This window comes from Vulpes vulpes, chromosome 15 (genome assembly GCF_048418805.1).
Source record: "Vulpes vulpes isolate BD-2025 chromosome 15, VulVul3, whole genome shotgun sequence".
Taxonomy (NCBI): Eukaryota; Metazoa; Chordata; class Mammalia; order Carnivora; family Canidae; genus Vulpes; species Vulpes vulpes.
In genome coordinates, this window is record NC_132794.1 from 77,390,602 (window position 1) to 77,663,863 (window position 273,262).

At 40.2% G+C, this 273,262-nt stretch overlaps 2 protein-coding genes and 2 pseudogenes across 16 annotated transcripts; all 4 read right to left on the minus strand.

Moving 5' to 3' along the window:
• Positions 1-56,733: 56,733 nt before the first annotated feature.
• Positions 56,734-58,742, minus strand: LOC112918778 (zinc finger and BTB domain-containing protein 14 pseudogene; annotated as a pseudogene).
• A 6,145-nt stretch (positions 58,743-64,887) lies between these two features.
• Positions 64,888-67,481, minus strand: LOC112919493 (metal transporter CNNM3 pseudogene; annotated as a pseudogene).
• A 15,479-nt stretch (positions 67,482-82,960) lies between these two features.
• On the minus strand, positions 82,961-221,980 carry PTPN20 (protein tyrosine phosphatase non-receptor type 20). 15 transcript variants are annotated; one of them, XM_072739238.1, is made up of 12 exons: positions 221,927-221,980; positions 190,513-190,665; positions 162,976-163,009; positions 156,149-156,249; positions 148,215-148,312; positions 145,508-145,611; positions 115,868-116,016; positions 113,284-113,374; positions 98,511-98,845; positions 93,999-94,214; positions 87,352-87,414; positions 82,961-85,977 (listed from the first exon to the last, which is right to left on the minus strand). In XM_072739238.1, the coding sequence occupies exons 2-12, from the start codon at positions 190,555-190,557 to the stop codon at positions 85,912-85,914; spliced, it is 1,302 nt and encodes a 433-aa protein (XP_072595339.1). In that variant the 5' UTR covers positions 190,558-190,665; positions 221,927-221,980; the 3' UTR covers positions 82,961-85,911. The 15 variants fall into 15 exon arrangements, with proteins under 15 accessions (XP_072595339.1, XP_072595340.1, XP_072595341.1 ...); XM_072739239.1 differs by lacking the exons at positions 162,976-163,009; positions 221,927-221,980 and adding an exon at positions 220,325-220,714; XM_072739240.1 differs by lacking the exons at positions 156,149-156,249; positions 162,976-163,009; positions 221,927-221,980 and adding an exon at positions 220,325-220,714.
• A 15,602-nt stretch (positions 221,981-237,582) lies between these two features.
• LOC112917435 (putative protein FRMPD2-like) lies at positions 237,583-258,317 on the minus strand. The gene is given in 7 exon segments (XM_025995510.2): positions 237,583-237,631; positions 245,512-245,855; positions 251,632-251,730; positions 254,136-254,283; positions 254,285-254,351; positions 256,234-256,378; positions 258,210-258,317. Coding segments are annotated over 7 exon segments (960 nt in total).
• Positions 258,318-273,262: the final 14,945 nt, after the last annotated feature.

Consider the following 273,262-nt stretch of genomic DNA (forward strand, 5'->3'; position numbering starts at 1 on the left):
TCGAAAATACTGAAATCCAATCGAAAATAATCGATTCAAATGGAAAATACTCAAATGGCATTGAAAATACTCGAATCGAATAGAATGGAAATGAATACCCTCGTATCGAATCGAGAATACTCGAATCGAATCAAAAATACTCGAATGGCATTGAAAATCCTCGAATTGAATTGAAAATACTCGAATCCATTCCAAAATATTCGAATCGAATCGAAAAGACTCGAATGGAATAGAAAATAATCGAATCGTATCGAATGAAAATACTCGAAATGAATCGAAAATACTCGAATCAAATTGAAAATACTCGAATTGAATCGAAAATACTCGAATCGAATAGAAAATATTCGAATTCAATAGAATCGAATTGAAAATACGTGAATCGAATCGAAAATACTCGAATCGAATCAAAAAAATTCATTTGAATCAAAAATACTCAAATCCAATAGAAAATACTCAAATCAAATCAAAAATACTCGAATCGAATAGAAAATACTCTATTTCAATAGAATAGCATTGAAAATACTAGAATCGAATAAAAAAAACTCGAATAGAATCGAAAAAAATTGATTCTAATGGAAAATACTCAAATCCAAGCGAAAATACTCGAATCGAATCGAAATTACTCGAATGGGATTGAAAATACTCGAATCGAATCGAAAATACTCGAATTGATTTGAATTGAATTGAATATACTTGAATCAAATCGAAAATACTCGAATCGATTTGAAAATAGTCGAATCAAATCAAATAGATAATACTTAAATCTAATCAAAAATACTCGAAACGAAATGAAAATAATCGAACTGTCGAAAATAATTGAATCAATTCAAATCAAATTGAAATTAGTTGAATCGAATCGAATTGAAAATACTCGAATAGAATTGAATCGAAAATACTCAAATCGAATCGAATCGAATTGAAAATAATCGAAACTATTCGAAAATACACGATATGATCGAAAATACTCAAATAGAACCGAATCAAATCCAAAATACTCGAATTGAATAGAAAATAACCGTATCAAATAGAATAGAATTGAGAACACACGAATTGAATCGAAAATACACGAATCGAATAAAAAAAACTGATTCAAATTGAAAATACTCAAATCCAATAGAAAATACTAGAATCGAAAATACTTGAATCAAATCGAAAATACTCGAATGGAATCGAAAATCCTCAAATTGAATCGAAAATACTCGAACCCATTCCAAAATACTCAAATCGAATCGAAAATACTCGAATCTAATCGAATTGAATTGAAAATCCTCGAATCGAATCGAAAATACTTGAATCGAATCGAAAATGGTCGAATCAAATTGAATCGAATCGAAAATACAGGAATCGACTAGAAAATACTCGAATCGAATGGAATCGTATTGAGAAACTCGAATCGAATCAAAAAAACTCGAATCTAATCAAGAATAATCTAATCAAATCGACAATACTCTAATTGAATTGAAAATACTCGACTCAAATGGAATCGATTGCAAAAATTGAAAATACTTGAATAGAACCGAAAATAGTCAAATGAATCAAAAAAATACTCGAATCCAAAGGAAAATACTCGAATGGAATTGAAAATAATCTAATCGAATGGAATCCATCAAAATTTATCAAATCTTAACGAAAATACATTCATCGAATCGAAAGTACTCCATTCGAATTGAAAATATTTGAATGTAATTGAAAAGAATCGATTCGAATAGAAAAAACTCGAATGGAATCGAAAATCCTCAAATCGAATGAAAATCCTCAAATCCAATCGAAAATATTCGAATTGAATCGAAAAACTCAAATGGCATCGAAGATCTCGAATAGAATCGAAAATACTCGAATCCATGCCAAAATACTCGAATCGAATCGAAAATACTCGAATCAAATCGAAAATACTCAAAACGAATTGAAAATCATCGAATCGAATTGAAAATAATCGAATCAAATCAAATCAAATTGAAAATAGTCGAATCGAATCCAATTGAAAATATTCGAATCAAATTGAATCGAAAATACTCAAATCAAATCGAATCGAATTGAAAATGATCGGAACTATTTAAAAATACTCAATACGATTGAAAATACTCAAATAGAATCAAATCAATTTGAAAATACTCGAATCGAATAGAAAATACACGAATTGAATCGATCGAATTGAGAACACTCGAATTGAATCGAAAATACAGGAATCGAATCGAAAAAACTCGATCGAATCGAAAAAACTCAAATCCAATAGAAAATACTCGAATAGAATCGACAATACTCTAATGGAGTCGAAAATCTTCAAATCGAATCGAAAATACTCGAAACCGTTCCAAAACACTCGAATCAAATCGAAAATACTCGAATCGAATCGAATTGAATTGAAAATACTAGAATCGAATCAAAAATACTTGAATCGAAAATGGTTGAATCGAAACGAATCGAATCTAAAATATTCAAACTGGTGGGTAATACTCAAATAAAATTGAATCGAATCGAAAATACTCGAATCGACTAGAAAATACACGAATCGAATTGAATCAAATTGAGAACACTCGAAACGAATTGAAAATACTCGAATCGAATAGAAAATACTCGAATCAATCGAAAATACTCAAATAGAATCTAATTGAATTGAAAATACTCGAATAGAATTGAAAATACTCGAATTGAAATGAAAACACTCGAATTGAATTGAAAAAACTCTCATCTAATCGAGAATAATCGAATCAAATCGACAATACTCTAATTGAATCGAAAATACTCGAATTGAAACGAATCGAATCGAAAATACTCAAATTGTTCGAAAATACTCAAATAGAATCGAATTGAATCCAAAATACTCGAATCAAATAGAAAATACTCGAATCTAATCGAAAAAACTCAATTCGAATCGAATATACTGAAATCCAATAGAAAATACTCAAATTGAATCAAAAATACGCGAATGGAATAGAAAATCCTCAAATCGAATAGAAAATACTCGAATTGAATCGAAAATACTCGAGTGGAATCAAAAATCCTAAAATCAAATCAAAAATACGCGAATATATTCCAAAATGCTCAAATCGAATGGAAAATACTCGATTCGAATAAAAAATACTTGAATCGAATTGAATTGAAAATACAGAATCGAATCGAAAATACTCGATTCGAATCTAATTGAATTGAAAATACTCGAATCGAATCGAAAAATAATCGAATTGAATCAAATCAAATTTAAATAGTCGAATCGAATCAATTTGAAAATACTCGAATCCAATTGAATCGAAAATACTCAAATCTAATCCACTCGAATTGAGAATAATCGAATCGAATGGAATCGAATCAAAATTAATTGAATCTTATCGAAAATACTTTCATTGAATCGAAAGTACTCCATTCGAATAGAAAATATTTGAATGGAATCGAAAACAATCGATTCGAATAGAAAATACTCGAATGGAATAGAAAATAATCGAAGCGAATCGAATTGAAAATACATGAATCAAATTGAAAATACACGAATCGAATCGAAAAAACTTGAATAGAAATGAAAATACTCAAATCGAATCGAAAATACTCAATTTGAAATGAAAATCCTCAAATCGAACGGAAAATACTCGAATCCTTTCGAAAATACTCGAATCGAAACGAAAATACCTGTATCAACTAGAAAATACTCGAGTCGAATCGAATCGAATTGAAAATACTCGAATAGAGTATTTCGAATAGAAAATATTCGAATATTTCGAATAGAAAATACTTGAATCGAATAGAAAATAATCGAATCGAAAAAACTCGATTCGAATGGAAAAAACTCAAATCCAATGGAAAATACTCAAATCGAGTCAAAAATACTTGAATCGAATCGAAAATACTTGAATCGAAAATAATCAAATCGAATCGAAAATACTCGAATGGAATCGAAAATCCTCAAATCGAATCGAAAATACTCACATAAATTCCAAAATACTCGAATCGAATCTAAAATACTGGAATCGAATCAAAAATACTCGAATCGAATCAAATCAAATTGAAAATACAAGAATCGAATCGAAAATTCTCGAATTGAATAGAAAATATTCGAATCGAATCGAAAATACTTGAATCGAATCGAAAATACTCGAATCGAATCAAAAAAACTCGATTTGAATTGAATATACACAAATCCAATAGAAAATACTCGAATCGAATCAAAAATCCTTGAATGGAATCAGAAATCCTCAAATCGAATTGAAAATACTCGAATCCAGTCCAAAATACTCGAATCAAATAAAAAATAATCGAATCGAGTCCAAAATACTCGAATCGAATCGAAAATACTCGAATCGAATCGAAAAACTTCAAATCGAATCGAAAATACTCGAATATATTCCAAAATACTCAAATCGAATCAAAAATACTGGAATCGAATCGAAAATACCCGAATTCAATAGAATCTAATTGAAAATACTTGAATCGAATAAAAAATACTCGAAACGAATCAAAAAAACTTGATTCGAATTGAAAATACTCAAATCCAATCGAAAATACTAGAAAAATGCTCGAGTGGAATCAAAAATACTTGAATATATTCCAAAATATTCTAATCGAATCGAAAATACTCGAATCCAATCGAATCGAGTCGAAACAAATCGAACATACTCAAATCTAATCGAAAATAGTCGAATAAAATCGAAAATACTCGAATCGAATCGAAACAAATTGAAAATACTCGAATCGAAAAAAAATACTCGAATCGAAGCGAAAGTACTTGAATCGAATCGAAAATAATCGAGTCGAATTGAAAATAATTGAATAAATCGAAAATACTTGAATCAAATTGAACCAAATCGAAAATACTTGAATCTAATCGAAAATACTCGAATCGAAATGAAAATACTCGAATCGAAATGAAAATACTCGAATCGAATCAAAGTACTCGAATCGAATCGAAAATAATCGAATCAAATCGAATATAATTGAAAATAATCAAATCGAATTGAAAATAATCAAATCGAATCGAATCAAAAATACTCGAATCAAATCGAAAATATTCGAATCGAATCGAAAATGCTTGAATCGAGGAAAATACCCGATTCAAATTGAAGATATTCAAATCGAATCGAAAATAAACGAATCGTATCAAAAATAATCGAATCAATTCAAATTGAATAGAAAATACTCGAATCGAATCGAAAATACTCAAATCGAATCGAAAAAACCCTAATTGAATCGAAAACACTCGAATCAAATCGAAAATACTCGAATCGAATCGAAAAAATTCGAATCGAGTCTGAAATAATCAAATCGAATCGAAATTACTCGAATCAAAAATACATGAATCGAAACGAAAATACTCGAATCGAATCAAAAAAATTCGAATCGAGTTGGAAATAATCGAATCAAGTCGGAAATACTCGAGTTGAAAATACTCGAATCAAATCGAAAAAATTCGAATCGAGTCTGAAATAATCGAATCGAATTGAAAATACTCGAATTCAAAATACTCGAATCGAAACGAAAATACAGGAATCAAATCAAAACTACTCGAATCGAAACGAAAATAATTGAATCGAATCGAACCAAATCGAAAATACTCAAATCTATTTGAAAATACTCAAATCGAACCGAATGTAATCGAATCAATTCGAAAATAATCGAGTCAAATTGAAAATAATCAAATAGAATCGAATCGAAAATACTCGAATCAAATCGAATATAATCAAAACGTATCGATAAAGCTCGAATCGAAAAGAAAACACTCAGATCCAATTGAAAATACTCGAATCGAATCGAAAATAAACGAATAGTATCGAAAATAATCGAATCAACTCGAATTGAATAGAAAATACTCGAGTCGAATCGAAAATACCCAAATTGAATCGAAAATATTCGAATCGAGTCAGAAATAATCGAATCGAATTGAAAATAGAAGAATCGTATTGAAAATAATTGAATCAACTCAAATCGAATAGAAAATACTCAAATCGAAAATACTCGAATCGAAATGAAAATACTCGAATCTAATTGAAAGTAATTGAATCGAATCGAAGATAATCGTATCGAATCGAAAATAATCTAGTCGAATCGAAAATAATTTATTCTAATTGAAAATACTCAAATCGAATTGAAAATAATCGAATCGAATCAAAAATATTCGAATCGAATTGAAATTTTCGAGTCGAGTCGAAAATACTCGAATCGAATTGAAAATACTCGAATCGAAAATACTCGAATCGAAATGAAAATATTTGAATCGAATCGAAAGTACTTGAATGGAATCGAAAATAATCGAGTCAAATCGAAAATAATCGAATCGAAACGAATCAAATTGAACATACTCGAATCTAATCGATAATAGTCAAATAAAATTGAAATCCTCAAATCGAATCGAACCAAATCGAAAACAATCGAATTGAATCGAAAACACTCGAAACGAATCAAAAATATCTCGAATCGATTCGAATCGAATCGAAAATACTTGAATAGAATCCAAAATAGTCTAATCGAATCTAAAATACTCCAATCGAATCGAACATACTCGATCCGAAAAAAATACTCGAATTGAAACGAAAATAATCGAATCGAATTGACTATAATCGAATCGATTCGAAAATAATCGAGTCGAATTGAAAATAATCGAATCGAATCGAATCAAAAATACTCGAATCAATCGAGAATAATCTAATCGAATCGAAAATGCACGAATAGAAACGAAAATGCTCGAATCGAATAGAAATTAAATGAGTCGTATCGAAAATAATCGAATCAACTTGAAACGAATCGAAAAAACTCGAATCAAATCGAGAATAATCGAATCGAAAATACTCGAATCAAATCGAGAATAATCTAATCGAATGAAAATGCTTGAATCGAAAGGAAAATGTTCGAATCGAGTCAAACATAATCGAATTGAATCGAAAATACTCAAATCAAAAATACTCGCATCGAAACGAAAACACTGGAATCAAATCGAAAGTACTCGAATGGAATCGAAAATAATCGAATAGAATCGAACCAAATCTAAAATACTCTAATCTAATCGAAAATACTCGAATCGAAGCGATAATATTCGAAACAAATCATAAATAATCGAGTCGAATTAAAAATAATCGAAACCAATAGAAAATACTCAAATTAAATTGAGAATAATCGAAAAGAATCGAAAATGCTACAGTCAAAACGAACCAAATGGAAAATACTCGAATCTGATCGAAAATACTCAAATCAAATCGAAAATATTCGAAATGAATGAAAAATAATCAATTCGAATTGAAAATATTCAAATCGAATCGAAAATACTCGAATCGAATCGAAAGTACCCAATTCGAATCGAAAGTACTCGAATCGAATCGAAAATAATCGAGTCGAATTGAAAATAATTGAATAGAATCGAATCAAATCCAACATACTCCAATCTAATTGAATATAGTCGAATAAAATCGAAAATAGTTGAATCGAATCGAACCAAATAAAAAATACTCGAAACGAATTGAGAATACTCGAATCGAATCGAAAATATCTCGAATCAATTCAAATCAAATCGAAAAAACATGAATAGAATCAAAAATACTCCAATTGAATCGAAAATACTCCAATCGAATCAAACATACTCGAACCGAAATGAAAATACTCGAATCGAATCGAAAATAAACAAATTGTATCGAAAATAATCATATCAACTCGAATCGAATAGAAAATACGCGAATCGAATCGAAAATACTATAATCGAATCGAAAATACTCGAATCGAATAGAAAAAACTCGAATCGAATCGAAAATACATGAATCGAATCGAAAAAATTCGAATCGAGTCGGAAATAATCGAATCGAATCGAAAATATTCGAATTGGAATGAAAATAATCGAATTGAATCGAAAGTGTTGAATCGAATAGAAAATAATCGAGTCGATTCAAAAATACTCGAGTTGAATAGAAAATAATCAAATCGAATCGAAAATACACGAATCGAATCGAAAATAAAGAAATCGTATCGAAAATACTCGAATCGAAAATCCTCGAATCTAAACGAAAATATTCGAATCAAAACAAAAGTACTCGAATCGAATCGAAAATAAATCAAATCAAAAATAATCAAGTCGAATTGAAAATAATCGAATCGAATCAATACAAATCGAACATACTCTAATCTTATTGAAATAGGTCGATTAAAATAGAAAATAATCAAATCGAATTGAAACAAATCGAAAATACTCGAATCGAATTGAAAATATATCTAAAATACTCGAATCTAATAGAAAATACTCGAATCGAAGCGAAATATTCGAAAAAAAAAAATAATCGAGTTGAATTGAAAATAATCCAATCGACTTGAAAATAGTCGAATCAAATCGAGAATAATCAAATCGAATAGAATCAAAAATGCTCGAGTCAAAACGAAAATACTCGAATCGAATACAAAGTACTTGAATCGAATAAAAAATAATCGAGTCGAATGGAAAATAATCGAATAAATCGAAAATACTCCAATCAAATCGAACCAAATCAAAAATACTCTAATGTAATCGAAAATAATCAAATCGAAAACGAAAATACTCGAATCGAAATGAAAATACTCGAATTGAATCAAAAGTACTCGAATCAAATTGAAAATAATCGAATCGAACTGAATATAATCGAAAATAATCGAGTCAAATTGAAAATAATCAAATCGAATCGAATCGAAAATACTGGAATCAAATCGAAAATAATCGAATCGAATCAAAAATGCTCGAATCGAAAGTAAAATACTCGATTCAAATCGAAGATACTCGAATTGAATCGAAAATAAACGAATCGTATCGCAATTAATCGAATCAACTCAAATTGAATAGAAAATACTCGAATCGAACCAAAAGTACTCAAATCAAATCGAAAAAACCCTAATCGAATCGAAAACACTCGAATCGATTCGAAAATACTCGAATCGAATCGAAAAAATTCGAATCGAGTCTGAAATAATCGAATCGAATTGAAAATACTCGAATCGAAAATACACGAATCGAAACGAAAATACTCGAATCGAATCGAAAATACTCGAATCATATTGAAAATATCTTGAATCAAATCGAATTGAATTTAAATACTCGAATCGAATTGAAAATATTCGAATCGAAAATAATCGAAGAATCAAAAATAATCGAGTCGAATTGAAAATAATCGAATTGAATCGAATCAAACATACTAGAATCTAATCGAAAATAATCGAATCCAATTGAAAATACTCGAATCCAATCGAAAATATATTGAATCAATTCAAAAGTACTTGAATCAAATCGAAAATAATCGAATCGAATCGAAAATTATTGAGTCGAATCGAAAATAATCAACTCTAATAGAAAATACTCGAATCGAAATGAAAATACTCGAATCGAATCGAAAGTACTGGAATTGAATCGAAAATAATCGAATCGAGTCCAAATAATCGAGTCGAATTGAAAATAATCAAATCGAATCGAATCAAATCGATCATACTCGAATCTAATCGAAAATCGTAGAATAAAATAAAAAATTCTCGAATCGAATCGAAAATAAACAAATCGTATTGAAAATAATTGAATCAACTCAAATCGAATAGAAAATACTCGAATCGAATAGAAAATACTCGAATTGAATCGAAAAAATTCGAATCGAGTTGGAAATACTCGAATCAAAAATACCCGAATCGAATTGAAAATATTCGAATCGAGTCAAAAATAATCGAATCGAATCCAAAATACTCAAATCGAATTGAATATAATCGAATCAATTCGAAAATAAACGAATCGTATCGAAAATAATCTAATCAGTTCAAATCGAATGGAAAATACATCGAAACGAAAATATTCGAGTCAAGTCGAAAATAATCGAATCGAATCGAAAATACTCGAATCGAATAAAAAAAACTCGAATAGATTCGAAAATACTCGAATCGAACCGAAAAAACTCGAAACGAATAAAAAATACTTGAATCGAATAAAAAAATTTCAAATCGAGTCGGAAATATTCGAATCCAATAGAAAATACTCGAATTGAAAATACTCAAATCGAAACGAAAATACTCGAATCAAATCGAAAGTATGTGAATCGAATCGAAAATAATCGAGTCGAATCGAAAATATTTGAATTAAATTGAAAATACACGATCAAATCGAACCAAATCGAAAATACTCGAATGGAAACGAAAATACTCCAATCGAATAGAAAAAACTCGAATAGATTCCGCAATAATTGAATCGAATCGAAAATAAACGAGTCGTATTGAAAATAATCGAATCAAATAGAATCAAATAGAAAATAATCGAATCGAAAATACTCAAATCGAATCAAAAATACTCGAATCGAATCAAAACAACTCGAATCGAGTCCAAATAATCGAGTCGAATTGACAATAATCGAATCGAATCGAATCAAATTGAACATACTCGAATCTAATCGAAAATAGTAGAATAAAATTGAAAATACTCGAATCGAATCGAAAATAAACGAATCGTATCGAAAATAATGGAATCCACTCAAATCGAATTGAAAATACTCAAATTGAATCGAAACAACTCGAATCGAATCGAAAATACTCGAATCGAATCCAAAAAATTCGAATCGACTCAGAAATAATAGAATCAAATCGAAAATACTCAAATCGAAAATACTCGAATAGAAGAGAAAATACTCGAATCAAATCGAAAGTACTTGAATGGAATAGAAAATAATCGAATCGAATAGAAAATAATCGAGTCGATTCCAAAATAATCGAATTGAAACGAATCAAAACATACTCGAATCGAATCCAAAAAATCGAATAAAATGGAAAATACTCGAATCAAATCGAACCAAATCGAAAGTAATCGAATCTAATGGAAAAAACAAAAATCGAATCGAAAATATTCAAAACGAATCAAATATAATCGAGTCGAATTGAAAATAATCTAATCGAATTGAAAATTCTCGAATCGAATCGAAAATACTCGAATTGAGTGTAAAATAATCGAATCAAATTGAAAATACTCGAATCGAATGTGGAATTGAAAATAATCAAATCGAATCGAAAATAATCGAATCAAATCGAGAATAATTGAATTGAATAGACAATGCTCAAATCGAAACGAAAATACACGAATCGAATCGAAAATACTCAAATGGAATCGAAAATACTCTAATCGAATCCAAAAAACTTGAATCGAATCGAAAATACTCGAATCGAATCGAAAAAATTCAAATCGAGTCTGAAATAATCGAATCGACTCAAAAATATACGAATTGCATCAAATATAATTGAATCAAATCGAATTACATAAAAAATAATATAATCAAGTCTAAAATACTCAAATCGAATCGAAAATACTCTACTCGAATCGAAAGAACTCAAATCGAATTGAAAATACTCGAATCGAAAAATTCGAATTGAGTCGGGAATAATTGAATCGAAAATACTCCAATCGAAACGCAATACTCGAATCGAATCGAAAGTACTTAATCGAATCAAAAATAATCGAATCGAATCGAAAATAAACGAGTCGAATCAAAAATAATTGAATCGAATCGAATATAATGGGATCATATCGAAAATAAACGAATCGATGCAATCGAATCGAAAATACTCGAATCAAATAAAAAACAATCGAATCGAATCGAAAATACTCCAATCATATAAAAAATATCTCGAATCAAATCGAATTGAATTTAAATACTCGAATCGAATTGAAAATACTCGAATCAAATCAATAATAATCGAATCGAATCAAAAATAATTGAGTCGAATTGAAAATAATCGAATCGAATCGAATCAAATCGAACATACTCGAATCTAATCGAAAATAGTCAAATAAAATCGAAAATACTCGAATTGAACCAAATCGAAAATACTCGAATTGAAACAAAATTACTCGAATCGAATCGAAAGTACTTGAATGAAATCGAAAATAATCAAATCGAATTGAAAATTATCAAATCTAATAGAAAATACTCGAATCAAAATGAAAATACTCGAATCAAAACGAAAGTACTGGAATCGAATTGAAAATAATCGAATCGAGTCCAAATAGTCGAGTCGAATTGAAAATACACGAATCGAATAGAACCAAATTGAAAATACTCGAAGCCAATCGAAAATACTCAAAAAAATCGAAAATATCTGAAACAATTCAAATCGAATTGAAAATACTTGAATAGAATCGAAAATAATCGAATCGAAAATACTCAAATCCAATCGAATATGCTTGAATCGAATCGAAAATACACGAATCGAATTGAAAATAATCGAAGTGAAACGAATCAAAAATAATCGAATCAAATCGAGAATAATCGAATCGGATAGAAAATGCTTGAATCGAAACGAAAATACTTGAATCAAATCGAAAATACCCAAATCGAATAGAAAATACTCGAATTGAATAAAAAAAACTCGAATCGAATCGACAATACTCGAAGCGAATCGAAAAAATTCGAATTGAATCTGAAATAATCGAATTGAATCGAAAATACTCGAATCGAATCGAAAATATTCGAGTTGAGTCGAAAATAATCGAATCGAATCAAAAATACTCAAATCAAATCGAAGATAATCGAATCGAATAGAAAATACTCGAATCAAAACGAAAATATTCGAATCGAGACTAAATAATCAAATCGAATCGAAAATACTCGAATCGAAAAAACTCGAATCGAAACGAAAATATTCAAATCAAATCGAAACTACTCAAATCGAATAGAAAATAATCGAATCGAGTCGAAAATAATGGAGTCGAATTGAAAATAATCGAATCGAATTGAATCAAATCGAACACACTCCAATCTAATCGAAAATACTAGAATAAAATCAAAAATACTCAAATCGAATCGAACCAAATCGAAAACACTCGATTCCAATCGAAAATACTCAAAACCAATCGAAAATATCTCGAATCAATTCAATCGAATCGAAAATACTTGAATAGAATCGAAAATACTCTAATCGAATTGAAAATACTCAAATCCAATCAAACATGCTCGAAACGAATCGAAAATACACAAATCGAATCGAAAATAATCGAATTGAATATAAAAGAATCGATTCTAAAATAATCGAGTCGCATTGAAAATAATCAAATCGAAACGAATAGAAAATAATCGAGTCAAATAGAGAATACTCGAATCGAATTGAAAATACTCGAATCGAATTGAAAATACTCGAATTGAATCGAAAAAACTCGAATCGAATCGAAAATACTCGATTCGAATCGAAAAATTTCGAATTGATTCTGAAATAATTGAATCGAATCGAAAATAAACGAATCGTATTGAAAATAATCGAATCAAATCAAATTGAATAGAAAATACTCTAATCGAATTGAAAATACTCAAATCGAATCGAAAATACTCCAATCGAATCGAACATACTTGAACCGAATCGAAAATACTCGAATCGAAACGAAAATGATCAAATCACAACAATGTAATCGAAAATAATCGAGTTGAATTGAAAATAATCGAATCTAATCTAATCGAAAATGCTCGAATCATATCGAAAATTATCGAATCGAATCGAAAATGCTCGAATCGAAACAATACTCGAATCGAATCGAAAATCTCGAATCGAATAGAAAATAAATGAAATGTATCGAAAATAATCGAATCAACTCAAATCGAATAGAAAATACTCAAATCGAATCGAAAATACCCGAATCATATCGAAAAACTCAAATTGAATCGAAAATACTCGAATCAAAAATACTCAAATTGAAACGAAAATACTCGAATCGAATCAAAAGTACTTCAATCGAATCGAAAATATTGGAATCGAATCGAAAATAATCGAGTCGAATCGAAAATAATCACATCGAAACGAATCAAATCGAACAAACTCGAATCGAATTGAAAATAATCGAATCAAATCAAAAATACTCAAATCAAATCGAAGATAATCAAATCGATTCGAAAATAAACGAATCATATCGAAAATCATCTAATCAGCTCGAATTGAATGGAAAATACTTGAATCGAATAGAAAATATTTGAATCAAGTTGAAAATAATCGAATCAAATCGAAAATACTTAAATTGAAAATACTCGAATCGAAACGAAAATACTCAAATCGAATCTAAAGTACTCGAATCGAATCGAAAATAATCAAATCGAGTCGAAAATAATCGAGTCGAATTGAAACTAATGGAAACGAATTGAATCTAATCGAACATACTCAAATCTAATCGATAATAGTAGAATACAATCGAAAATATTCGAATCGAATTGAACCAAAACGAAAATACTCGAATCAAATCGAAAATACTATAATCCAATAGAAAATATCTCAAATCTATTCGAATCGAATTGAAAATACTTGAATAGAATTGAAAGTACTCTAATTGAATTGAAAATAATCGAATCGAATCGAAAATACTAGAATCGAATAAAAAAAACCCGAATCGAATCGAAAATAAACGAATTGTATAAAAAAAATCGAATCAACTCGAATCGAATAGAAACTACTCGAATCGAATCGAAAATATTCGAATTGAGACTAAAAATCGAATTGATTCAAAAATACTCGAATCGAAAATACTCGAATCGAAACGAAAATATTCAAATCGAATCGAAAGTACTCAAATCAAATCGAAAATAATCGAATCGAGTCGAAAATAATCGAGTCGAATTGAAAATAATCGAATCGACTCGAATCAAATTGAACACACTCGAATCTAATCGAAAATACTAGAATAAAATCGAAAACACTCGAATTGAATAGAATCAAATCGACAATACTCGAATCCAATCAAAAATACTCAAAACCAATCGAAAATATCTCGAATCAATTCAAATCGAATTGAAAATACTTGAATCGAATCGAAAATACTTTAATCGAATCAAAAATACTCGAATCCAATCGAACATGCTTGAAACGAATTGAAAATACACGAATCGAATAAAAAATAATCGAATTGAATCTAATATAATCAAATCGATTCTAAAATAATCGAGTCGAAGTGAAAATAATCAAATTGAAACGAATTGAAAATAATCGAATCAAATCGAGAATACTCGAATCGAATCAAAAATACTCAAAATGAATAAAAAATACTCGAATCCAATCGAACATGCTTGAAACGAATTGAAAATACACGAATCGAATCGAAAATAATCGAATTGAATCGAATATAATCGAATCGATTCTAAAATAATCGAGTCGAAGTGAAAATAATCAAATCGAAACGAATTGAAAATAATCGAATCAAATCGAGAATACTCGAATCGAATCAAAAATACTCAAAATGAATCAAAAATACTCGAATCGAATAGAAAATACTCGAATCGAATCGAAAAAATTCGAATCGATTCTGAAATAATCGAATCGAATCGAAAATAAACGACTCCTATTGAAAATAATCGAATCAAATCGAATCGAACAGAAAATACTCGAATCGAATCGAAAATACTCAAATCGAATAGAAAATACTCCAATCAATTCGAACATACTAAAACCGAATAAAAAATACTCGAATTGAAATGAAAATAATTGAATCGAAACAAATGTAATCGAAAATAATCGAGACGAATTGAAAATCATCCAATCAAATCGAATCGAAAATACTCGAATCAAATCAAAAATAATCAAATCTAATTGAAAATGCTCGAATTGAATCGAAAATACTCAAATCGAATTGAGCCAAATCAAAAATACTCGAATCCAATTGAAAATACTCAAAACCAAACAAAAATATCTCGAATCAATTCAAATCGAATTGAAAATACTTGAATAGAATCAAAAATACTCTAATCGAATTGAAAATACTCGAATCCAATTGAACATGCTTGAATCGATTCAAAAATACACGAATCGAATCGAAAATAATTGAATATAATCGAATTGATTCTAAAATAATCGAGTCAAATTGAAAATAATCAAATCAAAACAAATCAAAAATAATCTAATCAAATGCAGAATAATCGAATCGAATAGAAAATGCTTGAATCAAAACGAAAATACTCGAATCGAATCGAAAATACTCAAATCGAGTCGAAAATACACGAATCGAATCGAAAAAACTCGAATCTAATCAAAATTACTAGAATCGAATCGAAAATGTCTCGAATCAATTCGAATCAAATTGAAAATACTTGAATAGAATCAAAAATACTCTAATCGAATCGAAAATAATTGAATCGAATCGAACATACTCGAATTGAATTGAAAATACTTAAATCAAATCGAAAATATTGAATTGCATTGAGTATAATCGAATCGATTCTAAAATAATAAAGTCGAATTGAAAATAATCAAATTGAATCGAATCAAACAAAACTGAATCAAATCGAATCAAATAGAAAATACTCTAATCGAAAAGAAAATACTCAAATCAAATCGAAAATACTCGATTCGAATCGAAACAACTCGAATCGAATCGAAACAATCGAATCGAATCGAAAAAATTCGAATCGACTCAGAAATAATCGAATCGAATTGAAAATACTCGAATCAAAAATACTCGAATCAAAACGAAAATACCTGAATCGAATCGAAACTACTCGAATCAAATCGAAAATAATTGATTCGAATTGAAAATAATTGAGTCGGGATCCCTGGGTGGCGCAGCGGTTTGGCGCCTGCCTTTGGCCTGGGGCGCGATCCTGGAGACCCGGGATCGAATCCCACGTCGGGCTCCCGGTGCATGGAGCCTGCTTCTCCCTCTGCCTGTGTCTCTGCCTCTCTCTCTCTCTCTCTCTCTCTGTGACTATCATAAATAAATAAAAAATTTAAAAAAAAAAAAAAGAAAAGAAAATAATTGAGTCGAATTGAAAATACTCGAATCAAAATGAAAATACCTGAATCGATCGAAAGTACTCAAATCAAATCGAAAATAATTGATTCGAATCGAAAATAATCGAGTCGAATTGAAAATAATCGAATCTAAATGAAAATAATCGAGTCGAATTGAAAATAATCGAATCGAATTGAAAATAATCGAGTCGAATTGAAAATAATCGAATCCAATCGAACCAAATCGAAAATACTCGAATCCAAACGAAAATACTCAAAACCAATCGAAAATATCTCGAACCAATTCAAATCGAATTGAAAATACTTGAATAGAATCGAAAATACTCTAATCGAATTGAAAATACTTGAATCCAATCAAACATGCTCGAATCAAATCGAAAATACACGAATCGACTTGAAAATAATCGAATTGAAACAAATCAAAAACAAATCCAATCGAGAATAATCGAATCGAATAGAAAATGCTCGAATCGAAACGAAAATACTCGAATTGAATCGAAAATACCCATATCGAATCGAAAATAATCGAATCGAGTCGAAAATATTCGAGTCGAAATGAAACTAATCGAAACGAATCGAATCTAATCGAACATACTCGAATCTAATCGAAAAGAGTAGAATACAATCGAAAATACTCGAATCGAATCGAACCAAAACAAAATACTTGAATTGAATCGAAAATAATCGAATCCAATCGAAAATACCTCGAATCAATTCGAATCGAACTGAAAATACTTGAATAGAATCGAAAATACTCTAATCGAATGGAAAATACTCGAATCGAATCGAACATACTCGAATCAAATCGAAAATACTCGAATCTAATTGAAAACAATCAAATCAAATCGAATATAATCGAATCGATTCTAAAATAATCGAGTCGAATTGAAAATAATCAAATCGAATCGAATCGAAAATAATCGAATCAAACGAGAATAGTCGAAACGAATAGAAAATGCTCGATTCAAAAATACTCGAATCGAAACGAAAACACTCGATTCGAATCGAAAGTACTTGAATCTAATCAAAAATAATCGAAACGAATCAAAAATAATCGAGTCAAATCGAAAATATTCGATTCGAGACGAAAATAATCGAATAGAATCGAAAATACTCGAATCGAAAATTCTCGAATAGAAAATATTCGAATCGAGTCGAAAATAATCGAATCGAATTGAAAATACTCAAATCCAATTGAAGATAATCGAATAGAATCGAAAATAAACGAATCGTATGGAAAATAATCGAATCAACTCAAATCAAATAGAAAATAATCTAATCGAATCGAAAAAAACTGAATCGAATCGAAAATACTCGAATCGAAACGAAAATACTCAAATCGAATCGAAAGTACTCGAATCGAATCGAAAATAATTGAATCGAGTCGAAAATAATTGAGTCGAATTGAAACTAATGGAAACTAATCGAATCTAATCAAACATACTCAAATCTAATTGAAAATAGTAGAATACTATCGAAAATACTCGAATCGAATAGAACCAAAATGAAAATACTCGAATCAAATCGAAAATACTATAATCCAATCGAAAATATCTCAAATCAATTCAAATCGAATTGAAAATGCTTGAATAGAATCGAAAGTTCTCTAATCAAATCGAAAATACTCGAATCGAATCGAACATACTCAAATCTAATTGAAAATAGTAGAATACAATCGAAAATATTCGAATCGAATCGAACCAAAATGAAAATACTCGAATCGAATCGAAAATACTCAAATCTAATCGAAAATAGCTCGAATCAATTCGAATCAAACTGAAAATACTTGAATAGAATCGAAAATACTCTAATCAAATCGAAAATACTCGAATCGAATCGAACATACTCGAATCAAATCGAAAATACTCGAATCTAATTGAAAACAATCAAATCAAATCGAATATAATCGAATCGATTCTAAAATAATCGAGTCGAATTGAAAATAATCAAATCGAATCGAATCGAAAATAATCGAATCAAACGAGAATAGTCGAAACGAATAGAAAATGCTCGATTCAAAAATACTCGAATCGAAACGAAAACACTCGATTCGAATCGAAAGTACTTGAATCTAATCAAAAATAATCGAAACGAATCAAAAATAATCGAGTCAAATCGAAAATATTCGATTCGAGACGAAAATAATCGAATAGAATCGAAAATACTCGAATCGAAAATTCTCGAATAGAAAATATTCGAATCGAGTCGAAAATAATCGAATCGAATTGAAAATACTCAAATCCAATTGAAGATAATCGAATAGAATCGAAAATAAACGAATCGTATGGAAAATAATCGAATCAACTCAAATCAAATAGAAAATAATCTAATCGAATCGAAAAAAACTGAATCGAATCGAAAATACTCGAATCGAAACGAAAATACTCAAATTGAATCGAAAGTACTCGAATCGAATCGAAAATAATCGAGTCGAATTGAAACTAATGGAAACTAATCGAATCTAATCAAACATACTCAAATCTAATTGAAAATAGTAGAATACTATCGAAAATACTCGAATCGAATAGAACCAAAATGAAAATACTCGAATCAAATCGAAAATACTATAATCCAATCTAAAATATCTCAAATCAATTCAAATCGAATTGAAAATGCTTGAATAGAATCGAAAGTTCTCTAATCAAATCGAAAATACTCGAATCGAATCGAACATACTCAAATCTAATTGAAAATAGTAGAATACAATCGAAAATATTCGAATCGAATCGAACCAAAATGAAAATACTCTAATCGAATCGAAAATACTCCTATAGAATGAAACATACTCGAACTGAATCGAAAATACTCGAATTGAAATGAAAAAAATCGAATCTAAATGAATGTAATCGAAAATAATCGAGTCAAATTGAAAATAATCGAATCGAATCGAATCGAAAATACACGAATCAAATCGAAAATATTCCAATTGAATCAAACATACTCGAACCGAATCAAAAATACTCGAATCGAATCGAAAATACTCGATTCGAATTGAAAATACTCGATTCGAATCAAAACAACTCGATTCGAATCGAAAATATCGAATCGAAAAAATTCAAATCGACTCAGAAATAATCGAATCGAATCGAAAATACTCAAATCGAAAATACTCGAATTGAAACGAAAATACTCAAATCGAATCGAAAGTACTTGAATCGAATCGAAAAAAATCGAATCGAATCGAAAATAATCTAATCGAAATGAATCAATTCGAACATACTCGAATTGAATCGAAAATAATTGTAAAATATCAAAAATACTCGAATCAAATCGAACCAAATCCAAAATACTCGAATCTAATCGAAAATACTCGAATCGAATTGAAAATATTCAAAACGAATCAAAAATCATTGAGTCGAATGGAAAATAATCGCTTAGAATCAAAAATTCTTGAATCGAATCGAAAATACTTGAATCAAAACAAAAATAATCGATTCGATTGGAATATAATCGAATCGATTCTAAAATAATCAAGTCGAATAGGAAATACTCTAATCGAATCGAAAATACTCAAATCGAATCGAAAATACTCGATTCGAATTGAAACAACTCGAATCGAATCGAAAAAATCGAATCGAATCGAAAAAATTCGAATCGACTCAGAAATAATCGAATCGAATAAAAAATACTCGAATCGAGAATACTGGAAACAAAAATACTCGCATTGAATCGAAAGTACTTGAATCGAATCAAAAAAATTGAATCGAATCGAAAATAATCTAATCGAAACGAAGCAAATTGAACGTACTTGAATCGAATCGAAAATAATTGTATAATATCGAAAATACTCGAATCAAATCAAGCCAAATCAAAAATACTCGAATCTAATAGAAAATACTGGAATCGAATTGAAAATATTCGAGAAAAATAAAAAATCATTGAGTCGAATGGAAAATAATCGCTTAGAATCGTAAAATCTCGAATCGAAAATACTCGAATTGAAACGAAAATACCTGAATCAAATCGAAAGTACTCGAATCGAATTGAAAATAATCGATTCGAATCGAAAATAATCGAGTCGAATTGAAAATAATCGAATCTAATCGAAAATAATTGAGTCGAATTAAAAATAATTGAATCAAATCAAATCAAATTGAACATACTCGAATCTAATCTAAAATAGTCGAATAAAATCGAAAAAACTCAAATCCAATCGAACCAAATCGAAAATACTTGAATCCAATCGAAAATATCTCGAATCAATTCGAATTGAATCAAAAATACTTGAATAGAATCAAAAATACTCTAATCGAATTGAAGATAGTCCAATCGTATGGAACACACTCGAACCAAATCAAAAATACTCGAATAAAACGAAAGTAATGTAATCGAATCGAATATAATCGAAAATAATCGAGTCGAATTGAAAATAATCGAATTGAATCGAATCAAAAATACTCGAATCAAATCGAAAATAATCGAATTGAATCGAAAATGCTCGAATCGAAACGAAAATAATCAAATCGAATCGAAAATCTCAAATCGAATAGAAAATAAATGAATTGTATCAAAAATAATCAAATCAACTCAAATCGAATAGAAAATACTCGAATCGAATCGAAAATACTCGAATGGAATCGAAAAAACCGATTCGAATAGAAAAAACTAATCGTTTCGAAAATAAACGAATCGTATCGAAAATAATCGAATCAACTCGAATGGAATAGAAAATACTCGAATCGAATTGAAAATAATCGAATCAACTCAAATCGAATCGAAAATGCTCGATTGAATCGAAAAAACTCGAATCGAATTGAAAATACTAGAATCGAATCGAAAAAATTTGAATCGATTCTGAAATAATCGAATCTAATCAAAAATAAACGAATCGTATTGAAAATAATCGATTCAAATCGAATCAAATAGAAAATACTCTAATCGAATCGAAAATACTCCTATAGAATGAAACATACTCGAACTGAATCGAAAATACTCGAATTGAAATGAAAAAAATCGAATCTAAATGAATGTAATCGAAAATAATCGAGTCAAATTGAAAATAATCGAATCGAATCGAATCGAAAATACACGAATCAAATCGAAAATAATCGAATCGAATCAAAAATGCCAGAATCGAAACAAAAATACTCACATCGAATCGAAAATACTCTAATCGAATCGAACATAAACGAATCATATCGAAAATAATCGAATCAACTCGAATTGAATCAAAAATACAGGAATCGAAACGAAAAACTCGAATCTAATCGAAAATAATATAATAAATAATCTAATCGAATCGAAAATAATCAATTCCAATCAAAATAATCGAGTCGAATAGAAAATAATCAAATCGAATAGAAAATACTCGAATCGAATCGAAAATATTTGAATCGAGTCGAAAAAAATCAAATCGAATCGAAAATAATCTAATCGGCTTGAATCGAATGGAAAATACTCGAATCGAATAGAAAATATTCAAATCGAAAAAATTCGAATCGAGTCGGAAATACTCGAATCAAAAAACTCAAATCGAATTGAAAATATTGGAATCAAGTCTAAAATAATTGAATCTAATTGAAAATACTCAAATCGAATAGAAGATAATCGAATCGATTAGAAAATAAATGAATCGTATGGAAAATCATCTAATCAGCTCGAATCGTATGGAAAATACTTGAATCGAATCGAAAATATTCTAATCGAGTCGAAAATAATCGAATCGAATCAAAAATACTCGAATTGAAAATACTTGAATCGAAATGAAAATACTCGAATCAAATAGAAAGTACTTGAATCGAATCAAAAATAATCGAATTGAGTTGAAAATAATCGAGTCGATTTGAAAAAAATCGAGTCGAATCAAATAAAATCGAACATAATCGAATCTAATTGAAAATAGTAGAATAAAATGGAAAATACTCGAATCGAATCGAAAATCAATAAATCGTATCGAAAATAATCGAATCAACACAAATCGAATAGAAAATACTCAAATCGAATCAAAAATACTCGAATCAAGTCGAAAATATTCAAATCTAGTTGAAAATAAATCGAATCAAAAATATTCGAATCGAAAATACTCAAATTGAAACAAAACTACTCGATTTGAATCGAAAGTACTTGAATGGAATCGAAAATAATCGAAACGAATCGAAAATAAGCGAGTCGATTTGAAAATATTCGAATCAAGTCGAAAATAATCGAATCGAATCGAAAATACTCGAATCGAATCTAAAATATTCGAATCGAGTCAAAAATAATCGAATCGAATGGAAAATACTCAAATAGAATCGAAGATAATCGATCTGATTTGAAAATAAACGAATCGTATCGAAAATAATCTAATCAGCTCGAATCGAATGAAAAATACATGAATCGAATCAAAAATATTCGAATCGAGTCGAAAATAATCGACTCGAATAGAAAATACTTGAATCGAAAATACTCGAATCGAATCGAAAATACTCGAATCGAATCAAAAAAATTTGAATCGATTCGTAAATAATCGAAACGAATAGAAAATAAACGAATTGTATAGAAAATAATCGAATCATATTGAATCGAATATAAAATTCTCTAATCGAATCGAAAACACTCAAATCGAATCGAAAACACTCTACTCGAATCGAAAATACTCAAATCAAATCGAAAATACTCGAATAGAATCGAAAATCTTGGAATCGAATAGAAAAAACTCAAATGGAATCGAAAATACTCGAATGGAATCGAAAAAATTCGAATTGAGTCTGAAATAATCGAATAGAATTGAAAATAAATGAATCGTATCGAAAATAATCGAATCAAATCAAATCGAATAGAAAATACTCTAATCGAATCGAAAATACTCAAATCGAATCGAAAGCACTCTAGTCGAATTGAAAATAATCAAATCGAATCGAAAGCACTCGAATCGAATTGAAAAAAAGTGAATCGAGTCGGAAATAATCGAATCGAATCGAAAATACTTGAATCGAATCGAAAATATTTGAATCGAGTTGAAAATAATCAGATCGAATCAAAAATACTCAAATCAAATCGAAGATAATTGAATCGATTCGCAAATAAAGGAATTGTATCGAAAATAATCGAATCAACCTGTATCGAATGGAAAATACCCGAATCAAATCGAAAATATTCGAATCGAAAATACTCGAATCGAAAATACTCGAATCGAAACGAAAATACTCGAATCGAATCAAAAATAATCAAATCGATTCTAAAATAATCGAGTCGAATTGAAAATAATCAAATCGAATCAAATCGAAAATAATCGAATCAAATTGTGAATAATTGAATAGAAAATGCTCGAATCGAAACGAAAATACTCGAATCGAATCGAAAAATTTCGAATCGACTCGGAAATAATCGAAACGAATAGAAAATACTCGTATCGAAAATACTCGAATCGAATCGAAAATACTCGAATTGAATAGAAAAATTTCGAATCGACTCAGAAATAATCGAAACGAATAGAAAATACTCGAATCAAAATGAAAATACTCGATTCGAATCGAAAGTACTTGAATCGAATCGAAAATAATCGAAACGAATCGAAAATAATGGAGTCGAATCGAAAATATTCGAATCAAGTCGAAAACAATTGAATTGAATCGAAAATACTCGAATTGAATCGAAAATATTCGAATCGAGTCAAAAATAATCGAATTGAATCGAAATACTCAAATCGAATCAAAGATAATCTGATTCGAAAATAAATGAATCGTATCGAAAATAATCTAATCAGCTCTAATCGAATGGAAAATACTCAAATCGAATCGAAAATGTTCGAATTGAGTCAAAAATAACCGAATCGAATCGAAAATACTCGAATCGAAACTACTCGAATCGAATAGAAAATATTCGAATCAAGTCGAAAATAATCGAATCGAATCGAAAATACTCAAATCGAATCGAAATAATTGAATTGATTTGAAAAAGCGAATTGTATCGAAAATAATCGAATCAATCAGAATTAAAACTCGAATCAAATCGAAAACACTCGAATCGAATCGAAAATACTCAAATCGAATCTAAAAACCTAAATCGAATCGAAAATACTCGAATCGAATCGAAAAATTTCGAATCATTCGAAAATAATCAAATCGAATCGAAAATACTTGAATCGAAAATACTCGAATAGAATCTAAAATATACGAATCGAGTCGAAAATAATCGAATGAATCGAAAATACTAAAATCGAATAGAAGATAATCCATTCGATTCAAAAATAAACGAATCATATCGAAAATATTCTAATCAGCTCGAATCGAATGGAAAATACTTGAATCGAATCGAAAATATTGGAATCGAGTCGAAAATAATCAAATGGAATTGAAAATACTCAAATGGAAAATACTCGAATCGAATCGAAAATATTTGAATCGAATCGGAAATAATCAAATCAAATCGAAAATACTCGAATCGAAGATAATCGAATCGATTCGAAAATAAGCGAATCGTATCGAAAATAATCGAATCAACTCGAATCGAATGGAAAATACTCGAATTGTATCGAAAATATTTGAATCAAGTTGAAAATAATCGAACCAAATCGAAAATACTCGAATCGAAACGAAAATACTCGAATCAAATCGAAAGTACTTGAATCGAATCGAAAATACTTGAATAGATTCGAAAATAACTGAGTAGAATTGAAAATAATCAAATCAAATCGAAAATAGTAGAATAAAATCGAAAATATTCTAATCAAATCGAACCAAATCAAAAATACTTGAATCGAATCGAAAATACTCGAATCCAATCGGAAATATCTAGAATCAATTAGAATCAAATTGAAAATACTTGAATAGAATCGAAAATACTCTAATCGAATCAAAAATACTCGAATCGAATCGAATATGATCAAATCGATTCTAAAATAATCGATTCAAATTGAAAATAATCAAATTGAATCGAAAATAATCGAATCAAATCGAGAATAATCGAATCGAATAGAAATTTTCGAATCAAAACGAAAATGCTCGAATAGAGTCGATAATGCTCAAATCAAATCGAAAATACTCGAATCGAATCGAAAAAACTCGAATCAAATCGAAAATAGACAAATCGAATCGAAAAAATTCGAATCGACTCTGAAATAATCGAATCGAATCGAAAATAAACGAATCGTATCGAAAATAATCGAATCATATCAAATCGAATATAAAGTACTCTAATCGAATCAAAAATACTCAAATCGATTTGAAAACACTCTAATAGAATCGAAAATACTCAAATCAAATAGAAAATACTCGAATCGAATCGAAAAAACTCGAATCGAATCGAAAAACATCGAATGGAATTGAAAAAATTCGAATCGAGTCTGAAATAATCGAATTGAATCGAAAATAAATGAATCGTATCGAAAATAATCAAATCGAATCGAATCGAATAGAAAATACTCTAATCAAATCGAAAATACTCAAATCGAATCGAAAACACTAATTGAATCGAAAATAATCAAATCGAATTGAAAAAAACGAATTGAGTCGGAAATAATCGAACCGAATCGAAAATACTAGAATAATATCGAAAATATTCGAATCGCGTCTAAAATAATCGAATCGAATCATAAATACTCAAATCGAATTGAAGATCATCGAAACGATTCGCAAATAAACGAATCATATCGAAAATAATAGAATCAACCTGAATCAAATGGAAAATACTCGAATCGAATCGAAAATATTCGAATCGAGTCGAAAATAATCAAATCGAGTCGAAAATACTAGAATCGAAAATACTCGAATTGAAATGAAAATACTCGAATCGAATTGAAAATAAAAAGTCGAATTGAAAATACTCGAATCGAATCGAAAATAATCGAATCGAATTGAAAATAATCGAATCGAATTGAATAAAATCGAACATACTGGAATCTAATCGAAAATAGTAGAATAATATCAAAAACACTGGAATCGAATCAAACCAATTCGATACTACTCAAATCGAAGAGAAAATAATCGAATCCAATCGAAAATATCTCGAATCAATTCAAATCGAATCAAAAATACTTGAGTAGAATCGAAAATATTCTAATCGAATTGAAAATACTCCAATCGAATCAAACATACTCAAACCGAATCGAAAATACTCGAATAAAACAAAAATAATCGAATTGAATCGAATATAATGGAAAATAATTGAGTCGAATTGAAAATAGTCGAATCGAATCAAAAATACTCGAATGAAATCGAAAATAATCAAATCAAATGGAAAATGCTTGAATCGAAACAAAAATACTTGATTCGAAACGAAAGTACTCGAATCGAATCGACAATAATCGAAACGAATCGAAAATAATCGAGTTGAATTGAAAATAATCGAATTGAATCGAAAATAATTGCATCATATCGAAAATAAAAGAATCGATGCGAATCGAATCAAAAATACTCGAATCGAATCGAAAATACTCGAATCGAATCGAAAATACTCGAATCATATTGAAAATATCTCAAATCAAATCAAATTGAATTTAAATACTCGAATCGAATTGAAAATACTCGAAACGAATCGAAAATAATCGAATCGAATCAAAAATAATCGAGTCGAATTGAAAATAATCAAATCAAATCAAATCAAATCGAACAACTTGAATCTAATCGAAAATAGTCGAATAAAATCGAAAATACTTGAATCGAATCAAACCAAATCGAAAATACTCAAATAGAAACGAAATTACTTGAATCAAATCGAAAGTACTTGAATCAAATAAAAAATAATCGAATCGAATCGAAAATTATCGAGTCGAATCGAAAATAATCAAATCGAATAGAAAATACTCGAATTGAAACGAAAATACTCGAATTGAATCGAAAGAACTCGAATTGAATCGAAAATAATCGAATCGAGTCCAAATAATCGAGTCGAATTGAAAATAATCGAATCAAATTCAATCAAATCGAACATACTCAAATCTAATCGAAAATAGTAGAATAAAATCGAAAATACTCGAATCGAATTGAAAATAAAAGAATCGTATCAAAAATAATCGAATCAACTCAAATCGAATACAAAATACTCGAATTGAATAGAAAATACTCGAATCAAATCGAAAAAACTCGAATCGAGTTGGAAATACTCAAATCGAATCGAAAATATTCGAATCAAGTCGAAAATAATCGAATCGAATCGAAAATACTCAAAACGAATTGAAGATAATCGAATCGATTCAAAAATGAATGTATCGAATCGAAAATAATCTAATCAGTTCGAATCGAATGGAAAATACTCGAATCGAAATGAAAATATTCGATTCGAGTCGAAAATAATCGATTCGAATAAAAAATACTCGAATCGAATCGAAAAAACACGAATCGAATCGAAAATACTCGAATCGAACCAAAAAATCTCAAATCGAATAGAAAATACTCTAATTGAATTGAAAAATTTCGAATCGAGTCGGAAATAATAGAATAGAATCAAAAATACTCGAATCGAAAATACTAGAATCGAAACGAAAATACTCGATTTGAATCGAAAGTATGTGAATCAAATCGAAAATGATCGAATCGAATCGAAAATATTCGAATAAGTCTAAAATACTCAATCAAAATGAACCAAATCGAAAATACTCGAATCGAAATGAAAATGCTTGAATCGAATTGAGAAAACTCGAATCGATTCTGAAATAATCTAATCGAATCGAAAATAAACGAATCGTATTGAAAATAATTGAATCAAATAGAATCGATTAGAAAACATTCTAATCGAATCAAAAATACTCAAATCGAATCGAGAATACTCTAATTGAATCGAAACAACTCGAATCGAATCGAAAATAATCGAATCGAATCGAATATAATTGAATCGATTCTCAAATAATCGAGTCGAATAGAAAATAATCAAATCAAATAGAATAAAAAATAATTGAATCAAATCGGGAATAATCGAATCGAATAGAAATATTCAAATCGAAACAAAAATACTCAAATAGAGTCGATAATGCTCAAATCGAATCGAAAATACTCGAATCGAATCGAAAAAACTCGAATAGAATCAAAAATACACGAATCGAATCGAAAAAATTTGAATCGACTCTGAAATAATCGAATTGAATAAAAAATAAACGAATCGTATCGAAAATAATCGAATCATATCGAATCGAATATAAAATACTCTAATAGAATCGAAAATACTCAAATTGAATCGAAAACACTCTAATCGAATCGAAAATACTCAAATCAAATCGAAAAAACTCGAATTGAATCGAAAATACTTGAATCGAATCAAAAATACTCGAATCGAATCGAAAAACATCGAATGGAATCGAAAAAATTCGAATCGAGTGAAATAATCGAATCGAATCGAAAATAAATGAATCGTAATGAAAATAATCGAATCAAATCGAATCGAATAGAAAATATTCTAATCGAATCGAAAATACTCAAATCGAATCGAAAACACTGTAATCGAATCAAAAATAATCAAATCAAATCAAAAATACTCAAATCGAATGGAAAAAGCGAATCGAGTCGGAAATAATCAAATCGAATCGAAAATACTTGAATCGAATCTAAAATATTCGAATCGAGTCGAAAATATTCGAATTGAATCGAAAATAATCAAATTGAATAGAAAATACTCGAATCGAATAGAAAACATTCGAATCGAGTCAAAAATAATCGAATCGAATAAAAAATACTCAAATCGAATTGAAGATAATCGCAACGATTCGCAAATAAATGAATCGTATCAAAAATAATCGAATCAACCTGAATCGAATGGAAAATACTCTAATTGAATCGAAAATATTCGAATCGAGTTGAAAATAATCGAATCGAATCAAAAATACTCGAATCAGAAATACTCGAATCGAAACGAAAATACTCGAATCGAATCGAAAATAATCAAGTCGAATCGAAAATACTCGAATCAAATCGAAAATAATCGAGTTGAATTGAAAATAATCGAATCTAATCGAAAATAATCGAGTCGAATTGAAAATAATCGAATCGAATCAAATAAAATCGAACATACTGTAATCTAAACGAAAATAGTGGACTAATATCGAAAATACTGGAATCGAATCGAACCAAATCGATAATACTCAAATTGAATCGAAAATACTCGAATCCAATCAAAAATATCTCAAATCAATTCAAATCGAATCGAAAATACTTGAATAGAATTGAAAATATTCTAATCGAATTGAAAATACTCCAATCGAATCGAACATACTCAAACCGAATTGAAAATACTCGAATAAAACAAAAATAATCGAATCGAATCGAATATAATGGAAAATAATCGAGTCGGATTGAAAATAGTCGAATCGAATCGAATCAAAAATACTCGAATCAAATCGAAAATAATCGAATAGAATCGAAAATGCTCGAATCGAAACGAAAATACTCGAATCGAAACGAAAATACTCGAATCGAAACGAAAATACTCGAATCGAATCGAAAATAATCGAATCAACTCAAATCGAATAGAAAATACTCGAATCGAATCGAAAATACTCGAATCGAATAGAAAAACCCTTAATGGAGTCGGAAATAATCGAATCAAATCAAAAATAGTAAAAAAAAAATACTCAAATCGAATCGAAAATAATTGAATCGAATTGAATATAATCGAATTGATTCTCCTTACACATAACCCTAACACCTAACCCTAACCTTAACCCTAACCACTAACCCAAACCCTAACCGCTAACCCTATCCCAAACCCCTAACCCTAACCCTAAAACTACCCTAACCCCTAACCCTAACACTAAATCTTAACCCTAACACTAACCCTAACCCTTAACCCTAACACATAACACTAACCTTAACCCTGACCCTAACCCTAACCCCTAGCTCTAACCCTAACCCTAACACCTAACCCTAGCCCTAAACCAAACCCTACCCCTGACACTTAACCCTAACCCTAACCCCTAGCCCTAACCCTAACCTTAACACCTAACCCAAAACCTAACCCTAACCCTAACCAGCTAAGCCTAAGCCTAAGCCTAACCCTATTCCTAACCCTAACCCTAAACACCCTAACCCTAACAACCCTAACAGTAACCCTAACAACCCTAAACCTAACCCTAACCCTAACCCTAACCCCTAACCCCTAAATCTAACCCTAACACTAACCATAACCCCTAACCCTAACCCTAACCCTCCATCTACCCCTAACCATAACCCTAACACTCACCCCTAACACTTACACTAACACTAAACCCTAAACCCTACCCTAACCAATAAACCTAACCACCTAACACTAATCCTACCCCTAACTCCTAACCCTAACCCTAACCCAAACCTAACCCTAACCATAAACCTAAACCCTAACCATAACCATAACCATAACTCTTAACTCTCACCCTAAACTTCACCCTAACACTACCCCAAACTCCTAACCCTAACAACTAACCCTACCCTAACCCCTACCCCTAACCCAAAAATCTAACCCTAAACCTAACAAATAACCCTAACAACCCTAACCCTAATCCTAACCCTAACAACCATACACCTAACCCTAACAACCCTAAGCCTAACCTTAACAACCCTACCCTAAACCTAACCCTAACCCTCTAACCCTAACCCTAACAACCCTAACCCTAACCCTAACCCTAAAAACCCTACCCCTAACCCTAACAATCCTAACGCTAAGCCTAACAACCCTAACCCTAACACCCTAACCCTAACAACCCTAACCCTAACACCTTAACCATAACAACCCTAACCCTAGCCTTAACAACACTACCCTAACCCTATCAACCCAAAACCTAACAACCCTAACCCTAATCCTGACCCTAACCCAAACCATAGCCCCTAACCGTAACATGTAACCCCAACCCTAACCCAAACCCTACCCCTACCCCTAACCCAACCCTAACCCCTAACCCTAACCCTAACACCTAGCCCTAACCCTACACAACTTAGGGTTGTGATGATGGATAAAGAGGATGGGAGATAGATGATTGTCATAGAGAGAGGAATGGTACTCAGCTATCAAAGAGAAGGAAATCTTGCCATTGCAATGATGCGGATAGAACTAGAGGGATCATGTTAAGTGAAATAAGTCAGTCAGGTAAGAAAATTACCGTATGGTTTCATTCATAGGTGAAATTAAAGAAGCAAAGCAGATGGGCAAAGCAGATGGGCAGATCTGTGAAGGGAAGGAAAAACAAAGAAGATGAAAACAGATGCAGGAAATACAGACTCTTAATCATAGGAAAAAAAACTGAGGGTCGCTGGAGAGGAGGGAAGGGGGGAGGGGATAACAGGGGACCTGCATGAAGGAGGGCACGTGATGTCAGGAGCACTGCTGTTATCTCCAACTGGTGAATCCCTGAATTCTTCCTCTGAGAGTATAATACACTACACGTTAATTAATTGGGTTTAAATTAAATTAAGTTAAAAAAATCAGTTGTATCAGAGCAAATTTCCTTCTGGACTCTCTGTTCTGCTCCTTCAGCTTATGCTGGGACCAACCCCCTTGGGTCTGGTTTGTTTAAGTAGGCGCCACGCCTCGTCCATGGCCCAGCCCAGGGCTAAAACTCACGACCCCGAGATCAGGACCGGAGGTGAGGTCAGGAGTCAGATGCTTAACCGACAGAGCCAGCCGGGGGCCCGAGAACCACACTGCTTTCTCCTGTGTCTCTGTGACATCATTTGAAATAGGAAAGTGCTGCGTCCCGCTCTGTCCTGCTTCTCCAATACTGATTTGCTGCCCGGGGTCATTTGTGGGGGTGGACGGATGTTAGGTTTTTCCCCCCTATTTCTAAGATCTGCCACCATGATTTTGATAGGAATGACATTGAAACTGAGGGTGGCTTCAGGAATTGCGGACATTTTCACAAGATGAGGCTCCCACCCCACGAGCCCAGGACGGCCTCCCAGAGCCTGGTATGGCTCAGTGCACAAGTCTTGTGCTCCTTTGGTTCAGTCTCATTAGTTATTCTCTGTGATGCTCCTGAGAAGGGAGTCACGTCCTTCATTTCCTTCCTGAGTGCTCATTGTCGGGACACAGCAAGGCTACTGAGCTCTGTAGGGTCAGTTTGTGTCCCGTGACTTTACTGAACTCACTCCTTAGTTCTAACAGGTTTTGGTGGAGGCTCTCGGGTTTCCTGTTTCTAGTACCGCATCTTCAGCAAATAGGGACAGTGTGACGTCCCCTTTCCAGGTGTGGAACCTTTGCTGTTTCCTGTCTGTTGACTACATTAGGACTTCCAGCGCTGAGAAGGGACCTCCTTGGCTTGTTCCTGCTCAGGGGAGATGATTTCAGGTTTTCACCCTTGAGGATGACGTCAGATGTGGGCCTTCCTAGAGGCCTTTATTCTGTTGGTAGACATTTCCTCAAAACCCACTATGCTTTTGATGTTGTATTTTGTCAAATGCTTTTTCTGCAACTCTTGAGAGGATAGTATGCTTTTTGTCCTTTCTCTTGTTTTTCTTTTTTTTAAAAGATTTTATTTATATATCCTTGAGAGACAGAGAGAGAGAGGCAGAGAGAGAGAGAGAGAGAGGCAGGGACACAGGCAGAGGGAGAAGGCGGCTCCATGTAGGGAACCCAACGTTGGACTCGATCCTGGGACTCCAGGATCACTCCCTGGCCCAAAGGCAGGCACTAAACTGCTGAACCACCTGGGCTGCCCCATGTCCTTTCTCTGGTTAATGTGATGGATCCTGCTGACCGATGGACACAGGGGCCGTGGGTAGGACATGGGCAACATAGATGAAAAATAGTAACAGCTATAAGCATCTGGTTCTCAAATAAATAAGCCACAGAAATTTAGAAAGTACAGCCTAGGGAATAGAGTCAGTACTGTTGTGACAACTTTGTACGGGGACAGACGGTGACACCACTTCTCATGGGGGGAGCTGAGTAAGGCACAGAATTGTCAAGTCACTAGTTGTAGCCCTGAAACTACTGTCACATTGTTTGTCGACTGTACTTCAATAAATATCAAGGAAAAGGGGTTTCTGGAAGGACTCCCGATGGGTCTGTGAAAGGCATTTACATGGTCGTTACACACATGAAGGCACCTCTGCAGAGGGGATAAAGATGCTCACATGTCTTCATGTTAATTTTTAGAAGATTTACTTGAGAGAGGATGCAGTGGGGAGGGGCAGAGGGAGAGGGAGAACCTGGAGTGGACTCCTCACCAACCAGAGCCCAAGCCCCACGCGAGGCTCCATGCCACAACCTCGAGATCCTGACCTGAACCAAACTAAAGAGTCGACCTGGAACCGACTGAACCACCCAAGAGTCCCTCAAATGTTCTTAAGTGCAACCCCATGCTGTGAACTCTGGGGGTCGGGGGGACATCTGTGACCCTCAGTCTGCCTAGAAGGGCGGAAGGCCTGCAGGGCCCGAGGATGGGAACTGAGGATGTGGGTGGGTGCCTGCATCCCCTTCCCACCTGGCATGGGGACAGGACCCTCCCCCAGGACCCTCAGCCTTCAGGGTGAAGGGCTACGTGCTGATTGGACCCTGCCTGCTCACAGTCATGATGCGGGACCCCACTGTGGGCGGAACTGTGCCACCCCCGGGTTCCACTGCTTCCTGGTGCTCACTGTGCATCCGCAGACCTTCAGAAGCACTCGTGCTCCGGATCTGGCTCACAGCGACCCGACTCTCCCGCTCTCCCCAGTAGCTCAGCACTCCCACTCTCCTCAGTACCCCAACTCTCCCACTTTCCCCAGTACCGCGGTGCATAAAGAGGAGACGCTCACACAGGGACAGGTCACAGGTGAGTGGCCGCTGATGCCTGCTCCCCACGGGCCACTCTGGGGCCTGTGGGTCTGGATGGGGGCGCTGGCCTCCCGGGCTGGGGTCCAAAACACCCCGAACCAGTGCGATGACCGTGAGCAGCTCCTGCAGCCCTTCCACAGCCCCACAGGGTGAGGGCGGCCCCCTAAGGCCCTGTCCAGGGAAGGAGGCTGCAGTTGGATTTTGGCAGCTCCCCCAGGAACCGTGCTCCCCTGTAAGCCCTGTGCTGTGCAGGAAGACCCAATACATGACCTTTCTAGCCCATCCTAGACACATGGACCCTGACAGGGGTGATACCCCCCCGCCCCACCCTGTGTTCAGGAAAGGACGGTCAGGACCTGATGGGTCCCCCTGGCCAGTGAGCAGGCTTGCTCCTCACGCACTGGAATGTGGAGTCCCTCGTGTTCCCACCAGACCCCCCTCAGTCTATTCACGCATCATTGCCCTCAGGGTGGGGACTTTGGTCACACTTTTGCTGGCATCAGGTTTTAATTTTGATGAAGTCCAGCCCATTGCTTTCTCCCCTTGGTCATTTGCTTGTGGAATCTAAGAGAAACCTTCGGTCTCCCCCGGGCTGGGAGACATCACCCCGAGCATCAGATCGGCAGTTCCCCAGAGCCTCCTGGGTCCCTTGCTCATGTGATCCTCATACCGGTGTGGGAGCGCTCTGTGATCCCAGCATGATGGCGTGTCCTGGGACAGTGACTGGGAAGGTGGGTGAGCGACAGACAGGCAGTGAGGGCCTGTGTGTGATGTTCCAGCCCAGCCTGTGCCCCTCAGGGCTATGGGGTTGTCTCCGGCTCCAGTCAGACGGAGGGGGACCTGCCCATGGGGAGCACCCTGACCCATGTGTCCTCGGAAGGTTCTCATGTACCATCATTCTTGAATGTGTTTGGATTGCAGCACCATGCAGGAGGACTCGGAGACCCTGCTGGCCTTGCAAAGGGCCAATATCGTGGCCCAGTACCATTAGGTGAGGCCCAGAAAGGACCATAGACACTACACACCCACGAGAGTGGGGGGACCATACTTGCAAGAGCAGGGGAGGCCCAGGAGAGGATCAGAGCCAAGGATGAGCCAGATCAGCCCAGACAAGGACCATAGTCACCAGGAACAAGTGAGACCCTGGGGATGGTCCCGGTGTCAGTAGCAACTAAGGGTCCATCCTGGATCCTAGTCATTTGTAGCTGAAGAGCCCAGTCACCAGGTACAGTGAGGCCCAGGTGGGGACCACAGGCACCAGGTCCAGATGAAGTCCATAGCTACCATGTCCAGGTGAGGCCCAGGTGGGGACCAGAGTCACCAGGTCCAGGTGAGGTCAAGGTGGAGACCAAAGTCACCAGGTCCAGGTGAAGCCAAGGTGGGGACTATAGTTGCCAAGTCCACATGAGGCCCAGATGGGGACCAGAGTCACTAGGCCCAGGTGAAGCCCAGGTGGAAACCACAGTCACCAGGTCCAAGTGAGGCCCAGGTGGGAACGGCCTTGATAGAAATGCGAACTCTAGCTGTTCTCCTTTAAATCTCAGGCTGAATTCATAGATTTTCAGGATGATTTGAAAGTTAGCTAGGTAATTTGGTGGGGACAGGTGACTTGGGGACCCTACTCTTCCGCCATCTTGCCCCTCTGACAGGAATATTTTTAGCAGTGAACAGTAAAGTCCGTTTATTAAAAGTTGTTATTAATTTGTGCAAACAAACTTCTGTCGGCTTAAAGCACTGTGAATCACACATATCCACACTGGCTAGAAACTTTTGTTAATCTGAGTTTCTAGATCATTTTCATTATGTGAGTGATTTCTTTCCAAAACTAATTCCCAAAGGAAGTAGGGCAATGTGACAAGAGAAACAGCCAAGCAACATGAGAAAAAAGAAACCAACAAAAAAATGCTAAACATTTTTATTGGGATCAGAGAAATCCTGATCATGTAAGGTTTCTTCACCCTGCCCTGAGAAAAACCAATTCCCTGACTCAGATGCTTCAGGAGAGAACTGGGTTTCTGATCCAGTAAATCGTGACTGCCTCTGGCACTTGGTTACCACAGCTGTGGATGTGGCCTCAGACCAGCTTGGTGGTTTCCAGGCTGCACTTGGAGGAGTTGGAAGGGCTCTGAACATGCACCTTAGGGGCAGCCTGGGATCCATACCCTACAGCTTTTAATTGATAGGTACACCAACTCACATAAAACTTTGCTAGAAGGAAGTCGAATTGTGTGTTTTAAGAAGACTTGAAAAAGGGCAGCCTGGGTGGCTCAGCCATTTAGCACTGCCTTCTGCCCAGGGCATGATCCTGGAGACCCAGGATGGAGTCCCACTTCGGGCTCCCCGCATGGAGCCTGCTTCTCCCTCTGTCAGTGTCTCTGCCTCTCTCTCTCTTTCTCTCTCTCTCTCTCATAAATAAATAAATAAATAAATAAATAAATAAATAAATAAAATAAAAAGTATATTGCAGCTATATTGGTAGCTATATTAATAAAGTGTGTTGTTTTTACATTTTATGGTGACTGGACCTAGCAACTCTTTACATCAACAGCCATCACTTCTAGTCCTCACAACAGTGTTGCGGGACAGGCGGTGTTATTTCCTTTTTACAGATGAAATTGATGACATCGAGCACATGCGGTTCCTTCCCTTTCATTTTTTCTGTTCAGAATATACAAGCTATAAGTGAGTAAATTGCAAGAAACCCACTTCCGTGATCAACACCTCCACTTTCCTCACACGATTTTAATATTTTTCTCAATTCTGAACTCCTTATCTATCTTACTACTCCTTTTCAAATAACTTAGGATACATTTTCCCAGGACTTGTTCAGAGAACCATTCCCTGGATTAATGTCTCTCCCTAAGTATGAATCAGTGACCTGAGACAGACCCGGCATACACAGATTCTCCTATTTATTCAACACCCATTCATTCCAAAAAGACGTCTATTCAGCCTTCTATATGGCAGGCACAGAGACAGGCTCTGTCCCCACCGGGTTTCGATCTATGTCCCCGGAGTACTACCTGCAGTCTTTTGAACTTCCTATCAGGAGCCTTAATGCTGATTTCTGAAAGCAAAACAAGCAAGTCCACAGTTCTCCTTCATACTTCCCCAGCAGACCCTTGGGTTCTCTCCACAGAGTTGAACTGTTGTCATACTTACTGAGTCATTGATTGTGTAGGTCAGTCACAGAGAAGCATTGCCATCCAAAACAAAAAGGAGGAAAAAGGAGTTTGGAAGTAATTGGGTCTCACAAATCATGGGGAGGGAATATTGAAACTGTGAAAATATTTCTTAGTGCACCTTTTCTCAGAGCCACATCTCTCCTGTTCTTGACTGAGGGATAGGAGAGTCTAGGTAAGGAGGAATAGGTAGGGGGCTACAGATTCAGGCTCACAAAGATCCTAGAGATGCTGAGATGTAAGGAAACCAGAAATAAAGAAACAAACAAGACCACCCTGCCCTAGGTATGGGTGGAGAGGGTCTTTTTTATGACAGTCCTCTGTGCCCAACAAAGAATAACCAGACTCTAAAAAGAAGTAAACCATTAAAGATGTTATCACTAGTCCTTACTCAATCCAAGACATCCCAAGAATGAGAAGGCCACAAGCTCCCTGATCAGTTCTAAATGAAAAACTGTCAGTGGAGGCCCATGTGGGCAACCCAGCCTGGGCCCCTCCCACTCCTGAGAGCTTTCTCCGTATCCTTGCTTAATAAACTCCCATCGCTTTACTCACTCTTCTTTGTCCACCAGATTCATTCTTCGACTCCATGAGACAAGAACCTGACTTTCTCACTTCATTCCGCCTGCTGCACTTCTTTTACCCAAGCTCCCTGGGAAATTACTTCATTGGCCTAATCCCATCTCACTCTCCTCCTGCCTCATATCCTTTGGATTCTTCACCACCAAAGGCCAACGAACCAAGAGATGCAGGGAGGGAGAGAAGACCCAGGTGATAGGGGGAACTAAGGCCAAAGAAATATAGATTAAAATTACATCTGCTTTTTTTAAAAAAAAATTTTGTTTATTTACTCATGAGAGACACAGAGAAAGAGAGAGAAAGAGAGAGAGGCAGAGACAGAGACAAAGGGAAAAGCAGGCTCCCTGCAGGAAGCCCAATGTGGGACCCCATCCTAGGACCCCAGGATCATGCCCTGAGCCAAAGGCAGATGCTCAACCACTGAGCCACCCAGGCATCCCTACAATTACATTTCCTAACAAACTTGCAGTCCATAAACAAATACTTGAAACCGACAGAGTGGGACATTCTTCAAAGAATTCACAGCTGCCTGAATGTTAATGCTTTGCTAGAGGCCAAAAGCAACATTTGTTTGCTGATAGCCAGACCTCCAGGATCCTGTAAATCTTGTATGTGTGAAAATCCTTTTGGAAACTTCTTTTATCTCTAGAGTCCCCACCCCACACAGCAACTTTAAAGTTTATAACCAAGGATCCTCATAATCCTGGTGAAGCTCTTCATGCCCAGGGGTCCTGTCCCCATACTTTAATAAAAACACCTTTTTGCATGGAAAATGTCTCAAGGATTCTCTCTGACCACTGGCTCCTGGCCCACAGTACATCACAGGTACACCTCTGAGTTAATTGCATCAGCACATCAGGAAAGTACAGAAGATTTTTGCCTATCTTCTTGTATGACAAATTCTGGAGGGGGACATTCCCATCTGTTCGATCTGGATTTTTCTATTCCTGGGATATAGCTAGCTAGCTAGGTAGATGATGGAGTGATAGATCTACTGATAGATCAATCCCAGGAACATAAATAGATGTTTATATAAACAAACATATAAACATAAATCTATGTTTCCACTTAATATATTTATTATTAAATGTATTACTGATAATATAATAATTATTATCTATAAACAGAACTATATATTTATATTTAAATATGCATAATAAATATTTCTATATCTAATCTCTATAAGTCCATATATAGATCTCCCTATAGAGATAGAGACAAAATGGTTAGAAATAGATGTGTGCAGAAAGAGAGAGAAATAGATATAGACCTATAAATATGGAGAGGATCTGCTTTAAAATTCTATCCAACAACCTCTCCTCACAGGCACAGGCAAACGCACACACACATACTCAAGAGCCTTCTGGTATGTGGCCATGACAGGAAATAACACTCCTTGAGATGCCATCTCTTCTCCAACTTAAAGGTACCAGCCGTTTCTCCAAAGAAGACCTACACAGAGCGAGCAAGCACATGAAAAAATGCTCCACGTCACTTTTCATCAGGGAGATAGAAATCAAACCCACAATGAGATACCACCTCACACCAGTGAGAATGGGGAAGATTAACAAGACGGGAAACAACAAATGTTGGAGAGGATGTGGAGAAAGGGGAACCCTCTTGCATTCTGGGTGGGATGTGAACTGGAGCAGCCACTCTGGAAAACAGTGTGGAGGTTCCTCAAAAAGCTGGAAATGGAGCTATACTACAACCCATCAATTGCACTACTGGGTATTTACCCCAAAGACACAGATGTAGTGAAATGACCGGACACTTGCACCCCAATGTTCACAGCAGCAATGTTAATAGCCAAACTGTGGAAGGAACCTTGATGTCCTTCAACAGATGAATGGATAAAGAAGATGTGGTCTATATATACAATGGATTATTATTTAGCCATCTGCAAGGATGAATACCTACCATTTTCATGGACATGGAACTGGAGGGTATTATGCTGAATAAAATAAGCCACTTGGAGAAAGAATTATCATACGTTTTCACTCTTATGTCGAATGTAAGAAACAGTGAAGAGGATCATAAGGGAGGGGAGGGAAACTGAGTGGAGAAAATTTAGAGAGGAAGTGTTGTGCCCAAGATTGCGAATCCGAGAAACCACCAAGGAGCCGACACTGGTGCAAACACACGAGGGTTTATTTACAAGCTCGAGCTTGGGTCCAAGTGCACCTGACACAGCGGAGCAGGGACTTGGACCCTGAGACTAAGAGGCGTAGCAGCTTTATAGGGGCCAGTGGCCCATGGGACACGCAGAAAGTTGCACAGTCATGTCGGTCCACACGCAGGTGGCCGATTGAATTACATCTTACCCTATAGTATCCATTTGAGCTGGCCTATTACTGTGGTCAGAATCGGCGCGCAGTTTTGGCGGGCACAAGGCAGGGTTACATTGTTATGAGCCGATTTCCGATTAGGGTGTGCCCAGTGGCTTGACTAGGGTGGGGCCGTGCCTTAAGCAATAAGCAGGTTATGTGGGGGTCATACAGGAGGATTCCACAAAATGGAATCAGTCCTGCTCTCCTTGTCCAAGGGTAGGGGATTTTTGTTAAATTTCCTGGGTCCCACAGAAGATAAACTATGAGAGACTCCTAACTAGGGGAAACAAACAAAGGATTGCGGAAGGGGAGGTGGGTGGGAGCTTAGTGTAACTGGGGGATGGGCATTAAGGAGGGCATGTGATGTGATGAGCACTGCGTATTATACTACATGTTGACAAATTGAACTTAAATAAAAAATTTTTTTAAATTTAAATTTAAATTAAAAAATGGTACTGGACAGCTCAGCCGTCCTCAGCAATTCATTTATGAAATGGCCTTCAGTAGATCATAAAAAAGTTATGAATGTGAATGAAAAATGACCTGAAACTCTTCCCCAGTTCAAATAAATAAGTATTCTGAAAAGGAAATCAAAGTTCCAGAATGGAAAAATGTAAAAAAAGAGGGAGAGGAAGAAAGAGAAATGAATTCACTTTTTGTGATATTTATTAGTGATGGTCCAATAATGACAAATCCATGATTGTCATTAAAAACAAAGAGTTAATGAACGGTATAGAAAGTGATCCCCTCAACTAACAGATAAGGAAACTGAGAAGACAAGAGAAGTAATGCACACTGCTCAGGGTCACACGGGTGGCAAGGGACAAAGCCAAGACTCGATTCTGGTCCAGAGTTCTTTAAACGACCACAAAATGTTAACGTCACAGCTTCAGGCTCACCTAGAATTAGTGTCATTTTAGCTCAATAAAACATTCAACCAAAGTAGTCTTTCTTCTGCCAGCTAGTTACATTTCATGAAGCATCCTAAAAGACCTCGAATTAGGTCTCCAAGTGCGGCATCAGAATACTGCTTGATGAATTAATTAAAGAAAGGTATTCCCCAGTAACATCTCAGCCGTGAGACCTTGCCTTGAAGACCCATGTCAGCTAGCCTCTCATTTCAGCAAATTAGAAATTAGCTGCATTCCGCTTGAGCACGTTCCTGGGAAATCCATGTCTTGACCTTGGATGTACCATGTCTCATGGGCCCACGAAATCCACATGCTTTCACACACCATCTGCCAGCATTGAAACAAAGGATGTTTGCACCTATGCCTACGCGCTGTCAGGACTCGGGAGGCTCCTGCAGGAAGCTCAACTACCAGAAGTAAGTATGTGGTGAAGTCAGCTTTCCACTAGCTTCATTCTTACTAGAGTTGGAACCCAGCTCGATTCTGGCTGAAGCGGTGCCATGGATGGGCTGTAGTGTTCTCGCAGAAAAAAGCCATCCAGGCCTGCAGCCTGCTACTTGTGTCTCATGCACCTTCTGACAGGCATCCAAATGCAGATGGTCGAAACACTATCCACAGGAAGTGTAGCAGTGAGAGGGGCAGCACCTCGGCTCAACTCTCACAAGTGAGGGCGCCTTGAAGACACATCTCAGCTAGCCTCTCATTTCGGCGAATTGGAACCAAGTTGCATTATGAAAGAGCGTGTTCCTGGGAAATCCCGGTCTTGAACTCGGATACACCAAGGCTTCTGGCCTTGCAACATCCACATGCTTTCACACACCATCTGCTGGCATCTAATCTAAGGATGATCGAGGCAAAGCCTACAGGGGTCACGATGCGGGAGGGTCCTGCAGGAAGCTCCACTCACAGAGGTTAAGTATGTGGTGAAGTCAGCTTTCCACTAGCTTCATTCTTCTTTGGGTGAGAACCAGGCTCGATTCTGACTGAGGCGTTTCCATGAATTGCGCTGTACTCTAAGAGGAGAAACAAGCCATACAGGCCTGCAGGCTGCTCTTTGCCGCTCATGCTACTTCACACAGGCATCTAATGCGGATGGTGGAAACACAATTGCCATGCAGTGTGAGGGACAGCAGCTCGGCTCAACTGTCAGAAGTTAAGTACGCCTTGAAGAACCGCTCAGCTAGCCTCTCGTTTTGGCAAATTAGAAATTAGCTCCATTCCGGTTGAGCATGTTCCCTGGAAATCACTGTCTTGACCTCAGATACACCATGGCTCGTGGGCTCGGGACATCCACATGCTTTCACACACCTTCTGCCAGCATCGAAACTAAGGATGTTGGCAACTACGCCTACAGACTGTTAGGATGCGGGAGGGTCCTGCAGGAAGCTCATCTCACAGAAGTAGATACGGCGTCAAGGCAGCTTTCCACTAGCCTCATTCTTCTTAGTGTTAGAAGCCAGCTTGATTCTGGGTGAGGCGGTTCCACGATATGCGCTGTACCGTACTCGGAGCAACAAGCCATCTAGGCCTTCAGCCTGCTATTTGCCTCTCATGGTCCTTGTGAAAGGCATGTAAATGCAGGTGGTCGAAACGCTATCCACAGGCAGTATAGCAGTGTGAGGGACAGCACCTCGGCTCAACTCTCACAAGTGAGTAGGCCTTGAAGCCAAAATCAGCTAGCCTCTCATTTCTGTGAACTACAGCTCAGCTCCACTCTGATTGAGGATGTTCCTGGGAAATTATAGACTTGAAATGGATACACCAGCGTTCTGGGCCCGAAAAATCCAAATGCTATTATACACCTTCTGCCAGCATCTAAACTATGGATGTTCACAGCTATGCCTATGGCCAATTAGAACCTAATTGAATTCTGAAAGAGATTGTTCCTGGGAAATCCCGGTCTTGAACTTGGATACACCAAGGCTTCTGGCTTTGCAACATCCACATGCTTTCACACACCGTCTGCTAGCATCTAAACTAAGGATGTTCGCAACTGTGCCTTTGGCCTCTCAGGATGTAGGAGGGTCCTGCAGGAACCTCCCCTCACAGAAGTAAGTATGTGGTGAAGGCAGTTTTCCACTAGCTTCATTTTTCTTCGAGGTAGAACCTAGCAGCTTTTCTGGGTGAGGCGGTTGTATGAGATACGCTGTACTGTCCTCGGAGACCCAATCCTTCCAGGCCCACTGGTTGCCGCTTGTCTCTTACACTGCTTCTGACATTCATTTAAAATGAGCATGTTAGAAACTAAATCCCCAGGCAGGGTAGAACTGAGAGGGACAGGTATTGTGCTTAACTCTCAGTCATAAGGATGCGTTTGAGTAAGTTTTGGACTAGCCTCTGGTTGATGGGACTTTGTATTTAGCTCCATTTTAAATGAGTCAATTTCTATGAAATCACTGCCTCTCATGCTAACTTGGAGATACAAGACTTCTTTCTCTGCTACTTTCACTTGCCTCTCACACAGGTTTTGTCAGGCATGGATTATAAGGATTTTAGAAGCAGAGTCTATAGGGAGTCTGGTCGAGGGAGAGTCCGGCCATAAGCTGAACTCATGCAGGAAATATGCTTATAAGCCAGGCTTCCACTAGTCTCTCATTTCTGGGACTTAGAAACTAGCTCCATTCGAAGGGACAATGTTCTTTGGAAATGGCTGAATGGCACATGAAGACACCAGATCTCTTGGCTTGAAACATTCACTTGCCTCTCACACAACTTCTGACAGACATGTCCTATACGGGATTTGGAAGATAATTACACATGCAGTGTTGTACCTTGAGGGATAGGCCCATTGCTCAACACTCAGATGTAATTATGCCTCAAAGCCAGATTTCAGCTAGATTCCTTATTATGGGAGTTAGAACCTAGCAGCTTTCTAGGTGTCTTCCATGGAAAGCACTCCAGAGTAACAGAGGGTAAAACCTTCCATGCTCGGAGCTTGCCACTCGCTTCTCCTGCAGCTTCTGACGATCATCTAAAATGAGGATGTTAAAAATGGATTGCACTGGCAGGGTGGAGCTGTGAAGGACAGTACTGGTGTCCAACTGTCAGAAGGAAATATGTCTTGAAGCCAGCTTTTACCAGCCTCTCATCAATGGGATTCAGAATCTAGCTCCATTCCTAGGGAGGAGGGTCCTAGGAAATCGCTGTACTGAGCATGGAGACACAAGTCTTCTGGACCTGTAACTTTCACGTTCGTCTCACATGGCTACTGTCATGCTTTAAACATAAATATGTGAGACGGTAACTGTACAGGCAACCAGGATGCCGGAGGTCCAGGCCATAAGCTCAACCCTCAGAAGGTAGTACGCCTTGAAGCCAGCTTACACGTAGCTTGATCCTCTGGGAGGTAGTGGCTGACTTCATTCTGCCCTAGGATTTGCCTTGGCAAAAGCTGTATCGACATTGGAGACTCAAGGCTTCCAGAAATGCAGCGTGCTATTTGCCTCTCATGCTCCTTCTGACAGGCATGTAAATGAGGATGGTGGAATAGCAATCTGCAGGGAGTGTGGCAGTGTTAGGGACAGTACCTCACCTCAAGTCTCAGAAGTAACTAGGCCTTGAAAACAGACTCCAGCTAGCCTCTCATTTCAGCAAATTAGAACCTAGCTCCATTCCGATTGAGGACGTTCATGGGAAATACACGTCTTGAAGTTGGATACACCAGCCTCCTGGGCCTACAAATCCACATGCTATCACACCCCTTCTGCCAGCATCTAAATTAAGGATGTTTACAGCTATGCCCATGGGCCATCAGGATGCGGGAGGGTCCTGCAGGAAGCTCAACTCACACAGTAAGTATGGCGTGAAGACAGCTTTCCACTAGCTTCATTCTTATTGCAGTTAGAACCTCGCACCTTTCTGGGTGAAGCTGTTCCATGAAATGCGCTGTACTGTACTCAGAGACACAAGTCTTCCAGGTTTGCAGCTTGCTATTGGCCTCTCATGCTCCTTCTGACAGGCATCTAAATGGGGATGGTGGAAACGCAATCCACGGGGAGTGTGGCAGTGTGAGGGACAGCATCTTGGCTCAACTCTCAGAAGAAAGTAGGCCTTGTAGTCGGAATTCAGCTAGCTTCTCATTTCTGCAAATTAGAACCTTGCTCCATCCACATGCTTTCACACACCGTCTGCTGATATCTAATCTAAGGATGTTCGAGGCAAAGCCTATGAGGCGTCACGATGCGGGAGGGTCCTGCAGGAAGCTCAACTCACAGAAGTAAGTATGTCTTGAAGCCAGCTTTCATCTAGCTCATCCTTATTGGATATAGAACTTAGCACCTTTCTGGGTGAAGTGGTTCCATGAAATGTGCTGTACCATACTTGGAGACACAAGCCTTTCAGCCTATAGCTTGCCAGTTGCCTATCACGCAGGTCCTGAGAATATTCTAAAGTGAGCATGTTAGATACTAAATCCCCAGGCAGAATAGAACTGCGAGGGACAGGACATGTGCTCAACTCTCAGAAGTAAGGATGCGTTGAAATCAGTTTTTGACTAGCCTCTCATTGATTGGACTTCGTATTTAGCTCCATTGTAAGTGAGTGAATTTCTAGGCAATTGTTGCCTTGAACTTGGAGACACAAGACTTCTATCCCTGCTACCTTCACTTGCCTCTCACATAAGTTCTGCCAGGCATGGACTCTAAGGATTTTAGAAGCAAGGTCTACAGGGAGTCTGCATGCGGGAGGGAGTGGCCATGCCTTGATCATGCACAAGGAAGTATGCCTTGAAGCCAGCTTTCTGCTAGCTTCTGATTTCTGGGACATAGATTCTAGCTCCATTTGAGGGGATGATGTTCCTTGGAAATGGCTGTATGGCACATGGAGACATCAGATCTCTTGGCTTGAAACATTCACTTGAATCTTTGGGGTAAATCCCCAACAGTGCAATTGCTGGGTCGTAGGGCAGGTCTATTTTTAACTCTTTGAGGAACCTCCACACAGTTTTCCAGAGTGGCTGCACCAGTTCACATTCCCACCAACAGTGTAAGAGGGTTCCCTTTTCTCCGCAGCCTCTCCAACATTTGTGTTTCCTGCCTTGTTAATTTTCCCCATTCTCACTGGTGTGAGGTGGTATCTCATTGTGGTTTTGATTTGTTTTTCCCTGATGGCAAGTGATGCAGAGCATTTTCTCATGTGCATGTTGGCCGTGTCCATGTCTTCCTCTGTGAGATTTCTCTTCATGTCTTTTGCCCATTTCATGATTGGATTGTTTGTTTCTTTGGTGTTGAGTTTAAGAAGTTCTTTATAGATTTTGGAAACTAGCCATTTATCTGATATGTCATTTTCAAATATCTTCTCCCATTCTGTCGGTTGTCTTTTAGTTTTGTTGACGGTATCCTTTGCTGTGCAAAAGCTTTTTATCTTGATGAAGTCCCAATAGTTCATTTTTGCTTTTGTTTCTTTTGCCTTTGTGGATGTATCTTGCAAGAAGTTACTGTGGCCGAGCTTTCTGACATTGAAATGTAATCCAAATTCTGTATCTCTGTGGCAGAGAGTACTGTTTCTGATTCTTTCCTTTGTGGTGAGTTCTTCTTTCTAGTCATTTTGCTCAGTGCAGAGTGGCTAAAATCGAGTTGTACTTGAAAAAGGAAGAAAAAAAGGAAAAAATGAGGGGTATACTCTGGTTTGTAAATCCCTCAACTTGCTCTGGAGCCTTCCAGTGCTGCTCAGTCAAGAACTTGCTCTTCTCCATTTGGTCTTCTGGAGGAGGTGCCTGCTGTACTGATTCTTAGGTATGTGCACCTGGGGGAGCTGCTCTGCCCCCTGCCAGGTGCATGGCTCAGTGGGAGTTGTTTATCCTGTGTGGCCCCTGTTCCCTGGTGGCCCCTGCTCCATCCCAGGCACATGGTGACACAAGGAGGAACAACCACACTGGCCGCGGCCAGCTCTCCAGCCCTGGAGTCAACTCCCACAGTAACTACTACAGTCTCCCAGTCCACACTGGCCTGGATGATCCGGGGGCAGGGTTGCTGATCTGCACAGTTTGGGGGTGTCCAGCAGGAGGGGTATCCTTGGTCTCCTATGTCCCCCTCACCTCTGCCTGTCCCAGGGGGGAGTGCAGGATCCTAGGCTGTGTTCCCCCGGTGCCCTGGGATCCAGGGCCGGTGCTGCTGGAATTGTGCTCCCAGAGTGCGGCTCCCAAAGCAGCAGGATGCAGCCCCCTCCATCCGGAGCCACCACCTGAGCTGCTTCCGAGCCCCTGCCAGGCGCGCTCTAGCCCTTTACCGAGCTGGGCCCCACGCTGTGTGGCATGCTCTCCCCCAGTGTGCCCCTCCTCTGTTAGTGACCCTGGGAGACTGGAGGCTCCACTGCCCCTCCTGCAGTTCTGCCTGAGTTCCTTGCAAAGTGCCTTTCTGTCCGGGAAGAATCTGGTTGCAATTTTTAAGGTTCCTGCTTCTCCTGGGCTGGGCTTTCCTGTCCTGGAGGCTGTTGCCCCTTCCCCACTGAATTCTTTTTTTTTTTTTTCACCTTCCTACCATGTTAGAAGTGCAAACTCTTCTCTCTGTAGGGTTCCAGCTGTTCTCTCTTTAAATCTCAGGTGGAATTCATATGTTTTCAGGATGCTTTTGAAAGTTATCTAGGTAAGTTTGTGGGGACAGGCGTCTTGGGGACCCTACTCCTCCACCATGTTGCCCCACTCCCCAGTGGAGGTTCAGTTGGTCTTTCTTCCTACCCCCCCCCTCCAAAAAAAGCCAGTTTACCATCTATTTGTAAATTTCTGCATTGATGTGTAGTTCTTTGACTTTTCCTGTGATACAGCAATGGGTTCCTCATTAATTGATGAGTTAAAATCTTTGGCTTGTTTATATTTAATACTACGAGGGTAGTAATTACACTTTCTATTATTTTTTTTAATTTTATTTATTTATGATAGTGAGAGAGAGAGAGAGAGAGAGAGAGAGGCAGAGACACAGGCAGAGGGAGAAGCAGGCTCCATGCACGGGGAGCCCGAAGTGGGATTTGATCCCGGGTCTCCAGGATCGCGCCCTGGGCCAAAGGCAGGCGCCAAACCGCTGCGCCACCCAGGGATCCCTACACTTTCTTTTAAAATTATCTTGTAACAGTTTGTTTCTGGATTCAATTTGCTGCTGTTTGAAGATGCATGCAGAGATACTCATAAGTGAAATTAATCTGTCATATTCTCACAGTTCCCTTTTGGGATTTTGGAATGGATGCTATGCCAATCTAATTCTTTTTCTCTTGTTGTCGCTTTGGCAGCACATATACTAATTCCTTTTCTCTCATATAATTTTTTTTTTTTTGCGATGCAACTGAGATAAACCCTTTTATTTATTTATGCTTCTCCATTTTGTTTAAAACAACAACAACAACCACCTTAATATAACTGACAGCCCTTCCTCCTCACCTTTTCTTGGTCTAGGGGGTGGTTAGTGGGGAAATGGCCCCCAGGGGTGGGGCGGATCATAGGAGCCCCACAGGGAGGTAATGGAGCCCAAATCCCCTGCCCAGGGGATGGAGCATCTGTAGTGTATGAACTAGAGAGTTAACAGGGCTCTTGAACCTCTTTTTGTACCAACGTATATGCTCTTGGCCATCAAAGGTCAGGAAGCACATGGGGGAGGGTTTCCTACCGCTTCTCTACCTCCCAGCCCAGCCACAATTTCATGCACTAGGGGCTGGGGAGCAAGAAGAGCCTCGGTGTCCATGGAAAGATGAATGGATAAAGAAGATGTGGTCTATGTATACAATGGAGTATTACTCAGCCATTAGAAACGACAAATACCCACCATTTGCTTCAACGTGGATGGAACTGGAGGGTATTATGCTGAGTGCAGTAAGTCAATCGGAGAAGGACAAACATTATATGTTCTCATTCATTTGGGGAATATAAACAACAGTGAAAGGGAATAAGGGGAAAGGAGAAAAATGAGAGGAAATCTCAGAAAGGGAGACAGAACATGAGAGACTCCCAACTCTGGGAAACGAACTAGGGGTGGTGGAAGGGGAGGTGGGCAGGGGGAGGGGTGATGGGTGACGGGCACTAGGGGGGGCACTTGACAGGATGAGCACTGGGTGTTATTCTGTATGTTGGCAAATTGAACACCAATAAAAAATAAATCTATATTAAAAAAAAAGAAGAGTGGAGAAAGAGCGGGGCAGGGTGTCTCACACGAAGGAGTACTGATATTTATGGCAACGGGGTGGCTCCTTCTTCTCCATCACCCCCTAGTGGTAACTACTGCAGCTGCACCATTGGGGTGGCTCACTGGGCCCCACCAAATCCAGTCTCTCCCTGGGCCTCTGGGTCGGGTGCGACCGCCTCTTGCAATTCAACCACGGGAACCAGAATAAGACTGAAATAATTTCCATTTCATTACTTCAGAGAAGTTGCCACTGAAGCCACCTTGCTTGAAGTTTTTATTTTGAAATGTTTTTGATTATGAATTTGTTTCCTTGAAATTTTGCACGTATTACAAGTTTTCTATTTTTTAAATAAATTAATTTTTTTGGTGTTCAATTTGTCAACATAAAGAATAACACCCAGTGCTCATCCCGTCAAGTGCCCCCCTCAGTGCCTGTCACCCAGTCACCCCCACCCCCAGCCCACCTCCCCTTCTACCACCCCTAGTTCATTTCTCAGAGTTAGGAGTCTTTCATGTTCTGTCTCCCTTTCTGATATTTCCCACTCATTTTGTCTCCTTTCCTCTTTATTCCCTTTCACTATTTTTTATATTCCTCAAATGTGGCTTTTTAATTCCTTGAGGAATCTCCATGCTGTACTTTATGACCACTGCCTGGTCTACATTCCAGGAACAGTGTACAAGGGCTCCAATGCCTCTATCTCCTTGCAAACACTTATTTTTTTTTTGTTGTTGTTTCTTTTCTTTTGTTTCTTTTATAACAGCCACCCTAACAGTGGATAGTCTTTCCTCCTTTATCGAATATTAGTTGACCATAAAGTTGAGGGTCCACGTCTGGATTCTCTATTCTGTTCCACTGATCTGTGTGTCAGGCTTTGTGCCAGTACCACACTGTCTTGATGACCACAGCTTTGTAGTACAACCTGAAATCTGGCATTGTGATGCCCCCGGCTCTGGTTTTCTTTTTTAAAATTCCCCTGGCTATTCGGGGTCTTTTCTGATTCTATACAAATCTTAAAATAATTTGTTCTAACTCTCTGAAGAAAGTCCATGGTATTTTTATAGGGATTGCATTAAAAGTGTAAATTGCCCTGGGTAGCATTGGCATTTTCACAATATTAATTCTGCCAATCCATGAGCATGGAATATTTTTCCATGTCTTTGTGTCCTCCTCAATTCCTTTCAGAAGAGTTCTGCACTTTTTAGGGTATAGATCCTTTACCTCTTTGGTTAGGTTTATTCCTAGGTATCTTATGCTTTTGGGTGCAATTGTAAATGGGATTGACTCCTTAATTTCTCTTTCTTCAGTCTCATTGTTAGTCTATAGAAATACCACTGACTTCTGGGCATTGATTTTGTATCCTGCCACGCTGCCAAATTGCTGTATGAGTTCTAACAATCTTGGGGTGGAGTCTTTTGGGTTTTTAATGTACAGTATCTATGTCATCTGCAAAGAGGGAGAGTTTTAATTCTTTTTTGCCAATTTGAATGCCTTCTATTTCTTCTTGTTGTCTGATTGCTGAGTCGAGGACTTCTACTACTATGTTGAATAGCAGTGGTGAGAGTGGACATCCCTGTCTCGTTCCATATCTTAGGGGAAAGGCTCCCAGTGCTTCTCCATTGAGAATTATATTTGCTGTGGGCTTTTCGTAGATGGCTTTTAAAATGTTGAGGAATGTTCCCTCTATCCCTACACTCTGAAGAGTTTTCATCAGGAATGGATGCTGTATTTTGTCAAATGCTTTCTCTGCATCTATTGAAAGGATCATATGGTTCTTGGTTTTTCTCTTGCTGATATGATGAATCACATTGATTGTTTTACGAGTGTTGAACCAGCCTTGCATCCTGGGGATAAATCCTACTTGCTCATGGTGAATAATTTTCTTAATGTACTCTTGGATCCTATTGGCTAGTATCTTGTTGAGAATTTTTGCATCCATGTTCATCAGGGATATTGGTCTGTAATTCTCCTTTTTTGGTGGGATCTTTGTCTGGTTTTGGAATTAAAGTGATGCTGGCCTCATAGAATGAATTTGGAAGTACTCCATCTCTTTCTATCTTTCCAAACAGCTTTAGTTGAATAGGTATGGTTTCTTCTTTAAACGTTTGGTAGAATTCCCCTGGGAAGATAACTTGCCATCAGGGAAATACAAATCAAAACCACAATGAGATACCACCTCACACCATTGAGAATGGGAAAAATTAACAAGGCATGAAACAACAAATGTTGGAGAGGATGCGGAGAAAAGGGAACCCCCTTACACTGTTGGTGGGAATGTGAACTGGTGCAGCCACTCTGGAAAACTGTGTGGAGGTTCCTCAAAGAGTTAAAAATAGACCTGCCCTACGACCCAGCAATTCCACTGTTGGGGATTTACCCCAAAGATTCAGATGCAATGAAACACCAGGACACCTGCACCCCGATGTTTCTAGCAGCAATGTCAACAATAGCCAAACTGTGGAAGGAACCTCGGTGTCCATCGAAATGGATGTCCATGAATGGATAAAGAAGATGTGGTTTATGTATACAATGGAATATTCCTCATCCATTAGAAACGACAAATACCCACCATTTGCTTCAACATGGATGGAACTGGAGGGTATTATGCTGAGTGAAGTAAGTCAATCGGAGAAGGACAAACAGTGTATGTTCTCATTCATTTGGGGAATATAAATAATAGTGAAAGGGAATATAAAGGAAGGGAGAAGAAATGTGTGGGAAATATCAGAAAGGGAGACAGAACATAAAGACTCCTAACTCTGGGAAATGAACTAGGGGTGGTGGAAGGGGAGGAGGGCGGGGGGTGGGGGTGAATGGGTGACGGGCACTGAGGGGGACACTTGACGGGATGAGCACTGGGTGTTATTCTGTATGTTGGTAAATTGAAGACCAATAAAAATTAATTTATTAAAAAAAAAAAGAATTCCCCTGGGAAGCCATCTGGCCCTGGACTTTTGTGTCTGGGAGGTCTTTGATGACTCCTTCAATTTCCTCCCTGGTTATTGGCCTGTTCAGGTTTTCTATTTCTTCCAGTTCCAGTTTTGGTAGTTTGTGGTTTTCCCAAAATGTGCCCATTTCTTCTAGATTGCTTAATTTATTGGTGTAGAGCTGTTCATAATATGTTTATAAAATCGTTTGTATTTCCTTGGTGTTGGTAGTGATCTCTCCTTTCTCATTCATGATTTTATTAGTTTGAGTCTTCTTTCTCTTTTTTTAAATAAGGCTGGCTAGTGGTTTATCTAAAGATTTATTTATCTATTTATGTTAGACATAGAGAGAGAGAGAGAGAGAAGCAGAGACACAGGCAGAGGGAGAAGCAGGCTCCATGCCAGGAGCCCGCCGCAGGACTCGATCCCAGGACCCCAGGATCACGCCCTGGGCCAAAGGCAGGCGCAAAACCACTGAGCCACCCAGGGATCCCCTGGTTTATCTATCTTATTAATTCTTTCAAAGAACCAACTCCTGGTTTTGTCTATCTGTTCCACAGTTCTTATGATCTCGATTTCATTGAGTTCTGCTCAAATCTTTATTAACTCTTTTCTTCTGCTGGGTGTAGTATCTGTTTGCTGTTTTTTCTCTAGCTCCTTTATGTGTAAGGTTAGCTTTGTATTTGAGTTCTTTCCAGTTTTTGAATGGATGCTTGTATTGCGATGTATTTCCCCCTCAGGACTGCTTTTGCTGCATCCCAAAGATTTTTTTTGAATTAATTTTTATTGGTGTTCAATTTACCAACATACAGAAAAACACCCAGTGCTCATCCCGTCAAGTGTCCACCTCAGTGCCCGTCACCCATTCCCCTCCAACACCCGCCCTCCTCCCCTTCCACCACCCCTAGTTCGTTTCCCAGAGTTAGGAGTCTTGATGTTCTGTCTCCCTTCCTGATATTTCCCAACATTTCTTCTCCCTTCCTTTATATTCCCTTTCACTATTATTTATATTCCCCAAATGAATGAGAACATACACTGCTTGTCCTTCTCCGATTGACTTATTTCACTCAGCATAATACCCTCCAGTTCCATCCACGTTGAAGCAAATGGTGGGTATTTGTCGTTTCTAATTGCTGAGTAATATTCCATTGTATACATAAACCACATCTTCTTTATCCATTCATCTCTCGATGGACACCGAGGCTCCTTCCACAGTTTGGCTATTGTGGCCATTGCTGATAGAAACATCGGGGTGCAGGTGTCCCGACGTTTCATTGCATCTGAATCTTTGGGGTAAATCCCCAACAGTGCAATTGCTGGGTCGTAGGGCAGGTCTATTTTTAACTCTTTGAGGAACCTCCACACAGTTTTCCAGAGTGGCTGCACCAGTTCACATTCCCACCAACAGTGTAAGAGGGTTCCCTTTTCTCCGCATCCTCTCCAACATTTGTTGTTTCCTGCCTTGTTAATTTTCCCCATTCTCACTGGGGTGAGGTGGTATCTCATTGTGGTTTTGATTTGTATTTCCCTGATGGCAAGTGATGCAGAGCATTTTCTCATGTGCATGTTGGCCATGTCCATGTCTTCCTCTGTGAGATTTCTCTTCATGTCTTTTGCCCAATTCATGATTGGATTGTTTGTTTCTTTGGTGTTGAGTTTAATAAGTTCTTTATAGATTTTGGAAACTAGCCCTTTATCTGATATGTCGTTTGCAAATATCTTCTCCCATTCTGTAGGTTGTCTTTTAGTTTTGTTGACTGTATCCTTTGCTGTGCAAAAGCTTCTTATCTTGATGAAGTCCCAATAGTTCATTTTTGCTTTTGTTTCTTTTGCCTTCATGGATGTATCTTGCAAGAAGTTACTGTGGCCGAGTTCAAAAAGGGTGGTGCCTGTGTTCTCCTCTAGGATTTTGATGGACTCTTGTCTCACATTTAGATCTCTCATCCATTTTGAGTTTATCTTTGTGTATGGTGAAAGAGAGTGGTCCAGTTTCATTCTTCTGCATGCGGATGTCCAATTTTCCCAGCACCATTTATTGAAGAGACTGTCTTTCTTCCAATGGATAGTCTTTCCTCCTTTATCGAATATTAGATGACCATACATTTCAGGGTCCAGTTCTGGGTTCTCTATTCTGTTCCATTGATCTATGTGTCTGTTTTTGTGCCAGTACCACACTGTCTTGATGACCACAGCTTTGTAGTACAACCTGAAATCTGGCATTGTGATGCCCCAGATATGGTTTTCTTTTTTAAAATTCCCCTGGCTATTCGGGGTCTTCTCTGATTCCACACAAATCTTAAAATAATTTGTTCTAACTCTCTGAAGAAAGTCCATGGTATTTTGATAGGGATTGCATTAAACGTGTAAATTGCCCTGGGTAACATTGACATTTTCACAATATTAATTCTACCAATCCATGAGCATGGAATATTTTTCCATCTCTTTGTGTCTTCCTCAATTTCTTTCAGAAGTGTTCTATAGTTGTTAGGGTATAGATCCTTTACCTCTTTGGTTAGGTTTATTCCTAGGTATCTTATGCTTTTGGGTGCAATTGTAAATGGGATTGACTCCTTAATTTCTCTTTCTTCAGTCTCATTGTTAGTGTATAGAAATGCCATTGATTTCTGGGCATTGATTTTGTATCCTGCCACGCTACCAAATTGCTGTATGAGTTCTAGCAATCTTGGGGTGGAGGCTTTTGGGTTTTCTATGTAGAGTATCATGTCATCGGCGAAGAGGGAGAGTTTGACTTCTTCTTTGCCAATTTGAATGCCTTTAATGTCTTTTTGTTGTCTGATTGCTGAGGCGAGGACTTCCAGAACTATGTTGAACAGCAGTGGTGAGAGTGGACATCCCTGTCTTGTTCCTGATCTTAGGGGAAAGGCTCCAAGTGCTTCCCCATTGAGAATGATATTTGCTGTGGGCTTTTCGTAAATGGCTTTTAAGATGTCGAGGAAAGTTCCCTCTATCCCAACACTCTGAAGTGTTTTGATCAGGAATGGATGCTGTATTTTGTCAAATGCTTTCTCTGCATCTAATGAGAGGATCATATGGTTCTTGGTTTTTCTCTTGCTGATATGATGAATCACATTGATGGTTTTACGAGTGTTGAACCAGCCTTGTGTCCCGGGGATAAATCCTACTTGGTCATGGTGAATAATTTTCTTAATGTGTTGTTGGATCCTATTGGCTAGTATCTTGTTGAGAATTTTTGCATCCATGTTCATCAGGGATATTGGTCTGTAATTCTCCTTTTTGGTGGGGTCTTTGTCTGGTTTCGGAATTAAGGTGATGCTGGCCTCATAGAATGAATTTGGAAGTACTCCATCTCTTTCTATCTTTCCAAACAGCTTTAGTTGAATAGGTATGATTTCTTCTTTAAATGTTTGATAGAATTCCCCTGGGAAGCCATCTGGCCCTGGACTCTTGTGTCTCGGGAGGTTTTTGATGACTGCTTCAATTTCCTCCCTGGTTATTGGCCTGTTCAGGTTTTCTATTTCTTCCTGCTCCAGTTTTGGTAGTTTGTGGCTTTCCAGGAATGCATCCATTTCTTCTAGATTTCCTAATTTATTGGCATACAGCTGTTCATAATATGTTTTTAGAATCGTTTGTATTTCCTTGGTGTTGGTAGTGATCTCTCCTTTCTCATTCATGATTTTATTAATTTGAGTCTTCTCTCTCTTCTTTTTAATAAGGTTGGCTAATGGTTTATCTATCTTATTAATTCTTTCAAAGAACTAGCTCCTGGTTCTGTTGATCTGTTCCACAGTTCTTTTGGTCTCGATATCATTTAGTTCTGCTCGAATTTTAATTAACTGTCTTCTTCTGCTGGGGGTGGGGTCTATTTGTTGCTTTTTCTCTAGTTCCTTTATGTGTAAGGTGAGCTTTTGAATTTGAGTTCTTTCCAGTTTTTGAATGTATGCTTGTATTGTGATGTATTTCCCCCTCAGGACTGCTTTTGCTGCGTCCCAAAGATTTTGAACGGTTGTATCTTCATTTTCATTAGTTTCCATGAATCTTCTCAATTCTTCCTTAATTTCCTGGTTGACCTTTTCATCTTTTAGCAGGATGGTCCTTAACCTCCATGTGTTTGTGGTCCTTCCAAACTTCTTGTTGTGATTAAGTTCTAATTTCAAGGCATTATGGTCTGAGAATATACAGGGGACTATCCCGATCTTTTGGTATCGGTTCAGACCCGATTTGTGACCCAGTATGTGGTCTATTCTGGAGAAAGTTCCATGTGCACTTGAGAAGAATGTGTATTCAGTTGAGTTTGGATGTAAAGTTCTGTAGATATCTGTGAAATACAAAATTAACAAACCAAATATAAATCTAATACCATTCTGCAATTCTGGAACTTGTTTTCATATCCGTGGGGGTGTTCTTGGTCAACCACCCATCAGTATTTTCTGCATCTACAAGAATTACTTTTATTAAGTTATTAAAAATGCTGTTTTGACCATAAGTCCCATGTAAGCGTGATGATTAGGAAATCAATTTACTCAATTATCACTCTGTGCAGTACACATGCCGGTGCGGCAAGCGTACAGAGGAATTAAAAATGGAATAGAAGTCTCTCACTTCTGAACTGGACACAGGAGTTCTCAAATTAAAATCGTAAAAAAGAGAGGGTGGGGGAGGGCTTACTGGCAACATTACTACTAGACACCAGACGGGACAGTGAGACTGTTTGGTCAGAACCAAGGAACACTATTTCCTTGCAAAGTTTTAAAAATACCTAACCAAGCACTGCCTTAAGTCCAGTGAGTACAATGCTCCGTAAGTTTCCACAAAAGTACAGTGACTGGCGTTCATGTATTATGAACAATGCAGTCTCCGGCGCTCAGGCAAAATGGTCCTGTCCCATCACCTCTAGCTACAGGCGATTGTTTCCAACTGCTGCTCCGCTTCGGCGGCCATCGCTGCTGCCTGCAACTGTTCTGTCTCACTCTGGATGGCACTGGGGGTAACCTGCTTCCGTTCACTGTGCATATTGTTCTCGTGCCTTTTCAGATCCAATGCCTTGGCGAACGCCTTGGTGCAAGAGCCACAGACAAAAGGCTTTTCCCCTCTGTGTCTTCGTTCATGATCTTTGAGGTGGGACTTGTGTTTGAAGGCTTTGTCACACATGTGGCACGCGAATGGTCTCTCGTTACTGTGAACTCTCTCGTGCTTCTTTAAGTCTGGGGCACGGATGAAGTATTTTCCACACACCTCACAACTATAGGGCTTATACCCCGTGTGGATTTTTAGGTGTTCTTTCAGGTGGGCCTGTGTAGTAAAACCTTTTGTGCACATTTCACAAACAAACGGCCTATCGGCCGTGTGGAGTTTCTCGTGCTTCCTCAACCTGCCCTCGTCAGAGAAGGTCTTCCCGCACGCCTGGCAGGCAATCTGCTCCCGATGGTGGCCATAAAGTAAATATTCGAACTTCATGTCACTGGCAGCCGTCATCCAGCCCGGTGTCTGTTCGTCCTTCACTTCACTCATTCCATCGTTAAATGTTAAGGCTTGAGGAGTCTGGGACCCCAAATCTTTCGATTCTGGGGTCTCCATGGATTCTACTTCCTGGCCGTAGCAATTTACTTTTCGAACTTCCTCACTCCCCAGCTCTTTCAAGATTGCCTCCTGAACCCTGAGCGTCGTTGTGGGCGACTTGCCGTCCTCCTGACTTGGGGGGGTGCCTTCTGCTGTGTCATCAGAGGGACTGTCATCCTGGTCTCCAATTTCTTCCACATCGTCATCCTGAGCGTCAGCAGCATCTCCAATGGGGCGATTTATTTTGAGACAATACTTACTTTTCGACTGGCCGTTATTTTCATCAGGACTAGATACGTCACGCTTCTGAGAACAGAGTTTATCCAAAAATCGGATACCAAGAATCTGACCTGATGACATCATTAAGTTAACATCTTCTTTTTTCACCGAAATCTTTGCTGTATACATGTAGTTCAGGACCTCTTCGAATATATCAGAACGAAGAAAATCTATTTCTATTACTGAAGAGCTATCAACCTCAAGCTTCTTGAAAAGCTTCTTAAAGTAGGTGCTGCAGGCAGCAGGAACACACCGGTGTGCTCTGAATTTCACATCTTCAACCACAATAGCAATATCACAGAATTCTCCTTCCAGGCGTTGTTCATTTAGCGTTTTCAGAAACAGAGTTTTATGATCATCGTCATTATATTTAATGGTTTCAGACATACTGATGAAAAACTCCATGAACAACTCAGGCTATTATCTTAATGCTTTAAACACCAAATTCTTCAGATCAGAATAACTCTGATCAGGGGCACGCCAGTCCTTTCTTGTCCTGCCACTTGCACATGTACCCATTTTCAGGTTGGGAACAGAGAGGAGGGTGACTGGCAGCATCAGGTCCAGCTCTGGGTAGGTGGGGGCGAGGCGGAGCCCCAGCTGCTCGTCCGCGGCGGGGCTCCCCAAGCGCCGCCGTTACCGGGCGGGCGGCAGCGGCCCCCGCCAAGGCAGACTTAGATAAGCGGCGGCCGCCGCCTCCCCTGCCCCGGAGCGGCCGCGACAATGGCGGCGGCACGACTTCCCGGCGGCAGGCTCGCACGGCCGGCATGGGCGGGAAGCGGAGGGCCCAGCGCCAGACCCCGGCGGGCTCGGGAGCCCCTGCGGCCTCGCTCTCCTCTCTCCGGGCCCGGGAGGCGGGGGGCTGACGGGCCGTCTGCAGCCCTCCCCGAACAGAAGCTCCAGCCTCGGAGCCCGGAGGAGGAAGGGCCGCTTGTTCTTTCCTAATCGGAGTCCGGTGCAGAGTGGGGCCCGCCGCTCCGAACCCGAGCGGGAGGGCCGGCGGCGGCGGCGGCGAGCGGGGGCGGGAGCGGGAGCGGGAGGGGGAGGGGGAGCGGGAGCGGGAGCGGGAGCGGGAGGGGGAGCGGGAGGGGGAGGGGGAGCGGGAGCGGGAGCGGGAGCGGGAGGGGGAGCGGGAGCGGGAGCGGGAGCGGGAGGGGGAGGGGGAGGGGGAGCGGGAGCGGGAGCCGGAGCGGGAGCGGGAGCGGGAGCGGGAGCCGGAGCGGGAGCGGGAGCGGGAGCGGGAGCGGGCGTGCGGCCGGGCTCCGCAGCCCCGCGCCGCGCCCCGCGAGCCGGGAGCTCCGCATCCCAAAGATTTTGAACGGTTGTATCTTCATTCTCATTAGCTTCCATGAATCTTTTTAATATTCCTTAATTTCCTGGTTGACCCTTTCATCTTTTAGCAGGATGGTCCTTAACCTCCACGTGTTTGAGGTCCTTCCAAACTTCTTGTTGTGATTTAGTTCTAATTCCAAGGTATTATGGTCTGAGAATACGCAGGGGACGATCCCAATCTTTTGGTATCGGTTCAGACCTGATTTGTGACCCAGTGTGTGGTCTATTCTGGAGAAAGTTCCATGTGCATGTGAGAAGAATGTGTATTCAGTTGAGTTTGGACGTAAAGTTCTGTAGATATCTGTGAAATCCATCTGGTCCAGTGTATCATTTAGAGCTCTCGTTTCCTTGGAGACGTTGTGCTTAGAAGACCTATCGAGGGTAGAAAGTGCTAGATTGAAGTCACCAAGTATAAGTGTATTATCATCTAAGTATGTCTTAATTTTGGTTATTAATTGATTGATATATTTGGCAGCTCCCACATTCGGGGCATATGTATTGAGGATTGTTAAGTCCTCTTGTTGGACAGATCCTTTAAGTATGATATAGTGTCCCTCTTCATCTCTCACTACAGTCTTCGGGGTAAATTTTAGTTTATCTGCTATAAGGATGGCTACCCCTGCTTTCTTTTGAGGACCATTTGAATGGTAAATGGTTCTCCAACCTTTTATTTTCAAGCTGTCAGTGTCCTTATGTCTAAAATGAGTCTCTTGGAGACAGCAAATAGATGGGTCCTGCCTTTTTTATCCAGTCTGAAACCCTGTGCCTTTTGATGGGGTCATTAAGCCCGTTCACATTCAGAGTTACTATTGAAAGATATGTGTTTAGTGTCATCATGATACCTATTCAGTCCCTGTTTTTGTGGATTGTTCCACTGGACTTCTTATTAAAAGGGAATTTTAAGAGTCCCCCTTAAAATTTCTTGCAGAGCTGGCTTGGAGGTCACATATTCTTTCAGTTCCTGCCTGACCTGGAAGCTCTTTGTCTCTACTTCTATTCTGAATGAGAGCCTTGCTGGATAAAGTATTCTTGGCTGCATGTTTTTCTCATTTAGGACCCTGAATATATCCTGCCAGCCCTTTCTGGCCTGCCAGGTCTCTGTGGAGAGATCTGCTGTTAATCTGATATTTTGCCCCATATAAGTTAGGGATCTCTTGTCTCTTGCTGCTTTAAGGATCTTCTCTTTATGTTTGGGATTTGCAAGCTTCACTATTAAATGTCGAGGTGTTGAACGGTTTTTATTGATTTTAGGGGGAGAATCTCTCTATTTCCTGGATCTGAATGCCTGTTTCCCTTCCCAGATTAGGAAAGTTTTCAGCTATGATTTGCTCAAATACATATTCTTGCCCTCTGTCCCTTTCAGCACCCTCGGGAACCCCAATTAAATGTAGGTTTTTCTTCCTCAGGCTGTCACTTATTTCCCTTAATCTATCCTCATGATCTTTTAATTGCCTGTCTCTTTTTCCCTCAGTTTCCCTCGTTGCCATCAACTTGTCTTCTATGTCACTCATTCTTCCACCTCGTTAACTGTCATCGTTAGGACCTCTAGTTTGGATTGCATCTCATTTAATTGATTTTTAATTTCTGCCTGATTAGATCTAAGTTCTGCAGTCATGAAGTCTCTTGAGTCCTTTTTGCTTTTCTCTAGAGCCACCAGTAGCTTTATAATTGTTGTGCCCAAGATTGCAAATCTGAGAAACCACCACGGAGCTGACACTGATGCAAACACACGAGGGTTTATTTAGAAGCTCGAGCTTGGGTCCAAGTATACCCGACACAGCGGAGCAGTGACTTGGACCCCGAGCCTAAGAGGTGTAGCAGCTTTATAGGGACCAGTGGCCAATGGGATATGCAGAAAGTTGCACAGTCATATTGGTCCACAGGCAGATGGCCGATTGAATTACATTTTACCCTAAAGTATCCATTTGAACTGGCCTATCTCTGAGCCGATTTCTGATTAGGGTGTGTCCTGGGCTTGACTAGGGTGGGGCAGTGCCCTAAGCAATAAGCAGGTCAGCACAAAGCAGGTGCAGCACAAAATGGAGTCAGTCCTGCTCTGCTTGTCCAGGGGTAGGGGATTTTTGTTAAATTTCCTGGGTCCCACATTCCCCCCTTTTTCAGAGGATCCTATGAGGGACCCAATCATGAGTCCAGGTTGCTCTCAGAGTGAGCCAGGGGGAATTATTAAACCAGGATTCTCACCAACCTTGTTGCTGTTCTCGCTCTTATTTACATTTAAGGCAGCAAATAACCCCCCCCCCCCCACCCTTTGTTGTAAGAAGACTAAGTCTAATCCCCTTCTGTTTTAGAGGACAACCTCGGACTAGGGAGTCTTGGAGGTGGGAAATAAGTGAGATCCGTGCAGTCTTAGCTTTAGGGGATTGTCCTTGTCCAGTTGGCTTTTCAATTCTGGAACAAAGTCCTTGAGAATGGTGTGTGGGTCAGCTGGCCGGACGTTGGTGTAGTGGACCCAGGGAGTAATCCCATCAACCTTGAGAGCAGTGGGAGTGGTCAGGATCATGATGTAGGGTCCCTTCCAGCGAGGTTGAAGTGTCTGGTGTTGGTATCTCCACACGTATACCCAGTCACCTGGCTGATATCGATGGGGGTCCGGGGGTAGCCCAGTCTCATAGAGGGCCCTCAGCTTAGGCCACACCTGCTCATGGGTTATGGAGAGTCTGTTCTTAAACCTTAGGGTTTCTTCAATGTTGGTAACTAAAAATCCCCTGGTCCAAATTTACCATGTCTCTGAAGGCCTTAACTGAAGAAATGAAATGCACACTCGAGGAAAAAATTGGGCCTTTGTTGTGACTAAATAGTTTCAGCTCAACAATATCAATGGAGTTAGTTTTTCAAACAGAAGAAAACAAAGGACTCTGGAGCACCAAAGCCACGGAGACCATGCGAGCTTTCCCAATACCTTGGTTTTATCGGCCTCAGCGAACCTGGGGATAAGAAGACATGCCCTGAACGTAGGTACACTTGTCTTCTCACATTATCCCTGGTGGGATGGCTGGTCAGCAGGACCCAGGGGAATCCGCAGAGGCACTAGAATGGATCACAGATCAGGCTGGGGCCAGGAAAAAGCCTGAGTACAAGGAGGGCAGGGAGCGGGCTCATGAGAGAGATTTCAACAATATCAATGGAATTAGGATTCCACACACAGGAAAGCCAAAGGGTCTGAAGTGCCAAATCTAAGAACAGCATGCAAGCTTTCCTAGACGTCTGTTTTCATCTGCCAAAGTGAACTCGGGGATGGGGCAAATTGCCCTGACTGTACCAAAAAGTTTATTTTCACATCAACCTCGGGAGAACAAGTGACTCCATGGGACTCCCCTGGAAGCACAGCCATGTCCACAGGTCCGGTCAGGAGCAAGGAATCCACCCTCGGGATGCTGTGACCAAAGAAGAACACCCTCTTTGGCCACACAAACGCGCGAGCCTTTGGAGTGGCCAAGAATGTGCAGGAAGGACAAAGCCCCACAGCTCTGAGTTCCCACAGCTTTCTCCGGAAGGGGGACAGGGTGCTGGTGGTGGTAGTGGTGAGTGCCTCATCATCATCAGAGAAGGCGTCGATAACAGATCCTCTCTGCAGTGCCTGCCTGGCAGCAGGCGTCCGAACACAACCATCTTGGGACACCAGGCTGGCCTTCCCAGAGAGCCTCTCCTCTTGCAGAGGTTTGAAGACCACTCACGCACTGTGTCTGCAATGAGTTTACTGCTGGGCTGGCCCTGAGGGCCGGCAGAGGCCCTGAAGCTCCTGGCAAGCGGCCCAAGGCAAAGGGAAATGTTGTCTCGTCCCCTTGCCTCCTGAGCTTGGCGAAACCCCTGGGAGGCCGGCAATGGCTGGCACAGGCTCTCTGCCCCATCTTGCTGAGCCTCAGCCCGTTGACATCGCCTTGTTGAGTGAAGGGCCAATGGCTGCAGCACCACTTGTGGCCAGATCCTCTGGCAAGAAGTGAAGACACTCCACTTCACAGGAGGGGAGCGTGCAAGTCCCCAACTTCTGCTTTTGGCCGTGGCAATCTCAGGCCAGATGCCAACGTGGAGGAGCTGCCACTTTCAACATCCACTCATATGCAGGCTTCCGGGCATACGACTGACCCATGAGACCTTCACTCATGAGGCCTCTACCTGCACGCAACCCCCAAGGCCATCACATCCTTTCTGAGAGGGGACCACAAAGCAGTGCACTGTTGTGGCCTCAGGGTGACCTCAGACAAGACGCCGCCCCACCTGGGAGGACATGGACCAGGCAGCATCTCTGCGTGCCGGGAAACCTCCACTCTATCCCACCCAGGAGCATGGGTTCCGGGTCCCGGCTCTCCAGGTCCCACTCAGACGTCTGACACTTCTTTGTCCTGTGGCCTACACAAAGTCCTTTCAGACCCTCAGTTGCCAGCACTGCGGCATGGGGACTAGTTGTATACCTGGCCCCTGAAGAGAAACGTGCCATGGGCAATCCACAGGGCCTTCGGCCATCCTGTAGTTGGAGGCACCACAGTAGGCGATGTGAGTCTTTCCATCATTCTAGGAGACCTCGGGGAGCGTGGCGTACCTCTGCCGAGCCCTGCCCAGCCCTGCCACCAACTGGCGGTGTGGCCTGAAGAAAATCAGGTGTTTGCGATCCTCGGTTCCCTTCTTGCAAGATGGTCACATGCTCATACCTTGCCCAGGCTCTGAAGCTAATCAGAAGCATGGAAGGATGGCTGGAGGCAACGTGGTTCTGCAAGAAGCCCTCCCAGGAGGCCTTGAGAGCCAAAGTTGGAGAAAACTACTCTCTGCATTGCTTCCTTTTGGGAATCTCAACATTCAAACCGCATGAGATTCGGCTTTCCACTTTTTGAAGAAGGGCATCAGAGATGCCTTGATCAGGCCAACACAAAAGGAGCAGGCTGCTAAAGAGGCCAGGACGCCAAATCCAGAAGAGGCATGTCATGTACATGAACGGAATGGGGATACCAGATACACGAAAGAAGGGTCGTTTCCATCAGCAAAGCCAGCAAGTACAACTGCTCTTCCTGAAGCCTGTGGGTTCTGCTGCCACAGGGAACATGGGGACGGGGCAAAGGGACTGCCAAGTGTGCACGTGCTCACATATGCCAGGTGGACACACCACATGAGGCAGGACCCACGGGACTGCCCCAAGAGCCCTGCACTCTACAGATCAGTCTGCCGGGGGCAATCGGCCTGCAGAAAGGGGGCTAGGCCATAGCTCTCATAGCTTCACGTCAGATAGTTCAACAATATGGATGGAAATAGGATTCCAAGTATGGAAAACAAGGGATTATGGCATAGCAAAGCCAAGGAGAAAGGCATGGTTTCCAAACAATTTGCTTTCATCGGACACTGTTGCCTCTCAGACATTAGTATGGAATAGCAAAACAGATAAACCCCTAACCAGACAAAATACACTTACATGTGTTTATGTTCACTTGCTTAGAGCTGTACCATTGGTAAGCATCACCCCACAAAATAAAAATGTTTGAAATCCAACTGTTCAAACATTTCTATAGTGTTTGCTGGACAATGGTCTGGAATTTGATAAAAGCAGCTGACAACAAAGAAGCATTTTAGCCATCTTAGTAAAATAATCATAGTTCTTAACTCTTCTGGGTCACAGCCCCCTTTGAAAACTTGCTGGCGATGGATCTTTATTCCCCAAAAATGCACACTCTCACTATTTCTGCATACAATTTCAAGGAGTTTAGGGGGATCTCCAACTTCAATCCAAGGTTCCCAGGTTCAAAATCCAAGAACTGGGCAATTGCTAATTTTTCTTACAACAACAACAACAACAACAAAAAAAAAACCCCGTTTACAAACAATAATCATTCCTTATGTACATACCGACGCTTTATACTTCACAAAGTGCTTTCAACCCCACAAACATTGATAGGCAGAGGAGGAAACTGAGGCGCTGACAAATTACAGAGTGATTTGCCTAAGGTCACTCGGCCAGCTGGTGGCTAGGCCCCGAAGCAGACCCAGCTCTTCCTACTCCGGGGCTTGTCTCCTCACCCCGGAGCTGCCGCCAGAGCTCCCGCCCCTCCCTAAGGGGGCATAAAGAGAAAAAGGCAAAGTAGAAAGCCTACCACCAACCATCCCCCAGCCCTCTTGCCACCCCCAAATGGGTCTGGGCTCGAGTGGCCAGGAGTGCATTGAGGTACTGCAGCCACGTGACCTTGATGAGCTGCAGGTTGGAGAGGGCCCTCACGGTGTAGTCAGGACAGTATGCAGACAAGCGAGCGCCATCGGCTGGCTCTGGCTGCGGGTCGTGGTGGACGGACTGGAGCGAGGACACTGGGGACTGGTGAACCGAGAAGGGCGCTGTCAGGGCAGACACTCCGTAGTAGGAAGGCTCCATTCTCGAACTTAGGCCCTCTTTCCCGATCTCTACCTCAATCCTGCCCTGCAGGATGAGAATGAAATAATCCACTGGCTGGCTGCCCTGGTACAGGTAATGGTGTGCAGCCACACGTTGCTCTCGTCAAACCTCACTTCCTGGTTGACGCTGGGATGCTTCAGCAGGTGCAGCAGGACCTTCTCGGAGATTCGCAGGGGGCTGAATACATCCACCTCTCCAGACGGGAAGCGCTGGGTGGCCAAGAGCAGCTGAGGCGAGATTTTCACTTTATATTCATCTTGAACAAGAATTCCTCTTTTCGCCAGAGAGGGGCACTCAGAGGAGCAGGCTTCTTCCTGACGGTGGCATGTAGGTAGTCCTCAGACTCATCCAGGATCTCAGACTTGATGTTCTCCTCAATGACATCCTCCAGGGTGACGAGGCCCAGCACCTCGTAAAAGGGGTCACCTTCACCCTCCTGGTTCACCTTTTGCACGATGGCCAGGTGAGACTTCCCTCATTTGAACTCCTCCAGGACGGCGTCCAGCTTGGTGTCGTTGAAGACAAAGTGGAGCGGATGGTTGTAAAAGCGGGTGATGGTGCTGAGCAGCGTGCAGTCTTCGGGATCCACGAAGGCCAAGTCCTTGAGGTACAGCATGTCCACAATGTTGGAGCGCTCCTCCTCGTACAGCAGAATGCGCGTGTGGCCGCTCTGCATGATGCTGGCCCGGACGCCGAAGTCCAGCATGAAGCAGTCCTCCAGCGGCGTGAGCACATCCTCCAGGGTCCGACAGCGCAGCACGCCCTGCTGAGGTCGCTGTAGGGTCGCCGCCGCCACGGGCCCCAGTATGCGCTCGCGCAGCCGCCCAGGCCGCGCCGCCAGCTCCAGCAGCTGGCCCACGGGCAGCGCCACCGGCAGGCTCAGCAGCACCGCCAGGCGGCTGAGCAGCAGCGCTCCCGGCGGCCGGCACCACCTCGCCCACGAGGAACACGAGCCCGCGCGGCCCAGCACGGCGGGCGTGGCGCGCTGGTCGGCCGCGCGGTACAGCAGCAACAGAGCGCCCAGGGCCCGCGCAGGCTCCAGGCGCTGCGCCCCGCACCCTCGGCGTCCGTGCCGCTCTGGCGCAGCGCCTGCACCTCGGGGGGCCGGGCCAGTGTGCTCAGCTGCAGGCCCCTCGCCGGCGCTGCCAGCGCCAGCAGCCCCGCCGCCCCCAGGCCCAGCGCCCAGGGCGAGGCGCCTCCTCCGGGGCCGCGCCGCCCGGCTCCACGCGCCCGGCCAGCAGCGCCGAATGCGGGCGCACAGCCTCGGCGGGCAGGCGCAGCATCGCGTGCCACTTGCCCGCGGGGGCCGCCGCCGCCGCCGCCAGCCGCCTGGGAGCCACCCGCCCCCTCGGGGGCCGCCCGGGAGCCACCCGCCCCCTCGGGGGCCACCCAGGACCAGGAGCTGTTGGCCAAGCCCAAGCCGAAGAGGCGCAGGTGGAAGGCGGCCTCGGGGCGGCCCGCGCCTCTCCTCCGCACGCCCACCCCGCGTCCGCGTCTCCGTCTTCCTCCAGACAGACGCCCAGCACTCGCGGGCCCGACGCGGCTTCCCCGGCGGCGATGCCCAGGCACAGCGCGGCGAGCAACCAGCCTAGACGAGCCGTCGCCATCGCCTGCTGCCCCCTCTCCTTATGCAGACAGTTATGACAGTTAAAGACACAGTAATACAGACAAGCGCACAAAACAGGTAACAAGAACACAAGAACACAGGCAAACGTTCCAGGGCGGCTGCGGAGACGAAACAGAAGGTAACCCGAAGAGCTGGCAGCCGGCCCTCCTGACACAGGACCCCGTCCTCCTTACAGATGAGGACCCTGCCCTCGAGGCAGGGGCAAGGGACGTCTCCTCAAGACCCCCAGTCGACAGCCCGCCAGCGCCCCCTTAAGCCAATGCCGACCCAATACAGATTGGAATTCCTACAGGTAAAGTACAGTTTAGAGCTCTCAGAATATGCACGCAAAAGGTGGAAAAGTTGAGAGCATTCACCACGCATGAAACCCTCCGGATGGGGTCCTGGAGGTCTCTCGGATCCCGGACGAACCCCCAAATGTTGTGCCCAAGATTGCGAATCCGAGAAACCACCGAGGAACCGACACCGATGCAAACACACGAGGGTTTATTTACAAGCTCGAGCCTGGGTCCAAGTCCCTGCTCCGCTGTGTCGGATATACTTGGACCCAGGCTCGAGCTTGTTAATAAACCCTCGTGTGTTTGCATCGGTGTCGGTTCCTCGGTGGTTTCTCGGATTCGCAATCCTGGGCACAACAATAATAGTGCTTCTGAATTGGCTTTCTGACATTGAATTGTAATCCAAATTTTGTAACTCTGTGGGAGAGCGGGCTGTTTCTATTCTTTCTTTTGAGGTGAGGTTTTCCTTCTAGTAATTTTGCTCAGTGCAGAGTGGCCAAAAACAAGTTGTATTGGGAAAAGGAGGAAAAGAGAGAAGAAAAAGAAGGAAAGAAAAAGAAAAACAGAAAAAAGAAAAAAGAGAAGAAAAAAAAAAGAAAAAAAAAGGGAGGGAAGCAAACAGAAATCAAAAACTGAAAAAACAAGGGAGAGTATCCTCTGATTCTGTATACTGTAAGACCCTTGACTTCCCCTGGAACTTTCCAGTGCTGCATGGTCAATAATTTGTTTTTCCCCTGTCCGTCTAGCTGGTCCTCTGGGAGAGGGGCCTACTGGGCGGATTTTCAGGTGTTAGCACTTGGGGGAGCTGCTCAGCGCCCTGCCTGGTGCAGGGCTCAGTAAAAGATGTTTAAGCTGTTTATCCTGTGAGGCCACTGTGAGGCTCAGTAGGGGTTGTTTATCCTGTGACGCCCCAGGAGGAACAACCACAGTGGCGGAGGCCAGCTCTGGAGCCTTGGATTCAGCTCCCGCAGTAACTACGGAGCTCTCAGTCTCCAGGGGCCTGGAGGCTCCGGGGCGGGGCTGCTGATCTGCTCAGCTCGGGACAGGAGCGTCCTTGCTATCCTGTGCCCTCTTGGCTGCTGCCTGTCCCAGGGGGAGCACTGGATCTTGGGCTGTGTCCCAGGCGTTCTGTGGTCCTGGGCCTGCGCTGTTGGATTCGCGCTCTGGCCTGCGCAGGCCCTCTCCGAGCTGAGCCTCTGGCTGAGCCCCTCTGAGCTGCTCCTGGGTCCATCCGGCGCGCGCTGCAGCCCTTTAGGAGCTCGGCGCACTCTCCCCGGGGGCAGGTGTCTGTTAGTGTCCCTGGGAGCCTGAGGGCATCCCCGTCCTCCTGGGATCCTGCCCGAGCTCCCTGCGAGGCCTTTCTGTCCGGGAAGATTGGTGCAGCTCCTGCTTCTCCAGACCTGGGCCTTCCTGTCCTGGGGACACTCGCCCCGGCCTTAGCCCAGCTCCTCGCAGGGTCCCTCCCCCTTGGATGCCTTTTGTTTCCTTATTTATTTTTCCCCATCTTCCTACCTTGAAAGAAGCGTGAACTCTTCTCACAGTAGCATTCCAGCTATTTTCTCTTTAAATCTCAGGCTGAATTCGTAGATTTTCAGCATGATTTGAAGGTTGTCTAGGTAATTTGGTGGGGACAGGGGACTTGGGGACCCTACTCTTCCGCCATCTTGCCCTGCCCCCCAAGTTTTCCATTTTGATTGTGTTAATTTTAGTACTATTCCAGGAATATGTCCATTTCAAATTTATTGGCATAGACTTATAGTATTCTTTCATTTTGTCTTTTTAGTATTTTACTCTGGAAAACTGTGTGGAGGTTCCTCAGAGTTAAAAATAGATCTGCCCTACAACACAGCAATTGCAGTGTTGGGGATTTACCCCAAAGATGCAGATGCAATGAAACGCCGGGACACCTGCACCCCGATGTTTCTAGCAGCAATGTCCACAATAGCCAAACTGTGGAAGGAGCCTCGGTTTCCATCGAAAGATGAATGAATAAAGAAGATGTGAAAGATGAATGAATAAAGAAGATGTGGAGATGTGGGGCAAGATGGCGAAGAGTAGGGTCCCCAAGTCACCTGTCCCCACCAAATTAACTAGATAACCTTCAAATCATCCTGAAAATCTACGAATTCGGCCTGAGATTTAAAGAGAGAACAGCTGGAATGCTACAGTGAGAAGAGTTTGCGCTTCTATCAAGGTAGGAAGACGGGGAAAAAGAAATAAAGAAACAAAAGGCCACCAAGGGGGAGGGGCCCCGCGAGGAGCCAGCCAGAGGCCAGGGCGAGTGTCCCCAGGACAGGACAGCCCCGCCTGGAGAAGCAGGAGCTGCACCAACCTTCCCGGACAGAAAGGTGCTTGCAGGGAGTTGGAGCGGGACCCCAGGAGGGGTGGGGATGCCCTCAGGCTCCCTGGGACACTAACAGACACCTGCACCGGGGATCCGTGGGTGGCGCAGCAGTTTGGCGCCTGCCTTTGGCCCAGGGCGGGATCCTGGAGACCCGGGATCGAGTCCCACGTTGGGCTCCCGGTGCATGGAGCCTCCTTCTCTCTCTGCCTGTGTCTCTGCCTCTCTCTCTCTCTCTCTCTGTGTGTGTGTGACTATCATAAATAAATAAATAATTAAAAAATAATAATAAAAAATAAACAGACACCTGCGCCGCGGGGAGAGTGCGCTGACCTCCCTAAAGAGCTGCAGCGGGCACACGGCTGGCCCCGGGAGCAGTTCAGCTTGACCCAGGAGCAGCTCGGAGGGGCTCGGGCGGCGGCTCTGCGGAGGGGGCTACACGGCGGGGAGCGCGAATCCAACAGCGCAGGCCCCAGAGCACAGGGCACCGGGATACAGCCCAGGATCCGCCTCCCCCCAGGACAGGCAGAGGCCGGGAGGGCCCAGGACAGCAAGGACGCTCATGCCCCGAGCTGAGCAGATCAGCGGTCCCGCCCCGGAGCCTCCAGGCCCTGCAGACGGAGAGCCCCGGAGTTAACTGCAGGGGCTGACTCCAGGGTTGCAGAGCTGGCCCCGCCACTGGGGTTGTTCCTCCTGGGGCCTCATGGGGTAAACAACCCCCACTGAGCCCTGCACCAGGCAGGGGCAGAGCAGCTTCCCTAAGTGCTAACACCTGAAATTCAGCACAACAAGCCCCTCCCCCAGAAGACCAGCTAGATGGACAAGTTCCAGGGGAAGTCAAGGGACTTAAAGTATACAGAATCAGAAGATACTCCCCCGTGGTTTTTTTTTTTTTTTTTTTTTGCTTTTTCATTTCTGTTTGCTTCCCCCACCCTTTTCTTTTTGCTTTCTTTCTTTTTCTTCTCTCTTTTTCTTGTTCCTTTTTTCTTTTTCTCTTTTCTTACCTTCTTTCTCTCCTCTCTTTTTCTCCTTTTCCAAATACAACTTGTTTTTGGCCAATCTGCACTGAGCAAAATGACTAGAAGGAAAACCTCACCTCAAAAGAAAGAATCAGAAACAGTCATCTCTCCCAAAGAGTTACAAAATTTGGATTACAATTCAATGTCAGAAAGCCAATTCAGAAGCACTATTATAAAGCTACTGGTGGCTCTAGAAAAAGGGATAAAGGACTCAAGAGAATTCATGACTGTACAATTTAGATCTAATCAGGCAGAAATTAAAAATCAGTTGAATGAGATGCAATCCAAACTAGAAGTCCTAATGACGAGGGTTAACAAGGTGGAAGAACGAGTGAGTGACATAGAAGACAAGTTGATGGCAAAGTTGGCAAGTTGATGGCAAGTTTTTTTTTTTTTTTTACTGTTTCAATACTTTATTAACAACTGGAAACAAACCCAATAAACTGGAGGTGATGACATCCCAGAAGCCCAAGAGGCAAGGGAAATAGTTTTGCATTTTGTTTTTTTTTTGTGTGTGTATTTTTTCATTAAATGCGTTTTAGCAAAAGTAGATTAAAAAAGAAAGGGTCAAAGCCCCAGATGTCAGCAGGGAGGAGGAGCAGACTCAGGGAGGCAGCCACCCCCTCACCCCCACTTTCTAGGGAAGAGCTCAAAGGAGCTGCTGTTGCACCTTCACACACAGGCCTGAAGGCTTAGCCAGCACCCAGGTTCCTGGCCTGAAAGCCTCCCTGCAGGCATGCTTCGGTCGCCTAAGTACCCCCTTTGCTGCACAACTTGAATTCTGGGTCAAGCCATAATAGTACCATTACCTTGTTTTTTGTGTATTTTTTATTAAATGCATATTAGCAAAAGTAGACCAGAAGATTTCCCAGAAGGGAAACTGAGGAAAAAAGACACAAACAATTAAAAGGCCATGAGAATATATTAAGGGAAATAGATGACAGCCTGAGGAAGAAAAACCTACGTTTAATTGGGGTTCCCGAGGGTGCCAAAAAGGACAGAGGTCCAGAATATGTATTTGAACAAATCATAACTGGAAACTTTCCTAATCTGGGAAGTGAAACAGGCATTTGTATCCAGGAAATAGAGAGATCCCCCTCTAAAATCAATAAAAACCGTTCAACACTTTGACATTTAATAGTGAAGCTTGCAAATCCCAAAGATAAAGAGAAGATCTCTAAAGCAGCAAGAGACAAAAAATTCCTGACTTTTATGGTGAGGAGTATTAGGGTAAGACCTCTCCACAGAGACCTGGCAGGCCAGAAAGGGCTGGCAGGATATATTCAGGGTCCTAAATGAGAAAAACATGCAACCAAGAATACTTTATCCAGCAAAGCTCTCATTCAAAATGGAAGGAGAGATAAAGAGCTTCCAAGACAGGCAGGAACTGAAAGAATATGTGACCTCCAAGCCAGCTCTGCAAGAAATTTTAAGGGGGACTCTTAAAATTCTCCCTTAAGAAGAAGTCAGTGGAAGAATCCACAAAAACAAGGACTGAATAGATATCATGATGACACTAAACTCATATCTGTCAATAGTAACTCTGAACGTGAATGGGCTTAATGACCCCATCAAAAGGCACAGGGTTTCAGACTGGATAAAAAGGCAGGACCCATCTATTTGCTGTCTACAAGAGACTCATTTTAGACATAAGGACACCTACAGCCTGAAAATAAAAGGTTGGAGAACCATTTACCATTCAAATGGTCCTCAAAAGAAAGCAGGGGTAGCCATCCTTATAACAGATAAACTAAAATTTACCCCGAAGACTGTAGTGAGAGATGAAGAGGAACACTATATCATACTTAAAGGATCTGTCCAACAAGAGGACTTAACAATCCTCAATATATATGCCCCGAATGTGGGAGCTGCCAAATATATCAATCAATTAATAACCAAAATTAAGACATACCTAGATGATAATACACTTATACTTGGTGACTTCAATCTAGCTCTTTCTACCCTCGATATGTCTTCTAAGCACAACATATTCAAAGAAACGAGAGCTTTAAATGATACACTGGACCAGATGGATTTCACAGCTATCTACAGAACTTTACATCCAAACTCAACTGAATGCACATTCTTTTCAAATGCACATGGAACTTTCTCCAGAATAGACCACATACTGGGTCAGAAATCAGGTCTGAACCGATATCAAAAGATTGGGATCGTCCCCTGCATATTCTCAGACCATAATACCTTGGAATTAGACTAAATCACCACAAGAAGATTGGAAGGACTTCAAACACGTGGAGGTTAAGGACCATCCTGCTAAAAGATGAAAAGGTCAACCAGGAAATTAAGGAAGAATTGAAAAGTCATGGAAACTAATGAGAATAAGATAAAACCATTCAAAATCTAAGGGATGTAGCAAAAGCAGTCCTGAGGGGGAAATACATCACAATACAAGCATCCATTCAAAAACTGGAAAGAAATCAAATACAAGAGCTCACCTTACACATAAAGGAGCTAGAGAAAAAACAGCAAATAGATCCTACACCCAGCAGAAGAAGAGAGTTAATAAAGATTTGAGCAGAACTCAACGAAATCGAGACCAGAAGAACTGTGGAACAGATCAACAAAACCAGGAGTTGGTTCTTTGAAAGAATTAATAAGATAGATAAACCATTAGCCAGCCTTATTGAAAAGAAGAGAGAGAAGACTCAGATTAATAGAATCGTGAATGAGAAAGGAGAGATCACTACCAACACCAAGGAAATACAAAAAAATTTAAAAACATATTATGAACAGCTCTATGCCAATAAATTAGGCAATCTAGAAGATATGGACGCTTTTCTGGAAAGCCACAAACTACCAACTGGAACACGAAGAATAGAAAACCTGAACAGGCCAATAACCAGCGAGGAAATTAAGGCAGTCATCAAAAACCTCCCAAGACACAAAAGTCCAGGGCCAGATGGTTTCCCAGGGGAATTCTATCAAACGTTTAAAGAAGAAACCATACCTATTCAACTAAAGCTGTTTGGAAAGATAGAAAGAGATGGAGTACTTCTAAATTCGTTCTATGAGGCCAGCATCACCTTTATTCCAAAACCAGACAAAGACCCCACCAAAAAGGAGAATTACAGACCAATATCCCTGATGAACATGGATGCAAAAATTCTCAACAAGACACTAGGCAATAGGATCCAACAGTACATTAAGAAAATTATTCACCATGACCAAGTAGGATTTATCCCCATGATGCAAGGCTGGTTCAACACTTGTAAAACAATCAGTATGATTCATCATATCAGCAAGAGAAAAACCAAGAACCATATGATCCTCTCAATAGATGCAGAGAAAGCATTTGACAAAATACAGCATCCATTCCTGATCAAAAGTCTTCAGAGTAGGGATAATGGGAACATTCCTCAACATCTTAAAAGCCATCTACAAAAAGCCCACAGCAAATATCATTCTCAATGGGGAAGCACTTGGAGCCTTTCCCCTAAGATCAGGAGCAAGACAGGGATGTCCACTCTCACCACTGCTATTCAACATAGTACTGGAAATCCAAGGCTCAGCAATCAGACAACAAAAAGAAATAAAAGGCATTCAAATTGGCAAAGAAGAAGTCAAACTCTCCCTCTTCGCCGATGACATGATACTCTACATAGAAAACCCAAAAGCCTCCACCTCAAGATTGCTAGAACTCATACAGCAATTTGGCAGTGTGGCAGGATACAAAATCAATGCTCAGAAGTCAGTGGCATTTTATACACTAACAATGAGACTGAAGAAAGAGAAATTAAGGAGTCAATCCCATTTACAATTGCACCCAAAAGCATAAGATACCTAGGAATAAACCTAACCAAAGAGGTAAAGGATCTATACCCTAAAAACTACAGACCACTTCTGAAAGAAATTGAAGAAGACACAAAGAGATGGAAAAATATTCCATGCTCATGGATTGGCAGAATTAATATTGTGAAATGTCAATGTTACCCAGGGCAATTTATACTTTTAATGCAATCCCTATCAAAATACCATGGACTTTCTTCAGAGAGTTAGAACAAATATTTTAAGATTTGTGTGGAATCAGAAAAGACCTGAATAGCCAGGTGAATTTTAAAAAAGAAAACCATGGCTGGGGGCATCACAATGTCAGATTTCAGGTTGTACTACAAAGCTGTGGTCATCAAGACAGTGTGGTACTGGCACAAAAACAGACACATAGATCAATGGAACAGAATAGAGAATCCAGACGTGGACCCTCAACTTTATGGCCAACTAATATTTGACAAAGGAAGAAATACTATCCACTGGAAGAAAGACAGTCTCTTCAATAAATGGTGCTGGGAAAATTGGACATCCACATGCAGAAGAATGAAACTAGACCACTCTCTTTCACCATACACAAAGGTAAACTCAAAATGGATGAAAGATCTAAATGTGAGACAAGATTCTATCAATATCCTAGAGGAGAACACAGGCAATACCCTTTTTGAACTCGGCCACAGTAACTTCTTGCAAGATACATCCATGAAGGCAAAAGAAACAAAAGCAAAAATGAACTATTGGGACCTCATCAAGATAAGAAGCTTTTGCACAGCAAAGGATACAGTCAACAAAACTAAAAGACAACCTACAGAATGGGAGAAGATATTTGAAAATGACATATCAGATAAAGGGCTAGTTTCCAAAGTCTATAACGAACTTATTATACTCAATGGCAATGAAACAAACAATCTCATCATGAAATGTGCAAAAGACATGAACAGAAATCTCACAGAGGAAGACATAGACATGGCCAACATGCGCATGAGAAAACGCTCTGCATCACTGGCCATCAGGGAAATACAAATCAAAACGACAATGAGATACCACCTCACACCAGTGAGAATGGGGAAAATTAACAACGCAGGAAACCACAAATGTTGGAGAGGATGTGGAGAAAGGGGAACCCTCTTGCGCTGTTGGTGGGAATGTGAACTGGTGCAGCCACTCTGGAAACTGTGTGGAGGTTCCTCAAATAGTTAAAAATAGACCTGCCGTACAACCCAGCAATTGCACTGCTGGGGCTTTACCCCAAAGATTCAGATGCAATGAAACGCCGGGACACCTGCACCCCGATGTTTCTAGCAGCAATGTCAACAATAGCCAACCTGTGGAAGGAGCCTCGATGTCCATTGAAAGATGAATGGAAAAAGAATTGTGGTTTATGTATACAATGGAATATTACTCAGCCATTAGAAATGACAAATACCCACCATTTGCTTCGACGTGGATGGAACTGGAGGGTATTATGCTGAGTGAAATGAGTCATTTGGAGATGGACCAACATATCTCTCATTCATTTGGGGAATTATTTAATATTAAAAGGGAATAGAAGGGAAGGGAGAAGAAATGGGTAGGAAATATCAGAAAGGGAGACAGAACATGAAGACTCCTAACTCTGGGAAATGAACTAGGGGTGGTGGAAGGGGCGGAGTGTGGGGGGTGGGAGTGAATGGGTGATGGGCACTGAAGGGGGCACTTGACGGGATGAGCACTAGGTGCTATTCTGTATGTTGGCAAATTGAACACCAATAAAAAATTTATTTAAAAAAAAAAGATGTGGTTTATGTATACAGTGGAATATTACTCAGCCATTAGAAACTACAAATACCCACTATTTGCTTTGACGTGGATGGAACTGGAGGGTATTATGCTGAGTGAAGTAAATCAATTGGAGAAGGACAAACATTATATGGTCTCATTCTTTTGGGAAATATAAAAAATAGTGAAAGGGAATAAAGGGAAATGGAGAAAAATGAGTGGGAAATATCAGAAAGGGAGACAGAACATGAAGACTCCTAACTCTGGGAAATGAACTAGGGGTGGTGGAAGGTGAGGCGGGGGGAGGGGTGACTGGGTGACAGGCTGAGGGGGGCACTTCATGGGATGAGCACTGGGTGTTACTCTTTACGTTGGCAAATTGAACACCAATAAAAAAATAAATTTATAAAAATTTGAGATATATGTGACAAAACAGCATAATAGTTTCAGATATACATAATGATTCAGTATTTGTATATCCTGCAGAACAATCATCACAGTAAGTTCCGTTAACGTCCATCACCAAACATAGTTAAATTTTTTTTCTTGGATTAGGACTTTTAAGATCTACTCTTTTAATGATTTTCAAATGTGTAACACAGTATTATTAACTCCAGTCACTCTGCTGTACATTAAATCGCCTAGACTTCTTTTATAATGGAAATTTTGTACCTCATTTGATCCCCTTTACCTATTTCGCCTACCTCTAACCCTCCCTATAACAGCCACCAATCTGTTTTCTATGAGTTTGGTTTTGTTTAAATTCCACGTATAGATGAGTCCATATCGTATTAATCTTTCTGACTTATTCCACTTAGCATAATGCCCTGAAGGTCCATCCATGTTGTCACAAATAGGAAAATTTCATTTTATGTGTCTGTATTGTATTCGTGTGTGTGTGTGTGTGTGTGTGTGTGTGTGTGTGTATCACATCTTTATTCATTCATCCATTGATAATCACTTGGGTTGTTTTCATACCTTGGCTATTACAAATAATGGTGTCTTTTCTATATATGTATTTAAGATTCTAAATTCTCTTCTAAATACTGGTTTAGCGGTCTCATAAGTTTCTCAATGTAATATTTTCATTACCAGTTTAAGAGTGATTTGATTATGATTATTCTTTTGTTCTATTATTTGAAAATACATTTCTTAAGTTTCAATTATATGGAGCCTTCCCAGTTATCAGTACTAATGTCTAGCATAATTGCATTTCGTTTAGAAAATGCCTATGATTTCAATATGAGTTTTGGAATAAATTGGAACTTACATTATGTTCCAAGGTATGGTCATTTTGGTGGGAGCATACTATATGAGTCACAAGGGTTTGAAAACATTTACATTCTGCAGTAGTTGTGTGCAGCTACTCTATATGTTCTTTGGTTGGCTAAAGGTCCAAGAACAACGTGCCGGTAGGATTGATTTCTTTGAGGCTTTCTCTTTGGTGTGTAGAGGTCTATCTTCTCTCTGTAGTTTCAATATATTTTTTAAAGATTTTATTTATTTATTCATGAGAGACATAGAGACGCATAGGTAGAGGGAAAATCAGGCTCCTAATAAGGAGCAGGATATTGAACTAGATCTCTGGACCCCAGGATCACACCCTGAGCCAAAGGCAGATGCTCAACCAGTGGGCCACCCCAGGCATCCCTGTAGTTTCAATAATTTTTGTTCACTTGTTCTATTACCTACTAAGAGAGACTGGTGAAAATCTCCAACCATTATTTGTACTTGTCTATCTCTTTAGAATTTTCTAGTTTTAGAGAGAGGAGTTAAGATGGGACACACACACACACACACACATGCACACACACATGCACACACACAGACCCTATGCTTGTCTCATACCTCCAACACAGCTAGATAGTTATCAAATAATTCTGAAGCCCCCAAGAAATCAAGAGATATGAAAGAACAAAAACTGTAAGTCTACATGTAGAATTTTCTTTTTTAAAATTTTATTTATGAGAGAGAGAGAGAGAGAGAGAGAGAGAGAGAGAGAGAGATAGGCAGGGAGAGAAGCAGGCTCTATGTAGGAGCCCGAGGTGAGACTTGATCCCGGACCCTGGGATCACACCCTGAGTCAAAAGCAGACGTTCAACCACTGAGCCACCCCGGCATCCTTACCTGTAGAATTTTGTATATATGCTTTATGTATTTTAAGGTCCTGTTATTAGGCATATGCAAATTTAGAATGGTCATATACTTCCAGTGAACCTCTCTAATAATGCCTTTTGCCTGAATTCCATGCTGTCTAAAAGTAGCATACTACACCAACTTTCTTTTGGCTGGTGTTTGCATCATTTTTTTTTTTTACTTTTATTTTCAGTCTTTTCATGTCTTTGTGTTTTAGATTTGTCTCTTGATGTTTTTCATAATTTACCTTAAGCACTTGACCCACATATCACTTATTGTAATAACTGATGTCTTTGGGCTTCAAGCTATTCTCTTACATGCTTTTTATTTGCACCACCCTCTATCTTTCTTTTCTTTTTTTTCTGTCCTGCCCATTGTTATTCTTCTTAGTAGATTACATGCTCTTTTTCTATTCTTTTAGCAGCTATAATAGATATCATAAAAAGCTTTTTAAAGTTATCAAAATGTAACACTAACTGGTAAATTTACCCTTCTCTTGAAGAATGCAAGGACCTTAGAATGTTTTATTTTTATTTATTTTTCTTTTTTAAATTTATTTTTAATAATAAATTTATTTTTTATTGGTGTTCAATTTGCCAACATATAGAATAACATCCAGTGCTCGTCCTGTCAAGTGCCCCCCTCAGTGCCCGTCACCCAGTCACCCCCACCCCCCGCCCACCTCCCCTTCCACCACCCCTAGCTCGTTTCGCAGAGTTAGGAGTCTTTCATGTTCTGTCTCCCTTCCTGATATCTCCCACTCATTTTTTCTCCTTTCCCCTTTATTCCCTTTCAATATTTTATATATTCCCCAAGTGAATGAGACCATATAATGTTTGTCCTTCTCTGATTGACTTATTTCACTCAGCATAATACGCTCCAGTTCCAACCATGTTGAAGCAAATTTGTCGTTTCTAATGGCTGAGCAATATTCCATTGTATATATAGACCACATCTTCTTTATCCATTCATCTTTCAATGGACATCGAGGCTCCTTCCACAGTTTGGCTATTGTGGACATTGCTGCTAGAAACATCGGGGTGCAGGTGTCCCAGCGTTTCATTGCATCTGAATCTTTGGGGTAAAGCCCCAACAGTGCAATTGCTGGGTGGTAGGGCAGGTCTATTTTTAACTCTTTGAGGAACCTCCACACAGTTTTCCAGAGTGGCTGCACCAGTTCACATTCCCACCAACGGTGTAAGAGGGTTCCCCTTTCTCCACATCCTCTCCAACATTTGTAGTTTCCTGCCTTGTTAATTTTCCCCATTCTCACTGGTGTGAGGCGGTATCTCATTGTGCTTTTGATTTGTATTTCCCTGATGGCAAGTGATGCGGAGCATTTTCTCATATGCATGTTGGCCATGTCTATGTCTTCCTCTGTGAGATTTCTCTTCATGTCTTTTGCCCATTTCATGATTGGATTGTTTGTTTCTTTGGTGTTGAGTTTAAGAAGTTCTTTATAGATCTTGGAAACTAGTCCTTCATCTGATACATCATTTGCAAATATCTTCTCCCATTCTGTAGGTTGTCTTTTAGTTTTGTTGACTGTATCCTTTGCTGTGCAAAAGCTTTTTATCTTGATGAAGTCCCAATAGTTCATTTTTGCTTTTGTTTCTTTTGCCTTCATGGATGTATCTTGCAAGAAGTTACTGTGGCCAAGTTCAAAAAGGGTGTTGTCTGTTTTCTCCATTTCTTTTGCGGTGCAAGAGCTTCTTATCTTGATGAAGTCCCAATTGTTCATTTTTGCTTTTGTTTCTCTTGCTTTCATGGATGAATCTTGCAAGAAGTTACTGTGGCCAAGTTCAAAAAGGATGTTGCTTGTGTTCTCCTCTAGGATTTTTCAAATCTTGTCTCACATTAAGATCTTTCATCCATTTTGAGTTTATCTTTGTGTATGGTGAAAGAGAGTGGTCTAGTTTCATTCTTTTGCATGTGGATGTCCAATTTTCCCAGCACCATTTATTCAAGAGACTGTCTTTTTTCCAGTGGATAGTCTTTCCTCCTTTGTCGAATATTAGTTGACCATAAAGTTGAGGGTCCACTTCTGGATTGTTTCTTTAAAGATTTTATTTATTCATTCATGAGAGACACAGAGAGAGAGGAGACACAGACAGAGGGAGAAGCTCCCCTGAGGGGAGCCTGATGCAGGACTGGATCCCAGGACCGGGGATCTCCACCTGAGCCAAAGGCAGATGCTAAACCAGTGAGCCAGGCAGAAGCCCCTATGTTATAGTTTTAATCTGCTTTTTGGTCATGTCTTTCTGCTGTACCTTCGTTACCTAGAGGGATGCTATTTTAGTAATTTGTATGGAATTTAATCATGATACTTTTCTAGTGCTATTTTTATGTGAATTTAATTCTCCTGAAATTTTAGGTGGTTTGTCTGTATAGCTCTGGTAACTTCATTGAGCTTACCTTCTGATGTTTTCTGCCTCTGTTCCCCTGTTCACTTTTATATGGGCCTTCTCTTCATTTCACCAATATTACCCCTGTTTTGCTCAATCTTGATTCCACAGTTTCTCCTCAGTGTGGGACTTGGTTATGGAAGGGAGTTTAGCTGATGAGCTTTTAGAATAGATAAAAGTTAGATTATCTCAATCCCTGTAGTCTTTACCAAGTGCTCCTGACACTTACTCACTTTTGAAGTAGACAATCCTCTAGCTTCAGCTTCTATCCTCAAATTAGCCCACCACATTTCCAGTAAATATCTGATGGGTATTTTGGCTGTTGGGGGTCCATCTGTTTGTAAATAAAGTGAGTTCTTTATGACAGAGTTTGAGAAACACTGATGAAGGAATCAGAGGAAGGAGAGATGAGTATTAGGAGGCTTCATGGAAGAGGTGGCTTTTAGGCTGGGCCATGAAGGGCAGTCAAGGAATGAATGTTGACATGCTCCAGGACTCTGCCCTTGGTCTCCATCTCACTTTCTTTGGGGAGCTCATCTATTCCCATACTTTCAAGTATTGCTTTCAAGGCAAACATTGTTCAGGATCTAGGTCTTCAGGCCAGACTTATAGAGCCATTTGGAGGTCCCTCCATAAGCATAACAAATTCAGCATGGCCTAAGTTAAGCAAATGACTCTCTCCAAAATAAATGAAAATATGTCACTGCACTCCACATGTTCTGTTTTTATTTTCATTTATTTCAAAATATTTTCTAACTTCTCTTGTGATTTTTTTCTTTGACTCATAAGTTATTTAGCAGTATACTGTCTAACTTCCAAATATTTTGGAATTTTTGAAATATCTTTATGTTATTGATTTCTAGTTAAGTCCATAAGCATACTTCTATAGTTCCTTTCCTGTGAATTATATTGAGGTTTATTTTATGACCCAAACATATAATCACTCTTGGTGAATGTCCCACATGCGCTTGAAAAAATGTGTATTCTGCTGTACTTTGGTGCAGTGCTCTAGAAATGTCAATTAGTTCAAACTGGTTTAGAGTGTTATTCAAATCTTTTATATCTTTACTGAGGTTTTTTTTTTTACTTAGTCTATCAATTACTAAGAAAGGAATGGTGAAATCTCCAAATACAATTGTGGCCTTGTCTATCTTTCTAGTTTTATCAGTTCTATCAGTTTTTGCTTCATAAATTTTGAAGCTCTGGATTTGAAATGCTACCTTTAGCATACAATAGATTCACAAATATATATGAGTCTGTTGAGTCTCCTTCTTGACTATTTCATTCCATTGATCCATTTGTATATCCTTGAGCCAGAATCACATGGTTTGAATTAACTGTGCCTTTAGATAATACTTTGATTATTGCTCTCTCCCGCAATTACCTTCGCTTTTTCTTTTCTTAAAAAAATTTAAAATTTAAATTCAATCTACTTAACCTCTTCTTTTTCAAAAATATCTTATATCTTTTCATGTATTTCCTGTTCATTTAGAATGCGAGCACCAAGGGGTCAAGGTCTTGGAAAGTTAAGTCTTAAATCTTAAGTATTTTATATATTTTACATCTTCCTGTTGCTCAGAGGCATTTTTCCTATTGAAGATATAGAACAGAGGGTGGCTGACTTTTCCTTTAAAGGGCCAGATGGTAAAGAGTTTTGGGCTTTATGGGCCATATGATCTCTGCCACTGTTAACTGGCCATTGCCACTATAGCACAAAAGCAGCCATAGACAATATATAAACAAATGGGCATAAAACTTTATTTACAAAACAGGCAAAAAGTCATTGTCAGATTTGACATGTAAGCCATAATCTGATGACCCTGATATAGAAAAAGATTAATTTTTACAGTCATCTTGTCTCCAGATATCAGAATGATATTTCCAATAACACATTTTAGTTGAGTCTATTATTTCTATGTGCGCAAATATACAAACAAAAGATCATTCTGTTCTAACTTTCCAATATTTATACCAGTTATTACTTTTTGTAGTTCTTCTGCAGTGGCTATCCAACTCTAGAGCAATCCTATAGTGCTAACAGGAGTTACTGTTTTGCTAATGAGAAGGCTCTATTTTTTTCACCTCCCAATATGATGTTGCTATTAGTCTATTTTAAAAAATGTTCTTTATCACGTTCAAGTTTCAGATACAGTAGTTACATTAGGTATGTTTTAAGATCCCTTGTAATTCAAATTGTTTCATGATGAGGTTACTCACTGCTTTTTGATTATTATAGTTGTAGACAAAGGGGGTACTCCACTGAGTGCCACTGACCTGTTTCTACTTAATGAATACTTTCCAAATTTTCTGGTTCCATTCCTTAATCCTCAAGACAACATATAAGAAAAGTAATTCTTCCCAGGGATTATGAAAAAATAAGTCAGAAATGAAACCGTTATGTTTTAGAGTTACTTAAGGGATTTTCATTTAAGATTTTTCAGTAAGAATAAATCACTAAAATGACCTTTGAGTAGTAAATGTAAAGTTAATTGAAAATTCAATAATGTTCTAGATAGATTAGGGGTGAAAATCCCAGGTAAAAATAAATTACCAAGACTTATATGAGAATAAAACCTACAATGTTTATTTCTGAAAAGCTTTGGCCCAACATGTAAGTCCATCAAGCATATGCAACTTTAAAGATATATATTTAAAGTTGAAAGTTAATAAATGCATATATGCTTTTATTTAAATAGTTTAAAAGTTCATCTAAATAAGCTTTCATATACTCACAAAGGTGTCAGTGGGAGTTTCATATTCATATCCTAGGCTAACATTGATTTATTATTGGTAGGAAACTTAGTATTTCAATTAGTCAAAAGTTTTCAATTTGGAGTTCACTTTCCAAAAATTAAATAAAACAAGTGCAATCAGTATTTCCACATTATCTTATTTAATTTACCTGAAAAGCTAAAAATTATCCCAGCTATAAAAATATGAGGCACACATTAAAGAAGAAACATGTTTACCATCAAAATTGTGGCATTTTTCTTTACAAGAACATTTCAAGACCTAGATAATAAAAATACTTCAGGCAATACATAGTAAGTCTCTTCATTTAAATAACAGCATAGAACCTTCTCAGGAATACATTATATCTATTATTTTACAGTAACAGAGAGAAAATAAAATTTGGTATACAAATATTAAGGGCCAATCATCAAAATGAAATTAATGTTTAGCATAGACTATTATTTAAATGAACAACATAAATAGGTAGAATTATCAATTTGATTTAATATAAAATACATTTCTGGATTTCTAAAATGAAAATTATCAAGTTTAATTCAACAAATTCAAATATTCATTCAGCCAAGGGAATAAAATAAGCCTCTTAAAAATTCAAGATTTACATTAATATTAGAAATTTTCTCAATATAATACAGAATATTCTGATCTCCACTGAATTACATTGTACAAAGACATGTAGCAAATGCTTTATAGCTTATAATCAGGTATAACTGATCACTAAAATTCCTTGACCAAAATATCACTGTAATTATATGAGGCAAAGTTCTATAATAATATGGATGTAATAACAGCCACATATTTTCAATAAGAGAATATGGAAGTTTTCATTTTCACAACTATGACTTTGGTTTTCCAAAACCTGCCTCCCAAAGCCAACTTTTAAATGTTACAGCAGAGGTGGGGCAGTAATGGAAAGGAATGACTTCATGGAACTCTGAAAAAAAAAACTATTATAGATCTTAGTTTGAGAAATATATCTGGTGTAAGAGATACACAGAATTATGTAATAATGCTTATATCAAAGTTTATTGGTTAGATAAAGGGCAAAGAGTAAGAAGCAAGTAAAATGTAATATGTGTTTTTAACAAAGCAGACTGAGTAATATGTCAAGTGTTAGGGTGGGATAGGAAAGAGCTCAAGCTGGGCAAAAATCTCCTCTTGGACTTTTCTATATAAACATCTATTTTAGTTTTGGACTGTTCATCAGTGAGCTCATGTGATGGAGCAGAGGAACTCTGCCCACCCATGAAATACTTCCCAGACCAACAGGTCCTTGTGCAGCTGCTCTAGCAAGGCAGCTTGTCCTCTGAGGTCCCTGGAACCCCCGCTCCCCCCCCCCCCCGCCCCACCCTAAGAGCATGAAACTATAGGAAAATGGAATTCAATGTGTGTAGAAAGTCAATCCATCCTAATTAGGGAACTGAGTTATTCAAATACCGGCTAAAAGTAGAGACTCTAGCTAAAAAACATGGAGAAGTATCCATCTTGAAAAGGCCTGTAAGACCTTGTGATGTGATCCTGCATTTATTGGCCCTGTATTTCCCCCAGATTACGGGCTTTATAAGGTCCTGGAAACTCTCAGTTCCCTTTAGCTGCCTGTCCAAATAACATATTAATGAATATAGTTTAAGTCCTTTATTGGGTTCCATAATCCCTGCAGCCAAATAGGCTGCAGTTGTTTTATGCAACTTTTGTTTCACTGGAAAATGTGGGAGGGTATTTTGATATTATCTAAGTAAGATTAATGGATAAACACTGTTCACCCCAAACCAAATGATGCTGCCCTCAGGAAGTTGTCAGAAAGAAAGTCAAATGATACACCAAAAAAGCACATTGTGTGCATCAGCAAAGCCCTTCAGCACAGCTAGAACATGTCCTTTATGAGGCAGCTCCAAGTCACTGGGTAATTTCAAGAGTGAGGCAACAAAAGTCTTTCTTAATCGAAAGTCAGAAGCTTCTGAAGAACTTCAAGCACAACTTTATAACAAAAGAAATACTGCTCCTAAATACATATATATGAAAAACAACAGAATGTTAAGTAGTTGAATACTAATATCCATTTTCAGAAGACATAGCTGTAATTTTGAACCATAAAGGAAAGCTCCTAAAAAGAGCAAATGTTTAACGAAGAACTTATTCATGAAAAAATATATTTTACATGTGTTTATTTAAATTCAATTTGCCAACATATAGTATAACATCCAGTGCTTATCCCATTAAGTGCCATCTTCAGTGCCCATCACCCAGTTACCCCATTCCCCCCACCCACCTACCCTTCCACAACCCCTTGTTGTTTGTTTCCTCGAGTTAGGAGTCTCTCATGGTTTGTCTCCTTCTCTAATTTTTCCCACTCAGTTCCCCTCCTTTTCCTTATAATCCCTTTCACTATTTCATATACTCCCCGTATGAGTGAAACCATATGATTGTCCTTCTCCAGTTGACTTATTTCACTCAGCATAATACCCTCCAGTTCCATTATGAAAAAAATTTTTTTCTAAATATCAGGAAGAAACTGATTATGATATAGTGCTTGGTCTAGAATGAGTTAACTCAAGGTTTAACTTAAGAGAGGGGAAACACCCTCAATCTCAACCTCCTTATATTTCCCTAGATAAGTTACATTAAAACCTTTTTTTTCTGGGTGTAGCCTCAGGTCTCTCAGGTGACCCAAGTTCAAATAAAATGCTTCTTATCATTTAACATTGGCCTAAAAAGAGGTCAACCTAAAGATTTAGGAGTTCTTGTTTGTTTTCATTATCCATACTCTCTTGATTCCCCCTCCCAATGATTAATTAATAACTAATCTGTAACATAAATGCTATCTTTTTTATGACAAGCCTATGACTTCTATAATTTAGAGGCTATCAGAAACCTATGAATAACTTTAGATATATTACTTAAATAACATGGCATCATGGACAAAGCATTTGGGCATCAGGAAACCTGTTTCCCTCCTGACTCCTCTACATGCTATATGAATAATCCCTCAGAACAGGCTTAATTATTCTGAACATGAAGGTAATATTAGAAAAAAATTAATGTCTACCCTAAACAGTGAGAATTCAATGACATCCTGCAGGTAAAAGAGATTTACAAATTGTAACATGCTATACATGTTAATCTTTATATTCATTATTCTTTTTATTAGAATTTATGTAGCAAGGGGATCCCTGGGTGGCGCAGCAGTTTAGCGCCTGCCTTTGGCCCAGGGCGCAATCCTGGAGACCCGGGATCGAATCCCACGTCGGGCTCCCGGTGCATGGAGCCCGCTTCTCCCTCTGCCTGTGTCTCTGCCTCTCTCTCTCTCTCTCTCACTGTGTGCCTATCATAAATAAATAAAATTAAAAAAAAAAGAATTTATGTAGTGAGAGCTTACCTTTGTTTGAATCATGCCATAACGCTGTTCTCTCATTTGGGCCACTATATTCCTGATGTTGAACTGCAACAGGATGACAGTGATTTTGTATTATTCACATAGGTGGAAAACACAAACCCACAGACTGCCAAATGAGTACTCCATAATTCTTTCCAGTAAAAGAGATGTCAAGATTTAACCAGAAAGCTGTCATTTTCAGCTATAAGAAAATGTACTATTTTTAACCTCATCTAATGGATAAGGAAGACTTTAGTTTAAAATGGTTTCCAGGAAAAAGCAGGAAGCAATAATTTATGATGAGAAATGCTCTCCAAAGAAATAACAACAAATTTGCCCCTGTGTCTACTTTTCTGTTCTCCAAAGGGAAAACCTAAAGCAGCACTATAATTCTGGAAAAGGGGAAGCCTGGGTGGCTCAGCGATTTAGCACTGCCTTTGGTCCAGGGCATGATCCTGGAGACCCAGGATCGAGTCCCAAGTCAGGCTCCCTGCATGGAGTCTGCTTCTTCCTCTGCCTGTGTCTCTGCCTCTCTCTGCCTCTCTCTCTCTCTCTCTCTCTCTCTCTCTCTCTCTCTCTCTCTCCCCCCCTCTCTTTCTCTGTGTGTGTCTCTTATGAATAAATAGATTTTTAAAAATCTTTTTAAAAAATCTTGAAAAGTCTGAAGCATAGAATACTTTTTTTCTGGCCACAATAGTAATACAGCTATTTCTCATTTGAAGAGCCCTCTCAACTCAAGAGAGACTCCGAGCACTGTTAGCCTAATACCAGACTCTGCAGCTGTGCATGGAGACCAGCTTACCCAGTGAGGTTGCTAAACTGGTGCAGGTGTGCACCAGTTACTATTCCACAGTAATATGAGTCTAGAAACTGGTAGTAAGTGTTTAGAAACTCTATGGTAATCTGACAGTGGCGCAGCATCAAGGAGCATCACCAGTGGAACAGGATAATAGACCAGCTCAGGTGTTGCTGAACTTGCCTGGAGAGTCACAAGTGGTGCAAGCTGAGGACCAGTCATGTTCAGCAAGATCACATCTCTCTTTCCCTGTGCCCCTACCCCTACCTTGCACTTGTGCACTCTTTCTCTCTAAAAAAAGAAAAGAAATTGTAAAAATATTTTCTAGAATGGGTACATACTATTTTATATTCCCATAAGCAACAAATGATTAATTCAGTTTCTTCATCTCTTACCCAGTGTTTGGTGGTATCATTATTTTTTATATTAGTCTTTCTGACAGATGTCTAGTGATATTTCATCATAGTATTAAATAGTTTTAATTTCATTTTCCCAAAAGCTAATGAAGCTGAACATCTTTTCATATGGCAATTTGTCATCTTTTAATCCTCTTTGATGAAATGTCTGTTCGTATCTTTTACCCATTTTCTTCTTTTTTTTTTTTAAGGTGATAGCTGGTCTGGAGTAGAGAGAAGCAAAGGCCTTTAACAAAACTTTTTGGGTACCACTTTAGGCAGAATTTTCCTGGGCTGCCTTGGGTCACTCTACATGTGGCAAATGAGGAAAATGCATCCTTGCTAATACTCATTTATGGCATGTATGTTCCCACCCGTCCCTCTGGTGACTACAGATGAGGGGGAATAGGATGTTGCAGCTTCCATATAAGGCATTTGGGAGGAAAGTACTGCAGGTGATTTTTTTCCTTTTACCCATTTTCTAACTGGGCTGCCTTTTTGTTTTTTGTTCTTTACTACAGAGTTTTGAGGATGCTTTTTATTTCTAAATGTAAGACCTTTGTTGGATATGTGATTTTGCAGTTTCTCCAAATCTGCAGTTTGTCTTTTCATTCTCTTCAAAGGTCTTTCACAAAATGAATTATTTTAATTTGCTTTCCCCCTAATATTAGTGATGGCAAGAATTTTTGCTTTCACCACCTGTATTTAAACTAATACTTAAAGTTCTAGGTAGCTTAATAAGGCCAGAAAAATAAATAAGAGGCATACATGTTGGAAAGGAAGAGATAAATCTGTCCCTATTTGTAACTAGATTATCTACATAGAAAATAGCAAGGAATCTAGAAACAGAAAAAAATAGAAACACCCTCCCCCCAAAAAACCCCTCTTAGAACTAGTGAGTTCAATAAAATCACAGCATACAAGATTAACACAAAACATCATATTTCTATATACTAACAAAGAATATGTGGAAGCTGATAGTAAAAACACAATACCATTTACAATTGCTCCAAGAAAATGAAATATGATAAATATAACAAAACACATATAGAATCTATATGCTAAAAATGACAAAATGCTGATGAAAGAAATCAACGAAGATGTAAATAAATTGAGAGACATACCATGTCCATGGATTGGAAGATTCAACATAGCAAAATGTCAATTCTCCCCAAAATGATCTAAAGATTTGAAGCAATTCCTATCAAAATCCCTGTAAGCTTTTTTGTAGCTGTAGACAAGCTAATTCTAAAATTTATATGGGAAAACACAGAAACTATGAGTTAAAACAATTTTGAAAAACAAGAATAAAGGAATTACTCTACCTGATGTTAAGACTGTATACAGGAATCTATGGAGTGGTATTGGCAGGATACCAAGATCAATGGAACAAAATACAGAACCAGAAAATGGCCCATACAAACATACCCAGTGATTTTTGACAAAGTGCAAAAGCAATTTGGTGGAGGAAGAACAGCTTTTTCAACAAATGGTGCTAGAAAATTAGACATCTGTAGGCAAAAAATAAAGTAAACCTTGACTTAAACTTCACATCTTATACAAAAATTAACTCAAAATGGATTATGGACTTGAATGTAAAACATAAAACACAGAAAAAATACAGTTAAAACACCATTTTTTCTTCCACACTGTGCTCACAGCCCACTGGTGGAGAGGCTGGGCAATGGTTCAGGGCTGCATGCTCCACTGGCCTGGATAAACTGGGAGAGGCCACAGAAAGTATCATTTCCTAATGATATGGCAGCTTGACAAATTCAGGGACTGGGTAATGATACTAGCTTATGAAGCAAATAAAAGTATCGAAGTATTTACCACTGCAACTTAGTGAATACAGAGATATTGCCAACATTGATTCTTTCTGTATATGTGTTATTTGAACATGATTACTGACTAACTAGCTCCTAACTGTGTAGAAATGCAAAGTATTACATTATTAATAAATGTGATTTGGAGCTTGTGTTTTTGTAGGGATTATGTTCTGGTAGCAGAGCTGCAGTGACAAGAAAGCAGTCTGAGGTATTACACAGATCAAGGAATTTTTGCCAGAAGATAAATCATATGGCTTCATCAAGAGAATCTTGCTACAAAAAAACAAAAACTAACAAAACACAAAACCTGCCAGGTAAATTTGGTAGTGTGCATAGTGGCTTAGTAAGATTTTTTCATTATATAAAGGCTAATGTGCTAAATTTTGGAATATTCACTTCATTATATGGTAATATGGTAACTGATAATGAATAATTCTTCATGCATGCTAGACTATTAGAGGGGAAAGGTTGATTGAGAATGTTTCAAATACAGAGCAATCTCAGTGTTTCTGCAAGATAATAGCCAGTTTGTTTCCAATATTTTAAGAATTTTTAAGTGGACATGATTAAAAATGAAAATGGCAGATGTGGTTTATGTATACAATGGGATATTCCTCAGCCACTAGAAATGACAAATACCCACCATTTGCTTCAACGTGGATGGAACTGGAGGGTATTATGCTGAGTGAAGTAAGTCAATTGGAGAAGGACAAACATTATATCGTCTTATTCATTTGGGGAATATAAATAATAGTGAAAGGGAATAGAAGGGAAGGGAGAAGAAATGGGTAGGAAATACGAGAAAGGGAGACAGAACATGAAGACTCCTAACTCTGGGAAACGAACTAGGGGTGGTGGAAGGGGAGGAGAATGGGGGGTGGGGGTGAAGGGGTGACGGGCACTGAGGGGGGCACTTGACGGAATGAGCACTGGGTGTTATTCTGTATGTTGGCAAATTGAACACCAATAAAAAATAAATTTATTATTTAAAAATAAAAATAAAATAACATGTAGAAAAAGAAAAAAATGAAAATGGCTATAAAAATAACAATTAGACAAGAAATAAATGGTTACATATTTTTAGCTTTTCATATCCTTTAGAGTTGTAATCTTGCAATGCTGCAGATCACAGCTGTCTGCCTAACATAGCTGGTATGCAGCTTGCTGCAATATACACCTCCTTATGTGAGTTCCACAACACACAAACTGGTCTACACCCTATTTGCTAAGACCAATCCACTGGTCATGCTCTTGGATATCATAGCAATACAGCAAGCTGCTTTGGAAGTTTCTAAATGCTTACTCTCAAATTCTAGGAACTTATCTTACTGTAGAAAACAAACATCCACAGATTGGTGCTGGTCCAAGACTACACTCTTGAGTAGCTATGGTGGACAAAATTTCTGAAATGAATAGAAAGGGGCATCAGTAAGGACATTTAACAGTTCAAATGTCTATGGAAAGCCAGTTAGGAAAACAATGGATATATATTCTATTTTTTAATTACTCTGTCAAATCTAAGCATCCTTAATTACCACATGCATCATTATTTTCTGTACTACTAAGAAAAGCATTGTCAATTAAACTGACAGATGACTTATTATAAAACACATTATAAAACAACAAGGCAATGTTTCTGGCAGCAATGTCCACAATAGCCAAACTGTGGAAGGAGCCTTGGTGTCCATCGAAAGATGAATGGATAAAGAAGATGTGGTGGAAGGACAAACAGTGTATGGTCTCATTCATTTGGGGAATATGAAAAATAGTGAAAGGGAATAAAGGGGAAAGGAGAGAAAATGAGTGGGAAATATCAGTGAGGGTGACAGAACATGAGAGACTCCAAACTCTGGGAAATGAACAGGGGTGGTGGAAGGGGAGGCGGGTGGGAGTTTGGGTTGACAGGCACTGAGGGGGGCACTTGGCGGGATAAGCACTGGGTGTTATGCTATATGTTGGCAAATTGAACTCCAATAAAAAATATATACAAAAAACAATTAAAAAAATAAAACAACAAGGTATAATGAAAAAGAAAACAGTGTTCCTTAGGATCATGAAGTATAATATTTAGAGTTTTTATTTTTTTATTTTATTTTTTTTTAATTTTTTTATTTATTCATGATAGTCACACACAGAGAGAGAGAGAGAGAGGCAGAGACACAGGCAGAGGGAGAAGCAGGCTCCATGCACCGGGAGCCCGACATGGGATTCGATCCCGGGTCTCCAGGACCGCGCCCTGGGCCAAAGGCAAGCGCCAAACCACTGCGCCACCCAGGGATCCCTATTTAGAGTTTTTACAAGAAAATAAGGACAAACATAAACCAATTATTTAAGAAATTATGTTGGGGAATATATAAAAGAAAATTATACTAACACATTTTCTGCTAAAATGATCAAACAACGTTACATATGGGAATGGATAGTATCAGACTTATACTACTTAAATTTTCAGCACACTGGTCTTTTTGTGTGGGTAGCGGGGGCTCTCTAGTTTACATTCATTCTCTGAGTTTGCTTTGGAAAACCATTCCTCTCTCACTCTCAGCCTTGTGCCTGGAGTAGTCCTGACTGGCTTAAATAGACCAGCGTCTCCCACAGTGATTAGTTCAGGGGAAGGGGCTGCAACTCAGAAGCAGTGAAATGCTGGGAGGTATTGAATGCTCAAACTTCTGACAAAAAGAAATTCCCTCTGTCCTCCAAGGAGTTACTGGGAGAGGCCCTCTTCCCACCTGCCCACATAATATGGCCTGAGGATGGTAAGTTCTAGAACCATTCTGCTGCCATAGGAGAGCCCCTGCTACTGTTAGGGTTTAATTATGGAAGACCCAAGAGAGCAGACATTTAACTGCTGTGATAATAAAGTAACTATGGATTTTGCCTGGCAGGGCAAATGCCTGGTAGCCCATTTTCTCAGGCACCTGCTAATAAACAGATGTCTTCCCCTTTGCACTTCCGCAGCACAGGAAAAACAGTTCAGTGAGTCAGCTGTTCTGGCCACAAATCTCAGCTTACATTCTCTAAGCAGTTTAATCAACAGTAAAGGTAATAGTATAATCAATATCTGTCTAATGCTTGGGTCTATCTCTCCAAAATTGGTTCCAAATTTAGGAGGAAAGCAAAGAATTGTTAATGATGGATGCAAACCATCATAACAATGTTATTATACTTATTTTACAAATGAGAAAATTGGGTTTCAAAGATGGTGAGCAGTGTGCACAAAGTCACCAAAATTATGAGGCAAAACTGGCAGGCAAAGCTAGGGACCTCTCATTAAAACTCTAAGGCCTACATTTTTTTTTTGACAAGCTCATGTGCATGCATTTGTATTCATTAAAAACAGGCACACTTCATCAACATTCTTTAACAAGACTTAAAAATCTGTCTCTGTGGGTAGAAGGAAGGAAAGGGAAATGAACTCGCATTCACTGTGCCTCTACAGTGTTCCCAAAACTGTTCCATGCTATTCATTCGCATTCTGTAATCATCACAGCCACCTCCAGGAACCTGCAGCACTGAATTTAGAAACAGGTCCCCAAAGTTCACAGGCTTTCTCTTTACTGAGTTCTCCTGAAGGTCAAGTCATGGTCTCCAGATAACAGCATCGGTTATCTGTTTAATTCACACACTTACGGGAAAGTTCTTTTCAATGGCACAGAACACAACATCCACACATAGGAACACTCCCGTCCGGCCCACGCCAGCACTGCAGTGAACAAGGATGGGTCCTGTAAGGTGGCTCTTCCGCGCGAAACGCACGTACTTTATGAAGCCATCTACTGAGGCAGGAGTGCCATGGTCTGGCCAGTTGGTGAACTGCACATGTTTTACAAAGTGACTAGTTCCTGTCTGTTGAGAGAGAAGGGGAGGGAGAGAAGGGGAAAGAGAAAGAGGGAGAGGGAGGGAGGAGAAGGGAGGGGGAAGAGATTTATCAATTTCTTATATTAAAGATCTCAATTCAATTTCTAATATACTACTTATATACTATTACTACTACTACTACTACTACTACTAATAATAATAATGGTTCTATGGTCATACAACAATGAAAATTCAATAGTAACAGGTAGCATGAATTAAGTGCTCACGGCGTGCCAGTTACCATGAAGAGACATTACATGCATTCTTTCATTTAATCCTCACATCAACTCTGGGAAGTAGGTATTGTTTTATTCCCATCTTTTTTTTTAAATTTTTTTTTATTATTTATTTATGATAGTCATACAGAGAGAGAGAGAGAGAGGCAGAGACATAGGCAGAGGGAGAAGCAGGCTCCATGCACCGGGAGCCCGATGTGGGATTCGATCCCGGGTCTCCAGGATCGCGCCCTGGGCCAAAGGCAGGCGCCAAACCGCTGCGCCACCCAGGGATCCCTGTTTTATTCCCATCTTACAGATGATTAAGGATTACACGATGAGTAAGGATTAGGGTGATTGGGAGATGTATGCCAGGTCAGAAGGCTCACATGTTTAGAGCTGGGACCATAATGTGGGCCTCCTAAAGGCAAATCTACCATTTTTTTTTTTTTTTTGGACCATGGTACTGCAAAAAAACCAAGAGCCCAAAAACTCAGAGTGAAAGATGGTGTAACATGTCAAGAAAAACATTCTCCTAGCTTAAATATTATTATATAAAATTTCATTAGAATAAGTCAGTACTGCCAGGTTGCTTGACCAGCGGGACCGCAACCTCTTCTGGTGATGAGGACAGGGTAGGTAGGTGATGACCAAGTGAGTGAACTGTGACCCTATTCTTGTGCTAAGACCCCTGAGAGTACAGTCATGAGACTCTCCTCAGTGTTGACAGATAAAGCACTTTGAGTTTACCCATCATACCTTCCAAAGGGACCATGCTTTCCCAATGTGGAGTGCTCATTTTACTTCACTGGGGACCCTTGTTGGAAAACTCAGGTTGGGTTTCTGACTCCTACCCTGCTTCTCCCTAATGCACCCCTTTTTCCTGAGTTCCAAACAGAAATGAAGTTATCCTAAGTCCCAAATAGAAAACTCAAGTTTGAATCATTGGTACATGAAATTGAGTAATACAAACAATCCTTGCAAATCTTGTGAAGGCCCCAGGTTGAGGGCAGCTCTAACCCTACCACATATTTCAGGGGTTAAATCTCTCCTGCCACTGGTAACCACTAATAATCTGCACAAATGTAGACCTCACCACGTTTCTGACCTAATACCATTTGGACAGAAACGCTGATGCAGATTCTTCAAACATGAAGCTTGTGGGCCTCAGCCCAAAGGCCACCAACCCCTTGACAAGGCTCCACAGCAAACAGATCATTTGAGTCCTTGCAAACAGATCATTCCTCTGTGCCTCACACTTGCCTATTCTCTCCAAGCAGGCTGTCTTTCTTCTGCCATAACATGTGCCTCATGTGTCAGCTGGAACTTCCTTTCCCACTAGACCCTAAGTACTCTAAGACTTGAGACTGTGTCTGTGTTTTGTCTCCAGCACCCTGCACAATACCTGGCTAATATAGGAGGGAATCAACAAGTGTTAGGGGAGTGAGGGCTGAGGCGAGTCTCCAGATGCACGACCAAGTGCAATGCCTAGCACACAGCCAGCAAGCCATCAGTGTCAGCCATCATTCTTGGCCTCCCTGGTCACCATCTATGTGCCAATCCTCATCCTTTTCAATTCCATCTTTCCCTCCCACCCTATTCCTTTATCTCAACAACTTCTCCCTTTGCACTCAGGTGCCACATCCCCCAGTGAACTCTTCGAAACTCTCATTATTTCCCTAAAGGCTTCTTCCACTTCCTTCCTTGCCTCCCAATAGCACCTCACTCTTTACAGCCTCCTTACGGAGGCCATCTATTCTCCCATTCCCCAGGTCTCATGGAGCAGAGAGATTAGGTTGCACACTCCTTGCTGCCCACTCCTTTTTCCAATCCATCATTTCTTCTGTGTAAAAACCCCCTCTTCCTACAGTTCCATATCTTTTAGCTTCAACTTTTCATTGCTATCACCCAGTGGCTTTAGCTTCCTGTGCATCTGCCACATTCACTGAAGGGCCTGACATTCTTTCTCCCACAGACGCTGACATCATCCAGGGCAAATCTGGGGTCTCAATAACCCAATGGATGCTCTAACCTCATAGCATTTGTATTTCTCTCTTGCAGGGGATACTAGTCCTCACAGTGATGGTCATTCCTTGAACTTACCACTACCTATAATGTCTAGTATCAAAAATCTTTTAGTTCTTAAATTCCAACATCACTTTCTGACCAGAAGCTCATGTTCTACCACGCCATCTGTGCTTCACTTCCACTCTAGCAACAATGTGACCAAATGGAGCTCCTCTGTCCTTTATGCTGTCCACTTATTCCTACTTGACTGGCTCCTGGTTCCATCTGTCCTCCTAAAGTTAGACTTCATGGCTGATTATGGGAATAATTCTCCTACCAAATTGTTAACTCTTCACATCCTTTGAATTTTAGCACACGTAGTGGACAACATCCCACCCTGGGTCAGTCCATGAGCCTGTGCTCAGGAGCCCCATACTTAGGCTGCTGGGAAGAAAATCATCATGTAGGTACATATTTATTTTATTGCTATAGAAAATTTATGGGTTCCAACTTCAGCATTTCCAGCAATTCTTTTCCCAGTTACTGTTTGGACTCCAATCAACTTCTTTGGTGATGACTCATCAGTCAGGCTTCCTGTTTAACTCCCATTCCTTTTATTCCTGTTGAACACATGTATCACCTGCCTACTAATAAAATCCACTTAGAGTAATGTCACTCATCACCTTCTCCTGTAAGCCATTTCTTTTCTATTTTTGAATCTATTAAAGCTATGAGGGCAGCCCGGGCTGCCCGTGGCGCAGCGGTTTAGTGCCGCCTGCAGCCCGGGGTGTGATCCTGGGGACCCGGGATCGGGTCCGTGCATGGGGCCTGCTTCTCCCTCTGCCTGCTTCTCCCTCTGCCTGTGTCTCTGCCTCTCTCTCACTCTCTGTGTCTATCATGAATAAATAAAATAAAATCTTAAAAAAAAAAAAGCTATGAGTTATTCTAGATCAACACTTCCCAACAGAACTTTTTACAATGATGCAAACGTTGTACATTGGTGCTGCCCAATGTGATAGCCACTAGTGACATGTAACTAAACACTAGAAATGTGGCTACTGCAAGTAAGACACTGAATTTGTTGTTTCATTTAAGTTTAAATAATTTAAATTTAAGCTTAAATAGCCACATGTGGCTATTGTATTGGATAGCTTAATTTTGACCACTCCTTCTGGTCACTTATAAGTCACAAGTCATAAAAAAAGTCACAAGTCACACAAATGTCTGCCAACTTTATATAAAAAGATACTAAAGTCTCTGCTTTCCATCTCAATGTCAACTGCCCTGGTTGATCATGGCACCTGCTTATGGAAATTCTTCAATGTCTCCCAATTATCTTCATGATAAAGTTTGTACTCCTTAACCAAAATCCAAGATATTTTACATTTTGATTGGTCTCTGCTTACTTTCTATAGCCTCATATCCCCTCTCATTATTCCCTGACATTAAACTTTTACATTCCTGAAACACTTAACTGCCTATAATTTTCTATCCATATCCCATGGTATTTTGAATTTTGATTACTTGCTTTTTCTTTCCATCTTTCTCATTTGGGTAGTTCTCCACCAAGATGTTCCGTCCTCCAACAAACCTTCCCCCAAACCCTAAGTGAAGCTAAGTACTTCTATTCCAGGCCCTAAAAGGATCCCACATTACCATGGAGCACAGTAACTGGATGTATCAGTAAGCATACCCAAATCTCCACTAGTTGGTAAGGTAGTGAGTGCCTGGCACAGTGGTTAGAAGTATACCTTAAAGACTCAATACATATCTCTCACACTCAGCAGAAGCAGCCAAAGGACATCCCAGGATTAGGAAACTTCTAGTACTGATGCTTCCCACCCCAACTCTTCTATTTAGGTTTTTCATTTCTCCAGTCAGAGTTTGGTAAAGCAGAAACAGACACAGTGGTGTCTTAGCTTCTGGTACCAGGGAGAAATAAAAGCAAGTTACTCAAAAAGTACCCCCAGTCTATAACACATCCTAATCCTAACTTCTCATCCTGACGTGTGGCTTATCTAATGAAATATATATCTCATACTGATTTTTTTTAAAAACTTACAGACTTCCTCACAACTTGAAGTATTCGGATGATGAAATATTGAAGTATCTGGTAGTTCTCCAGGAAGACACGATAGTTTTTCAATTCCAAAGGCTTCTTCATAGAAATGGGCCAGTAATGGTGGCATTTGATAACTCCACCTTCTATCTCTCTGGTTATCATGACAATAACATTAGAGTTATTCTCTAAAACCATTTGCCAAAAGTCATCTGTAGTACTTGGCAGTGGTCCTTGAGAAGCAATATAAAAATATTCTTCTCCAGAATTGACTATTCTAATATAGCTAGCATTGATGTAGTCCTTGTTTTCTCCAAGAGGAACGCGTGTTGAATCATCTATCATAAAAACAGAAATATCTGGTTGATAAAGGAAAAGTAGGAGATACAATACACCCTGGATTCATGAACATATTCCACACTGGTAAATCCATTTCTCTCTTTGACCAGTTGAGAAGATGGCATAGGAGGAGTTATATGAGTCCATGAATTTAAATTCTTCCCTCTTCCAAACCTATTGGCATGACCTACAAAATATACAATGAGGAGTATTATTTGTTTCCATCTTTTTCTACTGATCAGAGAAGGATGCCATCAGTGTCCAGACACTTTGGGAGATTTCTGTTAGGTATGGCACAGGTAGGATTAGGCCAAGGGAGTTACCTACTAGTCTGCAACTGAACACAGCAAAGCAGGAGTCATCTGAGGGAGCAAGTGAATGCTATTCTCCTACAAATGCAGAGAACCTGCAAGCCCAGAGCAGTAGAGCCCAGAATAAGAAAAAATCAACCGTGATAGTTGATCAGACACAAACTCTAGGATTAATGGAATTCTACCAATGCCCAAAATATATGGCAGCCAACTTTTATGTCCATCCTCAGCATTCACTGGGTGAAGCAGCATGCTAATCAAAGCAAAGTTGGCAAAATGTTGCTATGGAGGGGATATGCTCCAAGTAACATGGAAATCACCTAACATGGACTCCTGCAACAAATATGAAAAAGGATGCCTGCTACTTGGCCTACTTATAAAGTTCACTGGCCCTGGAGCTCTTTCTTCATTTTACATAGACAGCTGGACCTGTGGCTCAAACACTGCTCCCACAGAGATAATAAATGCCCTCAGCAAAGGATAGAGCTTTCCTGCCATGCAGCAGTCTCACTAATAGCCCCTCCCTACTACTCAAGAGGACCACTTATCTGGCCAATAGGGTATAACAAAGATAACTGAACAGGACCTTATACAATTTCTGACAGAACCCTTCTCAGATCCCAACATAGTAAACATAAACTTCCCCTTGTAAATATGAGTAAATTGGAAAAACAATCACTAAATATATAAAGATAGCCAGTAGTTCATAAAAACGGAGACAATTTTTATTTTTATTTTTATTTTTTTTTTCGGAGACAATTTTTAAAAATCATAGCAAATATTCTCCTTTCTATGAGGGAAGAATATTTTTTAAAAACTTCTATTTTTATTTAAAATGAAATATGGGGAGTGCCTGGGTGGCTCACTCAGTTAAGCATCTGCCTTTGGCTTAAGTATGATCCCAGGGTCCTGGGACTGAGCCCTGTGTCAGGTTCCCTGCTCAGTGGGGAGCCTACTTCTCCCTCTTCCTCTCCCTCTACTTGTGCTCTCTTGCTAGCTTGCTCTCTCTCTCTCTCTCTCTGTCAAATAAATAAATAAAATATTTTAAAAATGAAATATGAGAACATTATTTTATTATAAAAGAATAACATATCTACAGTTATTGATACATTATATTTTTAAATTATACAGGAGATAACAAAAATATTATAGTGCAATCTTCCATCATATATACAAATCATACATATATGTCATATATAAACATATAATAATAGTAATAATAATAATAATAATAAACCTGGCAAGTATTCACCAAAATGTTAATAGTGACTATTTTATTATCTAAATTTTTGTAGTGAATATATACTACTTTATAGCAGAACAGCATTTTTATATGTAAACGGAGACAAAATGTGTGAAAATTAAACAATATAGAATAATAAAAGCTTGCTTTCAATTTTATAATTGAGAAATAATTTCATTATTCAGTTGCATTCCACTTATTAGTGACTTTTCCCAAATCTATTTATTGATTTTTGGATCTATTGTGTGCCATACAAAGCACCACAAATTAGGGGGCTTAAAACTTTAGAAATGAATTTCTCCTGTTCATATACAGTTCGAAAGTTTGTAGGGCCTTCCATACGACGTTCTGTCTGGAACCTGCAGAGAAATCCTTGCTTCTCCGTGACTGTGAGAAATTTGAGGACAAAATTTGGGGTTCCCATTTGGTGGTTTATAGAGGCAGGCCATCATCGTGGGAGGTGGGTGCCTCCACCCTCCCACGAAGCCCTCCATGTCTCCATCTGACTATCTTATTACAAGCACACCAGTCAGTTGAATTAGGAGCTACCCACCCCATCATCATCTCATCTTTACTAATTACAACTGTAGTGCCCCATTCCTAAATAAGGTCACTTTCTTAAGTCCTAAGGTCTACAACTTCAAGGTATGTTCTTTTGGAGGATACAATTTAATCTAGGATTTAGAAGAAGAAGAATCCTTTCTGAGTTGCTTATAATTGTTAACATTTTTAAATATGCAACATAGTTGCTTTGCACTGAAATGAATCCTGATAAAGTAAACATTAAGGCAATAAAAAAAGCTTGCTTTCAAATAAAATCCACAATGACTCAATTAAAACGTCTAAAATGAGAAGTGTATGGAAAAAAATCAGTGATTTAGAAAACTGGCTTAGGAATTTTCCCAGAACTCAGAAAAAAAAAAAAAAAGATGAAAAACATGATGATAATGATTAGAATGTTAAAGGGTACAGAACATGTAAAGAAAATACAAAAAAAAAAATTCAGAAGCAAGCTATGGAATACACAGCAGAAAAGAAATAACTCAAGTGATCATAGGAGAAAGGTTCCCCAAGAGAAGACACAACTGTAGAATTCAGTGCAAATACGCACGCCAGGTCCAAGCAGTATTTATGCACTCTGTATATATATATCACCTCATCTGAACTTAAAAACAATCCTTTGAATGAATTACATTATTCTTTCTTTTCAGATGTGAAATCTTTATTCAAAATGGCTAAGTAGTATGCTCCATATTATACAGCAATTCTTCTAGACTCCACAGTCTACAACTAAGTCCATCAACTGATGCCCCTCAAGGAAGACTCAAGTTTGAAGATGGAAAGACCACATCAAATACCAGACAACATTATTGAAGACAGCCACTAAGACCTCAAGACTAGCAAAGCATAAGGTCATAGACACAGGAAGCGAAAGTTTGCTACTATATCACTAGCTTAATGAGTTGCACCACTCCCATTTCCAGTCCTCGATTCCTGAATCCTGGCTATGGCAGAAATAGCAACATATACTGGATGCTAATTTGGAGCATATACAACCTCCAAGAGAACACTGCCCCAGCCCTTTGAGATACCGCCACCTAGCTGGCACTGTAACTGAGTCTTTGAAGAAGAAGCCATTTCATGGCCAGCTGCTTCAGGAGGATGAGGAATGTGTTAAGACCAGTGAATTCCATGAGCATGAGCCCACTGTCACAAATCATTTGCCTCAAGGTGAGCTCCTTGGACACAAGCAATGCTGTGTGGACTAATGATGTTACATAAAGCATTCTGTGGGTCCATGGATGGTAGATTTGGTAGAAGTACTGCATGCAAGGGATGCAAATCCACATTGTGTCCATTCTGAAAAAAAAAAAGTACTGAAAAAAGCACTGTTCCTTCTATTATAGAAGTAGTTCAATGTAATCAATCTGCTGTCAGGTATTGGTTGAACCCCCAGGGAAGTAGTGCCATGCTGGGGCCTCAGCATTGAGGTCTGCAGCTGGCAAACTGGGCCCCCAGCAGTGACCATAGCAAAGTCAATCTGGGGGACTAGAAGTTCATGTTGTTGAGCCTATTTATTCATAACTTCTATTCCCACTAGCACATCCACTTTGGTCATTAATCCATTGGGTAATGACAGGATTGGCTAGGAAAGAGACTGACTGGTATGTACAGAATGGATCATTCTATCCACCTAATTATTAAAATCCTCTCCTTAAGTCACCTTTCAGTGAGCATGGCCATATGGCACAAATATGTTCATGTTTTTTGCTCATTCAGAGAGGTCTATCAACACACCTCTTCTTCAAACCTCCTTGTAACCAACTTTTCAATCATGTTCCTTCCAAGTCCCTGACCACCCAGCTAAGCCATTGGCCACAGCCCCTGAATTAGCACAGATTTGCACCTCTGGCAAATCTGCTCCTTCTAAGCAATTTTCTCCTTCTAAGCAAAATGGACAATCAAGTATACTGCTCAAAGTTCTACCAACTAGGAAGATTTCCCTTCATCACTGTCTTTTGGGGATGTCCCCTCCAAAAGGCTGTAGTGTTCCTGCTGTCTGTTTCTGAGTGGTGCCTGCGTACGGTGTAAAACCATCTGTAAAACACATCACAGTTTTCTCTTTCTTGGTCAACTAATAATAGGGAACTCCTCTTGAGGCCACAGATTCAGGCTGGAAGAGAGAAGGTAATGCAGCAGGAAAGGGGACCATGCACATTTTGGCTCCTTCATCTAACTTACTTGTGCTCTCAAATTCTCTTCAAACCCAACATTGTATATACCACTTGCATTTTATGACAGAATGCTGCTGTCCACAGTTTACTTTCTTGTTTGATGGCCTATGGTTAAATGTCCAGTCTCTAATACTACCTCATAGAAGGGCAAAAACTGTTCCTTAAAATTAGAGTAGTAATACAGAGATTGGCAGGGGTTTGCTCTAAAAGCCCATGGCATGAGCTATGATTCATTCACTTGTAGGGGCCTGCCACAGGTTCCAAACGGTATCCCTAGATACCACTGACATTGTATCTACTGGATCATATGGTCCAAGTGGCAGAGCAACTTGCACAGCACCATGGACTTGCTGTAAAGCTTTTTTTGGTTCTGGGCCTCACTCAAACTAGCCTTAGTAAAATGAGCCAGGGTAACACACTGAAATGAGGAATATGTTGTCTCCAAAGTCCAAAGAGGTCATTAGGCATTGTACGTCTTTGGGCTATAGGAGGAGTCAGATGCAACATCTTATCCTTCTCCTTAGAAGGGATTATTTTGGCATTCCCCACACCATTGAACCTCTAGAAATTTCAATGAGGTAGAATTTTTGTTGGGCTAATTTTCCCCTGTGACTCACAAATGTCTTATTGGTAAGTCTGGATAAGTTAATTGCTACTTCTTATTCCCTAGATTCAATCAGCATAATGCCATCAATAAAGTGGACCAGTGTGATGTCTTAAGTAAGGGAAAGGTAATCAAGATCCCTGGGAAATATATGATATATAGGTCTAGAGAATGGATCTATTCCTGAGATAGGGCAGTGGAGGTATACCACTGGCCTGGCCTGCTGAAAACAAGCTGCTTCTGGTGGTCTTTACATGGAGAAAAAGCACTTGCCAGATAATATACACTAGGTACAAGGGGATGTACTGATTTTCTAAAGCAATGAAATCACATCTGGAACAGGTTATAGTCACCACCTGCTTAAGTTTATAATAATCTACTGTCATCCTCCAAGATCCATTTGTTTTCTCCACAGGTGAAATAACTGAGATGAATGGGAATGTGGTGGTACTCACCACCCTTGCACCTTTCCAATTCTTGATGGGGACACTAATCTCTGCATTCTCTCAGGAATCCAGTATTGTGTCTGCTTTACTATTATCCCAGATAGAAGCATATCTACAGGCTTCTACTTTGACGTCACCACCATAACTGGCCATCCTCCACAGGTCAGACACCTGTGTGGGGATTCTGCCAGTTGCTGAATATGTCTCTTCCAGAACTGTAGAAATAACCACAGTGGGTCAAAATCCACTGGACCTGTGAAATGGACCCAAGCTAAAACTCCATTGCTTATCTGACTTCTATAATCATTACCCTTACTGGTGGATCAGGGTGACACTTTTGGTCTCCTGGAACTACTGTCAGATTAGTGTCAGTGTCAGTAAGAAATGGCAAAGAAGAGCTTCAGTGTTCAGGGGTTTGATGTGCCCATCTTCATCAGGATCTTCCCATATGTTTCCATTCTAATTTTCAGAAACCCAGTCCTTCTCAATCAATGCCCTCCCTTTAACAGCAAACACCTTGCAAAGTGGGGAATTTGACTTACATAGTAAGGCAGGCATTTACAGGATGAGACTGTGGGTTTGATTTTCAACAGTCTCAGCTCCATGGCTATAGGAGATAAAGGTTTCTTTCAAGGAAAACATGAAAACTTTTAGGTCATTTATGTGGTGCTTGGGTTGGAAATTCAAATCCCTGAGATCATTCTTTACTTTCCTACTTTGACTAGCACAATTAGAATTAACCAGTCAATCTCATTATACTTGTTAGTTTGACAAAAATGTTCTAAGGTATGGAATATAGAGTCATCCAAACCTTGCTTCTTATAAGTATTTGAGAAGGAATACCCGGTGGTGAGATTCTGTGTATTTGTATTGCCATTATCACACCATGGATTACCATTGCTCTACTATTGGAAATAGAGTCATTAATGCCCTTAAGTTTTATCAGAGTAGGAAACCAATTCATAAAACTCATCCTTAAGATTCTGTTCCTGTAGAATCACTCTTGGTACCAAAATTTGTATTGGTCAGTGTTCTCAGAGAAGCAGAATCAATAGGCTACACACACACACACACACATATATATATATATATACAGTGAGAGATTTATTTTAAGGAGTTGGTTCCCATGACTGCGGGGACTAGCCAGTCTGAAATTTGCAGGGTAGGCTGTTAGGCTGGAGAATCCAGCCAAGAATTGATGTTACAGTCCTGAGTCCAAAGACAATCTGGAGATAAAATGGCTTCTTTCTTGGAAGACCTTAATCTTTTTCTCTTAAGGCCTTCAATTGATTGGATGAAGTTCATCCATATTATAGAGGGTAACCTGAACTACTCAAAGTCCATGGATTTGAATGTTAAATATATCTACAAATACCTTTACAGCAACATCTAGACCAGTGTTTGACCAAATATCTGGGTAGTGTAGCCTAGCCAAGTTGACATGTAAGAGTAAGCATCACACAAGCTATAAATTTTAGTAGATGATCTGAAGGAGGAAGATCTTTCTTGAAACTTAATTTAGTTCCCTAGAAGACCAAGTGAAAAAAAAAACAATAAAAAACTAGATGGGGGGGGGGGAAGTATGTGCAAAACTACAAAGAGGCAAAAGTAAAGAAATAATTAGAGAAAAGATGAAAGCCTTAGAAGACAGATCCAAGAGGCTAGCCCTATAAATCATAGGAGCTCCAGAAGAAGAAAAATGGAGCAGGGAAAGGAAGAACAATTACTAAATAACTGAACAAGCTTTCCTATAGCTAATGGAAGACTGAGTCTTCAGATTAAAAGGCTCTATGGATTCTAGGTAAGACCAATGAAATGAAATATACATAGTAAGGTTCCTAAGCTTCAGGAAAAAATTAAAATGTTATCAGGTTTCAGAATGAAAGAATATGTTTCTTATAGAATAAGATGACATTATCATTATATTTCTCACCTAAAACACTAGAAGCTGGAGGACAATGAATTAACACTCAGAAAAACTTAGAGAAAAGGACTGGAATCCCACAATTATAAAATAAACAAAGATATTCACTTGTCAGGGAAAAAAGGGAGAGAATGCATGCACATGTGAGAGAGAGGGTGAGAGAGAGAGAGATGCAGATTGAATTTGAGGCAACTATATCAACTATATAGCCTATCTTTAACCAAACAACTAATGAATCAGAACAGAGACCTCAAATTAAGGGAAAAGGGAAAGAAAGAAAAAGTGTACAGAGTAACAAGCTTTGCAAAACATAGTTTTATATCTATATAAAGAATGACTGAGAATCTATCATTTAAGTGCTAAAAATGGTTCTTGAAATAGAAAATAACATACAGCACAATAAAATCTTTTTGTAATCTAGAAAAATATAGAGAAGCACTATTTCATAGTGGTTAAACCTAAGTTTGAATGCCAGACCTCTCTTATTTGCAGTGTGACTGTGGGGAAGGTAATTTATGTTAGACTTTTTGTAAAACAAAGATACTGTTAGTATGGATATCATAGCATTGTGGTGAGAATTAAATGAGTTACTGTGAAGGACTTAGATAAGCCCTGAGAACATACAAACATATTACTACTACTACTACTGGTGGTAGTGATGTTGGTAGTAATAGTAACAAACATAGAGGGGTGCCTGGTGGCTCACTCGGTTGGGTGTCTGACTTAATTTTGGCTCAGGTCATGATCTCAGGATCATGAGACTGAGTCACACTTTGGGCTCCATGCTCACTGGAGAGTCTTCTGGAGGTTCCCTCTCTCCTTCTGCCTCTGTCCCTCCCCTCCCCCACTCTCTCTCAAATAAATGTTAAAAAAAAAAAAACAAAAACATGCAGTGAGCTCACTAATGTATGGCACATGGATACTTGTTAAATCTCTCCCTTAGATAGCCGGTATTTTTCCAGCTATGTATATAATGGTAAACTGTACAAAATATTAAAAGTGTAATACATCTTTTGCACTCACTATCTTTTTAAAGTGTAATGAGGTATAATTGTCATACATGCACACCCATGAAACCAATACTATCAGAGAGATAACCAAATACCTCCATCACTGCTACAATGTTCTCATGCCCTTTAGTAATCTATCCTACTTGCTCTACTCCTGCCCTCAAAGCAACAAATGATGAACTATGAATTACTATGAATTTTCTAGAATTTTATGTAAATGGTGTGATACAGTGTATCAGTCTGATCGATACCACAGGCTGGGTAGCTTAAATAACAGACATTTATTTTCACAGTTCTGGAGGCTAGATGTCCAAGATCCAGGCGTCAGCAGAATTGGTTTCTTATATGGCCTCCCCTTGGCTTAACCAGGCCTGCCTTTTGTAGTGTCCTCATGTGGGCTCACATTGTTCTGTCCTCATACATTCCTGGTGTCTTTGGAGTGTCCTAACTCCTCTTCAGTCAAGATTGCATTAGGGAACACCCAAAGAGCCTCATTTTGTTTTAATTACCTCTTTAAAGGCCCTATCTCAATCTGACTCCTGGGAGCAGGGCAAGACGGCAGATGAGTAGGGTCCTCAACTCATCCAGCCTCACCAACTAACTTTCAAAACATCCTGAACACCTAGGAATTCAACCAGAGACTTATAGAAAGAACAGCTGGAACACTACAGAGAGAAGGATTTCTACTGCCAACAAGGTAGGAGGCAGAAAAAAATAAAAAAGAATCAAGTGGAGCCCTGCGAGGAGCCAGGCTAAGGCCGGTTGTTGAGACCCTCTGGGACAGAAACGCCTGGCCCCAGAGAACGGGGAACTTTAAAAATCTGCACCAGATTCTTCCCAGACGGAAAAGTAGGAAAACTGGGCAGAACCGCAGGAGGGGCAGGGAAGCCTCCAGATTCCCAGGGTCACTAATAGAGGAAGTGCGCCCCAGGGTAAAGTGCACCTCACACCACGGACCCATCTTGGTAAAGGGCTAAAGCGTGCAGCCAGTGGGGCCTCAGGGAGAAGCCAGTAGGTCAGACGGGGGCTCCGGGTGGAGGGGTCTGCGCCCTGCTGCCTTCGGGAGTCATGGACCCGGGAGCAGATTCCAGCAGTAGAGGCCCGGGATCCCAGGATTCCAGGAAGACACAGCCCAGGATCCTGTGCTCCCCGCAGGATAGGTGGAGGCAGGGAGGGCACAGGACAGCGAGGACTCTCTTGCCACCAGGTTCCCCCAGCTGTGCAGGTCAGTACATCTGCCCCAGGAGCATCTAGACCAGACTGTGGTTGTTACTGCAGGGAGCTGACTCCAGGGCTGGAGAGCTGGCTGCCACCAGTGTTGTTCCTCCTTGTGTCACCCTGTGCCTAGCCGTTGGGCGGGCAGGGGGAGGGGGGCAGTGCCATGGAACAGAGGCCTCATGGGGATAAATAGCTCCCACTGAGCCTGGCACCTGGTGGGGGGCGGGGTATATCCCCAGGTACACACCTGAGAATCAGCACAGCTGGCCCCTCCCCCAGAAGACCAGCTGGAAGGACAGGGGAAGAGCAAGTTCTTGACCAAGCAGCGCTGGAAAGCTCCAGGTCTGAGGGAAAATAGTATACAGACTAAAGGGTCCCTTTTTTTCTTTCTTTTTCCATTACAACTCGTTTTTATAACAGACTAAAAATATCCAATATTTTTTCTTTTTCCCACCTTAACAACAATATTTTACCACCTCTTCATTTTTAAATCTTTTCCTTTCTGACTTTCATATTTCTACAATTACATGTCTTAGATATATTTTCCACTTCTGGATTCCCTTCAATGTATTCAATTTAATTTTTATAGATATACAAGATATGGACTTTTTTTTTTTTTTCTGCCTCATTTTGTTTTACAATAATGGAAGTTAGTACTTTCTAATGCACGACCAACATACAACCAGAACCAAGTGGAACACCTTGTTGGTTCATTCTGTGAGATTATATTCTCTCTTCCTTCTCATTCTGCCCCCCTCTCTTATCTTGTTTATGTTTTGGTGGTCAGTGTTGGGGCTTTATCTAAGTTGCTGGTTTATATAAATTTGGGACTGAACATCTTCTAACATAGAGAACAAAATACACTCAGAACCAAGAGGATCACTCTCTAGGCCCCTCAGGTAGACTACATTCTCCCTCCACTACAACTTCGTCACCACCACCATCCGCCCCCCCCTTTCTATTTTTCCTCTTTTCTTTACGTTTTTTTCTTTTCCTTTTTTCTTCTTTGTTTTTGGTTTTTGGGGTTTTATTTTTACTACTTTGTTTTAAAGTTTTTTTTTCACTTTAAGTGGTCCTTTTGTTTTATTTTGTTCTGTTCTTTTTCTTTTATTTTCTGGCCTCTGACCTCTTCAGAATCATCTGGGGTGTATTTTACTTAGGTCATGGTTGATATTTTTGACTCAGCCCACTCATAAAGCCACACTGCACTGCACAAAATGACTAGAAGTAAGAACTCACAACAAAAGAAAGAACCGGAAACAATACTCTCTGCCAGAGTTACAGAATATGGATTTTAATATTATATCAGAAATTCAATTAGAAGTAGAATTATAAAGCTACTGTTGGCTCTGGGAAAAAGCGTAAAGGAGTCTAGAGACTGTTACTGCAGAATTGAAATCTAATCAGGCTGAAATTAAAGGCCCTATCTCCAAGAACAGTCACATTCAGAGGTACTATGGGTTAAGATTTTAATACATGAATTTTGAGGGAAAACAATTCAGTATACAATGTACAGTATACACCCTTTTGATTGGCTTTTTTTACTCCACATAATTATTTTGAGATTCATCTATGTTGCTACATATATCATTAGTTTACTATTTTTTAGAGCTGAGTAGTACCTGCTGAATGGACATACCAGATTTGTTTGTTCACTCTCCTGTTGATGGATACTAGGTTGTTTTCAGGTTTTTCCTTTTGCAAATAAAACTGATATGAGTATTATTCCTATGGATGTCTATATGTAGATACATGCTTCAATTTCTCTCAGGTAAATACAGAGGAGTAGAAATGTTGAATCATATGCTTAACACTATAAGTTAAACCCTTCTGTAGCTGGTGTGAAATGTATCTTATTAAAGTTTTAATGTGTGCTTTCCTAATGATTAAGAATATTGAGCATCTTTTCACATATTTGTCACCCATATATCTTCTTTGAAGTAGCCACTCAAATCTGTTCACTTATTGTTGGTTTTTTTTGTCCTCTTATTGAGGTATAGAAATTCTTTAGATATACTAAATACAAATCCTTTGTCAGATAAATGTTTTGAATGTGTTTTTCTCCCAGTCTGTTGCTTGCCTTTTCATTTTCCTAAGAGTATACTTTGAAGAGCAATTTTTTATTTAAATCAAAGTGTAATGTGTTTTTTTCTTTTACAGTTTAGGGTTTTTGTGTCCTATTCAGAAAAATTATGCCAAATTCAAGGATTTTTCTCAAGTATTTCTCAATACTTTCTTCAAGTATTCTTCAGAAGTTTTATGGTTTTAACTAAAATTTGGCCTATGATCTATTTTGAGTTAATTTTTATATAAGGTATGAGATAAGAGTACAGTTCATTTTTAACATATGAATAAGCAATTGCCCAGAACCATTTGTTGAAATTATCCTTTCCTCATCACTTGCATCCTTAAATTCAGATATTATCATCTGCACTGCCTTCCTTGCATGACTCTAGACAGCACTCAATATGTTTAAACATGCTCTGTAAAGTGGAGAACTAGTAGAAATTTAAGTTACTATCATTATTAGTTAGTTCTGAGTAGATCCTGACCCAGAGACAAGTAACAGAAAAAGTATTAGGCCACATATCAGAGAATATGACTTGTGGTATGGCCCCACTCATTTATTCACCTTCAAAACACCTTTTAACTCAGGGCTTATTCACTCTTCTGTGAAGTAGGAATTATGGAATCCAATAGTCTACTTCAGAGATATTTTAGGAAGAATATATATGATTATGCATTTTAAAATGCTTTGCAAATTGTAAAGCACTATAGAAATGCAAGATGTTGTCTTTATATCTAAAAATCTCCAGACTACATAATGAGATACATTCTTGCCTTGCATAGTAGCATAGGGCCATAAATATGACCATGCAAGCTGAAGCCATACAAAAGATTTTAATAATCAATTAGACAAACTATTATTGTTCAGCAACCTTTTCCAGGGCAAGCTATTTTTTTCTATAACGCTATTCACATTCAATTAGGATTTCACTCCCAGTATTACTACTTTTATTTTATTTTTTAAATAATAAATTTATTTTTTATTGGTGTTCAATTTGCCAACATACAGAATAACACCCAGTGCTCATCCCATCAAGTGCCCCCCTCAGTGCCCGTCACCCAGTCACCCCCACCCCCCGCCCTCCTCCCCTTCCACCCCCCCTAGTTCGTTCCCAGAGTTAGGAGTCTTCCATGTTCTGTCTCCCTTTCTGATATTTCCTACCCATTTCTTCTCCCTTCCCTTCTATTCCCTTTCACTATTATTTATATTCCCCAAATGAATGAGACCATATAATGTTTGTCCTTCTCCAACTGACTTATTTCACTTTTACTTTCTTTGCTTCAATTTTATCTCTGTTGACAAATCAACTTTTGATAATCCATTTTTGTAAAATGTGATATAGACTTATCACTGAAGAATAAGGAGGTGACACAACTACATGCTTTGGTATCTGCATGAGCTGAATAACAGGTGCATAGTACCAACTGCAGACATATTTTAAAAGAAGTAAAAAAAGAAAAAAGAAAAAAAGTGACATGATTAGTCAGTGATCGTGATGAGCATCTGTTATTAACATAGTAATTTGCAGACCAAGAATTAGATGTGAAGTTTGTACTTTATGCAATTACTCACAGTTAATATATTGTGATTACTGAAATCTGAATCATGTTAATACCTCCAGAACCCTCCCCATCTCTCAGTTCCCACTGCTGCTAACTTAGATCAAGCCTGTTTCATCTCTCAGCTGGTCTGTCTGTGTCACTGCCTCCATGCCCATCTACTCACAGCAGCAACTGAAATGATTTTCCTAACGTACAAATCCCTTCAAAGCTTTTCTTTGGCTCTCTGCTATTACCATGGTAAAGCACGACTTTATAATTATAAAAGTAATGAGTATCTTCCCAGATAACTAAAATAATTTATTCTGCTATCTTCTGTGGGAACAAGAACCTTGATGAATATTTCTGAAATCACAGTAATGAACCACTATTATAGACATTTTAAGAGATAATGCCAACAATTTGGTGCTACTCTGAGAGATCAAAGGTCCCAATTATATAATTCCTGTCCCTACCTGTGCAATTGGAGGTATTAAGGAAGTAGACTCAAAAGGACTTTATGACCACTTTTAAATATTGCAGGTGACTCAAAGTTTTTTGGCTTGGACAATGGGGTGGCTATATTAAATAAGTGAGAGAATAAAGGAGGAAGGTCAAGATGGAGGAGGAAGAAGGGTAAAGTACTTAGAAAATTTTTTACTTTGAAAGGAATGTGAGGCATAGAATGTGATTTCCTAAGATTGAAAATGTGCTGTATTTTGTTTCTGCTCTTTGGATGGCCTGAGATAGAGAAATCCTGTGAGTAGGGAGGTGAGGGACACTAGCTTCACCAAACACAGGGCCCTTAGAGACAAACAAAGAGCAGCCTTCTGTTGGAGGGCAGAAATCCTGGGTAGGGAGGTGAGGGACACTAGTTCACCAAACACAGGGCCCTTAGAGACGAACAAAGAGCAGCCTTCTGTTGGAGGGCAGACTGGCAGCTTTATTGCCCAGGACAAAGGATATAAATAGTTCCATTGTATTTGAGTGTCTAGACAAAACAAATCAAGGCTTGGATTACCAATAGTGACAGATGTCTCAGACTATTAGGCTTAATATTTTAGATGGTTCCTGGCCTGAGAAGTAGAATGTGAATAAGGATGAGTCTGAAGGACTTCTATAAATAAACCTATGATAGTTGCTGGAAGAAGTACCTGAAATGGAATACTTGAAATTCATCATGTATTCTAGGATGTTCAAGAATATGCCTAGGCTACCCATTACTAGCTACCAGAGCTCTTCATCATGGTCACAAGTCACAAGGCTGGTACTGAAAGCCATACAATCCACTTTTTATCTTTTCCAAACATAAACAGGAAAATAATCATTTTTTAGCTTACATGGAAGAATATCCCGATATCTGTTTTTATCTCTGTTGCGTAGTTCATTTCCAGAGTTGAACGCACCAGGTAGGCTCTTAAAATCTAAAGTCTTTGAAAGGTAAGAAATATAAGTCATGTATTTACTATAACAAGAAAAAGAAAAAAATCTGCCCTGTTTAGTGTTCATGATTCTTAAACCTCTATATGGCATGACCCGATGTTAAATGTATTGTATGATAAGTGAAGTCAGAATCCCATTAAAAAGTACTATATAAAATATATCATGGTTGAGATGTCATTCAACAAGCTGCTTGATAAGAAAATGTTAATCTCTCTGGAGGTACTTTTTCCCTTGAACTTCAGTGTTTTTCCTTTTCATAAAAAAAACCAATATAGTACATTCACTTCTTAGGACCTATTCATTAATCTACCATTTTGTAAACAAAAATAATAAAATAACATCCAGAAAAATATATAAACATATAAACAAACAAATAAACAAAAACCAGTCTCACAATTTATTCCCTGCCCCATGAAAGAATTACAGCTAGGATACCAATTAAAGAATTCTTCCTTTCAAAAAAATTTCATTACCAAATGTGAATTCAGTAAACATTTACTGAACATTTAGTACATACTAAGCATTTTTCTAGATTGGAATAAAAAGATGAATCTGAAAATGGCCCCATCCTTAAGGAGTTATCAAAGCAGTCAGAGGTGTGATCAATGTACAGAGATGTGAGTATAATGGTAGTGCTGATGACCACTAGTCATCATATGAAGTTAGTCATATGAAAGTCTGTGTGTGTGGAAGAAAAGGAGAGCAGAGGTGAGCAGGTATCACTCCAGGGGGAAAGGACAGGAATAAAGGGATGGGGGCATACATCTCCCCTTGCGGAAACAGTGAATATGGTAACAACAGCACAGAGAACATGACCTAGCCCAGAGCGAAACTAAAACTACCTAGGAAGGCCTTGTTTCATATATAAAAGAAGTGGAGACGTATCCAGTTCTACACTATTAGGATATTTGTGGATAAAGCCTGAGAGTCTGTACTTTTCAAAAGTTTTTCAGTAACTCTTGGGTAGCCAACTTGGCACCACCAGTCTTTAACTAAGTGTTGGCAACTATTGGTATGGTGAATGAGAAGCCAGTGAAATTTTTAAGCCATAGCATAATATGATAAGATTTTTACCTTTGTTACTCAAGCCAATTATAAAATTAACTTAGAAAAATATCTATTGGAAAAACTAGAACAATTCTGTAAAAGAAGACTAATGAGAGAAGACTAGTCTTCACAATCAGAAAAGAGAACATAAAGTTATACTAATTTAAAAAGTTTGGTACCAGTATATGAATTTAAAAAATCAATGGAAAAAGTTCAAGAATAAGTTAAAATTTATCTAAAACTTCAGTATATAATAAAAATGGCCTTTTACATCACTGAAGAGCATTTCAAGAGGATCTTGAGACAACAGGATAGCTATATAATGCCAGGTCCCTACCAGATACCTTTTAACAAATTAAATTCTAGCTGGATCAAAGATTTGCACATTTTTTTTAAAAAATCACAAAATATTAGAAAAAGACATGAAGTAATTATTATGATCCTAGAGTAAAAAGGGCATGTAGTGGATATGGAAAATCCTGGAGTCCCAAAAGACTGTTATATCTGACCATGAAAAATTAGCTATTTCTTCCTACTAAATGTGTATGTGTGCGCCTGCACATGTGTGTGTGGCACAAACAAGGGGGGAAATTTCCATATACAGCACATACAAAAAAGACAATTTCTTCACTATATAAAATTATTAATTGACAAGAAAAAGAATAAATGGAAAATTGGGCAAAGAATCAGAACTAACAGTTCACCAAAAATAAATATAAAAAAGGCTTTAAAACATATATTCCTTTGTTTTCAAATCAATGTCAGTATACAACAAAAAGGAATCATCTGTCATATAAGAGATAAGCAAAGACCCAGACAGGATGAAATGCTAGTTATCTTTCTAGTAACTTGTTCTAAAGAATACTCCTACATATGCATAGGCATATGAAGAGGGGTAACTGCTGTTCATAAATAACAAAGACTAGAACAATCAATACAGGGAACCACTTAAAGAAAAGAAGGTCTTCATCTATATAATTAATTATACTATGTAACACTTAAAAATAATGAGATAAAAAATGAAATAGAGCTATATGTACTGATAATAATTTGGAAAATTATTTCCTATGTGAAATATTTTTCTCTAAAAAAAAGGAAAGAAAGGGTAAAATAGTAAAGTACATGCTAACACTTTTCTGGACCTTATACAACAAACTTCATAGTGGCAGTGATCTAGGAACTCAAGAGGAAAAAAAGAGACATTTTTTATGATCTTTTTATAAAAGAGATTTTTAAATCTCTTTTTATAAAATGAGACTTTATAATCTTTTATACTATTTGACCTTTTATTTTTTTATATATACCTATTCCTTTAAAAACAAACAATATTTAAAAAGAAAAACTAAGTACTCAATCTAAAAGGAAAAGAAAAAAACCCTCTATTAGTAATGTGGAAAATCACATGTAGACTTTTGTTAAGACCAAAATATTTACCATAAATTCCTGGAGGATTTCATATTCTGCTACTTTTTTCTCAAGCATTTTAAAAGAATCCTTGATGATTGATTGTTCATGAAAACTGAATTCTAATGGTCGAACCTGAGCCAACTGAGCTAGCTCCCTTTCAGAAACAATTTGTATACCTAAGAAAAAGAAAAATTCACATTTGTAAGTTACTCATACGTATGTGAAGGGAGATATTATTTTTGTTGTGTTTTCTCTTAAGTAAAGGCACAACCACTTAAGATTACTAGAAACTTATTTTTCCAGAGTGAAGAGTCTATTACTTTGAAAGGAAGTATCCTTATTTTAGAAAAATCATGATTATGTATCTTAAAATTACACAAAGCCCACTATTCTTAGAAAATATTGTTAAGTGCTATAAATATAACAAATGCTATAGACTGAAAAGTGTTCTGCTTTATAGTGTGAATCAAGTATATGTACTGATAATTGTGCCAAGACAAGCATATACAAACAAGGCTTGGATGGGAAAAAGTAAGAACTTTTGCCCTCCCTTAGACCAAGTACTTGAAGTCCCTGGAATCTGAGAGGGGAGGATGTGGAGAGTCTAACACATCTCTTACTCTAAAACAGATCAAGCACACATATGCACACACAGACACAAACATAACACACATACACACCCCCCAAGGATAGGGAGGCAGATATGATATAATTCATAAGCTAAAAAATACATATAATATGCAATATAATTATATATAATTATATATTATATATAATTATATAAAATATGCAATATAATTATATAAATATTTTGATATATATTATATAGTTACTCATGCATAACCAATAATAGAAGTGAGTGCATGCTATTTAATAGTACACATGGAGATTTTTTTATTTTAATGATGATTTTTTAGACCATGTTGACAGTCTAGATTCCAAATATCTGAAATTTTACAGGTCATGTCCACTAACCAAAATGCAATAAATTAATATTACAAGAATATTTTTTTAATTTCAGAATTTTGAGGTAAAATGCTCAAGTGAAGCAGTTCTCAAAATCTCTTCCAAAGCCAACTAATATGAGTTAATACTAGGAAATCAGTTAATACTAGGAAAAAATATACAAGAAGCAATTCTACGAAAGAATGGACAAAATTCCATCAAAATCCTAGAGGAGAACACAGGCAACACCCTTTTTGAACTCGGCCACAGTAACTTCTTGCAAGATACATCCATGAAGGCAAAAGAAACAAAAGCAAAAGTGAACTATTGGGACCTCATAAAGATAAGAAGCTTTTGCACAGCAAAGGATACAGTCAACAAAACTAAAAGACAACCTACAGAATGGGAGAAGATATTTGCAAATGACATATCAGATAAAGGGCTAGTTTCCAAGATCTATAAAGAACTTATTAAACTCAACACCAAACAAACAAACAATCCAATCATGAAATGGGCAAAAGACATGAACAGAAATCTCACAGAGGAAGACATAGACATGGCCAACACGCACATGAGAAAATGCTCCGCATCACTTGCCATCAGGGAAATACAAATCAAAACCACAATGAGATACCACCTCACACCAGTGAGAATGGGGAAAATTAACAAGGCAGGAAACCACAAATGTTGGAGAGGCTGCGGAGAAAAGGGAACGCTCTTACACTGTTGGTGGGAATGTGAACTGGTGCAGCCACTCTGGAAAACTGTGTGGAGGTTCCTCAAAGAGTTAATATTAGACCTGCCCTATGACCCAGCAATTGCACTGTTGGGGATTTACCCCAAAGATACAGATGCAATGAAACGCCAGGACACCTGCACCCCGATGTTTCTAGCAGCAATGTCCACAATAGCCAAACTGTGGAAGGAGCCTCGGTGTCCATCGAAAGATGAATGGATAAAGAAGATGTGGTTTACGTATACAATGGAATATTACTCAGCCATTAGAAATGACAAACACCTACCATTTGCTTCGACGTGGATGGAATTGGAGGATATTATGCTGAGTGAAATAAGTCAATTGGAGAAGGACAAACATTATATGGTCTCATTCATTTGGGGAATATAAATAATAGTGAAAGGGAATAGAGGGGAAGGGAGAAGAAATGGGTATGAAATATCAGAAAGGGAGACAGAACATGGAAGACTCCTAACTCTGGGAAATGAACTAGGGGTGGTGGAAGGGGAGGAGGGGTAAGGGTGGGGGTGACTGGGTGGCGGGCACTGAGGGGGGCACTTGACGGGATGAGCGCTGGGTGTTATTCTGTATGTTGGCAAATTGAACACCAATAAAAAATAAATTTATTATTAAAAAAAAGAATGGTCATAAAAAAGACAGGAGTTTCTAAAAATATGCACAGCCTTGTGAAATTCTTCTTGTCTTGGAACCCTACTTAACCGAAAACTCTTTATAAGGGTGGGAGAAAGGGACTGTTGGTTTGGAAAGACAGTCACAGAAATCCTAAAATGTCTCACAAATATCTCTAACCTTAGTATGAGAGGAGGTCTAGGAAGCCCAGAGGGGGAGATAAAATTCCACAAGCGTAGAAGCCATTTTGATCATCTCTGATCTCCAACAGAAAAGTCCTTAGAGCTTCCCATGTGTTCCAGCCTTGCTAGAACAGAAGCTGAGAGCAGGGAAGGAAGAGAGGAATGAAAAGGTAGAATGATTGTAATGGACACTGTCATTATCTTCTCAACACTGATTCTAACTTGATGCTTAGAGCCATAGAGGATCATTCCACAAGAATTCCCTTGCCAGTGAATAATTCAGCAATAGGTAGGTGATTTGAGCCAATGGAATGTAAGGAGACGTTTATTCAGGGCTTATGGGCAAGAGAAGTAAGCCTCTCTCCCATCTCCATCCACTGGCCAGACACAAGTTAAGACATATAAGGCCCGATTATTACAAGCAGCTCCACTGTGACATAAAAGGAATGAACTGAATATTGTAAACATGAAAATAAAAACATATGAAAAACATAAGAAAAATCTATGGTGTTAATGACATCACTGAGCAATTGATCAGATTGAACTTGGAATACTACCTACCTCTGTACTTCCATTATGGAAGAAAATGTATTTCTTTATTGTTAACATCATTTTGAATTTGGATTCTTTTTATTGCAGCCTGGTCCAACAATTCCAATCAAGGTGAACAGGTCAAGCTTCAGCTACAGATCAGGGCAATCTTCACCGAAAGGGATTTTTGTAGAAAGGCAGTTTACAGAAAGGGATTTTATCTAGCTATCTGGTGCTGACATCATTGGACAGGTTAGAGGAGCAGATGCTTCCCCCCATCATGGTCTAAAAATAACACCGCAGGCCCAAGTCTCTGCTCTGCTGCGTCGGGTACACTTGGACACAAGCTCAAGCTTGTAAATAAACCCTCGTGTGTTTGCATCAATGTGGGCTCCTCGGTGGTTTCTCGGGTTCACAATCTTGGGCACAACATTTGGGGGCTTGTCCAGGATCCGAGAAACCCCCAGGACCCCATCCAGAGGGTTTCACGCATGGTGAGTGCACTCAACTTTTTCCACCTTTTGTGTGCATATTTTCTGAGAGCTCTAAACTGTACTTTTACCTGTAGGAATTCCAATCTGTATTGGGTTGATATTGGCTTAGGCGGACGCGCTGGCGGGCCGTCGACTGGGGGTCTTGAGGAGACGTCCCTTGCTCCCACCTGGAGGACGAGGTCCTCATCTGTAAGGAGGATGGAGGTCCTCATCTGTAGGAGGACAGGAGTCCTCCTCTGTAAGGAGGACCGGGGTCCTCATCTGTAAGGAGGGCCGGCTGCCAGCCCTTCGGGTTGCTTTCTGTTTTGTCTCCACCGCCGCACTGGAACACTTGTCTGTTACCCTGTTCTTGTTATCTGTTTTGCGCACTGGTCTGTGTTACTATGTCCTTCTCAACTCTTTGTGCATTTGTCTGTGTTACTGTGTCTTGGTTAACTGTCATAACTGTTTACATAAGGAGACGGAGATTTCAAATTTATTGCATATCAGAATGGCCAACCTTTGACGTGGGATGGCCCCGAGAAGGAACTTTCCACCTACCCACTATCTTACAGGTTAAGGCCGTGACCTTCAGGGCAAACCAGACGGCCACCCTGACCAGGTGCCCAACATCCTGGCCTGGCAGGACATGACCAAAAATTCCCCTCCTTGGCTAAAACCCTTTTTACCCCCCCAAAATGCACAACTCGGCTGACGGTAAGGAGAGACCCCGGGTCCACTGCCAGACTCTAGGGGCAGGTCTCCAGGCTGCCGCATGCAAGCCTACCAATCTGGCCAAGGTGTATGATGTGAGACAGGGTAAGGATGAGAGTCCAGCAGCCTTCTTAGAATCATAGACGCTTTTAGGCATTATACCCCTATGAACCCAGAAGCCCTGGAAACAAAGGCTGCAATTATCATGGCTTTTGTTAACCAGGCCACTCTGGACATTAAAAAGAAATTGCAAAGGGTAGAGAGACTGGGAGAGAAGAGCTTGCAGGACTTAGTGATCGTAGCAGAACAAGTCTATAATAATAGAGAAAGTCTGGAAGAACAATAAACCAAACTAAGTGACCAGCAGACCTGAAACCTGGCCAAGATCCTGCTGGCCACAACCATGGATGACCCACAGGAAAGACGGAGGCACCTCAAGAAGCTGGCTTCAGGGACAGGTAAGGAGGATGGCCCTGGTCCCCCTCAGGAGTGCCCTAAGCTGAACAAAAACCAATGTGATTATTGCAAAGAAGAGGGCCACTGGGTAAAAAGCTGCCCTAACAAAAGATCTAAGGCCCCTGCCGAGATCTTGAAAATGGAGGACCTGGATGATTAGGGGAGTCGGGGTTCGGGTAACTCTTGTACCAAGGGTACAAGCCCAGGGTAACTCTTAAAGTTGAGGGGCAATCTGTTGAATTCCTAGTGGACACTGGGGCACAACATTTAGTTTTATTACAACCCCAAGGGAAATTGGCAAATAAGACTTCATGGGTGCAAGAGGCCACGGGCACCAAACAGTACTTATGGGCTACCCGAAGAACTGTGGATCTCGGCATGGGCCGGGTATCTCACTCCTTTATGGTCATCCCTGAGTGTCCCTACCCATTGTTAGGTCGGGATTTGCTCACCAAGATGGGGGCACAAATTCACTTCCTCCCCGAAGGGGCAAAAATCCTAAACAAAGAGGGGCACCCGATTCAGGCGCTTGTCCTGAGTTCAGAAGACAAATATTGTCTCCACCAAACACCCTCAGCCCTAATGACTGACACTGACTGTTGGCTGCAGGAATTTCCCCAAGCGTGGACAGAACCTGGGGGAATTAGGCTGGCCCAGCACCAACCGGCCATAACTAAAGCCGGGGCCGATGATGTCAGGGTCCGCCAATACCCCATGCCTCTCGTCTCCCTAACCCAGACTGGGACCCCCCCTCTGCATGACTGTCAAGAATTTTGGCACAGGTGCATGGAATCAGAGCTGATCTCCAGGACCAGCCACTGCAGTGGTACGCCACCTGGTACACAGATGGCAGCAGTTTCATCTGAGAAGGAATCGGATGCACTGGCAGCTGTAACCATGGAAACGGAGACCCGATCTGGGGGCACCGACCCTGCCTGACACCCCCAACTATACTGATGCTGATTTACACTGGATCAAATGCTTGCCCATGACTCAGTGCTTGCGTGGCTGGTGGAGGGCCACAGACTCCAGCATCATCTTGCCAGAGGAACTAGGACGGCGAGTCCTATCCAAAATACATCAGAGAGAGGAGGGGCAAGACAGTGGAAGAGTAGGGTCCCCAAATCACCTGTCCCCAACAAATTACCTACATAACCTTCAAATCATCCTGAAAATCTACGAATTCGGCCTGAGATTTAAAGAGAGACCAGCTGGAATGCAACAGGAGAAGAGTTCACGCTTCTATCAAGGTAGGAAGACGGGGAAAAAGAAATAAAGAAACAAAAGGCCTCCGAGGGGGAGGGGCCCCGCGAGGAGCCGGGCTGAGGCCGGGGCAAGTGTCCCCAGGACAGGAGAGCCCCGTCCCGGAGGAGCAGGAGCTGCACCAACCTTCCCCGGTGGAAAGGGGCCCGCAGGGAGTTAGAGCAGGACCCAGGAGGGCAGGGATGCCCTCGGGCTCCCGGGGACACTAACAGGCACCTGCGCCCCAGGAGAGTGCGCCGAGCTCCCTAAGGGCTGCAGCGCACACGGCGGGACCCGGAGCAGCTCGGAGGGGCTCAGGCGGCGGCTCCGCGGAGGGGGCTGCAGGGCGGGAGCGCGAATCCAACAGCGCAGGCCACGGAGCACACAGGGCGCCGGGACACAGCCCAGGATCCAGCCTCCCCCCGGGACAGGCAGAGGCTGGGAGGGCCCAGGACAGCAAGGACGCTCCTGCCTGGAGCTGAGCAGATCAGTGGCCCCGCCCTAGAGCCTCCAGCCCTGCAGACAGAGAGCCCCGGAGTTACTGCGGGGGCTGACTCCAGGGCTGCAGAGCTGGCCCCGCCACTGTGGCTGTTCCTCCTGGGGCTTCACGGGGTAAACAACCCCCACTGAGCCCTGCACCAGGCAGGGGCAGAGCAGCTCCCCCAAGTGCTAACACCTGAAAATCAGCACAGCAGGCCCCTCCCCCAGAAGACCAGCTAGACGGACCAGTTCCAGAGGAAGTCAAGGGACTTAAAGTGTACAGAATCAGAAGATACTCCCCCGTGTTTTTTGTTTTATTTTGTTGTGTTTTGTGTTTTTTTTTTCTTTCCTTTTGATTTCTAATTGCTTCCCCCAACCCCCTTTTGTTTCACCTTTCTTTTTCATTCCTTTTCTTCTCTTTTCTCCCTTTTTTTCTTCTTTCTCTTTTTTCTTTTTCTCTTTTCTTTCCTTCACTCTCTCTCTTTTTCTCCTTTTCCCAATACAACTTGTTTTTGGCCACTCTGCACTGAGCAAAATGACTAGAAGGAAAACCTCACCTCAAAAGAAAGAATCAAAAACAGTCCTCTCTCCCACAGAGTTACAAAATCTGGATTATACTTCAACGTCAGAAAGCCAATTCAGAAGCACTAATATACAGCTACTGGTGGCTCTAGAAAAAAGCATAAAGGACTCAAGGGACTTCATGCCTGCAGAATTTAGATCCAATCAGGCAGAAATTAAAAATCAATTAAATGAGATGCAATCCAAACTAGAAGTCCTAAAGACGAGGCTTAACGAGGTGGAAGAACGAGTGAGTGACATAGAAGACAAGTTGATGGCAAAGAGGGAAGCTGAGGAAAAAAGAGAGAGAGAATTAAGAGACCATGAAGACAGATTGAAGGAAATAAACGACAGCCCGAGGAAGAAAAACCTATGTTTAATTGGGGTTCCCGAGGGCGCCGAAAGAGACAGAGGGCCAGAATATGTATTTGAACAAATCCTAGCTGAAAACTTTCCGAATCTGGGAAGGGAAACAGGCATTCAGATCCAGGAAATAGAGAGATCCCCCCGTAAAATCAATAAAAACCGTTCAACACCTCGACATTTAATAGTGAAGCTTGCAAATTCCAAAGATAAGGAAAAGATCCTTAAAGCAGCAAGAGAAAAAAAGTCCCTAACTTTTATGGGGAGGAGTATTAGGGTAACAGCAGACCTCTCCACAGAGACCTGGCAGGCCAGAAAGGGCTGGCAGGATATATTCAGGGTCCTAAATGAGAAGAACATGCAACCAAGAATACTTTATCCAGCAAGGCTCTCATTCAAAATGGAAGGAGAGATAAAGAGCTTCCAAGACAGGCAGCAACTGAAAGAATATGTGACCTCCAAACCAGCTCTGCAAGAAAATTTAAGGGGGACTCTTAAAATTCCCCTTTAAGAAGAAGTTCAGTGGAACAATCCACAAAAACAAGGACTGAATAGATATCATGATGACACTAAACTCATATCTGTCAATAGTAACTCTGAACGTGAATGGGCTTAATGATCTCATCAAAAGGCGCAGGGTTTCAGACTGGATAAAAAAGCAGGACCCATCTATTTGCTGTCTACAAGAGACTCATTTTAGACAGAAGGACACCAACAGCCTGAAAATAAAAGGTTGGAGAACCATTTACCATTCAAATGGTCCTCAAAAGAAAGCAGGGGTAGCCATCCTCATATCAGATAATATAAATTTACCCCAAAGACTATAGTGAGAGATGAAGAGGGACACTCTCATACTCAAAGGATCTATCCAACAAGAGGACTTAACAATCCTCAATATATATGCCCCGAATGTGGGAGCTGCCAAATATTTAAATCAATTAATAACCAAACTGAAGAAATACTTTGATAATAATACACTTATACTTGGTGACTTCAATCTAGCTCTCTCTATACTAGAAAGGTCTTCTAAGCACAACATCTCCAAAGAAACGAGAGCTTTAAATGATACACTGGACCAGATGGATTTCACAGGTATCTACAGAACTTTACATCCAAACTCAACTGAATACACATTCTTCTCAAGTGCACAGGGAACTTTCTCCAGAATAGACCACATACTGGGTCACAAATCGGGTCTGAACCAATACCAAAAGATCGGGATAGTCCCCTGTATATTCTCAGACCATAATGCCTTGAAATTAGAACCAAACCACAACAAGAAGTTTAGAAGGACCTCAAACACGTGGAGGTTAAGGACCATCCTGCTAAAAGATGAAAAGGTCAACCAGGAAATTAAGGAAGAATTAAAAGGATTCATGGAAACTAATGAGAATGAAGATACAAACCGTTCAAAATCTTTGGGATGCACCAAAGCAGTCCTGAGGGGGAAATACATCACAATACAAGCATCCATTCAAAAACCGGAAAGAACTCAAATACAAAAGCTCACCTTACACATAAAGGAGCTAGAGAAAAAGCAGCAAATGGACCCCAAGCCCAGCAGAAGGAGAGAGTTAATTAAATTTTGACAGAACTAAATGAAATCAAGACCAAAAGAACTGTGGAACAGATCAACAGAACCAGGAGTTGGTTCTTTGAAAGAGTTAATAAGATAGATAAACCATTAGCCAGCCTTATTAAAAAGAAGAGAGAGAAGACTCAAATTAATAAAATCATGAATGAGAAAGGAGAGATCACTACCAACACCAAGGAAATACAAACGATTTTAAAATCATATTATGAACAGCTCTACGCCAATAAATTAGGCAATCTAGAAGAAATGGACGCATTCCTGGAAAGCCACAAACTACCAAAACTGGAACAGGGAGAAACAGAAAACCTGAACAGGCCAATAACCAGGGAGGAAATTGAAGCAGTCATCAAAAACCTCCCAAGACACAAGAGTCCAGGGCCAGATGGCTTCCCAGGGGAATTCTATCAAACGTTTAAAGAAGAAATCATACCTATTCTACTAAAGCTGTTTGGAAAGATAGAAAGAGATGGAGTACTTCCAAATTCATTCTATGAGGTCAGCATCACCTTAATTCCTAAACCAGACAAAGACCCCACCAAAAAGGAGAATTACAGACCAATATCCCTGATGAACATGGATGCAAAAATTCTCAACAAGACACTAGCCAATAGGATCCAACAACACATTAAGAAAATTATTCACCATGACCAAGTAGGATTTATCCCCGGACACAAGGCTGGTTCAACACTCGTAAAACAATCAGTGTGATTCATCATATCAGCAAGAGAAAAACCAAGAACCAAATGATCCTCTCATTAGATGCAGAGAAAGCATTTGACAAAATACAGCATCCATTCCTGATCAAAACACTTCAGAGTGTTGGGATAGAGGAAACTTTCCTCGACATCTTAAAAGCCATCTATGGAAAGCTCACAGAAAATATCATTCTCAATGGGGAAGCACTGGGAGCCTTTCCCCTAAGATCAGGAGCAAGACAGGGATGTCCACTCTCACCACTGCTATTCAACATGGTACTGGAAGTCCTTGCGTCAGCAATCAGACAACAAAAAGACATTAAAGGCATTCAAATTGGCAAAGAAGAAGTCAAACTCTCCCTCTTCGCCAATGACATGATACTCTACATAGAAAACCCAAAAGCCTCCACCCCAAGATTGCTAGAACTCATACAGCAATTTGGCAGTGTTCCAGGATACAAAATCAATGCCCAGAAGTCAGTGGCATTTCTATACACTAGCAATGAGACTGAAGAAAGAGAAATTAAGGAGTCAATCCCATTTATATTTGCACCCAAAAGCATAAGATACCTAGGAATAAACCTAACCAAAGAGGTAAAGGATCGATACCCTAAAAACTATAGAACACTCTGAAAGAAATTGAGGAAGACACAAAGAGATGGAAAAATATTCCATGCTCATGGATTGGCAGAATTAATATTGTGAAATGTCAATGTTACCCAGGGCAATTTATACGTTTAGTGCAATCCCTATCAAAATACCATGGACTTTCTTCAGAGAGTTGGAACAAATTATTTTAAGATTTGTGTGGAATCAGAAAAGACCCCGAATAGCCAGGGGAATTTTAAAAAAGAAAAACCATAGCTGGGGCATCACAATGCCAGATTTCAGGTTGTACTACAAAGCTCTGGTCATCAAGACAGTGTGGTACTGGCACAAAAACAGACACATAGATCAATGGAACAGAATAGAGAATCCAGAAGTGGACCCTGAACTTTATGGTCAACTAATATTCGATAAAGGAGGAAAGACTATCCTTTGGAAGAAAGACAGTCTCTTCAATAAATGGTGCTGGGAAAATTGGACATCCACATGCAGAGGAATGAAACTGGACCACTCTCACCATACACAAAGATAAACTCAAAATGGATGAGAGATCTAAGTGTAAGACAAGATTCCATCAAAATCCTAGAGGAGAATACAGGCAACACCCTTTTTGAACTTGGCCACAGTAGCTTCTTGCAAGATACATCTATGAAGGCAAAAGAAACAAAAGCAAAAATGAACTATTGGGACTTCATCAAGATAAGAAGCTTTTGCACAGCAAAAGATACAGTCAACAAAACTAAAAGACAACCTACAGAATGGGAGAAGATATTTGAAAATGACATATCAGATAAAGGGCTAATTTACAAAATCTATAAAGAACTTATTGAACTCAACACCTAAGAAGCAAACAATCTCATCATGAAATGGGCAAAAGACATGAAGAGAAATCTCACAGAGGAAGACATGGACATGGTCAACATGCACATGAGAAAATCCTCTGCATCACTTGGCATCAGGGAAGTACAAATCAAAACCACAATGAGATACCACCTCACACCAGTGAGAATGGGGAAAATTAACAAGGCAGGAAACAACAAATATTGGAGAGGATGTGGAGAAAAGGGAACGCTCTTACACTGTTGGTGGGAATGTGAACTGGTGCAGCCACTCTGGAAAACTGTGTGGAGGTTCCTCAAAGAGTTAATATTAGACCTGCCCTATGACCCAGCAATTGCACTGTTGGGGATTTACCCCAAAGATACAGATGCAATGAAACGCTGGGACACCTGCACCCCGATGTTTCTAGCAGCAATGTCCACAATAGCCAAACTGTGGAAGGAGCCTCGGTGTCCATTGAAAGATGAATGGATAAAGAAGATGTGGTCTATGTATACAATGGAATATTACTCAGCCATTAGAAACGACGAATACCCACCATTTGCTTCAACGTGGATGGAACTGGAGGGTATTATGCTGAGTGAAATAAGCCAATCGGAGAAGGACAAACAGTGTATGTTCTCATTCATTTGGGGAATATAAATAATAGTGAAAGGGAATATAAAGGAAGGGAGAAGAAATGTGTGGGAAATATCAGGAAGGGAGACAGAACATAAAGACTCCTAACTCTGGGAAACGAACTAGGGGTGGTAGAAGGGGAGGAGGGCAGGGGGTGGGGGGGAACGGGTGACGGGCACTGAGGGGGACACTTGATGGGATGAGCACTGGGTGTTATTCTGTATGTTGGTAAATTGAACACCGATAAAAATTAATTTATTAAAAAAAAGAAAACAATAAATAAATGTTAGGTAATATTTTGACAACTACAAAAAAAAACACAAAATACATCAGAGTAATCATATGGGAACAAGGAAGATGGAAGACCTCATACGACTTGCAAAGATCACTATTAAGGACTCTCGAGCAAAGATCGAGCAGATTGTGGAGAGCTGCCCTGCATGCCAGTTAACTAATGCCACCGCCCATGGATCTAACCCAGGCACACGGCTCCAGAGGGACCACTCAGGAGCCTACTGGGAAGTGGACTTCACTGAGATAAAACCTGGAAAATACGGATACAGGTATTTATTAGTGTTTGTAGATACTTTTTCAGGATGGACAGAGGCATTTCCCACCAAACATGAAACAGCAGAGACCGTGACCAAGAAACTGCTGGAAGACATCTTGCCGAGGTATGGTTTTCCTGTTAAGATTGGGTCAGACAATGGCCCAGGATTCATCTCTAAGGTAACATGGGGAGTAGCACTAGTACTTGGGGCAGATTGGAAATTATATTGTGCATATAGGCCCCCAGAGCTCAGGACAGGTAGAGAGGATGAACAGAACATTAAAGGAGACCTTAACTAAATTAGCCCTGGAGACTGGCGGGGACTGGGTGACTCTCCTCCCCTTTGCCCTATATAGGGTGAGGAACTCCCCATATAAGATAGGACTGACTCCCTAGGAGATCATGTTCAGTCTTCCTATTATCCCCAATTTAAAACCTGAGGTGCTTGCTGAGTTTGATGATCACCAACTTCTTTTCTCCCTCCATATGTTACAATGAACTCATGAGCAGGTGTGGCCTAAGCTGAGGGCCCTCTATGAGACTGGGCCACCCCTGGAACCTGATCGATATCCGCTGGGTGACTGGGTGTATGTGCGGAGATACCAACACCAGACACTTCAACCTCACTGGAAGAGACCTTACACCGTGATCCTGACCACTCCCACCACTCTCAAGGTTGACGGGATTACTCCCTGGGTCCACTACACCCAGGTCCGGCCAGCTGACCCACATGCCGTTCTCAAGGACTTTGTTCCAGAATGGAAAAGCCAACCCGACAAGGACAATCCCCTAAAGCTAAGACTGTGCTGTTCTCACTTATTTCCCACCTCCAAGACACCCCAGTCTGAGGTTGTCCTTCAAAATAGAAGGGGATTAGACTTAGTCTTCTTACAACAAAGGGTATGGGGGAGGGGTTATGTGCTGCCTTAACGTAGGATGTTGCTTCTTTGCTGGAATGTAAATAGGAGCGAGAACAGCAACAAGGTTGGTTAGAATCCTGGTTTAATCATTCCCCCTGGCTCACTCTGAAAGCAACCTGGACCCATGATTGGGTCCTTCCTGAGGTTCCTCTGAGAGGGGGAAATGTGGAGGCTGAGAAAATTAAGGCCATTCCACTTTAAGTTCAGCGTTAGCACAAGTACAGCCATCCCAGGCCCCTGTGAATAAGAGCTGAACTTTACCTTACTTCAGTTACAGGAAGAAAACAGCTTACAGCTTAACGTCCTAGAAAGCCCTATATTAGAATAAAAACAGAGCCCAAGCCAGTGGCAGGAAGCCCCTATTAGAGTAAGAACAGAGCTCAATGCCCTTGAAGGCCCCATATCAAAATGTAAACAGAACTTGAGGAATTGCTCCACCCCTTCTGGAGATCCCCTAGACCAGCCCTTAAAACTAAGCTAAAACCCACCTCGGGGTCCAAGTCCCTGCTCCGCTGTGTCGGGTATACTTGGACCCAAGCTCAAACTTGTATATAAACCCTAGTGTGTTTGCAACAAAATAAAAAATAAAAAATAAAAAAATAAAAATAACACCGCAGAATGGTCTGCCACAAACAGTGCTAGCTTTGCCATAATGAGGAACCTGAGGGAGCTGGACACCACTGCTAAAATCACTAGCTCTGGATAACACAACTTTAGCAACCATGGAAGAATTAGAAAGTCACCACTACAACTGCTGGCTCAAGTAATGTACCACCTAAGATACTAGGAATGCCGTGCCTGTTATGGTATGGACCAGCGACATGGGTGCTTCTCTACACATTTAAGCTTTGGCTAAGTGCAATATGATTTGTCAAATACACACTTACTACTAGAATTCCTGAGAGATGTAATTTTTAGTTTTCTTGCTTGGACCATACAGAAAGACACACTAGGATGAGAATGTGATTGATGCTGAGTAAACTAGTCTATAATATCTGCAACACAACTCATTGACACTCTTTGAGTTTTCTGCTCTTTTCCCCCAACCCTTCTGCACACTTGTTATCTTCTCAGGCAAAATCCAGCCCTCAAAGTATAGTTTATAATGGAAGATATCAAATCAAATCAAATAGAATGGAAGTCAACAAGAATTTATTCGTGCTCAAACAGCAAAATCAAAGAGATGCAGGACTATACATATTAGTGAACAAGATGGAAATAAAACACAAGATGAAGGAAAAAATTAGTAATACACAATATGGTATGCAAAAAAATTTAATCCATTCCAAATAGAACATAACCTAAATTGCAGATCCATCATCTGTAGGAAGAAGTAATAAGAATATAAATTATTTTATTATATTGTTGTATGTTCCCCAACCAGCATGGAGCCCAATGCAGGACTTGAACTCAGGACCCTGCAATCAAGACCTGAGCTGAGGTCAAGACTCAGATATTTAACTGATTGAGCCACCTAGGCACCTTCAGAATATAATTTTTTTAAATGAATTTAAAAGTAAGATTAGAAAACAGAATGGGGGTGCTTGGGTGGCTCAGTGGTTGAGCATCTGCCTTCAGCTCAGGATGTGACCCCAGGATCCCAGGATTGAGTCCAACATTAGGCTCCTCACAGGGAGCCTGCTTCTCCCTCTGCCTATGTCCCTGCCTCTCTCTGTGTCTCTCATGAATAAATAAATAAAATATAAAATTAAAAAATTAAAATAAAAAAAAAAACAGAATGACCTCTTATGTGAGGTTCCTAGAGTAGACAAATTCGTAAACAGAGAAAGTAGAATAGTGGTTGTCAGTGGATAGAGGGAGGCAGAATGAGGAATTAGTATTTGATGGGTACAGAACTTCAGTTGAAGAAGAGGAAAAAGTTCTGGAGATGGATGGTGGTGTTGGTTGTACAACAGTAAAAATGTACTTAATACCACTGAACACTGTACATTGAAAAATGGTGAAGATGGTAAATTTTATGTTCTGTATATTTTGCCACAATTTTAAAAAATGTCACCAACAACCCAGATTCTTTGCACCACTATACTCTGTTATCCAGGGATCATCTGCTATTATAAGGGGCGATTCTCCTCAAGCCCATGAGAAAATTGTCAACAGCAATTGGAGCTACATATTTTCTTGCTTATAATCTCTTAATAAAGCAAGGACGAAGTTTCCCAAAGGATTCTAACAAACCTTAACTTGAATTTCAAGCAAGTTGAGTGTCTGAACCATAGCTGGCAAAAGGTATAGGTTTATTCTCAGTCCAATCAAGTTCACACCTCAGGTTAAAAGTGGTTTCTCAACTTACCTTGCTGTAACTCAATGGAAAAAGAGATGACAGGAGTGCTGAAGAATCAGCCACAGTGACCACTACTGCCACTATACAATGCTTGCAGCAACCTCAAGTCAAGTGCATAGACTAGGGTGAAAAATCTTGTGCAAAATTCAAGCCATCCTTCCAGTTCCTCCCCAGTTGGCCACTCTCAGTGCCAGCAACACACTCCTACTACATCTCAGTTCTGGTGCCTCCTCCTGTCTTACACTTCAGTAGTAGTGGAGGTCACATTTTTGGGGTACAAGGGAATAGATGGAGAAGTCATCAGAAAAAAGGCCACATTTATATATGTAGCAATATGGGCCTTGAAAACAGGGATTCCTAGGTCCAAACCAAGAAATGCTGAATCAGAACCTTAAATAAAAATTAAATTTAAAAAACCAGAATGAACCACGTCTTCTTTATCCATTCATCTTTCGATGGATAAAGATGTGGCTTATGTATACAATGGAATATTACTCAGTCATTAGAAACGACAAATACCCACCATTTGCTTCGATGTGGATGGAACTGGAGGGTATTATGCTGAGTGAAATAAGTCAATCAGAGAAGGACAAACATTATATGGTCTCATTCATTTGGGGAATATAAAAAATAGTGAAAGGGAATAAAGGGGAAAGGAGAAAAAATAAGTGGGAAATATCAGAAAGGGAGACAGAACATGAAAGACTCCTAACTCTGGGAAATGAACTAGGGGTGGTGGAAGGGGAGGTGGGCAGGGGGTGGGGGTGACTGGGTGGCAGGCACTGAGGTGGGCACTTGATAGGATGAGCATTGGGTGCTATTCTGTATGTTGACAAATTGAACGCCAATAAAAAAATAAATTTATTAAAACAAAAAACAAAAAAAAACAAAATAATAATATAGATACAATAAAAAAATAAAAAATAAAAAAAAACAGAATGAGGAAAAAAAACAGAATGAGGTGAAAAATAAGCTTATAGACCTAAGAAAATAAAGGTCAAAAGTACATGATTATAGAAATAATTAAATAAAAAACTATAAGAAACAAAGTAGACAGCTGAAAATGAACTTACTCATAGGACAAAGATGTGTACATAAATTAATGAAGAGAAGAAAAGACAAAAAACGGATAGTGCATGTAAGACATAGGGGCCTCATCAGAGGTTCAGAAGAAAAACTTAAGACAGGTTGGGGAACTCAAGAAATCTTCCCCTCATGGTATAAGCTTGGAGAGAGAAGCAGCAGCTTCTGTAGGAAAGGTATGAAGCCTCATTCAGTTCCCTTTCTTCTATCTCCCCTAAGGATCAAAAGCATAAGCTGTTGGGAAAATGGCGGCAAACCCTATTATCTACAAAGCACAGGTTAAGACACAATAACATTGGGAATTGGGAAGAAGGGAAAGTATCCTCGTTAAGGCCGTAACATATCCTCTACACCTAAAGAAAGGACAGGTAACTGAAAAGGCACCATCCCTAAGAAACAGGGACACTTCACCTGCCTACAACTGATGCTGAACAAGGACAAGAGAGAATGCACTCCCACCCCCAATTAGGTTAACAAGTAACACTATTACAAAAAAGATCACTCAATATTTACAGCAATAAGATTATTCTGTTTGACACTATAATGGTGGATATATGTCATTGCACATTTGTCCCAATCCATAGAATTTACACACCAACAGTGAACTCTAATATAAATTATGGATTTGGGGTGAAGATAAGTCAATGCAGATTCATTGATTGTCACAAATATACCACTCTGGTGGGGAATACTGATAGTGGGGGAGGCTACACATATAGGAAGGCAGTAAGGATATGGGAAATCTCTGCACCTTCTGCTCAATTTTGCTGCAAACTTAAAACTGCTCTAAAAATTAATCCTATTTTTAAAAAGATAATTACTAATTATAAAGGGGTCAAATCACAGAGAAGACATAACAATGCTAAGTGTGTATGTACCTAACAGAATTTCAAAATACATGAAGAACTGATAGTGCTAAAAGAAGGAAGAATAGTCACAATTATAACTGAAGTCTTCAATACTCTTCATTCATGAATCAATGAAACAAGTACACAGAAATTTAGTAAGGACAGAAAAGAAATGAACAGCTTGATCTAACTGACCTTAATAAAACACTCTGTCCAAAAACATTATAAAAATTCTTCTCAACTGCACATGGAACCTTTCCCAGATAGAGCATATTCTAGGTCAAAAATTAAACCTTAACAAATTAAAAAGAATTAATATAAATTATATCCTTGGACCATAATGAGATTAAACTAAAAATCAACAACATATCTGGAAAACCTTCAAATATTAAGAAAGTTCAAAGCATATTTCTAAATAACCCATGGACCAAAGAAGTCACAAGAGAAATTAAAGAACACACAAACACAAGAGAAACCTCCCCCCAAAAAACCCAAAAAACAAACAAAAAAAAAACACACGAAAACCAACTTTAGAGTAGATTTGCGTTTACAAAAAAAAAAAAAAAGTAGAAGTACAGAGAGTTCCCATATATCTCCTGCTATAGTTTCCCCTATTTCCCCTATTATTAACATTTTATATTAGTATAATACATTTGTTAGAATTAATGAACCAATAATAATACATTATTGTTAACTGAGTCCATAGTTCATTCAGATTTCCTTAGTTTTTCCTAATATCCTTTTATTGTTCCATAATTCCATCTAGGAGTCCTTATTACCTTTAGTTCTTATATCTCCTTAGGCTCCTCTTGGCTGTGATGCTTTCTCAGACTTTCCCTGTGTTTGATGACCTTGGCAGTTTGAGGAGTAATGATCAGATATATTTCTAGGATGCCCCTCTATTGGAATTTTTCTGATGTTTTTCTCATGATTATACTAGGGTTATCAGTTTTGGGGAAGATCACAGAGGTAAAGTGCCATATCCATCACAACATATCAAGGGTACCTACTATCAACATGATTGATTATTATTGATGTTGACCTTAATCACCTGCTGCAGCTGTGTATCACGTTTCTCTACTATACAGTTACTCTTTTCATTCACCTTTCTGAACTGTACTCTTTAGAAGAAAATCACTATGCACAACCTACACTTAAGGGGTGGGGAGTTATGCTCCATCTACTTTAGAGTAGAATATCAACACAACTTATTTGGAATTCTTCTGCATGGGAGGTTTGTTTCTTCTTCCCATTTACTTATATATTCAATTATTTCTTTATATTAGTAAGGACTCACAGATATATTTATTTTATATTTTGAGCTATAATCCAACACTACATTGTATTGGTGCTCAAATTGTTCCAGCTGTGGCCAATGGGAATGTGAAAGCGTTCTTAAGTGAATGTAAATTAAAAGCACATTAAAATTTAGGGGGGTATTGCTAAAGCAATATTCACAGAGAGATCTGTTGTATTAAATGCTTATATTAGATCAGAAGAAAGAACTTATATCAATGAAGAAATCAATCAAATCAATAGGAAAAATACTAAAAGTACTAGTGAACTTAAAAGCTAGTTTATGGAAAAGATCAATAAAAAGACATATACCATATGGTTTCACTCACATGTGGAATTTAAGAATAAAAGAAAAAAAAGGGACAAAATAACAAACTCTTGAATAGAAAGCACAAACTGGTGGTTTCCAGAGGGTGGACAGTTAAATAGATAAAGGGGCTTAAGAGGAACAAACTTCCAGTTATGAAATAAGTAACTTACGGAGATAAAAAGTAAGCATAATGTAGCCCAATAAGATGGTAATAACATTGTGTGGAGACACACAGTGACTATACTTAGTGCGGTGAGCACTAAGCAATATACAGAATTGTTGAATCTCTATATTGCACACCTAAAACTAATATAACATTGTATGTTAAGTATACTTCAAATGAAAATAATAAAGAGAAATAAAATCGCATTGAATTTCAAAAATTAATAAATCTCTAACCAAACTTACCAACAAATAAAAGAGACAAAGCACACTTTACCAAATCAAGAATAAAGAGAGGGCATCAATTCAGATATTACAGACATTGCAAGGTTAATAAGGAAAAATTATGAGCAATTCTAATTCCATAAACTAGACAACTTATATGAATGAGACAAAATGCCAAAGCTCATTAAAGGAAAGAGATTGATAGTCCTTTATCAATTAAAAACATTGAATATTGCAATAGGCTGAATTGTATCCCCGCCAGAGCTTTATGTTAAAGTCCTACATATTTGGATATAGGATCTTTAAAAAGATAACTAAATTAATGAAAATTCTAATCCATTATATAAAAAAAAAGAATAGGACCAAGATACTACACAGGGAAAGATGGCCATCTGCAAGACAAGAAGAGAGGTCTCAGAAGAAATAAAAACTGCCAACACCTTGATCTCCGACAAGAGCCTCCAGAATTGTGAGAAAATACACTTCTGTTTTATAAGCCAATCAGTAGCTAGTTTGACTAGCCAATCAGTCACTTTTTTAATGAAAGCCCTAGAAAATGAATACAAATATGTATTTTAAAACTTTACAAACACAGTTCAAGGACTAAATGGTTTCACTGGTTTGGTTTCTACCAAACATTTAAGAGAGCAGTAAGAGCAATTTTGTACAAACTCTTCCGGAATATAAAATAGGAGGGATCACTTCCAGACTAATTTTATGAGGGCAACTTTACCCTGATACTCAAACCAGAAAAAGACATCACAAAAAATAAAATCACAAATCAGTATCTATCATGAATATAAATGCAAAAATCCTCAACAAAATACTAGCAAATCAAATTAAGCAACATATAAAAAAGATAATACACAAAGTTAGGCTTATCCCAGGAATACAAAGTAGGTTCAACATTTGAAAATAAATCATATCAACAAAGAAGAAAAACTATGTGATCATCTCAGTAGATACAGAAAAAGCATTTTAAAAATTCAACATGCATTCATAATGAAATTCTTGGGAAACTAAAATTAGAAAGAATTTCCCTAATATGATAAAAGACATCCACAAAAATCCTACAACTAACAATATACTAAATGATGAAAAACAGAATGTTTTCCCCCTAAAATGGAGTACACTCTCTTTTTTCTTATTCAGCATTGTACCAAAGGTCGCAGCTAGTGTAGTAAGTTAAGGTGGGGTGGGGGGTGGGGGTGGTAGAGAAAGCATACACATTAGAAATGTTGAAAAATAAAACCGTGTCTATTCACAGATAACATGAGTGTCTACATAGGCAAATTCCAAAAAAAAAAAAGAATATACAAAAACATTTCTAAAATTAAGAGAGAATTTAATAAGGTAAAAGGATACAAGGACAAATCAATCATATTTCTTTTTTGTATATTTTTATTGGAGTTCAATTTGCCAACATATAGCATAACACCCAGTGCTCATCCTGTCAAGTGCCCCCCTCAGTGCCCATCATCCAGTCACCCCGTCCCCCACCCACCTCCCCTTCCACTACCCCTTGCTCATTTCCCAGAGTTAGGAGTCTCTCATGTTCTGTCACCCTCATTGATATTTCCCTCTCATTTTCTCTCCTTTCCCTTTTAATCCCTTTCACTATTTTTTATATTCCTCAAACGAATGAAACCATATAATGTTTGTCCTTCTCTGACTGACTTACTTCACTCAGCAGAATACCCTCCAGTTCTATCCACGTTGAAGCAAATGGTGGGTATTTGTCATTTCTAATGGATGAGTAATATTCCATTGTATACATAAACCACATCTTCCTTATCCATTCATCTTTCGATGGACACCAAGGCTCCTTCCACAGTTTGGCTACTGTGGACACTGCTGCTATAAACATTGGGGTGCAGGTGTCCCGGCATTTCATTGCAACTGTATCTTTGGGGTAAATCCCCAGCAGTGCAGTTGCTGGGTCATAGGGCAGATCTATTTTTAACTCTTTGAGGAACCTCCACACAGTTTTCCAGATTGGATGTACCAGTTCACATTCCCAAAAACAGTGCAAGAGGGTTCTCCTTTCACCACATCTTCTCCAACAATCATATTTCTACATACCAGCATGAACACTGGAAGTTAAAATATTTTTAAGTCCCATTTATAATAGCACCAAAACATAGAAGATGCTTAGTTAAAAATCTAACAAAACATGTACAAGATCTGTATGTTTAAAACTATGAAACCCTAATTACTGATGAAATAAATCAAAGCAGACCTAAACAGAGTGAGGGAGAAATACTTCCATCAGGGAACACAACAATGATCCTATTGAGTTAGAACTTGAGAATGCCACCAGGGCATATTAGGTTCCTCATGCTTACTTGAAATGACAGGCAAAGAGGAGTTACCATAATGCTTGGTACAATTAAGTCTAATTTTCAAGGGGAAATTGAGTTTCTATTAAATAGTAGGGACAATAAGGAGTATGTCTAGAATGCAGGTGATCTTTTAGAGTGACTTTACAGTAATTAAAATCAATAGGAAACTTTAACAATTAAATTTAGAATGACTGCTACTAGGTTAGACCAGACAGGGAAGCACAACCCACTGAGGTGCTTGCTGAGGTCAAAGAGAATATGCAATGGGTAGAAGACAGTTCTACCAGATACAACTTTGTGACCAGTTGCACAAATGTGGATGTAATAGTTTTGAGTAAATATTCCTTTTTCAATTTAAATATGATTATATCTATATCATTATATAAATATATTTATATCATATATATTTAAATTTATAAATTAGCCAAATACTTTTGTTTTTATTTAAGGATATTAAAGGGGAGTGTTAATCAGCTTAAGAAGAAAGACATCACTCAAAGACCCAAAAGATTTTTATATCCTATTTTGAGGACAAGGTGAGACTGTGTTTTCAGTTGCCCACAGGTTAACTGTATGATCATAGATGGAACCAAAATGTTTGTATTTGGAGATTAGGTATGGCTTAAAAAGATGTGTATGGGTGGCCAAGTTAACAAAAGATTGACTGAGGTCACTTTGCAATGTCAACATGGCAAGGCTAAACTACTACTTCTCTGAGAATTCTCTTTCCCAAATATTTTCAGTTAAGATGGCTGACAAGAGAGATTCTCATGTGAGATTTTGGAAGGTCAATGTGAAGCAACTGCCTTTTTATAGTTTACAGGATAGCTGATCTCCTGACACACCTTATTCTTTACATAGAGAGGAAACTTAATATCATTGTAAATCTTTCCCAAATGAATATGTCAGGCCACTCTAATCTGAATTTCAAAAGGGTTAACATGGGTATACATGTACCCCAATGTTTATAGCAGCATTATCAGCAACAGCCAAATTATGGAAAGAGCCCAAATGTACATTGACTGGTGAATGGATATAGAAGATGTGAGATATATATATATATATATATATATATATATATATATATATACACACACACACACATACCACAACAAACAAAAAGGTTTATGTGGGAATGAACAAAGTAATCTAAAATACCATATGTAGCAATAACCCAAATAGGCCGTAAAGTTTTTTGATTCAAGTACAATTGACCTATAATATCCTATTAGTTTCAGGTGTACAGTGATTTGATGTCTTTATACATTGAGATAATCCCCACAACATGTCTAGTTACCGTCTGTCACCAAAGTTACAATATTATTGTACAATATTATTGCCTATCTTCCTTATGCTTTACATTACATGACTTGTTTATTTTATTACTGAAAGTATGTACCTCTTAATCCCCTTTACATTTATTTTTTTTAAGTTAAGGGAAATATTTGCATTTCTAGATATTACTTAGAACTACTATAATCAAAACAGAATAATATGCCCACAGGAACAAACAAGACAATCAGTGGAAAAGTCTGGATGACAGAAAAAGATCCCAACATTTTTGGGAACTTAATATGTGATACATGTATATGTAAATTTAAATGGGAAAAGTGGCTTAGTGAATGGTACTAGTATAACTGTCTAGTACATTTTCTACAGGTCTACCATACTTAGCAATTAGCAGCAGATAGATTAGTGATCTATATAAAAATGAATGAATGAATGAATGGAAATTCTGGGGGAAATTTAAAAGCATACTTGTACATACTTCCAGTAAAGAACTTTCTAAACATTTTAGGAACTCAGAATAGTTATGAAGGTGTCCCTTCTTAGGTATGGAGCAAGGGAAGAATTTTTATTTGTCTGACAGACAAGATGTCAGCATTTCCAAAATATAAAGAGTTCCTACAAAATAGTAAGAAAAAAATGGCAGAGGATACAAATATGCAAATGAAAAAAGCTAATAAGCATACAATAAGGTACTCATTCTCATTAGCCATGAGAATAATGTGAATTATAGTAACAAGGGACCGCTATTTTTCATTCATCAGATTGGCAAAAGTTAGGAAAAGAGCTATCTAGTGATTATAAAAATATGGAAATTGGACCCTTCAAAACAGCTAGAGCAAAAATAAATTGCTCAAACTTTGGAAAGGAGTCTGATATTATCTATTAAAATAAAAATTAATATATACTTTGACCTACTAAGGAAATCTAACAAAAAAACAGTAGTACATAGGAAATATGTACATGTTGCAGGTTAGTAGTGGGAAAAAAGTCAACAGGAGAATGGGTTATAGTATTTCCATAATATGGAATATTACGCAGCTATTAATATATGATAAACTATATACACAATATGGTTTAGGTCTAAAAAATAAAGTTACAGAGTAACTTACAGCACTTTTTTTTTTATCTAAACTTTAAACAGAAAATCTATGTTTTTATGTCCTTTTGTGTTCATAGAGAAATTGTTACCACTGGTCACATCTGAGTAACAATTTCAGATGATGGGAAGAAATTAACTTTTTCTCTATCTCTTTGTATTGATTTTTATTAATATACACATAAGTTGTTTGAAATTAAAATTTCTTGAACTTTATACTTTTAAAATATTTTATTAAGTATTTAGTAGATATAAAACAATAGTTAAGGAGCACCTGGGTGGCTAAGTCGGTTAATATCCAACTCTTGCTTTTGGCTCAAGTCCTGGGGTAGAGACCCTGTGTGGGGCTCTATGCCCTCAATGTGGAGTTGGCCAGAGATTCTGTTTTTCTTCTCCCTCTGCCTCTCCCTGCCCTCCCCCCACATACTCTCCCTCTCTAAATAAATAAAATCTTAAAAAAAAAAAAACCACAAAACCAAACAATAAATAAAATACCGTTAAGGTATTTATACCTTTAAGGTATAAAAATAGTAACAGTATACTACCCAATGAAAAGGAGAACACTATCATCACCTCTGATGTCCCCATGTGTCCTTCCCCTGCTCCCTCAAGAGTGACCATTGTTCTGAATTGAGCTATCCCTCCTTCAGCTTCATTTGTTTTGTCTACCACATAAGCTCTTTTGCATATTCTGCAGATTTATATAGATGGAATCATATTTTCTTTTAAATCTTGACTTTTATCCTTACACTATATTTAAATGAGTCTGTTCATTTTCAGTTTATACAAATATACTACACTAATTCATCTATTCTAGTATTGAAGGATATCTGGGTTATTTCAGTTTAAGGCTATTACAAATAAGGACAGTGATAATATTCTTGTATGTGTCTTCTGGTGCAAAAGGAGGTATCTCCAAGCTAAGTAACTAGGGCAACTGCTAGGGCATTGGGTATGTACATATTTAAATATGCTAAATTGTTTTTCGTTGTGCACCATACTCACCAATATTGATTATTGTCATACTTTTTAATTTTTAACAATTTAGCCAGTGTAAATTGTTATTTCACTGTGGTTTGATTTTCACTTCCTTGATTAAAAATTAGGTTGAACACCTTTTCATATTTCCTTTTCCGTGAAGTGCCTACTGATGTCTGTCTGGTCAGTTTGTGCTGCTACAACTTATAGACTGTGGGGCTTAAAAAACAAATATCTATTTCTCATAGTCTTGGAGGCTGGAAGTCTGAGACCAGGGTGCCAGCATGGTCCAGTTCTCCCTGAATGCCCTCTCCCAAGTTTGCAGATGGCTCCTTTCTTCCTGCCTCCCCATACAATGGAAAGAGAGCTCTTGTTCCATTGTTCCCTTATACAGGCACCAATCCAATCCCATTATGGGGCTTTGCCCTCATGACCTCATTTTTAACTCAATTAACTCCCCCAAGACCCCATCCTGAAATGCTATCACATTGGAGATTCAATATATTAATTTGGGGGTTGAGGGTAGAAAAGTAGTCCGTAGTATTGCTCAGTTTTCTCCTGTTTTTACTTATTAATTTGTAGCTCTTTATGTTTTCTGGCATTAATTCTTTATTAGCACAGACCTCAGTAACAGGCCCCAGGAGGAACCTAACCCTGAAGTAAAAATGCAGAGGAGGGGACTGGGAAAAACAAAGAGGCTATGGTCTGCTTTCCTGGGGGAACTGGCCTTACTTCCAGAGCTAGGCTAAGCCATTCTCTTTTCTTACAGAAACCAATGCCATATGGTATTGACATTAGTTGTCACTGGGAGACTGGAATAAAGTGAAACAAAATCATCTAATCATCATATCTGAACACAGATAGAACTCAAAGGAATAACCCTCCATATATACCAATGGTAAGTTTCTTGTTCTTCCTGCTGTTGCTGCAGCAGTTTGAATAAAGCTTCTTTATTTTTTTCACCTCAATCTACGAATATTCCCAAAGATTCAGTTCCACAGATGTTTACCATATTACTTTATATTATAATGATACTTATAAAAGAACTACCCTAAATGATAGACAAGAAGAGATGGACTATAAAGGTTATCGCGCACTCATATAATGGAATTTTAGCTTCTAAAAACTGTAGTGTCAATATGTGTTTGTTAAAAAGACATGTTTACAAAGGAATATGCTCATTTTTATTTTAAAAATATATTTGTATTCAAAATTCCACTTCTGGGATCCTTGGGTGGCTCAGCAGTTGAGCGTCTGCCTTCGGCCCAAGACATGATCCTCGGGTCCCGGGTTCGAGTCCCACATTGGGCTCCCTGTGAGGAGCATGCTTCTCCCTCTGCCTGTGTCTCTGCCTCTCTCTCTCTGTGTGTCTCTCATGAATAAATAAATAAAATCTTTAAAAAATTCCACTTCTGCCTAAAATGTAGAAAGCTAGTGTGAGCATCACTAATATAAAAAACTTGAAAAACACAAAATAAAAACAGGAGAGTTGTGATTGCAGAACAATCAAGTAGTCTGAAATCAAAGGAAAAGAAAGACTCCTCCAAGGAGAGACAGGTCACCAACACTGGCTCACTTATAGCGATCAATGGAAGAAAGAGATGCCATATACAATACAAGTGGAAAAGAAGAATTGAGATTAAAAAAACAATATATTGTTGAAGGCTGAATGTGGCCTAGTGTAAGAGCACAGAATTCCAGGAAGCCACAGACACTAGAGAGTTTGCAGCACCTGCATAGACTCAACAGGCCTCTAATAGTTGCTCATGAGAAAGAACTGGACACAGAGTAGGAAATGGAAGAAATCCTTTCCTTGGTGGCACAGGGTTAGAGAATAGTTTATACACTGCCACTGTGGACCTACCTCTCTGCATAGAACAAGTCTTCAGCTGAAGGAGGAAGTACAGCAAATGCTGTTGTTCACAGGTGAAGAACCAATGTAGTTGAAAAAGGCTAAAGAAAAATCCTTTACTCCTGGAGGAAAGGCAGGAAACGGTCCTGAGCTCAAGATCTTACACCGGTACTATCACAGTCTCCTACCTGCTAAGCAAGGACCAGGAAACCTTCTTCCATAGTAAACTTGCCAAAAATACAAAGCAGAATTTGCACGCCATAGTAAGGAGGGGAGCATCACTGATCAAGCCTTTGCCCCCACCCCCATGACAACCAGGAACCGAGAACCTGCTAAGGCTGAGACTGGACTATGACCACAAAGAACAACTCTGCCCTGCTATCCAAGCCAGCCAGCACCAGGCCACCACCAGAGCAGGAGCATGAGTATAGGGAAGAGCCCTTCTGAAGCATTGGTATGCAGGGTAAGCTTAAAGCTGAGGACAGAACAGGAATGTGAAAAGAAACTCTCTAGCATTGCAGTTGCCTCCTTAAGTACAATTCAAATCTTGAGAAGTTTTAAATCAATAGTCCACTGTAGGTAATGACAGCAACACAAAACCAAAATCCAGCTCATGTCCCAAATACACTAAATTAAGAACCTACACTAATGGCCTGGCAGAGGAACAGGCATGACTATTTCCAGGCATAAATTCTATTTAGCTCAATCTCTACTTTTCTACCCCCAACATCAACACTATCAAAATTTACAAGACATACAAGAAGCAGCAGCAGCAATGACAAAAATCACTGTCCAAAAAACAAGGCAATCTCAAAACAACAACAACAACAACAACAACTTAGAAATGACTCATATGTTAAAATCATGAGAGAAGAAGTTCTAAATAACTGTGATTAATATGTTTAAGATCTTATGAAAAAGGTAGATAAAATGTATGAACAGATAGGGAACTTGAACAGAGAAGGAAACTATAAGATAAAGTCAAATGGAAGTTTTCTCAATAAAAAGTTTTGTAAGAGGGGTGCCTGGGTGGCTCAGTCGGTAAAGCATCTGCCTTCAGCTCAGGTAATGATCCCAGGGTCCTTAGATGGAGCCCGACCAGCATAGGGCTCCCTGCTCAGCAGGGAATCTACTTCTCCCTGTCCTTCTGCCCCTCCTCCTGCTCATGCTCGCTTATGCCCACCCACACATGTGCTCTCTCTCAAATAATTAAATAAATTAAAACTTTGTAAGAGAGCTAAAGAATGTTTTCACATGGGCTCATTAGTAGACTAAGAGCAGAGGAAAGAGTCAATAAACTTGCAGATGAGTTGGTAAAAATTACCTTAGACTGAAACACGAAGAGAAAAGAGTAGAAGGAAAAAAGAGAAAAAGCATATAGGCACAGCCCCTTTGGGAAACAGTTTGTGACTTGTGACTCAGAAATCCCACTCCTAGATATATTTACCTTAAAGAAATGGGATCATTGATTTACACAAAAACTGGTATGTGAATGTTTGTAGTGCTTTTGTCCATAATTGTCAAAATGTGGGAACACCCAAATGTCCCTCAACTGCCAAATAGATAAACAAACTAGTATAGTCATACAGTGGAATATACTCTTCAGAAAAAAATTAAATACCAATAAAAGCAATGATGGAGACAAATACAAACAGGGTTACTCTAAGTGAAAGAAGTGGCACTCAAAAGGCAGGATATTTATGATTCTATTTATACCACACTTTGGAAAAGACAAAGCTAACAAGAATGAAAACAGATTACTGGTTGTCAGGTACGGTGGTGGGGTGAGGGGATGACTGACTACAAAAGAACAGAAGAGAAATATGAAGAGTGAAGGAAATGCTCAGCATTTGATGGTGGTGGTAGACCTCTGTCTAATCTCACAGAACTGTATGCTAAAAGGATGAATTTTACCATATGTAAATTAAACTTTAGTATTTAAAAAGTATTTTCTTATAAATTAGTTTTGTGTCAGATCTTTATTTTAATAATTACACAGTGTGAGATTGCCTGAAGTAGATTTGACTTTTTCCAAATTTAAAAAAGTCAATGGAGATGATTCCAGCACTTGAACTAAGGTTGAAATGAGTGATCTCTATAATCCTCTCTAACTCCAAGGTTTTTTTAAGTTTGGGATTCCTCAATCTCACACTTACAGATTTTACATATATATCAATTTATAAGTTCTATATTTATAATTTTTATAACTTATATACATGTAAATATATGTTCATGTTTACATTTATGTTTATATTATATACAAATGTAAATACATATACACAATTTTGAATATTGAATATTACGATTTATTTTTTAAACATATTTGTATTTTCTTTTTTCCTTACAGCATGATTGTGTGTAATCAAAAAAAAGTTACTATTTGACTTATAAAATATATGCTGTGGAACAAATTAAGAAAATGAGGAAGCAGGTCATATGTAAGTCTATATAAATCTGTCATGCCTAGTATAAGAAAATATAAATAGCTCATTTTGTTAAATTGACATGTTTGATATATTAAGATATTTAAGAGAGAAATTTGCCTTTACAAAGGTGGAGTGTGGAGCATTTTCTTCATTCTCAAAAAAAAATCCTAAGAAATCATGCATTCCCCACCTAAAAACGTTTCTCCTAGCTCTTTCCTGCATTTATATCAGAAAATTCCTTGTTCATACCTTTGAAATAAAGACTCTTCAAAAAAAAAGTCTCTTCAAGAATGTGGTAATAAAAATAGGATCAAGTCATACCAGAAAGCTGAGGAGGGACAGTCTGCGATGGCCCTGCAAGCTCTTCATCCTCACTGCTCGACTTGTCTCTTAGAAAGGAGCCACTGGTGGCCCATATGCTCTCACTATCGCCAGAAAAGAAATTTATATATTTTTTCATGGTTTAAAAGAATATATACATTTATGAAAAAATCTCTGATCATCTATATGAATTACTCAGTTGACATTCATCTCCATTTTGGTTCAGCCATGTACTTCTGTTGTCAGCACATGGAACTGGCCCACTTCCACAAAGATCACTCCCAAGTCCCAACATCTGATCACAAACTCCACCTCTTCCCACATTTACCTGGCTTGCAAACTAGCTATCTTGGGCCAATCAATCCATCTATTCCCCTTCTTTCCTCCTTTACCTAGGCTGTGGGAGAAAAGACTTGCAGTCACTGGGACTTCCAATATCAACAGAAAGCCACCTGGAAAACACTGGTATGTCTCTGTTGAGTTTCCTCTACTTTCTTTCACGGCATCTAATTCTGAACCACTGTCTTAATGTAAACCCTATCTTAATTCTCTGCCTTAGTAACAATATAGGCCCTTCTAGAAAAGCCAGAAAGCAAGAACACATTCAACTTACTGTCTTAAAATGTGTACTTACATACATCAACATTTCTAATTATTCCTTACTTTCTCCCTGATCAGAATTAATCCTTCTACATTCAATTCCATGCCTTCTGTCTCCTAAGACTTTTTTTCTAAAATTATCTTTTTATATATATAATTAATCTCCCCCACGTACAAATAAATTCTTCCATAACATGAGAATACTTGACTCTCCCTGATCTTAAAAATAGAAACCCTTTTCAACTTTTTGTACCTTAACATTTTTTCAAATACTAGCCACACTCTCTTTCTGTTCCTTTCCAGCTCCTCATCACTCCATTTACTTGTTGCACTTTGATTTGCAACCCCACTTAACAGAAGTTTCTTAATGTGATTTCTGGTTCTAATCTCTGATGTCTAGAAAAAACTCTCCCTAAATTCAAATTTAGTTCTACCCACCCACCAACTTCAGATAAACTCAAGCCCCTCACAGAAGTCTAAATACTGGCAATCTGGCCCCTTCCTATTTTTTCATCATCATCCCTACTAATCTCCAACATGCATCTTATGCTTTAACCTTAACAAAATAAATGCCTTTTTCTTTTGCTTCTGTGAGTCATTTCAACTTTCTTATTCTTTCTCCTTCTTATCTTTTTTTTAGATTACTATAAATATCTCATTGTTCCCCATTTCTTGCCAGATATTATCCACTTTGCTACCAGCCTTCCTCTTCCTAGAGGTAGACAGACAGACATATGCATGAATCCACAAAGAACAATTCCATCTGTACTTTCTTTTCATTGTAACAAACTGACTAACGTACATACTCCTTGGTTTCACGTATATCAAGTTCCTTTGCACTCTGGCCCATATTATATTATTGGCTCTACTTATTATCTTCTCAAGCTTCTTGGCATTCCAATTCACAGGTACCCTACAGCTCTTGACACTAACATCTCTCACCATTAATAAGATATTTCCACAACTTACCTTTGTTCAAACTTCTTCCCCCAGCTTGAAATTTTTCCCCTCCTCTTCCTCCTGCTAGACTGCTACTTATTTAAGATCCTAAATTCAAATTAAATATCTTCTATTGAAAGAAGCTGGTGAGAAACTGCCCCCATGCATATTTCTCTGTCTTCTGTATTCACAATTCTTGTACTTTGGCTTTATAATGCTACAATACTATATTGTATTTAAATTTATCTTTTACATATGTTTCCCTAATTAAACTATAATTAGGATTAGGATTAAACTATAAACTAAACTATAAACTAATTAAACTATAAACTAATTAAACTATAAACTAAAGGGCAAGAACTGTGCAATATTTTGCTTTTGTATACACTGCTTACTATATACTTAGTCTAATAATTGATATATACTATTAACATATAACAGGATCTCAAAACATCTTTTTAATTATTTGCTCACTTAATGCACTTTGGGAAGTTGTATATACAAGTTCTATGCCATACACACTATTATGCAGTACTATTCCAATGACTGTAACTAATATTACTTATAGGGATCCCTGGGTGGTGCAGCGGTTTGGCGCCTGCCTTTGGCCCAGGGCGCGATCCTGGAGACCCGGATGAAATCCCACGTCAGGCTCCATGCATGGAGCCTGCTTCTCCCTCTGCCTGTGTGTCTGCCTCTCTCTCTCTCTCTCTCTCTCTCTCTCTCTCTCTCTCTGTGTGTGTGTGTGTGTGTGTGACTATCATAAATCAATAAAAAAGTATTACTTATAAATCTCTATGGAAATATGCTCATTAAAATGTTCTCTTATTTGATATGATTTTGCATGTAACACCTAAATTTGCCCTCTCCACAGCTCCTAACACATTTACAAAGACTCTGGAACTGTATAATTGTTGGAGATGACAAATTAAATTTTTTAGGAGTATCTTTTTCTTGTGTTGATATCATCTTTATGAAATCATAAATACATCCTATTTCTAGCCAAATTGGGTTGTACTTACTACAAAGTACAAGTTATCTCTTGTACTACAAGTTCAAGTTATCTCTTGAAAAACTAATCAAACATTTGAGGGCCATTACTCAGTCTCCACTAAGAGGGCTACCTATGAGCATGAATAAACAGAAAGCTCACTAAATGAGGCTGTACCTTTCTGTAGCATCTTTGAAAAGATCTTCATAATTACTGGGTTGGAAGTTCTGAACAGAGAGTTTTACCTTCTCTGAGTTATCTGCATTTTCTAAATCCTAAGAAAGAAGAAAGAAAACAAAATTATGGCTGTGATTTTAGGAATGTATAGTTTAAAAGAAATATGATTTATATAGTTTAAAAAGCTATATAAGCTTCTTAAGAGAAGACCAATAAAGTCTTCAGTAATATAATTAAAACCACAATCACAGTCAGTGTATTTTTCCCCTTAGAAAAATCACTTGAAATGTATTACTCCCTATATTATATATTTTACAATCTGTCAAAACAGTATAAAGTACTATGCATACACAAGTGAGTTTTTACTGAATCATTCAAGTTATTTTCTAAAAGTTGATAAAAATATAAGCTTCATTCTCAATAAAGAAATCACTGTAGCCCAGAGAAAACTCATGAGTGCTTATCACATTCAATTTACTGTAAATACAAAATTCTTAGCATTGTATTTATATTTTAGTGCTTATATAATCTAAACCAGTAATTCTGTCTCTACCATGAGATTCTGTATTGTCCTATAAACTTTAGTTCATTCTGTTGCATTCAGAATCCTTATAGAAAAAAAAGTTAGATGAAAAAAATCACATTAAATAAAGATTCAGTAATCAATATTTTAGCCTTCAATTCTGCTTCAGTTAATCCATTCATTTGACAAATTCTTTTCTGAAGACCTGGTATATGCAGATACTCTCCTTAGTGCTATAGATAAAACCATGAACAAGAGAGGTGTGTGTTCTGCCTTTGTGGAACATATATATTCTCACGAGGAGAAAGAAAATACACGAGCAAACGTACAAATTACAGCTGGTGGTGTTAATGCAGTAGCAGAGTATGGTGACCCATAACTGCCATTTACCTAAAAGATGAAAGGAAGAGCAAAGAGAAAGGAAGCATCCTGAGTAAAAGAAACAGCAGATCCGAAGTCCAGGAAGCCTTCCATGGTCTAGCCTCTGCTTAACTCACCACCCTCATTCATGCCTATTTCTCATGCAGCATCTCAAGCCATAGCCGATACTATGTCTTTTCATCTTTTCTGAGGTTATCTTTCAATGGCCTCAATTGTATAGAACTTCTTCATCTTCCTCTCTTGCTAATATGTTTATGTGTGTATGTGTGTGTGTTTTACTTATTCCATGAAATTTCTTAGACCTGGAATACCTCTTGTGGGCATACGTACAGACATCATTTCAGAACATAGACTCAAACACAATCAATTTTAGAAACAAGCATGTTAATGGAAAGATGTAAACAAATGCCTGGCACTCTTATCAAGCATATTCATTTTGCTAAACAAATCAAAATATAACTTACTAATATGGATAAGGATTGCTTGAGATATAAAGTTAACTTATATTTTAGCAGTTGTTTGGTAAATACATTAAATTCTAGTGGATTAGCTAATTGCTATTTTGAATAACATATAAAACATAAAAAGTCCTTCCTTGTGGTAAGCATAGCAAAAGGTACAGAGTTGTTGCAATACTATGCTGGACACCAGAAACTAATGTAACATTGTGCATCAACTATACTCAAATAAAAATAAGTAGAAAAAGAAAAATTAAAAAAAATAATTAAAAAGCCTTCCCTATGCAAGTAAGAAAAATAAAAACCCTCAAATATTTTTACAAAATTTCTTAACATTTGCTTTTAATATTTTGAGATTAAATTCACCTAGAATCAATTTCAGTGTAAAGTGTACCTTGCTCACTCTGCTCAACCACCAACAGTGATCTTGCACTCAACTGGACATTCACAAGATCCAATAGGCCACACCTGGTACCAGATGAGCTTTGCAAAAAGATATAGGTGAAGAGCCACATGTCAACAGAAAAGCCTTAGGCTTGTCCTCATCAGAAGTCCTAAGAGCATTCTAGTGTAAGCTCAGGTGGGTGGGTACCTAAGTCTCCCGGCTTAGAAATATCAAGCTACACAGGAACCAGTATCTCTTACAATAATTCATGAACCCACATTCACCCCTATTTGTACTCTTCATAAGACATTATCATCCTAGTCATAATCTTTCCAGTCCAGGGGTCATTTTTACCATAACCAATGCCACCTGGTAACACAGCTGGTAGTCCATCTTTATCAAGTTTTCAGAGAAACAGGATGCTGGAAGGCTAACAGAAGATCATTTCTTCAGTGTGAAATAAAAGGTTCTGCTTATATTTATTCAAAGGTAGTATTTTACTTTTCCTATTGGAATAAGGAATTGTACCACACCACTAATTGAGCAGACCACTATAGAAATCTACAATGTCACCTGTCACATAAAAAGTTCCCATTTGTATATGGGTCTTTTTCTGGAACTTCTATGCAGTTTCATTGGTCTTATTTGCTACTTCCTATACTACTACCATATTTCTTTAATTTCTGTAGCATTATAACAAGCCTTGACAACCTGCAGTGCCAGTGCCACATATATACTTTTGCTTCCTTTCCTAATACTGTCTTGCCTATTCTTGACCTCCTGTTTTCCCAAAAGTATTTTAATCAGCTGATCAAATTGCACATACACACACATACAAAAAAAAACTTTGAAATTTTAATTGAAAGCAAGTTAAACTCATTTTGTAGTTTAAAATAACTGAGGTGTCTGGGTGGCTCATTTGGTTGGGCCTCTGACTCTTGATTTTGACTCAAGTCATGATCTCAGAGTCATGAGACTGAGCCCCAGGTCAGGCTCCACATTCAGCAGGGAGTTGGCAGGAGATTCTCTTTCTCCCTCTCCTTCTGCCCCTCCTCCTGCTCTCCCTCTCTAAAATAAATAAATCTTCAAAAATATAAATAAGTTAGAGATAACTGCTTTCTTCATTAGGTCTTATTATACAATAATAAAATATAGCTATATACCAAAATAGTTTAAAATATTCTCAAGAAAAGTAATTCATACCTTTTCTTAGATTGACTCCTACATACTTTATAGTCAGTACCATTGTAAATGTAATGGTATAATCTATCATGGTAGATAATTTGATATTTGGTATACATGTGCTAACAACCAGTAATGAGCAAACCACAGTATATTGTAATTCTATATTTATTCTATTATAAATATTTTAAATTTCCACTATGATTTCTTCTTTGACCCATGAGTTTTAAGTATGTCCTTGATTTTCAAATGTGTGTTTTCTCTATTTGTGGTTGACTTCTAACTGCATTTCTTTATGTCAGAGGCCACAGTCAATACTATGAAAATTATTTGAAATTGAGATATTTTTTGATTTGGTTCATGGTAAATTTTTTTAAAGATTTATTTTTATTTATTTATGATAGACATAGAGAGAGAGAGAGGCAGAGACACAGGCAGAGGGAGAAGCAGGCTCCATGCCGGGAGCCTGATGCAGGACTCAATCCTGGGACTCCAGGATCATGCCCTGGGCCAAAGGCAGGTGCGAAACTGCTGAGCCACCCAGGGATCCCCGGTTCCTGGTAAATTTTTATAAATGGTCCATGTATGCTTGAAAAGAACATATGTTCTCTAACTTTTGTTTTTTGTTTTAATATTTTATTTATTTATTCATGAGAAACACAGAGAGAGAGAGGCAGAGACACAGGCAGAAAGAGAAGCAGGTCCCATTCAGGGAGCCTGACACAGGACTCAATCCCGGGTCTCCAAGATCAGGCCCTGGGCGAAGGCAGGCTCCAAACCACTGAGCCACCCAGGGATCTGCCGTATTCTCTAACTTTTGGATGAAATTTCTATAGATAATTTCATTCTATCTTCCTAAATTTTTTATAATTTCTATACTCTTAAATATTGTCTATTCTTTTAATAAAAGAGATGTTTTTAAATGATCCATATCATAGTGAATTTAACAATTTCTCCTTATAATTCTGTTCAATACTGATTTATATATTCTGGTGCTTATAAATTTAGAATTTTATATCTTCCTTGTGAACTAAACCTTTTAGTATTACATAGTGACCTCTCAAGCCTAATACTTTCTGCTTTTAAGTCTATTTGTCTGATATTACTATACCTTCATTGGTTCTCTTTTCTAAGTGTTGCTCTGTGTATTTTAATTCTTTTACTTTAAACATCAAGGGAAAATGTCCCCCAAATATTTCTTCTCATTAAACTACACAAATGACCAACAAATTAAATGAGTTCTACCAAGCTGGCCAACTCCTGAAACTAGGTTATCAACACTTGTTGGTAAAACAACTCCCTAACATTAATTTCAGGAAAATTAAAAAGTAATATGAGGATTGGAATTAAGGTGATGCTGGCCTCATACAACGAGTTTGGAAGTATTCCACCTCTTTCTATCGTTCAGAACAGCTTTAGTAGAATAGGTACGGTTTCCTCTTTAAACGTTTGATAGAATTCCCCAGGGAAGCCATCTGGCCCTGGACTTTAATTCCAAAACCAAACAAAGACCCCACCAAAAAGGAGAATTATAGACAAATTTATGCATGGATGCAAAAATTCTCAACAAGATACTAGCCAATAGGATACAACAATACATTAAGAAGATTATTCACCATGACCAAGTAGGATTTATCCCCGGGATGCAAGGATGGTTCAACACTCGTAAAAACAATCAAAGTGATTCATTATATCAGCAAGAGAAAAACCAAGAACCATATGATCCTCTCATTAGATGCAGAGAAAGCATTTGATAAAATACAGCATCCATTCCTGATCAAAACTCTTCAGAGTGAAGGGAGAGAGGGAACATTCCTCAACATTTTAAAAGCCAACTATGAAAAGCCCACAGCAAATATAATTCTCAATGGAGAAGCACTGGGAGCCTTTCCCCTAAGATCAGGAGCAAGACAGGGATGTCCACTCTCACCACTGCTATTCAACATAGTACTAGAAGTCCTAGCCTCAGCAATCAGACAACAAAAAGACATTAAAGGCATTCGAATTGGCAAAGAAGAAGTCAAACTCGCCCTCTTTGCAGATGACATACTGTACATTGAAAACCCAAAAGACTTCACCCCAAGATTGCTAGAACTCATACAACAATTTGGCAGTGTGCCAGGATACAAAATCAATGCCCAGAAGTCAGTGGCATTTCTACACTTAACAATGAGACTGAAGAAAGAGAAATTAAGGAGTCAATCTCATTTACAATTGCACCCAAAAGCATAAGATACCTAGGAATAAACCTATTCAAAGAGGTAAAGGATCTATACCCTAAAAACTAAAGAACACTTCTGAAGGAAACTGGGGAAGACACAGGAGATGGAAAAATATTCCATGCTGATGGATTGGAAGAATTAATATTGTGAAAATGTCAATGTTACCCAGGGCAATTTACACATTCAATGCAATCCCTATCAAAAGACGATGGACTTTCTTCAGAGAGTTGGAACAAAGCATCTCAAGATTTGTGTGGAATCAGAAAAGACCCCGAATAGCCGGGGGAATATGAAAAAGAAAAACATAGCTGGGGGCATCACAATGCCAGATTTCAGGTTGTACTACAAAGCTGTGGTCATCAAGACAGTGTGGTACTGCCACAAAAACTGACACATAGATCAATGGAACAGAATAGAGAATCCAGAAGTGGACCCTGAACTTTATGGTCAACTAATATTCGACAAAGGAGGAAAGACTATCCACTGGAAAAAAGACAGTCTCTTCAATAAATGGTGCAGGGAAAATTGGACATCCACATGCAGAAGAATGAAACTAGACCATTCTCTTACACCATACACAAAGATAAACTCAAAATGGATGAAAGATCTAAATGTGAGACAAGATTCTATCAAAATCTTAGAGGAGAACACAGACAACACCGTTTTTGAACTCGGCCACAGTAACTTCTTGCAAGATACATCCATGAAGGCAAAAGAAACAAAAGCAAAAATGAACTATTAGGACTTCATCAAGATAAGAAGATTTGCACAGCAAAGGATACAGTCAACAAAACTAAAAGACAACCTACAGAATGGGAGAAGATATTTGAAAATGACAAGGGCTACTATCCAAGATCTATAAAGAACTTATTAAACTCAACACCAAAGAAAAAAACAATCCGATCATGAAATGGGCAAAAGACATGAACAGAAATCTCACAGAGGAAGACATAGACATGGCCAACATGCACATGAGAAAATGCTCCGCATCACTTGCCATCAGGGAAATACAAATCAAAACCACAATGAGATAGCACCTCACCCTAGTCAGAATGAGGAAAATTAACAAGGGAGGAAACAACAAATGTTGGAGAGGATGCGGAAAAAGGGGAACCCTCCTGCACTGTTGGTGGGAATGTGAACTGGTGCAGCCACTCTGGAAAACTGAGTGGAGGTTCCTCAAAGAGTTAAAAATAGATATTCTCTACGACCCAGCAATTGCACTCCTGGGGCTTTACCCCAAAGATACAGATGCAGTGAAACACCAGGACACCTGCACCCCGATGTTTCTAGCAGTAATGTCCACAATAGCCAAACTGTGGAAGGAGCCTCGGTGTCCATCAAAAGATGAATGGATAAAGAAGATGTGGTTTATGTATACAATGGAATATTACTCAGCCATTAGAAAGGACAAATACCTACCATTTGCTTCTACGTGGATGGAACTGTAGGGTATTATGCTGAGTTAAATAAGTCAATCGGAGAAAGACAAATATTATATGGTCTCATTCATTTGGGAAATATAAAAATTAGTGAAAGGGAATAGAGGGAAAGGAGAGAAAATGAGTGAAAATATCAGTGAGGGTGACAAAGTATGAGAGATACCTAACTGTGGGAAATTAACAAGGGGTAGTGGAAGGGGAGGTGGGTGGGGGTTGGGGTGACTGGGTGTTGGGCACTGAGGGGGGCACTTGGCGGGATGAGCACTGGGTGTTATGCTAAATGTTGGCAAATTGAACTCCAAAAAAACAATTTAAATAAAGTTACTCTTCTAAAACAAAACTTTAAAGCATATCAAAATTCATCCTAGATAGATCAAGTCATAAATTATAGGAGAGAAAAGCAAACAATAAAATGCTTTTAGTTCTAGAAGGGAGTCAAGTATGGTTTTAAAAAGGATCTACTCAGGACAGTCTATGAAGGTGTTCACTTTGACATGAATTGTCCTTCAAGTACAAAATCATTCTGATCAGAGAAAAGTATCAACAGTGGACTGAGACCTGAGCAGCACTCTAAGAATCAGAGACTGCCAGCCAGAAATGTGACGGTAGTTGGTTTCAATGCAGCCAACTTACATGTCACAGAGGAATGCATAGATTCCTAACCACAGTATTGTTTTTCAAAGCAGCAACATGACTGTTAGCCTTGGGTGGAGAGAGCAGCCATACTGGAAAGCAGGGCAAGCATTGTCTGTTCTTGGTACTTACTTTGATCTCTAGTAATGCTGAAACTTAGAGAATGTGAATCTGAGGACAGCAACACAATAGCAGCCCCAAAGCTCCAGTAGATAAGGGAAAAAATGGAAGCCACCCACATGGTGAAAAGGCATTTCTCTTTTTGTGCTCTAATGCTAGCAGTTATCTCCCAAGGAAGGAGACACATGTCAAGGTTGGAATGTTGCCCCATATTTTTCCCAACCCTCTACCTTTCTAGAGTTTGGAGACATTTCACCATGCTGTCTCTATCAACTAAAAATTCCATCAATCACTATATCTAAAGGTGCCTCAAATTTTATATGAAATTTATTTTGTATCTCTATTAGCAGCACAAAATGAAATAGATGCCAAAATAAGTAAAATTTCCAGAATAGTACCAAACAGGTTTTCTTCAGAGTTGTAAAGAGTAACATTCTTTCAAACCACTATTTTGGAGGTCTTCAACATCAGAGTGACAGAGAAAATTACTGTGCTGAGAAGAAAAAATAGACACCTGTGCCTTAGAGCTTACTCCATGGTTACATAATAGCCACAATCAATTAGCAGAAATCCCTCTTCTAGTTTTACCTTATGAGTCACTGATCTAGGTGTCTTTTTCTGACTTGATGAAGGCAAAGTCTCCCTGGAAATCACGTCTTTCGAATTACAGTTATCTCCCTCATCTTCTCCTGAACAAAGAGAAGGGAAGAATTGATCAAATGCAAAGGGCAACACAGAGAAAGGTTGTGCCTTAATGAGAAAACCCAAGCTACACAAGAGGAATGTTTACCTACTTTTCCCATTGTACAGTCATCTCATCCTTATCTCCTAAATTAACCACTTTTCTCCCTGCTTAAAAAAAAATAACATAGCAAACATGATCCTACTTCTAGGACCATCCTCAGAAAGTTAATTTTTGAGCAGTCTCTTTGTTGCTACTTCTGTATTACTCTTCAGGTAAATCCTAATTATACACATCTTCCAGAACCCTTGAATTGGGTGTCACAGAAGATAATTCTTCTGTATTTCAGGGTCTACTTCTTGGATAAAGAACAGTGTGTTACACAGTCTCACTTTAACCTCTTGAATTATTAATAATAAATAAATTAGCAATATGTTAATGTATACAGAGAGTCATTTCAGGCTTTATTGAAGAATATAATATGAATTCTCCCTAGGAAAGTCATTGTTGGTTTTATTATACAATCTTGCTAATATCCCTGTTACTTTCACTGCACAGAATATATTTTTTTAGGATTTTATTTATTTATTCATGAGAGACACAGAGACAGAGAGAGAGAGAGGCAGAGACACAGGCAGACCAAGAAGCAGGCTCCATGGAGGGACCCTCATGTGGGACTCAATCCCGGGTCTCCAAGATCACGCCCTGGGTTGATGGCAGGCGCTAAACCACTGAACCACCCAGGGATCCCTGAACAGAATATTTCAGATAGAAGTTAAAGGAGATATTTTTCTCTTATCTTAGAATTGAGCATTCAGAGTACTATTTCCTATATCATGGCAGCCCTAAATATGAATTAGAAATTCTGTGACAATGGCATATTACAAAATCAACAATATAAAATATAGTAAAAAATATAGCAAGTAAATACTTTGGAAACAAAAAAGTTTATTCATGAATGTGTTAAAAAGGAAATCAAACAGAAATTGTGAACTATTATAACATGAATTAATTTTATATGTACTTATGAAATATCAATGAAAAAGCAACATATCAAAACTAACATGAAAGCTAAAGCAGTGTCTTAAGTGGAAATGTATAGTTTTAACTACATTCGTAACAAAAGCAGGAAAAAAGGACAAAAATGAGTTTTATATTCAATCATAAAGGCTAAGTAAAATTGAGAAAACCCCTAGTAGAGAGTAAAACATCATAAAGAAACATAGTAAATAGAAAATAATTTAAAACAATAGATCAACAAAATCAAAGACTAGTTCTTTGAAAAAGGACTTAAAAATATGCAAACCTCCTTTACTACTCAATTTAATTAACATTAAGAAGGAAAAAGAGCACAGCCACAGATCCAACTATCATTTTTAGATGTAAGTACCTTTAGACAAATTTGATGTAATGAAAACTTTTACAGAGAATTGTAAATCATCAAAATCTACCCAAGAATATGTAGAAAGCATAAATAGTATAATAAGCATTTAAAAAGTTAAACCAGGGATGCCTGGGTGGCTCGCAGTGAAGCATCTGCCTTCAGCTCGGGCGTGATCCCAGAGTCCCTGAGATTGAGTCCCACATCAGGCTCCCCGCATGGAGCCTGCTTCTCCCTCTGCCTATGTCTCTGTCTCTCTCTATGCGTCTCTCATGAATAAATAAAATCTTTTTTTAAAATAAAAATTAATTTAAATATCAGAAAGGGAGACAGAACATGAAAGACTCCTAACTCTGGGAAACGAACTAGGGGTGCTGAAAGGGGAGGTGGGCGGGGGGTGGGGGTGACTGGGTGGCAGGCACTGAAAGGGCACTTGACAGGATGAGCACTGGGTGTTATTCTGTATGTTGACAAATTGAACACCAGGAAAAAATAAATTTATTTAAAAAATAAATTAAAAAAATAAAAATAAAAAGTTAAACCAATAATTAAAAATCTCATTCCCAAGGGGTAGTAGACATCTGGGCCCAAAGAGCCTTCCAGATGAGATTTTATCAAACTTTTAATGAACAAAATCTCTTTCTTATACAAACTACTTTAGAGAATTTTTTAAATGTAAAGTTATCTCATTTATACTAAAAGTTTAGCAAAATCATTACATAAAAACAAAATATGTATGATACAAGAAAAATTATAAGCCAAACAAAAATGTACCTCGATGTAAAAATCCTAAGTACAATATTACTAAGTGGTGCAATGAAAGAAATGTGTAGACTAGTTTAGATTTATCAAAAGAATTCAACTTATGCTCAGTATTATAAAACTTTATCAGTGTAAATTGTTATAAAATAAATGTCAACTAAAGGTCAGAAATCATATTTTCATCTGAACATATAAGAAAAATCATTTGAAAAATTCAATATCCTTTCAAGGTAGAAATAAAAGAGAACTTCTTAACTTATAGAAAAGGTCATCTTTTCAAAATATTGAGCCAACATTAAACTTAATGGTAAAACTTTAAACACATCCTCATTTATTAAGAAAAACATAAAAATGCCTGCTACCCTATCCTTATTTAACATTGTATAATACACAGGGCCCAAGCAATAAAACAAAAGAAGAAAGAAAAAAAAAACCTTAAGGACTGGAAACAAAGCAAGTAAATCATATTTGCAAATACTCTAATTGTCTTACACAGAAAATTAAAGAGACTCTATGTCAAACTACTAGAAATAATAAGAAAGTTTCACAGGATAGCTGACACAATAAATGAGAAACATTCCATCAACCAACAATAACCAGCTAGACATTGCAATAAAAGAAAATATATCATTTACAATACAAATAAAATATAAGGTATCTAAAAATAAACCAAGTATATATAGTAAAAATTGCAAAAATCTTTTTTTATATACATTTATTTTTTATTGGTGTTCAATTTGTCAACATACAGAATAACACCCAGTGCTCATCCTGTCAAGTGCCCACCTCAGTGCCCGCCACCCAGTCACCCCCACCCCCCGCCCACCTCCCCTTTCAGCACCCCTAGTTCGTTTCCCAGAGTTAGGAGTCTTTCATATTCTGTCTCCCTTTCTGATATTTCCCACTCATTTTTTCTCCTTTCCTCTTTATTCCCTTTCACTATTTTTTATATTCCCCAAATGAATGAGACCATATAATGTTTGTCCTTCTCTGATTGACTTATTTCACTCAGCATAATATCCTCCAGTTCCATCCATGTCAAAGCAAATGATGGGTGTCGTTTTTAATGGCTGAGTAATATTCCATTGTATACATAAACCACATCTTCTTTATCCATTCATCTTTCGATGGACACCAAAAATCTTACTGAAGTTTACAAAAAATAGAATAACTAAAGAACCCATATTTATATAGGAGAGAACTCAGTATCATAATAATGGTAAGTAGCCACTTATTAATCTACAGATTCAATGCAAATCCAATCAAAATTCAAATAGGATATATGTGTGTGTGTGCATCTAGACAAACTAGAGAATACAAGTCCAAGAACAGCAAGGACAGCCTGGACAAGGAAACCAGATCAGGGCATTTGTCCTATAAGATATCAATATTCATTATAAGCTAAAGTAATCAATAGTGTGAATTGGTATAGAAATAGAAAAATAGATGAAGAAAGGGGAACAGGGATTCAAAAACAATCTTAAGTACATATGAGTATTTACTATTAGATAGTGGTGCCATTGCAGGTCAGTAGGGAAAACACTAAAATAAAGGGGGTTGGGATAACTGGCTTCCCTACCAGGAAAAAGATTATGTCAGAGCATGATAAGATCAAAGATCAAAGTATACAAAATAAATAAATAAATAAATAAAAGATGCTATTTTTATTCTCTCCGGGTAGGAATGTATTTTTTAATTATAAAAGCACAACTTATAGAAGAAAATTTTGATAAATTTGAATATTCAATTAAAAGATACTGTCAATGGGGTGCCTGGCTGGTTCATTTGGAAAAGCATGAGACTTGATCTCAGGGTTGTACTTTTGATCCCCAGGTTGATTACAGAGATTAGAGTTTAAAGCATTCACCAGGAAGAAGTGATAAGCATTTAGGATACATATAGAATTTTTGAAATTCAGTAAGACAAGCCAATAGAAAAAAATGAGTCAAGTATATTAAACCAGCTGATATTCTTAGTTGGAAATAAGAACAACCAATTACTGCTGATTTGAGATTAAATAAAATTTATTGCATATCCTCTGGGCAATTCCTCTAACCACCAAAGGAGCTGAGCAAAAAGACATGGGTCTCCTGAATGCTGAGGGTGCACATCAAACACTCCTGATACTGAATGCTAAAACTATACCATATCCTCCCATAATCCTTGACATTAAATATTACTGCCACTATTGCTTCACACCAAGATTCAAAGAACAGGGAATTCTACAAACTTAAAAAGGAGCTTCATATGCTAGGGAAGCAAATTAAAAGAAATAATATCTGTAAGAATTATAAACAAGCAACTCACAAATAGGAAAACTTAACAGGCCAATAAATGTATAAAAAAATCCAGTCTCACCTAATAAACAAATGAAAATTAAAATAACCCACCATTGACTTTCACTTCTGCCTCTGAGGAATTTATCATTGCAGGACTTAATCACAACCAGAAAATAGGACAAAAGACATTGAAATAACAATTTTCAGACATTGCCCAACAAACTATGATCTCAGAGAATAAAGAAACAAGTGAGGTGAGCCTTACTTAGTTAAGGTGGTATTTGCCAGAGGTGTTAAAACCTCAAGGAGTTTCCATGCCACAGATCAGGGAGAAAATGGAAAAAGTCCAGTGACCTCATTGAGTTGAAAAGAAAGAGATCAAAATTCAGAGAGGCTGAGTTAAGTAGAATTTGCAGCACAGAATATCAAGAGAGGAAGTAGCTGTACAGAACAAGAGAATCTGATTATCTGCAAAGAAATCCTCTCTTATCCTTTACAGAATCAGAATAGGAGTCTGCTTATATGGAGGACAATTCCTGACATGTTTGAAAATCATTGGAAAGTAGCAGAGATTAGTAAAGGCTAGAAAAGTTTGTGTTCTTACAAGCCAGAATGAGGAAATCTCAAAATACATGGGGCACTGGGGAGAGTTCACAGAAGAGACACTTCTTCAGTAGCAAAACTAAATTATCCCCAGGATAAAGGCTACCCTGTATCACCTTTAAAAAGCTTAATAGCGGGGATCCCTGGGTGGCGCAGTGGTTTGGCGCTTGCCTTTGGCCCAGGGCGCGATCCTGGAGACCCGGGATCGAATCCCACATCAGGCTCCCGGTGCATGGAGCCTGCTTCTCCCTCTGCCTATGTCTCTGCCTCTCTCTCTCTCTGTGACTATCATAAATAAATAAAAATAAAAAAAAAAAGCTTAATAGCAAGCCTCAAAAAGAATCAAGTTCAATTTGAACTTTAAGTAATATAACTGCAAGGCAGAAAATACCAAACACTTTCTTAAAGGAATTTTAAAAAATCCGGCACCGCAAAATAATTTAATTCGCAATATCCAACATCTAGTAAACAATTAACAGGCATGCACAGAAGCAAGAAAATATGTCCTATGACCATAAAAGTCAGTCAATAGAAATAATAAGCTCCATGCAGGGAGCCCGACATGGGACTCGATCCCGGGTCTCCAGGATTGGGCTGAAGGCGGTGCTAAACCGCTGAGCCACTCAGGCTGCCCCACGTGATTACTTTTCAATCTGTTAAAAAGAACTATCCAGAGGCCAGAAATAATGATACTATAGTAGCAACAAACAGGTCCAGTGTCCAGATCTTGGTTCCTAAATACCATTTTCCAAGAAAAGAAAACAAATCTCTTTCAAGAAATGGCTGAATCGGGATCCCTGGGTGGCGCAGAGGTTTGGCGCCTGCCTTTGGCCCAGGGCGCGATCCTAGAGACCCGGGATCGAATCCCACGTCGGGCTCTCCGGTGCATGAAGCCTGCTTCTCCCTCTGCCTGTGTCTCTGCCTCTCTCTCTCTCTCTCTGTGACTATCATAAATAAATAAAAAAATTAAAAAAAAAAAAAAAGAAATGGCTGAATCTAGAGCCAGACCAGGGGAAAATGCAAGATAAGCCTGCAATATCTTGTAATGCAATGAAGTAGTGAAGTGCTCAAAAAACTAAAGGATGGGATATGTGAAAGCATGGGATATATGACACAGGAGTCAACCTGAAAGACCTTCCAAGGGCCAGGACAGAACAATTTGAACAACAAAACAAATAACAACTATATTATAATGAAGTATAAAAAATATAAACAAGTCCATACTCATAAAAATGATCAAATAAATAAGTAGGGGAGAAGAGAATAATACAGAATAATCCCCCAGAATGTACATATACTCCCTTCTCCAACAGGTAGAGCTTGATTCTTGCTCCCTTCCCCACCTAGGAGGGCAGGCTACATGTAGTGATTCATTTTTAAAGAGTGAGACAAGGGAAGTACAGTAACTTTACAGCAGAGACAACACCTCTGGCAAATACCACCTTAACCAAATGACTAGCCTAAACAGTATCAGTTGTTTCATGTGGATGTCATGTGCCTCCTGATATAATGTGACAAGAAGGGAACTTCACTTCTGTGGTAGTCCTCCCCCAAACCCATAACTCCAGTGTAATCATTTTAAAAAATCAGGCAACTGTAAGTTGGGGGACATTCTACAGGATACCTGATCATGACTTAGCCTGTCAAGGTCACAAAAAACAAAGACAAAGAAATTATCACAGACCAGAAAAAAACTGGGGAGACATACCGACTAAATGCAATGTGATATCCTGCATTGGATCCTGAAACAGAAGAGAACACGAATGGCGAGAAAATGGTGAAATTCAAATAAAGTCTGGGATTTAGTTTGTATTCATATACCAAGGCTAGTTTAAGGCCAGATGTTGACAAATATACCCTGGCAATATAAGATGCTAACAAGAGGGGAAACTAGACAAGGGGTACTGCAGATGTTCTGTAATATCTTCACAATTTATCTATAAATCAAAAATTATTCTAAAATAGTTTTTATGCCACCAAACTTAACAATTTAGGGAAATAAATTTCTTCAAAGACACAAATTATTTTTAAAACTTTGGACACGTGCATTTTAATAGAACATAGTCCCTCTCTTCCACTGTTCTTGTCTTTAATAGTATACTCCTTATTTCAGTTTGCTCTCAGGTCTCTTCATAATTAAATTCAGATTATTCATTCTCAACTGAGATACTGAGAAAGTATTTCACATCTGAAAGCTTACACTGTCCATTTTTCCCTCATTTGTGACATTAATTTTGACTGATTAAAGTCCAATTTATATCCTATAAACGTTTTTATTTTATCCTAATTTGCAATTAATGCACAATCTATAGGGAGACACTTTGTGACTACACACATCCTGCTCTTTATTGAAATTTTCACCTAGATTTAGCATACATTGTCACTTTCAGCCTGACTCAGTCTTTGGGATAGGTACAAAATGATAATTTTCCAATCCTAAGCACTCCCTCCACTTTTTTTTTATTGTGGCAGAAAACACATACAATTTACGATAATAACCATTTTTAAGTATACAGTTAAGTGGTGTTAATTACATGCATATTATTGTGAAACAGATTTCCAGAACTTTTCCATCTTGCAAATCTAAAACTTAATACCCACTAAACAACTACTTCATTTTTCCTGCTCCCCCCAGCACCTGGTAACCACCATTCATTCTACTTTCTGTTCTATGAATTTGATCATTTTAAATACCTCACATAAATGGAATCATACAGTATCCATCTTTTTGTGACTGACTTATTTTATGTAGCATTAATATCCTCAAGGTCTATCCATGTTGCAGCATGTGACAGGATTTTTTCTTTTTCATTGTCGAGTAATAAAACGTATGAAAATACCACATATTGTTTATCTCTTAAGCTACTGCTCAATTCCCAGTTTTACTCAGGTAAAATTGTTTTTCAAAGATTTTATTTATTTAATCATTTTTTGTATATTTTTATTTTTATTTTTTAAACTTTTTTTGTATATTTTTTATTGGAGTTTGATTTGCCAAAATACTATAACACCCACTACTCATCCTGTCAAGTGCCCCCGTCAGCGCCCATCACCCAGTCACCCCATCTCCCCACCTGCCTCTCTTTCCACTACCCCTTGTTCATTTCCCAGAGTTAAAACTCTCATGTTATGTCAGCCTCCCTGATTTTTCCCACTCATATTCTCTCCTTTCCCCTTTAAACCATTTCACTATTTTGTTATATTCCCCGAATAAATGAAACCATATATTGTTTGTCCTTCTTTGATTGACATAATACCCTCCAGTTCTATCCATGTTGAAGCAAATGGTGGGTATTAGTCATTTCTAATGGCTGAGTAATATTCTATTGTATATATAGACCACATCACTTTATCCATTCGTCTTTCGATGGACATCAAGACTCCTTCCACAGTTTGGCTATTGTGGACATTGCTGCTAGAAACGTTGGGGTGCAGGAGTCTCAGTTTTTACTGCATCTGTATCATTGGGGTGAATCCTCAGCAGTACAATTGATGCAGAGCATTTTTTCATGTGCTTATTGGCCATGTGTAAGTCTTCTTTGGTGAAATGTCTGTTCATATCTTTTTCCATTTCATGATTGGATTGTTTGTTGCTTTGCTGTGGAGTTTCATAAGATCTTTATAGATCTTGGATACTAGCGCTTTATCTGATGTGTCATTTGCAAATAACTTCTCCCATTCTGTACGTTGTCTTTTAGTTTTGTTGACTGTTTCTTCTGCTGTGCAGAAGCTTTTTATCTTGATTAAGTCCCAGCAGTTAATTTTTGCTTTTGTTTCCCTTGACTTCATAGATGTATCTTGCAAGAAGTTGCTGTGGCCAAGTTGAAAGAGGGTGTTGCCTGTGTTCTCCTCTAGGATTTTTTTAAATAAATTTATTTTTTATTGGTGTTCAATTTGTCAACATACAGAATAATACCCAGTGCTCATCCCGTCAAGTGCCCACCTTAGTGCCCACCACCCAATCACCACCACCCCCCACCCACCTCCCCTTCCACCACCCCTAGTTCGTTTCCCAGAGTTAGGAGTCTTTATGTTCTACCCCCCCTTTCTGATATTTACCACTTTTTTCTCCTTTCCCCTTTATTCCCTTTCACTATTTTTTATATTCACCAAAAGAATGAGACCATATAATGTTTGTCCTTCTCCGATTGACTTATTTCACTCAGCATAATACACTCCAGTTCCATCCACATAGAAGCAAATGGTAGGTGTTTGTCATTTCTAATGGCTGAGGAATATTCCATTGTATACGTAAACCACATCTTCTTTATCCATTCATCTTTCGATGGACACCGAGGCTCCTTCCACAGTTTGGCTATTGTGGACATTGCTGCTAGAAACATCGGGGTGCAGGTGTCCCAGGGTTTCATTGCATCTGTTCCTTGGGGTAAAGCCCCAGCAGTGCAATTGCTGGGTCGTAGGGCAGGTCAATTTTTAACTCTTTGAGGAACCTCCACACAGTTTTCCAGAGTGGCTGCACCAGTTCACATTCCCACCAACAGTATAAGAGGGTTCCCTTTTCTCCGCATCCTCTCCAAAATTTGTGGTTTCCTGCCTTTTTAATTTTTCCCATTCTCACTGGTGTGAGGTGGTATCTCATTGTGGTTTTGATTTGTATTTCCCTGATGGCCAGTGATGCAGAGCATTTTCTCATGTGCGTGTTGGCCATGTCTAGGTCTTCCTCTGTGAGATTTCTCTTCATGTCTTTTGCCCATTTCATGATTGGATTGTTTGTTTCTTTGCTGTGGAGTTTCATAAGATCTTTATAGATCTTGGAAACTAGCCCTTTATCTGATACATCATTTGCAAATATCTTCTCCCATACTGTAGGTTGTCTTTTAGTTTTGTTGACTGTATCCTTTGCTGTGCAAAAGCTGCTTATCTTGATGAAGTCCCAATAGTTCATTTTTGCTTTTGTTTCTTTTGCCTTCATGGATGTATCTTGCAAGAAGTTACTGTGGCCGAGTTCAAAAAGAGTGTTGCCTGTGTTCTCCTCTAGGATTTTGATGGAATCTTGTCTCACATTTAGATCTTTCATCCATTTTGAGTTTATCTTTGTGTCTGGTGAAAGAGAGTGGTCTAGATTCATTCTTCTGCATGTGGATGTCCAATTTTCCCAGCACCATTTATTGAAGAGACTGTCTTTCTTCCAGTGGATAGTCTTTCCTCCTTTGTCGAATATTAGTTGACCATAAAGTTGAAGGTACACTTCTGGATTCTCTATTCTGCTCCATTGATCTATGTGTCTGTTTTTGTGCCAGTACCACACTGTCTCGATGACCACAGCTTTGTAGTACAACCTGAAATCTGGCATTGTGATGCCCCCAGCCATGGTTTTCTTTTTTAAAATTCCCCTGGCTATTCAGGGTCTTTTCTGATTCCACACAAATCTTGAGATGATTTTTTCCAACTCTCTGAAGAAAGTCCATCATCTTTTGATGGGGATTACATTGAATGTGTAAATTACCCTGGGTAGCATTGACATTTTCACAGTATTAATTCTTCCAATCCATCAGCCTGGAATATTTTTCCATCTCTTTGTGTCTTCCTCAATTTTTTCAGAAGTGTTCTATAGTTTTAAGGGTATAGATCATTTACCTCTTTGGTTAGGTTTATTACTAGGTATCTTATGCTTTTAGGTGCAACATTAAGTGGGATTGACTCCTTAATTTCTCTTTCTTCAGTCTCATTGTTAAGTGTATAGAAATGCCACTGATTTCTGGGCATTGATTTTGTATCCAGCCACACTGCCAAAATGCTGTATAAGTTCTAGCAATCTTGGGGTGGAGTCTTTTGGGTTTTCAATGTACAGTATCATGTCATCTGTGAAGAGGGAGAGTTTGACTCCTTCTTTGCTGATTTGAATGCCTTTTATTTCTTTTTGTTGCCTGATTGCTGAGGCTAGGGCTTCTAGCACTATGTCGAATAGCAGTGGTGAGAGTGGACATGCATGTCTTGTTCCAGATCTTAAGGGAAAGGCTCCCAGTGTTTCCCCATTGAGAATATTTGCTGTGGGCTTTTTGTAGATGGCTTTTAAGATGCTGAGGCATGATCCCTCTATCGCTACACTATGATGCGTTTTGATCAGGAATGGATGATGTATTTTATCAAATGCTTTCTCTGCATCTTTTGAGAGGATCATATGGTTCTTGTTTTTTCTCTTGCTGATATGATGAATCACATTGATTGTTTTATGAGTGTTGAACCAGCCTTGCATCCCGGGGATAAATCCTACTTGGTCATGGTGAATAATCTTCTTAATGTATTGTTGTATCCTATTGTCTAGTATCTTGTTGAGAATTTTGCAATGGTGTTCATCAGGGATATTGGTCTATAATTCTCCTTTTTGGTGGGGTCTTTGTCTTATTTGGAAGTACGGTGATGCTGGCCTCATAGAATGAGTTTGGAAGTATTCAATCTCTATCTTTCAGGTCAGCTTTAGTAGAAGATGTATGGTTTCTTCTTTAAACATTTGATAGAATTCCCTTGGAAAGCCATCTGGTCCTGGACTTTTGTGTCTTGGGAGGTTTTTGATGACTGCCTTAATTTCCTCCCTGGCTGTTGGCCTGTTCAGGTTTTCTATTTCTTCCTGCTCCAGTTTTGGTAGTTTGTGGTTTTCCAGAATGTGTCCATTTCTTCTGGATTGCCTAATTTTTGGCATATAGCTGCTCATAATAATTTTTGAAATCGTTTGTATTTCCTTGGTATTGGTGGTGATCTCTCCTGTCTCATTCATGAATTTATTAGAGTCTTTTCTCTCTTGTTTTTAATAAGGCTGGCTAATGGTTTATCTATCTTATGAATTCTGTCAAAGAACCAACTCCTGGTTTTGTTGATCTGTTTCACAGTTCTTCTGGTCTCCATTTCATTGAGTTCTGTTCGAGTCTTTATTACCTCTCTTTTTCTGCTTGGTGTAGGTTTTATTTGCCATTCTTTCTCCAGTACCTTTAGGTGCAAGGTTAGCTTTAGTAATTGATTTTTTTTTTTCTTTCAGGGATGCTTGTATTGCGATTTATTTCTCTCTCAGGACTGCTTTTGCTGTATCCCAAAATTTTGAACATTTGTATCTTCATTCTCATTAGTTTTCATGAATCTTTTTCATTCTTCTCTAATTTCCTGGTTGACCCTTTCATCTTTTAGCAGAATGGTCCTTAACCTCCACGTGTTTGAATTTCTTCCAAATTTCTTCTTGTGATTGAGTTCTAGTTTCAAAGCATCATGGTCTGAATATACGAAGGGGACAATCCCAATCTTTTGGTATCAATTAAGACCTGATTTGTGACCCAGTGTGTGGTCTATCTGGGAGAAAATTCCATGCTCACTTGTGAAGAATGTGTATTCATTTGCGTTTGGATGTAAAGTTCTGTAAATATCTGTGAAATACATCTGGTCCAGTGTGTCATTTAAAGCTCTTGTTTCGGGATCCCTGGGTGGCGCAGTGGTTTGGCGCTTGCCTTTGGCCCAGGGCGCGATCCTGGAGACCCAGGATCAAGTCCCACATCAGGCTCCCGCTGCATGGAGCCTGTTTCTCCCTCTGCCTATGTCTCTGCCTCTCTCTCTGTCTCTCTGTGACTACCATAAATAAAATAAAAATAAAAATAAAGCTCTTGTTTCTTTGGAGATGTTCTGCTTAGAACATGTGTCATTTGCAGAAAGCGCCATATTGAAGTCTCTTACTATTAGTATATTATGTAAGTATGTCTTTACTTTGGTTATTAATTGATTGATATACTTGGCAGCTCCTGTATTAGGCACAGAAATATTGATGATTGTTAGGTCCTCTTCTTGGACAGAGCCTTTAAGTATGATATAGTGTCATTCTTCATCTCTTACTACAGTCTTTGAGACAAGCTCTAATATATCTGATATGAGGACCATATCAGATATATCCCTGCCTTCTTTTGAGGACCACTTGAATGGTAAATGGTTCTCCAACCTCTCATTTTCAGGCCGCGGTGTCCTTATGTCTAAAATGAGTCTCTTGTAGACAGCAAATAGATGGATCTTGCTTTTTTATCCAGTCTGAAACCCTGTGTCTTTTGATGGGATCATTTAGCCCATTCACATTCAGAGTTACTACTGAAAGATATGAATTTAGTGTCATCGTAATACCTATTCAGTCCTTGCTTTTGTGGATTATTTCTTTGGGCTTCCTTTTTCTTTTACACAGTCCTCCTTAATATTTCTTGCAGAGCTGGTTTGGTGGTAACATATTCTTTCAATTTCTGCCTATATTGGAAGCTCTTTATCTTTCTATTCTGAATGGGAGCCTTGCTGGGTAAAGTATTCTTGGCTGCATGTTCTTCTCATTTAGGACCCTGAATGTATCCTGCCAGCCCTTTCTGGCCTGCCAGGTCTCTGTGGAGAGGTCTGCTGTTAATCTAATATTTCTCCCCATATAAGTTAGGGATCTCTTGTCTCTCGTTGCTTTAAGGATTTTCTCTTTATCTTTGGAATTTGCAAGTTTCACTATTAAATGTCAATGTGTTGAATAGTTTTTTATTGATTTTGGGGTGGGGGAACCTATCTCCTGGATCTGAATGGCTGTTTCCTCTCCACATATTAGGGAAGTACTCCACTATGATTTTTTTCAAATATGCTTTCTGGCCCTCTGGCCCTCTCAGCGTTCTCTGGAACCCCAATTATACGTAGATTCTTCCTTCTGAGGCTATCATTTATTTCCCTTAACCTTTCCTCATGGTCTTCATTTTTCTCTTTTTTCCTCAGGTTCCTTCCTTGCCATCAACTTGTCTTCTATGTCACTCACTCTTTCTTCTACCTCATTAACCCTCGTCATTAGGATCTGCGGTTTGGATTGCATCTCATTTAATTGATTTTTAATTTTAGCCTGATTAGATCTAAATTCTGCAGTCATGAAGTCTCTTGGATCCTTTATCCTTTTTTTCCAGAGCCACCAGGAGCTTTATAATTATGGTTCTGAATTGGCTTTCTGACATCGAATTGTAATCCAAAATCTGTAAATCTGTGGAAGAGAGTACTGTTTCTGATTCTTTCTTTTATGGTGAGTTCTTTTTAGTCATCTTGCTCAGTGCAGAGTGGCTGTATGAGTGAGCTGAGTCAAGAATGTCAACACGACCTAAGTAAATTTCACCCTAGATAATTCTGCCGCGGTCAGAGACCAGAAATTGAAAGCAAAGATCAGAACAAAATCAAACAAAAAAGGACCACTAAAGTGAAAACTAATTTTAAAACAAAGTAGTAAAAAACTAAAGGCCAGAATCAGACAAGATTAGGCATGTTCAGGGTGGTATGGCCGTGAATCCCAAAGAAGAAGAGAAATAAAAAAGAAAAAAGTGGGGGCTGGGCTGGGAGATGGTGCTGGTGACGAAGTTTAGTGGAGGGAGAATGTAGTGTACCTGAGGGGTTCTAGAGGGTGATCCTCTTGTTTCTGAGTATATTAAGTTCTGTATGTTAGAAGATGCTCAGTCCCAAATTGATATAAATCAGAAATATTTGCAGACAACCCCAACATTGACCACCAAAACATAAATGAGATAAAAGAGGGGGGCAGAATGGGAATGAGGAATCTCACAGAATGAACCAGCACAGTATAGCACTTGGTTCTGAGTGCATGCTGGTCATGTTTTATAAGGTATTAACTCCCACCATTGTAGAACAAAATGAGGCAGAGAAAACAAAAAACACAAAACAAAAAACATATCTTGTATATATCCCAAAATTAAGTTGAATACATTGAAGGTAATCTAGAAGTAGAAAATATGTCTAGGAACTGTAATTGTAGAAATATTAAAGTCAAAAAGGAAGAATCTTGAAAATGAAGAGGTGGTAAAATATTGTAGTTAAGATGGGAAAGGAGAAAAAAAATTGGAAATTTAGTCTGATATAAAAACGAGTTGTACCTGAAAAAGGAAGAAAAAAAAAATAGGAGCAGTACCCTCTGGTTCTATATACTGTAAATCCCTAGACTTCCCCTGGAGCTTTCCAGTGGTTCTTGGTCAAGATCTTGCTCTTCCCCTGTTTTTCCAGCTGGTATTTTGGGGAGGTGCCTACTGAGCTGATTCTCAGGTGTGTGCCCCTGGGGGGGGCTGCCCCGCCCCCTGCCGGGTGCCGGGCTCAGTGGAAGCTGTTTATCCTGTGAGGCCCCTGTTCCCTGGGGCTCCGCCTCTCCCAAGCACATGGAGACACAAGGAGGAACAACCACACTGGCAGCGGCCAGCTCTCCAGCCCTGGAGTCAGCTCCCACAGTAACTACTGCAGTCTCCCAGTCTGCACTGGCCTGAATACTCCTGGGGCAGGTGGGTGGATCTGCACAGCTTGGGGGTGCCCAGCAGTAGGAGAGTCCTCCCTGTCCTGTACCCTACCCACCTCCACCTGTCCCTGGGAGAATTCAAGATCCTGGGCTGTGTCCACTCTGTGCCCTGGGATCCAGGGCCTTGGCTCCTGAAGGCAGCAGGGCGCAGCCTCATCTCCCCGGAGTCCTTGCCTGACTGCCCAGTTTCTCCCCAAGGCCTCTGTGGCTGCATGCTCCAGCCCTTTAACGAGATCGGCCCACAGACTGTGGTGCCCTTTCCCCCAGGGTGCCCTTCCTCTACTAGTGACTCCAGGAGACTGGAGGCTCCACTGCCCTTCCTGCAGTTCTGCAGGCTCTACTGCCCTCCTGCAGTTTTGCCCGATTTCCCTGCTAACCGTCTTTCTGTCCAGGAAGAATTCAGTGTGGATTTTTTAAAGTTCCTGCTTCTCTGAGGCTGGGCTTTCCTGTCCCAGGGGCTCTCAGTGCCCAGCTTTAGCCCAGCTACTCCTGGGGCCCCTCTCCCCACTTGATTCTTTTTTTTTCCCGCTTTCCTACCTTGTCAGAAGCAAAACCCCTTCTCTCTGTAGTGTTCCAGCTGTTCTCTCTTTAAATCTCAGGTCAGATTCACAGGTTTTCATATGGTTTGAAAGTAATCTAGGTAAGTTGGGATGACCAGGTGAGGTGAGAACCCCTACTCCTCCGCCATCTTCTCCAACACCCTTATTTATTTATTCACAAGAGACACACAGAGAGAGGCAGAAACACAGGCAGAGGGAGAAGCAGACTCCACACAGGGAGCCCGATGTGAGACTCGATCCCAGGGCTCCAGGATCACAACCTGAGCAGAAGGCAGGCACATAACCACTGAGCCACCCAGGCATCCCTTATTCAGATATAATTGACATGCAATATTGTATATGTTCAAGGTGTACTACACAATGATTTGAATTATGTATATCATGAAATGATTATCAAATTAGTTTAGTTATTATTCATCATCTCATTTAGATTCTCTTAAATTTCTTAGGTACCACACAGCAGTGTTAAACAGATATACATCATGTTGAACATGACATCCCTAATACTTTTATGTATCTTACAACTAGAAGTTTTTACCTTTTGACTATCATCATCTAATTCCCCCCCAACCCATCCCCCGTTTTCTGGTAACTACAAATCTGATCTCTTTTTCTATAATTTTGTGCTTTGTGTTTTGTTTTTTAGATTCCACATATAAGTGAGACCATACAGTATTTGTCTTTTTCTCCCTGATTTATTTCCTTTAGCATAATTCCATCAAAGTCCATCCATGTTGGGACACCTGGGTGGCTCAGTGGCTGAGAGTTTGCCTTCAGCTTAGGGGTGATCCTGGAGTTCCAGGATAAAATCTCACATCAGGCTCCCAGCAGGGAGCCTGAATCTCCTTCCACCTATGTCTCTGCTTCTCTGTGTCTCATAAATAAATAAATAAAATCTTTTTTAAAAGGCCATCCATGTTGTTGGAAATAGCTGAATTTCTTTGTTATGGCTAAGTGACACTCCAGTGTGTGTGTGTGTGTGTGTGTGTGTGTGTGTGTGTGCATCTTCACTTTTTTACATATGAGTACTTAGTTTTCCTAGTACCATTTATAGAAGAGACTGTCTTATCTCCATTGAGTATTCTACTCATTGACAAGAGTAGCTCCCATGTCAAATATTGTTGACCATACACATGAGTTTATTTCTGGGCTCTCAGTTCTGGTCCATTGGTCTATGTATCTGTTTTTATGACAGTACCATACTGTTTTGATTTCTACAGCTTTATAATATACCTTGAAAAACAAAGTGTGATGGTCTTTTGTGGTACCATACAAATTTTAGGATTTTTCTACCTCTGTAAAAAAAAATGCCCTTGGATTATCAATAGAGATTGCATTGAATCTGTAGATGACTTTGGCTAGTATACACATTTTTAACAATTTTAATTCTTCCAGTCCATGAACATGGGGTAACTTTCCATTCATTTGTGTCTTCTTTGATTTCTTTCATCAGTATAAAGACACAAATTTTAAACACAGACACAACAAGAAATAGAAAATCCAAATAAAGAACTTGAATTTGGGTCAAAAATCTTTCAAGAGACATACAAACAACTTCTAGGCCTCTATGACTTCAATTATTCTAAGTATTTCAGGAATAAATAATACCAATTCCACATAAAGTATTCCAGAAAATAAAAGACAAAATACTCCTCAAAACCATTTTATGACACCAGAATTACCCTGCTATCAAAAACAGACAAAAGTATTAAAAGAAAATACCAATACCCTTCATGAACATATTTTTTAAAAGTCTTTCAATACCAGGTACTGGTTCATTTAAAGATCCATACTCAAAACTCATTCCAGAAGGATCATAGATCTAAATTTGGGGAGTTAAACAATAAGCTTTTAGAGGAAAATATCTTTATGTGAACTTGAGAAAGTGAATATTTCTTAAACACTAGCCATAAAGAAAAACACTGAAACACTGGGCTTCCTTAAAATTAACAGCTTCTTTTTATCAAAAGATGCAATTATATAGTAAAAAGGCAGGGGTGCCGGGCTGCCTCAGTTGGGAGAATAGGAGACTCTTGATCTAGGGGTCATGAGTTTGATCCCCACATGAGTGAAGAGATTGCTACATACATACATACATAACTTTTATTTTTTTTTAAATTTTTATTTATGATAGTCACACAGAGAGAGAGAGAGAGGCAGAGACATAGGCAGAGGAAGAAGCAAGCTCCATGCACCGGGAGCCCGACGTGGGATTTGATCCCCGGTCTCCAGGATTGCGCCCTGGGCCAAAGGCAGGCGCCAAACCGCTGCGCCACCCAGGGATCCCCATACATAACTTTTAAAAAAGGAAAATCAAAAGGCAAACCATAGAATGGGAAAACCTATTTGCAATACATGTATCCTATAATAAACTCGTTTAACTTTTTTTTATTTATGATAGTCATACAGAGAGAGAGAGAGAGAGAGAGAGAGAGGCAGAGACACAGGCAGAGGGAGAAGCAGGCTCCATGCACCGGGAGCCTGATGTGGGATTCGATCCGACATCTCCAGGATTGCGCCCTGGGCCAAAAGCAGGCGCCAAACCGCTGCGCCACCCAGGGATCCCCCAGTAAACTCGTTTAAATGATATATAAAGAACGTCTACAAATTAAAAGGAAGAAAATCACACTACTCAAAAGAAAAATGGGAAAAATCTTTGAACAGATAAAACAGATAAAAGAACAGATAAGGGAGGATATTCAAGGGGCCAATACTCATGAGAAAAGTACCCAATTTCATTAGTCAACAGAGAAATAAAAATTAAAAGCAAAATGTAATGGTAAAATGAAAAATACAAAAAATCCAAATAAGTTTTTATTAGGATGTGGAGCAATTGAAATTTTTGAACACTACTGGTGGATTAAGCACTTTGGAAAACTCATAGGCAACATCTACTACACCTTAACAGATGCATACTTTATGAACCTCAATTCATTTCTATATATATCCCCAACATAAACAAGTATATATATATTCACCAAAAGACATTTTCAGGGATGTTTATAGTAGTACCATTTGTAATAAGGACTAGTAACACTGTGTTCACCTAAAATAAAATGGATAAATAAACTGTAGTATATTCATTGAATAGAATATTACTCAACAGTAAGAATGAACAAATCACAACTACATACAGCAACATGTTTGATTCTCAAAAATATAACATTAAGTGAAAGAAGTCAGACTCAGGAGAGTACATAAAATGTGATCCCATTTATAGTAAGTTCAAAACATGGTATTAGAAGTAAGGGCAGTAGTTCTCCTTTGAGAAAGGGAAGTGATTGAAAGGGGACTCAAAAGATACACTAGGATTCTGATATTGTTCTGCTTCTTGATCTGAGTGCTAGTTATACAAGGTGCAGTCCTTTTGTCAGAATTCACTGTAAGCTCACAAAGTGAGCTTTAACACTTATGAGTACTTTATTGCCTGTATATAAAATAAACTATATTACAATACCATTTTATTGTATTTCAATAAAAATAAAAGAAAATAAAAGATAAGCTAGAACCTGAGAGATCTTTGACTTATGTTGAATACATATCCTGAATACAGGATAACATTACTAGCTATAAAATACAGAAATTTTTTTTAAAAAAAGCAAAAAAAAAAAAAAAAAGACAAGAACAGAAAATTCAGATGAAATGGAAATAGCCTAATAAAAAACCTAACAACCTTGCTAACTTTCAGGAAAGTGTACATTAAAATAGCATGATATCACTTTAATTCATCAGTTGGGAAAAATTATTAAAATGTATACAATTCACTATTGATGAGGGTTTAAGGAAATAGGCTAAAGAGAAAGTAAATTGTAATAGTATCAATCCCCTTTAAATGTGTATAAAATTTAAAATATAGGAAGTCCTATATATCTCTCATATAGAAATACTCACACATGTAAAAATTGATCAAAGAACAGGATGTTTATTGTAGTACTGTTTGGTACAATAAAAATTCGGGGGGAAAACCAAAATGTCCTTCAATATTGGGACAATTAATAAATTAGGCCATTCATAAAATAGAAATTGACAGACTACTCTAAATTCCCCTGATTACTATCCCACTGCCCTTTTAAAGGGTTTCAAACTTGATAAAGCTCTCCTGGGTCAAAACACTTTGTGAGGTATAGCACAATGAGTTATAAATAATAATCAAATAACCAAAATTGCAGATCATATATTTATATCAGAAGTAAAGTTATTACCTTAATGATATTTTGTTAAGAAGACGGGCACTGAGGGAGGCACTTGATGGGATGAGCACTGGGGGTTATGCTCTCTGTTGGCAAATTGAACTCCAATAAAATGAAATTTAAAAAAAAAGAAGGCAGTCTGACTTAAAAGGTTATGGATTTGATGCCCTGTAGAACATTAATCAGTTTTATTTCTAATTTAGCAAACTGATTTCAAAATGCCTTCCCTAATAGACGGTACATAACCCATTCCTAAAAATACTGTTTCAACCAGCACTACTCCCTGATTATTTAATGAGTTGAATAAATTATTTGAGACAGGGTTTTCTATATTTGTGAGGTTTTCCTCTAATCCAACATAGCTAAATGAAGTGACACATGCAGAGTGATTTTTTCAAGCATATGTGATTTTAACCTATAGAAAAAAAAGAGACTACATATACTTGTCTACAAAACTTCCAAAATTTGATTTGAATAAATGAAGAACCCTCAAGTCTAGTAGACCTTGTACTTTTCAAATAACCTTCTTTAAAGAAATTCAGGGGGATCCCTGGGTGGCGCAGCAGTTTGGCGCCTGCCTTTGGCCCAGGGCGCAATCCTGGAGACCCGGGATCGAATCCCATATCAGGCTCCCGGTGCATGGAGCCTGCTTCTCCCTCCGCCTGTGTCTCTGCCTCTCTCTCTCTCTCTGTGACTATCATAAATAAATAAAAATTTAAAAAAATAAAAAATAAAAAAAAATAAAGAAATTCAGGGTTAAGAACTTTTTTTAAACTAAAACAAAACCGCTAGATTTACTGGCTCACTTTTTTTTTTTTGTGCCCATACCAGATAGCTTCCTCTCTACTAATTAATATACATATTAATTATATATATATATGTATATATATAATGATATTTATTGTCATAATCCCATCTCAGGGTCTAGTTAGATTTTATACTTAATGGTCTTGCAATCTCTCAAAGAGATTTCCTTCTACGATTCTATTCAAACTCATATAGGCCTGCCTCTGACAATCAAGATTTTATCAGGAAATAGCACAGGGCATTAATAAGTCCGGCCAGTCTCCCTGTGTAATCTTTGACTGCACTCCTGCACTCTGGAGCACTACAGAACGTTTCCCTTCACAACAGCTCTTGGCACGCTGCCAGGGTGGTGTAGCATCTACTGTTAGGTTCTCTTCTCCAGGGTTGACATCCCTACTTCCTTATTCCATTCCCTTCGATTCCTTTCTTGTTTTACACTGAAGATAAATGTGACAACACTTCATGTCTGAGAAACCCTTTCTTGCGGCTTCCACTGAGATAATCTGATAAGCTAATGATATTTGAAGGTGCTTCTCTTTACCTGTGAATTGCTTTATTCTTCCTCACTATAAACTCTTAGGATATTCTCCCTGTGTTTGGAAATTTCACCAGAACATTCCCTGATGTGGGCGTCTCTTTTGCCTTTCCTTTTGCTGGGACTTGAACTCATTCTTTTTTAAAACTATTTTTATTTTATTGGAGTTCAATTTTCCAACATAATATCATCCAGTGCTCATTCCATCAAGTGCCCTCCTCAGTGCCTGTCACCCAGTCACCCCAAACCACCCACTCACCTCCATTTCTACTATCCCTTGTTTGTTTCCCAGAGTTAGGAGTCTCTCATGTTCTGTCACCCTCACTGATATTTTCACTCATTTCTCTCCTTTCCCCTTTATTCCCTTTCACTATTTTTTATATTCCCCAAATGAATGAGACCATATAATATTTGTCCTTCTCCGATTGACTTATTTCACTCAGCATAATACCCCCTAGTTCCATCCATGTCGAAGCAAATGGTGGTTATTTGTCCTTTCAAATGGCTGAGAAATATTCCATTGTATACATAAACCACATCTTCTTTATCCATTCATGTTTCAATGGACATCAAGGCTCCCTCCACAGTTTGGCTACTGTGGACATTGCTGCTATAAACATTGGGGGGAAGGTGTCTCGGTTTTTCACTGCGTCTGTATTTTTGGGGTGAATCCCCAGCAGTGCAATTGCTGGGTCATAGGGCAGTTCTATTTTTAACTCTTTGAGGAACCTCCACAAGTTTTCCAGAGTGGCTGTACCAGTTCACATTCCCACCAACAGTGCAAGAGGGTTAACCTTTCTCCACATCCACTCCAAGATTTGTTGTTTCCTGCCTTGTTAACTTTCCCCATTCTCACTGGTGTATCTCATTGTGGTTTTGATTTGTATTTCCCTGGTGGCAAGTGATGTGGAGCATTTTCTCATGTGCGTGTTGGCCGTGTCCATGTCTTCCTCTGTGAGATTTCTCTTCATGTCTTTTGCCCATTTCATGATTGGATTGTTTGTTTCTTTGGTGTTGAGTTTAATAAGTTCTTTATAGATCTTGGAAACTAGCCCTTTATCTGATATGTCATTTGCAAATATCTTCTCCCATTCTATAGGTTGTCTTTTAGTTTTCGGTTGACTGTTTCTTTTGCTGTGCAGAAGATTCTTATCTTGATGAAGTCCCAATAGTTCATTTTTGCTTTTGTTTCCCTTGCCTTCATAGATGTATCTTGCAAGAAGTTACTGTGGCCAAGTTGAAAACGGGTGTTGCCTGTGTTTTCCTCTAGGATTTTGATGGATTCGTGTCTCACATTTAGATATTTCATTCATTTTGAGTTTACCTTTGTGTATAGTGTAAGAGAATGGTGTAGTTTTCACCTTCTGCATGTGGCTTTCCAATTTTCCCAGCTCCATTTATTGAAGAGACTGTTGTTATTATTATTATTATTATTATTATTATTATTATTATTATTAAAGAGACTTCCAATGGATAGTCTTTCCTGCTTTGTCAAAAATTACTTGACCATAGAGTTCAGGGGCCATTTCTGGATTCTCTATTCTGTTCCATTGATCTATGTGACTGTTTTTGTGCCAGTACCATACTGTCTTGATGATTACAGCTTTGTAAGACAATCTGAAATCTGGCATTGTGATGCCCCCAGCTCTGGTATTCTTTTTCAATATTCCCTTGGTCATTCAGGGTCTTTTCTGATTCCACACAAATCTTGAGATGATTTGTTCCAACTCTCTGAAGAAAGTCCATGTCATTTTGATAGGATTGCATTAAATGTGTAAATTACCCTGGGTAGTATTGACATTTTCACAATATTAATTTTCCCAATCCATCAGCATGGAATATTTTTTTCATATCTTTGTGTCTTCCTCAAATTCTTTCAGAAGTGTTCTGTAATTTTGAGGGTATAGATCCTTTACCTCTTTGGTTAGGTTTATTCCTGGGTATCTTATGCTTTTGGGTACAATTGTAAGTGGGAATGACTCTTTAATTTCTTTCTTCAGTCTCAATGTTAGTGTATAGAAATGCTACTGATTTCTGGGCATTGATTTTGTATCCTGCCACACTGCCGAATTGCTGTATGAGTTCTTGCAATCTTGGGGTGTTTATCCCAAAGACTGTAGTAAGAGATGAAGAGGGACACTATATCACACTTAAAGGGTCTATCCAACAGGATGACCTAACAGTCATGAATATTTATGCCCCTAATGTGGTAGCTACCAAGTATATCAATCAACTAATAACCAAAGTTAAGACATACTTAAATAATAATACGCTTATATTTGGTAACTAGAACACAGCGCTTTCTATAATCGACAGATCTTCTAAGCACAACATTTCCAAAGAAACAAGAGCTTTAAATGATACACTGGACCAGATGGATTTCACAGATATTTAGAGAACTTTACATCCAAACTCAACTGAATACACATTCTTCTCAGGTGCACATGGAACTTTCTCCAGAATAGGCCACATACTGGGTCACAAATCAGGTCTTAATTGATACCAAAAGATTCGGATTGTCCCCTGCATATTTTCAGACCATAATGCTTTGAAACTAGAACTCAATCACAAGAGGAAATTTGGAAAAATTCAAACACATGGAGGTTAAAACCCTCCTGCTAAAAGATGAAAGAGTCAATCAGGAAATTAGAGAAGAATTAAAAAGATTCATGAAAACTAATGAGAATGAAGATACAAATGTTCAAAATTTTGGGATACAGCAAAAGCAGTCCTGAGAGGGAAATAAATTGCAATACAAGCATCCCTGAAAGAACTGGAAAAAATCAATTACTAAAGCTAACCTTGCACCTAAAGGTACTGGAGAAAGAACGGCAAATAAAACCTACACCAAGCAGAAAAAGAGAGGTAATAAAGATTCGAGCAACTCAATGAAATGGAGACCAGAAGAACTGTGAAACAGATCAACAAAACCAGGAGTTGGTTCTTTGACAGAATTCATAAGACAGATAAACCATTAATCAGCCTTGTTAAAAAGAAGAGAGAAAAGACTCTAATAAATTCATGAATGAGACAGGAGAGATCACCACCAATACCAAGGAAATACAAATGATTTCAAAAATTATTATGAACAGCTATATGCCAATAAATTAGGCAATCTAGAATAAATGGATGCATTTCCGGAAAACCACAAACTACCAAAACGGGAAGAAATAGAAAACCTGAACAGGACAATAACCAGGGAGGAAATTGAAGCAGTCATCAAAAACCTCCCAAGAGGGGAGGAGGGGCAAAAGAGCGGAAGAGTAGGGTCCCCAAGTCACCTGTCCCCAACAAATTACCTAGATGACCTTCAAATCATCCTGAAAATCTATGAATTCGCCTGAGATTTAAAGAGAGAACAGGTGGAACGCTACAGTGAGAAGAGTTCGGCTTCTATCAAGGTAGGAAAACGGGGAAAAAGAAATAAAGAATCAAAAGGCCTCCAAGGGGGAGGAGCCCCGCGAGGAGCCGGGCTGAGGCCGGGGCGAGTGTCCCCAGGACAGGAGAGCCCCGTCCCAGAGGAGCAGGAGCTGCACCGACCTTCCCGGGCGGAAAGTGGCTGCAGGGAGTTAGAGCAGGACCCAGGAGGGCGGGGGTGCCCTCGGGCGCCCAGGGACACTAACAGGCACCTGCGCCCCGGGGAGATGCGCCGAGCTCCCTAAGGGCTCCGCGGAGGGGGCTGCGGGGCGGGAGCGCGAATCCAACAGCGCAGGCCCCGGGCACAGGGCGCCAGGACACAGCCCAGGATCAGGCCTCCCCCGGGATAGGCAGAGGCCGGGAGGGCCCAGGACAGCAAGGACGCTCCTGCCCCGAGCTGAGCAGATCAGTGGCCCCGCCCCGGAGCCTCCAGGCCCTGCACACAGAGAGCCCTGGAGTTACTGCGGGAGCTGAATCCAGGGCTGCAGAGCAGAGCAGCTCCCCCAAGTGCTAACACCTGAAAATCAGCACAGCAGGCCCTTCCCCCAGAAGACCAGCTAGACAGACAAGTTCCAGGGGAAGTCAAGGGACTTAAAATATACAGAATCAGAAGATACTCCCCCGTGTTTCTTTCTTTCTTACTTTCTTTCTTTCTTTCTTTCTTTCTTTCTTTCTTTCTTTCTTTTTTTTTTTTTTTTTGCTTTTTGATTTCTGATTGCTTCCCCCAACCTTTTATTCCATTTCTTTCTTTTTCTTTCTCTTTTTTTCTTTCTTTTTTCCTTTTTCTTCTTCTCTTTTCTTTCCTTCTTTCTCTCCTCTCTATTTCTCTATTTGCTGTCTACAAGAGACTCATTTTAGACAGAAGGACACCTACAACCTGAAAATAAAAGGTTGGAGAACCATTTACCATTCAAATGGTCCTCAAAAGAAAGCAGGGATAGCCATCCTTATATCAGATAAACTAAAATTTACCCCGAAGACTGTAGTGAGAGATGAAGAGGGACACTATATCATACTTAAAGGATCTATCCAACAAGAGGACTTAACAATCCTCAATATATATGCCCCGAATGTGGGAGCTGCCAAATATTTAAACCAATTAATAACCAAACTGAAGAAATACTTTGATAATAATACACTTATATTTGGTGACTTCAATCTAGCTCTTTCTACCCTCGATAGGTCTTCTAAGCACAACATCTCCAAAGAAACGAGAGCTTTAAATGATACACTGGACCAGATGGATTTCACAGATATCTACAGAACTTTACATCCAAAGTCAACTGAATACACATTCTTCTCAAGTGCACATGGAACATTCTCCAGAATAGACCACATACTGGGTCACAAATCGGGTATGAACTGATACCAAAAGATTGGGATCGTCCCCTGCATATTCTCAGACCATAATGCCTTGAAATTAGAACCAAATCACAACAAGAAGTTTGGAAGGACCTCAAACACGTGGAGGTTAAGGACCATCCTGCTAAAACATGAAAAGGTCAACCAGGAAATTAAGGAAGAATTAAAAGGATTCATGGAAACTAATGAGAATGAAGATACAACCGTTCAAAATCTTTGGGATGCAGGAAAAGCAGTCCTGAGGGGGAAATACATCGCAATACAAGCATCCATTCAAAAACTGGAAAGAACTCAAATACAAAAGCTCACCTTACACATAAAGGAGCTAGAGAAAAAACAGCAAATAGATCCTACACCCAGCAGAAGAAGAGAGTTAATTAATATTTGAGCAGAACTCAATGAAATCGAGAACAAAGAACTGTGGAACAGATCAACAGAACCAGGAGTTGGTTCTTTGAAAGAATTAATAAGATAGATAAACCATTAGCCAGCCTTATTAAAAAGAAGAGAGAGAAGACTCAAATTAATAAAATCATGAATGAGAAAGGAGAGATCACTACCAACACCAAGGAAATACAAACGATTTTAAAAACATATTATGAAGAGCTCTACGCCAATAAATTAGGCAATCTAGAAGAAACGGATGCATTCCTGGAAAGCCACAAACTACCAAAACTGGAACAGGAAGAAACAGAACACCTGAACAGGCCAATAACCAGGGAGGAAATTGAAGCAGTCATCAGAAACCTCCCAAGACACAAGAGTCCACGGCCAGATGGCTTCCCAGGGGAATTCTATCAAACGTTTATAGAAGAAATCATACCTATTCTACTAAAGCTGTTTGGAAAGATAGAAAGAGATGGAGTACTTCCAAATTCATTCTATGAGGCCAGCATCACCTTAATTCCAAAACCAGACAAAGACCCCACCAAAAAGGAGAATTACAGACCAATATCCCTGATGAACATGGATGCAAAAATTCTCAACAAGATACTAGCCAATAGGATCCAACAACACACTAAGAAAATTATTCACCATGACCAAGTAGGATTTATCCCCAGGACACAAGGCTGGTTCAACACTCGTAAAACAATCAGTGTGATTCATCATATCAGCAAGAGAAAAACCAAGAACCAAATGATCCTCTCATTAGATGCAGAGAAAGCATTTGACAAAATACATCATCCATTCCTGATCAAAACTCTTCAGAGTGTTGGGATAGAGGGAACTTTCCTTGACATCTTAAAAGCCCTGGAACATTCTAGGAAAAGCCCACAGCAAATATCATTCTCAATGGGGAAGCACTGGGAGCCTTTCCCCTAAGATCAGGAACAAGACAGGGATGTCCACTCTCACCACTGCTATTCAACATAGTACTGGAAGTCCTCGGCTCAGCAATCAGACAACAAAAAGACATTAAAGGCATTCAAATTGGCAAAGAAGAAGTCAAACTCTCCCTCTTCGCCGATGACATGATACTCTACATAGAAAACCCAAAAGCCTCCACCCCAAGATTGCTAGAACTCATACAGCAATTTGGCAGCATGGAAGGATACAAAATCAATGCCCAGAAATCAATGGCATTTCTATACACTAACAAAGAGACTGAAGAAAGAGAAGTTAAGGAGTCAATCCCATTTACAATTGCACCCAAAAGCATAAGATACCTAGGAATAAACCTAACCAAAGAGGTAAATGATCTATACCTTAAAAACTACAGAACAGTTCTGAAAGAAACTGAGGAAGACACAAAGAGATGGAAAAATATTCCATGCTCATGGATTGGCAGAATTAATATTGTGAAAATGTCAATGTTACCCAGGGCAATTTATACATTTAATGCAATCCCTATCAAAATACCATGGACTTTCTTCAGAGAGTTAGAACAAATTATTTTAAGATTTGTGTGGAATCAGAAAAGACCCCGAATATCCAGGGGAATTTTAAAAAAGAAAACCATGGCTGGGGGCATCACAATGCCAGATTTCAGGTTGTACTACAAAGCTGTGATCATCAAGACAGTGTGGTACTGGCACAAAAACAGACACATAGATCAATGGAGCAGAATAGAGAACCCAGAAGTGGACCCTGAACTTTATGGTCAACTAATATTCGACAAAGGAGGAAAGACTATCCATTGGAAGAAAGACAGCCTCTTCAATAAATGGTGCTGGGAAAATTGGACATCCACATGCAGAGGAATGAAACTAGACCACTCCCTTGCACCATACACAAAGATAAACTCAAAATGGATGAAAGATCTAAATGTGAGACAAGATTCCATCAAAATCCTAGAGGAGAACACAGGCAACACTCTTTTTGAACTCGGCCACAGTAACTTCTTGCAAGATACATCCATGAAGGCAAAAGAAACAAAAGCAAAAATGAACTATTGGGACTTCATCAAGATAAGCAGCTTTTGCACAGCAAAGGATACAGTCAACAAAACTAAAAGACAACCTACAGTATGGGAGAAGATATTTGCAAATGATGTATCAGATAAAGGGCTAGTTTCCAAGATCTATAAAGAACTTATTAAACTCAACACCAAAGAAACAAACAATCCAATCATGAAATGGGCAAAGGACATGAAGAGAAATCTCACAGAGGAAGACCTAGACATGGCCAACACGCACATGAGAAAATGCTCTGCATCACTGGCCATCAGGGAAATACAAATCAAAACCACAATGAGATCCCACCTCACACCAGTGAGAATGGGGAAAATTAACAAGGCAGGAAACTACAAATGTTGGAGTGGCTGCGGAGAAAAGGGAACCCTCTTATACTGTTGGTGGGAATGTGAACTGGTGCAGCCACTCTGGAAAACTGTGTGGAGGTTCCTCAAAGAGTTAAAAATAGACCTGCCCTACGACCCAGCAATTGCACTGTTGGGGATTTACCCCAAAGATTCAGATGCAATGAAACGCTGGGACACCTGCACCCTGATGTTTATAGCAACAATGTCCATAATAGCCATACTGTGGAGGGAGCCTCAGTGTCCATCGAAAGATGAATGGATAAAGAAGATGTGGGTCAAATGGAATATTACTCAGCCATTAGAAACGACAAATACCCACCATTTGCTTCAGTGTGGATGGAAATGGAGGGTATTATGCTGAGTGAAATAAGTCAATCAGAGAAGGACAAACATTATATGTTCTCATTCATTTGGGGAATATAAATAATAGTGAAAGGGAATATAAGGGAATGGAGAAGAAATGTTTGGGAAATATCAGTGAGGGTGACAAAACATGAGAGACACCTAACTCTGGGAAATGAACTAGGGGTGGTGGAAGGGGAGGAGGGCGTGGGGTGGGGGTGAATGGGTGACGGGCACTGAGGGGGGCACTTGACGGGATAAGCACTGGGTGTAATCTGTATGTTGGTAAATTGAACACCAATTAAAAATTAATTTATTTAAAAAACAAAAAAGAAAAGAAACCTCCCAAGATGCAAAAGTCCAGGGCCAGATGGCTTCCCAGGGGAATTCTATAAATGTTTAAAGAAGAAAAAATACCTCTTCTACTAAAGCTGTTTGGAAAGATAGAAAGAGATGGGATAGTTCCAAACTCGTTCTCTGAGGGAAGCATCACCTTACTTCCAAAACCAAAGATTCTACCAAAAAGGAGAATTATAGACCAATATCCCTGATGAACACAGATGCAAAGACCTCAACAAGATACTAGCCAATAGGATCCAACAGTACATTAAGAATATTCACCATGACCAAGTGGGATGGACAAATACAAGGTGTTGGGCAATGTGGAAAGCTTTTCTGTTGGGATGGTGGGGGAGTGCCCTTTCATCATGGATTCTTGATTACTTCAAAACTATGAAAATCCCTTGGCCAGAAGAAGAGTCCAAATCAGAATCAAAGAAGAAAAACAATAGGTCAGAACTGGAAAAGGTGTTTTAGGCATCAGTTCAAGGAATGAAATATGAAATAGAAAGCAGGAGTAAGTCATACAAGGCATATAAGGCCATAAATTAATGAGGCCCATGAAAAATGAAAAGACATCAGAGACCCATTTTTATGGGTGCTCATGTGTGGCTTAGGCACAGATGTGAATGTTTAAAAGCATCAGGATGGACAGAACATCCGCTGTCCCAACCTACTAATTCCTAGATTCCCTAGCCTTGGGATAAGGCAAGGTGTCCCCTTTTTTGCCCAGTCTGAAATTCCGTCCCTAACAAAGTCTAAGCTTCAAGTTCCTATGCATTCCTTCGGTGCCCAGCCTTTTTCCTTGGCTCAGGCCCTGGAGCAGGCCTAGAGAAGGCTGTTTGTAGAGCATGTCCTGAAAGTGCTGGTGCATGGCAATATCCATGGGCACATGGGGATGGTCAGGAAAAATAAAAGACAGGGAGAATGTGAACAAATAAACTTATAGTAGTAGAGAGGTGGTAACCTTTATTACTTCAGTGATTCAGGAAGAATCCAGAACGTGGTTTCTTGAAGGGTAACATGATAGAGATTTCATGGGAGTTGAGCAAGTCTAGATTGCTTGTGGGATTTTCCCAATGGTGATCATTGCTTATCAGCTGAGGCCTAGGATCAGCTCCTGGTGTATTTATATCCTATACATCCTTCTTGTGGATGGAGACTCCTCAACCAATGGCCAGGGTCAGGATGGTTCTAGATAGAGAACTAGGAGTGATGGACATAATTACTATAAAAGATACATAGACTGATTTCATAGCCTGCTGTACATTGATTCAGCATTTGGGAGCTATGCAGTCTGTCACTGTATTCACACGAGGCACAAAACCAAAAGTACTTTCCAGTGACTCCTCTAAATACCCTACCTGGCTTATTGATAGGTGGACATGGACTCAGAGGCCTTAAAAAGTACAAAGTACAGATGTTGTTCTTTCTCAGACACATGTGTTAGAAGGTGAGAAAGAAACACCTAGGGAAAGCAGGTATATAGTTCTTGACTACAAGAACTAAAGGTGAACTAGCACAAAAAACCCAGTGTTCTGTTTTGGCATCGACATTTACTCTAATGAGAACTGCGTTCTCTTCTAGGATACATAGGAACTAACAGAGAGTAATATGAACCCTGGATGAGCTAGCTCAGGTCCCACATCATTCTGTATAATGCACATTCTAGTGGGCCTGATGCAACAAGATGACCAGAAATTTCAGGTCACTGTGGTTGGGTTTTAAGGAGCCTAAAACAGGAAGAAGGCTGAGGATCGTCAAACAGACTTTGCCAAGGGACATGTAAATGGCTAGTAAGCTAGTCAAACAAGTAAATGAATCTCCCAAGTACTCTACCACTTGCAGAGTCATAGAAGGATGGCTTCTGACATCAGCAAGCATTGCTAAGTTCAAGTGCCTATTCTGCTTTGCAATGGGATTCCAGGGGAGGTTCTATGGCCACCAGGTACTCCAAGGAAAGAATTTCCTAGGATTTGGCAGTTTGGGTCATCCTAATCTTAGAGTGGCCAGGAAGAAGAGCATTTACCCTATTGGGATGAGAAAAGCTTCTTCTTGATCCAGGGCTGCTCTAGACTGCTCTAGTTAGAAGCTGGTTTAACCTGTCTTCTTAGTGAAACTCAGTTCTTAAAGATCATCTTATCCTTTCCTAAGGGCTCACAAACTATCTGTTTGGTAATAGAAATCTGCCACAAATCAAATCTGCTAATCTGTCATTTCTTAAAGGACAACATATTATAGAAACTACAGATCAGTAGTACCTCTTCTATTTTCTGCTTTCTTCCACCACTAAAAGCAACTCTGTAATAATGTTTACCAACATTTATTAAACATATACAATATACAAAGCACTGAGTGTGCTTAAGCAGAGAGAAAAGACTCGATTTGGGGGGGTGGTTAACGATCACTTTTTATTTTTTATTTTTTTTACAAATTTATTTTTTATTGGTGTTCAATTTGCCAACATATAGAATAACACCCAGTGCTCATCCCATCAAGTACCCACCTCAGTGCCCATCACCCAGTCACTCCCACCCCCACCCACCTCCCCTTCCACCACGCCTAGTTCATTTCCCAGAGAAAGACTCGATTTTTATCCTCCAGAAGTCTCTCCTTCAATAGGGAAGCATAGAAATAACTATAATGTGAGAGAATAAAACAAGCACTCTGATAAGGATATAAATAAAGGCTTAAGGAAGCCCAGAAAAGAGAATAAAAATTCCAGCTGGAATTCCATGAAAACTATAAATGCTTTTAATAAGTGATTTTGGGACTATGTCTGTGGCTAAAGATTTTAATTCATTTAAAATAACCTGGTTCTTGTTCTGTGTCTCTTATTGTGGACTTTAAATCCATCGATAAAGGGGCACCTGGGTGGCTCAATCAGTTAAGCATCTGCCTTTGGCTCAGGTCATGATCTCGGGGTCCTGGGATAGAGTACCATGGTGGGCTCCCAGCTTGGCAGGGAGTCTGCTTCTCCCTCTCCTCTGCCTTTCCTACTGCTTGTGCTCTCTAGCCCTCTCAAATGAATAAATAAAAAATCTTTTTAAAAAATCCACCAACATGTGTAACTTTTCAGTTTTGTGAAGCATACTCTTTCCTTGAGAAAAGAGACCATTGACTAGGTGGCAATAAAGAACAAAGCTATAAATTACCATATATATTTAGAATCTAAAAAGTTCTGCCAAAAAAATATGACAATTGCTACTTTCATTATAATTTCTTTTAAGGAAACCCACCCAGTTTGGTCACTTGCATAATAATTGCAAAGGTCTTAAGTAAATAGGTGCCTCAACTATCTTTTTGTGTACTGTTTTGGCCCTTTTCACAAAATCTAAAATAAAGGAATGGAGTGTTTGGGACATAAAATAGGAAAAAAACAGATTTAAAATTCTATTTAAAAAGACTCCAGTAAAGATTTATAATTTGATCAGATTCTTTTTTTTATCAGATTCTTAAGTTGAAGGTCAGAAGACAGACAATTGATGGAACCATTAGTTCAGAGTTATCTCAAAAAGGAAAAAGCAGCAAGCAGATTTTTTAAAAATCAAGTTACACAAAATGAAATAAATGGTCCTAAGCCGTAATCATAGAAATGGAAGAGAAAAGGAGGCTCAAGATAGCATTTCATAGCAACTAAATTATCTTCTTGCTATAACAACACCAAAGGGGGGTTACAGTTCAACTGGTATACTACTGGTAATAAGATTAACATTTTCTGGAAAATAATGTGGCAATAGAGAGCAAAAGCATTGTAAAATTCAGACCCATTAGCTCAAGGATCCCAATCCTGAAAATTTATCATAAAGACAGAATTCAACCCAAGAATAGAACCTGTCAATGTCAACATATTATCAATAGTAATGTCTATGATAGAAGAAAAAAACTGGAAACAACATATGTGCTGAGATAAGTAGTATCACAATGAGAAATCAAGCTGCTTCTAGGTCCTTCAGGATGTAGACAGGACCAGAAGGACTCCTGGAGTCAGAGCTGCAAGACCAGAGAAATAGCCCAGCAAGGACTGCCCTATGTAGAGCTCTGGCTTAGCCCTCTGAGGGAGGGAGCAACACTGAGGACAAGGAGGGCAGGAGAGAAGAGGGAGCAGCTGCTGAGCTGAACATGGAAAGAATGAGGAAAGGTCTAAGAGAAACTTTGAAAAATCATGGCAAGCTGCTAATGTCGGAGACAAGACAATGACAGTATGGGTCACCTGGAGACAGTGGCATCTCATTAAAACACTGTGTTAGTATTATATACCAAAAGCCTTCCTCCTTGTGTGTTTGTGCTTGTTTGTATTTTCCAGACTATCTGCAATAAATGTTATATTTATTACAATATATACAATTACATTACATGCTGTATATATAACATATCATTTACATAATTGGAAAAATGTTATTCTTTGGAAAGAATAAAATACAACACAAGAATCTCATCCTCACTATTCTAAGTGTGACAGCTTATTACATGTGCACAATCCTACATTTCTGCACAGACCCAGTGAATCAGAATCTGCAGGTTAACAAGTCACAGGTGGTTCCCACATGTATTTATACATGTCTGAGAAGTCTGAGAAGCACTGCACTGCTTCCTCCTGCTCCTCACACCCCCCAAAGTGTACGAGGCATGAGAACTTACCAGACTCTGCTGTAGCCTTCCTGGGTGCAGACATGTTGTCCCCATTCCCAGATGAGATGGGTAAAAGGCTTCTGCAGGTACTAAGCTTTGTGCCCCAAGAGTCAGGCAGAAGGACTGATTAGATCCTGGGGCCCGCACACAACTGTTGTTCACCTGGTTGAACACACAATGCAAATTTCTATTAGACAACTCGAGTTTTCACAGCTTTAACAGATTATTACTGATATTTAATCAGTCACTGTCACTCAGTGATTTAACTCTTTTAATGCCACACTTATGCTAAACCAGGTGTTGGGGATTCAACATTGAATGGATAAGAACTTACTACAGACCCTGTCTTCAAGTAGTTCATGTTCAAGCTATCAAAAATCCTCAGATAGAATAGCATTTTTTCTCTTCTAATCTTTGTCATAATAGGCCTATAAAATCATGTTATGTTGTTTCCACTGGTTAAAAACCTAGAATATTTTTTGTCCACATCCTCTCCATTAGCTACCTGCAAATGATAATGGATTACTGTAGTTGAAATCTAAAAGTTAATGTTTTGAAACATATTTTTTAAAACTTTGAGATATAGGATCTTAATAAAGATTATTTGAAACATGTACGTAAGGCAAATAGGTAGTATGTCATCTTAACACGATATGATGATCGTTAACAGGCTCTGCCAAGGATTATTCAGTTATGTAGAGAATTGTACCTTCAACTAATTGTTTAAATCCTAGACTTAGTAAAATTACATGTTTCTGCTAATTAGGTGCCAAAATAAACAATCTTCTGTTTCATTCATGACATAAATTGCTTTGGCACATTACTTCAAACCTCCTCAACATCGGGTCCATCTGCTTGTTCATCTGGCTGTTCTTGCTTTTTATCTTACCTCTTACCTTCCTCTCTCTTTTTAGGAAATATGTCTGTAATTACAAAAGAGTGCCTATTTCAAAATATATAGTTCCTGTACCCTTTAATCAATAGACCTTGGCACTGGAGGGTATTATGCTGAGTGAAATAAGTCAATCGGAGAAGAACAAACATTATATGGTCTCATTCATTTGGGGAATATAAAAAATAGTGAAAGGGAATAAAGGGGAAAGGAGAAAAAATAAGTGGGAAATATCAGAAAGGGAGACAGAACATGAAAGACTCCTAACTCTCGGAAACGAACTAGGGGTGGTGGAAGGGGAGGTGGGCGGGGGGTGGGGGTGAATGGGTGACGGGCACTGAGGGGGGCACTTGACGGGATGAGCACTGGGTGTTATTCTATATGTTGACAAATTGAACACCGATAAAAAATAAATTTATAAAAAAATAGACCTTGAGTAATATAACCCAAGAAACTATTTCTTTAAAGGGTGCAGTCATGAACATACACACATTATATATGTGTACAGAGAAGAGTTGATGTAGCAGGTCTGAGGCTGCTACATTTAGAAAAACCTACTTACAAGGGTGGCCCTTGGCTGTCATCTGGGAAATTGCTTGGGAAAACTTTCCCTAAATGAGAAGAGTTGGCTTATTGTGCCTACACAGAACAAATGATGTGGTGTACGCTGAACACCTGATTTCTTTATGGGTATGTGGAATTTTAGTGACCACCATCAGTAACACAAATACTGTGTGCTTCCATGACTGACTCCCATGAAAGACCCTCAATTCCTAGCCTCAGGTGAGCTTCCTTGGTAGACAACAAGACAACTTGTTGCTGGGGGAATTAAGTACATTCTGTATGACCTCACTGAGAGAAGACTCTGAAAAGGTTGCACCTGGTTTCTACCTACAAAGGACTGAATTTTTGTGTCCCTCCAAAATTTATACATTTAAACTTTAATTCCAATGTGATGGTATTTGGAGGTGGGGTCTTTAGGAAGTAATTAGGCCATGAAAGTGGAACTCTTGTTAACGGGATTGGTGCCCTTATAAGAAGACCAGAGAGCCAAGTACAGCTCTCTTTCCAACATGTGAGGGATACAACAAAAAGATGGCAGTCTGCAACCTGGAAGAGTCCTCACCAAAACATGACCATGCTGATACCCTAATCTTGGACTTGTAGCACCCAAAACTATGAGAAATAAATGTTTGCTGTTTAAGCTACTTGGTTTCTGGTATTTTGTTGTAGCAGCCTCAAGTCACCAAGAGGAAAATTGGTACTGAGAAGTAGGGGTGCTGCTACATTGGTAATGTGTGGAGGCTGAAAGAGTCTGAGGTACACACCAGGAAAGGTCTAGACTGCCATGAAAGGACACTTAAAGGCAATTCTGGTAGAGCTCAGGAAGATAAGGAGAGCGCTATAGACAAAGCTTCCACTTTCTTAGAGAACACCTAAGTCTCCATGAAAAGAATTTTGGTAGAAATGTGGATGGTAAAGGTGATTTTGATGAAGTCTCAGACTAAAATGAGGAATAGGTCACTGCACAATGTTAAAGAATCAGTGGAAAAGGGTAGATAACATACATGAGCAGGTGGAAAATTTTAGGAGGGGGGCAGAATCTACTTTAAAAAATCAAATGGAAATACTAGAAATAAAAACAGTATCAGAGATAAAGGATTTCTTAAATTGAGCTATTCAGAAGACTGAACACAGCTGAAGAAAAAAACTAAGTTTCAAGATAGGTAAAAGATAGGTAAATATAAATTATCCAAAATGAAACAAGCAGATGAGTGAAAATCAGATCATTCAAAAGTCATAGAACATTATCAAATGGCCTAATTTCTGTATAATTGAAGCCACCAAAAGAGAATAATTAAGAAATTTCCATAATTAATATGATACAAAATCACAATTCAAATAAATGCTCAGAACCCCAAGTAGCGGGAAGGGATATGGACTACACATATCACAGTCCAAGTGCTGAAAAACAAAGATATTAAGAAAAAAATCTTAGAGGTATCTAGATAAAAAGGAAAATTGCAAGACACTTCTTAGCAAAAAGGATTCAAGCCAGAAGACAATAGAATGACTTCTTTAAAATGCTGATGGATAACTGTCATCCCAGAATTTCATTTCTGCCACAAGCATCTTTCAATTTTGAGGTCAAAATAAAGAAAAAAAAAGAAAGAAAATACAGAAAATTAAAGAAAAAATACAGAAATATAAAGATATACAAAAAGAAAAAAGAAAAAACAAACAGAATTCTGTGTCATCATCTTAGCACTAAAAGAAATGTTAAAGGAAGCTCTTCAAGAAGAAAAGGTGTGAGGGACGCCTGGGTTGAGTGTATGCCTTTGGCTCAGGGCATGATCCTGGGGTCCTGGGATCGAGTCCCACATCGGGCTCCCTGCAAGTAGCCTCCCTCTGCCTGTATCTCTGCCTCTGTGTGTGTGTGTGTGTGTCTTTCATAAATAAATAAAATATTTTAAAAAAAGGAGTGTGACACACATGTAAATTTGAAGCTAAATACACATTAAACATGTGAAAAATACTAGAAATGGTAAAATTTAAAAAGAATGTGTGTCTTTAAAAAAATCATAGCTAGGAAATCATCACTCCCATCCTCAGAAGAAAAAGGCTGAAGAATGTAAAAACCAATTATTTTTCTTAGATCCACCAGAAAATTGAGGAGGCAAAGCAAATTATCACCCCAAATCTGGAGAGAGAGTGGCAAATACAGGGAAGCAAAGCTGAGATCAGCTTACTTACAACAGAAGGTACCAGAGCCAGTAAGGGGTAGGAAGAATTAAACAGTAAGTTTTACAAAGTGTTAGAGGCTGAGTGTGGACTACTTTGGAAGTCAAAAACCCCTGAGGTGAAGGTGGTCAAAAGATACTGACTTGCAATTATAAAATACATAACCCCTGGAGATATAATGTACAGCAGGTAACCAGAGTCAATAATTCTATACTGCATATTTGAAAGTTGCTCAGAGAGTAGGTCTGAAAAGTTCTTACCACAAGAAAAAAATTAGAACTATGTGGTGATGGATATCATTTAATCTTACTAAATGGTGGTGATTCCTCAACATATACAAATATTGAATCATTATGTTCTTCATCTGAAAAGAATATAATGTTATAGGCCAATTATATAAATTCTTTAAAAATGGGCAAAATATACACATTCGCCCAAAACAGGTAAAGAAATTGCCAGTAAACATGTGAAAAGTTGCAACATGAATAAGTAACAGGAAATAGCGGGGCAGCCCCAGTGGCGCAGCGGTTTAGCGCTGCCTGCAGCCCAGGGCGTGATCCTGGAGACCCTGGATCGAGTCCCACATCAGGCTCTCTGTATGATGCCTGCTTCTCCCTCTGCCTGTGTCTCTGCCTCTCTCTCTCTGTCTCTATGAATAAAGAAATAAAATCTTTAAAAAAAAAAAAAAGTAACAGGAAATAGCAAAATAGAGAGGAGGGGCCAGATGGCGGAAGAGTAGGGTCCCCAAGTCACCTGTCCCCACCAAATTACCTAGATGACCTTCAAATCATCCTGAAAATCTATGAATTCGGCCTGAGATTTAAAGAGAGACCAGCTGGAATGCTACAGTGAGAAGAGTTCGGCTTCTATCAAGGTAGGAAGACGGGGAAAAAGAAATAAAGAAACAAAAGGCCTCCAAGGGGCAGGGGCCCGCGAGGAGCCGGGCTGAGGTCTGGGCGAGTGTCCCCAGGACAGGAGAGCCCCGTTCCGGAGGAGCAGGAGCTGCACCAACCTTCCCGGGTGGAAAGGAGCTGCAGGGAGGTGGAGCAGGACCCAGGAGGGCGGGGATGCCCTCGGGCTCCGGGGAACACTAACAGGCACCTGCGCCCTGGGAGATGCCCCGAGCACCCTAAGGGCTGCAGCGCGCACGGCGGGACCCGGAGCAGCTCGGAGGGGCTCGGGCGGCGGCTCCGCGGAGGGGGCTGCGGGGCGGGAGCGCGAATCCAACAGCGCAGGCCCCGCAGCACAGGGCGCCAGGACACAGCCCAGGATCCGGCCTCCCCCGGGACAGGCAGAGGCCGGGAGGGCCCAGGACAGCAAGGACGCTCCTGCCTGGAGCTGAGCAGATCAGCGGCCACGCCCTGGAGCCTCCAGGCCCTGCAGACGGGAGAGCCCCGGAGCTACTGCGGAGGCTGACTCCAGGGTCCCAGAGCTGCCCCACCACTGTGGCTTCCTCCCGGGGCCTCACGGGGTGAACAACCCCCACTGAGCCCTGCACCAGGCGGAGGCAGAGCAGCTCCCCCAAGTGCTGACACCTGAGAATCAGCACGGCAGGCCCCTCCCCCAGAAGACCAGCGAGACGGACCAGTTCCAAGGGAAGTCAAGGGACTTAAAGTATACAGAATCAGAAGATACTCCCCCGTGTTTTTTGTTTTTTTTTGTTTTGTTTTGTTTTGTGTTTTTTTTTCTTTCTTTTCGATTTCTGATTGCTTCCCCCACCCCCTTTTTTTTCACCTTTCTTTCTTTTTCTATCTCTTTTTCTTCTTTTTTCCCTTTTTTTCTTCTTTCTCTTCTTTTTCTCTTTTCTTTCCTTCTCTCTCTCTCTTTTTCTCCTTTTCCCAATACAACTTGTTTTTGGCCACTCTGCACTGAGCAAAATGACTAGAAGGAAAACCTCACCTCAAAAGAAAGAATCAGAAACAGTCCTTTCTCCCACAGAGTTACAAAATCTGGATTACAATTCAATGTCAGAAAGCCAATTCAGAAGCACTCTTATACGGCTACTGGTGGCTCTAGAAAAAAGCATAAAGGACTCAAGGGACTTCATGCCTGCAGAATTTAGATCCAATCAGGCAGAAATTAAAAATCAATTAAATAAGATGCAATCTAAGCTAGAAGTCCTAACAACGAGGCTTAACGAGGTGGAAGAACGAGTGAGTGACATAGAAGACAAATTGATGGCAAAGAGGGAAACTGAGGAAAAAAGAGACAGACAATTAAGAGACCATGAAGGCAGATTAAGGGAAATAAATGACAGCCTGAGGAAGAAAAACCTACGTTTAATTGGGGTTCCCGAGGGCGCCGAAAGAGACAGAGGGCCAGAATATGTATTTGAACAAATCCTAGCTGAAAACTTTCCAAATCTGGGAAGGGAAACAGGCATTCAGATCCAGGAAATAGAGAGATCCTCCCCTAAAATAAATAAACCATTCAACACCTCGACATTTAATAGTTAAGCTTGCAAATTCCAAAGATAGGAGAAGATCCTTAAAGCAGCAAGAGACAAGAAATCCCTGACCTTTATGGGGAGGAGTATTAGGGTAATAGCAGACCTCTCCACAGAGACCTGGCAGGACAGAAAGTGCTGGCAGGATATATTCAGGGTCCTAAATGAGAAGAACATGCAACCAAGAATACTTTATCCAGCAAGGCTCTCATTCAAAATGGAAGGAGAGATAAAGAGCTTCCAAGACAGGCAGCAACTGAAAGAATATGTGACCTCCAAACCAGCTCTGCAAGAAATTTTAAGGGGGACTCTTAAAATTCCCCTTTAAGAAGAAGTTCAGTGGAACAATCCACAAAAACAAGGACTGAATAGATATCATGATGACACTAAACTCATATCTGTCAACAGTAACTCTGAACGTGAACGGGCTTAATGACCCCATCAAAAGGTGCAGGGTTTCAGACTGGATAAAAAAGCAGGACCATCTATTTGTTGTCTACAAGAGACTCATTATAGACAAAAGGACACCTACAACCTGAAATTAAAAGGTCGGAGAACCATTTACCATTCAAATGGTCCTCAAAAGAAAGCAGGGGTAGCCATCCTCATATCAGATAAATTAAAATTTACCCCAAAGACTATAGTGAGAATGAAGAGGGACACTATCTCATACTCAAAGGATCTATCCAACAAGAGGACTTAACAATCCTCAATATATATGCCCCGAATGTGGGAGCTGCCAAATATTTAAACCAATTAATAACCAAACTGAAGAAATACTTTGATAATAATACACTTATATTTGGTGACTTCAATCTAGCTCTTTCTACCCTCGATAGGTCTTCTAAGCACAACATCTCCAAAGAAACGAGAGCTTTAAATGATACACTGGACCAGATGGATTTCACAGGTATCTACAGAACTTTACATCCAAACTCAACTGAATACACATTCTTCTCAAGTGCACAGGGAACTTTCTCCAGAATAGACCACATACTGGGTCACAAATCGAGTCTGAACCGATACCAAAAGAACCGGATAGTCCCCTGTATATTCTCAGACCATAATGCCTTGAAATTAGAACCAAACCACAACAAGAAGTTTGGAAGGACCACAAACAAGGGGAGGTTAAGGACCATCCTGCTAAAAGATGAAAAGGTCAACCAGGAAATTAGGGAAGAATTAAAAAGATTCATGGAAACTAATGAGAATGAAGATACAACCGTTCAAAATCTTTGGGATGCAGCAAAAGCAGTCCTGAGGGGGAAATACATCGCAATACAAGCATCCATTCAAAAACTGGAAAGAACTCAAATACAAAAGCTCACCTTACACATAAAGGAGCTAGAGAAAAAGCAGCAAATAAACCCTACCCCCAGCAGAAGGAGAGAGTTAATTAAAATTCGAGCAGAACTCCATTAAACCGAGACCAGAAGAACTGTGGAACAGATCAACAGAACCAGGAGTTGGTTCTTTGAAAGAGTTAATAAGATAGATAAACCATTAGCCAGCCTTATTAAAAAGAAGAGAGAGAAGACTCAAATTAATAAAATCATGAATGAGAAAGGAGAGATCACTACCAACACCAAGGAAATACAAACGATTTTTAAAACATATTATGAACAGCTCTACGCCAATAAATTAGGCAATCTAGAAGAAATGGACGCATTCCTGGAAAGCCACAAACTACCAAAACTGAAACAGGAAGAAATAGAAAACCTGAACAGGCCATTAACCAGGGAGGAAATTGAAGCAGTCATCAAAAACCTCCCAAGACACAAGAGTCCACGGCCAGATGGCTTCCCAGGAGAATTCTATCAAACGTTTATAGAGAAATCATACCTATTCTACTAAAGCTGTTTGGAAAGATAGAAAGAGATGGAGTACTTCCAAATTCGTTCTATGAGGCCAGCATCACCTTAATTCCAAAACCAGACAAAGACCCCACCAAAAAGGAGAATTACAGACCAATATCCCTGATGAACATGGATGCAAAAATTCTCAACAAGATACTAGCCAATAGGATCCAACAACACATTAAGAAAATTATTCACCATGACCAAGTAGGATTTATCCCCGGGACACAAGGCTGGTTCAACACTCGTAAAACAATCAGTGTGATTCATCACATCAGCAAGAGAAAAACCAAGAACCATATGATCCTCTGCAGAGAAAGCATTTGACAAAATACAGCATCCATTCCTGATCAAACTCTTCAGAGTGTAGGGATAGAGGGAACTTTCCTTGACATCTTAAAAGCCCTTTACGAAAAGCCCACAGCAAATATCATTCTCAATGGGGAAGCACTGGGAGCCTTTCCCCTAAGATCAGGAACAAGACAGGGATGTCCACTCTCACCACTGCTATTCAACATAGTATTGGAAGTCCTAGCCTCAGCAATCAGACAACAAAAAGACATTAAAGGCATTCAAATTGGCAAAGAAGAAGTCAAACTCTCCCTCTTCACCGATGACATGATACTCTACATAGAAAACCCAAAAGCCTCCACCCCAAGATTGCTAGAACTCATACAGCAATTTGGTAGCGTGGCAGGATACAAAATCAATGCCCAGAAATCAATGGCATTTCTATACACTAACAAGGAGACTGAAGAAAGAGAAATTAAGGAGTCAATCCCATTTACAATTGCACCCAAAAACATAAGATACCTAAGAATAAACCTAACCAAAGAGGTAAAGGATCTATACCCTAAAAACTTCTGAAAGAAGTTGAGGAAGACACAAAGAGATGGAAAAATATCCCATGCTCATGGATTGGCAGAATTAATATTGTGAAAATGTCAATGTTACCCAGGGCAATTTATACATTTAGTGCAATCCCTATCAAAATACCATGGACTTTCTTCAAAGGGTTAGAACAAATTATTTTAAGATTTGTGTGGAATCAGAAAAGACCCCGAATAGCCAGGGGAATTTTAAAACGACAATGAGATGCCACCTCACACCAGTGAGAATGGGGAAAATTAACAAGGCAGGAAACAACAAATGTTGGAGAGGATGCAGAGAAAAGGGAAGCCTCTTACACTGTTGGTGGGGATGTGAACTGGTGCAGCCACTCTGGAAAACTGTGTGGAGGTTCCTCAAAGAGTTAAATATAGACCTGCCCTATGACCCAGCAATTGCACTGTTGGGGATTTACCCCAAAGATTCAGATGCAATGAAACGCTGGGACACCTGCACCCCGATGTTTCTATCAGCAATGGCCACAATAGCCAAACTGTGGAAGGAGCCTCGGTGTCCATCGAAAAATGAATAGATAAAGAAGATGTGGTTTATGTATACAATGGAATATTACTCAGCCATTAGAAATGACAAATACCCATCGTTTGCTTCAACGTGGATGGAACTGGAGGGTATTATGCTGAGTGAAGTAAGTCAATCGGAGAAGGACAAACAGTGTATGTTCTCATTCATGTGGGGAATATAAATAATAGTGAAAGGGAACAGAAGGGAAGGGAGAAGAATGTGTGGGAAATATCAGAAAGGGAGACAGAACTTTAAGACTCCTAACTCTGGGAAATGAACTAGGGGTGGTGGAAGGGGAGGTGGGTGGGAGGTGGGGGTGAATGGGTGATGGGCACTGAGGGGGGCACTTGACGGGATGAGCACTGGGTGTTATTCTGTATGTTGGTAAATTGAACACCAATAAAAAATTAATTTATTAAAAAAAAGAAAAGAAAATGCAAAATAAAACTGCAATAAGATACCACTACTTCCCACACTAGAAAGCCCAAAACTAAAATGGCTAAAAATTGGAAGTTTTGACAATGATTTGGAAAAGTTATGTATTCTCATGTATAGTTGGAGAATGTAAAATGATACAAATGCTTTTAAATCAAGTGTGGCAGTTTCTTTTTATATTAAGCATATACTTACCACAGAAGTAGCACATTCACTCTTAGATATTTACAAATGAAAATTTATTAAGTGAACGGAAAACCTAGATACCCACAGAGACTTCCTCGTCCATGTTCATAGCAGAGCTTTTCATAATAATTACAACCTTAAAACAGTCCAGATGCCCCTCATTGGATGAATGTATAATCATATAATGGAACGAAATATAGTTCCAAAATAAAAAAAGGAGTGGGGGAAAGAACTCAATAACTAAGGGTCCCTACTTACAGGGGCCCCAATACTTGTATGGATTTTAGCTCCAGGAACTCCACCAGGTTCTCATGAGGAAAAATATTTTTAAAAATATAATAACCTGTGCTTTAGATGAGAGAGAGGAGAACAGAATAACCATTTTGCATTGTTCCTAAACTCTCCAGGATAATGGCCTGCACTCCTAGGAAAAGTACTTGACTAGAGCCTTACCTGACCTCGAGGAAGAGCAATGGGCAACTCTAGGCTCCTCTAACCACCTGCCTTATGTAAAAAGGAAAAAAAGAGAGACTAAAAACATTTCAGAAAGTTGCAACCCAAGGACTTCACACCCACAAAGAAATGAGATCTAATCATAAGATTAAACAATGCTTTTCCTCCTCAAAACCCTAGATCTCAATTAGGCTTCAGTATGTCAGCAGGGGATTATAACCGAAAAAGTTGCAAGTCACAAACTCTATTTAAGGAGGAATTCTTAGGAAGACCTAAAGAGAAAAAAGGTAGGGAAAGATTAAAAATATATATATATATTAGAAGAAACTGCTATCCCTGGCACTTACAGCTTTGGAAACATTACACAGAGTCCAGCTCCTAGCCAGAATGACAAAAACCTCATTCTAAGTACCTACCTCAGTTCCTACTATGCTAATACTACGTCTTGCTTTCAACAAAACTTACAAAACATTCTAAACAAGCAAAAGAAAAAATCCCACTATCTGAGGAGACAAAGCAAATATCAGAACTACATTCATACATGACACATATATTGATTGAAATTATCAGGTAGGGATTTAATATAACAAGAGCTCTGACAAAAAAAAGTAAATAATGTACAAGAACAGATGAGTAATGTACACAAAGAGACGGAAATTCTAAAAAGAATAAAAAGGAAATGCTCAAAGCTGAAATCATTACAACATAAATGAAGAATGCTTTTGATGAACTCCGCACAGACTGGACATGGCTGTGAAATGAGCCAAGTGAGCTTGAAGATATGTCAACATAAACTTCCCAAACTGAAAAGAAAGAGAAAAAAGAAAGGGTGGGTAGGGAACAGAACAAAATATATAACAACTACTGGACAATTCAAAACGTATAATGTATGTATGATGGGAATGCCACAAGGAGAATAAAGGAAGGGAAAAAAGCAGGAAAGGAGGGAGAAAGGGAGGGAGGGAAGAAGGAAGGCACAGAAATACTTGAAGAAAAATTAATCAAGAATTCCCCAAAATTAGTAACAGATATCAGACCAAAGACCCAAGAGGCTCAGAGAACACCAAGGAGGATAAATACCCAAAGCATATCATATTAAAACTGCAGAAAACCAAAGACAAAGAGAAAAATCTTGAAAGAAGTGAGAAGAGGGTAAAAATACCTATAGGGGAACAAGAGTAAGAATTACATCAGATTTCTCATCAGAAACCACACAATGAAGACTATAGAGTGGAGTACTTTAAATGTTGAAAGGAAAAAATCCAAATTTAGAATTCTGTATCCAGTGAAATTATCCTTCCAATGTGAAGGAGAAACAGACTTTCTCAAACAAACAAAAACTGGGGGACTTTGCCACTAGCAGATCGTCTTTGCAGGAAATTGTAAAGTTCTTCAAAGAAAAGGAAAAGGAAAAGGAAAGGTCAAAAACCAAGAGGTACAGTAACAAAGGACATCACAGAAGGAATAAATGAAGGTGAAATAGAATTGTTTATTTTTCTTATTCCTAATTGATCTAATAACTTTCAAAGTAATAAAACCAGCAATGTACTGGGTGATTATAGCATATGGATAAATGAAATGACAACAATGTTATAAGGGATAAGAGGGAAAAACTGAGGCTAGTATGTAATAAGATTATTGGAATGCCCATGAAACAGCATAATCTTATTTGAATGTGGACTTATATTTATTATAAACGTTTACTACAAACACTAGGATAACAACTAAAAAATTATTTTTTAATTAAGAGAAGAAAAAATGATTTACCATAAATTACTGACCATGAAATGATCAATTAAAATCAGAGAAGGCAAAAAATAAGTGGGAGAAGATAAAGAAACCAAGAACAAGTATAACAAATAGAAAACAATTATAAATATGATAGACATTAACTCCACTACATTATTATCACTTTACATGTGAATAGTCTAGTAAATACATTAACATGTCAGAGTAGATTTTTAAAAGACCCAAATACAAGTTGTCTAGAAGAATCCCACTTTAGGGGTGCTCGGGTGGCTCAGCCACTTAGGCTCACGTCATGATTTCGGGGTCATGAGATCAAGCTCTGCATCAGGTTGTGCTGGGTATAGAGCCTGCTGGAGATTCTCTCTCTCTCTCTCTCTCTCTCTCTCTCTCTCTCTCTCCCTTCTGCCCCTCCCCTTCACCTTCAAAAAATAAAAAGAGCCCCACTTTAAATATGAAGGCAAATATTAATTTTTTAGAAAGGAAAAGAAATAGATGTAGGATGTTAACGCTACTCAAAAGAAAGCTAGAGAGTATCTATAGCAATCTCATGCAAAGACTCCAGAACAAGGAAAATTATCAAGGACAAGGAGTGGTACTACATAGTGATAAGTCATCCATTCTCCAAGAGGATATAACAATCCTTAACTTGTATGTGGCCTAACAAAAGTATCAAAATATGTGAGGCAGAAAGTAAAAGTAATAAAACTACAAAGAGAAATGAACAAATCCACTATTTTAGTTATAGACTTCAGCACCCTTCTATCAGTAGTTGAAAGATCAGTAAGCAGAAAATCAGTAAGGACACAGTTGAACCAATAAACACCAGCAATCAACTATATCTAATTGACATTTATTTATTACATACTTCTTTCACAACAGCAGAATAAAAACTCTTCTCAAGCTTACATGGAACATTCACAAAGATAGGTCATATCTCAAGCCATAAAACATACTTAAATTTAAGAGTACAAAATATGCTCTAAGCCCATTGTGAAATTAAACTAGAAATAAATAATAGAAGGACAGCTGGGGATTAAACAATATGTGATTAGATAACACAGAAGTCAAAGAATTCTCAAGAGAAATTTAAAAATATTTTGAACTAAATAAAAATGGAAATACAACTTATCAAAATTTGTGAGACACAGCAAAAGCAGTGCTTAGAAAGAAATGTAAAGGACTAAATACATATATTAGAAAAAGAAAGATAAAATCAACCACTAAGCTTCTACCTCAGAAAATAAGAGAAAGGGTGAGGAATGTAAACCCAAAATACACAAGAAAAGACAATAAATATCAGAGCAGAAATAGATGAAATTGATACCACCAAATCAATAAAGAAAATCAATTAAGTAAAAAACTTGTTTTGCAAAGATTAATATAATCAATAAACCAGGATAACAAAATAAGTGAGATGATAGCAATTACTAATATCAGAAATAAAAAGGGGTCATTACTACTGATTCTATGAACATTAGAAGGATAATAGAGGAAATTTGATAACTTAAAGAGATCAATTCTTTATAAAATATAAACTATCAGTATTCACAAAAGAAAAAGTGGATCATCTGAATTGGCCTATGTCTATTAAAATAAATTAAATAGGGATCCCTGGGTGGCGCAGCGGTTTGCCGCCTGCCTTTGGCCCAGGGCGCGATCCCGGAGACCCGGGATCGAATCCCACATCAGGCTCCCGGTGCATGGAGCCTGCTTCTCCCTCCGCCTTTGTCTCTGCCTCTCTCTCTCTCTGTGACTATCATAAATAAATAAAAAAAATTTAAAAAAAAAATAATAAATTAAATAGCTCTTCCCCCAAGCGGCCTGAGATGACCTCCAGAGATGGTTCGCTACTCACTGGACCCAGAATACCCTACAAAATCATGCAAGTCGAGAGGTTCAAATCTTTGTGTTCACTTTAAGAACACACATGAAAGTGCCCAGGCCATCAAGGGTATCCATATCTGAAAAGCCACCAAGTATCTGAAAGATGTCACTTTGCAGAAGCAGTGTGTGCCATTCCCTCGCTACAATGGTGGAGTTGGCCAAAGAGTGGGGCTGGACACAGGGTTGGTGGCCCAAAAAGAGTGCTGAATTTTTACTGCACATGCTTAAAAATGTGGAGAGTAATGCTGAACTTAGGGGTTTAGATGTAGATTCTCTGGTCATTGAGCACATCCAGGTGAACAAAGCCCCCGAGATGCGACACAGAACCTACAGGGCTCATGGCCGGATTAACCCACACATGAGCTCTCCCTGCGACATCAAGATGATTCTTACTGATAAAGAGAAGATTGTTCCTAAACCAGAAGAGGAGGTTGCACAGAAGAAAAAGATATCCCAGAAGAAACTGAAGAAACAAAAACTTATAGCCCGGGAGTAAATTCTGCATAGAATAAATGCAAATTTAAAAAATAAATTAATTAAATCAATAAAAACCATACCAATTCTCTCCAATCTATTCCACAAAACAGAATAGTAGAGAACTCATTCTATAAAGCTAACATTGCCCTAACATCAAAACCAGATAAAGACACTAAAAGAAAAGAAAGAAAAAACCCTATAAGCCAAAATCACTCATGAACACAGATACAAAAATCCTCAACAAAAATATTAGTAATTGAATCCAGTAACATATACATATAATTATACACCCTGACCAGCAAAAATTATTCCAGGTATGCAAGGCTGGTTCAACATTTGAAGACCAATTGATGTAATGCAACAAAACAAGCAAACAAGCAACAAACAAAGAAGAAAAATTATACTAACATATCAATATACACAGAAAAAAATATTTAACAAAATCCAAATTCACAATAAAAACTCTCAGAAAACTAGGATTGGAGGAGGGGAACTTCCTCAACTTGATAAATAACATCTACAAAAAGTTCTACAGGTAATTTAATGATGATAAACTGGATGCTTTCTTCTAAGATGGGGAACAAGGCAAGGTTGTCCTCTCCCACCACTCCTATTCAAGATCAAATTATAGAAGTCCTACCTAACGCATATGACAAGAAAATGAAATAAAAGACATACAGATTGGAAAGGAAAAAATAAAACTGTCTTTCGTCTCAGATCACATGATAGTCTATGAAGAAAACCCCCAAGAATCAACAACAAAAGAACTCCTGGAACAAATAAGCAATTACAGCAAGACTGAAGGGTACAAAGTTAACACACAAATATCAATTCCTTTCCTATATATCAGCAATGAAGAAATGGAATCAGAAATAAAAAAATAAATCATTACAATAGCTTCACCTAAAATGAAATACATAGGTATAAATCTAATAAAATATGTACTGGATATATATGAGGAACTCTACAAAACTGATGAAAGAAAGGAAACATCAACAGTGTAAGAGGCTTCCCTTTTCTCTGCATCCTCTCCAACATTTGTTGTTTCCTGCCCTGTTAATTTTCCCCATTCTCACTGGTGTGAGGTGGTGTCTCATTGTGGTTTTGATTTGTATTTCCCTGATGGCAAGTGATGCGGAGCATTTTCTCATGTGCGTGTTGGCCATGTCTATATCTTCCTCTGTGAGGTTTCTGTTCATGTCTTTTGCCCATTTCATGATTGGATTGTTTGTTTCTTTGGTGTTGAGTTTAAGAAGTTCTTTATAGATCTTGGAAACTAGTCCTTCATCTGATACGTCATTTGCAAATATCTTCTCCCATTCTGTAGGTTGTCTTTTAGTTTTGTTGACTGTATCCTTTGCTGTGCAAAAGCTTCTTGTCTTGATGAAGTCCCAATAGTTCATTTTTGCTTTTGTTTCTTTTGCCTTCGTGGATGTATCTTGCAAGAAGTTACTGTGGCCGAGTTCAAGAAGGGTGTTGCCTGTGTTCTCCTCTAGGATTTTGATGGAATCCTGTCTCACATTTAGATATTTCATTTATTTTGAGTTTATCTTTGTGTATGGTGCAAGGGAGTAGTCTAGTTTCATTCTTCTGCATGTGGATGTCCAATTTTCCCAGCACCATTTATTGAAGAGGCTGTCTTTCAGGTAAACTGTGTGGAGGTTCCTCAAAGAGTTAAAAATAGACCTGCCCTACAACCCAGCAATTGCACTGCTGGGGATTTACCACAAAGATGCAGATGCAATGAAATTCCGGGACACTTGCACCCCGATGTTTATAGCAGCAATGTCCACAATAGCCAAACTGTGGAAGGAGCCTCAGTGTCCATCGAAAGATGAATGGATAAAGAAGATGTGGTCTATGTATACAATGGAATATTACTCAGCCATTAGAAATGACAAATACCCCCCATTTGCTTCAATGTGGATGGAACTGGAGGGTATGACGCTGAGTGAAGTAAGTCAATCGGAGAAGGACAAACAGTGTATGGTCTCATTCATTTGGGGAATATAAATAATAGTGAAAGGGAGAAGAAATGGGTAGGAAATATCAGAAAGGGAGACAGAACATGAAGACTCCTAACTCTGGGAAACGAACTAGGGGTGGTGGAAGGGGAGGAGGGCGGGAGGTGGGGGTGAATGGGTGACGGGCACTGAGGGGGGCACTTGATGGGATGAGCACTGGGTGTTATTCTGTATGTTGGCAATTTGAACACCAATAAAAAATAAATTTATTATTTAAAAAATAAAAAATAAAAGATTTTGGAAAAAAAAGGAAACATCTAAATAAATGAAGAAATATTTCATGTTCATGGATAGAAAGACTCAAAACTGTTAAGATCTCAATTCTTGCAAATATGTTTTATAGAGTCAATGCAATTTCAATCAAAATCCCAGCAAGTCATTTTGTAGTTACCAATAAAGTCATTCTAAACTGTATGTGAAAAAGGCAAAAGATTCAGAATAATCAACACAATACTGAAGAACAAAGTTGGAGCACTGACACTATGGGATTTCAGAACTTACTATTATTAAGTTACAGTAATCTACACAGCATGGTACTGGTGAAAAAACAGACAAACATATCCATAAAGAGCCCAGACATAGACCTACACCAATTCAGTCAACTGATTCTTGATGAAAGAGCAAATGCCATTCAGTGGAGAAAGAATATTATTTTTGACAAATAGTACTGAAATAACTAGATATTCATAAGCATAAAGAAAGACCTTACATTTACAAAAATTACTCAAAATGGATTATAGGCCTAAATGTAAAGCACAAAACTATAAAACTTCTAAAAGGTAAATGTATTGATGCCCAAGGACTACCATAACAAAGTACCACAATCTGGGTGGCTTTAAAGAAGAGAACTCTTAAAAAGCTCAACAATTAAAAAAAATTTAATGGGCAGGGATCCCTGGGTGGCGCAGCGGTTTGGCGCCTGCCTTTGGCCCAGGGCGCGATCCTGGAGACCCGGGATCGAATCCCACATCGGGCTTCCGGTGCATGGAGCCTGCTTCTCCCTCTGCCTATGTCTCTGCCTCTCTCTCTCTCTCTCTCTCTGTGTGACTATCATAAATAAAGAAAAATTAAAAAAAAATTTAATGGGCAGATGTAAACTTACACTTCAACAAAGAATATATGCAGATGGCAAATAAGCATATGAAAAAATGCTCAACATCATATGTCATTAGAGAGCTGAAAGTTACAAGGGGATGTCACTACATATCAAAAACCCTGGCCAAACCAAGTGGTGTTAAGGATGTTGATTCATTGCTGGGAATGCAAAATGGTACAGCCACTCTGGAAAACAGTTTAGCACATTTTTTACAAAGCTAAACATAGTACTGCCATATGATCTAGCAATTGTACTCCTTAGGTATTCACACAATTGATTCTAAACTTATATCCACACAAAACCCTGTGTTCAAATGTTGATAGCTACTTTATTCATAATCATCAAAAACTGAGGGGAAAAATGTACTTCAATAAGTGAATGGATAAACAAACTGTGGGACATCCATACAATGTAATATTATTTGGTGATAAAAAGAGCTATCAAGCTATAAAATAGATATGGAGCAACCTTAAATGAATGTTGCTCAGGAAAAGAAGCCAGTCTGTAAAGGCCACATATTGTATGATTTCAACTATGTTGCAAGTCCTCAGATATGTATTTTGCAAACATCGCCTCCAAGTATGAGGCTTGTTTTTATTTTCTAAACAGTACTTTTCACAGATGTTTTTAACTTTAATAAAGACTAAATTATCAATCTTTTCTTTCACGGTGATCCATAAATGATTCCTTTTGGTGTAGTATCCAAAAACTCATTGCCATAACCAAAAGTCACCTATGTTTTCTCCTATATGATTGTTGAGGGCAAACTGCATCCCCAGAAAAAGATATTTTGAAGTCCTAAACCCTAGTATCTGTGAATGTAAACTTATTTGGAAATAGGCTATTTGCAGACATAATCAAATTAAGATGAGGTCCTAATGCAATGATTGATGTCCTTTTAAGAAAAGTTTGGAGAGATGCAGAGGAAGAAATCCACATGACAACAGAGGCAAAAACTGGAGTGATGTGTCTAGAAGCCAAGAAGAGCAAGGATTGCTGGCAACCACTAAAACTTAGGAAGAAGCAAGGAAAAAAATCCTTCTGTAGAGACTTCACAGAGCATGGCTTTGTGACAAAATTTCAGAATTTTGCATCCAGAACCATGAAAAATTACAACTCTGTTTTTTTTAAAGCCACCCATCTATAGCACCGTGTTATAGCAACCCTAAGAAACTAATACATATGCTGGTACCAGAAAAGTACAGTTTTACTGTGAGAGATACAAAAAAAAAAAAAAAAAAAAGATGGAAGTAGCTTTGAAATTAGGTAATGGGTAGATGAATTAAGAGTTTTGAGGCACACAATAGAAAAAGCTTAGACTGCTTAGAAAGGGCTGTTGGTAGAAATACAGATATTAAAGGTGATTTTGTGAGGGGTCTGAGAGAAAAAAAGGAAATGGTGAAAAAAAGCATCTACAGTCTTAGAGGAAACATACATCATCTTAGAGAAAGAATACATACACTGTCAAGAACAGAATGTTGCTAGCAATATAAACTTTAAAGATTTTCCTGGCAAGGCCTTGAAAGGAAAACATGAATATATTATTGGATACTGAGAAAACCAATCGTTGTCACAAAATGGCAGAAATTGGCTGAATTATGTTCTCCTGTTGGATGGAAAGTTCAACTTATAACTACAGTTGACCTTTGAACAAAGTGGCAGTAAGAAGCACTGACATCTCATGTAGTAAAAATCCACCTATAAATTTTGACTCTCCAAAAACTTAACTACTAATAGCCTACTGTTGACTGGCAGCCTTACCAAAAACACAGTCAACTGACACATCCCATACTGTATTTTAACAATAAAGTAAGCTATAGAAAAAAATGTTATTTAAAAACCATAAGGAAGAGAAAATACATTTATAGTACTATACTGCTATTTATCTTAAAAACTTCACATATACGTGAACCCACACAGTTCAAACCTATGATTGATGTTCAAGGGTCAAATGTAATGAACGTGGCTACTTAGCTAAGGATATTTCTAAGCTAGGTGTGGAAGATGTGACCATGGTTTCTCCTTGCTGCCTATAGCAACAAGCAAGAGAGAAAGAAATGGAGAAAGGAATTGTTAAGCAAAAAGGAACAAGCACTTGATGATTTGGAATATTCTCAACCTATCCAATATAGCATACTCTGGAAGTGAGAGCATGTTCTCAGTGAGAACATGGCTTGAACAACTTGACTTCATACTGTAGTTTCCAGAACTATGAGAAAACACATGCATTAGGACACTAAAAGCACTAAATACAAAGGGAAAAATGTATAATTAGACTCATAAAAATTTTAAAATCCTGCTCTACAAAAGATACTGTTAAGAAAATACAAAGAAGAGTCACAGACTGGGAGAAAAACCTAACTGGAAAAGAACTTGTGTTCCAAACATATAAAGATTTTTATAACCCAAGAAGACAAATAACCCGTTTCTTTTTTTATTTAATTTTTTTATTGGAGTTCAATTTGCCAACATATAGCATAACACCCAGTGCTCATCCCGCCAAGTGCCCCCCTAGGTGCCCATCACCCAGCCACTGCCACCCCCCGGCCCACCTCCCCTTACACTACCCCTTGTTCATTTCCTACAGTTAGGTGGCTCTCATGTTTTGTCACCCTCACTGATATTTTCACTCATTTTCTTTCCTTTCCCTTTATTCCCTTTCACTAATTTTTATATTCCCCAAATGAATGAGAACATATAATGTTTGTCCTTTTCTGATTTACTTATTTCACTCAGCATAATACCCTCCAGTTCCCTCCACATCGAACCAAATGGTGGGTATTCGTCGTTTCTAATGGCTGAGTAATATTCCATTGTATACATAAACCACATCTTCTTTATTCATTCATCTTTCAATGGACACCGAGGCTCCTTCCACAGTTTGGCTATTGTGGACATTGCTGCTATAAACATCGGGGTGCAGGAGTCCCGGCATTTCACTGCATCTTTATCTTTGGGGTAAATCCCCAGCAGTGCAATTGCTGGGTCATAGGGCAGATCTACTTTTAACTCATTTTTTATATTTTTTTTATTGGTGTTCAATTTGCCAACATATAGAAAAACACCCAGTGCTCATCCCATCAAGTGCCCCCCCTCAGTGCCCATCACGCAGTCACCGCCACCCCCAGGCCACCTCCCTTTCTACCACCCCTAGTTCGTTTCCCAGAGTTAGGAGTCTCTCATGTTCTGTCTCCCTTTCTGATATTTCCCACTCATTTTTTCTCCTTTCCCCTTTATTCCCTTTCACTATTCATAACTTTTTTATAGATCTTGGATACTAGCCCTTTATCTGATATGTCATTTGCAAATATCTTCTCCCATTCTGTAGGTTCTTTTGAGTTTTGTTGACTGTATCCTTTGCTTTGCAAAAGCTTCTTATCTTGATGAAGTCCCAATAGTTCATTTTTCCTTTTGTTTCGCTTGCCTTCATGGATGTATCTTCCAAGAAGTTGCTGTGGCCAAGTTCAAAAAGGGTGTTGCCTGTGTTTTCCTCTAGGATTTTGATGGATTCGTGTCTCACATTTAGATCTTTCAACCATTTTGAGTTTATCTTTGTGTATGGTGTAAGAGAATGGTCTAGTTTCATTCTTCCTCATGTGGATGTCCAATTTTCCCAGCACCATTTATTGAAGAGACTGTCTTTTTTCCCAGTGGATAGTCTTTCCTCCTTTGTCGAATATTAGTTGATCATAAAGTTGAGGGTCCACTTCTGGATTCTCTATTCTGCTCATTGATCTATGTAGTACAACCTGAAACCTGGCATTGTGATGCCTCCAGCTATGGTTTTATTTTTTAACATTCCCCTGGCTATTTGGCTATTTTTAACATTCCCCTGTCTATCCACACAAATCTTGAGATGATTTGTTCCAACTCTGAAGAAATCCATGGTATTTTGATAGGGATTGCATTAAACGTGTAAATTGCCCTGGGTAACATTGACATTTTCACAATATTAATTCTGCCAATCCATGAGCATGGAATATTTTTCATCTTTGTGTCTTCCTCAATTTCTTTCAGAAGTGTTCTGTAGTTTTTAGGGTATAGATCCTTTACCTCTTTGGTTAGGTTTATTCCTAGGTATCTTATGCTTTTGGGTGCAATTGTAAATGGGATTGACTCCTTAATTTCTCTTTCTTCAGTCTCATTGTTAGTGTATAGAAATGCCACTGACTTCTGGGCATTGATTTTGTATCCTGTCACACTGCCGAATTGCTGTATGAGTTCTAGCAATCTTGGGGTGGAGTCTTTTGGGATTTCTACGTACAGTATCATGCCATCGGCGAAGAGGGAGAGTTTGACTTCTTCTTTGCCAATTTGAATGCCTTTTATTTCTTTTTGTTGCCTGATTACGGAGGCTAGGACTTCTAGCACTATGTTGAATAGCCGTGGTGAGAGTGGACATCCCTGTCTTGTTCCTAATCTTAGGGGAAAGGCTCCCAGTGTTTCCCCATTGAGAATGATATTTGCTGTGGGCTTTTTGTAGATGGCTTTTAAGATGCTGAGGAATGTTCCCTCTATCCCTACACTCTGAAGTGTTGATCCGGAATAGATGCAGCATTTTGTCAAATGCTTTCTCTGCATCTATTGAGAGGATCATATGATTCTTGTTTTTTGTCTTGCTGATATGATCAATCACATTGATTGTTTTACGAGTGTTGAACCAGCCTTGCATCCCAGGGATAAATCCTACTTGATCATGGTGAATATTCTTCTTAATGTACTGTTGGATCCTATTAGCTGGTATCTTGTCGAGAATTTTTCTGTGTTTATCAGGGATGTTGGTCTATAATTCTTTTTGGTCAGGTCTTTGTCTGGTTTTGGAATTAAGGTGATGCTGGCCTCATAGAATGAGTTTGCAAGTATTCCATCTCTTTCTCTCTTTTGGAACAGCTTTAGTAGAAGATGTATGGTTTCTTCTTTAAACATTTGATAGAATTCCCCTGGGAAGCCATCTGGCCCTGGACTTTTGTCTTGTGAGGTTTGTGATTACTGCTTCAATTTCCTCCCTGGTTATTGGCCTGTTCAGGTTTTCTATTTCTTCCTGTTCCAGTTTTGGTAGTTTCTTATTTTCCAGAAATGCGTCCATTTCTTCTAGATTGCCTAATTTATTTTCATATGGCTGCTCATAATAAGTTTTTAAAATCGTTTGTATTTCCTTGGTATTAGTGGTGATCTCTCCTTTTTCATTCGTGATTTTATTAGAGTCTTTTCTCTTTGTTTTTAATAAGGCTGGCTAATGGTTTATCTATATTATGAATTCTGTCAAAGAACCAACTCCTGGTTTTGTTGCTCTGTTCCATCCTTCTTCTGGTCTCTATTTCTTGAGTTCTGCTTGAATCTTTATTAATTCTCTTCTGCTGGGTGTAGGATCTATTTGCTGTTTTTTCTCCAGCTCCTTTAGGTGAAAGGTTAGCTTTTGTATTTGAGTTCTTTCCAGTTTTTGGATGGATGCTTGTATTGGCAATGTATTTCCTTCTCAGAACTGCTTTTGCTGTTTCCCAAAGAATTTGAATGGTTGTATCTTCATTCTCATTAGTTTCCATGAATCTTGTTAATTCTTCCTTAATTTTCTGGTTGACCCTTTCATCTTTTACCAGGATGGTCTTTAACCTCCACGTGTTTGAAATCCTTCCAGACTTCTTCTTGTGATTTATTTCTAGTTTCAAAGCATCATGGTCTGAAAATATGCAGGGGATGATCCCAATCTTTTGGTATCAGTTAAGACCTGATTTGTGACCCAGTATGTGGTCTATTCTGGAGAAAGTTCAGGGTGCACTTGAGAAGAATGTGTATTCAGTTGCGTTTGGATGTAAAGTTCTGTAGATATCTGTGAAATCCATCTGGTCCAGTGTATCATTTAAAGCTCTTGTTTCTTTGGAGATGTTGTGCTTAGAAGATCTGTCGATTATAGAAAGCGCTGTGTTCAAGTCACCAAGTATAAGTGTATTATTATTTAAGTATCCTAACTTTGGTTATTAGTTGATTGATATACTTGGCAGCTCCCACATTAGGGGCATAAATATTCATGATTGTTAGGTCCTCTTGTTGGACAGTTCCTTTAAGTATGATACAGTGTCCCTCTTCATCTCTTACTACAGTCTTTGGGATAAACTTTAATTTATCTGATATAAGGATGGCTACCCCTGCTTTCTTTTGAGGACCATTTGAATGGTAAATGGTTCTCCAACCTTTTATTTTCAGGTCCTTAGGTCTAAAATGAGTCTCTTGTAAACAGCAAATAGATGGGTCTTGCTCTTTTATCCAGTCTGAATCCCTGTGTCTTTTGATGGGGTCATTAAGCCCATTCATGTTCAGAGATATGAATTGAAAGATATGAATTTAGTGTCACCATGATACCTACTCAGTGCCTGTTTTTGTGGATTGTTTCTTTGGACTTCCTCTTTCTTTTAGAGAGAAAAGATATTTTATCTTTTATATTTCTTGCAGAGCTGGTTTGGTGGTCACATATTCTTTCAGTTGCTGCCTATATTGGTAGCTCTTTATCTCTCCTTCTATTCTGAATGTGAGCCTTGCTGGATAGAGTATTCTTGGCTGCATGTTCTCCTCATTTAGGACCCTGAATATATCTCGCCAGCCCTTTCTGGCCTACCAGGTCTCTGTGGAGAGGTCTGCTCTTATCCTAATACTTCTCCCCATAAAGGTTAGGGATTTCTTGTCTCTTGCTGCTTTCAGGATCTTCTCTTTATCTTTGGAATTTGTAAGCTTCAGTATTAAATGTCGAGGTGTTGAGCAGTTTTTATTGATTTTAGGGGGGGATCTCTCTATCTCCTGGATCTGAATGCCTGTTTCCCTTCCCAATTTTGGGAAGTTCTCAGCTATGATTTATTCAAATACACCTTCTGGACCGCTGTCCCTTTCAGCGTTCTCTGGAACCCCAATTAAACGTAGATTTTTCCTTCTGAGGCTGTCATTCATTTCCCCTAACCTATCCTCATGATATTTTAATTGCTTTTCTCTTTTTTCCTCAGCTTCCTTCCTTGTCATCAACTCGTCTTCTATGTCACTCACTCGTTCTTCTACCTCATTAATCCTCATTTTTAGGACCTCCAGTTTGGACTGCATCTCATTTAACTGATTTTTAACTTCTGCCTGATTAGATCTAAATTCTTCAGTCATGAAGTCTCTTGAATCCTTTATGCTTTTTTCTAGAGCCACCAGTAGCTTTATAACTGTGCTTCTGAATTGGCTTTCTGACATTGAATTGTAATCCAAATTTTGTAACTCTGTGGAAGAGAGGACTGTTTCTGATTCTTTCTTTTGTGGTGAGTTTTTCCTTCTAGTCATTTTGCTCAGTGCAGAGTGGCCAAACCCAAATTGTACTTGATAGAAACGCAAACTCTTTTCACTGTAGCATTCCAGCGTTCTCTCTTTAAATCTCAGACCGAATTTCTAGGTTTTCAGGGTGATTTTAAAGTTATCTAGGTAAGCTGGTGGGGACAGGTGACTTGTGGACCCTACTCTTCCACCATCTTGCCCTGCCTCCTACCCAAGTTTCTTTGAATGAGCAAAATATCTGAACAAAGAAAGAAAAACTATGGATGGCAAATAAACATATGAAGAAATGTTCAACACCATTCATCAACAGAAAAATGCAAAAGAAAACAATAATTAGATGCCACTATACACTCACTAAAATGGCTAAAATGAAACACACATGCACATAAACAATACAAAGTGGTTCTGGCAAAAATGCAGAGCAACTAGAATTGTCATGCACGGATGTCGGGATCACTTTACTCATTATCTTGCTTTACTTTTCTTAAAAGCACTTTCTGGGCAGCCCCGGTGGCCCAGCGGTTTAGCGCCACCTTCAGCCCAGGGCATGATCCTGGAGACCCCAGCTGAAGTCCCACGTCAGGCTCCCTGCATGGAGCCTGCTTCTCCCTCTGCCTGTGTCTCTGCCTCTCTCTCTCTCTCTCTGTCTCTCTCTCTCTCTCTTTCTCTCTCGAATAAGTAAATAAAAAATCTTAAAAAGAAGCACTTTCCATTACTCTAAAGCTTACTTATGTCAGCCCTTATGCATCTGTTCACATGTGTAATGTCTCTCTCCCTCAATATAAGTACCATGATGACTTGGTGTCTTGTCACCACTGTGTCACCTCAGCACCAAGACAATGGCAAAAAGTGGGAACTCAATACATACATATTAAAAGGAGCAGAAAGAAATGATACAAAGGTAAGTAAATTTGAGAAGGCAAAGAACCTACTGTCAGCAGTCCACAGATGGGCAACCTGCTCATGTAAAAGAAAATAAATTTAGACCACCAGGGTTGCACACATTCAAATTATCTGGAAAGCACTGCAAAATATTGATTCTAGGCCATACCAAACCAATGAAATCAGAATCTAAGAATGGGATTCAAGTTTTAATCATTAAAGTTCTCCAAGGTGCAGTGTGTGGTCAAGATTGAAAACTACTGAGGAAATGGAACCTAGGCTGTGGAGCTGTATACACTTGGGTAGAGATCTTGGGTAAGTTACTTAACCTCCCTCAGTCCCAAAAATCTAATCTACAAAATGGGAGTAATACACACCTCCCAACGATTGAGATTACATGCAAAGCTCTTAGTAAATGTTGATTTGCCTTTCCAGGTCAAACTTCATTGTTTAGCATGATAGATGATAATTAAATCATCAATTCATACCTTCCACTGTTACCTGATTATTGAACTGAACATTTGCATTGGAGAGTTCAGAAATGCTAACTTTTTTCACCATCCTGATGATATAATGCTGCCTGAAGCTATATCTATTTTAAATCTATGAGTAACTAAACTTTGAAGAAAAATACAGCTGATTATACCAGTGATTCTCAAACCTGGATGCAGATTAGAATCAACCTAAGCTTTGCAAATTTCCAGACTTTGCGCAAGCCAAACCAGAATCCCTGGGGTAGGTCCAGAGCATCAGTATTCTTTTTTTTTTTTTTTCATCAGTATTCTTTAAAAAGGGAACTGATCTGTGATTCTAAAACACAGTCAGGGCTGGAAAACACTGATTTGTACTAATGGCATCCCATGCTAACTGCACATCTGAGTCATCGCAGAGCTCTCAAAAAATAGATTGATTCCAGAATGCTGCCATAAACTTTGAGATTCAGAATCTGTGGACACGGAGCCTGTCGTTTTGCAAAGCATCATAAGACTTCCCCTAGTGATTCTGACAGAAGCCCACAGGGAACCACTACTTTGTATCATACATTTACTCTCCCTTTGTGTACCAACAAAGATCATCTAGAACCTTCACTGGCTTTCCAATGCCAAGCCTGCCCCGTTGCTTTTAATCAGTAACTGATGCAACACATCACAGTAAGTCTACATTTTACAGATCTTTGCAGAACATTTTAATGTGCAGACAACTGACCCACGTAATTTACCATACACTGTGCCCAGTACCAGCTATGCAGTCTGCTGGCCTTTCTAACCAAATGGCAATTTGAGAATGGCAAAATGGAAGACCCAGGCCTTATTTCCCTTTAAGTGGCATGTAATACCAGGACTAATGAAATTAACCTCATTGGTCAGATGAGTCTGAATGAAATCCAAGTTGTTGTCTGCACCTAGAGGCAAATTGTTATATGTACTTCCCTCAGAGAGATAACAAAATCTAAGGAAAGTGATTCCCGAATTAGGAGCATTAAGAGTGCCCTGCAATTTTCATACTCCACTAAACACAGTAGCATAGCAGGGTCCTTAGAGAATGATTTTAGGGAAGTCATTCAATCAGTACAAATATATCACCCTGGTTGCACTACCAGGCAGAGATGATAATAGCATTTAAACAACCAGACATTATTTTAAGCTTATTAAATACATTAACTCGTGTGATCCTCACAATAACCCTATCAAGCAAGTACCATTATTATTTGCATTTCATAGATTAAAAAAACAAACAAACAAAAACAAATGCACACAGAAGTTAAATGATTTGCCCTAAGACACAGAGCTAGTAAGCAGCAGTTTTTAAACCCAGGCAATTTGCTTCAGTCCATTACCTTAACCACTACAGTGTAGATGAGTGATGGCCAAGCAGTCTTTAAAAAAAATTTTTTTTTAAGTTAGTCTGCATCAGAAACTGGAGATCAGACTGTGTGTACTGTGGGTAAGTTACTTAACCTCTGCAACATTTTTGTATTTGAAAAACAAAGATAATGACAGCCCGGACTCACTGAGTTGGGGTGAGGATTAAACAAAACAATGCATGTAATATACTTAGGACAGTACTGGGCATTTTAAAGAGCTGTCAGTTTCAGTCAAAGTGGTCAGGGAGAAATGACAACCTATTAAACCAAAAACCTCTTCTGGTGATATATAAATTCCCAGTATACCAGATCCAATATGAAACACAAAATAGATTTTCACAAGAACTTTATAACTGCCACTGTAACAGAGCCCTAACCTATCGGATCCAAGAGGGAATCAGTCTGCAATGAGAGCCTCATTTGCTACAGTTGGGCCTCTTTCACCAACATCCCCAAACATGAAGCTGCATAAATGTAACCACACCATGAACCACACTTCTAGAGAGCCACAGAGGACTCAGGGTTGATTGGAGAAGACCCTGTCAAGTGGTAAAGGTCAGCCCCCCTCAGTTATATTTGCATAAACAAGGGACAAACAAAATGAGAACGCAAACAAAAATAGATAACATTCATCATATGCTTACCACTCATTAAATGATTTCCGCGTATTACCTCATTTAATCCTCAAAATACACTTTCAGGGTCTAACATTCCCAAAGACAACCACACAAACTCACTGGTTGATTTCACTTTAAATTCATGACTACACACCTCAAACAGGTATTTAACATTGCCTGACAGTTGAATCTCTAGTTTATTTTGCCAGTCTCCAGGAGGACGATGGCACATGTGCCTCCTCTGAGTTCTAGCACCTCTTCTCCTCTCCTCTATGCCCTTTCAATGACAGCATCACAGACACACAGTGCCACTACCACCTGTTGGTATCTGCAGCTGTTGCCTCCACTTCCCCTCTAGTTATAATGGAGTATGTGTTCCTGTCAATTCAAAGCCAACTACCCATGTGTTCTGGGGTCTCCTCCCCTCTCAGATATCCAAGGACTTCCCTCCACAATGTTCCCCTCTCTCATCTGCATCATTCCTTCCTTTCTAGGACTTTGATCGCACTGCCATAAAAATATATTATAGTTTCTTCTATCTCGGAAAAAAAAAAAGTCCACTTCACCTTAAGGCCCCTCTACTCCACTAGTCATTCTTTTTAAAATGATTAAAATCCTAATTCCACATCCATCTTACACATTAGCGTTCACCACTGTTAACCACCACCTCCTCCTTTTGTTTGGTTTCCCTGCCTTCTCCTCTTTGTGTACACTCTCAATCTAGGTGTTCAACCAATCCTTCGGTTTAAATACCACTTTTATGGTAGTGATTCCAAAGCCCTTACATCACCCAGAACTTCAGACTCAAATTTTCAATGGCCAACCTGACTTCTCAACTTAAAAACTTGTTAGATTTATGTTATTTGTATTTTACCACAATAAAGAAAAATAAATCTACAAGGTGTTACCTTGTAGATTTATGGAGAGATAAACCAATATACGGAAAACAAAACAAAACAAAACAAGGGTGGCTAGATGTTAATTGTAGGACCCAGGTGACGGATATACAGAGTTCACTGGAAAATTTCCAACTCTGTTGTTTGTATGGTGCACGTTGGGGAAAAACCTTGTAGGCATCTCAAACCTAACACACACTCAAAAGCTAATTCTTCTAAAATGAAACCTACCCCCACCACCACCTACAGTTTTCCTCATGTCATTCAACAGCAAGTGTTGCAGGCAAGGCAAAAACCGAGGACTCAGGACTCAGGCTTGACTGGCTATCTCCCACCTGGAATATAACTCCATCGAGGCAGGGCTCAGATATGAGCCCTTAAGCAGGGCTAAGATATGCCTGTCTTGTTCAGATATATTCTCGATTTCCAGAACAGTGCATGAACACACAGGAGGTGTTGAGAAATGGCTGCTGAATTAGCTGAATTCATGCTCCGTTTCTTGCTAGGGCCCTCAACCCTCACTGGTGCTTGATTGAGGACGGAGGTCTTGGCCTCTAAGCCTCCCCAGCCCGGGCCAGCGAAGACCACGTCTTAGTACCTGATTATGGCTTCTTACCAATCATATCAGCTCCATTATCCTCAAAGAGATTCCAAGGCCTTTCTTTATCACAGAGCCAGAGTTTCCTGCCCCAAACCTGTCACACACAAGAACCACAACTCACGTCACAGTACAGCTGGTGTCACACAGCCCAGGGTAGGGGTCCCCCGGGGCAGCGGCGGATGCGGGCCCGGCTCCGCCCAAGGCCGGCGGGGAGGCGGCGAGGGCAGGCCGCCGTGTCTGGGGCCACCGCCCGCTCCGTGGGGCCCGGGCCATGCACCGCACCTCCCGGTGGATCCGAGTCCGCCCCCCACGCTGCTGCCCCGGTGGATCCGAGTCCGCCCCCCACGCTGCTGCCCCGGTGGATCCAAGTCCGCCCCGCACGCTGCTGCCCCGGGTGGATCCGAGTCCGCCCCTCACGCTGCTGCCCCGGTGGATCCGAGTCCGCCCCCCACGCTGCTGCCCCGGTGGATCCGAGTCCGCCCCGCACGCTGCTGCCCCCGGTGGATCCGAGTCCGCCCCCCACGCTGCTGCCCCCGGTGGATCCGAGTCCGCCCCCCACGCTGCTGCCCCGGTGGATCCGAGTCCGCCCCCCACGCTGCTGCCCCGGGTGGATCCGAGTCCGCCCCCCACGCTGCTGCCCCGGTGGATCCAAGTCCGCCCCCCACGCTGCTGCCCGGGTGGATCCGAGTCCGCCCCTCACGCTGCTGCCCCCGGTGGATCCGAGTCCGCCCCGCACGCTGCTGCCCCCGGTGGATCCGAGTCCGCCCCCCACGCTGCTGCCCCCGGTGGATCCGAGTCCGCCCCGCACGCTGCTGCCCCCGGTGGATCCGAGTCCGCCCCCCACGCTGCTGCCCCGGGTGGATCCAAGTCCGCCCCCCACGCTGCTGCCCCCGGTGGATCCGAGTCCGCCCCCCACGCTGCTGCCCCCGGTGGATCCGAGTCCGCCCCCCACGCTGCTGCCCCGGTGGATCCGAGTCCGCCCCCCACGCTGCTGCCCCGGGTGGATCCGAGTCCGCCCCCCACGCTGCTGCCCCGGTGGATCCAAGTCCGCCCCCCACGCTGCTGCCCGGGTGGATCCAAGTCCGCCCCTCACGCTGCTGCCCCCGGTGGATCCAAGTCCGTCCCCCACGCTGCTGCCCGGGTGGATCCGAGTCCGCCCCTCACGCTGCTGCCCCCGGTGGATCCGAGTCCGCCCCGCACGCTGCTGCCCCCGGTGGATCCGAGTCCGCCCCCCACGCTGCTGCCCGGGTGGATCCAAGTCCGCCCCTCACGCTGCTGCCCCCGGTGGATCCGAGTCCGCCCCCCACGCTGCTGCCCCGGTGGATCCGAGTCCGCCCCCCACGCTGCTGCCCCGGGTGGATCCGAGTCCGCCCCCCACGCTGCTGCCCCGGTGGATCCAAGTCCGCCCCCCACGCTGCTGCCCGGGTGGATCCAAGTCCGCCCCTCACGCTGCTGCCCCCGGTGGATCCAAGTCCGTCCCCCACGCTGCTGCCCGGGTGGATCCGAGTCCGCCCCTCACGCTGCTGCCCCCGGTGGATCCGAGTCCGCCCCCCACGCTGCTGCGCCACGGCCTCCCCACCCTCCTCGGGTCCCAGCGGCCCCGCCACCCTTCCTCACCTGCCCGGCCGCGCCCCGCCCGGCCCCGCCTGGCCCCAACCGCCCCTGGGCCGCCCCCCCCACCCCCCCGCCCGGCCCCTCCTGGCCCGTTGGGTTCTCGCAGGACCCCGCTGGGCCTTGCAGGGTCGGTGCCATCCAATCCCAGCGGGGCCCGCGAGCCTGCGCACTGGGGCGCCGCCCTGCGCCACAGCCCTGTGCTGGCCTGGCTGGAGCCGGCTGTGCCCTCTGCTGGCCGCCCGGGGCGCTGCAGCGCTGCCTGCAGGCGGGACCCAGCGGCGGCGTCCCTGGGGCTGCTGGTCCGCAGCCCTGTCGTACAGACCCTCGTCCTAAGCTAGGCTCCTGAGGCCCCCCGCGTCCTGAGCCGTGCCCTGAACTTGAACCATGACGACTGTGGTCCCTAGGAGTGGTCACTTGGTTCGTACCTACCCCTGACCGTCTCCCCTACACACTTAGTCGCAGAGGGGCTACGGTGAGGGTGGCTCTGCAGTGTCAGAGCAGAACGGATGGAGGGTGTAGGCGCTTTGGGCAGAACTACTGCAGAAGTCACTAACCTGTGCACATGGTGAGGTCAGTTGGCTACAGGTCAGTTGAGAGTTTCTGTTAGGGTGGTCAGTGTAGAGGGAATTCAGGATGCCAACATTGCCTCATTGCATGAAGCCAGAATCGTTTTAACTTGGTGAGTACATCCCTCTCCATTTGGTCCTGACCACAGCCACTCTGGTAGATCCAGTTCGTTTGAGGTCCTGACAAGACCTGCCTCTCTTACCCAGCAGCCTTCAATGTTGGCCTGAGACAGTCATCTCCTCGGGCTGAAGGGAGCCTGAGCAAAAACGGCCACCCTCTGTCCCTGCACGGAAGGTTCTGCTTCCTGCTCTGTGAGTCGCTGTCAATAGCGGGATGCCTTCTCTCCATCAGAGGCCTGGTTTTTCCTTCACAGCCATGGAACCCTCCAGGCAAGCTATACCAGTGCCAGGGTGAGATTTCTCTTAAAGAAGGACCCCACGTCTGATGTCTCCTTTGTTTTTCATAAGTCTCTCATATCAGAACTCTGCACATGGTCACTATTTCACAAATAAGAGCAGCATGGATAAATGGAAATGTTATGAATATAGTTAGGTCCCTAAATAGATTGCTGTCTTAGGAACACACAGAAGAAAGAATTCCTACCCACAGCATCAGAAAATCCCTGAATGGAGACTAAATGGAGACTTGGTTGAAGTAACTCTGAGGCTCCATCCCCCAACTTTATGCAAAACCACACAAGAATCTCAGAGGCCACTGGCCCAAGAGGTTTTTCTTGGCAGCTTCTGTGAACAATTCAAAGAACTATATACTGTGTTATCAAACCTTCTACCGTTCTTTGGAAACCCTTTCACACCCTTGTGTCTAACCAGTTGTCAGTAGTGCATGGAGTCTCCCAGGCCTGGACTTCAGCCCCTGCTTTGCTACTGAATAGCTGGTGACATTGAGCAAGTCACTTCCCAACTTCTATTTCAGTTTCTTTAAAAAAAATAAAATGAAATAAAAAAATAAATAAAAATAAAAAAGGCCATAGGGTTGTAAGTGCTTAATAATACAAAGTACAAAAGCATCCAGCACTGTGGCAATAAATGTTGCTTCCCTTTCCCAGGGAATGGAGTCACACATTTCCCTAGGGCTGTGGTCTTCAAGAGTTTCTGTGCTCACTGTTTCTATCTCTTAAATGTCTGTTTCTAAGCAAAGGATTCACTGCAGCTGTGGCTTCTGTCCTGTTGTAGTTAAGACTGGATACTCTTCACAAATTAGACCAGACATATTCATGCAGCAGTCATTCAAAACACAGGTCTAGAAGACCAGGTTCACTAATACTCCCTTTCCTCTGGGTCCCAGAACTCAACCTCACAGGACTCTCCGCTATACAACCCCAGGCCCTTGCTCCTTATTACAGGCCTGGTCCTTGCTATGGTCTTCCAGCCCAGGCCTCAGTTCTTCCTCTCCTAGTCCATCCCTCCAGGTCCCCTTTCTAGCCTAGCTGAGGAGTCTTGGTTATCCCTTCCTTGCTGCCCCACAGACACCACCTTCTAATGTCTTCCTTCACCCTGGGCTCACTAGTGCATCTCTAGGGACCCTCATACAGGGGAGCAGCAGTGACCAGCACAGAGAGATAATGCTAATTCTGCAATCTCTGTCTGCCTCCCCACCCCTGGTCTGGGTATCCAGGCTCCCTCTTGGATGAACCTGAGGGCCAGGCAAATCCCTGCTCTCTGCTGCGATAGGACCCATCTGCTTCCTTCAAGTGTAATAATTTACTGCCAAAATGGCCCCTCATCTCAAGCCATGTGTCTCCAGACACAGAGAGGAGCCATAAGGGCCTTCCAGACCCCAGTGAACAGCTCACACACAGGACCTCAGAACCCAAAGTCATTTTTTCACAGTTCACAAGGTCCATGGGCGAGTTCAGTTTTCTAAACCTGGCTTGAACCAGGGAAGAACACATAATGAAGAGTAAGAAAAAAAGATTAATTTCAGCAACACTAACCTTTCCTAGGATCTGTCATGATACAGGCCTCTGCTTTGCAGCCTGATTTATTTTTAGATGGCGTTCTTCCCACTCAGCACCACCAAGCATCAGTCGATGGGGATCGTGAGCTTAGAAGAAGCCGTGGGGCATTTCTGTGTGTTTCTTTCTCTCTGCTTAGCTTTGAGACACTTCACATAAAAGGCTCTATAAAAATAAATCGTGGAAAGTACAACACTGGTAAAAATCCCAGTGGAAGCTGAAAACTATTTTATTTAAAGAGCAGAAAGATGTGCACTTACCTCGTTGTGAATTCCCAGCTGCCTAGTCCCCAAGCCTGGCACATGGTAGATGCCCAATAAATATTAATTGATTAATCCATTAGTTGGCCGCTCATCTGTCTGCAGCCTTCAACCAGTCCATCAATCTGCATGCACACCCCACAAGGAGAGAGAGGATCCTTAGGCTTTGACAGAAGAGGTGCTAAGCTGACAGGCAAGCCTGCCACAAACTCTTGTATATAAATGCCCTGCCTTCCACTTCCAACTCTACTTATTCACAATAAAATAATGATATGGCAGAAAGTGAACTGCAAATACTGCCAAATTCTAACAGAGGAGCTAGACATGTGCCTTTCAAACCTCACGTATTATCCCTTGGTCTGTGCTATGCCCTGGGCTTTCCAGCAAAAATACAGATGTCATTGTATTGTATCTTATTAATTAGGCCGAATAGGGTGCACACAGAAGGCAACTTCTTTGTTTCTCTTCAATGCCATCAAGTTCAATGTCCAGATGCATTTTTTTCCTGGGCCCTTGCATATAAAATCCTGGGCAGGTCCATAACTTTGAACACCCAGGACAGTCCCATTTCAGTGTAAGATTCCCTTTACCCTCCTGTCTGTTAGACTGTCTCCGACCTTGAAGCTGGTACTGCTATGGGCCGCAAACAGGCACGAGAAAATGGTGCATCCATTTGTCCTTCCTCAAGAGGCTGCCCACCCACATTCTTCTCTCCAGACTCAGGTTCTGATACCTCTGCAACTGGAATCCAGCACTAGGCCCTCTGGGCTCCACAGGTATTTTGAGCAGCCTGTTTGTCCTGAGAGAGAATCTTGTGGTTCCCTATGAATTCTCCTGCAGGGTGTCTCCAAGTGCAACTCCACTGCTTGGGTGATGTTGTCTCTGGCCAGCTATCTACAGTGCCCTTCCTCTGTTCCTACCTGCTCCAGAGTACCAATGAGTTTATGTAGTCTGTGCTGTGAGTAAAGATGCCAGAAAAATGGGTAAATGGAGGTCAAAATGGTAAATGGAGGTCAAATGCTGACTTGGTTTTGTGCCCCATTTCTCAAAGGGATAAAAAGGCCACTTTTGTATAATTTATCCACAGTAGGATGGCTTTTTATAATTCTCACTAATAGATCTTCTGTGTGAGCTGAGGTTCTGACTCTCCGGTTGGGCCCATGTGATGCCTACTTATTTTACAAAGGCTTTGGGCTGTGCCCCTCCTATATGGCCATGTGGCTATAAGAAAGGCTTCTGCATCCTTACCCTTCCAAGAGTATGACAATTTATTCCTGGGAAGTCTTTTTTCTCTTTGCTCTCCCACCAGGCTTGTTGTTTCTGCCTTCACTTCTCACCTTTAGATTCCTCAGGCATGGATTAGACACCAACCCCTTTGTATGGTACATGCTGGATAGCTAGTTTGTGTGAGCACACCCTGAATGTCCTTGTTAATCACTATCTTGAGAATGTAGAGATCCCATCCTCCTTCAATATTCCCATCAAGCAGAATATGGAGAAGAACATGTTTTTCACCCTTCAAGATCAGGGGCTCTAGGGGTAGCCAACCTGGAGCATGTCCCTTATACTGAAGAATGTTCAGAGAGGAGCCTTTCATCTCCTTGGAATGCTGGCCACGCAAGTAGGGAGAGGCCACAGATAGTTAGTAGACTAGATGCTACATTTTAAAGGCTTGCTACTTGTAGATCCCAGCAGCAGTTGCTTTGTCCAGTCAACCACCTCTGGACTCCCTGTACATACGTTGTCCCAGTAACCCTATGTCTCAAGCTCTGAATCTGGATCTTTTCTTTGTCCTCACCAGACCATTACCCACACTTGGCTTAGAGTCTGCTAGGATACAGCTACACACCCGTGTCCCCACCAACAACAACAACTGCAGGAAACCCTATTAAGCCTTATAATTTATTCTCTTATGCCAGGTGAAGCTCTGTCCTCCATCCCACGTATGGAAGTGGAAATGCCATAGCATTCCAACACCTGTTTTCAGAGGAATTTTCCATTCTTGTCCTCTTGCCTCTTGCCTTATAGGCTATGGGTGGGTGAAGCCAGTGCTGCTGGCTTGCCAGTCAAGGTGACTCTTGAGTAATCAATTGAATGAAGAAGGGAGTATGTGCTACATAAGGATGTCCTTCCTTCTGGTACTCCCATTATATTAGAGCTTCATAGTGTGGTTATCTTTACAGTCTGTACTACAGAATCTCTTGTAGATAAAACCATGTCATAGCATTGCCGTGAGCCCTCAGTAATGGTACCTCTTGTAATGAACTTCATGATGATCCCATCTTAATGAAACTATCCCTCTAAGGTTCCCCCTATCCAGAGATATCTCAAATTCAGAATGAATAAAACCAAACTGATCACTAAATATGATATTCCTTGATCATCCCCCATCTCAGTTGATGGGACCACCATTCCTTCTGCTTCAGAATCAGCAGTGGTGTCCAAAATGATCTGATTACCTTTTGTCTTTCTCATACCAATCCTTCCTCCACCCCACAAACCAGACTAGTTTTTCTAGATTAGAGTCCTGATTATAATAAACACTGCTGAAAACCCAACCTTAGTTTCATAATCTGTCCACACCCCATCTCCTGGCTCCTCTCCTACCTCTTAGTCCCCTTGTTCACTCTGCTGTGTGCTGCATCCCCATGCCTTTCAGGGCCTATACCTCTCCTCTTAGAGGAACATTGTGCTACCCCATCCCAGACCCTTCCTTCAGGCAGGACTGATACTCCCTTTTGGGAAAAATCCCTTTTCTCTATATAACATCTTTTACGATGCTTTTTTATAACATTTTTTACTATGCTCAGTCTAGCATTATTCCCACTGGTTATAGTGATGTGTTTGTATTTTATCTCCTTCACAAGACACAAGCTTCCATGGAGTAATCACCATCCAGTCACCTCTATCACCTCAGCCTTGCCCAGAGCATGCTGTATATAGTAGGTACTCACTGAATGTGTGTCAAGCTGAAGATGGGGCAGAAGAGTTGTTAGAGTTGTTCCAATATTCTTCCCATTCATTTTTCTCTAGGATTGCTTGACTCTGAAGCTGAGTTCCTTATTCTGCAGCAGAGATTTGTGTTGCTGAAGGATGGAACTGTCATTTATGGGGGAAAAAATACACTGCAAGTACCATGATGATAGCACTACATAGAGGTGCTGTTGGAGGGTTGTGAGCACTTCCCAACACAGCTGGCAACAGAGGCTGAGAGCTCTCACTCTTGGTTAATGGATCTGTACCTTTCTGTGGGACCTGCCCTGCCAGTATGGGAGCAGCCATGACATGGTTAAAACCTCATTGGGAAGACCATTTTTTTAATTAAACTTTTTTACTTTGAGATAATTATAGATTCACATGTAGTTATAAAATATAATATAGATGATCCCCTGTGCCCTTTACTCAGTTTGCCCTAAGGATAGCATGTTATGAAACTAGTATAATATCACAACCAGGATATTGACATTCATCCATATCTCTTATTTAGATTTCTTTTGTCTTACTTGTACTGTTTGTGTTAAGTTCTATACAATTTTATCATGTGGGTAGGTTCACGTATCCAACACCACAGTCAAGATAGAGAACAGTTCCATTACTATCAGGGTCCCTCCTGGTGCCCTTTTATGATCACACTCATATTCCTGCCCCCTCTTTAACCTAAGGTAACCACGGATCTGTTCTCCATTTCTAGAACTTTGTCACCTCAAGACTGTTGTATAAATGGAATCATACTGCATGCCGTTTTGTGACTGGCTTCTTCTCGGCATAATTCTCCAGAGATCCATCCAAATGTGCGTAGTTCATCCTATTGGGTATGGATGTATCATGATTTGTTTAACCCTTCACATGGTTGAACAATCCAGATGGATTATTTCCAGTTTGGAGCTATTACAAAGAAAGCTGCTATGAACATTTGTGTACAGGTTTTTGCGTGAGTATGTCTCCTTTCTCTGAGATAAATGCCTAAAATGCAACTGCTGAGTCTTATGGTAATTGCATTTTTACTTATTTACAGAAACTACCACACTGTTTTCCATAGTGACTAGAGCATTTTACGGTCCCACTGGCAATGTGTGAGTTACTCAGTTTATCCGCATCTTTGCCAGCATTTGGTATTGTCATTCTTTCTTATTTATCATTCTGATATGTATAGAAGTATCTTTTTGTGGTTTGATTTTTGCATTTCCCCAATAGCTAATGAGGTTGAACACCTTTATATGTGCTTACTTGTCATCTGGATATAATCCTTGGGGAAATATCTGTTCATGTCTTTTCCCTATTTCTTAATTGTATTTTTGGCTTTTTATGCTGAGTTTTGAGAGTTCTTTATATATTCTACATACTAGTCTTTGTTGGATGTATGATTTGTAAATATTTCCCCCCACTTTACAGTTTGTCTTTTTATCCTCTTAACAGAATCTTACACTGGGCAAAAGACCAATTTATCCATTTTCCTTTTATGTGTCATGCTTTTGATGTAAAGTCTAAAAACACTTTGCTTAGCCCTGGTTCCCAGGGCTTTCCTGGGTTGTTGGGGTTTTTTTTCCCCTAAAAGTCCCCAAATTTTACATTTTCATTTAAATCTGTGATCCATTTTGAGTTCATTTTTGTATGAGGTATTTAGGTCAGTTCTCTCTCTCTCTCTCTCTCTCTCTCTCTCGATCTATGGACGGCCAATTGTTTCAGTACCATTTATTGAATGGCTATCATTTCTCTATTAAATGTCTTCTGCCCCTTTGTCAAAAATCAGTTGGAAATATTTGTGTGGGTTTATTCCTGGGTTCTTTATTCCATTGATCTGTGTCTACTGGTCTGCCATACCACACTGTCTCAATTCTGGTAGCTATATAATAAGCTTTAATGTTTGACACAGCTATTCCTTCCATTTTATTTTGCTTTTTTCAAGATTATTTTAGTTATTCTAGGGCCTGAGCCTTTCCAGTATATATTTTTTATCTATATAATATGAATCATACTTAAAATATAAAATAAAATTTATGAAGTTTAGAATAAGCATGTTATATCTACAACATACCTTGGTGGGAATTTGATAGGAATTACATTATACCTCTAAATGAAATTTTGTTGGGGAGAATTCACATCTTTTACCATATTGAGTTGGGAAGTCCACTCTAGCTCTACTACTAGAACTTAGGGGTAAACGTGTGTATGTTAGAGCTTATGTTCGACCTTATACAAATGGTGTGCTGGCACAAAATAGAAGCTTAACAAATATTTAGTGAAGAGTTTGCATCAGTGATTCCCAAATCTGACCATACATACAATTCTCTGCTGAGCTTGATAAAAGAAGAGATTCTGGGTTTTACCCCACCCTGCTGATTCAGAGTCTGTCTCCATGGTGGGTGAGAACAGTAAAGCTGTACTTTTAACACCCTCTACAGGTGATTCCTTTTTTAAAAAAATAAATTTATTTTTTAATGGTGTTCAATTTGCCAACATACAGAATAACACCCAGTGCTCATCTCATCAAGTGCCCCCCTCAGTGCCCATTACCCATTCACCCCCACCCCCCGCCCTTCTCCCCTTCCACCACCCCTAGTTCGTTTCCCAGAGTTAGGAGTCTTCATGTTCTGTCTCCCTTTCTGATATTTCCTACCCATTTCTTCTCCTTTCCCTTCTATTCCCTTTCACTATTATTTATATTCCCCAAATGAATGAGACCATACACTGTTTGTCCTTCTCCGATTGACTTACTTCACTCAGCATAATACCCTCCAATTCCATCCACGTCGAAGCAAATGGTGGATATTTGTCGTTTCTAATGGCTGAGGAATATTCCATTGTATACATAGACCACATTTTCTTTATCCATTCATCTTTCGATGGACACCGAGGCTCCTTCCACAGTTTGGCTATTGTGGACATTGCTGCTATAAACATCAGGGTGCAGGTGTCCCTCTAACATTTAATTTATGAACTCTTCTTTATGTACTTTTATTTTTTATTTCTTGTTCTCTTTATGAGAGAAGTCTTATAGGTCATTTAGCATGTTTTGCTATTAATGAAAAAGAAATTTCCAGGCATTTGAAGAGGCTTGTTTCAAAGGCATTCAGGGCTAGAGCCAGCTATGTGCACTATTAGACAGTTTCATAGGCCTCAAGTTTAGGGAATTAATCAAGTGTGCAATTAAGTGAGTGAATAAGAGTATTTACAGTTTTGAAACTTCTTGCATTCTGCTGAACCCTGGTTGCTTATTTCCTCTTTGGAAAAGAAATGGAGGCCTACAGGTTCAAAAAGAATCTGGTCCTCTTGCTTGTAGGACCTTCTCCGTTCCCCCAGGCCTGTTTAATCATTTGGAGCCATATCTCAGGAAGAACACATTAATTTGTCTTAGGTGGCCTTGATTGTAGCTGCTACTTGCTTTGTTTCAGAGCAAACATCAGAAAGGGCAATGCAGTCCCTAAGGGATTCAGCCCATTTCTGCAAACTGCTTCCAAGTCTGGCTTCTGCAGTGTACATCCTCACACCTGGCTGTACCTAGGTGCAGCCACTCTGGAAAACTGTGTGGAGGTTCCTCAAAGAGTTAAAAATAGACCTGCCCTACGACCTAGCAATTGCACTGCTGGGGATTTACCCCAAAGATACAGATGCAATGAAACGCCGGGACACCTGCACCCCGATGTTTCTAGCAGCAATGTCCACAATAGCCAAATTGTGGAAGGAGCCTCGGTGTCCATCGAAAGATGAATGGATAAAGAAGATGTGGTTTATGTATACAATGGGATATTAGCCATTAGAAATGACAAATACCCACCATTTGCTTCGACGTGGATAGAACTGGAGGGTATTATGGTGAGTGAAGTAAGTCAATCGGAGAAGGACAAACAGTGTATGTTCTCATTCATTTGGGGAATATAAATAATAGTGAAAGGGAATAGAAGGGAAAGGAGAAGAAATGGGTAGGAAATATCAGAAAGGGAGACAGAACATGAAGACTCCTAACTCTGGGAAACGAACTAGGGGTGGTGGAAGGGGAGGAGGGCGGGGAGTGGGGGTGAATGGGTGACGGGCACTGAGGGGGGCACTTGATGAGATGAGCACTGGGTGTTATTCTGTATGTTGGCAAATTGAACACCAATAAAAAATAAATTTATTATTAAAAAAATAAAAATAAAAAATAATAAAAAATAAAAATTTTGTCTTTGTTTCTTCTGTTGTCTCTTTTATTTTCTGTTTCAGTTTGTTTTCAACTTAAAATTTATTATACAAGTAATAAATATAGAAAAGTAAAGGGATTGGGGCACCTGGGTGGCTCAGTGGTTGAGTGTCTGCCTTTGGCTCAGATTGTGATCCCAGGCCCAGGGATTAATTTTGGCATTTTTCTGTACAGAAGTGTTAACATTTTCCCATATTGTCAACTTCGTAGTTCCTCTTTTTTATGCTTTATTTTTGCTGTAAGCCAGAAGAACTATATTATTCCTCTGTAGATCTGATAAAACCAGAGTCTGCTTTCTACATCTTTTCTCAAACAGAGACAAACAGTTTTTTTTAATCAACTCATCAGTAGTTTTAACAAATGAAGTAGACTTTGAATTTAAATCCACTTTTCCTGCTACCCCGTTTGGTCTATGAAGGTGGCTTCCTTCCCCCATGTTGAAATGCTGACTGCCATGTATCCCCTGTTATGTCATGTCAAGTGCATTCCTTGCCTCACACAGTGGTCCACCAGCTCTATTTATTTCCTTTTTGGTGTATTTGTTAACCCCATCTAGTTTTAGTTTCTTGTTATGGTGAAGGGTATATATATCATAACCTCTGGTAATGCTGGATCTACCACTTCTCTCTTTCTTTTTCATTAGATGTTCCCATCTTACTTTTCCTTCATATCATCTTTAGGATCAGGTTGCTGAGTTCAAAAGGAAAGTGCTTTTATTTTTTAAAAGATTTTATTTATTTATGAGAGAGAGAGAGAGAGAGAGAGAGAGAGAGAGAGAGGCAGAGACACAGGCATAGGGAAAAGCAGGCTCCACGCAGGAGCCCGACTTGGGACTTGATCCTGGGACTCCAGGATCGCGCCCTGGGCTGAAGGCAGGCACCAAACTGCTGAGCCACCCAGGGATCCCCAGGAAAGTGCTTTAAAAGAACTTCTAACCATCTGGAGTTGCATAGGAAGAACATGATGTCAACACATGGTACTCCTGGGGCCTTGAGCCAAGGCTCTCGGAAGATTCCCTCAACGGAACTAACAGAACTTTGAAAACTGTGAGGACTCCTTCAACCAATGGAGAACTAAAAAGTGCAAACTGGAACATTGCATCTATCCCAGGAACTGTGTATTGGTGTGGCCGCCGTGAGACCTCACCCTAGGCTGGTTTCTCTTCATGTAGGTGGTTGGTTCTCAGATCCTTTCACAAGGGGGAAGCCCACCATAAGCACACATATGAACACACACATGCATGCACATACATGCACACACACACACACACACACACACACAGCTTTATTCAACATAAACCCCAGAATGGAAGAGAGGTCACAACTGCTATTCAAAATGAGTCTCAGGGGCAGCCCTGGTGGCTCAGTGGTTTAGCACCCCCTGCAGCCCAGGGTGTGATCCTGGAGACCCTGGATCGAGTCCCGCGTCGGGCTCCCGGTGCATGGAGCCTGCTTCTCCCTCTGCCTGTGTCTCTGCCTCTCTCTCTCTCCTCTCTGTGTATTCTCATGAATAAATAAATAAAATCTTTAAAAAAAAATGAGTCTCAGAAGTGACAGGTGTGATCTTTTTGAAGTTACTTCTTAACTGGGCGAGACCCTCCATTCCATGTTGCCTTCTCAGGGACCCACAGGCTTCTTTCCTGGCTGTAGAGCTCATACGTACATTCTCTGGACCAGGAACATCTGAGGGCTCTTCCATGTGATCATTGTCAAAAGGATGTCCATGCAGAAACCTTGGGGGTTTTCAGACTTTCTCTGTGCACCTAAAACAACAATCAGCTTTCACTGGCTTGCCTCGCCCTGAGGCCAGCAGCCTTCACTAAAGAGAGCAGTTCAATTGCCTTCAATTGAACAGTTCAATCCCACCACAGCAGGGATTGTTTTAGCCTCCTAAGAGAGAAATATTTTGTGAGAGAAATAGTTGGACTCATGACACGTGATGTAAAGGCATGTGTGTCACACAAGTCCACATGGAAAACACATTCTAGGGAAAAATGCAAAAATGCACCAAAAGTTGAAACAGACTGATGCAGTGTGAATCTGACCCTCCTAACTGTATGATCTTGGACAAATTAAATAAACAAAACTTTTAAGTACCATTTTTAAAAGAAGAATAAGAATACCATTCAAAGTTGATATGAGGACCAAATGAAATTATTTGTGGAAACTGCCTATGTACCAATATTATCTCATTGTCTAAAAGGACCAAGAAAATAATTTATTATATAGTTTTAAAGGATGTATGATTCCATCCATAAATAAAGTCCTCCTTATACTCTTCAAGTTCTCCTCACTTCTAGAATGAAAGAGATAATCAACAACTATCCTTAATCTTTTGAGGATTGTGGGTCACTTAGAGAACTTAAGGGATATTAGGAGTTGCTTTTTCAAAAAAAGGGGGGGGGTTCTTTTTCCAAAAGAAACAAGGAAGTCAGTATTCTAACTCTAGAGGTGCTTGGGTGCCTTGAAGCCTATCTATGGGCTGTTCCACAGAGCCCAGGCTATGAACTCACACCTTGAGCACTAACTTGCAGGCCTGCCTTCTCAGCACAGTAGAGTAAGTGACTATGGCAGGCCTAAGCCTAATTACATCCCAAGCCATTGTCCATAGCTGAGAGCTATTCAGTACATCCAGATTCAGATACCCTTGCCATGAACTAGTATTTCTCCCCACCTCACCCCACCCCTCACATTAGAGAACAAGTCTGAAAAAGTTACCTGGCTCCTTTGTCAACATGGGAAAAAACAAACAGGACTGAATGCATTCATAAAGGCTGCATCATCTCATTGATATAATGCCCTCCTTTATGACTTAGGACTAAAGTGAATTAAGACTTTGTGAGTCCTTACTACTCACCAAGCAGTGTGCTAAACCCTTAACATGCATTGTCATCTCTTATAATGACAGTATGAGGTGGCTTTCACTATCCCCATTTGGTAGTCAGCTGAATCTTGGATGGTTTCAAAATCACTGGGTGATCTGCAGCAAATGGCAGAGGCAGGCTTGGATCCCCAGGGGACTGCAAATCTCCTGGGACATTTCATAAGTACTGAAATTTGGGGGCTCTTGGCTGCTTGGGTCCTCAAAGCATTGCTCACCCCATCTTCTTTTAGCTCCCAGCCCTGAGAACCCCACTCTAGAAGGACTGCCCTCCACATATAAGGCACCCTCTGCTGGCTCCACACTCCTGTGAATCCATCGTTCGTCATCCCCAAAGCTGTCAGTGTCCAACTTCCATATGGATGGCAGGCATGGTCTTCAAAGCCTCCAGGTCCTCCCCTCTGTTAATGTGTTGCTTCCTATTTCAGATCAGAACCAGTCCTTCTGTCACATCAGAATTTCCAATACCCACCCACCTCATCAGCTTGCCTGCCATGGGCATCTAAGAATCTAGGTCAATCATTGCAGGAAAAATGTAGCTAGGGCACAATGGTATGAAAGTGAACAAGACTGCTTCGATCACACCCAAATCTTCATGAGCCAATGCCTTGGGAAGTTTCTTTGTGCCTTGAAAATATGTTTATATGGAAGTTTCTTGAGCATTCAGCATTTTAAACTGACTGGAAAAAAAATAAATAAACTGACTGGAACAGCATACGCTATAGATAATTTAACAGGATTTTGGGTGGTTTGCCAAGCTGTCAAGAGTTTAACCCACTCTGCTCCCAGTCTGACAGTTTATTTTTTTTAAGATTTTATTTACTTACTCACGAGAGATACATGGAGGCAGAGACACAGGCAGAGGGAGAAGCAGGTTCCCCAGGGGGAGCCCGATGTGGGACTGGATCCCAGGATCCCAGGATCATGCCCTGAGCCGAAGGCAGATGCTCAACCACTGAGCCACCCAGGTGTCCCCTAGTCTGACAGTCTCTATGATACCTATTCTTCGCTTGTCTTCAGTACCATCCGACTCCAGCTCTCTGACCCAGAGTCAACTTATGGTGGCATCTTCTGTTGCCAGATTGACTTTCTTGATCAAGAAAAAGCTCACTGTGTTGAGGCATAGCAGCTGTTGATAAGGGCCACATTACATGGCCCTTCTCTGAGGCTCTTCTCTGAAATATATTTAGCCAGAGGGCGGGCAGGAGCACACAAAAGAGGAGTCAGCACTTCACAAGCAGCCCACCAAAAGAGAGAAGGTCCACCCAGCCACATGCTGGTGGCAGCAGAGGAGAGCACTGAGCATGCAGTCTGAAGAGGGGGAGAGCCAGGGATGTGTGTGACCCTAGAAAAGTCACTGTGTGACCCTGGAAAAGTCCCGAATGTGTCATCTATGAAATGGGAATGACAATAACCTGATCTTTTTTAGCGTTGTTGTCATGGAACATGGGCCATTGTAAGTGCCATGATGAGGTGTGACCTCCTGAGGGGGCATAAGGGACACAAATGATGCCCATGGACCACCACCCAGCCAAGGTGAACTCTGAACCCCACTAGAAGAGTTCAGCACAGCCTCAGTCTACCCAGAGTGATACCCACCTGAGGGTACCGTCATCCAAGTCCACAGCCTCCTCTAGGTCTTCCCATTCACTCTCACTATCACAGACTTCTTCTGCAGGCAAAGACTCTGAGAGAAAACTCCAAGAACAGAACTGTGGCAAGGGAATGGTCTCTGAATCTGCCTCCAAACATTCTTCAGAGGGTAGCTGGCCTTCCCATGTAGAGTTGATGGTAAGATATCCTTCATTTTCCACAGTGGAAGAAGAGGCTTTACGTAGATGACCCGTGTCTCCCTCTTCATCATCTGTGTCCAATTCAGGACTAGAAAACAGAAACCCATGTGTCTTCCAGCATTGATAAGAAATTCCTCTCCCCACCTTTCCTTGCTTTCAGGATGTTCATCATGACACAGCATAGGAGAGCCAGACAGTGTCCAAACAGCTCCTGCCAGAGACTGCTCTGAAAAGTAAATAAAGCATGGCCCTGTCTTTGAGGATCCCCTGATTTAGTGGGAAGAGTGAACAGTGAACAAATGTTAGAATCCAGGGAGAGAGTGCTATGGTAGAGGCAGCATAGAGCATTATGGGAGCAGGGGGGCTCCTGACTGAGCCCAGGAGACCACGGAGGACTTGCCAGAGGACATGGCATCGAAAACAGAGCTATGACTCTGTTCTAGGACTGATTCTTCATATGGGGGGTTAGGGAGACCTCAGGTAAGTTTATTAACTTCTCTGGGACCTCAGTTTGCTCATCTGAAAAATGGGAAGGTCGAGAAATTTATAGAATTGCTTAGATCACATAATTCTGGTACATACGTTCGTGGCTCCTGGTACAGGAGGAGTCCTCAGTAAATGGGAGAGGCTATCATCATAATGATGACGATTGTCATTTCAACAGAAGGGTTAGGGGGAAAGAGCCCAAGCAGGAGGCTGGGATCAACTCAAGCAGGTGACCTTCAAAGCACTTCGTGCAAATATCAAGTCCTTTTTGGAGTGCTGAGAAAGGGCCTATTTGGAGAGGCAGCCAGCTGGAGTGACATTTAGTCCCCGTGTGACACAGGAAGCAGATGAGCGATGAGAGAGGCACATTGTCTGACCGTGAAGATTCAGGCACAACAGTGGAAGAACACGCATTCCAGGGACTGCCCAAAGGTCACCCCACATGCTCTCTGATTAGAACAAGCAGTTGAGACAGATGGCAGAGCACTTTGTACAGCTCTTCAAACATGCAGAGAATGTGGTCAGAAAATATCTGTTGAAAGCCCGGTTAGAGAGGATGAGGAGGAAAATCTATAAGAAATGCAAGCAGATTTAGCTTTTCATCAAACACACGAATTCTCATTTATCAGCCTCCTTCCTCACATCCAAAGCAATGGGTTGCTTTATTATGTACCCTCTGCTCTCCCCTCCCTCCCCCTGCCCCGAAATGTCCCTTTCTTGTAAACTCAGCTCTGATGCTGCTACAAGCCCCCAAATGCACAGAGGGTCAGTCCTCCCCAGTATAACTGGAGTTTCACCAACCTGAGTTTCACCATCAAAAAGATGTTATTTCTGCGCATGAGACCTACAGGATATATGTAAATGTGTATTTCATGTAAATAGATGCACACTCATGTGCATAAAAAGGAAACTGTATGCTACCTGGACTCTAAGAGGAATACTCACTTTAGGAAAGCAATATTTTAAAATCACTAAGCACTTTGGAGGAAAATTGGTTTAAAACCTTAAAGCATTTGACCAAACTGTGTAGAAAATGCATCTCCTTATAAGTATGGAAAGGAACACTGTGGAAGTTTTGTCATGGAAAGGGAAATCAGGGATGCCTGGGTGGCTCAGTGGTTGAGCTTCTGCCTTTGGCTCAGATCGTGATCCTGGGTCCTGGGGACCGAGTCCTGCATTGGGCTTCCAGTGGGGAGCCTGCTTCTCCCTTTGCCTATGTCTCTGTCTCTCTCTCTGTGTGTCTCTCATGAATAAGTAAGTAAAATCTTAAAAAAAAAAAAAAAGAACAGGAAATCCAGCCTCTTGCCCAGGCACTCTCCCCACACCCCCCACACCCCCGCCTCCACAAGCAGCCCACTACCTCTCACACTCCCTCCCTCTCTCCCTATGGCTGGAGGAGAAGCAGGTGACAACACATGCCTTGGGCCACTACAATGCCTGACAGTGCCTGACCTCCCACCACCATCCTCCTCCAACCTTTCTGATAAGCTCTTGCAAGAGGTTGAAGTGTCAGAGTGTCTGGAGGGGCCTTGCTGGTCCCAAGGGTGACCTTGCGGTGTCTCTAAGACATCAAGGAGATAAGTCCAGTGGACTGCTGAGTTTGACGCTTGCATGACAATCCTGAGCTGAAGCCCAGTATTTAGGAGTTATTGGAGTAGTGTGCCTGACCATGTGTGGTTGGCGGGGAGTGAGCAGAGGGCTTAGGGGCACCTCCTGGGAACCTGTAAGTGTGCAGAGAGAAGCCAGCTGCAATCAACACCAGGCCCCAGTCTGCCCCAGCTCTGCTTTTGGACTACTGCCATTCCTGACCAGGCACAGGCCTCACTCTCTTCCCTCAGGCATGCTTCTGACCTCACAGAGGTTCCCTGTGTCTTCCTATCTAACCAAGAGGCCACTCACCTGGCAGCTTCATGCCTCGGCTAGCTACGCTTATGTCACCGCAGGTATGGCAGCTGCTGTTGAGTTTGACCTATAGCCTCCTACTCATTCTTTGCTATTCCAGAAACAGCACCCTTTCCGGAAGGTGTACTGTAACTTTAGGTTCATTTCAAGGACACTGGCTTCATTTTGCATACTTAACAACCATGAAGGCTTACAACATCACTTTCACTAAATGATACTTGCATTTTAATTACATGAATTTAACTATATGTGCTAGGAGAGAGAGAGAGAAATAACCTTAAACATCCTGCAATGACCATCTCTCCAATCTATGAGCATAAGCCCTGGAATGAACACAAGTGAAAGCCTCAAATCTGCTATCCCCATTCATTCCTATGAGTCCAGCACATAAAGATAAGTATTTGGCAGACAGCAAGGCCCTTCACTTGAGGCTCAAAGAAAAAGCAATCTCCTCCCACACCAGAGGAGAAAAGAACATCACACCTTCCAAAGTGATGTTCACTTCATGTGATTTTTGCTCAATGCCCTAACTTTAGCAACAAACCTTGCATAAGATGCGACTCCAGCCAAGTGCCAAGTCCTCCCTCCGGCAGCAGGCAATTCTAATCCTCCTCCATGAAAATGTACTGTACTGCTTTATTAGCATGCTTTATAAGCACCTACTGTGACATGGTGGAGTCTCTAGTTGTACAGTTGTAAAAGAAAAGAACAAGGAAGGAAAGGTAAAATCTCATCTCCTCCATGAACACTCTGGATTTGCTGGCAGCCACCTGGCTCTAGGAAGGAGCCACCTGGCAGATGGTAAATTCTGGCAATTTACTGGGAATTTCAGTTGATGGGATTCATTCTTTAGCTAGAAACAATCCAAGAAAGGGAAAGAAATTGACTTTTGTTAAGTTCCTGCTGCATGCCAGGTGACTTGAGAGGACTCAGCAGGTGTTCTTTCTTTTGTTTTTTTTGTTTGTTTGTTTTTCTTCTCTGAAACTCAAACTACTTTATTTATTTAAATAATTTTTAATAATACATTTATTTTTTATTGGTGTTCAATTTGCCAACATACAGAATAACACCCAGTGCTCATCCTGTCAAGTGCCCCCCTCAGTGCCCGTCACCCATTCACCCCCACCCCCCGCCCTCCTCCCCTTCCACCACCCTTAGTTCTTTTCCCAGAGTTAGGAGTTCTTTCTTTTGACCTGTAGAGTGCCCTGTGGCACCGTCCTGGTCTTTGTTTATATTTAAGAAGCTATAGTGTTGGCCATGTCTATGTCTTCCTCTGTGAGATTTCTGTTCCTGTCTTTTGCCCATTTCATGATTGGATTGTTTGTTTCTTGGGTGTTGAGTTTAATAAGTTCTTTATAGATCTTAGAAACTAGCCCTTTATCTGATAGGTCATTTGCAAAAATCTTCTCCCATTCTGTAGGTTGTCTTTGAGTTTTGTTGACTGTATCCTTTGCTGTGCAAAAGCTTCTTATCTTGATGAAGTCCCAATAGTTCATTTTTGCTTTTGTTTCTTTTGCCTTTGTGGATGTATCTTGCAAGAAGTTACTGTGGCCGAGTTCAAAAAGGGGGTTGCCTGTGTTCTCCTCTAGGATTTTGATGGAATCTTGTCTCACATTTAGATCTTTCATTCATTTTGAGTTTATCTTTGTGTCTGGTGAAAGAGAGTGGTCTAGTTTCATTCTTATGCTCTGCATCACTTGCCATTAGGGAAATACAAATCAAAACCACAATGAGATACCACCTCACACCAGTGAGAATGGGGAAAATTAACAAGGCAGGAAACCAAAAATTGTGGGACCCAGGAAATTTAACAATAATCTCCTACCCCTGGACAAGCAGAGCAGGACTGATTCCATTTTGTGCTACACCTGCCACCTCCCCTATGACCCCCACATGACCTGCTTATGGCTTAAGGCGCTGCCCCACCCTAGTCAACCGCTGGGCACACCCTAATCGGAAATCGGCTCATAACAATGTAACCCTGCTTTGTGCCCGCCAATACTGCGCGCCGATTCTGACCAAAGTGATAGGCCAGCTCAAGTGGATACTATAGGGTAAGGTGTAATTCAATCGGCCACCTGCGTGTGGACGACATGACTGTGCAACTTTCTGCGTATCCCATGGGCCACTGGCCCCTATAAAGCTGCTACGCCTCTTAGCCTGGGGTCCAAGTCCCTGCTCTGCTGCGTCGGGTATACTTGGACCCAAGCTCGAGCTTGTAAATAAACCCTCGTGTGTTTGCATCGGTGTCGGCTCCTTGGTGGTTTCTCCGATTCGCAATCTTGGACACAACAAAATGTTGGAGAGGATGCGGAGAAAAGGGAGCCCTCTTACACTGTTGGTGGGAATGTGAACTGGTACAGCCACTCTGGAAAACTGTGTGGAGGTTCCTCAAAGAGTTAAAAATAGACCTGCCCTACGACCCAGCAATTGCACTGCTGGGGATTTACCCCAAAGATTCAGATGCAATGAAACGCCGGAACACCTGCACCCCGATGTTTATAGCAGCAATGTCCACAATAGCCAAACTGTGGAAGGAGCCTCGGTGTCCATCGACAGATGAATGGATAAAGAAGATGTGGTCTATGTATACAATGGAATATTCCTCAGCCATTAGGAATGACAAATACCCACCATTTGCTTCAACATGGATGGAACTGGAGGGTATTATGCTGAGTTAAATGAGTCAATTGGAGAAGGACAAACATTATATGTTCTCATTCATTTGGGAAATATAAATCATAGTGAAAGGGAATAGAAGGGAAGGGAGAAGAAATGTGTGGGAAATATCAGAAAGGGAGACAGAACATGAAGACTCCTAACTCTGGGAAACGAACTAGGGGTGGTGGAAGGGGAGGAGGGCGGGGGGTGGGGGTGAATGGGTGGCGGGCACTGAGGGGGCACTTGAAGGGATGACCACTGGGTGTTATTCTGCATGTTGGCAAATTGAACACCAATAAAAAATAAATTTATTATTTTATAAAAAAAGAAGCTATAGTGAAAGGGAATAAAGGGGAAAGGAGAAAAAATGAGTGGGAAATACCAGAAAGGGAGACAGAACATGAAGACTCCTAACTCTGGGAAACGAACTAGGGGTGGTGGAAGGGGAGGTGGGCAGGGGGTGGGGTGACTGGGTGATGGGCACTGAGGTGGGCACTTGACAGGATGAGCACTGGGTGTTATTCTATATGTTGGCAAATTGAACACCAATAAAAAATAAATAAATGATAAAAAAAGAAGCCTCAGGCTCAGAGGAGTCAACACTCCCGGCATACTTAGTACAGCTTAGTACATGTTAAAGCTGAAACCAGCTATATGCTCAAGAAGTCTGTGCTCTTTTTGTTCCAAACTGCAGAAAGACAACTTGACTCACAGGTGCCAGAAAGGAAGAGGTATTTGCCTGGAACAGCCACCTCAGAACTGAGGTGCATACACTTGTAAGAGGAGTCTGCAAAGAGCCACAATCCTACCAGGAACTGCGGGACTATGTTCAGGGACTGTGGGGCATGTGACATGCTTTCTTCTTGTAGGGGATGGTCACTATGTATGCATCTAGAGCAAGTTAATAATGTCCTGTTAGAGAAGAAGCTAACATGGTTTCAGTCCTTCCTTTGGAAGGAAAGAAAAGTTCCTGAGCAGGGGAAAAAACATGGTAAAAATGCAGCCAGGAATTGTGAGGAGGCAGAGTGGCTGTCATTACCAGGAGCACCACAGGGAGGTCAAGTCCAAGGGGGAGGTTTTGGCCATGGAGGGAGCCAGGACAGAGAAACAGTAAGGCTGCCTCTTTATGGCTCCATGGACCACCATTGGCCTTGGTAACAAGCATGACTAACTGAATATCAGAAGTTCCACCAGAATGCTCTGGAAAAGCCCTCAAGATTCTTGTATAACTCCAGGAGAGGAGAACTTCCTCCAAAGATGGTATGTTTTGGACATCAGGTATATCGTTTCAAGTAGGAACACTAAAGCCAAATTTAATTTGATCCAAAAAATAATATGATGTTTCTTGCAAAAATAATGACAAAAGATAGGAGAAAATAGGCATATACTTATAAGTAAAAGATAGAAAAAAGGCAGATTTCATCCTAATATAAGCACTTTCTGGTCAACAAATACATGATGATAAAATGAGTCACTTTAATAGGTAGCAAGTTCTGCATCCCTGGAGGTATTCAATCAAAAGCAGGTCCCCTGCTTCAGGGATAGTTTTCAGCAGGAGTATGAAGTCTGATCAGATCATTTTTTTATTGATTCTGTGACTTCATGAATGAAACAGCGACAAAACTAAAATTAGTAAAAAAAAAAAAAACAAACATTAATAACTGCTAACTATATTAGTTTAAAAGTACATGGCAAGTCAAACTCCAGGCTTGTAGCTAAACCCAGAGTAACTCTAAAATCCAATAATCCAATGCTCAGGGTTTCTGTCCATCATCCTGAACTCTCTGGCAGTAAAACCTTTAAAATTCCAAGAGAGTAGCCTCATTCCTATAAGGAAATCGAGTAGGAAAACATAAATGTTTCCTATAAGATCACACTAATAGTTGTCCTCGGGTAAACCTCTGGATGTTCTTTCCTTTATCGTGTGACCAAGTACATCAATTCCTGCTTAGAATACAATTGTAAGAAATGATAAATACATGTGTATTTATGCATTTTCAGACAATGAAAATGAATACCACTGATGAATGTGCTTGCCCACTCTGTTTTACTTTGCAGACTAGTTAGTTTTTGTTTGGTTGGTATGGCATTCTTATAGAAATTGTACCTGAATGCTTTTTTTTTTTTAAAGGTTCTTTTTTTTTAATTTTTTTTTTTTTATTTATGATAGTCACACACCGGGTTTTTATTTTTTATTTTATTTTTTTATTTTTTATTTTTTTAATTTTATTTTTTTTAATTTTTATTTATTTATGATAGTCACAGAGAGAGAGAGAGAGGCAGAGACACAGGCAGAGGGAGAAGCAGGCCCCATGCACTGGGAGCCCGACATGGGATTCGATCCCGGGTCTCCAGGATCGCGCCCTGGGCCAAACGCAGGCGCCAAACCACTGCGCCACCCAGGGATCCCTGAATGCTTTTATTTATTCATTTATTTTGAAGGGGTGAGAGGTCAGAGGGAGAGAGAGAACCTTAAGCAGACTACCCTGAGTGGGGGGCCAGATGTGGGGCTGGATCTTACCCTCGAGATCATGACCTGAGCTGAAATCAAGAGTTGAACACTCAACCGACTGAGCCACCCAGGAGCCCCCTGAACATTTTTGGGGGAACATGTGACCGGCTCCTATTAGTCACAGATCTCACCTTGCCTGATTGCATGAAATGGGCTGCTTCATTCTTCATGTCACCTACCAGGCCCTATAGATCTGCCCTAGTCAGCCTTCTAGGATGACCAACAAAAAAGAGCCATTTCATAGCAGTGGGCATATCCAGTGTCAAACACAAGCCACCCTTCCTTATCATTTGCCTGCTTTGTGCCCATGCATCCAGCTAGCACATGCCTTGAGGCAGTATCTCACCCTTTCTAGGTATTTGAAGCCTTCTCTCTGTTCCTAACAGGTTCCTGTGCACCTTAGTATATGTGATAAATACTGTCAAACTGAATCACCCAGAATGTTTTCCATCAGAACAGGATAGAAGACTGCAAATACTTGGGGGGGGGGGGGGCACAAAATGAAGGCTAAGTTAAAAATGGCTATTAAAATGAATGTTTCAGTCCGGTCTTTAAAGATAAAGACAGATTTTTTAAAAAACTGGTGTCAAGGGATCCCTGAGTGGCGCAGCGGTTCGGCGCCTGCCTTTGGCCCAGGGCGCAATCCTGGAGACCCGGGATCGAGTCCCACGTCGGGCTCCCGGTGCATGGAGCCTGCTTCTCCCTCTGCCTGTGTCTCTGCCTCTCTCTCTCTTTCTCTGTGTTACTATCATAAAAAAAAAAACAAAAAAACTGGTGTCAATTATCAAGTATTATATTAGCAATAAAGAGGGTGATGTATACAAGGAAACTTCTTTCTTATCACAATGCTTTAAAAGGCCATGCAGGAGGTGGTGTGGGGGGCCTAGGTGGCTGGGTCAATTAATTCCAACCTTGATTTCGGCTCAGGCCCTGATCTCAGAGTCATGGGACCGAGCTCAGGAGGAAGTCTGCTTGAAGATTTTCTCTCTCCCTCTTCCTCTACCCCTCCTTCCTCTGCACTCTCTCACTTGCTGTCTAAAATAAATAAACCAATCTTTAAAAAACTAAAAATAAGGCCATGCGGGATGTAGCACAAAGGTTTGTAGCTGGGAGAAACACCTAACACCTGCTATCTGTAGGTTCCAAGGGTACAGGACGACCACCGAGTGAGGCTAGTTTTCCAAAAGCTCACTGTGGTTGCAACAGCTCCAGACCTATGCTTCTCTTTTTTCTGCCCCACCCCTCCCACCTCTGCCAAATGCCTAGAATAGTGCTGGACCCAGTAAGCATCTGAACACCGTTATTAACTGCTTGATTGTAATTTCTAGCAATGAAATGCCATTTACAAAGTATCTGCAAATGTGGTGATTCTTACCTTTCAAGTCTCCTGATATCACAAACTGAATAACAGTTTTCCCTTATATCCTTTTCCAAAGAGGTGGCCAAATTTGATGCATCCATTTATTGCTGCAGTCTGCATAAGTGAGGGTGGGAATCCTGAGGATGCATCGAGGAAGTGGCCCAGGATCTCTCTAGGTCTTGGTCCCATTGTACCTCCCCAGTGGCCCTTTGGAAAGACTCTGGCCCAGGAGCCAGGCTTTCCCCTGCATCTGGGGAGGCACTCTCCCTTTGGCTATATTCTTGATCCAAACTGGGGCTCTGCTCTGAGTCAGTACAAGTTGCCCTGGTGAATTCTTTGTCTGATGAGACCATGGGTGTCTATTAAAAGAAATGCTAAGGGTTATTGGATCCTTTCCATATTAAGCAAAATCTAAAACTTACTTCTTTAAAACATAATCATGGTTTTTCTTCCATGTGATTGTGGGGCAAAGCAGTTCAGAGATGGGCTCTGGGTCAGCTTCCCTCTGTCAGGACCCCAGCTCCCACTGGGCCCTAGGTGACACAAGTAACCTTCTCTAAACCACTTAGCTTGGAGCATTGGAAAAATAATGTAAGCGTTATTTTTTTAATATTTTAAAATTTTAAAAAATCAAACTCGACACGCAAAAAACCAATAACCCAGTTAAGAATTTGGCAGAAGACATGACTAGACACTTTACAAAAAGACATCCAGATGGGTAGCAGACATGTGAAAAGATGCCCAACATCACTCATTATCAGGAAAATGCAAATCAAAACCATGATGAGATACCATCTTGCACCTGTTACAATGGCTAAAATTAACAACACAAGAAACAACAGGCGTTGGTGAGAATGCAGAGAAAGGGGAATGCTCATAACACTGTGGTGGGAATGCAAGCTGGTGCAGCCACTCTGGAAAGGATAGAGGTTCCTCAAAATATTAAAAGTAGAACTACCCTAAGACCCAGCAATTATACTGTGAGGTACTTACACAAAGGATACAAAATACAGATTTGAAGGGATACATGTACCCCAATATTTACAGCAGCATTATCAGCAATAGCCAAACTATGTTTGAGAGCCCAAATGTCCATCTACTGATGAATGAATAAAGAAGATGTGATATATATATATATATATATATATATATATATATAATATATATAATGGAATATTACTCAACCACCAAAAAGAATGAAATCTTGCTATTTGCAGCAACATGGATGGAACTAGAGGGTATTATGCCAAGTCAGAGAAAGACAAATACCATATGATCTCACTCATATGTGGAATTTAAGAAAGAAAATAGATGAACATATGGGAAAGAAGGAAAGAAAAAAAGAGACGGAAACAAGCCATAAGAGACTCTTAACAATAGAGAACAAACTAAGGGTTGATAGAGGGGAGGCAGGCAGGGGGAATGGGCTAGATGGGTGATGGGGGGATTCAGGCACTTGTTGGGATGAGCACTGGTATTGTATGTAAGTGATGAATCACTAAATTCTACTCCAGAAACCTATATTGCCCTGTATGTTCACTACCTAAAATTTAAATTAAAAAAAATAACAATGAAATAAATAAAACTTAAGAAAGAAATTACTTAAACTTTAAAAAAAAGAAAACTTAAAAAATATGGAAACAAAAATTACAATGACTCTTTGTCCCACTTCCCAGTAAGAAATGAATTTCATAAACTCTTATCTTCACCTGTCCTCATTCATGACGGCTCATTCTCACAGCCTCATCCCCGTTCCCATCCTGATTCCCTGCTCTGGGGGGCTCCTCCTCGAGACTTGATTCCTCTCAACTGCTGACATCCCTGTTGGGCCTCTTAGGTTCTGACTTTAATGACACACTAGCACACTAACTGCTCAACTTTCTATAGGAAGAAAACAAATTTATACTTCGGTGAAAACTATGCATTGTTTACAGCACAACCTTCTGGGTCATCTGCTTCTATGTATTCTTTGCTTTGAGCTATTTCATAACTCTATAAATAAATATGTTGTTCTTTGAAATCTCTTTTGGACAAGGCAGTTTTAACATCTGCCTGGTTCCCTCTTTGAACAAGTTAGATAAAATCTTTTACGTATACTCACTTTTACATCTATGTGAGAGTCGAGTTTACTTTTTCCTGAAAATCATGTTTTATCACTTCTAGCCCATGACCTATACCCCTGACATTATAGGGGCACATGGACTTTAGAGCCTGCTGGGGCTGGGCCCCCATCTTTGCCCTCGCCAATGCAGAGAAATCATTATTCTGCCACCCACCCTGGCAGTCTCCTCATCTTGCTGATTGTCCATTCCCCAGAATGAGGTGGAGGGTGGGAGGGAATATGCTTCCAAATATGCACTTTTATTTAATTATAAATCATAAACTCATAACTCTACCGATAAACAATGTAAATTATAAAGGACATAACAAAAATTAAAATTTGAAGTGGATGAGATAAAAAATAAATAGTAAGAACAGTTATATTTTCTCTCATACCTTTAGGGGGACCTCCAAAATCTCATTTTCAACCATTCCTCTCCCTCCACATCATCATACCCAGTCCTCACCCTACTGCAATCCTCACCCTCTTTGAAGCTTCCAGTCAATGGTGCGTTGTCACCACCACATTCCCCACCACCACCTTCTTCCTCTGCTAAGAGTCCATGCTTCTGCCCCATAAACATTCCCTTAGAAATAAAGAAGATCCTGAGCTCCCATTCTGTGTTACGTGCCTCCATTGTCCTCTATTTTGTGTGATGTGAGGAGCCATACTGTAACTCCACTCTGTGTGGAGTGGCCTGCTTCTGAGTCACTGGCTGATGCCAAGTGTATGAGCACAAGAGTTAAATGGGCACTCAAGACTTCCAGATAATCTTTCTTTATTTCTTTAGTGAAGTCTGTTGTCTATTCTCTTTAGCCTCTACATTATTTCTCATGTCTTTCCTCAACCACCGCCTCCCAGACCTTACCTCTTCCTTCACATTCAAATAAGAATCCTTCACCTCCCCACAGCAAAGTCTACCAGCTAGCCGGCAGCGCTATTGCCACCTCTTGCCACAGCTATCTGCAATTCGTTTCTCAGCTCCTCAGATGCATGCTTATACTCACTCTTTCTGTATGTGTCTCGCTGTTTGTCCCTGCACCTACTCCACCCACGCATCTATCTCTCCATCATTCATCAGAAACAGTTCTGATCAGGGTCTCTAGGGACCTGCATTTTCCTAAAGCCAAAGGACAAATTCCTGTCCTCACCTCATTCTACCTCTCAGCAGCATGTAACATAAGTGTTTTCTTCCTCCTTCTTAAGAACATCCTTTACACACTTAACACTACTTGAATATGTTTGCTCTGAACTCTACCCTTCCCTGGGTTTCCCCCCCCACCTCCCAGGCCCCTACTACCATCTCATTTCTTTGAACTGGACCTTTCAATGTTGGGGGTGTCCCAAGGCTTACTTCTCTGCACTCTTTCCCAGGGTGATCTCATCCATTTCATGGCTCTAAATAATGTTATTTGCTGACAATTCCCAAATCTACATTTTCCAGCCCTGATAGCATGCCAATTCTCCACAAATACCTGCCTAATTGACATCTCCACTGGCTGTCCCATAGACATTTTAGTTCTATGTGCTACCAAGAACTATCACTTCTCTTCTACCTACATTAAATTGCACTCTCCACACACTCCCTAGCTTGGCAAGTGATATCATCATTCAACCTGTTGTTCAAGCCAAACTTTGCTCTCTTCCCATGTGACCACATCTAAGCCAAAAGTAATCCTTTGGGCTCTACCTCCTATATCTGACTGCTTCTTACCAACTATTTGGCTACAGCCTGAGTCCAAGCCACGATATCTTATTTGAATGATGGCTGGCTCCAGTCCATCTCCAGTTCAGTGGTATTCCTGAAGTATAGGCCAGATGAGGGTATGCTTCTGCCTAACCCTTCACCCTCCCACTACTTCCAGCTAAATGGCTTCCCACTGAAGCCAAAATGAAATCAGCACATTGCCAAGACCTACAAGGCCCTAAGTGAGGTGGCCCCTGACTCATTCTATAGCTTTTTCCCTTCCACACCTGTTATCTTTTTGTCCCTCCAACATCCAGTTTCATTCCCATCTCAGAGCCTCACACTTGCTATCACTTCTGCCTGGAATGACTTACTCCAGATGTTTGTATGGCTGCCTCCTTTCTATGACTACTGTATTCTAATTAGGAACTAAATGCCCCTTCCTTGGTCTCCTATCTGACCTCTGAAGCCACATGAATGATTGAAAATTCCTCTTCCTATTGTCCTTCAAGTATGAGGAGGGAGAAAGCATGCCCACTATACCTCACTCCAAGCCTTCCCACTAGACTCTTCTGGGCCCTTCTAAGTGGAAATATTCTCCAGAACAGAAGGACCATTTTTTCTTGGCATTTCCTAGATATCTCAACAAAAACATAGGCACAAAGCCCTCGGCCTGATCTTTGTGCATGTGAGGCTTGACCTTCTCATTCCCTGGTCAGTTGCTCAATACAACTGCCATGTCTACCTTCTTTTCCAAACTGACAGCTTTCTGATTTCCTTTCCCTGGCAATTTTCTCACTGAAGTCTGTATCAAATGACATCTTGAGTCCAGAGAATCAAAGGATTGGGTCACAAAATCCTCTGTGATGTCTCTAGTGATTGTCACCCTCAGTGATGAGTGATCGATTTTATTCACATTTTATAAATAAGGAATCATGAGGCTTAGGGAAGTTGGGAAATTGCCCAAGGTCCAGGTAGTCAGCAAGTGGAAGAGCAGGCAGTCAACAAGAGGAAGAGCAGGTGCAGGTGATTGCAGGGTACTCACACAGATGCCTTCACAGGACGAAGGCCCTCATCCCCCAGCTGCCGGGAATGCTGGTTACCGACAGCTCACAGCTAGCCCCTCCCCAGGAATCGTGCTCCACTCAAGGGAGCTGTCTCAGCAAAGTTAGATCCCCTCCCTTGGGGCAGCCCACACCCCATTTCTGGTTTATACAAAGTGCAAAGCCACAGGCTCTCTTGCCCCAGACCAGGACAGCTCTGAGGGGGCCATCCCAGCTCAAAAGCTCCCTGTAACATAAGCAGAGGAGGCCTCTGTTGCAGCTGCAGCATGTTAACTTCTCCTTCCACACAACCCTGCCTTCACAGGGGTATTTCCAGGAGCAGGCCCCATAAATGTCCTGCACTCAAATCTCTGCTGCAGCTTCTGTGTCCCAAGGAGCCAACGGGTGGCATTATGATGATTAATTTTGTCTGTCGACTTGGCTAGGCTGTAGTACCAAGATGTGTGCTCAAACACTAGTCTAGGTATTTCTGCAAAGCCATTTTTTAGATGAAATTTACATTTAAATCAGCAGACTTTGAGTAAAGCAAATGATCCTCCATGATGTGGGTGGGCCACATTCAATCAGTTGAGGGATTAGGATAAAAAGACTGAGATCTCCAAAAAAAGGAGGAATTCTGCTTCCAGCCTGCCTTGGGACACATGCTGCAACATGGACCCCTCCGTAGGTTTCCAGCCTACCAACCCACCCTGCAGAATTTAGACTGGCCAGCCCCCACAATCATGTGAGCCTATTCTTTAACCACTCCCATACCTCTGCACACACACACACCTTATTGATTCTATTTCTCTGGAGAATCTAATACAGGTGTCAAAGCAAAAATTCTGAATTTTTCTGATTTCAATGCTTCTTCTTTGCCTTGACCATGCATATCTAATTCATGCTTTAAAGCTGGGCCTACATCCTGTTCTCCATTTCATCCCTCCAAATGGAAATTTGTACCTTTCCTCAGTCTGGTTTTGTATTGCTCCTGTTTTCTCCCCTCTGATGCTGTGTCCACCAGAAAGCCTGGCTCTAGAAGTTTCACAGACAAAAATCTAGATATATGACTATCTACAGGAAGACACAAACATTGGAGAGGCAGAGTGGGGGGGGCAAGGAGAAGATGGGCATAGGTTCTCATTAACTTCTCACAGATTAACTGAGGTTTGGAGGCTAGATATTTTCCTGCCCCAGTAGAAGAAGATGGCATTGAATCCTGCCTAAAAAAAAAGTTGGGTTTCTCAGGACCCACCAGACAAGAAAAGAGGTGCTTGAAGGCACTAGAGGGCATCGCATCTTACCTGCCATCCCTGTTCTATCTCAGGCAGTGCACCTGGAGAGGGTCGGCAAAGTAGGAGCGTGACTTCCTGTGAGGCCCCTCGAAGTAAGTGGAGCACCTCCTACAAGAAACCAGAATCTGTGGTTGGATATGGTGGTATATCTCCCTGGCACTGTCCCCTTAATTTGCTTCTCGGCTCCAGAGAACTCTAGAGAATACTGTTATGGGCCTGATTTCCTAAGGTGAGAGAATCCAAAGCCACTGACCTGAGGTTCCCATGCAGGTAACATATACACCCATGCTGGGCTAGAAGTGACCAGGGTCTGCCCAGGGCCTTTTCATGGCAGCACCTGTCAGTACTGATGCCTTTTCTTTACTGAGAGAGTGACTCAAACAAATAGCTATTCATCACCTCCAACTTCCTCTCCTCTCAGCAGCCTCCTCATCTCAGGAGCCATCAGCATGTACGTCCCACCACCCCAATCTCTAAAGCTTGATCCTTGGCCCTGAGCTGTCCTCCACAGCTCAGTTCAGGCACTCAGAACTTCTCACCTATGAAATTGCAGTGCCCTCCTCTCTGCTCCTTGCCTCCTCCAGTGTCACTCGCTCCCCCGCCCCTCCACAGTGTTCAAGAGAGCTCTTTCCAACATGCAGACATAACCAGGTCCCTCTCCCACTGAACCCCCTCTCTGTCTCATGTCACATTCAACAGGCTCTGCAACACAGCACACAGGACCTGTTCTTACCTGCTGCTGCCTCTCACCCCACTCTCTCTCTCCCACCTGCTCCTGCTGCTCCCACATCCTAAGCTCCAGCTACACTGAGCCTCTTCCTCCAACCCACTTTCTCAGATCCCAGGGCTTCAAGTTGCCTTGGTAGTTCCTATTTCCTATCTACACCAGGATTTCTCAAACTCTCAGTACTGACATTTTAGGCTGGATAACTCCCTGTTGTGGGGGCTGCCTTGTTCATTGAAGAATGTTAAGCAACATCTCTGGTCTTTGCTCACTTGATGTCCCTGACACCTGCCATTGTGACAACCACAAATATATCTGAACTTTGCCAAATGTTCCTTGAAAGGCAATATGATTCCAACTTGAGAATCACTGATCTGGACACCACCTAATACCCCCTTAGTGGCAATGGACTTCCACAGAATGTGCTTCCTTGCACTATTCCCTGGGGCAAGCATTTTTGTTTCTCATGACACTTGTTTTACACAGTCATTTCTGTTTTCTTGTTTGTCCCACCCCACTACAGGCTCTGAGAATATATGAACTCATGCCTCTGTGTCTTTAACTCCTCACAGAGCTGCTGACCCAGGTTTGGTTCTCAGAAAATAGTTCTTGGCTCACAAAATAAAGAGATAAAAGTATTGCCAACCAACATATGCCATCCTGGGGATTTTCCATCCCTCACCATGCAGCCCAAAGCCATTCTCCACCTTGCTCTGTGTTCTGAAGGTGGGTCTGTGCAGACTGCAGAGAAGCTTCCTATTGGGCTCAGCCAATAGAAGCATGGGTGGGATCAGAGATAGGAGGAGAGGGAGGGGCTTCCTCTTGGCTCAGCCAATGGAAGCATGGGTAGGGATCAGAGCTAGGAAGAAAAGGATGTGGGTACATATTTTCCCACCTTCCTCCACATGGGATTGTTACAGAATGGCTAGGTCCCTCAGTAAATGTCATAGCTTATGTCATCAGGTCCACTTCACCAGCTTTCTCAGTTTTTCTGGTTGAATAATTGCTCCTTCCTATATGCTTTTGGACTTGGGAGGGGTAGAGAGATAATTGCACCCACTGTTCCTAGCTCCAGGGCTCTACGCTCTCCCTTGAGCTTCCCAACAACCAGATCACAGCCTTATTCAATTCTCCTCATATGACTCACTTTCAATCCAGGACTCTGACTGATATGCACAATATTCCATTGAGATACTGTGCTATAAACATTGAGAAGTGTCTACTTTTATTTTAAGTGGGATCCATGCAGGGCTTCAACTCACAACGCTGATATCAAGACCTGAGTTGAGATCAAGAGTCAAATACTTAACTGACTGAGATACCCAGGTGCCCAGAGAAGTGTCCACTTTTTACTCTTTTTTAAATTACATTTTTTTATCATATGTAAAAACTGGGACAACCGTTGTATGCAGGACAACCATTGTAACACTACACATCAAAATGTAAATTTAATAGAAAAATGAGAAGAAGAGCAGAAAGGGACCCACTGTAGTCTCTTCAGCCCACACACCCACCTCCTAGAATGTTTGGAGGGCTTTAGTCAGCATACAGCTAGGGTTTGTCTTCAGTTTCATTATAAACCTAATTAGAAGCAAGGCTTACTCAAGGTTAGCTATTCAAGAACTGAGACAGAAAATTAAATGTGAGAATGTTCTACCAGTTACTTTCTTTGTATGATCCAGGTTCCAGGTATGCTTTCAAGAGGCCAGAGTACTCCTTATGGTGGGAGAACCTGAAAGAGGCATGGTTGGTGTCAGTGTGCATACATATGGGCTGTATGGTCTCCTACCTGGAAAACAAGGCCTTCTGTGGGCCTTCCATTCACAGCCAGGATAATGTCACCAGCTGCAATGGTCCCATTCTCCTCAGCTGGCTGCCCCGGGAAGAGTCTCTTAATCCTCACAAGATCATTCTTGAGATGACTGTAGCTCTCTCTTCATCTGCACGAAGCTGAATCCCAAACCACTGGCATTTTTTTTTTTCAGAGTGACTTCAAACTTTGGACCTGTGTTGTGGGAGGTGGACAAGATAAATTCCTTAGTAGATTCCCAATGAAATTAACTAGCCTTAAAATGTAAATGGTCAAGTAGATGAATTATTTATGTTTTACACAAAAAGATTTCATCTTGCTCATTTTTATGATAGAATCCATTCCGATGCTGTCTAAGGGAAATAAAAGGCAAGCTGCAAATGTGAATCACATGTGTAATTTCAGTTCTCAAATAGCTACATTTTAAAAAGTATGAGGGAATAGGTAAAATAAACTTAACCATAGAGTATATCTAACCAATATGTCTACAATATGGCCATTTTAACAAGTAATCAATATGAAAAAGTACTGAGATATTTTGCATCCTTATGAACTAAGTCTTCAAAAATCAAATATATATTTTATCAATTTGGATTGGCTATATTCAAGTACTCAATAGCCATACATAGCAAGTAGCTGCCTATTGGACAAAGCAATTATAATCAGTAAGGTTTATATGTAAATATATAGTTTATAGACATATACAATATACAATATGTCTATATCATTTAGTAAAACCTATATATATTCCTATTACTCCTTTATTTTTTTAAAATATTTTATTTATTTGTTCATGAGAGACACAGAGAGAGAGGGAGAGAGAGAGGCAGAGACACGGGCAGAGGGAGAAGCAGGCTCCATGCAGGGACCCCGATGTGGGACTTGATCCCGGGACCCCAGGATCATGCCCCCGGGCTGAAGGCAGGCACCAAACCACTGGGCCACCCAGGGATCCCCCCATTACTCCTTTAGAACCTTAATTGAACCTCAATTGTATATTTGAAACAAAATTTTGCATAATTAGACTGTGGAGAAAATTCTGGTCAACTCTGTCAAAATGTTTTAGCTGCTATTTTGTTTAGCCACGTGGACAGACCATAAAACAAAACAGCTCCCTCCAGGCAGCAAAGACGGACACTGCCCAGGAACCTCACTAGTCCAAGAAGAGGCCTCTGGGTCTCTCCTAGTCTGCCTTCCATTTGGCAATGGATCAATAGGACAGAGCACTGTCTCATAAACTTTAATTTGGGGTGAGAATGAAAGCATCTGAAGCTTTTAGTTCCAGGTATAACATATGACCAATTTCACCATCACTGCCATGAGACACTCCCCCCACCTCATTTGATAGTGAGTTTGTCGGAGGGCCTCTCTGGAGTGAGCACAGGAGCCATGAAAGGAAACAGACTTGTCTTATGCACGCGTACCCCACTCTACCCAACCCCATCACTCATTATGGCTACTGTGCATCCAACCTGACTCACATCTTCAGGAAAATCCCTAACAGGAGATTGAAAAATGATTAAGGTCCAAATCATGAAATACTAAGGGAGAACATGTTTTCCTAGCAAGAAACAATCACAGGGCAGTGCAGAGAGGCAACCCATCAGAAGATATGCCACGATGTCCCTGCAAATTGATGGAGATTTACTGTTTTACATGATGATAAAAATAAGTTCTGAGCACCTTCCCCTCTCAGCCTGCCTGCCTCATCACATCCCAGATCTTTTGTGATGGATATCTTGGCTAAAATGTGGAGATTTGGTCAGAAAATGCCCGACCCTTTTGTTCCAATTTTATTCCTAAATATTTATACACAAGCATTCAGACAGCTGATCGAGAGACCTCAGAAGGCATGGAGGAGAATCATGCCTGGCAATCATTTTGGAAAAATGCATTTTTTCCCCGAAACTTATTCCATTAGATTGGTTTCCACCGCCAATCTGAATGCCAGCCGCATCATGCTCACTATCTTTTGAGAACCCAGAGGAAGCCTTCCTACCTTCCCTTTAGAGTTGAGAATTCAAAAGCGGCAGAGGATGACAAAACAATAGTAACACTCAATTCTCTCTCCTCTCACCATCTGTCACTGAGACACAGCCCGCGGGCCTGCCAGGCAAGGCTGTTGCCAAGGAAACCGCCATGCATTCATCTCCCATCCTGTCTTTAGCAGGACACTGTTGGGCAGTCCTGGGGCCTCTTCTCTCTAAGACGAGTCTTGCAACCTGGAAGATGGGTGAACAAACTCCATTTGCACATGATATGGCAACCAGGAGGCTCTCCCTTTACCCTGTAAGTGCTTCTTAAATATCTGATACTTCCAATAGCAGCTTCATTTGAATCTCAAATTAAAATCTCCAATCTAACCCACTTGTTGGGATCCATAGTTATATTTTCAACTATCTGTTGGACAAACATTCCTGGAGGTAACACATGTAGCTCCATTTCAATGCATTCAAGGCCAAATTCATCTTCCTCTCTCTCACCCTCACTATCCACTCTTTGTTCTGCCTAAAACATTCCTCCCCTTGTATCTGCTTTCTCAGAACATGGAACCATCTCTCAACTAACCTCCCAGTGGCCACACCTGCCAGGATACAGCTCGCCCCCTTCTCCAGCCCGCCCTACAGCTCTCCAAATGCCTAGTTCCTAAGACTTGCCTGTTCACCATCAGAAACATCTTCTCCAGGACTCCCTCTCCTCCATTCCCTCTCCTACTGTCTCCCAGCAGGACTGTGACAAGCTCTAGTTAACCTGGCTTCCTGGGCCCTAGCTCCTCCTCCTCAGGCCATTCCCCCCATTGTTACACATGGTTTGATCTAAGACACAAACTGAACATGCAACACTCTTGATCAAAAGTCTCTAATGTTTCCCATCACCTAGAATCCAACTCCTGGCAGGTATCCCAGACCTATGCCAATCTGGCCTCCCACTTTCTTTTGGTTTGATTTCCCACCCTTCTTCCCCACACACTTGTTACACAAAGCATACTTCAGGAACCAGTGGCTAGATATCACCTGGACCCTTTTAGAAATATTAAGCTTCCATTCAGGGGACTTGGGCCTGCCAATGTCCTTCTGTTGCCATTGTCATTCAGCACCAAGCCCATGATCCCAGAGCAACAATTCCTACCTGTCATCACTGCCAGCAAGTTTCTGGCAGCAAGCAAGAAGAATCTTCTCTAATCGGGTTCATTAGCAAAAGTCTAAGGAACAGCAAGTACTAATAAATTATGACTCTGTTCTCAAGATAGGTCAACCAAGGTGGCCAGTATGAGTCAATTTCACTGCGAACCAGAAGACTGCTTTGGGAAAGGAAGCAAACAGGGGCCCTCCTGCTCCCTCATTTTGCCAGAAGGGCCCACAGGAGTCCTTTCCATCTCTGCCAATTCCCCAGTTACCTAGAGGGCAATGCCAGCTCTGTGGTTTAGGACACTGAAGCATGAAAAGGCTCCAACCCTCAAGCCAGAGAACTGAACGCAGCATGGTAACATCCAGATGTTGCTTGGGCATCACGTAGAATAAGGAGTCTATAAGGGGTCAATGCCTTCAGCTCTGAGTTTTACTTCACTGCGATAAGAATACCGGGGCAATATGACCTGAATTTACCCAGGGAGATTGGACTAGCATGAACTGGAGAGATGGTGTCAGCAAGTACAAAGGCCAGCTGGTGACAGGGCCTGAGAGCAGATGGAAGCATTGGTCAGTTTGGGCTGGAGCAGAGAGTGTGAGGGGGCAGCCAGAGCCAGGTGGGAGATGTCGCCCCACCATATCAGCTCTGTTCAGCTGTCTGATTTCAGAACCTAGGCAAGTGGAAAGCTAGCTTTTCAAGGGTCTTTGCAGGGGACAAGGTATTCTTCTTGGGAAATCTGTCTACTTCCTCCTGGCTTTCACATCACCATAGAAAAGTGAAGAAGTAAAAGAGAAAATAAGACAAAGAAGAAAGTCTTGTTTTGTTACCTCCCCATCTGCCTCCCACCCAGAGGCAACCACAGCTTCTGATGTTGTCCCAGAAAGCTCTGGAAGGAAGGACAACTCCCACTAATGCGGCACTCACCTACCCAGAATCCTTGAGGCACTGCACAGCCTGGTTGTGGGTGAGGCCACACAGACCCACTTCATGCACCTGCAAGAGCTGGTCACCTGGAAGGGGGACAGAAGTCATTTCTTCAAGCTCTGGAGGCAGTAAAAATGACTGTTCCTGAAAGTTCCTGCCCAGCACTCTTCCATGCAGCCTCAAAGGGGAACAGGAAGCAGAGTTGTGAGGAGCCCCAACGGGGCCTGGCTGCCAGCCACCTCTCTGAACACCTTTATAGATCAATGACACAGAAATTTCTATTATTGGTTCACAGAGGGGTTGAGCCAACTCTGTATAACTAAATCCTTTCTCCTATTTTCCTGTGAAACCATTTTTGAAAGCACTTTCAAGTCACTTAGGGGTAATATTTATATCTCCAGGATTTTTTTTACATTTCAAAACAGGCCAGAAAGACCTGGTTGATGCTAGGAACAAGAGAATTCTTGAGAAAATAGAGATAACTAAGATCCTGGGTGCCCTTTCTAGCTCAACTTGCCATTTTGGAGAGCAATAAAAATCACCCCCTTGCTTCAGAGCAGAGGACATGAGGAAAGGCAGAGAGGAGACTTGTTGTTGTCCTCTATGGATACTAAAGTGGGGATCATCAATGCACACTCTGCCCTCCACAGGAAGCACTACTTTCTCCCTTGAAGGCCAAACAGCAACAAGCTTATTTAAAATCACATATTTTAGAATCACCTTATGCTCCCCAGTGTGCCACTACAAACATTTCATCCCCTTGTTAACTTATCATGGAGGTAGGCCAGGTTGAGTCAGCCCCTTTCCCAGGTGAGGAAACCAGGACCTGGAGAGGCAATCATTTGCACAAATTCTAGGGTGGGAGTGAGGCAAGGCCTGGAGGCTGTAGCTCCCAGGCCAGGGCTCATCACACCACAGAATGCAGTTCCCAACATGACTCCATCCCTCATCCCGCTGGATCTGTCCTTCCTTGGCAGCTGGCCCTCCAGGAACAATGGATTTCATGTAAATACCTCCATAGGGCACACTTGTGTTAATGCCACCCTGGAAAACACAATGAAAGTGTCACCACCTGTCTGCTCCCTCCTGACAGAGCCTCCCTAAGCTCCCAAAGAGATCCCCCATCTGGCTACCACTCTATCCCATTACCTCATCTCCATGTGACATCTAATATATTCACTTGTTTGTTCAGACTACATTGTGCTGTGCAACAAGGTTAGATGTCCATAAGGAGTATAACAACACAGCTGGCATGAGGGAGCTGTGCTGCTTCCAGCCTAGCACCAGCCTATAGCAGGTGCTCAGAAATCCAAGTCACATCAATGCACCATATGGTCTCTCCCTAAGCAGCAAGCAGCATAGGTATAGATGCAGTCACAGGCCCAGAGGCTGGCCTGGCAGGTCCTATATGCTTGAGTCTTGGTTTGTAGATACAATCCTAGAATTAACTACAATTTTATTATTCCTGTACAGTTTTTTCCCTTTCTCCTCCAAGGTCTGCAGATAAGCTCAGAAACCAATGCAAAGTGGCCATCTTGAACTCTGGTCTGGCCAATGTGACTATTCTGCCCTTGGAAGCAGGAATATTAGGCTACCCTGTGACCCTTCTCTGAATGACCATGGATCACCTCACTCACCTTTGGCTTATGTCCCTGCAGTCTCACTCTGCTGCCCTTTCTTTGTTGTGCAGTATAACCACAGAGCCAGGACCCATCACCCAATCCCACCCATACTGCTTGGAGTGCCCAAGTCTGTCCTGCACCTCCCAGTTTGCCTTTGAATACTACCCCTGTCCCCCACAGAGGCCCCATTGACTTTCTTGGCTCCCTACTCCTCATGTGCTGCTTGAGCACATTACCAGAGGTTGCCATATGAATGGGATGCCCACAAAGGCTCGAGATGAACATTTTTACAACTGTGTACTTCCCAATCTTGCCTAATAATTCTTACAGTCACACTGAATCCAAGTGTCCCATCTTATTTAACAAGCTTCACAAAGTAGATTTCATTGGCATTGATTTCTGAAGGTGGTGGAGGACAAGAAGAGCCAGCACCCTGCCCCTGATAAACAAATGAAAATAAAGAAGGCATGAAGATACTTGCCCTCCATAAGCAGATAGCAACTCTTCATTCTCGTCAGCATTGCATTACAGAAAGAAGCATGAGTTTCAGGGCTCAACAGGGATCATTCCCAGTTTATCAGCTCCTCCCTATATGCTCTTGGACCAGTCCCTTGGTCTCTCCACCCTTGGTTTCCCAATCCACAGAAAATCCCCTTCTCAATGTGACTGTGAATCATACCCAACACAGAGCAGGGCGCAATAAAGGTAGTTACCCTCCTGTTTCCACTCAGGATGCAAATATCACTTGGAGAACTAAAGCAATCTAGGCACTTCCTGGTAGCTTCACACATGACACCAGCTAAGTGATGTTCGATACCAAGTACACAGCAGCTTCTTGAGCAGAAGACAACCTCAGGAGGAACTCCAGTCATCCCTAGCAAGAGTAGCTGCACTGGGGCTCTACTTAACAGTGGTTGAATACCTGACAGAAGGACAGAAGACAAGAATTATCTACCACATGGCAGGAATTTAGCTCAGTGCTATAACAATAACCATGGGTGATTTGTTTATTCATTCATCCAATCATGCAACAACATTAATTGAGCACTGGTTATATGTCAGGCATTGTGCAAGTTGAGGGAACAGCATTGATAAGACAGACCTGCCCTACTGAACTACTGTTTAGTGGGGGAGAAACTATTAATGAACTGTGGCCAGAAGATGGAGCTGTGAGTACTCCCAGCCTTCTGTCTTATCCCCACCCCCCTCACTCCCCCACACCCACAGCCCCCACCCCGGTCTGCTTAGTGCTTCCTGGCTCACCATATTGGAAAATACCATTAATACAATAGGAAAATAAACAGACTGAAGTAAACTAGAAAATTATCAACCCAACAGAAGAGGTTCCAAAGAGATTTGTATAGAACCGATGAAACTCCAATTGTTCCAGAGACACTCCACACTGCACAGTCTTGCAAGGTGTTTTGCCCAAACTTTAAAATTCAAAGAGTAAAGCAACCACTAAAGTTGAAGTCCAAAGCAGGAGTGTAAACTCACCTATCCCACAGAAAGTTACTTGCCCACAAAGCTGATCCCGTGGCCCAAAAGAGCCTGGCTTAAAAAAAAAAAAAAAAAAAAGAGCCTGGCTTGTATAGGTTCTACAGCCTGTGCCACGGTCAGCTGTGGCTTTGGAACACCACTGCTCCCTTCAACTGCTCACCAAAAATCAGCTCATGGGTTCATACAACCTCAGAGGCCCCAACTTGAATCCCTCTTGGCCCTGCTTCCTGTCAAGGGGGGGAGGGCCTTCTGAAGTACAGCCCCCCGGGGTGAAGGCTTCTGTTCTGGAGTCCAACTTGTTGGATTCAAATCCCAGCCTTGGGATCCCTGGGGGGCGCAGCGGTTTGGCGCCTGCCTTTGGACCAGGGCACGATCCTGAAGACACGGGATCGAATCCCACATCGGGATCCCAGTGCATGGAGCCTGCTTCTCCCTCTGCCTATGTCTCTGCCTCTCTCTCTCTCTCTCTCTCTGTGACTATCATAAATAAATTAAAAAAAAAAATCCCAGCCTTGCCTCTTACTCCTTGAGAGACTTTGGGTTTGTTCCTTTCCTCTCTGTCTGTGCCTCAGGCACCCCACCTGCCAAAACAGTTGATGATGATAATAATGATTGTATAGGCTTGTAATGAAGCTTGTGTGATAGAACACATGTAGGTTACTCAGGATGCTGCCTGACACATGGTTACTCTCCCAATAAATGTCCATTGTTAGGAGTATTCTCTTGCTGACCCGTCATCCTGCTCTTCAAGGGGTACACATCCAGCTGAGCCCATGACCAATTAGGAAGGAGCTAACATGCCTGGAGCACTGCCCAAGGCCCTTCTATCTCCACAGGTCTGTGGACCGACACTATCTCTACTCACAAAGGATAAAAATGAGGTGGAGAGAGGTGGGATAACTCGCCTGTTTCAGTCCCAGCAAGAAAGCAAAAGTGTACATGCTCAACCTGGGCCACGGAGGAGAGTTTATATGAGGAGGCCTGCTTTCAGAGATGTTGGCATTTAAAGAAACCTATAAGAACAGCCAGGCACCCTGGGGCTAGAAACAGTAGGTGCTATTCCCTTCTCTGAGCCTGAGAAGTGAGAGGAGGAAGTGGCTGATGAAACCTAGAGAGTAGTTCTAAGGCAAAGAGCACATGATAGGAGCTGTGCTTTCAGGAGAGGGACATAACCTATCTGAGCACAGGTAGAGAGTGACAATATTGTCCTCACTCACCCCCAAATGCTGGCTGCCACCATGGTATGAAATAATAGCAAATATATATATTGGCCTCTCCTCACTTCCTGGCATAGAACTCTCTTTACCCTTGTAATTTCCTAAGTCTTAAGAGACTAGGAGCATCTCTTGCTCTAATATCTGGTCTTTGACTCTAGTTCCTGACACAGAGCTCTCAAATCCCTTGGAATTTCTTGGATTATGGTCTTTTCTTCTAAAGAGGTAGCTCTTGGTGGGTTTCTGGATAGCTCCAGTATGGGGGCTAGTTACCAGAAAGACCAAGCCATGATTCAAAGCTTGGAACTTTCCACCTCACCCCATTCCCCATCCACAGAGGAGAAGAGAGGCGAGGGAGATTAAATTATTAATTTAATAATTATCCATCATGCCCATGTGATAAAGTTTCCATAAAAATACCAAAAGCATGGGGTCCAGAGAGCTTCTGGGTTGGTGAACATATATATGTGCTGGGAGAATGGCACACCTCAACTCCACAGGGACAGAAGTCCTGAACTCAGGACCATTCTAGACCTTGCCCCTATGCATCTCTTCATTGACTGCTCATTTGTACCCCTTAAAACATCCTTTATAATAAATGGGAAGTAACAAGAAACTGTTTTTCCTGGATTCTATGAGCTGCTTTAGGAAATTATCAAACCCACGGAGGGGACATGGGGACCTCCAATTTGTAGCTAACTTCAGACAAGGTAACCTGGGGACCTACTACTTGTCACTGGCATCTCATATGGAGGCATTCTTGTGGGGACTGAGTGTAGTGTCACAAAACCTGTGAGATCTGGTGCTAATTCCACTCAGTTACTGACAAAATTCCTTCTGGGGTGAAAATTGCAATGGTGTCGGAGGTGTAGTGAGTGGGGTCCACCCTCTATCCCAAAGCTGGCCTTGTCTTCTTCTTCACTGCTGTTATCAAGAGCAAAGCCCTTGAGTTGCAGCTCAAGGACCAAATACAGACCAAGAATATGTGGGATGTCTGTCCATTCATTGCCCTTGGTGGCAACCAATGTTATTACCAGTAACAATTATAATCAGTGGCTGAGGACACTGGAGGTTCAAACACTGAGTCCTACGACCCAAGCACTGCACTAAGAGCTTTGCCTTTTCCCCTTCATTTTCTTCTCAAAAACCACACAATGCAGGCATTTATTTCTATTTGCATATGAGAAAGCTGAGCATCAGATGGATTAAGTACATTCTGTCTAGCTGGCATGGCAAAGAGAGAGCAAAGAGGTACCTTGGAGCCAGGATTGTTGGGCTCTGCACCCTGTTCTCTTTCCTCCAAATTCTAGAGAATGAACCAAAGAGATGATTACCTTTAATGGCAGAGGAAGCTGAAGCCTCTCCCTGGGCAGTAAGCTCTGAGTCTGAGCCACTTCAAGCTCTTCAGAATTTTTCCCCCGGTCTTGTGTGTGTGACAAGGAACTTCCCTGGTGCCCATTGCTCAGGCTGTCTGTAGAGAAGACCCCAGAATTGGCCATGTTATTCTTTTCCTTCCCTGGAGTATTTCCACAGATACCTATAAAAACAAGCCAATAAGTCAACAGCTTGGCAAGGCTGGTATCTCAGTGTACATGGGATTTTCCTCCAATGACAGAGAGACCTTTTATGGCTGCTGGGAATGATGTGAGTTTAGCACCTCAGGAAGGATGATGCATGTAGAATAGAGAAAAGGAAGATTCTGGGTGTGATTTAAAAACCTAAGTAGAGGTTTGTGACCTAACTATGAAAACACAGGAGCAGCTGGAGAGTTAATAATGCCACCTCTATCTTATTAATTTCTTGTCAGGTGATGGCAATATACACACACATGCACATGTACATGCACAAGCACACACACTTTATATGTATAGATCTTCCCATCTTTTCAACACATCCATCAGGAAAGTGTTATTACACTTCAAATATGAGAAAGCAGAGTCAAAAGGATTAAGTAGCTTGCCTGGGATCTCACAGCCAGCATGTGGTAGTGAACCCTTACATTCAGCCTCTTCCAGAAATCCCACTGAGCACAGCAGTAATCAACATGTGATCCAAAGACCAACATGTTAGGTCCTTTGGGGAGGACTTGGTAATAACCAGATGGTGGACTCCTTGTGGGCAAAGGCTGAGCCACTGATTCCTATTTACCCCATGTCTGATCCCTGACCTGGCACAGAACAAGGGAAAGAACATGAGGTTGTGAATCAATAGGTAAAAGCTGGGGTAAGGTACCTAACATTTCTGGACCTCAGTTTCCTTTGAATGAAAGTAGAGATTATATCAGCTACCTCTTGGGGTGTGTAAGGCTTAGAAATTACATATGAGAAAGAGAGATTTTACATGCAGAGAGAGAGATAAAGAGAAATTAGCTTAGTACATAGTAGAGCTCCAATAAAGGTATTTACTATTAATATGCTAACATTAGCTGTCCAACAAATGTACATGGGAGGAAGGCTGAATAGTCTGATTTTCTTTAGATACGTATATAGAACATACAAGTAGGTTTACTTGTGATACTAACTCATTAGCACCCACTCACACATTGAATGAACTGTAATTTAATGAATTAGATTAGAAGTTATCCAAGCCTAAAAGTATTCAAGAGAGAATGGTGGGGCCACCGTTCCGTAATGCCTTATTCCTAGAGACCTCATTCACAGATTCTACTATCATTGCCCTTCTGACAATGTTGGAAGCATCTGTTCATTTTCTTCCATACCCTCCATGAGAGATGAGGACGGAATTTATGATTGAATTAAAAAGTTAAGCTGTACGTGAGCCTGCCTCATGGAAGTACAAACTAGGAGACCTTCTCTGGGGAATGAAAACTCAATCTGTCACAGAGAGTGATGGCTGCCTATGATGCGAATGTTATCTGTCCCATCTCTGACCTCCAGTCTAGAGCACCTGCCCAAACAGCAAGCTAATCAGATAGAAATTCACAGTAGTGAAGCCTCTGCAGCTGTGCAAGGAACCCCAGCTGCAGTAAGGCAGACTTACCAACAGGTAACTGGGGCCCTGGGTGGAAAGACATGTATTCACAGGCATTATGAGATGCTCATTGTCCAGAATTATAGTGTGAAACTTGTTTGAGCCTTGCAGACTCTGGGTGCCAGTTTTTGACACCTTCCAACACCACGGCCAGCCTTAAAGGACTCTGAATCAATCCCAACTCTGCTGCATTATTTCCTGACAACAAAAGTTGGTTTCATTCCTCCTCTCTGTCCTATTTCTGTGTAAAATATGGAGGGAAATGCAAGAAAGTCTAAAATATTATGGGAAGAACAGTGACAATGTTGGGAAATCCAACAGAGACCATGAACTGGGACTGGTGTTTTTCAAGAGCTAGGGCCAAACCACTGAGTCAGCTCCAACCACAGGATGGAAGTCATGTGACCAAGGCTTCAGCTTTGCCACCTCCCATCCCCTGTGGCTTCTGTCCAGGGACAGCTGTGACACCAGGGGAAAACATCTGGCCATGGTGTAAAACATGTGCAAGAGTGAGAGATTGCGCATGGTTTTCAGAAGACAAGGCAAATGGGGTGCCTACATTTAAGACCTAGAAAATGTTGGCTGGTGTGATGTGAAGCATTTCTGTACATAAGGGGAAATTGTTCAGACAATCCAGAATGTGAGAAAGAAATCTAGAAGCTTGGATTTACAGGCAGTCTGTGGTTCAATCACAGGATCATTCAACCAAAACCCAGTGGTGATTCCAGGTAACTGGGAAGGAACAGAATGTTAACATCCCCCATTACCCCCTTTATTTTTTCTTTTAAGATTTATTTTTTTTTTTTTTTGAGATGGGGGTCACAGAGAGAGACAGACAGAGAGAATCCCAAGCAGACTCCACCCTGAGTGTGGAGCCTGACAGGGACCCAATCTCACCACCCTGAGATCATGACCTGAGCGGAAACAGAGTTGGATGCTCAACCAACTGCACCATCCAGGTGCCCCACATCCCCCATTACTTCTACCCTCATCCCTGAACCTGCTTCAAATAAACATAACCATATTATTTTTTATATGGGCAACTGTTGAGCTCTCCTATTTACCTAAAGGATAAATAAAAACATCTTTTAAAAACACTTTATTCTTTTGGATGATCTCCAACAGGCCAAGTCTTAACCAGGTAAGACCAAGAACTGCTCTCCAGTCTCCTCCCCAGCTGATTGCTACATCCAAGCCCCAACTCTGTAAAACCCTGGAGCAGCCACTTTCCATAAGGACTTGGGTGACAAAAACAATGTCCTCCATGTCATGCAAGAAAAGTGGTGGAGGAGGAGGGAGGGGCAAGATGGCGGAGGAGTAGGGTCCCCAAGTCACCTGTCCTCAACAAATTACCTAGAAAACCATCCAATCATCCTGAAAATCTACGAATTCGGCCTGAGATTTAAAGAAAGACCAGCTGGAACGCTCCAGTGAGAAGAGTTCGCGCTTCTATCAAGGTAGGAAGACGGGGAAAAAGAAAAAAAGAAACAAAAGGCCTCCAAGGGGGAGGGGCCCCGAGGAGCCGGGCTGAGGCCGGGGCGAGTGTCCCCAGGACAGGAGAGCCCCGTCCCGGAGGAGCAGGAGCTGCACCAACCTTCCCCGCGGAAAGGCCTCCGGGGAATTGGAGCAGGATCCCCAGAAAGGCGGGGACGTCCTCGGGCTCCCGGGGACAGTAACAGAGGAACTGCGCCCCGGAGAGTGCGCCGAGCTCCCTAAGGGCTGCAGTGCTCGGCGGGACCCGGAGCAGCTCGGAGGGGCTCGGGCGGCAGCTCCGCGGAGGGGGCTGCGCGGCTCCGGGAACAGCTCGGAGGGGCTCGGGCGGCGGCGGCTCGGGCAGAGGAAGAAGCTCCGCGGAGGGGGTGGCGCGGCTCCGGGAACAGCTCGGAGGGGCTCGGGCGGCGGCTCCGCGGAGGGGGCTGCGGGGCGGGAGCGCGAATCCAACAGCGCTGGCCGCGGAGCACAGGGCGCCGGGACACAGCCCAGGATCCGGCCTCCCCCCGGGACAGGCAGAGGCCGGGAGGGCCCAGGACAGCGAGGACGCTCCTGCCCCGAGCTGAGCAGATCAGCGGCCCCGCCCGGGAGCCCCCAGGCCCTGCAGACGGAGAGCCCAGGAGCTACTGCGGGAGCTGACTCCAGGGCTCCAGAGCTGCCCCCGCCACTGTGGCTTCCTCCCGGGGCCTCACGGGGTGAACAGCCCCCACTGAGCCCTGCACCAGGCAGGGGCAGAGCAGCTCCCCCAAGTGCTAACACCTGAGAATCAACACAGCAGGCTCCTCCCCCAGAAGACCAGCGAGACGGACCAGTTCCAAGGGAAGTCAAGGGACTTAAAGTATACAGAATCGGAAGATACTCCCTGTGGTTTTTGTTTTTGTTTTTGTTTTTGTTTTGTTTTTGTTTTTGGTTTTTTTGTGTTTTTTGTTTTGTTTTGTGCTTTTTTTTTTCTTTCTTTCTTCTTGATTTCTGATTGCTTCCCCCACCCCACCCCCCCCTTTTTTTTCTTTTTTCTCCGTTCTTTTTCTTTCTTTTTCTTCTCTTTTTCCCTTTTTTTTTCTTCTTGCTCTTTTTTCTTTTTCTCTTTTCTTTCCTTCTCTCTCTTTTTCTCCTTTTCCCAATACAACTTGTTTTTGGCCACTCTGCACTGAGCAAAATGACTAGAAGGAAAACCTCACCTCAAAAAAAAAGAATCAGAAACAGCCCTCTCTCCCACAGAGTTGCAAAATATGGATTACAATTCAATGTCAGAAAGCCAATTCAGAAGCACTATTTTACAGCTACTGGTGGCTCTAGAAAAAACCATAAAGGACTCAAGAGACTTCATGACTGCAGAATTTAGATCCAATCAGACAGAAATTAAAAATCAATTAAATGAGATGCAATCCAAGCTAGAAGTCTTAACGACGAGGGTTAACGAGGTGGAAGAACGAGTGAGTGACATAGAAGACAAGTTGATGGCAAAGAGGGAAACTGAGGAAAAAAGAGACAAGCAATTAAAAGACCATGAGGATAGGTTAAGGGAAATAAATGACAGCCTGAGGAAGAAAAACCTACGTTTAATTGGGGTTCCTGAGGGCGCCGAAAGGGACAGAGGGCCAGAATATGTATTTGAACAAATCCTAGCTGAAAACTTTCCGAATCTGGGAAGGGAAACAGGCATTCAGATCCAGGAAATAGAGAGATCCTCCCCTAAAATCAACAAAAACCGTTCAACACCTCGACATTTAATAGTGAAGCTTGCAAATTCCAAAGATAAGGAGAAGATTCTTAAAGCAGCAAGAGAAAAAAAGTCCCTGACTTTTATGGGGAGGAATATTAGGGTAACAGCAGACCTCTCCACAGAGACCTGGCAGGCCAGAAAGGGCTGGCAGGATATATTCAGGGTCCTAAATGAAAAGAACATGCAACCAAGAATACTTTATCCAGCAAGGCTCTCATTCAAAATGGAAGGAGAGATAAAGAGCTTCCAAGACAGGCAGCAACTGAAAGAATATGTAACCTCCAAACCAGCTCTGCAAGAAATTTTAAGGAGGACTCTTAAAATTCCCCTTTAAGAAGAAGTTTAGTGGAACAATCCACAAAAACAAGGACTGAATAGATATGATGACACTAAACTCATATCTATCAATAGTAACTCTGAACGTGAACGGGCTTAATGACCCCATCAAAAGGCGCAGGGTTTCAGACTGGATAAAAAAGCAGGACCCATCTATTTGCTGTCTACAAGAGACTCATTTTAGACAGAAGGACACCTACAACCTGAAAATAAAAGGTTGGAGAACCATTTACCATTCAAATGGTCCTCAAAAGAAAGCAGGGGTTGCCATCCTTATATCAGATAAATTAAAATTTACCCCAAAGACTATAGTGAGAGATGAAGAGGGACACTATCTCATACTCAAAGGATCTATCCAACAAGAGGACTTAACAATCCTCAATATATATGCCCCGAATGTGGGAACTGCCAAATATTTAAACCAATTAATAACCAAACTCAAGAAATACCTTGATAATAATACACTTATACTTGGTGACTTCAATCTAGCTCTTTCTACCCTGGATAGGTCTTCTAAGCACAACATCTCCAAAGAAACGAGAGCTTTAAATGATACACTGGACCAGATGGATTTCACAGATATCTACAGAACTTTACATCCAAACTCAACTGAATACACATTCTTCTCAAGTGCACATGGAACTTTCTCCAGAATAGACCACATACTGGGTCACAAATCGGGTCTGAACCGATACCAAAAGATCGGGATAGTCCCCTGTATATTCTCAGACCATAATGCCTTGAAATTAGAACTTAATCACAACAAGAAGTATGGAAGGACCACAAACACGTGGAGGTTAAGGACCATCCTGCTAAAAGATGAAAAGGTCAACCAGGAAATTAAGGAAGAATTAAAAAGATTCATGGAAACTAATGAGAATGAAGATACAACCATTCAAAATCTCTGGGATGCAGCAAAAGCAGTCCTGAGGGGGAAATACATCGCAATACAAGCATCCATTCAAAAACTGGAAAGATCTCAAATTCAAAAGCTCACCTTACACATAAAGGAACTAGAGAAAAAGCAACAAATAGACCCCAACCCCAGCAGAAGAAGACAGTTAATTAAAATTCGAGCAGAACTCAATGATATCGAGACCAAAAGAACTGTGGAACAGATCAACAGAACCAGGAGTTGGTTCTTTGAAAGAATTAATAAAATAGATAAACCATTAGCCAACCTTATTAAAAAGAAGAGAGAGAAGACTCAAATTAATAAAATCATGAATGAGAAAGGAGAGATCACTACCAACACCAAGGAAATACAAACGATTTTAAAAACATATTATGAACAGCTGTACGCCAATAAATTAGGAAATCTAGAAGAAATGGACGCATTCCTGGAAAGCCACAAACTACCAAAACTGGAGCAGGAAGAAATAGAAAACCTGAACAGGCCAATAACCAGGGAGGAAATTGAAGCAGTCATCAAAAACCTCCCGAGACACAAGAGTCCAGGGCCAGATGGCTTCCCAGGGGAATTCTATCAAATGTTTAAAGAAGAAATCATACCTATTCTACTAAAGCTGTTTGGAAAGATAGAAAGAGATGGAGTACTTCCAAATTCGTTCTATGAGGCCAGCATCACCTTAATTCCGAAACCAGACAAAGACCCCACCAAAAAGGAGAATTACAGACCAATATCCCTGATGAACATGGATGCAAAAATTCTCAACAAGATACTGGCCAATAGGATCCAACAACACATTAAGAAAATTATTCACCATGACCAAGTAGGATTTATCCCTGGGACACAAGGCTGGTTCAACACTCGTAAAACCATCAATGTGATTCATCATATCAGCAAGAGAAAAACCAAGAACCATATGATCCTCTCATTGGATGCAGAGAAAGCATTTGACAAAATACAGCATCCATTCCTGATCAAAACCCTTCAGAGTGTTGGGATAGAGGGAACTTTCCTCGACATCTTAAAAGCCATCTACGAAAAGCCCACAGCAAATATCATTCTCAATGGGGAAGCACTGGGAGCCTTTCCCCTAAGATCAGGAACAAGACAGGGATGTCCACTCTCACCACTGCTGTTCAACATAGTTCTGGAAGTCCTCGCCTCAGCAATCAGACAACAAAAAGACATTAAAGGCATTCAAATTGGCAAAGAAGAAGTCAAACTCTCCCTCTTCGCCGATGACATGATACTCTACATAGAAAACCCAAAAGCCTCCACCCCAAGATTGCTAGAACTCATACAGCAATTTGGTAGCGTGGCAGGATACAAAATCAATGCCCAGAAATCAATGGCATTTCTATACACTAACAACGAGACTGAAGAAAGAGAAATTAAGGAGTCAATCCCATTTACAATTGCACCCAAAAGCATAAGATACCTAGGAATAAACCTAACCAAAGAGGTAAAAGATCTATACCCTAAAAACTATAGAACACTTCTGAAAGAAATTGAGGAAGACACAAAGAGATGGAAAAATATTCCATGCTCATGGATTGGCAGAATTAATATTGTAAAAATGTCAATGTTACCCAGGGCAATTTATACGTTTAATGCAATCCCTATCAAAATACCATGGACTTTCTTCAGAGAGTTAGAACAAATTATTTTAAGATTTGTGTGGAATCAGAAAAGACCCCGAATAGCCAGGGGAATTTTAAAAAAGAAAACCATAGCTGGGGGCATCACAATGCCAGATTTCATGTTGTACTACAAAGCTGTGGTCATCAAGACAGTGTGGTACTGGCACAAAAACAGACACATAGATCAATGGAACAGAATAGAGAACCCAGAAGTGGACCCTGAAATGTACGGTCATCTAATATTCGATAAAGGAGGAAAGACTATCCATTGGAAGAAAGACAGTCTCTTCAATAAATGGTGCTGGGAAAATTGGACATCCACATGCAGAAGAATGAAACTGGACCACTCTCTTTCACCATACACAAAGATAAACTCAAAATGGATGAGAGATCTAAATGTGAGACAAGATTCCATTAAAATCCTAGAGGAGAACACAGGCAACACCCTTTTTGAACTTGGCCACAGTAATTTCTTGCAAGATACATCCACAAAGGCAAAAGAAACAAAAGCAAAAATGAACTATTGGGACTTCATCAAGATAAGAAGCTTTTGCACAGCAAAGGATACAGTCACCAAAACTAAAAGACAACCTACAGAATGGGAGAAGATATTTGCAAATGACATATCAGATAAAGGGCTAGTTTCCAAAATCTATAAAGAACTTATTAAACTCAACACCAAAGAAACAAACAATCCAATCATGAAATGGGCAAAAGACATGAAGAGAAATCTCACAGAGGAAGACATGGACATGGCCAACAAGCACATGAGAAAATGCTCTGCATCACTTGGCATCAGGGAAATACAAATCAAAACCACAATGAGACACCACCTCACACCAGTGAGAATGGGGAAAATTAACAAGGCAGGAAACAACAAATGTTGGAGAGGATGCGGAGAAAAGGGAACCCTCTTACACTGTTGGTGGGAATGTGAACTGGTGCAGCCACTCTGGAAAACTGTGTGGAGGTTCCTCAAAGAGTTAAAAATAGACCTGCCCTACGACCCAGCAGTTGCACTGTTGGGGATTTACCCCAAAGATTCAGATGCAATGAAACGTCGGGACACCTGCACCCCGATGTTTCTATCAGCAATGGCCACAATAGCCAAACTGTGGAAGGAGCCTCGGTGTCCATCGAAAGATGAATGGATAAAGAAGATGTGGTTTATGTATACAATGGAATATTACTCAGCAATTAGAAACGACGAATACCCACCATTTGCTTCAACGTGGATGGAACTGGAGGGTATTATGCTGAGTGAAATAAGTCAATCGGAGAAGGACAAACAGTGTATGTTCTCATTCATTTGGGGAATATGAATAATAGTGAAAGGGAATATAAAGGAAGGGAAAAGAAATGTTGGGAAATATCAGGAAGGGAGACAGAACATAAAGACTCCTAACTCTGGGAAACGAACTAGGGGTGGTGGAAGGGGAGGAGGGCGGGTGTTGGAGGGGAATGGGTGACGGGCACTGAGGTGGACACTTGACGGGATGAGCACTGGGTGTTTTTCTGTATGTTGGTAAACAAGCTCACACCATTAAAAATTAATTAAAAAAAATAAAAAATAAAATAAAAAATAAATAAAAATTGAGCACACCTTTCAAAAAAAAAAAAAGAAAA

Coding starts and splice junctions, on each gene's coding strand:
- PTPN20 (XM_072739238.1), bottom strand. CDS start 190,557: ATGGGGACAACATGTCTGCACCCAGGAAGGCTACAGCAGAGTCTG. Junction 145,612..148,214: donor TTCAAAGATGCTACAGAAAG/GTACAGCCTCAT, acceptor TTCTGGCGATAG/TGAGAGCATATGGGCCACCA. Junction 98,846..113,283: donor ATATCGGGATATTCTTCCAT/GTAAGCTAAAAA, acceptor TTTTTATGATAG/ATGATTCAACACGCGTTCCT.